Source organism: Antechinus flavipes, chromosome 2 (assembly GCF_016432865.1).
Source record: "Antechinus flavipes isolate AdamAnt ecotype Samford, QLD, Australia chromosome 2, AdamAnt_v2, whole genome shotgun sequence".
Classification (NCBI taxonomy): Eukaryota; Metazoa; Chordata; class Mammalia; order Dasyuromorphia; family Dasyuridae; genus Antechinus; species Antechinus flavipes.
Window position 1 is genome coordinate 61,704,141 of NC_067399.1, and position 288,358 is coordinate 61,992,498.

General features: G+C 37.2%; 4 protein-coding genes across 7 annotated transcripts; all 4 read right to left on the bottom strand.

Moving 5' to 3' along the window:
• Positions 1-43,210: 43,210 nt before the first annotated feature.
• CES4A (carboxylesterase 4A) lies at positions 43,211-86,610 on the bottom strand. The gene is made up of 14 exons (XM_051973540.1): positions 86,517-86,610; positions 66,505-66,700; positions 65,875-66,016; positions 64,485-64,618; positions 64,099-64,252; positions 63,212-63,316; positions 61,291-61,395; positions 59,529-59,567; positions 57,533-57,673; positions 53,049-53,201; positions 50,589-50,772; positions 47,984-48,115; positions 44,176-44,248; positions 43,211-44,090 (listed from the first exon to the last, which is right to left on the bottom strand). Exons 1-14 carry the CDS (start codon positions 86,608-86,610, stop codon positions 43,916-43,918), a joined length of 1,827 nt encoding a protein of 608 aa, XP_051829500.1. The 3' UTR covers positions 43,211-43,915.
• Positions 86,611-104,679: 18,069 nt separating this feature from the next.
• On the bottom strand, positions 104,680-173,413 carry LOC127547932 (carboxylesterase 3-like). Of its 4 annotated transcripts, none has more exons than XM_051975062.1 (15): positions 173,314-173,406; positions 159,112-159,270; positions 151,352-151,556; positions 150,540-150,678; positions 148,894-149,027; positions 148,075-148,228; positions 147,695-147,799; positions 144,037-144,138; positions 142,815-142,952; positions 137,619-137,702; positions 133,937-134,084; positions 122,725-122,874; positions 119,053-119,131; positions 114,052-114,250; positions 104,680-104,777 (listed from the first exon to the last, which is right to left on the bottom strand). In XM_051975062.1, exons 2-14 carry the CDS (start codon positions 159,182-159,184, stop codon positions 114,064-114,066), a joined length of 1,698 nt encoding a protein of 565 aa, XP_051831022.1. In that variant the 5' UTR covers positions 159,185-159,270; positions 173,314-173,406; the 3' UTR covers positions 104,680-104,777; positions 114,052-114,063. The 4 variants fall into 4 exon arrangements, with proteins under 4 accessions (XP_051831022.1, XP_051831021.1, XP_051831020.1 ...); XM_051975061.1 differs by lacking the exon at positions 104,680-104,777 and adding an exon at positions 107,733-107,959 and having other exon boundaries at positions 173,314-173,405; XM_051975060.1 differs by lacking the exon at positions 104,680-104,777 and having other exon boundaries at positions 110,342-114,250; positions 173,314-173,405.
• Positions 173,414-196,021: 22,608 nt separating this feature from the next.
• LOC127547933 (pyrethroid hydrolase Ces2e-like) lies at positions 196,022-224,793 on the bottom strand. Its single transcript, XM_051975064.1, has 13 exons — positions 224,604-224,793; positions 219,519-219,723; positions 218,117-218,255; positions 214,615-214,748; positions 211,223-211,376; positions 210,005-210,109; positions 209,085-209,183; positions 206,226-206,366; positions 202,399-202,473; positions 201,084-201,231; positions 199,446-199,568; positions 197,191-197,269; positions 196,022-196,316 (listed from the first exon to the last, which is right to left on the bottom strand). Exons 1-13 carry the CDS (start codon positions 224,671-224,673, stop codon positions 196,133-196,135), a joined length of 1,656 nt encoding a protein of 551 aa, XP_051831024.1. The 5' UTR covers positions 224,674-224,793; the 3' UTR covers positions 196,022-196,132.
• Positions 224,794-236,686: 11,893 nt separating this feature from the next.
• Positions 236,687-259,873, bottom strand: LOC127547934 (cocaine esterase-like). The gene is made up of 13 exons (XM_051975065.1): positions 259,562-259,873; positions 252,074-252,278; positions 247,968-248,106; positions 246,144-246,277; positions 245,730-245,883; positions 243,835-243,939; positions 242,843-242,941; positions 242,024-242,164; positions 240,103-240,177; positions 239,254-239,401; positions 238,498-238,620; positions 237,609-237,687; positions 236,687-236,969 (listed from the first exon to the last, which is right to left on the bottom strand). Exons 1-13 carry the CDS (start codon positions 259,629-259,631, stop codon positions 236,795-236,797), a joined length of 1,647 nt encoding a protein of 548 aa, XP_051831025.1. The 5' UTR covers positions 259,632-259,873; the 3' UTR covers positions 236,687-236,794.
• Between the last annotated feature and the right edge of the window lie 28,485 nt (positions 259,874-288,358).

Consider the following 288,358-nt stretch of genomic DNA (forward strand, 5'->3'; position numbering starts at 1 on the left):
TTTTCCTTGAAGACCCCAAGGCAGACATTAAGAGAACTGGGGTGGAGGGTGGGGAGGCAGAAGAATGAGAGAGGAAGTAGGAATTGGAGTAAGAAACTAAAGAGGAAGTGAGAATATGAGTGCAGTGGGGGAAAAGTGTATTTGGGGAAACAGAACCTGCGTTATGGGGAGGGAACATGGTCGTGGGAGAAGCAGCAAAAGGATGTGGGTGTCAAACGTGGAAGAAGTGGAGGAAGGAGATAGAGGCAAAACTACTGCCCAAGTAGTCTCTTCAAGATTCCTCACTTTTCCTTGCCACCTCATCCCCCAAGAGGACTTCAGAGCCTCTAAGTGCAACCAGAGATATTTCCTAAGTGTTTTTAGGGTCCTCAAAGGCATATATTTTTTTTAAACTAGGAAATTGGGGTTAAGTGATTTGCCCAAGCTCACCCAGTTGGTAAAATATACCTGTGGCTGGATTGGAACTCAGGTCCTCCTGACTCCAAGACTAGTGCTCCATCTACCTTATCATCTAGCTGCCCTAAGGCCAAGCTTCTTAAACTTTTTCTTCTCATGACGCTTTTTTACCTAAGAAATTTTTTATGAGACCCTGGGTATGTAGGTATATAAAGTACATGTACAAATCAAACATTTATTGACAATAAATCATAATTTTACAATCCCCACATTCAGTTACATGATCCTCTATGCAGTCACAACCCACAGTTTAAGAAGATTTGCTCTAAAGTTCTGTTTAAAAAGTGGGGGCTATGCAAAGGTCAATGTTAAAAAATTATCCACGCATAAGTTTTGAAAAGAAAAAGTTTTAAAGAGGGAAAAAAAAAGGCTCAGAGCATTTATATACCTTACTTCTACTGAACCCTCTAAATTTATAGGAAATATTTACTTGTAGAATCACAAACCTTTTAGTTGGAAGAAACCTTTAAGATTGTTATCTTCTCTACAGATGAGGAAATTAGGCCCAATAAGGGGAAGTGACTTTATTACTACAATAATAGTTGACATTTCTATAGTGCCTTAAAGTTTACAGAGTGCTTTACAAATATCTCATTTTATCTACACAACCATCCTGGGACATAGGTGCTATTCTATTTCAATTTTACAAAGAAGGAAATTGAGGAAGACAGAGGTTAAGTGCTTTGTCCAGCTGGCAAGTGTCAGAATTTTTAACTCAGGTCTTTGCTGTATCACCTAGCTGCCTCATTGAATAGGCAGTAAATTGACATGGAATTAGAATCCAGATCACAGACCTCTTTCTTTTCATGTGACATCCCCTACTATCTCTACCTTTATCCCAGTTTCTGATGAAGATGATCTATTTACCCATGCAAACTGCATCCCATACTCTTTCATCTTCTCCAGTACATTATCTTCCTATTTTGTGACTCCTTTCCTGCTGCCTACAGACATGCTCATTTTCTTAAAAAAACAAACAAAAACCACTTGATTCTACCTTCCCCCTTAGCTTCCCCCCTTTATCTCTCCTCTCATTCTCAGCTAAAGGCCTTGAAAAAAGATATCTATCACTGTCCTCACTTCCTTTTCTCTCTTTTCTAAATCCTTAGCAATGAGGAGTCAGTCATACACAGTTCACAATTGTGGGGAAAGTTAAATTGAGGTCTTTGTCTGTCTATCTGTCTGTCTGTCTGTCTCTCTCTCTCTCTCTCTCTCTCTTTCTCTCTCTTTTTCTCCAATTAAAGTGACGTGACTTACCGAGGGTCACATAACTAGTAAGTCTGAGGTTGAATTTGAACTCTGGTTCTCCTGACTCCAGGAATGATGTCTATCTCACCATCTAGCTATCCATGAGGATGTGCTTTCTTTATCACCATCTTCAAGAATGTGTTTATCAAAAAGCTGTTCCACCATGCTTGAATCAGGGAATCCCCATTTTTACCAAGGCTGGTAATTCTTGGGTGGATTTTTATCTATTCATTCAGGAAATGGATAAACTCACATGAACTCAAGGAAATCACATAAATGAGGGCAACTTTTGTCAGTTGCTAGCTTTGTGCAATTCCAATAATGACTGATTGATATGTTTTTCCAAGTGTAGTACATTTTCTATTGCAATCAGATCAGCAAAAGAGTTTGTGGAGGAGGTGTTGGCATCTAAAATGAGTTGAATTAAGGTAAGAATGAGATGAAAAAATATGTCATCAAGACAGATGGTTTGTGTTAAAGTTTGGAGATAGAGACAGACAATTTAGAGTTAGAGGGGAGAGAGAAGACAGGGAAGGAGAGAGAGACACAGAGACAGAGAGAGATGGAGAGGGAGACAAAGGAAAGTCATGTTTGGAGAATTAGTAGTTGCTCATTTTGGCTAGAAAGATATGTAGAAAATATAAAGGGGAGCAATGTGGAAGAAGGCTCATAGTAGGCTGGAACCCAGTTGTCAAGGACCATGAGGGCAAAGAAAAGCTAGAGACAGAAACGGAAGGAAGTAGGAAATACCTCTCTCTTCAAGGAGCACACAGACTCTAAAAGCAGATAGGACAGTTAGAAAAGTACTATGAAACCAGCCCAGTGCATGTTAAGTACTATAAAAGAGATAAATAAAATATTCTGAAATGTTCAGAGGAGTCTTTCCATATGGCCAATGGGGCAATCAATTCTTTAGGGAGGAGGTGTTTTCTACCTCTTCATTTTTTTTCAGCATATGATATTGGACCTCTCCTGTTGTAACACTACTAATAGCCCACATTTCCATAGTGCTTTCCAATTTACAAAATATCTTCTTAGAACAGCCATGTGAGGTTAGGTGGGCCCAGGGGAATCAATTCCTCCAAAGGCCTTTTTGTGCGTTAGCAGCTTGATATGTACCAGTGTTAAACAGAGTAATAAAAATTTTGTGAGGGGAATGAGACCTGGGAGAAAGGCTGAATAGGAAGACCAAGTGAAGAGAAAATGATCAAAAGGTAAAGAGTAAATCATCCTGCTTCTTGGCCATTTCCAGACCATGATTCCAGATTTGTCCATCTAAGCTCCAGCCTTCATTCCCGCCTTTTCTTCCTGAGAAACTTAGACTCTGATCCCTAGAATCCCTTGTGGAATTTTGCATTATTCTGTTTTGATTCAAGCCTTCACTTGATTTCCCAGCAGTTTCCATATCATACTATGGCTCCATAACACCATTTTGTGTTTTCTTCCCCCATTAGAATGTAAGCTCCTTGAGAACAAGGACTATATCCTGCTATTTTTTTCTTTATATCATCTGTGCTTAACAAAGGGCCTGGCACAAAGTAAGTATTTAATGAATGCTCTCCGGATCAGGTTTGCTGTGGATAAGAGTGCTGGGTCTGGAGTCAGGAAAATTCTTCTTCTTAAATTCAAATCTGACCTTAGACACTTACTAGCTAGGTGATCCTAGGCAGGTCACTTACCCCTATTTGTCTCAGTTTCCTCAATCTTAAGATAAACTAGAGAAAGAATGGCAAACCTCCAGTATCTTTGCCAAGAAAACCTCAAATGGAATCACAAAGAAGACTGAACAATAAATAGTAGTTAGAGAATTGTATTTGGAACTAGAAAGAGCTGGGTTCAAGTTCTGACTTTGGCACATATTAGCTATGTGAACCTGAGCAAATGATGTAATTCTTAATGTCCTAGGCATTAAGACTATAAATTGCAGAAAAGTGCTGACCTGCATTAGTAGAGGAAATTTCTTCAGTTAAGAATTCTTTCTATCAATAGTTCTCAAAGTATGATCCAGAGACGCAATGAAATCCCTGACGCTCTTTTGGAGGGTCAAAATTATTTTCATCATAAAGATGAGATATTTTATTTTTCTAATACAGAAAATACTGATAGATGTAACTCGCATAAACAAAATAAATGTAATAAAAAAATTAAATGTATAAAATGATCTTGAGAACAAAATCTTTGAGAACCTGTCCTTTATATGTGCAGAGGCAGAATGGGCTTTACAAAAACAAGTTACAGGCCAGATTTGACCCTTAGGCCTTGGTTGACCAACCTCTGTTCTATACTAATACATTCATAGATCCATCCAACAATCCACCAACAAGTGCCACATTGGATGCTTCCTACAGAGAGGAACACTGGCATTAGCCAACTATTTCATTGTACCTTCCTAGCTCTGGAAGATTGACATGAATAGAGCCACTGATAGGCTTACTGACCTGAAACAGTGTTGAGTCTTTAGGAAGAGGAGAAGGAAATTTATAACCTACCTGGAGCGAAGCCGTTTTCAGATGAACATAGAGCACAAAGTTTGGTACTCCCACCAGAGAGGGTGCTATCAGGCAACATCCGTTTGATTGGGCTGGACCAATTCTCCTTGATTTGTCTTTGGTTGATTTGGTGGCAGCATAAACTATATGATGGAGTTCTATCAGAAGTAAGAAGCCAAGAAATAGGGTTGCAAATCTCAGATTCTCAAATTTCATTTGCCATTTTATTGAGTAAGTGGCCCAAATTGGAACTGTGCAATGTCATACTGTAGAGCTAATGTCAGACACAAGAGAGCAGCTGGTGCTATCATGAAGTCACTCCATGATGATTTGGGTTATTTCATTCAAAGACAACTTTAGTATTGGTACAAAATAGATTCTGCCTGCCCAATATGAAGGCAGAGTTAAATAGGAAGTTTGAGTCCACAGTTGATACTTTCAAAAGAACAGACTATTAATGTATACTGCTAATCTGGGGAATATAAGATCCAACAAACCTTTGAAGCTTGTGTTATGTATAGCCTTCTTTATTATCTGGAAAGAGAGAGGAAGAATATATCTGATATCCTAGTGGTGACAGACCATTTTATTTAGTTTGTGCAGGTATAACAAACTACAAACTAACAACTCATTTATAGACACTAAGATATTTCTCTATATATGGTTTGTGTGCCAGAATTCACTATGACCAAGGTTGAGATTCTGAGATCAAGCTACTCAAGGAGGTGTTAGCTTTGGTAGGAATCCAGAATTATATCTCATTATTTTCAAGAAAACTTTTTTTTATAATTAAAGGATTTTTATTTTTTTGACAACATTTTATCTTTAATAAAATTTCTTAATTTTTAATTGGTATTCTACTGAAGAGCCTGGATTCCCTTAAAACTCAGTGAAGGACATACATATTATGTCATGAAAAACAGCACCGCCATATTTTATTCTCTTCTTATTGGTGTTTGGGTGAGAGGCAAATTTATTTGCTGACTTTTGCATTGGGGTCTTGAAAATTGTGGAACAGTATAGGAAATTTACAATCAGTGCAACTCTTGGTTAAGAGATCAGTTGAAAGAGACTTGCTGCTCAGCTATATCCTTAACTCAAAAAAGCTTGGAAAAGAATGAATAGGGACATGACTCTTGAGTTTGCTGGCAAGATCTTCAGCCAGGAGATAGAGTACTGATAAAAAAAATCTCAGCATCTGAGGAAAACAGAAGATAATAGAACAGTGGAAAGCTACCCCATACCAAGTAGCTGAAAGACTGGGCAGTCTGCCTGTATAAAAAAATAGCCCTGGAGAACAGCCAGGACCCTTCAAGGACAATATATCACAACCACCCGTTGTCCATAGGAGAGTTAGTCAGACTCCCTGGTGATCAGGAGGATAAGAATGATGGAGGATGGGCCAAGTGGACTCTTTGGAGCATCTTTCTACTGCTTGCAAGTGAATTCAGACTAGATGGTAGTTCCTATGGTGAAGATTCAGATTATAATTCAAATGAGCAAACCACATGTTGGTATCCTCATGGAACTCAGGTAAGTCAAGTGGAATGATTCTGGCCCAAGGGAATCTCTAGCCAAACAGCTGAGAGAAATGAATTCCAGAATTACGTATTTGATACTTCAGCTGTGGAGACCACAAGAGAATGGCAATCATCTGTAGAAGTTGTCTCTAGGATCTGGGGGCAATGATAGGCAGTTTTAGTTCAGTAAAAGAGTCAGAAGCCATATTCCAAGAGATTGAAAAGTGAGTTGGAGATAAAAAAAAACAGATGAAAGAGTGTAGTTAACTTTTTATAGAAGCTTCACTATGAAAGGAAGGAGATATAGGACTTTAGCTTAATGGGATGGCAGAGTCAAATAAAGTTGTTTCTTTATGTCAGGGAAGATCTAGGAATGTTTATAGGCGAAAGCATTTAAAAATTTCCCCCCCTCTCTGAAACAGCTGCTGCTGTTACTACTCCACCATTGTGGAATTAGAACTGGAGAGGGTGACTCAAGATACTGTGTCATTGGTTGGAAGCCAGATCTCCTTCAGTGCCAGAAGATGGAAGGAGTGAGCAAGGAAAAATTTTAAGATGAAAGCAAGTTTGTTAACTATGGAATAGATATTCCAGAGAGCATGGGGATATGGGGAGGGGTTTGGAGTACTATTGAAGGGAATGGGAGCAAAGGAGAAGGTCAGGGAATAAAGTTTATACAATAATATGTGGGGATTCAAAGTCATTGGAATGGTGAGAGCATGACAGGATGAACGTATGTTAGTCTGAGGAGTGAGTTCTGGGAGATTATCAATGGCTAGAGAGAGGAACATTGGAGGGAAGTGATTTGACTGGTTAGGGCTCTCCCTTGACATCCAATTTGGTAAGAGCTAAACCATTTGATCCTTCAGTCCTTCGGACAATGTGATCTATGTTTCATGTGGAGATTTCCCATCCTGTAAGTGAGCCCATTCTTTCCTCCTTGTTTTCCACGTCTTCCTGTGAGAATTGTAGTCAAGTCAACACTTCCATTTCCTCCCCAAAATGCATGTCTTTAATTGTCCTGTTGTTCCACTCCCCATCTCTGTGCTTTCCCAGGCTATAACTTCTTTCCTGGCCATCACACCACCATATTTATTGTCTCCAACATTAGAATGCAAGGTGATTGAGGACAGAGACTGTCTTGCTTTTCATATTTGTATTCTTACAGTTTAATATAGTGTTTAGTCCATAGCAAGCACTTAATAAATACTTTCTACCTATTCGATTGATATGCACTTTTCACACATTCATTCATTTTCATAGAAAAATATCGGAGAAGAGAGAGAAGGAATGGATGATGGAAGGATCAGGCTCTGATGGGAAACCACTCAAGTAAAAATGATGATCTTAGCCAAAAAGGTGCATCTCTTCCTTAGAGAATGGAATAAAGGAGGAGAAAAGTGAGAAAGGGGAAGAGTAATAAGGTTTAGAGTTGGGAGAAACCATAATAAACATGTAATCTAATCCTCATGTTTTATAGAAGATGATATGGGGACACAGGGAGTTAAAGGGACTTGTCCAAGATCCCACAGTCAGTGAATGCCAGGGGTGGGACCTCCTCCTCCAGTCCAGTGCTCTTTCTTCTATCCCCCACCACCTCTTATTCCCCTTTCACCCTCTGTTCTCATAAACAGGCTGACCAGTTCTGTTTGTTCAATCTGGCCTCTGTAACTGAGGGCTAGTGGTTCTGGCGGCCCTGATGTCTGGGGGCAGTGGAAGCCACAGGAGGAGAAGAGCTGGAGGGTGAGTCCCTGTTTCTTCCCTGGAGTTGTAAAGAAAGGGAGTCTTCATCATGGTGGCCTAGAGAAACCCACCTTCCTGCTCTGCCCACTGACCTGTCTGCTGAGGGAAGATGAGAAGCATTTTCTTCAAGATTCTCACGTAGGTGTGGTCACCACACCAGGGGCCTTCTCTTGCTAAATTTCTAAGTCAATATTTTCCCTTTGGTCACTGAGGAAATGTTGCAAATGTTGAAACAAAAATGAAAATTCATACCAGAAATAAGGCTCGTTTGGGAATGGTTAGAAACTGGTGCTCACCTAGCCCTGAATTTGCTGTCAGTTCCTGCCCTTGGTTTTATTTTTTAAAACTAAACCCTTGTCACAGCGGGTCTGCCCTGAGAAAGAGGCTCCTAAAACCTTTGTGTTGCAGGGAAATCTCAATCTGCAACCTTCCCTTCCCCCATCCCCAGCCAAAGGAAATAGAGTAACTTGTTTCTCTTAAAATACATTTCTTCAATGTTAGGATCAATAAGGCAGTTTACTTAAAAGGATCCAGATGATTTCATCCTTGTAATTACAAGTTTGACTTTTTCAAATTCAAAGAGGCTTCTTTGTCATGCTCTGAGATTGCACTTTGTCTAGTCTGAGCCAAAAGGGAAGGAGGAGACACCGTGGCTATGGTGGGGTGGATGGGGCTCTGGCCTGAGAGGCAGCAGACCTGGGTTCTAGTCCTGCTTAGCTACTTTTGTGCAGAGTGCAACCGAGCAAATCACTACTTAATCTCCATGGGGAAATCCCAGAATTTTCATGAGAACCAAAAGAGATAATAATTGTAAAGTGCTTAGCACAGTGCCCGGCACACAGTAGGTGCTCTATAAATACTAGCTATTATGTCATTATCAGTATCATCATTATTCCACTGGTCAGTGAGATAGCCTTTGTAAAATGCTTTGCAAACCTTAAAACCAAGCCCCAGATAAAGGTTGGCTCCATCCTCGGGATTCCCAGGAGCCATCACAGTCCTTATCCCAGGCTTCCCTTCTGCTCTGATGTTCAGTGCCAGTGAATTGTGTCATCCTTTCTCCCTGCTCCCCGCAGCATCAGCTGGTGCCCTTGTTGTGGTTTTTATTGATAAAATCGTGCCTGGAGGCAGGGAGGGAAGGGCCTGTCTGTGCCGGCCTTCCCCTAGTGTGGGAACTGATTCTTTTGAGAAGAAAAGTGTCCCAGGCCCTATCTGTGGCCTGCACACCCCAGGCTGCTGGGGACCAGAAGCGGACTTCCCTGGAACATTTCACCCGTTACTTCTGCTTAATCCTTCCACCATCCCTGGAGTCAGTACTCCTTCCAGCAGGCCTTGTTCTTTCTTCTTCTGAGCTACTCTGGCCTAGAGTCTGACTCTCTGTGACCCTGTGGACCACAGCAGCCAGCGCTGCCCGTGGGGTTTTCTTGGCAAAGATATTAGAGTGATTTGCCATTTCCTTCTCCAGTGATTAAGACAATCAGAGGTTAAGTGGCTTGCCTGCTCACGCAGCCATCCTGTGTTTGCAGTCATATTTGAATTCAGGTCTTCCTGACTCCAGTACTCCTAACCACTGAGCCACCTGGCTGCCTTTACTCTTGTCCACGTCCTCCCTTAAATCTTCCATAAGGGGTCTACACTATGTACTTCACACAGTGTCCAGAACACAGTAAGTGCTTAATAAGTGCTTGTTTCCATCATCCCTCCTTCTGTCCTCTCTGGATATTACTAATACCGGTGGGGCAGGTTATCTGTTAACCCTCTCTTACCATGGCTGCCCCTGCTTAAATATCAGTTAAAAAAATAATTGGAAGAATTATTAAGCTTTTAAGGAAATAGCTTTTGTTATTTCTTAATAAGTTATTTCTTCCTCTGTAAAACGAGACGGTTGGTCTGGGCTGGTGGCGCGGTATGTTAGAGAGTCCTGGAGTTGGAACTGGGCTTGGATTTGGATCCTGAAAGGTTGAGCCATCATTCCTGGTCTGATGTCCTCGCTTTCACAGCCACAGCGGTAAAAGACCGAGATCACAGCCATGTTGTATCATAGCTTCAAGCCATTAAACAAGAAGTTCAACACTGTCTCCACGAATGTGAGAAGGCTATGCAAAGCTTCTTAAACTGTGGGTCACAGAAGTGAATGTGGGGGCTGTAAATTGTGATTTATTATCAGTAAATGTTTGGTTTCTATACCTATTTTATATAACTATATGTACCCAGGATCATGTAAAAATTTTGGGGGCAAAAAAGGGATTATGAGTGGAAAAAGTTTAAGCAGATCTGTCTGCTAGGAAAGGTACTAGAAAAGGTCTTTCTGGAAGGAAACTGTCTTTGCCTCAGGAATTTTCCTCCTGGCAACTTTGACTCATTCCTAGTTTTACCTTCTGCAATCAGACAGCATTAAGTCTAATCCTTATAATTAAGATATTTCATGGAACTGAAATTTGCCTACAGAAGTTAGATCCACTAGCCATCAGCAGCTTTTATACCTGGTCTCTGATATAAAGACTAGAATCATAAAGATAATAGATCTGTAGAATTTCGGAGCTGGAAGGGAGCCTTGAACAAGGAACATGAAGACCAGGGATCTTTAGAACACAGAATGTCATTTCTAGTGTAATCTCTGTCCTAAAGCCTATTGGTTTGGGACTCTCTCCTCACTGGTGGAAATACACTAGAATCTTAGAACACTAGATTCCTTATATCAGAATCTTAGAACACTAGATTCCTTATACTAGAATCTTAGAACACTAAAGTTTTACAATAGAATCTTGGAATTTTAAAATTTTACGCTAGAATCTGAGAACACTACAATTATACAATGGAATTTTAGAACACAAGAATCTTAGAAATATAACGAGATCTTAGAACACAGACTATTAGAGTTCTAAGGACCTTAGGGAATTACCTAGTTTAATTTCCTCATTTTGCAGAGCATGTACCAGAAGTTGTTTCCCCAAAAGGTCAGAATCCTTTCCAGATCAAACAATTTAAAAATATTTAAGCAGAAAGTGTAAGAAGATTTAAAGACAGAGATATAAAGTGGTTTCACCACAACACCTCATTAGTCTGGGTCAGGTTCAGGTCAGGTCTAAGGTAATCCTAGATCATGTCTAGGTCAAGTCTAGATGAGGATGAGAGAAAGCTTTTTTTTTTTTTTTTTTTTTTTTAAATAGAGCAAGTCTGGGAACATGTTGCTTCTTGCCTGAAAACGCTGTTGTGCCAGATGAAGAGTTCTATCAATCTCTCTGCCTTTGTCTTTGAGGGAGAGGTAGGGCAGGTGAGATGGCCTTGGGCTGATAGCATTCCCTTCTTGTTTATCAAGCAATGAAAGGGTGTTGGGCCCAGAAAAGACAGAAAACTGATGGAAACACGAATCCCAGGCCTGGCTGGACCAAAGTCAGGCCTGGAGATCGTAATGAACACTTGGAAAGGAAATCAGAGGAAGAAATGGGGCTGGAATGTCACTAGCAGGGAGGGGAGAGAAAAACAGGTCAATGAAACTGAGTTTGGGTTGGGAACAGAAAGGAAATGAGAGGAAAGCGTTGAATTATTCATCCTCCCTTATCGATCCATTGATTTCTATGTGCAGGTCTTAGTATACTCCCCTTGTAATGCTGAAAGTGAAGAGGTCTAAATGTTTTTGAGGATTCAAGGAGACAGGAGTGAGTTGAGAGAGTGAGAGACAGAGACAGTGAGACAGAGAGACAGAAACAGAGACAGAAAGAGAGATAGTCAGAAAGTGAGAGACAGAGAGACAGAAAGTGAAAGACAGAGATAGAAACAGGGAGAGACAAAAAGAGAGACACACAGAGAGAGACAGAGACAGAGAGATAGAAAGAGAGAGAGAGACAGAGAGACAGAGACAGAGACAGAAAGAGAGAGACAGAGACAGAGAGAGGCAGTTTGGTTCCATGAAAAGACTTAAGAAAGCTGGACCTGGAAGCAGTTCCAGTTCTGATTCCAAATGAATGGCATGAGTTTGAATAAATACTGTGGACTCTCTGTGGTTCAGTCTTCTCCCCTGAAAAATGAAAGGATCTGGTCTTGATTTCCAATGGTAAATTCCCTGATTGGTTGCCAAGACCTCCTTTGTGTGGTCTTTCTTCCCTCTGCATGATGTCCTAAATACTTTAGTTATATAGCCAGTGCTTTCTCCCATTGCCTCCTTTCTCTATCAAATATATTCTTAGAAAGAGCTCTGCTTTCTCACTATTTTCTCTTCGAGGGTGTCCAGTTCATGGCACCTACTTTGGGACTTAGAAGCTCTCACAAAATCATTAGACCACCCAGTGATTGCTATTAGCAGAAGGCCTTTGTTATAGGATGGCATCGGGTCCAGTTTGAGATACTAGGGCCTGAGGTGTGGGAGAGGAGAGGCTAGAAAAGAGGGGTTCAGGGGAAAGGATGCCATTGGGTTTTGGGGGGTTTTGTGGTTTTGCGGGGTTTTTTGGCTAGGGGCAGAGTGGAGAAAGTTAAGGGAGAGGGGAAGAGGCTACCAGGTCTCAATTATTATTATCTTCAGGAAGAAGGGACAAAAAGATGGTTCCATCCTTGGGCTTGGTACATCTAAGTCATGCTGAGCTCTCCCTAAGCTCTGGGAAGAACAAGAGCAGGTTGTAAGCAGGGCAGTAGCTGTGACCCCCAAAATTCTGGATAATAGCTGATACCCCTAGATTCAGGCAGGGAAAGGGTACAACTCGTAAGTGTGGTGACTGTGAAATAGGTTCCTCAGGACCCTCGAGGAGGCCTAACAACAGGAAAGAGCCCCACCTTTATAGGAAAGGACAGGGCCCCACTTAGATATGTCTAATTGATTCTGGGGAATACCGTGACCTGCCAGGTCTCTGCTATACTATGAAACATGAAAGGTTCTAGACACGGAATATTCCAAATTAAGGAGGGTCCTTAGGCAGGAAATGATGGAGTCTAGAACAGAGGTAGCCTTTCTCAAAGGAGGGAGGCTCAGGAAACCAGACACTTTACCTGGGGAGCAGGTACAGGAGGACGCCTTTGGGTGGAGAAGGCTTCCTGGGTTGTTGAAATAACATCACACTGGCAGCTGCTTCCATTCCATTCCTGGGCAGAACATAGAATATTAGAGCTGAAGGCCACTGAGAACACAGAATGTTATACTGTAGGACATTGAGTGTTAGAACTGGAAGTGCCCCTTGAGCATAGAATGAATGATAGAACTAGAAGAGACTTTAAACAAAGCCAGTTAAAGGTAGAAAGGCTTTAGAAGATAGACTTTCAGAAATGGTAGGAACCTTTGCCATTTAATTCAAACCTTTTTTTTTTTTTTTCCAAGAGGGAGAAAATAAATCCTGGATTTGGAACAGTGACATGTTCCAGGTGTCACAGCTAGTTAGTCCTTGGGGTTGGGATTAGTAAAAAAAAAAAAGCCTGAAGGGAAATAGATAAATGAGGTACCTGGGAGAAACCTTTTTCCACCATCTTTGCAAATGATAGAGTGATTCATTACAAAAGTTTGGGGCCCCTGGCCTATGAAACAAATCCCTAACCCTAGCATTTAGATTTTACCCACCTTTCTTCCCCTCTTTCCTTTCAGATAGCAACTTCAACCAAACTGGATTAATCATCATTCCCTATCCTGTCTTTTCCTTCACTTCTATTTATTCAAATCCTGCTCCCTCACCCCATTCTTTAATGACCATCTCAGGTGCCACTTCTTCCTGAGATCTGCCCGGCCCCTGCCACCCCCACATGCCAGGCAGTCTTTCTTTCCTACATCTTGGTTCTTCTCCCTCCTAGAAGTTAATGCGTATCATAGTTACTTCTGTTCTTGTTTTACCCCTAATAGATTGTGGGTATCATGAAAGAGAAGATTCCTTTTATTAATCTTTATGCCCCCAGACCTGTCTTATTATGCCCTTGATATATGACGATTGCACTAAAATATGGTACCCAGACTTCAACCCAGTATGCCAGGAGTAGAATGGCCAGTGAACAGCCTTGTTTTCTGGCTCAGACATTATTCTCCATGGCAGCCGCCCCTGGCCTCGGGGGAGGGGGTCTGTAGCCTTGTCACTGATTCCCAGAGCTATTTAGACTCTCTGGCTCCTTCTGATTTATTTGCTGTAGAAAAGGTTGGGTTCCAATTGAGATCCGCAGATGGATGGCTCCTCAGAGGTAGGGTTGGGTAGGGTCAGGGGCTGTCTGATTGGGATTATATATGATAGCCATCCCACCAATGTAGTTTCCAAATAGCATCATTAATATATAGAATCATAGGAACGTTTGTTTGACCTTAGAACAGAGCGCATCAGAGCTGGAAAGTTTCTTAGTAAATATAGAATATTAGAACTGAAAGAGACTCACTTAGATCCCAATTCTATCCTTTTAAAAGTAAGGAAACATCCCCAAAGAAAGCAATGATTTTTCTAAAGTCATATAGTAAGTGGCTGAGCCAGGACCAAACCCTGGTTATCTTTCTATACTTAGACATTACATTTTATTTTAAGGTGATGAAGCCCTGTTGGAATGTTGTCTGACGTCACCCATTTTAACATTGTTCCTAAGTAATGAACGGCCACCTGTAACATCTTTTTGCCTAATGTGTTTCCTGGGAGGAGTTTGTCTGTGTGGTTAAAAATAAATGTACCATTAGAAATAAACACTCCACTCTATACCTTTTTAGTGTTTATTTATTTCATCCTTTTCTCAGGTTTTTTTTTTTTATGGGCATTATTGCATTTGAAGGTTACAATAATTCTGAGAGATGGTCAAGATAAAGAATTATTTTCCCAGTTTCCAGGTATGAAACACTAAGTCTCTTTCTCTGTTTAAAAAAAAAAAAAAAAAAAAAAGGAGAGCCTTAGACTTAGATGATCTCAAAGGTTCCTTGAAGCTGGGCTTCCTATAATCCTGTGACTCCATGATCCTCCCCTTCTGCTGCCACCAGCTTCTCTCTGCCAGGCAGCAGTGAGATGCTCAGGAGCTCCCCTCATTAGATGGAGCCATGAATCAGCCAGCGACTGGAGCTGTCAGCCTCCTGACCCACCCCAACCCATTCCCCCAGGAGGCATTCATCCCTTCCCCCCTCCAGGCTTTTTGATGAATTTTTCTGCCACATTTGCTAATTTCCTGAAACACTTTTCTTCTACCTCAGGGCTACTTGACTCTGCAGTGAATTGTAATGGCCTTCCTGCCTCACTCCATCCATTTCCACCCTTCCAGCCTCCTTGAAGGTGGTGATGTAACCTCAGATACAGACCTTGCCCAGGGTCCAGTTGATATGGCTTTGTCCCAGCCTCAGGGGTAAGGGCGGGATGTAAAAGGGCTATGTTATTGGATCCAGTGTTCAGGGACTGGTGTGTGTGTGTGTGTGTGTGTGTGTGTGTGTGTGTGTGTGTGTGTGTATGTGTGTGTGTGTGTGCTTCCCTGCTCCATCAGTATCCTGATGTTCTCATTTACAAATCAGGTTTCCCAGACTCCCCTTTTCTGGGCTGTAGGGGGCTGTTTGCCTTTGTATTTAACCCCTTCCTTTCCCACAGGATCTGGAAGATCGGCTGTCTTCTAAAATGTTTCTTTCCCTTCGTCCCCAAGTCTCTCACCATTCAGGGAGAGTGGTCTCTATTCCTTTGAGGAGTTTCTCTTATGGGAATACAGTTCCAGAGTTAACTACTTTTCCCTCTTCTAATTGTTCTAGAGTACTTTGTCTCTCTCCTTTGCCCACATGGGTTTCTATCTTGAATCACATTTTGCACATTTAGCATCAGAAGGTCGTCAGTTCTGATCTTCTCATTTTGTCGGGCCACGAGGTAGCAGGGGTCCTACAAGCAGTAACTCACAGCTGAGACAGGAGTTTTGGTCCTCCGAATTCAGTCTTCTTTCTACTACCTCAATTGTTGTTTGTCCTTTGTTTTTGAAGAGGGCCAGTGACATCACAGGGTGATGGTTCGCTCTTGACTTGCTCAAGAATTGACTTGAAGTGAGATGGAGTTCCACAGAGTCTTCAGCTTCACTCTTTCTTCCAATCATTGAAATTCAGTGTCAGGACAAAAGTCAAACTGTCCAGAGATGGCCTGGGATGTGGTGAATAACCTTGGTGTCTCGGATGTCCCATCAAGCTCTGAGCTCTCCACAGCACCTGGTTCAGCTGCCTCTATGGCTATTGGAACAAATTGTTCTTATCTCTCCATTCTGCCGGGGGAAGTCATCACGTGCTGGGAATAGACACCCCTGGAACTCATAGACAGGCTTGATGCCCCTTGGTTACCTCCCACCTGGTTCAGCTCATCTGCTGAGAGGTTTTAACGGATTGTGGTGGCTACTTGGAGCCACAGGTGAGAGCTGAATGGCAGGTAGATGCCAAAGGTGGATGAGCATCCCTGAGAAGGGCTTGGCAAGCCCCACACCAGAGGCGCTAGTCTCCCTTAAACACCCCATACATCTCATTATCCCATTTAAAGAAAAGGAAACTGAAGCCTAGAGAGATCATGATGTGACGAATCCCATATGTTGTGATGCTAAGACCTGGAATCTTTCCTCTACATCCCTGATTGTCTTATATTAATGGAGATGCAGAATCCAAGAAGATAGGAGCATGGAAAGAGTCTTTTTGGATGGGAGGGAGAAGAAGAGAGAAGTTCCTCTTACATGGAAGAAGGATCTTAAAATAGGAATTCTAGAGAAGGTCCATCTGAATGAAGCATCTTTGGGGCTTCCCACATTAGAGCAAGAAGGGATCTTATTTATTTATTTTAAAACTTTTATTTTCAAAATATAGGCATAGATAACTTTCAACATTTACACTTGCAAAACCTTATATTCCAATTTTTTTCTCCTTCCCTTTCCTACCACCTCTCCCAAATACAATATATGTTAAACACGTACAATTCTTCTGTACATGTTTCCACAATTATCATACTGCACAAGAAAAATCAGATCAAAAAGGGAAAAAATTGATAAGGAAAAAAAAGCAAGCAAACAACAGCAAAAAGGTGAAAACATTATTTTGTGTTACACATTCATTTCTCACAGTCCTCATAAGACCATTGAAACTAGCCTGAATCATCTCATTGTTAAAAAGAGTTACATCTTAAATTACCCTGGCATAGATTCTGTCAATACAAAGTTATTATTAAATAAAATAAAAAATTTAAAAAAATAAAAATAAAAATAAAAAATAAAAAGAGTTACATCCATCAGATTTGATCATCACATAATTTTGTTGCTGTGTATAATGTTCTCTTGGTTCTATTCATTTCACTCAGCATCAGTTCATGTAAATCTCTCCAGGCATCTCTGAAATCATCCTGCTGGTCATTTCTTACAGAACAATAATATTCCATAACGTTCATATGCCATCATTTATTCAGCCACTCCCCAACTGATGGACATCCACTCAGTTTCTAGATCTTTGTCACTAGAAAAAGGGCTGCTACAAACAATTTTGCATACATGGGTCCTTTCCCTTCTTTTATGATCTCTTTAGTTAGTATACAGACTCAGCAGAGACACTGTTGGATCAAAGAGTAAGCAGCCAGAAAGGATCTTGAAAGGCTTTCTCATCTTATTCTCATCATGGGGAAAGCGAATCTCAGAAGTAGAACGGGACTTGTTCAAAGTGACATAGCTAGCAAATAGCAAAGCTAAAAGTGGCCCTCCCGTCTCCTGACTTCCACTCTAGGCTAGTCTCCGATTTTTCTTCCTTTTAAATTATAAGTGACTTGAGGCCAGTGATTAGGTCAGTGACTAATATTCCATTTGTCATCTTTTTATCTTCAGGGCCTGGCACATCACTACATACTTAACAAATGTTGAATTAAATTGAATCGAATTGAATCTTAGTGTTGGAAAAATCTCAGAGAACAGCTAAACTAAGAAAGAGTGCTTAGATAGGATGATGAATTACAGAAGAATCAAGACCACACAGCATTTCAGGGATAATTTCCACTGTATTAGGAGAAATTTTATGGGGATGCATTTGTCATCCAAAACTGTAATTTGAAATTTGCCACTCAGGAAATTGCTGTGCAGATCGTAGAGGATTTTCCTCTACAATTCCTTTGTCACAATCATCTAGCATCTGTCTCCTTTCCCTCTGTATTCCTATATAAATCCTAGGACTTTAATGTTTGAAAAAATAACAAGAAGAAACAGTAGCAGCAGCAACTACAACAGCAGCAATAACACTCCATTATCTCTAATCTTGACAACATCTTTGGAGATGAGGTAACTGAGGCTAGGAGAAATCAAGTGACCTGCCCAGGCTATATGGTTAGAAAGTCTGAGACAAAATTAGAATTCAGATCTTTATTCCAGGGCTGATATCTGTCCACTGCACCACCTACTGGCCCCACCTAGGATATCATACTGCATTTCCTCAACCTGGTTTACTTTGTATATATTTTGGATGTATTTATCAGATGTTTCCCTAATAAAAATTAAGCTCTTTGTTCGTTTTCTCTCTCTCTCTCTCTCTCTCTCTCTCTCTCTCTCTCTCTCTCTCTCTCTCTCTCTCTCTCTCTCTCTCTTCTCTCTTTCTCTCTCTCTTTCTCTATTTTTCTTCCTTCCTTCCTTCCTTCTTTCTTTTCTTTTCTTTCTCTTTCTTTCTTTCTTTCTTTCTTTCTTTCTTTCTTTCTTTCTTTCTTTCTTTCTTTCTTTCTTTCTTTCTTTCTTTCTTTCTTTCTTTCTTTCTTCCTTCCTTCCTTCCTTCCTTCCTTCCTTCTTTCTTTCTCTCTACTTCTCTCTCTCTCTCTCTTTCCCTCCTTCCTTCCCTCCCTTTATTCTTCCCTCCCTCTCTCTCTTTCTTTCTCATCAGTGCTTTATGCTTAGTAGGTGCCTATTAAGTGTTTGTTGAATAATGAATATCTTCCTTAGTTCTTTTCCAATCAAATAGTGTCTGTTTTGACACTTAGGAAGATCAGCCTCTGTAGGTGTTTGTGGGGTCAGAGAATGTCAGAGCTGGCTGGCTATTTTAAAGGTCTGGTTTAACATCCTGGTTTGGCAGTTGAGAGCTGAGGTGGAGCAAGGAGGAAGTGACTTCAATTCCACAAACATTTATCATGTAGTTGTTGTGAAGAAAACACTGTGCTCTGATTGGAATATAAGTGAAACTGTTTTTGCTTTAAATTCACTTGCCTCCTCTGGGAGAGGAGTTGGAGTAAAGAATAGAACCAGCACTCAAAATAAGGACAGCATAATAAAACTGAGACACCTACCAATGGTGGGTATCAGAAAAGTCTCAGACACTTAAACTGGGATGAGCCTTGAAGGAAGACAAGGATCCAGAAAGGAGTTGGAATTCATGGCAGGAATGGGGGTGGGCTGCTGCTTATTTGTTCACAGAGGTGAGAAATGGAGAGTTAATTTCTGGGGGTATAGCTAAGTACTTTGGTTTGGTTGGAATGCAGAGTTCCTAAAGAGGTATATTATGAAATAAGACTGGAAAAGTAGATGGGACTCAGTGCAGGGTCTTAAAATTTGCATTATATCTTAGAAGGAGAGCTGCTAAAAATTTTTGAGCAGAGAACATCAAAAAACCCCTCAAACTTAAAAAAAAATATGATTTTAGTAGCTTTTTGCAAGATTAGTTAGAGAGGAGAGACTAGAAGCAAGAAAATTCTTAAAGAAAGTTATCACATAGAAATCAAGGGAGTATTCAGAAGAAGCACATCCAGGAGGAAGTTATTGGGGATTCAGGATTGATTAAAAATGAATTTGTTGTTTTGGAAGTCATCGGCATAGGAATGATATTTGAATACATGGCAGTAGATTAAAGGAAACAATGAAGAAAAGAGCCAAGAATACAGGAAGAATTTTAGGAGATATTCACACTAATGCATCATTGTTGCTCACTTATGTGATGCTCTTTGTGTCCCCACGTGGAGTGCTTTGTCGTTTCCTTCTCCAGCTCATTTTATAGATAAGGAAACTGCAAATAACTTACTCAGAGTCATACAGCTAATAAGTGTCTAAGGCCTGGGAAGCAAAAGGTGGACAATAATTCAGCAATAGAGTCTGAGAAGGAGCCATCAGAGAGATAAGAAGTGAACCAGGAGTGTGATATAAGTCAAAGGAAGAAAGGGTGATCAAGACGAGGAGGGTCTTTATTAGTATCAAACACCGAAGCGAGGTGCAGGAGGATGAGGATGGACAAAAGGTAAGAGATGGTTTGAAAGAGCAGTTTCAATGCCTTGGTGGGGTTGGAAGTCAAATGCAAGGGAGTAAGTACGGGTGGTGAGAAAGTAGAAGCTGGAAGTGTGAACATTGCCCAGAATTTAACTGTGAAAGTGAAGAGAGATGGAGAGCAATGGTTTCCTAATATGGCAAGATCAGGTCAGAGTGTTTTAAGGATGGGGGAGACCCGACTGTTTGTAGGAAGTCAAGAACAAGCCAGAAGATGAGACTGAAAATGAGAGAAAGTGAATGATCTATGGAGCAAACTTCTGGAAGATACATGCAGAGGGCTCAAGGTCCAGGAATAGGGGTAGACATTGGCAAGGAGAACCACTTCTTCCTCTGAGTTGTAAATAAAGGAGGAGAAGATGGGTGAATCTGCAAAGAGGGGTTTCAAAGTGTGGAGTAACTTCCATTCAGTTCAATAAATATTTATTTTTTCCTGGCTGTGAATCTTTTTCATAGATTTTTATTGATTTTTTTCCCTTTTTACATTACTTATATTTCCCTTCTTCTCCTTCCTTCTACCCCAAGAGAATCATGCCTTTAACAAAGACATATTTTGAGGGGAGGAAAAAAAAACTAGAAAGAAAAGAATTTTTTTAATTAACAAAAACCTGTCATGACACTGAAAAAAGTCTAATGTTAAATGTCTATGCAATGTTTCTAATCCAGGAACTCTGACTTCTAAAAAAGAATAGGGGAAGGTGTCTTTTCATATCTCTTATTTGAAATTGAATTTTTTCTGGGGGGAGGACATTGATGTTTTATAGGTTTTTGTTTGGGTTGGGGTTCTTTGCTTTATTTTGTTTTGGTTTTGCTCTTATAAATTATTGCTTTTGTGGATATTTGCATTTCTAGTCACTATCTTTCTTAGTGGTCAAATATAAAAATGAAGTCTTTGGATCAAAGTGCGATTTTTCTAGCTTTTATAGTATAATACCATTCTGTCTTTCAAAAGAGCCTGATCAATTCACAACTAAAGATGCTTTTTACATACAACGATTCCCAAGATTTTAAATCTTGAACCAAACTTTGGCACTCTCATCCTTTCTCCTTTCTAACCCATTTTCCTCTGGCTTCTTCTTGTGCTTTGCTTTCTTCATACTCAAATTCCCCTAACTGCCACAACTTGTTTGATCCAATAATCCTTGTGGTTTATCTTTAATTAAACCAGCTCTGAGATGCTTCTTTCTCCCCCATGAACTCCCAGCATCTTGAACCCACCTGGCACCAAGGCTCCGTCTTGTCTCTCCCACCTTCACCTTGATTTGTCTCAGGGTGTCCAGGCAAGCCTAGAGATCACCCTTTTTTATTCTTGGCTCAAAACTCCTTCCTGACTTAGGGACTGGGTGCCTAAGTCTGGGGCCTTCCTTGCTCCCAGACCTCTTTTTCCTGATCCTGCCTCTCTACCTTTTTCAGTTTTTCTCTCTCTCCATCTCTTTCTACTCAGTCTTCTCTCTCTTCTCTCTGTCTTTGTTCACTTTTCCCCAAGTGTTTCCCTTCCACCTATTTCAGAGAGCTTTTCCATCCTTTTCTTGTTGAAAAGAATAGATTGAAAAAACTAGTGGATTAAATAAGATAAATACAACATGTTCCAAAAGTCTTGGGGCAGTTTTAAGCTACTAAAGCTTACAGCACTTTATAAATTTTAAAATGCAATATAAATATCAATTATTATTATTAAAGTGGGAATTAAATTTTCTCCTTCCCCATGAACAGAGGAGTTACTGAGCAAAATAATAACACATTTATTTAATGCTTTAAGCTTTATAAATCTCTGGTCCAGTGACTACACTACGAGGCCAGATGCAAGTATTACTTTCCTTGAAACATGTTTATTTAAAGTGCCTGATTTTCAGTTAACTAGTCCTCTTCTCAACTGTATACCTCCAAGCTGATCTCTGCTGGGTGTTTCAGGCTCTTCACAATTTGGTGCTACCTCAATTGGAGAATGGCTGGGTAAATTGTGGTATATGAATGTTATGGAATATTATTGTTCTGTAAGAAATGACCAGCAGGATGAATACAGAGAGGACTGGCGAGACTTACATGAACTGATGCTAAATGAAATGAGCAGAACCAGGAGATCATTATACACTTCGACAACGATATTGTATGAGGACATATTTTGATGGAAGTGGATTTCTTTGACAAAGAGACCTAACTAAGTTTCAATTGATAAATGACGGACATAAGCAGCTACACCCAAAGAACGAACACTGGGAAACAAATGTGAACTATCTGCATTTTAGTTTTTCTTCCCGGGTTATTTATACCTTCTGAATCCAATTCTCCCTATGCAACAAGAGAACTGTTCGGTTCTGCAAACATATATTGTATCTAGGATATACTGCAACATATCCAACATATAAAGGACTGCTTGCCATCTAGGGGAGGGGGTGGAGGGAGGGAGGGGGAAAAAAAATCGGAAAAGAAACGAGTGCAAGGAATAATGTTGTCAGTATAAAGTAATCATTAAATAAAAAAATTAAAATTAAAAAAAATTAAAAAAAAAAAAAGAAAAAAAAATTAAAAAAAAAAAAAAACAATTTGGTGCTACCTTTCCTCACCCTATCTCATGTTACTTCCCTCCATATTAGAGAGACACTGAAGTTTTTTAATTTTTTCCTAGACAAAATATATTAACAAATATGTTGATAGATTTGTTAATATATTTTGTCCAGGGGAAAAATATATATCTATAAAAATATCTATAACTTTTAAAATATATAAACATATATATCTATACATAAAAGTCAGAAACGCTGGCTAAGTAGATAGAGAATGAAAGCCTTGTCTTCTAAGCTTAATTTTGATCTTGGCTCAAATATATTTGCATATTAAGTTCAAAAGGATCTTGGGAAAGTGAGGCAATTGCTTAGAAAAGTCTGTGATCCTGGCACAGATACAGGATTGAAAACAAAGGATTTAGTCTTAGCCTGTGAATATTCTTCTTGACTTTTGTTAACTGGGTGTGGTTGTTGTGATTTAAGAGATGTCGGTTTACCTTTGTCAGGAAGAGCTTCTGGCCCCTAAAACCCAGCAGACTGGAAGTAAGATGTCCTGCAATTAGCCCCGAAGAGAAGAAAGCCAGAGGGGAACATTTCCAAAGTAGACCATATGCCTAGAGGTTACCATGAGATAATCTGATACCAGCTGAGTAAAATCTAGCCCATAGTAATCTGCCCGTGAGATAGAGGTGAGGTCTGGTGAGAACAATAGATGACATAAATAAATGGTACTTCAGAATTGGAGCTGATATACCTATCTATAGGTATTCCACATGTGTTCCCCATATGTTTATCCCATATAAGTGCTCACCGTGGGTACCCACCCTCTCCATGAAAAGCCTGTGTATTTGTGGGAAAGTGTGCCTCAGGGAATGTTTCATTCTATTTCTCACTCTGCTTTCTCATTAACTGTGTTCTCTGGCGGAATAGAAGTCATAAGTAGGGACTCAGGAGGTATGGTTTTGAGTGGATTTAGATCCTGGTGCTTTCTAAAACTTACAGTGGTTATTCCAGGGGGTCCCACATAAGAGAGGTACTCCATTCCACTTTGACCTAAACTCTCTTTTCCTTCAGTTTTTGGTGTTTTTGTTATTTTCAGTACCTGGAAATGCCCCATTGTTCACTTCTTCATCTCTTGAATTCCTACTCATCCTTTAAACCCAACTCCAATATTACTTCCTCTGGAAAGTCTTCCTAGCTTTCTTTCTGGGGATCACTTTCATCCTGGGAGCTGCTCTTTGTTAGTACTTCTTTAATGGAATTATAAAATTTTATTTTATTTTTTGAAACAGTTCACCCCTTCTCAGTCAGTGTGGAAGTCCTTTCCCTGCTTCAAAGTGGAAAGGGCTTACCATTTTGGGGCCAGATAGTACAGAAACCAGACTGACTGAACCGACTGGAGCTCAGAACTCTAGAGCTCCAGTGATGTACTAGTTTTAGCCTCCACAGGGGATTCCAGCCATACAACACTTGAGTGGTATACATGCATAGCTCTCTAATTTATCATCTGCATAATTTATAGTACATATAATCTGGGTCCTTTCAACATGGGTGCCTGAAAGCTGCAACTAGGTTCAAGGTTTTATCTTCAAATCTATCTCATATGCTTTTACTGATGTATTCCTTTTACTGGGCAAAAATAGATTACATAGTGATTCAAAGCAAAAAAAAAAATTATATATATATTTAGTTAGAACAGAACAGCAAACTAAATAATAGTCAAAATTTCCCAGATACAGAAACCTACTGTCCCCAGACTCTTGCTGTGCTCCACAGTGCTGCTAATACTGAGCTGCCTTCTTGGGCGATGACCACATTTAATATGTTGAGAGCGGCAGGATGCTAATACAGCAAGGAAAACCGAGTAGGACCAGTCAGATAGGAGGAAAAATCCCAAAGAGGAATGACATTCCACCAGGGAGGAAAGCCACTAAATTATAGTTGCTAGGAGGATTTTTCCTACAGAAAATTTATTAGGTTTTTTTTTTGTGTGTGTGATCTAATTTATAGCTACAGGATTACTGTCTAACCATACCTCTGCTATCTTTATGAAGTTAATTTTTTTAACCTAGTTGTAAAACTTTACATTTAAAAGGACTGCATTTCATTTAATTAGTCTTAGCTTGATGCTCTAGACTCTGGATGGGCAATGTCTGTGGGCTGTATAAGGCCGGCAAAATCATTTGGTCTGGCTCAAATAAAGCAATCCCGGGCAATGATGAATGGAAAGCTAGTAGGTACAACAGTCCCTCACTGCTTGAGTTTTTAAGCAGACAATTTTTTATGGCCCAAGAATGACCTTATAAATATCCAAAAGTCCCTTGACAGAAAAAAGGTTGTCCAGTATGTCACTTGTTTCTCCCAGTTTTGGGTTATTTGAAAATTTAGTGATGGCATCTATCTTGTTATCTGAATTATTTGTTAGAAATTTAAGCAGTGCTCCATCGGGCCACTCTATTGATTCTTCTTTTCAAGTATTTTATACATTGTTATGTGGATGAAGGATTGGATTTATTTTGTTTCCACTCAAAGGGCAGATATTAGGAGCAAAAGGGTGGAAATTGTGGAAATCAAATTTAGTTTTAATAATAGGTTAAAGGTTAAGAAACGTGGTCTTACAATCTGAGGCTGGCTAGATATAGTGGGCTATACCATCTAGAGATGGCTCATTTTTAAGGTGGAAGTGCCAAAGCTAAATAGATTAATTGCCCAAGGGCATGGTCTTTAGTATTCTGGTTGGGAGAGTCTAAGTGGATGCAAGGTAAATGAATCAAGACTTTGGATAGGAGGTGGGAGCTAAGCTGTGCTTTGAAGGAACTTAGGGATTTTATGAGGTGGTGGAGGTAAGAAAGGGGTCTTGTTGTGGGACATAATCTGGCATTGAAGGTAGAAGCTGGAATACCCTGTGTGGTCAGTAGTTAGAGGGACAAAGTGATTGTCGAGCGCACTCATAGTGGGAGGCTGGCCAGTGAGAACCCCATCCCCAGTGCAATTTTAGATTTTCCCCTCCTGGGTGGAGCACTGCAGATGCTACTGGTCCTGCAGACAGCTGGTGATGAGGAAGTGGGAACAGTGGAAAGAGAGTTGTGCTTGCAACCCCCAGGACTGCCATCTGGGTGACCATGGATGTGTTCCTGAGCCTCTTCAACTTCAGCATCTATAACATGGGGGTAGAACCTATTTCACAGGTTGCTGTAAGTCTCTGATGAGAGAGTGTATGCAAAACTTGAAGCACTGTGCAGATGTCTGCTTTTACTGCTACTGCTGATGCTGCTGTCACTACACTACTACTAGCTAGTACTACTATTTTACTACTACTACTACTACTACTACCTACTACTCTTACTATTACTATTTTACTACTATTACTACTGTTACTACTAACTAGTATTACTACTACTACTATTACTACTACCTAGTACTACTACTATTTTACTACTACTACTGTTACTATTGTTACTACTACTTAGTACTACTACTGTTTTACTACTACACTACTACCTACTACTGTTACTACTATTACTATTTTACTACGACTATGACTACGACTACTACTACTATTACTACTACCTGGTACTACTATTACTGTTTTACTACTACTACTATTAGTACTATTACTACTACTGTTACTACTACCTAGTACTACAATTACTATTTTACTACTATTACTACTACTACTACTATTACTACTATCTAGTACTATTACTACTATTTTACTGCTACTCCTACTACTACTACTCTTTTATTACTACTACTATTACTGCTACTTTACTACTACTGTTACTACTACCTAGTACTACTATCACTACCACTACTACTACTACTGTTTTACTACTACTACCTACTATTTTACTACTACTGTTACTCCTATCTAGTACTACTACTACTACTACTACTACTACTACTACTGTTACTATTACCTAGTACTTCTACTACTATTATTCCTACTACTACTTCCACCACTACTACTATTGCTGCAGCTACTGCTGCTACTGCTACTTACCACCACTACTACAATGTGGGTCTAAAGTTTAGAAGAGTGATTTGGGATAGATATATAGACTCAGGAGCTATTTGAATAGATATGATAATAAGACCCATTGAAGCTGATAAATAACTGAGAAAGCATAGAGAGAAGAGTGCTCAGAACAGTCTTGGGAGATATCTACATTTAGTGTGTTGAGGGTAGTTTATTAACATAGCAAAGAAAACTAAGTAGGAATGATCACATTTAGAGGAAAACTCAGAGAAAAGAATGGCATGTCCATCAGAAGAGGAGAGAGTATCCAGGAGAAGAAGGTAGTTGACAGAGTGAAAAGTTCCCAAGAGGTCAAGTAGAATTCCTCTTTGAAAACTGCTGTTCCAGGGCATTTTATTTCTCATTAATAGAATTTTGGAGTTAAGAAGACTCTGAGACATCATTTAGTCTACTATAATTGACTAGGAATTGTTTTTATTATATCCCTAAAAAGTCACCATTCAATGTCTGATTGAAAACTTTTAGTGAGGAGGAAATCCTTCTTCCCAATGTAGCTCCTTCCATTTTGTGATAATTATCATTATCAGGAAGTTTTTCCTTTTATTGAGCTTAAATATGCCTTTCTCCCTCTTCTACCCAAAGGTCCTAGTTTAGCCTTCTATGGCTTAGGAAAATAGCTATTGCCGTTTTTTTTTTTCAGATTGAAAGCTGTTTTGATAATTGCCTTTACTTAAGTCTCTGATGATGAGCTGTCCAAAACTTTACTACAAGGGCTTGAGAAGAAAAAGAATCTGAAGTGAGAGAGAACCCACAAAATGAAAGGATGTGGGAAATTTCTAGTTGTCTCTATGATCTCAAGAAGTCTAATGTAATGAAAACGTCATTTGGATCAAACAAGAAACATAAAGCTTGGCTACCATTAATGTAATGAATGACAGAACAGTTATATTAAGGGGGATAATTAAAGCTCTGGCATCTCTGCAAAACTGGAAAGCTGAGGGGCCTGAAAAGACCCTTAATTATTGACTCAAATGTTTTACAGGGGCACATGAATTATTTCCAAGGTACTTTACCAGCTTTAATGCCTCTTTTTCTAACAGGAGGTGTTACCAAAAGATGAAAACACCAGTGGTCTCTACAAATATTGACCAATTACATATTTATTATGCACTTTATACCAAGAATTCACAGCTAATATCACTTAAAAAAAACCTTCCTACACCACAAGAAAACAACATGTTAAACAAAAATCATATGCCAAAAAGTCCAGGGCTATAAAGAGCAACTTATTATCAGTTTGGTAATGATTAAACAAGCTGTTCTAAGTTGCCATGATGTTTACATTGCCTCTGTCAATTATTTAAAAGCCTTTGATTAAGTTCCACACAAGTGGCTTATTCATGAACTGCAAATGTGTAAAATATACTGGATCAGTGAGAATGCTAGAGTTTTTGATGTCCATATGGAAAACTGTTCTTTAAATAAAACAGGCCACCAACAAGATAATGGCAAGAATAATTGATACAAAACATAGCATTTTCCAGGGAGGCACTTGGTGGTTCTGCATAACTTTAAATCCAATATTTTCTCTCCTAAAGAGAATTATGTATGTCTTTAAAATTAAAGAAGTTGAACCAAAACATCTTATTAACCACTTGATTTACACGGATGACATCAAGCCATATGTCTCAAGTCAAATCAAATTAACAAACATTTATGCGCCAGGAACTGTGCTAAGTGCAGGAGATTTAATACAAGTAAAAAAGGAAGAAAATCCTTGTTCTCTGGAGCCTCCTTCCCAATGAGAGTAAAACAAAATTTCTATGCCAAGACAAGATGACAAAGTCCAGCGATTGAAACATGGTTAATCTGGCTCTTTCACAAAATGGAGATTCCAAAGGAAGCTCATTAATGGGAGAAAGGGATTGTAAAGGAAGAGGAGGAAAGTCTCCAAAGCCTGGTGGCCAAGTTTGGTGAATAAAGCATGGCCCCATCAAAACATCAACAGCTTATCTTCATCTTTAGTGATATAAAATTATTCTTTGAACTCTATAAGTATAAGATTTTTAATGTGCACCAGGGAAAATGGACTTTGAAAACTTTGAATTGAAACCCAGAGGTTACAATGAACCTGTGAATGGTAATAGCATCGACAAATTATTTGGTCTCCTTTAAGCAATACAGATCCAGCCCAAAGGAGAAAGATTTGGGGAAATATATTAAGTAACTTATTGACATTATGAATTCCAAGCGGAAGAACTGAAACTAATTAGCACTTGTGCAATGCCAATATTAATGTGTATTTTTGGTAATATAAGACAGATCTGGAAAAAACCCCCACCATATAAGATTAACAAAACACTGGGCTCATGTCAGGCTAAAACAACTGTAGAAGTATGAATACTTTCTTTCCAAAAAAGAGAAAGAAGAGTGAGGCATTCTAAGAACATATGCTAAACAGGTCAGAATTCTACAGAACCACTGCAACCAGCAAATATCACTACCAAGCAATAATAAAGGCTGATATGATAACAGGTATATGACATTGGATTTGTTGAATGTAACTAAAAGTGATTTATCTTTGGATGGAGCCTATAAAATGGTTAAGATACAAGAATAGAATCAAAAAGCCCTCTATGGGTAATGTCTGCATGAGCTCATGTTGACAAAGAAACATTTAACAAATGACCAAATCATGTAGATTTATTTCTGGAAACAGAGGAATCATTGGTGGTTATTCAGGACCAAGCCATTATAACTTGAATTTACAGAAAAGTCATCTTAAAGGAGATTAGATTAGGTGATTAAAGAAGATCATGCAAAGAAATAGTAAAACCTTTGCAAAATTTAAATGTGGACTGCAAAAATTACCAAGGAGGAAGTGAACTTGTGTCCAGAACTGTTAGACTGTCCAGATTGATAAAGTTCCATACTATAAATATAGACCTTAAAATATCCTCAAGAATTCCATCAATAAACTACATTGCAATAGAATTATTATTGTGATAATAGAATATCAATGACAATAGATAATAAAAATATTATTGTGACAATATAATTATCATTGATTGTACTGTTGTCCCTAAATGTTGGGATGTAATGGTGATTCACAAAAAACTTAATATTTTAATATCTATTATTTATAATCTCCAAGTGGTATCAAACAAAAAAAAACTTTCAAAAATAAGGAGATCTGGCAGAAAAGATAAAAATCATGTGAAAGTGGGATAGGGTCCATATCATCTGCATCATCTACAAGTTACTAGAATTGTATCAAAAAATATTCATTGAACTGCAGCTGAATTTACCATGAGTTTAACCACTGATGAGTTTACCACCCTAATACTTTTATGCAACTACAAAAAGTAGCTATTTTATTATCAGATAGTATAATACTTTATAAAATACAAAGGAGTAATAATATAATTGCTTCTTACAGGACAATTTATATCTGAGCTCCACTGGACAAGATGATTAAAATGACTTTTGATAATGGTGAGATGATAATGATGATGATGATGTTATGGAGACTATGAAATGGGTGATAATCTAAGAATAGGGCTGAAGGGACCTTGATAGATCAGCATAAACTCAACTAACTGTACTGGGCCAAAGAAACAATGAACAAAATGAACGAATGACTAAAATATGTAAATAAGAATATATAAACATAGGGGCTTATAATAATGAAAGAGAATTAGATCATTATCATTACAGAAAAGTTCTTCTAAGGAGCTTGGACTTTTTCTTCCCTCCTTCACTCCTCCCTAACTTATTTCTTTTCCTCCCTTCTCTCTTTTCCTCTTCCCTTTCTCTATCTCTCTCTTCCTCCCTCCCTCTCACCCTTCTTTCCTCTCTCTCCTCCTTCCTTCCTTCCTTCCTTCCTTCCTTCCTTCCTTCCTTCCTTCCTTCCTTCCTTCCTTCCTCCTTCCTTCCTTCCTTCCTTCCTTCCTTCCTTCCTTCCTTCCTTCCTTCCTTCCTTCCTTCCTTCCTTCCTTCCTTTCTTCCTTCCTTCCTTTCTCCCTCCCTCCCTCCCTTCCTTCCTTTCTTCCTTCCTTCCTTTCTCCCTCCCTCCCTCCCTTCCTTCCTTTCTTCCCTTCCTTCTTTCCTTCCCTTCTTTCTCTTCCTTTCCTTCTTTCCTGATTGTTGTTATTTGTCCTTTGTTTTTAAAGAAGAGCAAAGACATCAATTTTATGGACACTATGGGTATTGCAGATTGCAGAAATTTAGCACCTACCAAATACCAAGGAGGACTTGCTCACATGGTCAGAAATATGCACTAACAACTCTCTGTCCTTCACAAAATATCAGTCAACAAATACTAATACTAACAAAAAAACTAACCTCAAAATATACTTGAGCAATGACCAAGTAAATTATACTGGTGTATTGGGAGTGTCATAATGGACAAGAAGTATTGATTATAATACCTAAACCTAACATTTAGTCATAAAATTTAAGAACACAACTTCAAGTAGATTTTACCATTCCAAATATTCATATCTTCCAAACTTTTGTGGAATGAGAAATTCTCATAGAAACTTTGTGGAAGATGTCAATATCAGGATAGAACAAGATTATACACACACATATATATATGTACATGTGTATATTAAGTAAGAAATAATAAGAGTTACTTTTTACATAACAATTTCTACCTGAATTCTGTTGAACAAGATGATAAAAATGAATTTTGATGATAATAATGATATTAAAGAGTCAGTGAAATGGATGATAATGAAACAGAGGGGATGACTGTAAATAGATATAAATATAGATTACATATATATATCAGTAATTGTCTTGGAAATGTTTTCAGTGAGGCAAAGGAGATAATTTTATATATACATAAATATATAAGATAAATGTATATATAATGTGTATTTTACACAGATGTTTTCAATGAGCCTAATAATAATAGTTGACATTTACTTAGCATTTTGACTTTTTATCCATTATTTTATTAACACAACAGTGGTCCTATAATTTTATGAGATGATTATTACTTTCTCACCAATGTAGGTTGCAACTTATATATTCCTTCCAATCTTGTGAAAGCCTTGCCCATATATTATTACAGGTCTTTTCCATATTTATGCTTTAGGGATGTCTTCCCATAAATCTTTCAGAGAGCTACCCAGTGCTCTAACAGGTTCATCTCCTTTTCCAGTCATCCAGTCTTAGATGATTTTCTTGGTGTAAACAAGATCATTTCATAGAATATCCTCAAAACTGAGCTTCCTGGTTGTGGATTTACTTGTAAAAGTCTGGCTGTTTGCTTCTGGACATATGGTCGACAACTTGGCTGCTCTCCTTTGGAATCCTCTGTCATGACCCTGAACAAGGTATCTTCCCTTCCCTCCATTTTCTATTTCTTTTTGTTATATTACAATCTCATTGAGGTTAGAAACTAGCTTTTTGTTGTTGTTTTTAAATTCCCCAGTACTTAGCACAACACAAGGCACATAGTAGATGTTTACTAAATGTTTATTGGCTGACTGGTGATTCATGATAGAACACAGCAAACGCTGAATGATCTCTCGATGATGGTGGAGAGATAGGATATCACATCACATAAAAGAAACAGCTTCTGGCTGGCTTTAAATCTCCCATGGGGCAAGTATGTATTCTGTTTATAAACTCCATGCAAGAGGAGGTAGGGATAAGAAGTTTTTTCATGGAACATGGAATTAATTAAATTTACGCTTCAGTTAGGGCTTCCTCTTCTGGATTTATAAAATATCTGGACACATCCAGACTTAGAGAAGCTTTGTAAATTGGAGGCATAGGGAGATCCTCAGTCCCATCAAGTTGGTATTCGAGGATAGCAAAAATCTAAATCTCTGAAAACTGAGTACTTTTGGAGAGAATGGCTATCAAGAAAAGAATTAGCTCTTCAAGACTGGTTGTTCTACCAGCCCTTGTCTGAGCAGAACAGAGCCAAGGTGAAATATAACATGTCTGGTTAGCAGCCCTGCAAATCATTTTATATTTTGATGAGATTTAAGTATCAGATTCCCAGGATATTTTTTTTAGCAGTAGTTATAAATTAAATGACTGAATATAGTTTTAAATCATTCTTTTAATATAAACTGAGTTTTTTGTTTAGCAATTGTTATATGTATAATAATAAGGTACATATCCCTTAAGTGATTTGTATCATACCATAAATATATTTCTATTCTTCCTTTTGTGAGGGAAATCCTGAAATTGAGTCTAAACCTGTGCTATAAGTAAATTTTCCCCCAGTTGAATGGGCAGCATATAAAATTAGTTCAGGTACTTCAGATGAACAATGAATTGGGCCCAGAGGGAGAACTTTCTGTATTCAATTTGCTTCCATTAATTCATTGACTTTCTTAAAATTTACCTTTGTGATTGATGTTGTACAATTGCTGTATTTTTATCCCCATTTTACAGATGAGAAAACTGAGACTCATGTAGCTAAATGTCAAAGCTTGAATTCAGAAACTCAGGTCTTTCCATTTCAAAATCAGTGTTTCTTCCTTTATGCCAAATGACCTTTAGTAAAAAACTCCCAAGGGTTAGGAGCCCTTGAAACCATTTGCCAATCTCTGAGCCCTTAAAAAATGGCTTTGGAGAATAATTTAGTTTTAGTCCTGTGAGGTAACAAACAGATACTCTCGTCTCCATTTTGCAAATGGGGGAACCTCAGAGGGTGACTGCTTACAGTTAGTGAGGGGTCAAATCCAAGTCTCCTGATAAGTAAGAGTTGGTACAATAGGAGAGGGGAAAGAACACTGAACTTGGAGGCAGATTTGTTTTGAAATTCAGAAACTTAGTCAGTGAGTCAATCAACTAATCAACAAGTATTAATCAAGCACCTCTTCACACATGCCGTGTTAGGCAACTGAATAAAGGCAACCACAATTTTAAGAGAGAAGTACAAAGAATAATAATGATAATTGCATTCATATAGCTCTATGGAGTTTACAGAGCATTTTACAAATCATCTCATTCGATTCTCATGACAATTCTAAGAGATCCAGGTGCTATTTTTGTCCTCTTTTTACAGATGAGGAAAATTAGGCTGAGAAATTAAGTGACTTGTGCACGGTCAGGTAGTGAGTGTCTTATGCCAGATTTGAGTTTAAGGCTTCCACTCTAGGTCTAGTACTCTATTTTGACACCTAAAGAATGAAACAGTCCTTACTCACAAGGGACTTAATTAGGGAAAAAACAAGAACATATAAAATAAATAAGCAAATAAATAAGTAAATACACACAACATAAATATAAAGTTAATAAATGCAAATATGCAAGGTAATTACAATTTTAGCAGGGATTTATTAAATGCTTATTGTAAGCATGCTAAGTAAGCACTGTGCTAAATATTGGAAATACAAAGTCCAAAACAATCCCTGTCTCAGAGAACTTACATTTCAGTGGAGTAGACAAGAGGTCCTGTGGTAGGTGGAGAACCGGGCCTGGGAGCAAGAAGATCTGAATTCTACCCCACATCTGATCCAGTCTATCCTAGTTGTGTGAACCTGGACAAGCCACTTAACCTCTATGTTCTCTAATATCAACTGTCAAAAAAGATTAATCTAATTTAGTAGCACCTGTTTCACCAGCATTGTTGTGAAAATCAAGTGAGATATTTGTAAAGTGCCTAGCCCATAGTAGGTGCTTAACAAATGCTTGTGTGTTTTTTAAAAAAAAATTGAAGATTTAATACACACACACACACACACACACACACACACACACACACAGGGGAAATGGAGAGTATTCTCAGAAGTACTAGCCACTGAGGGGACTGGGAAAGGCTTTCTGCTGAAGGTGGTATTTTGTGATGGTTAATTAATAATAACTGAGAAATCAGTCTGAGCAATATGATTTTTTTTAGCATGGCAGCCATAATATATGGGTCAGTGGGCTCCTCAGTCAGTCCAAAGACTCTGAATACGGAGCGAGACAATTTTTGGTGTATTAAAACAATCAAAGAAAACCAACTAATTATAAGAAAACAAACATCCAGGATACAAGCCAGAATACGAAATTAGATAATCTGATTTCTAATTGGAGAAAATATTGGGGGCTTTCCAGATTGGAAGAGGGAAAGAGTGAGTTTCAATGGATTTGGGAGGAGGGAGAGTAGGTTTGGGTGTCTTTCTATTCCCAGAATTGAGAGGTGCTGATTAATTGCGTTCACCTGTTTTTATGAAACATACATGGCTTAAGCTATGTGGTTTCCAAGAGACAGAATACATGTGGCAATATAAGATGGAGTCAGTGTTCATGAAAGAGAAACTGATTCCTTGTTTTGATTCCCATCACACCTACTCAGATTTGTAATTGACTTCTTCTCTCTTGGTCTCTGTCTTTCTCTCTTACTGTCTCTGTCTTTGTCTGTTTCTGTCTCTGTCTCTGTTTCTTTCTGTTTCTGTCTTGTCTTTGTCTCTGTCTCTGTCTCTGTCTTTCTATCTCTCATCTCTCTGTGACTCTGTCTCTGTCTCAGTATCTGTCTCTCTGTCCCTCTGTCTCTGCCTCTTTTGATTTCTGTCTGTCTTTGTCTCTGTCTCTGTCTGTCTCTCTGTGTCTCTTTCTCTGTCTGTCTCTCTGTGTGTGTGTGTGTGTGTGTGTGTGTCTGTCTGTCTGTCTCAAAAATTTGAACTGAATCTTGAAGGAAGCCAAGGAAACAGGCTGGATGTACAGAGGGATGATGTTCTAGGCATCAGACATAGCCAGTAGAGAAGTGAGGTGGAATGTCAGAGAATGCCAGACAGCTATTGGAGGTTGGATTTGAACTAAGGCCTTGGACTCTAAGCTAAGAGTTCTTTTCACCATATTAACTTGTTCTCAAGCAATTAAGTTAGAAGTTTGCTCACTTTCTCTCAAGTGAGTCCTGCTGCCCCCGGACCCTATATCAGCCTGACAACATCCCTTTTTCATTACACAGGTAGTCAATTAGAGGTAAGGGTCATGATGGAAGGAGCAAGGTGATGCTTTCCAGACATTAGGAGCTTTAGAGAGATAGTGAGTTTCTCTGTGTGAACAAGCAGAAGAGGGAATTTTCCAATTAGGAGTTCCTTTGCAACATTCCAGAATAGGGTGCTCCAAGAGCCTAGAAAGGCCACTTTTACCCCAATCTCCCTGTACTATAGGTCACTTTTCTGGATTCTCCTGGAGAAAATTGTCCTTAAAAAGTCTATTTATTTTGGACAAAAAGCAGAGGGATATAAGTGCCATCATACCATTAAATCTTACTATGAATTGAACTTTTAGAGTCCACTGGTTATGGTCTGTGATTCTATTTTTTAAAATAATTTTTTATTGATAGAACTCATGCCAGGGTAATTTTATACAACATTATCCCTTGCACTCACTTCTGTTACGACTTCTCCCCTCCCTCCCTCCACCCCCTCCCCCAGATGGCAAGCAGTCCTTTACATGTTGAATAGGTTACAGTATATCCTGGATACAATATATATTTGCAGAACCGAACAGTTCTCTTGTTGCACAGGGAGAATTGGATTCCGAAGGTATAAATAACCCAGGAAGAAAAACAAAAATGCAAGCAGTTTATATTCATCTCCCAGTGTTCTTTCTTTGGGTGTAGCTGCTTCTGCCCATCTTTTGGTCTGTGATTCTAGATCTAAGACTTCACATTTCCACCTATTAGCTTGGCAAGTTACTTTAAACCTCTGTTTTCACATCATAAACCTCTGTTTTCACATCATAAAATGGGACAGGGATGATGATAAATTAAATGATCTCTATTTTCTTCTTGTTTTGACATTCTGTAATCCTCTCCATTGACAGATGAGGAAACTAAGATCCTAAGGTAGGGGAAATTTACTTGACCAAAATCCACAGCCAGTTAAGGGCTGATTCTCTTAGCAGGTGGGTTTGCTGAGTTGCTGGCAAACTAGGACTAATCATTTAAAGTTGAATGAGAATAGTGACAGCATTCCCTGAGTGGCCATCTTCCATTAACCAAAGTCCGATCTAGGAACCTGTGGTCCAACAGCCATTGGCAAGGAGGCTAGCTCTGATGAATATCCACCTCTTGCTTTTTATTTTTATTTTTAAATTTTTTTTTTGCAAACTCCCTCTCCCTACTCTTCTCCCCAAGTGTCTCATTAAGAGCCTTGAGATTTATCAAATTGACGCAAGTGGAATGAGCAGCCCTTAGTAGCCCTGAGCAGCCAACAGTGTGGTTTGTTTCTCCTCCCTGGGTTACTAATGGAATGACAGCTCATATTCTACATTTGGTCTAATTGGACCTTCCCGGAGCCTCCTCTCCTCTCTCCCAGGCATGGATAATTACAGCAGCAGAGAGGGGAGGGCATGAGGCATTTTCCCCAGTGCCTGCCTCTGGGAATCAAAGCATTCTTTGATTTTGGAGGGCAGAGCTCAGCCCTGTTGGGCACAAATGGACAGGTGGGCATGAAGAGGTGATGGGCTTGGAGTTCTACAATTTGGATTAACTTTTCCACCCTGACTTTAACTCATTCTGTGCCCTTAGTGGGAGTAATCATCTCTTTGGATTCTTTATCTATAAAATGGGGACAATACCATTTGAATTATGGGCCTCTTAGGACCAATTAGGGTCAAGTGAGAGAATACGTGTAAAATTCTTTGAAATCTCCAAATAAATGCCAGCTGTTATTATTATTCCAGAAGGTATGTGTGCTTGGTGGTTTCCTAGCATAAAGAGGGTCGGCCTTTGAATCCACTCTGGCTTGAGATCCTAATTCCATCCCTTGCCAGCTGTATGATCTTGGACAAATCACTTTTCTGAGAGTTATTTTCCTTCTGTATTAAATTGGAAGGATAAATTTTGCACACTCCACCTTATGAGGCTGTGATGAGGGAGCAGAATAAGATGGAAAGAATCCTAGATACAGAAGAGAGAAAGGAAAAGGACATTTATTAAGCACCTACTATGTACCAGGCATTGTAGTCAGGACTTTAGAATATGATCTCATTTAATCCTCATAAAAACCTTGGGAGGTAGGTGCTATTATTATAATACCCATTTTACAATTGAAGAAACTGAGGCAGATAGGGCTTAAGTTATTTTCCCAGGGTCACTAGTTAGTAAGTATGTGAGACTGGATTTGAATTCAGATCTTCGTAACTCCACAGCTAGCACTTGCACTAAAACTATGGAGAAATGAGTTATTATTACAAGTTAGTTCAGGATTACAGCTGGGGCTGGGAATGAAGGGGAGAGGTATAGACTAGATGTGGGTCAGTGGATGTGTGCTTCTTTTGCTCAAAGGACTAGATTTATAGCAACCTAGAATATGAGAAATGGAAGAGACCTTGGAATATAGAATACTTATAACATAAACCTTAAGAATGTTGCTTGTTAGAAACAGAAAGGATCTCAAGACATGGAATGATAGGATATGGAATGTCAGAATTAGAAGCATAGAACATAGAATGTTAAGGAAGCTTAGAACACAGAATGTTAGAGTCAAGAAGCTTAGAACACAGAATATCAAAGAAGCCTAGAACACAGAATGTTAGAAAAAAGATGTGTAGAAAACAAAATGTTAGGATAAAGAAGCCTAGAAAACAGAATGTTAAGATAAAGAAGCTTAGAACACAGAATGTTAGAATAAATAAACTTAGAACACAGAATGTTAAAGAAGCTTAGAATACAGAATGTTAAAGAAGTCTAGATCACAGAATGATAAAGAAGCTTAGAACAAAGAATATTAGAATAAAGAAGTTTAGAAAACAGAATGTTAAGATAAAGAAGCTTAGAACACAGAATGTTAGAATAAATAAACTTAGAACACAATGTTAGAATAAAGAAACTTAGAACACAGAATGTTAGTCAAAAAGCTTAGAACACAGAATGTTAGAATAAAGAAACTTAGAACACAGCATATTAAAGAAGTCTAGAACATAGAATGTTAAAGAAACCTAGAGCACAGAATGTTAGAATAAAGAAGCTTAAAACACAGAATATTAGAATAAAGAAGCCTAGAAAACAGAATGTTAGGATAAAGAAGCTCAGAGCACAGAATGTTAGAATAAAGAAAAACAATTGAAGCTGGAAGGGCATCTCTCCTTTTTCTATCATTTTACGATGAGGAAACCGAGACCCAGAAAAAAGAATTGACTTAGATACTAAACTTTAGGAAAGACCTAGATGTATCTTGCCTTGTTCAGCAGAAAAATTGGACTGGAGTGTGAGATAATGAGAAGCATAAAGACCCCAGTGTGGGCCTCTGGAGGAGGCTGTCTGAAAAACAAGAGAGCAGAATGGCCAATGAGAGGATGAAAGGGAACAGGAAACATCACAGAAGCCCCAAAGTCAGCCAGGAGGTGCCTGAGAGGATTGGGTGGACCAGCTAATTAGCACTGACACCATCAACATGGAATTAATGAAGACTCAGATTGGAGAGGTCCTGAACCCATTCTTTAAGGCCTGTCTTGGGCGAGCAACGCCAGGAAGAATTTTTCCAACGGTGAGATAAAGCGCTCAGGGCTTCTCCTCTGAGGAGGAGGGGGTCAGACAAAGCTGTTACCCCCTACCCCCCCAGGTCACCAGCTTCTTAAGGAGCTACTGTCCTGGCCATGGAGGCAGGGCCCTGGGCCTGCCTACCTCAGGCAGGAGGGTGGGTGGGCCTGGAGCCCAATGGACTGAGCCATTTCAGGTAAATGGATTCCCCGAAGCCTTTCTGGGTTTCAGGAAAGACAACAACTAGAGTCCATTAAGCTTCTTACATCAGACCCCTGTTCTCTCTAAGGGCTGGCCCTGGGCGGGAGCTTCGGTAAAAAGCCGGCTTATTAGTATCCTAGGCTGGCCCTGTAGGGGATGAAAACCACATACCAGGAGAGAGTGAATGGTAGGATGTGGGGCAGGGCGTGAGGGAAACGGCTCGGGAGTGGGACTGCGCCAGGGAGATGGTGGGGCTTTGGTTTATCCAGGTTCCTTCCCAAAAGGAAATGCCTTTTGCTCAGGAAGCCGAGGGGATCCATGGCAGAGAGGTCCTAGGGAACAGCCCAGTCTCCGTTGGGGTGTGCGGGATCCAGGAATGTCTCATGGCTAAGGGGCTTCCCTAGAGACTTTAGAGATGTGAGCAGATCTCATTTGACAGACATGGAAACTGAGACTCAGAGATGAGGTTGACTTGGCCCATTCACCCTTTATGAGTGGTGGGCTAGCTTTACAAAGTGCTCTCCTTATAACAATCCCGGAGCTAGTTAGTGTAAATGTCACTTTCCCCATTTTACAGAGGAGAAAAACTAAGACTCTGAGTAGTTTCCAAGACAGGCCCACAAGTCATAGGAACATCACCGGGCAAGCCTGAGCTTCACATCTAGGTCTCCTGACTCAGGTTCCCTGCCTCTTGCTACGTCCCACTCTGTTTTAGGATCATGGTACCCTCATTGCCAAGCATCAGCTAGGTGCAGCCTGTGCCATAACTGTGCACGGAATTCTAGGCTGAGCAGGTTTCTTGCCAGGGTATGTGCCCACGACCCTTCAGCATCAGTCTGACATCAGCTGCTCAACTTCCTTCCACCGTTGCCCCATCTCCTAACTCATTTTTCTGGCTGTCCCCCATTTTGAAACTCTCTCCGCCTGCTGGTGTCTCCCCTTAGACAAGAAGTCTTTCCCAGTCTTAATCTTAGTGCCATCCCCTGTTAATTATCTCCAATTTTTCCTATATTGATACGCAGTTGTTTCCAGGTTGTTTCCCCCAGTAGACTACAAACTCCAAGCCAGTGGGACTTCTGTTTGTTTTAGTGCTTAGGACAGTGAATGGCACAAAAATAAGGCAGCTGGGTGGGGTGGTGGTTAAAGCACTTTATTCACCAGGTCTGGAGTCTAGCTTCAGACGTGGGTAAGTCACTTCACCCTGGCTGCCTCAGTTTCCTCATCTGTAAAATGAGCCGGAGAAGGACATGGCCTTCACTTCAGTACCTTTGGCGAGAAAACCCCAAGTGGGATCATGGGGAGTCAAACACTACTGAAGGCAGGACTTCATAAATGCTTACAGACTTGACTTCTCAAAGCTCCAATTGCTGATTGGCCACACTTTTAGGACAGTCATGCTCTGAAGCTGTAGAATTTAGAGCTAGATTTTACTGATCATAGGACCCTCCGTTTAGAACTGGGAGGCAGCATGTAGGTGACACAAGGCATGGAGCTCTGGACTGGGATCCACAACAGACCTAAATCCAAGTCCTGCCTCAGACACTTGCTAGGTAGGTGACCCTGGGCAAGCCACTGATTGCTGCTCAGTCTTAGTTTCCTGACAAGTAAAACAGGGAGACTAATAGCATCTCATAGCATTGTCTCAGGGATCAAATGAAATCATGTATATGTGTGTATATGGAGACATACATGTATACTTATATATGTGTATAAGTATTTTCTTTTTCTTTTTTTTTCCTGAGGCAATTGGGATATATGTATATATAATAATAGCATTGTCTCAAAGGATCAAAGGAAAGTATGTATATGTATATATATATATAATAGCTTTGTTTCAAAGATCAAGTGAAATTATATACATATAAGCGTACATGTCATAAATATACATATATGTATATATTAGCATTTGTTGACTATTCTTGTTGTTTGTCCTTCATTCTCCAGGAGGACCATGATGTCAGGGAGGTGATGCTAAGACATGCATGGATTTAAGCGAGAGAGGGTCACTAACAAAGTCAGGACCCTCACTTTCCCCTCCAGAGCATCTGAGTCCAGTGGTGAGATATAGACCAGGATGCCTGGAGATGGCTCTGGATGTAGTGAGAGAGAGACCTGGGCCTTTTGAAGCTAAGATCTTTAACAGGTCTCAGTTTGACTTAGGCAAGAAAATATGGAATGACAAAAGATATACATAATGCTTTTAAATGAATTCATATTTTATTAATCATAACATTACCTAAATACATTTGAATAATAGTAATACATATGTATCCATTAGAACTAGAGATAAAAACTATAGTGCTTGAAATGTGTCTTTTTGGACTCCTTATCATAACTCTTATATTACATTCTGTCCCCCTGCCCCAACTTTTGGTCTTCAGGAGTCTGAACCCCACTGGTTAGGAACGACTATTTAATGCACTCTAAACTTAGACTCTAAGAATCTTCCGATTTTAACTTTTGGTGATCTTTATAAATCATATTTTATAGTACTTTAGATTTATTATTATTAAAAAATAAGAGCTAACACATGGCAGTTTAAGGTTTGCAAAATACCTTAGATCTATTTTGATGCTTAATTCTCACAACCCTATTAGACATCAGAATAATTCTTCAACATAGGTAGTGCAAGTATGATAATCCCTATCATATATAAGAATACTGGGGGTCAGAGAAGTAAGACTTGCCAGAGTCACACAACCAGAAAATATCTGTGGCAGGACCAACAGAACTCTTATTTCTGCAATGTTTTCCATAATGTCTCCTCTCTGCAGTTCCAGGGTCCCTTCCAATTGGGTTTTGCTTCTAAGAATCCTGTAAAAGCAATTGCTATTGCAATCAAGCCAAACTGACCTTTTCCTTGTTCCTTACACAATAACCTACTATTCCCATCTCCATACCTTTGCCCACCAGCTGTCCCTGTGCTCCCCTCCACCTTATAATCTCTCTATTCCTTCAATACTTGGCTGAATCAGCCTTTCTTGATGCTCCCTTCCTTCCCCAGAGCTGCTAATAACCTCCCTCTTAAGTTTGACCATTTTCTATTTAATCTCTTTCTATTTATAGATTATGCACACACACACACACATAGTTGCATATATATATTCTATTTGTTGTGTTAGTATCCCAAACATATATTAAATATTCTGACACACACAGAAGATGCTTAATAAATGTATGTTGATTGGTTGATAGTAAAATATTGTAAAATGAATTTATATTGCTTGCTATAAAATAGATGCAAGGTGTCCCAAAAGTCTAAGCTAAAGCTGTACTTAGACTTTTGGGACATTGTGTGTGTGTGTGTGTGTGTGTGTGTGTGTGTGTGTGTGTGTGTGTATACACATTTCTGGATAGCTCTATTAACAAGTAGGGCCTTCTTATGATCTAAATTTTGTGCATTTTCTGCTCTTAACTTCCTGCCTTCCAGAAATCTCTATGTACAAGGTCCAAAGGAGGAAGGGGATCATTGACATTTGAGATGTTCAGAGAAGATTTCATAAAAGAGGTAGCATGAACTGAGGTTTGAAAAATGGGTAAGATTTGGAGAGACAGGAGATAGTGGAAAGGCCATTCTAGGAAAGAAATAATAGGCACAAATATGGTACATACAGAGTCAGAGAGGGACCCACTGGGTGTGAAAGGTTTGAAGAGCAATAAAGTTGGATTGTTGTTGTTTAGTCATTTTTCAGTCGTCTCCATTTTGAGTTTTCTTGGCAAAAGTGGTTTGTCATTTCCTTGTCTAGCTCACTTTACAGATGGGGAAACTGAGGCAAACAAAATTCAGTGATTTGCCTAGGATCACACAGCTAATAAGTGTCTGAGACTAGATTTGAACTCGGGTCTTGACTGGAGGCAGTGCTCTATCTAGTATGCCATCTAGTGTCTATAAGGGGTTGGTTAAATAGGGGACTAAAATCTCACCTCCTATAAGAAGCCTTTCTTAATTCTCTGCAGTGCTAGTAACTTCCCTGTGCAAATTATCTCCAATTTATCCTATATATAGGATTGTTTCCCCCAATTAGATTGTGAATTCTTTGAGAACAGTACTGTCTTTATACCCTCAGTTCTTAATTATGTTTTTGGCACATAGTAGGTGCTTAGTAAATGAATACCCCCAAATACTGCATTAAGTATTCAGATCTGACCTTTTAGACAAGAGAACTCTGGAATGTTTTTAGATAAAGAAAAAAAATATAAATTAATTTAAGGACCATCAGAGGGGGAAAGAACATGAGAGATCATGTTACATCTTACAAAGAAGAAAACTGAGACTCAGTAATATGAAGGGATTTGTTCAAGGTCCCTCAGCTAGTAAGTGTCTGAGAAGCTGAGATCGGAGTCTGGGTCTTTTGATTATAAATCTGAGTAGTCTTTGACTTATAGGTTAATAGCTCATTATAGATTTAGAGCTGGAGGAGACTTAAGAGGCCATGATTTTACAGAGAAGTAAACTGAGACTCAGAGATATTCAGTGAGCTGCCCATTACTTATTTATTTACTTACTTACAGGTAAGTAGTGGCAGAGAATCCAGATCTTTTTCCTTTAAATCCAATGTCCTTTCCCATGGATGATACTTTCCATTTCTGTATGTGGTTCTTTGGGGAGGGGGCTGGAGGAAGGGATGCTGTGATACCCTCTCTGTGGATCATGCTGGGGGGGTGGCGTGTGCCACACTAAGTCACAGAAGGTAGGTCTGGGGTTTCCTGGGCATTTCAGAATTTATGGAGGTATAGTTTGAGTGGTGGAGGAGGGAATAAGGTAGATAGATGTTGGCCTCCCAGATATAAGGCCCCAGGTCGCAATAAAGGGGGCAGAAAGCTAAGTCTATTGCAGGGGAGTTGCTGCTTCCAGGGGAATGGTGATGACAGCCAGCATTTGGGAACTACCCTCTGTCGGAGGGGACTGTAGAGATGAATTATCCCACTCCCTCATTTTGAGGAGGGAAAAACTCAGAAGTCCAGTGAAGACAGAAACCAGTGACCTTTAAGAACCTCAAGTTTTTAGTGCAGTTACCTCAGGGCCTCAATTTCCCCAAAAGTTTCTGTTGATAATTCATCTTTTCCCCAAAGTCTGCTCAGATTACCCTCATCCCCCAACCTTAGGGATTAGGATTTAAGGAGTTCCTTCATCTCTTCAGTTTTTTAAGCTTAAACTAGTACCAGTATCTCCACCAGATTCAAACCTCCCTTCCATGCTGAGGTTGCTTGTGGTGATGGTTTTGGATCCTATTCCAAAAAGCCACCTTTTTCTCCTTCAGTTTTATTCCCACACTCTGTTTTAAATCCAGCAGCAGGTACTTCTCTTCATTCTCATATCGTGGCCATTCCAACAGGCCATGGCTATTGGGGTCCCTGGAAGAGGAGAGAGTGCCATCAAACATTAGGGAAGGCCCTTTTCGCCAGCCCCTTACCCTCAATGGTCAGCTTGTGCACTCACCCTGTGCGGGCAAAATTGGCCCAGTATTTCATCATGTTTCTGCTGAGTCTTTTTTCTTCTTCTGTAGCAAACCCTGAGGAAAGAGAAATTGTTGAGGGCAATGGGGCTTTGGAGGAAGGAACATGTCCAGCCAGTGCTCTGAAGCAGATGATCTAGTCAGATTTACAGGGCAGGAACAGGGGCCCTGGGAAGTATAATTTGAAAGGTATCTGCTAAGACAGATACCTTGAAATCTTCTCCCTTGAAATCTGCCCACGCTCTCCTCCCTACCACAAGTATAAAATCATGCCTCTGGTTTAAAGCACTTGTCTTTAGAAAAGGTCCATATAAAAATGAAATTGTGTTACATGGGAGAGGAACTCCTTTAGAATCACAGAATTATAGACTCTTAGAATGGGAGGAAAGAGTTGGATCTAGATTTAGAATTGAAAGAGACTTAAGAGATCTCATTTTACAGATGGGGAAACTGAAGCATGGAGAGATGAAGGGTCTTGTCAGGGTCACACAGCTAGTATTTGAGGCAGGATTTGCATCTAGATCTTGTTGACTGCATGTTCTCTCTATCCACTGTATTATTTTGCTTCTACTACTATCCTACTAATGTCTGGAACATATGAATCTAGGATAGATGATTTTCTGGCCTCTTAAGTCCAGAGATGGGGAACTTACTATCTTTCAATAATGAGAGTTAGCATTTGAGGTTTGCAAAGTGTTTACAAATATCATCTTATCTAATCATCAACTGGGAAATGGCTGAATAAGTTATGGTATGTAAATGTTATGGAATATTATTGTTCTATAAGAAATAATCAGCAGGATGATTTCAGAGAGGCCTGGAGAGACTTACATGAACTGATGCTGAGTGAAGTGAATAGAACTAAGAGAACATTGAACACAGAAACAAGATTATGTGATGATCAACTGGGATGGACTTGGCCCTTTTCAACAATGAGGCGATTTAGACCAATTCCAATAGACTTGGAGTGATATGGAGAGTCATCTGCACTCAGTAAGAGTGTAATCACAATACAGTATTTTCACCGTTTTTGTTGTTGTTGCTTGCTTTTTTTTCTTTCTCATTTTTTCCCCTTTTGATCTGATTTTTCTTGTTCAGCATGATAAATGTGGAACTATGTATAGAAGAATTGCACATGTTTAAAGTATACTGGATTACTTGCTGTCTAGAAAAGGAGGGTGGGAGGAAGGGAGAGATAAAAATTTGGAATACAAAGTTTTGCAAGAATGAATGTTGAAAACTATCTTTACATGGATTTTGAAAATAAAAAGTTATTATTTTAAAAAACCAAACCACCCCAACAACCCAAAATGGTAGATTCTATTATTATGGTTTTATAAATTAAGAAACTGAAGCAGATAGCAGCTAAGTGCCTATTTTTTGTGCCATATTTGAATTCAGGTCTTCCTGATTCCAGGCCCAGCACTCTATCCACTACACCACCTAGCCACAAAAGACAGCCCATTTTATTTTTAGATAACTCTAATCGTTAGGTGCAGAAATCTGTATCCTTAGAGATTTTTGCCCCTTCTTCCTCTCAACAGAAGCAGATTCTTTGCCCATCTTCATATCATTAACCCATTCATATCATTGAAGAAATGACTGTGATCTTTCCTAAATTCTCTTCTCTCAAGAATAAGTTTCCTTAACTGATTCATGTACAGTACATTTTCTAGACCTTTCCTTAGGCAGAATTTTGCCATCCTTCCTTTCCCTGACCCCAACTGCTGAGATCAACTCCCATTTAGTATATATTTTAAAACATTTATCTTTGTTGTTGGGGTCCTTTTTCTATCTTTCTAACTTCTCTATATCTTTCTCATAAATATGTGAGCTCCTTGAGTTCAGGGACTATGTTTTTTGGCCTTTGCACTCTCATGCTTAGTTCAGTGCCTAGCATTTAATCAATGTTTATTGGCTGACTGGTTTTTGCCATCTTGATTGCCCTCCAGCTTGTCCATATCCATCCTAAAATATGACACTCAGTCCTGGTGATAAGGATCTGAGTATAGTGGTATAGTGGAATTGTCACTTCTCTTCCTCTGCTGCCTAAGATCACATTGATTTCACATTTCATTGACTCATTTTGTCATTTATTTTGTGAGGTTAAGTGACTTCCGAGGTCACACAGCTTGGATGCATCAAATATCTGAGTCTAAATTCGAACTCAGCTCCTTCTGATTCTAAAGCTACTGTTCTATCCACTCTGCCACCCAGTTGCTCCTCGCTGCCCCTAATTTTAGCATCTTCTGCTATTTCATCATGGAATAATTTAAACAGATCAACTCTCTTCTCTGGAGGGTTTGGGGGAGGAGACTTGGATATCTGACTTTGAGCCAGACTGGGCAAAAGATGCATCTGGGTCATAAGTGAGCCTGACTGAGCAGGCTAGGGGGTGGGGGTACCTTAAGTAACTGAGAATATAGTTATAGGATATTAGGTCTTCAGTGGGAGGGAGGGTGAGAGGATAAAAGAAAAACCTTTCCTAACTTAGGAAAAAAGCATTGGATTTATTGGGAAACTGGAATTTGAAAGTCAATCCTTTTACCTAGGATCTTGGGATTGAGAGTTAGAAGGATGATTTTAGAGATTATTTAGTCCACTTCATTTAACAGATTATGGAAGTTGAGTTGAGACCCAGAGTGGGGAAGGAAAACAGGTATGACAAAGCTGGTTTTCTCATGCCTGAATACTCTCCCTTCTCGTCTCTGCTTCCTGGATTCTCTTGCTTCCTTCACCTCTCCCCTCAGATTCCATCTTCTAGAGGAAGTAATTCCTGATCTCCCTTAATGTTAATGATTCCTTCTGAAATCACACCCAATTTAGTCTATATCTCTATCTTATTTGTTACATAGTAGTTGTCATATTGTTTTCTCCATTAGATTTTGAGTTGCAAGAGAGAGCAGACTATTTTTTGCTTTTCTTTGTACTTCAAGAATTTAGCACAAAGCCTAGCACACAGTAGACATTTAATATATATATTTATTGGTGGATTGATTATTTGGCTTCTCTCTCTGGACCTCAGCTATACTTTATCTGTGAAATGAAAGAGCTAGATTAATTTTTTTTTTTTTTTTTTTTTTTTGCTGAGGCAGTTGGGGCTAAATGACTTGTGTCCAGGGTCACACAGCTAGGAAGAGTTAAATATCTGAGACCAGACTTGAATTCAGGTCCTCCTGACTTCAGGGCTGGTGCTGTATACACTGCCCCATCTAGCTGCCCCAGATTAAACAATTTCTAAGGCCCCTCCAAGAACAGTGTTTTAAGATTTTCTCTAGCTAACATTTTAACATCTAAAGTCCCTCTCTGCTCTGATGTTCCATACTTTTTGGTCCCTTCAGGGCTAATATTCTGTGATTCAGCATTTCTGCTTTTTGATGGGGAGTAGTCAGGAAAGCAAATTGTACCATGTGTCTCCTTCCTTCCTTAGGATCAGCTGGTAGGGCTACTGTCTTTTTTCATCTTGGCTACTGCTCTTAGCTATTCTCCAGTTGATGAGTCTGTAGGGATTCTTTTGAGAACAGTAGCTCTAGATTCATTGTATTCTCTCTTGGGGGCTTCATTTAATTATGGATATCTTTGCTGACTTAGGCCTTCACTGATTCAGAGTCAGGGTATAGAAAGTATACCCCAGAAAGCAAGATGAAAGTGAGCTCCCAGGTCCTAGGCAGGAAGTATCCAATTTTACACTTATTACTAGGATATCTACTACTTGAAGAAGCTCCTATTCCTTCCAGCCAAATGGCCAAAGAGTCTTATTATTGAAGGCACTGGGCAGAAAGGATATCTTACCGTTGTGGAGTGGAGCCCCAAGAATGAAACCAATCTCATCACCATGGTCAGCTACATCAGTTCGGGCTTTGATAATGAACCTAGCTTTTACATGATGCGTGAACTCATAAAAGTAGACAGGAAGGCCAGCATCTGCCGAGATAAAGACCAAGTCAAAATCTCTTATATCTTGTGACATTTTTAAAGTTTGCAGTATGTTTTCCCACAACAATGAGTTCTTCCAGTGATTTAGATTCAAAATCTCAATCATCCTCAAGTCTCATTCACCTTCACTAACCCCATCCAATCAGTGTCAAGTGTTGTTATTATATCTGCATCTTATCTTTCCTCCCTTTTCTCTCCTATAGCCACCAGCCTACTGCAGGATCTCATTCCCATCCTCTCCAATGAAGCTAAATTCATATTCCTAAGGCCCAGCTCTGACCATGTCATTCTGCTCAGAAAACAAAACAGGCTACCTAGTACTTTTAAGATAGATTTCCTGTGGGTCATTATTTGGGCCCCTGATTGATTCAGAGTGAGTATAAATAGTAATTGTTTCTGTTTTGGCTAGAAACCCTAAGTCTTTTCCCTCCCAGATTTTTTTTTTTTGGAATTAGATAAAAGAGACCATTCTTTGCTTTAGTTCTTCTCTAGCCTGAATCACAATTGTTGAGACTTAGTTTAAAAAGGCCAAGGTCTCCCACTATATCCAGAGCCCTCTCCAGTCATTCTGATCTATATCTGGCGACTGGACCCAGAGGGCTCTAGAAGGAAAAGTGAGTTGATAATTTTGCCCAGCCTTCCCTACTTAAATCAAATTTGCTTGCAAGTCATGGCATCATCTTCCTAATGTCATGGTCCTCTTCAAGAACAATAATCTGCCTGGTATTGAAGTTCCTTATGATCTGGCTCAAATCTGTTTATCAGTTGGGTTCACATCACTTCTCCTAGTCAATGTTATGTCGAACCTGGCCCAACTTATCGTTCCCTGTGCATAATCCTTTGTATAAGCCAGCAATATGCTCTCTTCTTACCTCTGCCTCTTAGAAAAAAAATAATAATAGGCAATTTTTATATAGTACTTACTATGCACCAGGCACTATGCTAAGTGCTTTAAATTTATTATTTCACTGATCCTTCAAGGTTATGTGTTATTATTTCCCCCAATTTACAGATGAAGAAATTGAGGTATACAGGCTAAATGACTTGCCCAAGATTACACAGCTAGTAAGAATCTAAGGCTGGATTTGAATATAAGTTGTCCTGACTTCAGGCCCTAACCACTGAACCACTTGGCTGCCCTCAGAGTCCTTGTTCCTTTAAAGTTTAACAACCTTCTGCAAAAGGCCTTTCCTGAGCACCCCAGATGTTCATGCTCTTGCTGCCCATAAATTAGTTTGTATATATTTTGAAGGCAGGAAGGTGCCACAGTACACTAAGTGACTTGTCTGAAGTCAGGAAGTTCAAATTCAGCCTCAGATACTTACTAGCTGTGTGACTCTTGGGCAAGACACTTCACCCTGTTGGTTTCAGTTTCCTCATCTGTGAAATGAACTGGAGAAGGCAGTGGCAAATCGCTCTAGTATCTTTTCCAAGAAAAATCCAAATGGAGTAACAAAGAGTTAAACACGACTAAAAAAATGACTGAACAGCAACAACAACAAAAAGTAATTGACTTACTTGTGTCTGTATTATTCTCCTGGCAGAAAGTAAGCTTCTTAATGACAGATACTATTTGTTTTTGTCTTTTAACATCTAGAATTCCTTGCCCATTGTAGATGTTTAATAAATGCATATTGCATGAAGGAAGGAATATAAGTGGTACAAATATTATTATTCCTGTTTTAGAAGAAAATACTTAAATTCATCAAAATTGAGATGAAGCTGCTTGGTTTGCTAGGGTATTAAGTAAATGTTAGGATTAGGTTCTGATCCATTCTCTTCTGACTCCAAATCTAACATTCTTCCTACTGTACTATGATGTCTCTGAGGATAGGGACCAGTGGCATGGACAGCTACCCCATTTTAAGTTCCATAGTCATAATAAAGCTGAATAAGACCCAAAACACAGTTTCAGAACATGGAAAACACACTGTTAGAATTGGAAGAGATCTTTGATCATAGGATATTCTAGTTGGAAAGGGTTTTGGAATTAAGTTAGAATACAGATTGTTAGAGCTAGAAGGAAGCCTAGAATGGTCCCTAGAATATTAGAAGGCAAAATGTTAGAATTGGTAGGAACCTAAGCATAGAATGCTAGATCTGGAAAGAATCTTCAAATTAGTAGGTAGAATCTTGGGAGATACCTGAGAACGGACTATCAGAACATAGATTATAAAATGAAAAAGGGATAGGACATAGAATATTAGAGTAAGAGATGACCCTATAGAGAATTTCCTTGTAATGAAGACTTTGCCTTTTGCAGGGGTAATCTGGATATTGTCTCCCTTGCTCCCTTCTGAGAACAGGACTCTATCTCTCTATCTATGTTCCCTACTTCCAACTCCCCAACCCTTGACCAGAACCAAGCATTGGGTACTGTATTTAGTAACAGTATCTGGTGACTGAAATGACCCAGAGTGGGTCTCACTTGGATGGTCATTGCTTTGGGGATGGGACTCACCTCTGTGATGACGTGCCATCTGAATAGATGCTACCAAAAAAGTTCCATCCCCAGCCAACTCCAGGAAATTGTTTCGGATCTCAACTAACTGCTTAAGTTTTCCTCCTTGGAAGTTAAAGTCTCCTATGTACTCTTTCACCACCAGAGGAATTTGGTCTTTGGTGATGTTCTGGAAGAACAAAAGAAGGGGAGGAGATTAAGACAGCTTAAAACTAACTCCTTCTGGCCTCTATTCTACCCCTCCTGTGAGCCATGTTTTAGACCATTCCTTGTCAGAGTAATCTAATTTCTGCATAGATGATTATATCAGTCCCTTCTTCAGACATCATCACTGGCTCCCAACTGCCAATTGAATAAAGTTCATACCTTTTCCCCTCTTAATAGTATTTTGTTTTCCAATTACATGTAAAGATAGTCTTCAACATTCATTTTTGTAAGACTTTGAGTTCCATTTTTTTTTCTCCCTCTCACCCTTACCTCCGCCCTCCCCAAGACAGCAAGCAATCTGATACGGCTTATACATCTACAATCATTTTTAACATTTTTCCATAGTAGTCATGCTGTGAAAGAAGATCAGAACAAAAGGGAAAAACCATGAGAAAGAAAAAAAAAAACAAAAATGGTAAAAACAGTATGCTTCAATCTGATCTTTCTCTGGATGCAGATGGCATTTTCCATCCCAAGTCTATTGGAATTGTCTTGTCTTGGATCTTGTATTGCCCAGAAGAGCTAAGTCACAGTTGATCACCACATAATCTTGTTATTACTGTGTACAATGTTCTCCTGGTTCTTCTCACTTCACTCAGCATCAGTTAGTTCATCTAAGTCCTTCCAGGCTTTTCTGAAATCAGCATACTCATCATTTCTTACAGAAAGTTCAAATTTCTTACCTGACATTCAAGATCCTCCACAATGTGACAATCTCCCCCCTTTCCAGTATGATCTTTGTATTATTCCTCTTTTATACCATTCCTTCATTGGTGTAATTGAGCTGGATTAAATTTGTTCTCCTTAATATGCCCTGAATATTCCCACTGCCATGCTTTAAACATGATATTGCTTATATCTGGAATGCCTTCTTTTCCCACTTTTTACCCACAAAATTCTTGGCTGACTTTTAAAGCCAAACTAAAGGGCCACTTCTTCCAAGAAGATTTTCTCAGTCTTTCTGGTTGATAATGACATTCTCTTCACCATACTGCCAATCTCTTTAATAATACATTCATTATATATTACTGCCTATTGTTATCTGTTTCACGACAGATAAAAGACCTAGAGAAAGGCTCTAGTACATTGGCTAAATTTTCCATAAGGGATTTATTGAAGCCATGGATAGGGATCATACAGTATGAGTAAACAGAAAGGATCCAAGATTTGTCCTGGAGGAGGGACTAATCACATCAATGAAATCATGGTTCTTACAAACACTGAAATCTGCAACTAACTATCTGTTGGTACAGAATTTTGCAAGGCAGGGATTATTTTATCTAAATTTGTTATCTCTAGCACTCAGTACAGGACTCTGTACAGAACAGAACGCAAGTAAACTGTCCTAGTATCACAGATTTAAAGCTAAAAGTAACTGGTTTAAAAGATCATCCAGTTCAATCCCCTCATTTGACAGATTCGGGATCCTAGAGGCTTATGATCAAGGTCACACAGATAGATAGAAGAGCTAAGGTCCAAACCAAGACCCTTTTGACTTCAAACCCTAGGATTTTTCCACTAGCTAGGTCCTAATTGTTGCAAATAAGAAATCCCCTACAATGGTCAGTTTTCTATTGGGCTGTGAGCAATGACCATATTTTATATAATTATAACTTTGAAAGTGTGAATACATATAACCACTTCACAAACTAACATCTAGCTGTTTACCATGCAGCATCTTCCATGATTATTGAGTTTAGGTGCTTTAAAGGGAACAAACATTAATTAAGCAGTGCTAGGCACTGTGCTGAACTGCTTTACAAATATTTCCTCCTTCAAGAGGAAAAAGGCTGTCCCATTAGGTTGGTGCTGAAATCATCTTTACTCTCTTCCTCCCACACTTCCTTATGTGAATGATTGCCTAAATTCGAACCCTTCTTATTTGAAGCAATACCCAGTTAAAGTCTGGCCTTGACACAGCCTAGAGTTGGTTGGAAATCCTTGAAGAAGGCTCCTAGTTTTTAGTGTTAGAAGGGATCTCAGGAAACCATCCAGTTCAACTTCTGCAATTTATAGTATGAGTTCTAGAGGGGGGCAATGGTGTGTCCAGAGTCCCTCAGTCCTCTGCCCCAGGGAGCCTTTCATTCTACCTTTACCTTTTAATTTAGCCTCTGCCAAGGGAGGCTCCATTAAACAGAAGTCCTCCAGATTCAGCTATGCAAAGTTCTAGAAAGAAAGTAATTTGATTTAAGTTTGCAGATGACCTTCAGTTTATGAGGTTGTAGAAACTTATCTCATGGAATGCTCCCTCACCGGGAGAAGTGATCCCTGGACACCCTTCTCTGCCCTTGTTTTGTCTCTCTGTCCCCGGAGATGGCTTCTTACCAGGAGCACGGAGAAGTTCCATAGCAGTTCAACGACTTTGGTTCTAGTTATTATGTGAGGCTGGATCGGAACATGCATGATCTGATGATGAAATGAAATGTCTAAGGTGACCATGGACACGGTGCAAGTACATATGCATGCAAAAGAGGGTGAAATCATATAAAAAGATTTAGGAGGGAGCCTGCTTTTTTGGGGAGGTGTTGGAAGACCCTATTGGACTCTACTTTTCTGGTTTTAGAATAAAACTGGAAGGTTTTTATTGTGACAGGACAAGATCATATAGTCTCAAGCCCTCACTTTATAGAAATGAAAAAGAGGCCCAAGGGACAATGATTTATCTGAGTTCACATAAGTAGCAAGTAACACAGTTAATGTCCACTCCACTCCCAATACACATATATAGACATATGCCTTGCCCTACAAAGCAGATGGGCTCTGGTAAATGGTTAACAACTAGCTCTACAAAAAAAAAAAAAAAAAAAAGCAATAAGATATGCTTTTAATTTTAACTTGCATTATTAATATTTTCTTTATCACTTTCATAAGTCTAGATAATCACAAAACAATAAATCAAGCCCTAATTTGGAGCATTTGCCAATTGCAGAGGTATAAGTGCTCACACTGGGGATTCCAAAGACAAAGGCCAAGTGCATCTGTTGTCTTGTGAAAGCTAACACTTCAACACTTTTCCCCACTTACAACTCTAGGAGGAAAGTAGGGCAAGCTATATTACTCCCATTTTACAGATGATTTGTCCATGGTCACATGTGACAGGCAGGATTCAAACCCAAGACTCTCTCTACTCTGATATACCTTTACTTTCTGGTAACAGCCTTATGGCAATTTTGGAGAAGCAATGAAGAATCAACATGAGGGAAATGGGCTTGGTTCTCTTTCCTGGAGACATCCATGAGATGGGCAGAGAGAAGGGAGTTCCCTGGAAACCCATGTGATTTAAAAGTGCCTCTCCTCAATGCTTATTAGTGCCTGGAATACTTCCCACAAAAGACAAAACCTTATATTTCTCATTCTTCCCTCTGTCCAACTAGGATATCATATCCTTACCCACAGATGCTCTTAAAAACATTTTTTCCCTTTGCTTTTGCACCTCTGAACCCTCCCAGTATGTCTTGGGATTTACTGGCTCGATTTCTTTGTTTAAGGACATACCTTAAACCAAAACCAATCTGATTCTCACTGGCCACCAATAGGTCTTATTTGGATTGAATGTAAATAGCAGTAATTTCTGCTTTGGCCAAAAACCCTGAGGGTCTTCCCCTTGCAGCTCCATCCATCCATCTATCCATCTATCTATCTCCATTCATTTATCTATTTTTTTTGGGGGGGGGCTAGATGAAAGAGGAGATTCTTTGCCTCAATTGCTACCTAGTCTTAGACCTGTTGAAGATCTTAGCTTAAAGAGGCCAGGGTCTCTCATTTCATCCAGGGCCATCTCCAGTCATTCTGATCTGTATCTCGCCACTTGTCCCAGATGATTCGGAAGGGGAAAGGGAGGCAGGTGGCCTTGCAGAGCCCTCCCAAACTAAAATCCAATTCACTTGCATGTCATGGCACCAGCTCCCCGATGTCTGGATCCTCTTTGAGAATGAAGGACAAACAATACAATGAGGGAGAACTTTAGGAACAGAGTTCCCCTTAAAAGGGAGAACACACATTCAATCAACCTAACATCTTAATGGTGGGGAGTGGGAAGAATGCTAGGTTAGGGTCCAAGATTTGGCTCTTTTAATTATTTGTTGTGTGACCATGGCTAAATCACTCCACTTCTCTAGTTTCTGGTTTTCTCATTTGAAAAATGGAAATAATAATAATGGATTATAGTAATCCTGTTGCATAGACCCAAAAAAAGAATGGAAAGTGTTTGGCAAACTCTACTGTGTTATGGAAGAGGAAGCTAGCATTCCTCTAGTTCTCTAGTTCTGAGAAAGGGAGCAGAGAAGGACCTTTCATTCTAGAGGGAAACAGGACCTTAAAGGGGGAGGGTGCAGAAAGGGGGTATTAGGGCTTTGTGATTGGCCAGCAGCTGACCAGGCTGGATAGCTCTAACACTAAGGCAAACTCCAGCCACTCTCTTTCCCCTCAGGATCTCCTAGTCCAGATCAGAGAATGTGAGGATATCAGAGAAGCAAAGGACCTTAGATTACAGAATGTCAGAAGGCAAGGGAGCTTAGAACACAGCATGTCAGAGACACAGGCGACCAGAGAATACAGAATGTCAGCAGGCAAGGGAGCTGAAACACAGAATGTCAGCAAGCAAGGGAGCTAGAACACAGAATGTAGGAGAGGAAAGAGACCCGAGAACACAGAAAGTCAGCAGGCAAGGGAGCTAGAACACAGAATGTCAGCAGGCAAGGAAGCTAGAACACAGAATGTAGGAGAGGAAAGAGACCCGAGATCTCAATGTCAGCAGGCAAGGGAGCTAGAACACAGAATGTCAGCAGGCAAGGGAGCTAGAACACAGAATGTAGGAGAGGAAAGAGACCTGAGAACACTGAATGTCAGCAGGCAAGGGAGCTGAAACATAGAATGTAGAAGAGGAAAGAGACCCGAGAACACAGAAAGTCAGCAGGCCAGGGAGCTAGAACACAGAATGTCAGCAAGCAAGGGAGCTAGAACACAGAATGTAGGAGAGGAAAGAGACCTGAGAACACAGAAAGTCAGCAGGCAAGGGAGCTGAACACAGAATGTAGGAGAGGAAGAGACCCGAGAACACAGAAAGTCAGCAGGCCAGGGAGCTAGAACACAGAATGTCAGCAAGCAAGGGAGCTAGAACACAGAATGTAGGAGAGGAAAAAGACCCGAGAACACAGAATGTCAGCAGGCAAGGGAGCTAGAACACAGAATGTAGGAGAGGAAAGAGACCTGAGACCTCAATGTCAGCAGGCAAGGGAGCTAGAACACAGAATGTTAGCAGGCAAGGGAGCTGAAACACAGAATGTAGAAGAGGAAAGAGACCCGAGAACACAGAAAGTCAGCAGGCTAGGGAGCTAGAACACAGAAAGTCAGCAGGCAAGGGAGCTAGAACACAGAATGTCAGCAGGCAAGGAAGCTAGAACACAGAATGTAGGAGAGGAAAGAGACCCGAGATCTCAATGTCAGCAGGCAAGGGAGCTAGAACACAGAATGTCAGCAGGCAAGGGAGCTAGAACACAGAATGTAGAAGAGGAAAGAGACCCGAGAACACAGAAAGTCAGCAGGCAAGGGAGCTAGAACACAGAAAGTCAGCAGGCAAGGGAGCTAGAACACAGAATGTCAGCAAGCAAGGGAGCTAGAACACAGAATGTAGGAGAGAAAGAGACCCGAGAACACAGAAAGTCAGCAGGCAAGGGAGCTAGAACACAGAAAGTCAGCAGGCAAGGGAGCTAGAACACAGAATGTCAGCAGGCAAGGAAGCTAGAACACAGAATGTAGGAGAGGAAAGAGACCTGAGAACACAGAATGTCAGCAGGCAAGGGAGCTAGAACACAGAATGTAGGAGAGGAAAGAGACCCGAGATCTCAATGTCAGCAGGCAAGGGAGCTAGAACACAGAATGTCAGCAGGCAAGGGAGCTAGAACACAGAATGTAGGAGAGGAAAGAGACCCGAGAACACAGAATGTCAGCAGGCAAGGGAGCTAGAACACAGAATGTCAGCAGGCAAGGAAGCTGAAACACAGAATGTAGGAGAGGAAAGAGACCTGAGAACACAATGTCAGCAGACAAGGGAACTAGAACACAGAATGTCAGAAACACAGGGGATCTCAGATCACAGAGGAGAGAGAAGCAAAGGAACCTAAAAGACAAGTCAGAGCTAGAAGAGACTTTAGCGTATGGGACAGCTAGGAGGGGCCTTAGGTCCAGACTAATCCTATCAGTTGGCACATGGGGGAACTGAGGCTCAGAGATAAGAAGTAGCTCCCCCTCAGCCACACAGTAAGGAGGAAATTAGAGACTCGAACTCAGATCTCGTATGATCCACTTTGCTTTCCAATGGACCCTGGTGCCTTCAGCAGTTCAGTACTGGTTGGCTTTTGAGGCTGGAGGGGAAATCTTTATCTCTATCTTCTTAATACCCCCATTTTCTCCCCCTCCCCCCTCCCCCGTTTAGATATCGTGGGGAGTCAGAGCTAGCTCCATGGGGAGGCTCTGAGTTTCCCTTCCTCCTTCTCTCCCTCCCCTTTTCTCTCCCCTCCCCTTCTTTCCCTTTCCCACTTACATATCATGAGGAGTCAAACCTAGACTCCGTGCGGGAGGCTGAGGAGCCTTCGAGTTTCCCTCCCTCCTCCTTTCCCCTCTCCCCTTCCTCCTCCCCCTCCCCCTCCCCCCCTTCCATGTCACGAGGAGTCAGTGCGAGGCTCCGCGGGGAAGGCTGGGGAGCCCCCGAGTTCCCCTCCCCCTCCCGAGTCTCTTACGTAAGGGAGCAGCCAGTTGAATTCTATGTTGTTCACACCCAGGAGGTAGGGGACCTTCCGGAAGTTCCCCTGAGCCAGAAGCGCTTCGGGGCTGTCGGGGAAAACGACGCCGTCTACCACAGCGGGTACAAACCAGAGGGTCTAGGAGACAACTCAAGTTTCAAGTTTAGTCCTGAGCAATGGCGGAAGCCAAGTGCTGCCTCAGTTTCCCCCAATCCTCCAGCCTACCCCCAGCTTAGCGGTCTGCAGCCCACTGGCGCCCTCTGGTGGGCAGAGGCTGCTTCTGCATGTGGGGAGTGAAAGAGCCTCCCGCAATTTCCCCTCTGCCCCCACATCTCCTCTACCCTCCCGCCTGAAACGGCCAGCGTTAGAGCTGGCGGGCGCTCGGCTGGTCCGCCCTCCTCTCGTTATACAGAGAAAGCGATCCAAACCCCGAGAGGGCACGTGACCTGCCCAAAGTAACAAGGGGTTTCGGGGGGCAGGAGCGGGCTGCCAGGAGGTGGGGGAGGGTCCTTGCAGCACGTGCGGGGTTCGCGCCAAGCAGCCACCGGAAGCAGTATCTGACTGAGGCTGGAATGGTGGGATGACAAAAGTGTCGGCGCCTGATGATCCAGGGATTGGGAGGGCAGGACTGAATGGGCAGAGAGAGGGGGGCGGTGCCCTCTAAGCGGCCCTTTTTACCTTGTGCCTCTAAGGCAAGACTACTTAGACCCGCTTCTGAAGCGTCAAGGGGGGCAGCTGTCCAGTGCTCCACCGGGAGCACCTTGATCCCTCCTCCCAGGTAAGGGACCGTTCTGCAAGGGAAGCTTCTGGGTGACCTGGGAGTCTGGGACAAGCCCGTCAGCTTCCGTCACATGGACACAGAAGCAGTGGCCAGAGTGGCTTGGTCAGTGACGCCGGAAGCCACCCATTTCGTGTGTCTGGCCACCGAGGCATCCAGTCAGTCAGAACAATTTTCATCCCAGCTTCTCAGGGATGCGGGGCGGGAAACAGGCTTCCTGCAAGCTTTTACATACTCTCTGGGACTGAGACCGGGAGGGGAATGTGTGTACGTGCTTCAAGAGTCAGCCCGCTGTGGATCAGTCTGTCTTTGCTACATACACATGCATGCAAAGTATAGTACATAGAAAACTGTACACACGTACATATATGTGGATATACAGAAAGATAAACAGGCACTTGTGTATCTATATACAACTACACAATAGTTGTACACATATGTATCTCCATGTATGTACAGGTGCACACACTTATACATATAAATATATACTTGTGCATGTATGCATTGATATAAGGGTTGCCAATGGGTAGAGCATTAGACCTGGAGTTCAAATCTGGACTCAGACACTAGTTATGTGACTCTGGGCATGATACTTTACCCTGTGTGCCTCAGTTTCCTCATCTGTAAAATGAGCTAGAGAAGGAAATGGCAAACCACTCCAGTATCTTTGCCCAGAAATTTCCAGATGGGGTCACGAAGAGCTGGACTCCATTGAAAATGACTGAACAACAAAATACACAGATATGTATATAATCAAATATATACACACGTGTGTATGTGTATTATCTATCTATTTAGACATATAAACATACGCTAGTTAAGACAGTGGCTTTTTAATGGTAAAACCTTCCTGAACCACTCCAAGCATCCGCACTGATCTCCTTCCTGCAGGTCTACCCAGGAATCTCTGCAAAGGGGTAATTTTTGCACCTGGTCTCTGCCTCCACTGAACCAGATAAAGACCACTTGGGCAAACCCAGGGGTCACCTTCAGGGAGGGGTCCTCAAACTATGGCCCGCAGACCAGATGCGTCAGCTGAGGACGTTTACCCCCTCACCCAGGGCTATGAAGTTTCTTTATTTAAAGGACCACAATACAAAGTTTTTGTTTTTACTATAGTCCGGCCCTCCAACAGTCTGAGGGACAGTGAACTGGCCCCCTATTTAACAAGTTTGAGGACCCCTGCTTAAGGTTTGGAAATCACAGCCAACCTACCTCCTGAGGGTTATCGGTGAAGTTCAGTCTGAAGAAGTTCTGTGGGCAAAGAGAAGAAAAGGTTGAGGTGCGTTATAAACAGGTTTGGGGACTAGATTGAGACGAGGAAGCAGGGTGGTTGATTTACCCTATATTGGAGATCTAAGGGAGGAGGGCGGGTCCTGCCTATGCACAGCCCAGCCTAGTTAAAAGGAGGGAGGGAACATGGGAAAAGAGGGGGATAACTTCCTTCCTCATCTCTAACCTTCATTTTATACTTTGGGACACAGGTTTGGGTTTGGTTCATTCACTCTGGATGAATTATGAGTAGTGGGAGAAGGGTGGCTTGTGGGGATTGAGGATGGTTAGTTTCTGAGCAATGAGAGCGAGGGAGGAGAGAGAGAAGACAGACAGACAGAGAGACAGAAAAAGAGAAAGGGAGGAAGAGACAGAGACAGAGAAATGACACAAACTCATAAACTAAGGGGCAGAGAGATAGAGACATGTATAGACATAGAGATGAATGGATACAAAAAGGAAAAAGGGTTGTTAAGAAGAGGTAGACAAAGATTGAGGGACAGACTCAGAAAAAAGACAGAAATCTTAAATTTTAACCCTTAGATTCTAGGGAAATCAACAAAATTTAAAAGGAGGCAGAAAGAAGAGTAAAGGAAAAGAAGGAAGGAGTCAGAGAAACTGAGGTCCTAGACACAAATTGAAAAATTAATGCAGAAAAATTCTGAGGCTTCTTCCATATTGGACACCATGTTGAAGTTCCTCAGCCAAGGTTGGGGCCAGGATAAAGTCAGAGTCAGACAGGGAGCCCTCTTTGACATTAGGGATCAGAGTCATCCCCAGAAACTATTGATATTTCCTTCCTGGGGAGGAAATGAGTCCCTGAGAGGGAGACTCTGTGGGGAGGGAGCAGGAGACAGGGAGCACGTATTCCCAATTCAGGAACCCTGCCAAGGGCAGGGGCAATGTTGTCTTTGCCATTGTGGTCAGGGGATTTTGAGCAGAAAAAGGACTTTAAAGATCATCTAGTCCATTTTATCAGTAATGATACTAAGAGGGTCAGGGATGGAAAAAGAATTCCATAGACTACAAAGCAAACATATGGGCAGAATTGTAACCCAAACTAGGGTCTTTCAGCTATATATTTAATAGGCAGGGCTACCTCTGGAAGCAGCATGGGACGCTTTGGGAGAGAGGGATGATGCTGTTCCTCTCCACAACAAGGGGATCTGACCTCCAGGATGCCAGGGGGTCTGCAGGAAGGCACAGCTCCCAGAAGCACAAACTGATTCTGAGCTGACACAGAATCATGGAAGAGGGCTTTGGAATAGAGTTCAGAAGACCTGGTCAGATCCTGACTGTGTTTGGTGCTTGGGTCACCTGAACCAAGTCATTTAGCGTCTGGCCCTCAGGATCCTGATCTGTAATTTGAGGGGTTTGAAGCAAGTGATCTCTAATAACCCTTCAATTGAGAGCAGGAACTATCTCTTTGGCCTTCCAGGGTATAGTGCCCAGCACTATATATAAACGTTGTAATAAATAAATGCTCTAATTCTATGATCTTAGAAAGTTTTTGTGGGAAAAAAGTAGGAAAATGATGTCTCTGGAAACCATGGATCTCATGGTGTTGTCAGGAAACTCAGTTGGCAAATCTGGTGGGAAGGGCCAGGCTAAAGTCAAACTTTTGTGAATCTCATGACCAGGGCTGGGACATCAGCCCTAGCTTAACTAGAACGATTGTTTTCCTCTCCTTTCTGGATCAACTTACCATTTCGTTAGACACCTTCTGGATCTCCGCCTCAGTCTTGGATCTGAGACACTGCACCAGGACTTGGGTACTGTTAGTTTCACATTGGGCCACTTTAGCAATTCTCTGTAGGTAGAGGGAGCAAGAAGTCAGCAACATATATCCCTTTGATTTCAACCATCTCCTCCTAGATCCCTCTGGCTCTATTAGTCCCTCTCGGCCAATTTCTTGGGCTAGGAACTCAGTTTCTGTGGCCTCAGAAGGCCCCCGGGGACTTCTTGGAGAAGTATCCCTGAATCTATGGCACAGTCTCATTCTCTTCATCCCCATCTATATCCCAGTTCTTTGGGATGGGCAGCCCCAAATCTGTCTGGTGTCAGGGTTGAGACTCAGAATCCTTGCAACATCCACTCCCTATTCTGTAATGGGAGCCAAGGTTTTGCTCTTTAATGAAAGGAAGTATGGTTTAATGGGAAAAATACTATGCAGTCAGAAGACCTGGATTAGCATCTTGGCCTAGATATGGCTAGATTGCTTTTGGGTAGGGATCATCTCTTATGTAAACTTTGTACCTCCCCAACTCCTGACCACATGGCTAAATATTTGCTGTTTTTGTATAACAAATTAGTCACTAAACTTCAATCTGTTTCTTTCTCTGTAAAGTAGGAATAGGAATACTAATAATACCTGGCTCACCAGATTGTAATGAGTTCAACATTTAAAATGTGAACTATTCATATTACTAATGAAGACATCTAAGTGGAAATGTCTCTGGCAGCCCAAAGTAAGTCTGGGTTTGGCTGTTTAGGGAGCTCTTGGAAGCTAATCATCAGCGGATCGGGAGGAGCTCCCAATCCATTAGATTGTTGGGATTCAGACCAGTCTAGGGGGCAGAAAAATGTTCTAGGAGCATCTATTCAATATGTCGAAAATAAAACTAATCATCTTCCTTATTTAAACTAGTCACTCCCTATTCCTCTACTGGTGTGAATTCCCTCACCTCCCTGATGACACCATCATTCTCCTAATTATACAGATTCCAAACTTCCTTGACTCAGTTAAAATCCCATCCCATCCCATTACCTGTATGTACCAATTCCTCCATGGAGCCTTCCCTGAGTTTGCTATTGAAAAAATATTTTCTTTTCCCTCATCTTTTCCTAGGGTACTTTGCCTGGATCTCACTTTGCGCCTATCACTATTTATTTGTGTTCCTATTGTATTTCTATGATATTTTAATCAGGCTTTTTGGGAGTAGTTATTGTCAAACCCCTGGTTATTCCATTAAGGATGGGGCCAATTTAGAAGGGTGTTCAAATTTGGAAGACAACCAACAGCATTGTTCAGGGCTATTCTTCCTTCCTCCAAGTGTGATCTTCTTCATCCTTAATGATGTTGTTTTTATTCTAGGGTGGATTTTCTCCTATCCCAAATATCAGTTAGTCCTTTAGCAATGTAGAAAATATGTCTTAGGGTGAATTTCCTTCTTTTTTCACACCTATCTTGTGACCATATCATGGCAAGTTAAATTCCACCTCCTCTTTCTTTCATCCAACTTGGTCCCAGATAAAAAAAATCCTAGTTATACCAATGAACATAGTTGGTACACAAAACATATTTGTCACACAATTTTTGGACATGATTAATATGAAAATGTGTTTTGCTTGACTATGCATGTTTACTACAAGGGTCTTTTTTTTTTTGCATGGTGGATGGGAAGAAGAAAAATTAAATGCTTGATAATTGAAAAAAAAAGTAAAAATGTTTGTTGAGTTGAATTGAGTATATCTTGTCAGAGAGATCCACATTCTCTACCCAATTCTTCTTATATTCTGAGAGATCCATAAGTGTCGCCAAGTCTGTCTGTTGGGTCTAACAATGGTAGCCTTCTTAGGGGAAGGGATACTCTTTCTTAGTCATCCTGGGGACTGAGGGTACCCACCTTGGCAATCTTCAGTGGGTCATAAGAAATGAAGAACTTTAGGAGAGCTGTTCCACTCTGAGAGATGGCCCGATGGAAGAGGCCCTTAGATAAGGGAGACAGAATCTGCAGAAATCAAGTAGGAGAAGGCAACAGATGAAGAGCAGAGGGTAGTGGTGGAATGCTATTTTTATAAGGTTGATGAATTTAGAATCATTGTATTTTGGTTCTTTTCTGTCACTTGTGATCTCTGCTATCAACTTCTCTGGACTGTCTTTTATAAAATTAGGGAGTTGAACCAAACATCTTATGTAAGAACTGGGACATTGGAGCATGATATAAGTGTGATTTCAGAAGGTTGAGGTCTGCTGTTTCTCTGAAACACTGGTATGGAGCTATGGCAGTATGCAAGAGTGTTCCTGTGAAGATAGTCATGACAGTACACTCTGTGGACAAGCTTATTTCTCTGTGTTGTTCTCTAGCTTGGCTGAAGAACTTCACAACTTAAAAAGGATTAAAATAGTGCAGATATATCTTTGCATTTTGCTAAAGGCTTAATACTTTGTTGTCTCTCTTACCTTACCCTTATCTTCTATAATTTCATCAACCGCACAAGGAGGAAGTCACTTGATCAGGGCATCTAGGATGTACTGACAACTTGCCTCTGTTATAGACCATAAATTTGCTTTTGAAGGAATGACAAAATTCTAGTTCAACTATCTCATTTTATAGGTTCAGGAAAATGAGAAATCTCACAGAGAATAGTCATTAGAGACAACATTTAAAGTGGATCCTTTAACTCTTGAACTGGTGAATTTTCCACTAATTCACTCTGAGCCCAGCTGCTTGAAGTAACGAATCACTCCCTTATCCACCTTTTGTGGCCTACTTCCCATTATTCCACTTACCAGCCCTGAAATACATATGGCTCCCGAAGACTGGCCAAACAGGGTCACTGAGCTGGGGTCCCCGCCAAAACCAGCAATGTTCTCTTGCACCCAACGCAAAGCTGCTATCTGGTCCAGCAGTGCCCAGTTCCCTCGGGCATGGGCATCTCCAGTGCTGAAAGTCAAAAATCCGCTCAGAGACTGGAGACCAGCTTCTGCCTCCAGAATAACTTTACCACTGCCTTCCAGCTCTGTGGGATCCCATGGCACCACCCCTATTTGATCCCATCCCCACTTGAGTATGTACCACATGGTCCCATCCTCAGTCCCAGGCTTCCCATCTCTGTTGGACCTGCCCCGACCCATCTGTTTCCTAGCCCCCTCTCAGGATTCCTCCCAACTCTTACCTGAGGAAGCCCAGGATGCCAAGTCGATTCTGAATGGAAACCACCACCACATCCTCATAGGCAGATAGCACAGAGCCATCATACGTAGAGGCTGCTCCTATCACGAAGGCACCACCAGGAAACCAGACCATCACCTACAGAGAACCAAGCAGGCAGTTGCCCTGATCTATAGAGCTGTTCTTCCACACTGACCATCTGGACTGGATCATGTGATCTTTCTGGCCCATCCCTAGGCCAAAATGTTTTTTTATTTTTATTTTTTAAATTTAATTTTTTATTTTTATTTTTAAAAGTGTCTAGCTTTCTTTTGAGTCTTGTTTTCCCCTATTTGATTGAAATTTCCTTGAGATAAAAGACTCTTCTTATTTATATTTCCAGCATTTAGAACAATTCCTAGACACAGTAGGCACTTAACAAATATTTGTTGAATTGAACTAAATTTTAAGCTGTGAAAAGAGTATTGGTCCAAAAGTCAAGTGATAGGGGTTGTCAACTAACTATGCCAATTTAATTCAAAATCATCTATCAAATGTCTACCATGTGCAAAGTATTGCTAGGTATTGGGAATGCATAGACAAAAATAGAAAATAGATTGTCCTCATGGAACTTATATTCTTGCTTATATTCTTTATGAGCACTTGTCCATTTCCTTCTCAAATTACATTCTCATCTTCGTGATGAATATAGAAAAGTATAGCACAGTGATTGACACACAGTGAGGGCTTAAATACTTTGAACATAACCTCATTGAATAGCGATTGTTTCATTCTTTGTACTTGTATCCACAGCACCTGGTACAGTATTTGACACATAATCATCACTTTGTCATCATCATCATTATCATTGTAGCTATCATTTATATAATTCTTCAAGGTTTGAAAAATACAAATTATTATGTCAATTAATCCTCACAACAACCCAGGGTTATTGTGCTATTATTATTCCTATTTTACAGATAAGAAAATTGAGGCAGATAAGAGGTTAAGTGATTTTCCCAGGGTTACATAGCTAAACTGTTTCCGAGGGAAGATTTGAACTGAATTCAAGTCCAAAGGAGAAGTCCACTATCCACTGTATTTTTCCCATGTGCAATCAAGAGCCATCAGGCTACAGACATTGTCCATCTGTCCTGGCTACATATACAAAGTTACCAGCATTTTGTAATTTGCCCAATAGGCATTGTCATCCACTTGATTCTTCTTCTGTGGATTGCTAATCAAACTCCTTTGAATATATATAGAACTCATTTAGGAGGTTTTACAGTGTGCCAAGGCTTGATGCAAACAGAAAAATGCCATCTACAGACATCAAGCTACTGGTTACCTGGAAGAAGATGCTTGAACTGAGAGAGCTGAGGAAGACTGGGAAGGGATGAAGAAGAGTGACTCACCGGTAGTCTGCTCTTCTTCTGGGCATGGGCTGGTGTATATATGTTCAGATACAGGCAATCCTCCTGGAATTTTAGCCAGGTTTGGTATTTTTGGGTTGTAAAGTATAGGTGTGCAATTTGGCCCCAGTACTGTTGGATGCACCTGAATGATAGAAAGGGAACTTAAATATTTGGTAGGTGTCCATACAGTGCCATGAAAAGCAAAAATTACTACCCACCCCCATTCTCTTCAAATTTGACCTATTCTCAAGGCTCCATTTGCTAAATCAAGCCATCCTAACCTCAATTTGCCCAGGTGTCTACTATGGTCAATGCTCAGAAATTTGTGCTTTCCTGGGAGACCCTTTCTGATCACCCCAGCATTTCTTGGTCCAGCACAGAGCCAATCCAGAAACAGGCTAGATAATTCAATAACTAGCTGATTTGGGGTGGAAAGGCAGGTGCTTTCAGAAAGGTTGATGCTCACTGGGATAGGTCACTAGGTCTCCTCCCTTGCCAAACTTCCCTAATCAGTCTGATCCCCAAAGATTAGCAACAACTCTGCCTGAGGGCGGGGAATAGGGCCAAGTGACCGCTCCTAGTTTCTTATCATTCCTCAACACCCCAAAAAGCTAAAGGTGAGAATCTCACGCAGGAGGGTAGGTGACTGCATTTCTTAGATTATTCCAAGGCTCAGGAGGCTCTGGAGGAGCAAATCTCAGCTTGCCCACAGGAGGCTTGGCGAAAGGGACCCCCAGGTAAACGTTGACAGTTTTTCCTCCCACACGGGTCTGCTTTCCAAGGAGTACGCCGTACTTTGTTACTGCCACAGGTCGGCCTGAGGAACCTGGGGAGGCAAGGAGAGGAGTTTAAAGGGGGAGGTAGGACATTATGGCAAATTGATCGTTGCCCTTGGAGGTGGGAAACCTGGCTTCAGATTCTGCCTCAGGCAACCACAAGCTATTGAATCATGGACAAGTTTTTCTTTCGGAGCTTTGGTTTCCCCAGCTATAAAATGGGAACAAAAACGCAACCTCATAGATAGTATTATTCCAAAGACACTTTAGAAAGCTCAAAGTGCTTTGAATTGAATTTTATTTATTGAATATTTGAATTGAAATTATTATTACCCTTATGATTTTAGGCAAGACATTTGTCCTCATTCTTTGTACTTCAATTATTTCCTATACAAGATAAAATGAGGACTTGTATTAGATAATCTCTAGAGTTATTTTTTAGGGAAACTGGGTGCTCCAGAGCCTATCTCTGAAATTTTCCACCAAGGGGATCATGGACAAATCTTTTGACCTCACTAACCCTCAGTTTCCTCCTCCATAAAATAGGAATGACAACACATGTTATATCTCTCACAGGGCTCTCACAGGCTCAAATACAGACCAGTTTCCAGACCTTTTAATGGTCTTTACATTTGTCAGTGTCAATGACAATGATGGTGATACCCATTCTGTACCTTATACAAATCTCTCCTCTGCGTCCCAGAGTCTTTGCTCTTCTCTCAGATCTATCCTTTTAACAAGTGACTCATATCTCCTTCTTTCTCCCTTTTGGATCAGAATTTGCCTGTGCTTGACTGGGCAACAGGAAGTTGGTTAAATAAGCTAAGCCCTGGGGTCAGGGGTTGTGGAGTCTAATGAGTTATTTCCCCATTTGTAACAACGATAGATATTTTTGGAAGGATCATAGTGTATGGGGCAATGTCCTGGACACATTTTGCAGATGAGGAAACTGAGATCCAGAGAAGCTACATGACAACTTCCCTGACATTATTTAGGAAGTAATAAACATCCGCACTCCTCCCACTGTATACTATGCAAGTCCCTTCTAGCTCACATTCCTACAAGTTCACTTAGTTAGTAGCTTAAAAATAACTTACATATATGTGGGTGTTGTAAAGCCTGTCAAGTCCTTTGCATTATCTTTCTATAACAACCCTCTGGAGTAAATAAGAACACAGGCATTCTTATTCCTGTTTTCCAAGGGAAACATGATCAGAGAGGAAAAACAAGTAGCAAGATCCATCACTCCCCCAGACTTCTCTACAATACCATTACCCCACCCAGTGGCTGGGACAATGGCATCAGAGTGTTCCATCTAAGCCATCGGCCGCCCACTGTCTTCTAATGGCTTCCAAACTCTCACCACCTGTTACTCTCCCTCTCTTAGAGTCACTTCATCACTGGCTACCTAAGAGTTAATGGCACTCAACCCCCCTCCCCATCTTATTTAGCCTTCCACTTCCCATGACTCTTCTCAGCTCTGTCTAACCCTTCTACTGGATCCTCTGGAATTCCTTTTCTAAAAGAAAATATCTGCTTCCTCTGCTCCTTCCAACGTGTTTGCATTCATAGCTATCTGGCTTATACATCCTCTGTAGCACTGGTGATCCCCCCTTTCATAGTGCCCCTCTCCTCTGTCCCTTTCTACTGGCCGTGGAGGGGAAATCAGAATACTCCTTGCTTTCTACTGCAACTTCCAAACTCTTCTGTTTGTGGAGAAACCTCTCCTCCTCCAAGCCCTGTGAGTGAATTGCTGCTACCTTCTGCCTCAATCCTACTCACGTGCTGCTAATGGAGTGGGAGGAAGTCATACAACTGAGCTCACTGGGCACTCTGCAAATTCTGACTCCAACTGAGCCCTTTCTACAGCAAAGCAACACTTTCATTGTTCCACAGCTGATTCCCTATCGCACTTCCCACAGAAGTGGTTTCAAACTTCAAGCCTCTCATACCTCTTCCTCCTTCCACCTTCTCTACTGAGGACTTTGCCTCTTTCTTTACAGAAAAATGAAGGCCATTCCTTGTGACTCCTGCTTCTCTTTCATCGTCTCAAACTCTCTGACATAATCTTTTATTCTCTCTATTCCTCCAGTGTTTGACAAAGAGCTGAGTCTTCTCCAGGGATGTGTTGGTAAATGTTTAACAACTAATTCTAAGGAGGAAAATGTACTCGCAATACACTTTTTAAATTTCAAACACTTTCTTAACATTTATCTATCTCTTTCTTGAGTCAAAACCCAATCAACAAAACAATAAATCAAGCCCTGATTGTTAGCATTTGCCAATTTCTGAGTTATGAAGTGCTCACACTGAACATTTAACTACTGGCTCTCACATACTTTCTCCCTTCTTCTTGCAAAATCCATATCTTCTATGTGTGACCTTGATGTCATCCCTTTCCATCTTTTCTGACAGATTGTCCCCTCAATCATCCTCTCCAGCTTCAGTCTCTCTTTAATGGTCTTACTGTTCTTAAACATATTCATCTCTCCCATCTTTAAAAAGCTGTCACTGAGTCTGGCCATCTCCTCCATTCCTTTTTTCTCTTCTATTTCCCAGCCAAAGTCCTGGCTGTCTAATTTGTTACCTCCACTCCCTTTCTTTTTACCAACTCCTTAACCCTTGATGAGGCTTCCCTTCTTCATTCAATTGAAACAGTTCTCTTAAAAGTTTTCAGTAATCTCAGCTGCCAAATTTTATGTACTTTGTTGTTTCCATTCTCATCCTCCTTAATCTCTCTGCTTCATCTGACCCTGTTGAATATCTCTCTTCTTCTGTATGTTTTCTCTTTTCTGTGTTTTTATGAAACTACCCACTGACCAAGTGCTAGAACACCAAACAAGAAGACATGAGTTCAAACCTGGCCTCTGATGCTTACTAGATATGTGACTCTGTGCAAGGCACTCTCTCAATCTCATTTTTCTCAACTGTAAAATGGAAATAATAGTTACCTTTGCTTCCCAAGGCTGATGTGATGATAAAAATTAAGCAGTATTTGTAAAGTACTGAGTAAACCTTAAAGCCTTGTTATTATATTACTGTCTCAGTTCTTTTATCACTTGTCTGACTGTTCTTGACATGTCCTCCATACCGTATCTCAAGGTTCTAGCCTAGGCCCTCTAGACTTTTTTCTCCAATGGAATCAAACTCAAGTAGAAACTGGTCCTTGAGGCAGGTCATTAACTTAGAAAACCACAGGTGAATATTATCTATGTTGCAATATATTTTGCTTTAGGTTGTTAAACACTTCCCAAATTACTTTTGAATCTCATTTAACACTCTAGAGTTTTGCTGGCCACACACCCAGGGGGCTGAGAATCTAACAATTCTGTCTTGTATACTCTGTCTCAGTGATCTCATCCACTCCTATGGGTATAATTATAATCTCTGAGCAGATGACTCACAGATCTATATACCCCATCCCCAGTCTCTCCCCGAGCTTCAGTCCTGAATCATCAACAGTATGTTATTCATTTCTAATTAAATGTTCTGGAGACACGCAACATGTCCAAAACAGAGCCCATTATCCTCTGTCCATCCCCAACCCCATGCAATACTCCTCTACCTAACTCCTTAATTTTCTATCCTGGGTTCTCAGGCTCATAGCTGATTAAATATCCTAGATATTTAATCAGTTATGAAATCTTGCCATTTCTAATACTCCATTTAGCACAAGGGACTCCTTCATTACTCACACAGGTGCTGTCTTAGTTGTCATGGTGGTTGGTTTTCTGAATTTCTCTTGGGATTCATTTTCACCTGATTTCACATGGTGGCGGGAACCCCATCCCCATAAAGAAGAGGAAAGTTCTGAACTTAAATGTGGAAAAATGAGTTGCTCTACTACTTACTTAGCTACATGATTTTACATAGGCCATTATCTCCCTCTGTTCTTTAGTTTATCTTTAAAATGAAAGAGTTAATTAAAGTGATTCCAAACTCTAAAGTCTTATGATCCAATGATATGTGTTCAAATCCTGGCTCTCTATTGAGTATATAAGCTTGGGTAAGTAATTCTACCTCCCAGTCTCAGTTTTCATTTGTAATATTGCAATAATTATGCTAATATTACCACCTCATAGGATTGTCATAAGGAAAGTTATTTAGAAATCTTAAAGGGAGGACCTTACACACAGAAGAACTTTTAGGAAGCAGAGAGACCAGGCCAAACTCCAGGGATGGGTAGGGGAGCCAAGACAAGCTGTGCTTGTATATTTAAACTCCGCTTCTAGTTTTTCAAAGTTCTGTGTTTTCTAGCAGTGTCAAGTGTCAAAGTTGGGTGGAAACAGAAACCACTAACCTGTACGTAAGGATCTTTTGAGCTGCATGTTGATTTAGCTATAAAAATACAGTGTTATCTGTATTTTATTATATTCTAATTTCTCTTGTTAAATATTTTCCAATTATATTTTAATCTGGTTTGGCCTGCCCTTGGGAGTGTTCTGGGCCTCATGAGACCCATGGGCTATATCTTTAACACCTCTATTCCGTAATCTATGACTCGTATTTTTTAGATTTCGTTCTATTTTCTTAGTTTTGTCCTCTCCTCTATCTGACAAAGACAGGTATGGAAGAATCTTACCCAAAGCTGGGAAGCAGACGGCCAGGCTTATCCACACCAACAACGACATTCTCCTAGTGATTGAAACAGGATCTAAGTAAGCGTCTCCAGTTGATATTGGTAGAACACCAGCCAAGGGGAATGGTAGAATCTGTTTAGGAAAACTCTGTCTGGGAAGCTGATTTATCTGCCTTCTATTATTGTGAGAGCTGGGAAGATCTGAGTAAACTGAAAAACTCCACCCACAAGAATCTGAGTCTCCTCCTCCTATGGTGATAGAAGATGTCAACATATATTGTGATAACCATAAAGCTTTGAAAAGAGGCCACAAATGAAGCTAAAAAATTCTTTTATCGTAACTGAGAAAAACCAGCTTAATGGAGCATTTATTTATCTTTGCCCTGGAAGTCTTCTCTCCTTAATCCATTCCCCACAAATTCCAATAATAACAGTTGGGATAATATGGGGATTTAAGGTCTACAAAGTGATTTTACATACATTATCTCATTTGATCCTCACCGAAATTCCATGAAACAATTACCAAGGGCATCATTCTAACCACTTTACAGAAGAGGAAATTGAGATGCAGACAGTTGGAGTAATTTATCCATCCTCACCGCTATCAGAGGGGGAATTAGAACCCAGATTTTCATGTTTTCTCCTTTCACCATATTGCCTTCAATCAGATTCTTAAGACTGGATGGGACCTTGCAAGGCCATCTAGGCTAGAGAGGAATCTCTCTTGCTTTTATTTAAAAATTTTAAAAGAAGGAAAACTGCAAGATCTCTTCTAGGTTCTCAGTAAATCTCTTAGTAAATCCTTCCTTAGAATTAACCTGTTTTTCATGTTTTGATTTAAATCCATTTTTCTTTTGTCTTCAATAATAAAAGCTCATGTTTATAAAATTTATATGTCTGTCTATCTATCAGTCTGTCTGTCAGTCTGTCTATCTATCTAACTTGTGTTATTTAATCCTCACAATAACTCTATCAGGTAATAATAATGATAGCTTGAATTTAAATGATGTTTTAAAATTTTCAAAAAGCTTTACAAATATTATCTCATTTTATTCTTATGACCCTGAGAAACAGGTATTATTATGATGCCCATTTTACAGATAAGGAAATTGAGACCAGGGAAGATTAAGTGACTTGTCAAGTAGTTGTCACAGCTACGTATTCAAAGTAGGATTTGAATTCAGTTCTTTTTAGCTTCAGATTGATTTGCTTCAAGATTGATGCTATTATCATTTCCATGTCAGATGAAGAAACAAATTTAGAGAGATTAAAGGGTTCTCAAACTTTTTACATAGGGGGCCAGTTCACTGTCCCTCAGACTGTTGGACGGCCGGACTATAGTAAAAACAAAAACTTTGTTTTGTGGGCCTTTAAATAAAGAAACTTCATAGCCCTGGGTGAGGGGGATAAACGTCCTCAGTTGCTGCATCTGGCCCGCGGCTGTAGTTTGAGGACACCTGGATTTATTTGTCAAGGATTGCGAAACTAGTATGTGAGGCAGGATCTGAATCCTAGTCTAATTAATTCCAAGTCCAATACTCCATTTCAGCAGTCAACCTGCATATATTAAGTTCTTGCTATATGCTTTGTTCTGTCATACAGTCTCAGCAGAAATGGAAAACATGTAACTGTCATCTTTTACCTTTGTTGTTTTATTTCTCAATAGCATTTTATTTTTCCAATTATATGTAAAGATAATTTTCAACCTTCTTTTTTATTTTTTTTTCATTTTTAATTAAAGCCTTTTATTTTCAAAGTATATACATGGATAATTTTCAACATTCACCCTTGCAAAATCTTGTGTTCCAAATTTTTTCCCTCCCTTCCTCCTATCCTCTTCCCAGATGGCAAGTAATCCAATATATGTTAAACATCAATGTTCATTTTTGTAAGAGTTTTGAGTTTCAAATTTTCCCCCTCCCTCTTTTCCCCAAGAGAGCAACAAATAGATTATACATGTACAATCATTTTAAACATATTTCCATATTAGTCATATTGTGAAAGAAAGATCAGAAACAAAAGGGAAAAACCACGCCTTTTCTACTTTTGTGATAACCCTTGCTGGAAAGGAACATGAGCTCAGACTTCTCCTCTCCAATATAAGCAATCCTGAGTGTAGATTAGCCTAGAGCTATCTATCATGTGTTTCCAGCCATGTCATGTCACCCCCACTCTGGGGGCTCGGCACTAACTTCCTATGATAACAAAGGCATCAGAGTCTTGAGATTTAAGTAGATATGGAAGCTGAGCCCTAGAGAGCCCGAATAATTAGCATCTTCCAAGTGGTGAGGAACAGTGCCATGTTTAGGACCTAAGTCTTCTCATACCCAATTATTGGCTCTCGTGGGAAATGGGTCTAAGATTTCATTGATAGAAGCAATACCCTCACTAATGCAGATCAGAGAGCCAGAGATTTAAAACTGGGAGGAAACTTAGACATCTTCAGGTCTAATCTTTTCAGTTTATAGAGGAGGAAACTGAAGAATGGGGAGGTTAAGGGTCTTGCTTAGAGTTGCATAGCTTACAAGCTATACAAGTATACATCTGAATCTCAATATATACTCAGGTTTTCCAGGTCCGAAGTGTAGTCCTCCACCTATCAGGCATCTCCACACCTGCTCTGCAATTTACAATCTTAGAAGGTTGTCTGAGGTGATGAGAAGTTACTTGACCTGCCTAGGGTCCCTTAACCGACATGTGTCAAAGGCAGAATTTGAACTCAGGTCTTTTAAAAATTTATCCATTCATTACCTTTTTCTTTTTGTTATTGCATGGTACAATAGGAAGAGCAGTACATTTGCTTTTGGTTTGGGGAAGGAAAAAAAGATGAGGTCTATTTTTACTCTCTTTGCTTTTGGTGAGATGTACTTCCGGGTCTTTCAGACAGGTGAGTGTGAAAAGCCTCATTATCAGGGGCAGCATTAGTCAATATTAAAAGAACTAGGAATCTTCTAAAGGTACGCCTTCTAATCAACCAGAAATTGGGAAGACCTGAGCTCAAATTTAGCTTCAGTCACTTATTAGTTATGGGATTCTGGTAAGTCACTTAACTTCATTATTTCCGAAACAAAACTCACTACAAAAACAAACAGATTAATGAAGGAGGCACTGGGTCCAGGGAAAAAAAAGAATAGGTTTTTGCAGGGTTAGGGCTGAGGCTAGAGAAGGGCTTGGAGGAGGCTTCCCTATTAAGGGTCTGGTTATAGCAGAGAGCTAGACAAGGTGGAATTACATACATTGTAGTACATACATTGTAGGGGAGGTTGAGACTGATGGGTCACTGGGATGCAGTAGGGCTCAAGCTGAACAAATGGGATCTATATTTGGGAGTATCACCTTAGGCTGGTTGCCAGGTATGGAAAATAGAGCAGGGAAAACTGAGCAGCTTTGAAGTCAAGCTCACAAATGGCTCCTAATTCTCTAACTCTGAATCCCTATCTGTCTTTGTCTCTATCTCCCTTTATCTCTCTGTTTCTGTCTATCTTGTCTGTCTCTCTGACTCTGTCTCCTCCTCTGTCTCTGGCTATTTCCTTGATTCTGTCTTTGTCTCTGTTTCTGTCTTTCTCTGTGCTTTCTATGTATCTCCTCTCTGTTTCTGTGTCTATCTCAGTCTCTCTCTCTCTCTCTCTCTCTCTTTCTCTCTCTTTCTCTCTCTCTCTCTCTCTCTCTCTCTCTCTCTCTCTCTCTCTCTCTCTCTCTCTCTCTCCTTTCTCTCTCTTCCTTTCTATGTCTATTTGTCTGTCTGTCTTTCTTGACTCTTTCTCTGTCTTACTGTCTTCTTTTCTCTCTGATTCCCTCCCTTTCTGTTTCTTTCTCTCTAATATCCTCCCTTTTCTTTCCTTTCTTCTCCTCTTTCCTTCTCTTTTCCTCCCTTCTCCTCTCCTTTTCTGTTTCTCTCTCCCTCTTCCCCCTTCTCCATCTCTCTCTTCTCTTCTCTCTTCCTTTTTCCCTCCTCTCTCTGTCTCTCCTCTCTCTATGTATCTCTTTCTTCTCTTCTCTTTGTCTCTTTCTTTCTCTGATTTCCTCCTTCCCTCTCCTCTCTTCTTTTCCTCTTTCTCCTCTTCTTTGATTCCTTCTCCTCTCTTCTTACTCTCCCTTTCTCCCTTCTTTCCTCTCTCCACCTCTTTCTTCTCTTTCTGTCACTTCTTTCCCCTTCTCTCTTTCTTTCTCTCTCCACCTCCATATATATGTATATTTATGCATGCATATGTGTATGTATAATTATAGTTAGGAAACTTGGATTTGAGTTCCATTTCATCTCTGTGACTTAACCTTTCCAAATCTCAGGTTCCTCATCTGTAAAATGAAGGGTTTGTACTATATATCTAAAGTCCCTAAAAACCCTAAATCCCAGGAGTCCCTCTGTGACAGAAAGAGAAGAGAAAGATGGAGAGAGGAAAGAAGGGCATATATACTAACTATAGATAGGAAACTTGGATTTGAGTCCATTTCCCAGGAGTCTTTCATTTAAAAAAGAATGTGACTTTCTTTCACTTGAGTCCTCCTCAGAAGCCCCATCGTGGTTACAGAGATGATAATGGGTTTTTGAAAATGATATCCGTGGATCATGAGTTTTGGGAGATCTTGCCCAGCTACAGAGGCATGGAATATGGGTAATAACTGACCATATGTGTGTTGGGAGATACATATCGTCTAATTTGAGACCACAGAAATTCTGGCAGACTATCTACTAAGGTGGAGATGAGATGTGGTATTAAGTATTATTTTTTTAATTTTGTTAATAATTAAGTATTAAGAATACCCCCACCAACAAAGTATGGTGTAATAAGATTCTTGGGCTTGGGTTTGATTCTTAGCTTTTAAAGTTAGGTAGTCCCTAGTTCTAGTCTTTGTTCTGCTCATAATTAACTGTATGGCTATGGGCAAGTCATTTTTACTCAGTTCTTTCCTCTGTCAAACGAGAGGGGTGGGAACCAGAGGCTTCCAGCTCTAAGATTCTGCAATTTTGTATTTTTGAAGAAAACATCCCATAATCTTAAGTTCACCCCCAAAACTTGACATTCAAGGCCCTCCAAAACCTGGCCAAACCCTATTTCTTTACCTCAGTTTTAGATATTGACCAAGACTAACTCTCTGACCTACTTCGTTGTTTTTTTATTTATCCCCATCCTATCATGCTATGCTGGAGAAAACATCTCCCACAGGTTTAAATCTACAGTCTAGAAGCTTCCTTCTCATCTATTCAAATTAGCTAACCTGCGCACACAGTTGGAACTCAATAACCAGATACTGAATGCACGAATGAGTTATTTCCAAACCTGATTGGGAAACTAGAAGTTCTGAGCTCCTGATTCCCATCTCACCACATGGCCCAGTTCCAAAATTCTAGAGAGAGGTAGAGGAAGAATTTGTTTGGTGACTGATTTCTTGGCTATAATATTCGGGGATGTTGTTATTTAAATTTTCTTGACACCCACAATTCTAGTCATAGACTGTGGCTTCAGACACTCAGTGGTTGTGTGATCCTGGGCAAATCACCTAACTCTGTCTCATTTCCTTATCTGTAAAATGAGCTGGAGAAGGAAATGGCAAACCACTTCAGTATCTTTGACAAGAAAACTCCAAATGGGGTCACAAAGAGTGGAAAATGACTGAACTGAAACCAATCAAGTGGAGAAAGTCTGGCTTATCAAGGAATCTCTTCATAAAAGACCCCTTACTTTTTTTGTTGGCAAAGCAAATGACTCCTTCCCTTTAGGGGCTGCTTAGTCATTCCTTCTGTTCAGTTAGGCTAAGGGGGGCTGCCAGCACATGCAAGCGCCATGAATTTGAATCTGGCTTCTCTCCAATATCTTTGTCGTTCTCCATGAGATCCTGACGTGTATCTGAATGCCCAGAAACATGAATAACTGCTCTTTTTAGCTGAAGTCAAGTTGACACAAGTAAATGACCTCTGCCATTGAATTAGGTGTTTCGTTCAAATGGAGATTCTGTGAAAATATATGCTTTAGAATGCCTAAAAGGGTTTGATAAATGGGACACAAAACACCTGTGTCTTCTCTGCCGTATCTTTAGGTGTCCCAGTCATCAAATTACCTTTGGCTGTCCCTATGCTGATGCCCAGGATCCTTCCTTCCTTCCCTTTTCCCCGATTCCCTGAAAAACCCTAAAGTGGGAATCAGGAAGTGAAGTTCTCTTGGATTTGTGCCAGCATATATAAACATTTAGAAAATATTTGTTGACTAACTAATGAGGCTTCCAGAATCCTTCAATATGTTCCACAACTACTAGGAAACAGAGAACAGAATCTCAGAACCCAAAAGGTACTCAAAGGCCACCTAACTTGATGGAAAAGAAAATGGGCATCCCCTTGACAATATCCCTCACAAATACTCATGAAGGCTTAGGTTGATGATGGTAGCAATAGGGAGATAGCTTCATCTGCCAACAAGTTTGATTGTAAGGAAGCTTTTTCCTAATATTTACTGTCTCTTTTACTCAGTGCTCCCTAGCTCTGTTCTAAGAGGCCCAGAAGTACGAATCTAAACCTTCTTCTATGTCACAAACTTTCAAATGCAGGAAGACAGGTGTTGTGTTTGCCCCCAATTGTTCCCTCAAATCTTCACATCTCCAGGTGAAATCTCTTTGAGGTCTTCCTTTGATCTTTATAATAGGGTTTTCCTTTATCATCCTATTTGGTCTCCTAGGTCTTCTCTCCAGCTTAGCAATATCCTTCCTAAAACAGGGAGCTAAGAACAGAGCACAATTTTCTAGGCCTGGTCTTACACGGGCAAAATACAGTAAAATGGTCACGTTCCTCATTCTAGACACTACTTGTCAGTGATTAGGACTGGGGATAGGGGAAAGTTGATGGAAGGAGGGCCTTGCTATCTTTATTGATTTTCCAGGATGGACAAGGCCTCAATTCATGACATAGTTCAAAGAGCAGTGCATTTTCAAATAGAAAACCTTGTCTATTAATTCTGTTAAATCAAATAAATAACTTCCATCTTAATGGGCCATAATTTTCTTAATCTGTAAAATGGGAATAACCAATACCTGTTTTGGATTATTGTGAGGATAAAACAAGAAAGTAGATGTAAAAATGCTTTTGTAATTGAAATGTTAGATTAGAGAATCCTGGATTTGGAATAAAAAATTCCAGGTTAAAATCCTGATATTTATTATTTGTGTGACATTAGGCAAATAACTTTTTCTATGTAGACTTCAGTTTCCTATGTGTAAAATGAGGATAAATCTATTTACTTCCTCCTCCACTACATTATATTTTTATTCATGCTAATATGCTGTTTTTCCTGATAAAGTGACAGCTTCTGGAGATCAAAGATCCATCCTTCCTTCCTTCTTCCTTCCTTCTTCCTTCCTTCCTTCCTTCCTTCCTTCCTTCCTTCCTTCCTTCCTTCCTTCCTTCCTTCCTTCCTTCCTTCCTTCCTTCCTTCCTTCCTTTTTTCCTTTCTTTTCCTTATATATCCAGTACCTAGCATAATTCTAGGCATATAGTAGGTGCTTGATAAACAAATAAAAAAAATACAATTAAAAATTTAAAATGAAAATTTTAAAATCTAGATAAACTTTCTCCATAATATTCTCCTTATTTACTATTTAGTTATACTTTCAGAAAAGAAATGAAGATAGCTTAGTTAATCTAAAACCTGTTCTATTCTTTTTTTAAATTACTTTTCTAATTAAGGCTTTTTATTTTCAAAACATGTATAGTAATTTTCAACATTCACCCTTGTAAAATCTTGTGTTCCAAAGTTTTTCCCCTTCCTTCCCCCCACCCCAGATGGCAAGTAATCCAATATATGTTAAACACGTGCAATTCTTCTATACATATTTCCACAATTATACATATTTCCACAATTACCATGCTGCACAAGAAAGATCAGATCAAAAATGAAAAAAAAAATGAGAAAGAAAACAAAATGCAAGTAAACAACAACAAAAAGAGTAAAAATACTATATTGTGGTCCACACTCAGTTCCCATAGTCCTCTTTTTGGGTACAGATGGCTCTCTTTATCACAAGACCATTGAAACTGGCCTGAACCATCTCATTGTTGAAGAGAGCCATGTCCATCAGAATTGATCATTGTATAATCTTGTTGCTGTGTACAATGATCTCTTAGTTCTACTCACTTCACTTAGTATCAGTTTATGTAAATCTCTCCAGGCCTTTCTGAAATCACCCTGCTGATTGTTTCTTATAGAACAATCATGTCCCATAACATTCACATACCATAACTTATTCATCCTTTCTCTAACGGATGGGCATTCACTCAGTTTCAAGTTTCTTGCCATTACAAAGAGAGCTGCTACAAACATTTTTGCACGTGTGGGTCCCTTTCCTTCCTTTATGATCTCTTTGGGTATATGACCCAGTAGAGACACTAATGAACCTGTCTATTCTTGATTAAGTCACACTGACTCTTTATAATAATTGCTTTTCTTTCTACATACTTGTCAATCATCTCTTTAATAATCAGTTCATAAGTTTTCCCAGAAATCAAAATTAATGTCATTGGTACCTGTTTTGATATTCTAAGCCACAAACTACCGGGAATGTAGGATAGTGGTTATAAGTTAGTGCTTTATTTTATGTCTTTGTCAATGTGCACTTGTGAATCTTTTATGTTTTTAACATTTCTTTTGTGCAAAGGAAATAAATAAGTCAATACCTAACTAGCATAGTTCATTGAGTATTTTCTAATCTCCTTTTGGTGAGATCCCAGATATAAGCCAACTCTAAATTTTAAATGATTTTTCCTTGAAACCCTAGGGTAGAATATAAAGAACTAGTGAGTATAGACTAAGCCAATGTAATAAAAATGACAACACTCCCTAAACTAATTATTTTATTTAGCACTATACCAATGAAAATGCCAAAAGATTATTTTATAGAGCTATAAAAATTAATAACAAAATTTATCTGCAGGAAGAAAAGGTCAAAAATATAGTTTTAATTTTCTTTAAAAAATTTATTTAGTATTTACTTGTTCCCAGTTATATGTAAAAAGAATTTTTAACATTTGTTTTTAAAACTTTGAGTTCCAAATTCTCTTTCCCTTCCACCCTCTCATTGGCAAGCAAGTCAATATACATTATACATGTGTAATCTTGCAAAATATATTTCCATATTAGTCATGTTGTGAAAGAAAACAGAAAAAACATCTCAAGAAAAATAAAGTTAAAAAAGTATGCTTCAATCTGAATTCAGACACCATCACTTCTTTACCTGGGAATGGATAATATTTTTCATGATAAAGGGAGCTTAGCAGTACCAGGTCTCAAATCACATTACACAATACTAATCATCAAAATAATTTGGGACTGAATAGAAAAGAGATATTGATCAGTGAACAGATTAAGTACATGATACAGAAGCAAAGGAATACAGTAGTCTAATGCTTCATAAACCCAAAGGAAGTAGTGATTGATGCAAGAACTCAATATTTAACAAAAACTGATGGGAAAACTGAAAAGTATTCCAGCAGAAACTAGATGTAGAACAACATCTCATACCACCACATAGCAGGATAAACTTGAAATGAGTGTGAGATTTAGATATAGTGGTTAATTATCATAAATAATTTAGAACATCCAGGAAGAAATTACCTATTAGATCTCTACAGATAAAGGAAGAGTTTATGGCCAAACTAGAGATAGAGATTACAGGAGATAAAAATGGATATTTTTGGTTACAAAAAATTAAAAAAATGTTTGCACAAATTAGACCAATATAGCTAAAATTAGAAGAAACACAGGAAAGTTTGCAACAAGTTTTTTTTTTTTTGGTTTGTTTTTGTTTTTTGACAAAATCTCATTTCTAAGTTATATAGGGAACTTATTCAAACATATAGGAATAAGAATAATTTCCAACTGGTAAATGATCAAAGGATATGATCAGGTAGTTTCAGAGGAAGCTATCAATAGCCATAAGAAAAATGCTCTAAATCATTAATAATTAGAGAAATATAAAATAAAACAACTCAGGAGAAACCTAATCTTCCCTACCATCAGATTGGCAAAGTTGATAAAAAAGGAGAAATGACAAATAATGGAAAAGTTGTGAGAAAATAGGTTCATGGAGCTGTGAACTGGTTCAGCTATTTTGTAAAGAAATTTGGGAAGAAGCTATGAATTTGTATATATTTGTTGACTCAGTGTTATTGCTTACCAGGTCATTATCCAAAGGGATCAAAGAAAGAGGATATGTACAGGATATGTACAAAAATATTTACATTAGCTCTTTTTTATGGTGGCAAAAATTTGGAAATTGAGGAGGTGCCCATCATTTGGGGAGTGATTGAATAAATTATGATATATAAAGATGAAGGAATACTATTGTGCTATAAAAAAGCCTTAAAAGAGTTGTATGAATTGATGCAGAGTGAAATGAGAGAATCGGGAGGACAATTTATACCATATCAGCAATATTGTAAAGACAAACATCTCTGAGAGACTTAGAACTGAGATCAACATAATGACCAGCCTCAATTCCAGAAGATGATGAAACATGCTACCCACTTAGGCGATGGACTCAGAGTACAAATGAGACATATGTGCAGATAGACAGACATATATAAATAGGTAGACTGATTGACAAGACTAGTACAGGCTTGACTAAGCATATTTATAACATGGGTTTTATTTTTCTTGCTTTCTCAATGGGAGGAAGATAGGAAGAAAATATTTCAGAACTTAAAATAAATTTGAATTTTAAAAAGAGATCCAATGAATGTGAAGAAAAGTCTGACTTCTTTCTTTACAAGCTAGGTTCCCACAGGACTGAAATTAGTCCACATATATTGGTCCAGAGTTATAAGTTCATTTAAAGGGAAACAGTGAGAGTCCAGTTGCTCTGGGCCCAGCAGCATAATCTGTCTTATTACAGATAGGTTGAACGACTAGATCTCTATGTATGAAGTTATTTTGAAGATCAAAGAGATAATCTATAATAAAGCATTTTGCAAATACCAGGCCTGGAGTCAGGCTGACTCATCTTCCTGAGTTCAAATCTGGCTTCAGATACTTACTTCCTAGGTGTGTGACTCTTCAAAGTCATTTAACCCTACTTGTCTCAGTTTTCTCATCTGTAAAATGAGCTGTAAAAGAAAATGGCAAATTACTCCAAAATTTTACTTAGAAAGTCTCAAATGGGGTTATAGAGTCAGATATGACTGAATAAGAACAGTTATATTTATCTTGGTAAAGTCACTTCATCTCTTTCAGCTCAGTTTTTTAATGGGCAAAACGTGTTGAACTTGATGAACTGATGATCTCCAAAGAGATCTAAAATCTCTGCCTTGTCTTTTTCTGAGGATTATTGTGAGGGTCAAAAATCCAGAAAATACTTTATACTTTATACCAAACACTATGGAATTGTGAGGGATTATAGCTAGCATTTAAAAAATACAAGGTTTGTAAAGCAATATATATATATATATACATATATAAAATACAAATGAATAATATATAAAAACACACAGTCTACACAACAACCTTGTAAGGGAGGTTCTAATATCATTCCCATTTCACAGATGAGGAAACTAAGGCTGAGAGAGGTTAATTGATTTGTCTGGGTTTACATAGGATTCATACTCACAAATCTCTGATTCTAAGTTGTACTCTATTTTACTATACAACATACTTGGGAATAAATGGGCTTTAGTTATTATTTATACCTCTGTAGGTATTGTTACTGCCCTTTAAAGCTGCTGGCCTGAAGTATTCCTGAGGAAATAGTTTTTTTTTGGTTTGCACAAACTAAACCAAGGCAGCTAAAATTATAAGAATTGTTAGGGTTCACTATTAATACAAGAGATATAACCCTATACTTTATTTCCTCCATTTTTACTTTATAGTGGTCAAATCCTTGGGAAATAAGATGGGAAACTATGTTAGTATAGTAACATGAAATGATCCCACTATTCTTTCTTCTTCTCTACTTCTCCATTCAGTAAAGTAATTTAGAATTCCCCACTAACATCACTAATCTATGCACGTTCTTTGACTCATTGATACCACTGTAATCACAGACCCTAAAGAAGTTAAAGTCAGAGGGAAAGGGCATATATGCAGAAAAGATATTTATAACAGGTCTTTTATATGTGTGTGGTGGCAAAGAACTAGAAACTAAGGAGATGCCCATTAAATGGGGAATAGCTTAGCAAATTATAGTATATGAATGTTTGTTGTTGAGTTGTATCTGACTCTTTGTTTTCTTGGCAAAGATAAATGGAGTGGTTTGCCATTTCCTTCTCCAGTGAATTAAGAAAAATAAAGATTAAGTGCCAGGGTCACAAAATTAGTGAATATCTGAGGCTAAATTTGCATTCAGATCTTCCTAATTCCAAACCTAGCACTCTATCTCTGAGCCAGCCACAAAACTACCTCTGTATATGAGTGTAATGGAGTATTATTGCTCCAGATGAGATTATGAAAGGAATGGATTTGGAGAAAGCTAGGTAGACTTATATGAACTGATACAGAATGAAGTAAGAAGAACCAAAACAATATATACAAGGACTATAATAATATTAAGGAAAACAATGTTGAAAGAACTCTGATCAATGTACATGATCAACGTGCTCTGATGACTAAAGAAGACTGATCATAAGTCAACCATCCCCACTTTCGTCAGAGAAGTGACACATTGGAGGTGCAGAATGAAACATAATATTTATAGCTATGGTTGCATGGATTTATTTTCCTTAATCATTCAATATTGTATTTTCAAGTTTGAAGATTCTCTCTTCTACTTCCTAGTCCTCTTTCCATTGACAAATAAAGAAAAATAAAATATGTTACAGATATGTACTGTATTTATTTGTTAAAAGGGAAGGTTTTTATTTGGGGATGGGGTAGTATTGTAAAAGAGATATATGAGAGTGAAGGAAAAAAAGGAGCATCGATGAAATGTTTAAAAATACAAAGAGATGAACTAAAAAGTTGAGGAGGGGACAAAGAATAGCAGGATAGTGTTGGTATTATTTGTTAAATTTAATATATACTTTAAAACAAAGCTTCTTAGACTATGGGTCATGACCACATATAGAATCACATAACTGAATATGGAGAGTCATGAAAAATTTGGCAGCAATAAAAAGTATCAAATATTCTATTAAGATTTAATTCTTTTTCTGGGAGGTGGGATAAGGTAATTGGGGTTAAGTGACTTGCCCAGGGTTATAAGCTAGGAGTTAAATGTCTGAGGTCATATTTGAATTCAGGTCCTCTTGACTTCAGGGTTAGTGTTCTATCCACTGCACCATCTAGCTGTCCCCAAGATTTAATTCTTTATATAAAAATAAACAAGTGCATCTATCTCACTTAGTATATAAATTTGCTTTTGTCTTTAACAAATGGTAAAATCACATGTATGCTAAAGAATTGTTTTAAAATAACTTTCTTGATGATTTATTATCAGAAAATGTTTGATTTGTATACCTATTTTATATAATTACATACCTGGGGGTCACAGAATTTTTGGGGGCAAAAAGGGGTCTTAAAAACAAGTGGCATATAAAAGAGATTTGCATTCCATGGACAAATGTCTTGAATTTGTTCTGGTACTACTCCACTGCTTAATCCTCAGAATCCTTCTCTTCAAGAAGCAGCATAAGGGTAGCTTCTTACAAAAAGGTTTCCCTGATTCTCCCACCTCCTCATATTTTTCTTTTCTAGTTATCTTTTATTTCTTTCTTATTTGGTATATACAGTACTTGGCACACAGTAAGTACTTAATAAATGTTTTTCATTCATTCATGTTAACTTCTCTATGTATAGGCCATTTCCCACAAAGAAAGTCTTTTGCTTTTTTCATATGCCCAGTGTTTAGGATTTTTCTTGTTGCTAATCACTTTTTCAGTCATGTCCAGATCTTTGCAACCCTAATTGGGAATTTTCTTGGGAAGGGTACTGGAGTGGTTTCCCATTTCTTTCTCAGCTCATTTTACAGATGAGGAAACTGAGGCAAACAGTGAGAAGTGATTTACTCAGGATCACACAGCTACTAAGTATCTGAGACCGTATTTGAATTCAGGTCTTCCTGACTCCAGGCTTAGCATGCTATCTACTGTATGTACCACCTGCCTGCTCTAGTATTTAGCATAGTGTCTGGCAAATAATAGACATTTAATCAATACTTGTTGATAATTCTACAAACTCCTTGAGAGTCTGGATTGCTTCACCCTGTATCTCCCATGCCTTATACTGGTTTTTCGTGACCCTCCACTCCCTCACCCCCATCTCTGATCAGAACATGCCAGACTTTGTCCATGGGGTTTTCTTGGCAAAGATATTGGGGGTGATTTATCATTTTCTTCTTGAGTGGATCATCTTTTGTCAGAACTCCATAGGATGACCTGGCTGTCTTGGGTAACCCTGCATTGCATAGTCGATAATTTCACTAAGCTACACTATCCCTCAGTCACGATAAGGCAGTGATCTGAGAGGGGGGCAGGGAGGGCTTAATAAATGTTTGTTGATTGATTGACTGACTGAATGCCTTAGGGGTGGTTCCAATTCTGTCCAGGTGCAGCAGGTGTGAATCTATGGGGAAATGCTTAGAACTGGGTAAGAGGTAATGATTATGTAGACTGAAGTTGGGTTGGTGGCCAGCTTGCAGACTGAGAAGGGACATTGAGAATGTTATTAAGCATGACTGCAGCCAGCTCACTTCTAGGGGGAAAAATAGCAATTATACTTCAAGGAATCTGAACACTATTATATGCAAACTGAACGGTTTGTATTAGATGGTCTATAGGACCTCTTCTGGCTCTGCCAGTCTAAGATTTTATACCTCACTTATCCTCTCTGTGGATCAGTTTCCTCTTATGTAAAACAGAGAATATAATCTGTTCTATTGCCTCATAATGTGGTTGTGAAGAAAGTGATTTGTAAATCTTAAGGGGTGATAGAAATGCAAACCATTGTTAGTAAGTGACATATATAGGGATCTATATACCATTAAGTACCACTATTTTGCAAAGGAATATAGAGCACAAATACAACACTTGCACCACAGAACCTATTGTCCCTACTCAGATGATCCGTAAACTGCAGAGTTTAAACTTTGGGGTGGCAACCAATTTCCCTTTAAAGTATACTCAATTCACAAGGCTTAAAACATTAACAGCTTTATTTGTAAGCAAACAGAAATAATCAAGACTCTTAGTTGATCCCATAAAAATAATAATAGTCTTAGTGAGTGTCTGTCCTTACTTAGACATCTGTTGAGTCTTGATCATTTACATTTTTCTGGGTAAGGTTACAGTTAAGTGTGTTAAAGGTTTGATTGCTCACATGGGTTCTCCTTTTCATGGTTCATCTGTGTTGCTTGTTTCTTGAAGCTATCACTTTCAACTGCTGAGAGCAGCTTGCCGTTGCTGCCCTCCATACTCTCCTTCCTGAAGCTCTCCTAAGTTACCAGTCTAACCTTGAGGAACCACTGCTATGTCATCAAAGGAGTTGGATGTACTCCCTTTCTTGAACCTAGGTATCAATCAGGCTTGAACTAGACTCAAACCTGGGTAAACTTGCTTCTAATTAGAGGGTTAGGCTCCCTTTTCTCACACTTATAGGCTCATTAGGTCCTCCACCCTGCTGTCTTTGGGATGATTTACTTAGAACTTAGTTTATAGTTTACAAGTTTAGGGGTTCTTCAAAAAACCTAGATGATATAGTGGATAACGCACTGGGCCTGGAGTCAGGAAGACCCGAGTTCAAATGTGGTCTCAGATATTTATTAGCTGTGTGAGTCACTTAAACCTTTTTGCCTCAGTTTCTTCATCTGTGAACAAAGACTTGGAGATGACGGAGAAGTGACTAAACAACAATAATAAGAAGAAATAAAAGATATTCAATTCAAAATATGAATCCTGTGTAAGACTGGAAATTTATTCCTAAATCCAAAAGAAATGTTAAAGATAAATGATAGCCCAGATTAACAGAACGATTTAAAGATAGGATTTAGTAATTTAACTACTGTTATAATCTTCTGGGAGTTGATCCCCAGAGTTAATCAGAATATAAAACAGTTTGTGGGATTCTTGATAACATATTTTATATTCAATTCAGCTTTGCATCTACAACCTCAATCTAAACCTCCTAAGAATGTCAGGCTTAGCTGCTCTGATAGTTAATTGCTCTTGCATTTGCTGTAATCAAACCTTTGTCACAAACAACAATTCCCTTTGCTGTCACAACCAACCACTCTTCCTATTAGACCTAGGACCTTAATATATGTCAGACTTATGAAGTTGCCTCCAAGCTTGGACCCATTCACCTTTATAATTATATTCAATCATTGGCTCAGGAAAATACAAAGTATAAAAGGCAGCAGAGCCTCAGGTGCAAGCTCATCCAACTGAGGCCATGCTTGAACATGGGAGACAGGGAAGGGTTGGAGGAATGAGTACTATCTATCTCTTGATCAGAGTCTAAAAACATGGTATACTACTTGCTACCCAGAAAGGTCATAGCCAAAGGAATTAAGCACTCTCCTCCTTCACTCCTCTCTTCCTTTGTCTCTCTCTCTTTTTGTCTCTGTCTATCTTTGTCTCTGTTTCTATCTCTTTCTTTCTCTCTCCCCCTTCCTCCACTTGGTAACAGACCCAGCAGCTTTCTTTTCTGCCACTGTCACAGAATGTGGAGGCCAGAGAGAGAACCAAAGGAAGATCCCAGGTTTGTCATGTCATATATACTAACAACCAGTTTGACATTTTGATAATTCTTGCAGTGCTGGGCCACCACATGATGCAAATGGAGAATTTGTCATTCCTAAAGGGCCCATACCCTGAGTCACCATGTCCTTGCCTGAAATTCCTAGAAGTATCTCAGAGCTATCTGGGTACATTCTCTGTGGAATGGGTCCCTAAATGCCAAGTCAGCCTCTTTGACATCACTTGGCTTTTACAATTCTGCCATTCCCTCCAGCATCCAGCAGATGGAACATGTTTTCCAAGGGGAGCAGAATCAGAATCATAAAATCTCATTCAGAAAGAAATTCAGTCCAACCTAGTCCATTTAGTCCTATACTTACATGAATAGAAATCTCTTATACAATAAAATTGGAAAAGTTCAGCCTTCTTTTAGAGATTTCATTTTTTTAAATAAAATTTTATTTTTTATATGGTTTTACATTACCTACATTGTTCACCATATTCCTCTTACTACCCAAACATAGAAAGTCACATATAATTAGGAATAAATAAAAAAAGACAAAATAAAAACGTTCATCAAAACTAACATATTGAGGGGCAGCTAGGTGGCACAGTGGATAGAGCACCAGCTCTGAAGTCAGGAGAACCTAAATTCTAATCTGGTCTCAGACACTTTAACACGGCTTAGCTGTGTGACCTTGGCCAAGTCACTTAACCCCAATTGCCTTAGCAAAACAATAACAACAACAAAACAAAAAAAAACTATCATATCGAAAAAGCCTGAAGTTCTATACTGTATTCTGCACCCTTGATTCCCTAACTCTGTGAAGAAAGGGGAGATGTCTTCTCATAGCTCATTTTGGTTATTATAATTTTGTAGCATCTAGTTTTGTTTATTTTGTTTATTATGGCTTCTGTATATATTATTTTCCTTGATCATTAATTGATTTTGATCCAGTGCTCTTTTATCATTTTTGTTGTAGGATGAAAAGATCTAGAATATTCTGTTTCCAATAGTTCCATCATCTTGGGGAGATGCCATTTCTCTAAATTAATGGTTCTCAAAGTGTGGTCCAAAGAACACTGGGAGACTGAAACTCTTTACAAATTCAAAACTAACTTTTCTTTATAATATGGCAAATAAGTATAAATATAGCCCACATAAACAAAAACTCTTTGAACAGATTGATCCGCAATAATTTTTAATAATATAAAGATACTGAGAACAAAAGTTTAATAACCGCTGCTCTAAATAGCCAGAATCTTCCTCCTTCCACTTGAGAAAATTTTGTTGATGTTTTTCCTCTTTTAAAAAAATGCTAGTTATTTTCCAGTATGTATCCTTCCCTGGAACAAAGAAAAACAGTTAAGCAAATTTGACCAAGAAAATGAGCACATCTGACAGAAAGCACATGCAACATTCTGCACCTGCAGTCCTACATTTCTCTATCAAAAGGAAAGATATATATTTCATCATTTGTTTACTGGCCTAAAGACTGGTCATGGTAATCTGATTGTCTTTGAGTATTGTTTCCATTTCCATTATGATAAGTCATTGTGCATATTATTCTTCTGGTTCTAATTTCTTCACTCTATATTACTTTATGCAAATGATACCATATTTCACTGAGTTCCTCATATTCATCTTTTCCTGCAATGTAATTTTCTTTTACTGCATTCATAGATTTCAATTATTTTTCTATTCTATTCCATTTCTATTTATTTGGCCATTTCCCAGTGATAGATGCTTACTTTGTTTCCAGCTTTATAGGACTACAAAAAGTACTATGATTATTTTTAGAATATGTAGGAATTTAATGCTGTTATTGATATTCTTAATGTACAGATCCCATAGTGGAATCTCTGGGTCAAAGGTATAAACAATTCATTTTCCACGCATAATCATAAATTATTTTTCGGAATGATAGAATCAGTCCATGACTCCACCAATAGTGTATTTGTCTGCTCACAGTCCTTCCAAAACCAATTTCCATGTTTTGTCATCTGTGTCTTTCCAACTTCTCCACATTAGTCACCATGCTATCCAGTCCGGAATCATATCCTAAAAGATTTAACTCCTTCATGGTTTGAATTCTTGACCTTCCCTCCCTTCTGTCCTTCCCCACATTGACGTTCTTATTTGTGGTTGCCTCAGTCATCACTACAACTAGGTCCAGATTTTGGCCATGTTTCACTTTGCTTCCTGGACTTCACACTTAAACTTCCATGTTTCTATATGTGTTATCTTCCCCTATTAGATATTAAGCTCCTTGAGGGCATATACTCTTTCCCTTTTGCATTTGTTTCTTCAGTTCTAGGTATAGTGTTTGACACATATTAAGTGCTTAATAAATGCTTTTTCATTCATTCGTTATCAATTTAATGAGTGTGAAGTGAAATCTCAGTCGTTTTAGTGTGCATTTCTCTTATTGGTTATTTTAAACATACTTTTATATCGTTGTTGATAGTTTGCATTCCTTCTTTTATAAACTTTCTCTCCTTTGACTATCTGTCATAATCCTGGAGGAGTCAACTTTTGCCTAGTTTGGGGAGTGAGTGCTTTCCCCCAGTATCTTTGCTTTGTGGCCCCTGAATCCCACTCAGTGATGTACTTGGGTATCTCCGGCTAAGCTATATTACTTTGCTTCAAATGAAGCAAAAAATGGGATCATGGGGCTAAAGGGGACCTTGGAGATTAGAAGAGACCATGCAGTAGATAGAATGCTGGACCTAGAGACAGGAAGACTGGTCTCAGACACTTACTAACTGTGTGATCCTTGGCAGCTCATTTAAGTTATTTGTCTCAGTTTCCTCACCTGTAAATATATAGTTAATTTTATTTTTAAATTTAAATTAAATTAAAATTGTTATTGTAATTATACAATAATAAGTTATTATTAATTTAATATTAAAAGATAATAATAACACCTACCTCCCAGAGTTGTGGGGATGTGAAGCCGGAACACAGTGCCTGGTGCATAGTAGGTGGCTTGTTGTCATTTTTGCCATTGTTGTTGTTGCAGTCATTTTCAGTCATGTCTGACTCTTCCTGACCCCATTTGGGGTTTTCTTGGTAAAGACACTGGAGCGGTTTTTCATTTCTTTCTCCAGATAGTAAGTACTTATAAGTGCTTATTTCCTTCTTCACTAGTCCAAACTTCTCTTTTGATAAATGAAGAAACTGAGGCTCATAGAAATTCAGCGAGTTACACAGGGTCACATAGCTAGTCAGTAACAGAGGTGGAATTTAAACCCAGGTATTTTGACAACAAATCAGTACATTTTCTACTGGGATTCTGCCATTGGCACAGATTGGTTCTTTTCAAAAACCTTCTGAGTATTAGCAACAGATCCCAGAACCATATACTAAACTAATATAATATATAATGGCTAGCATAATTATATAGATATAGCTATATATTAAAAGTAGGCTATGTTCATATATTAACTATCTAAAAATATAAATAGGAATTATGATATATATCCATATATCAAAAAGTAGAATCCCACTGAGCAAATGAAAGGCATGTTTCTCTCCTCTTCCTCTGTTATTTAAGACTGAGCAAAGTCCATCCCCCAAAACCATTGGTTGCTTTTCAGACAGTTAAGCTTCTTGAACGTGTGGCATGGCTTACTGATCTAATTTAATTCACATTAGTCTTCTTATTCAAAGTCTGATAATTCAAATATATTTGGATTCCCTCTCTCTCCCTCCCTCTGATTTTCTTCTATACCACAGCTATAGGTAAGTCATTCAGATTTCACTATAACTCTTTTGACAAGTAATTTTTCAGGTGATTCTCAAGATCCATTTCAGAATCATTTTTTAAAAAACAGAAATGTTTTGTTAATGTCCTTTGCTTTATTTGATAGTCATTTCAAATCCTAATCCCTTCACTTTGAATCCTCTTTTATGAAAAAAATAATTAAGTAAAAAATCTGATAAAAAGACTGCTAGTATACTGCCTCTCCCACTTTTTTTTGCCCTGAGAGGGGGAGGGAAGTAGGATTGATTCTTTTTTCTCTAACATATTCCTCGATTTTTCTTTTTTTTAAGTAAATTTTTATTGATATTTCTTTTTTTATATCATCACAATATCTCATTTATCTCTCCCCTTCTCCTTCCCTGAGAACCAATAATTATGACAGTATTTTTTTTCAGAAAGGAAAAAAAAAGTTAACACAAGTCAAAACATTGAAAAAGTTTGAAGACATTTACAAAGTATATCACTTATCTATCACTCACTCTAAGAAAAGATAGGTTGGGGGTATTTCCTCATATCCCTTCATTTGAGTTCTATTTGATCTTTATAATTTTGTTACACTCACTTTTTATTGTTGTTGTTGTGTGGCTTTTTCATTTACATTGTTGTGATTATTGTATATATATATATTTTTTTACTTCAGTTTGCATCAGTTCATAGAGATCTTTCCATGCTTCTCTGCATTCATCATATACATCATTTCTTACAATACAATAATATTTAATTATATTCTTGTGCCACAATTGGTTTAGCCATTCCTCAACTGAAGAGGAAACTTGTTTCCAAATCTTAGCTATTACAAAAAGTGCTGCTGTAAATATTTTAGAGTGCTTGGGGACTTTTCTGTAGCTTTCTTGGGGTATAAACCCAGTAATGGAATCCCTCATCTAAAAAGAATGGACATTTAGCCTCTTTATTTGCATAACTCCAAAATGCTTTCCAAATGACTATAATATTTTACAGCTGTGCCAACAATGTATTATTATGCCTATCTTTCAACAGTCCTTCCAACATTAACTATTACCATTTTGGGATCATTTTTGGCAATTTGCAAGGTGTGAGGTAAAACCTCAGGGTTGTTTTGATTTGTATTTCTCTTATTAGAGATTTGAAGCATTTTTCATGTGGTTATGAATGTCTTGCTCTTATTTTTGGGAATTTTTGGTTCATTATTCCTTGACTATTCAATGTCTTATAATTCAATTTCTTTTCATTATCATTCCACTTACATTGTTATAGTCATTGAGTATTTTTCTAGATTTTGCTCATATCATCAGTTCAAATAGATCTTGTCATGTTTCTCTGCTCATTAAGAAAGAGTTATTTTCAGAAAGTTAAAAAAAAGTTGGGAATCATTGAGGTAAATTACATACATCACTGTTTGGCCATACATATTTTCTCTTTCCATTCTTCAGACTTTGGACAGTCATCAAATTTCAATTTTTCTTGTTCCAAAGATGATTCAATGCTTTAAAAATTTTTTTCTTAGTGACCACTGGCCTCTATTTTCTTTCAAGTTTATACAAAAGAGGTATGAATTGTCAATATATCAAAATAATGAGGTCCAGCTAGCTGCCTATGAAGTTCTGCTAATATTTTCAAATGCTTGAATCAACATTGATACTCCAGAGATAGTTTCTGTTCTGTACACACAAAATCCTTGGTAACTATTTTACTGACTCCTATGACTTCTGAAGGGAACAATTACTTTTTTAATTAAAAGCTTTTTATTTTCAAAATATATGCATGGATAATTTTCAACACTCACCCTTTCAAAACTTTTGTGTTCCAAAGCTTTTTCCCTTCCTTTCCCTCACACCCTCCCCTAGAAGTAACTAATACAATATATGTTAACCATATTCAGTTCTTCTATAATATTTCCACAAATATCATGTTGCACAAGGAAAATCAGATCAAAAAGGAAAAAAATGAGAAAGAAAACAAAATGCAAGCAAACAACAACAAAACGAGTGAAAATATTATGTTGTGATCCACACTCAGCTCCCATGAGCCTCTCTTTGGGTGTATGGCTCTCTTAATCACAAGACCATTGAAACTGGTCTGAATCATCTTATTGTTGAAGAGAGCCATGTCCATCAAAATTGATCATCATATAACCTTGCTGTTGCCATGTATAATGATCTCTTGGTTCTGCTCATTTCACTTAGCATCAATTCATATAAGTCTCTCCAGACTTTTCTGAAATCATCCTGCTCATCATTTCTTATAGAACAATAAATTCAATAACCATTTATTAAGAGCCTAATATGTGCAGATACTGTGTTAAGCACTGGGAATATGCCTCATATTTATCAGATTGACTTGACAAAAAAGAGAAATAAATGCTGGAAGAACTGTGGGAAAAGAGGCACATTAATACTTCGTTGGTGGAGCTATGAACTTGTCTAGTCATTCTGTAAAACAAAGCCATTAAACTATATATACCCATTGACTCTGTGATAGTGCTATTAGGTTTATACCTGCAAAGAAATAAAAGAACAAGGAAAAGGACCAGCATGGACAAAAATATTTTTAGCAGCTCTTTTTTGTAGCAGCAAAAAAATTGGAACTTGAGGGGTGACCATCAGTTGGGGAATGACTAAACAAGTTATAATATATTAAGATGATAGAATAGTTTTGTGCTATAAGAAAGCACATTATAGCACAAAAGAAATAAGGAAGGGGAGAATTTCAGAAAAAAAAATCTGGGAAGACCGAATTGATATATGTAAGACTAATGTATACAGTAATAGCAATATTGCAAAAACAAATAATTTTGAGACTCAAGAATTCAGATCAACACAAGGACCAACTGCAATTGAAAAGGACTCAAGATGAAACATGCTTCCCACCTCTGCACAGAGATATAATGGAAGAATATTTTCTTCTTTCCTCTCTCTCTCCCTTTTTTCCTTCCTTCCTTCCTTCCTTCCTTCCTTCCTTCCTTCCTTCCTTCCTTCCTTCCTTCCTTCCTTCCTTCCTTCCTTCCTTCCTTCCTTCCTTCCTTCCTTCTTTCCTTCCTTCTTTCTTTCCTCTCTTTTTTGACATAATTAATATGTGAATTTGCTTTGCTTGACTATATGTATTTGTATTGAATTTTGTTTTTTATTGTCTTCTCAATGAGTAGAGCAGAAGGATGTGAATGGGGAAAGAGGTCAGAACTTAAAATAAAATTGAATTAAAAAACACAAAGAAAGGTAAAAGATGGATCCTTTTCTTGAGTTCACAGTTCAATAGGGAAGATGACATGAAAACAACTATATACAAATGGGCCATTTACATGATGAATTGAAAATAATCAACAAAGGGAAGACATTAGAATTAGAATTGAGGGATTGGGGAAGGGCTTCCTTTAATAGGCAAGATTTTAGCTGGTGTTTGAAGAAAGCCAGAAAGCAGTGACCAGAATATGTGCCAGCTAACAAAGCTGACTCTCAGCTTTCTGAAGGATATAGTTTAAAGAGAAAATGGGTCCATGTAGGAACATTGCCTCTTACATTTGTACAGTTGTATCCTTGGAATAGATTATAAGTGTTTATCACTTAATAAACATTTCACAAGTTTGTAAAAATAAACTTCTGTGTGAGTTCTACAGAGAGAAGGAAATAGTCACAAGCAAGGGTGGTAAAATCAAGGAAGACTTCTTGAAGGAGGTGGCATGAGTTAAGAGAGATAAAAATCCAACAGTTGAAGAAAGGGAAGGGGGACATTTCAAACATTAGGAACAGCATGTGAAAAAATGGGAGGTACAAAGGGGTACAGAGCAATCTAGTTTATCTGAAGCATAGGGTTTGCATAGGAGAGTTAATATAACATTATATCATCTATAGAAAACCTATATAATCTATGAGATAAGGCTAGAGAAATAAGTGGGAGGCTCTTAAATACAAAGGATTTAATGAGGATTTTAGAGCGGAGGAGTTCAAGCATCAGTCTGGCTTGATATCAAGGATTCAAGACTAAGGAAATGGAGGAGGACTATTGTGATAGTCTAGGCAACTGGTTGTGAAGGAATGTATTATGATTATTTGAATGTGGAGGAGAAAAGGAGAGTGTGTTTACAAGAAATGTTGATGTAGAATCAACAGGATTTTATACAGCCAACTTTTTCATGAAATTTAACATGAAATGAAGGAGAAAGATGGGATGGTTGATTGATGGGCTAGAAACAGAGATATGTTGGTAAATGTTTAACAACCAGCTTTCCAAAATGCATGGCTTTTAAGTTTAATCTGCATTAGCATTTTCTCCATCCCATTCTTAAAACTAGACAACCAACAAAACAAGAAATTAAGCCCTGATTTGTAATGTTTACTGATTTCCAAGGTGTAAATGCTTACACTGGAAATTTAACCATTGGCTTTTGGGAGCTGGTTCTAACAAACCCCTCAGTTAAAGAATCATAGGAAAGCTTTATAGGATCGACAATACCTAAGTATGTTTGTAGATAGATGACTGGAAAGAGTTAGTCAAAAGGAAATGAATAAAGATACATATCCTGACCATCATACCAGTAAGACTTGGACTGCCTGCCTTGGGAGGTGGCCTATATTGCTAAAACCCTAGGAGTTATTTCTTTCCCTTCTTAAGAAGATAAAAAATATTATCATGGGGCTGGGATTGGAAGATGAAGTTTTCCATTACAGTGGCAATTTGAAAAAAAATCCCAACCCAAAACCGTTAGGAGGAATGGTGGCAGAAATAGCAAGCCACATATGGGCTACATTTTCCAGGAGACTAACTCTAAGCCCTGTGGAGGTTGGAATCTTTCTCCTTCCTTGCTGTATTGTTAAGAGAATCCAGCGGGGAGTTATTGAATTATGACTATTCAATAGAAACCAATGGAAGAAATGGTGGATTTATTGCACTCTATTTTTCTTTTGTTTTTAATGGCTGCATTCAATGGATGACTTATTTCTCTGTTCTAAATTTTGTTGTTGTTCAGTCCTTCTTTGTGACCCCATTTTGGGGTTTTCTTGGCAGAGACACTGGAGCAGTTTGCCATTTCTTTCTCCAGCTCATTTTACAGATGAGGAAACTGAGGGAAGTAGGTCCACACAGCTAGGAGGTATCTAAAGTCAGATCTGAACTCATGAAGATGAGTCTTGGTACTCTATTCACTGTGCCACGTAGGTGCCCTGTTTTATATTTATTTATTTTTGGCTATATATATATATATTTAAATGATTTGCTAGATAAAGCTAAGATAATTTTAATTTCATTCTTACTTGCTATTTTTCCCCATAGAATATAACGAGGAGGAAGAGAAGTATAGAAACCTATGAATAACTGATTAAATCAAATTAATCTACAGAAAAACCACCTTCTGAGCAAGGTCAAAATTAATTTCATTATGATACTGATATCATTTGCATATTAAATACTCCCCCTTTTCCCATCTACTTGTCTATATAAGGCCAGATTTTCTTGACCTACTTTACTAAAGCCACTAAGGCAACCAACAGTGTCTTAGAGTATTTTTTGAATATTATTTCTAATATGTATTTTTTAAGTTATCTAGTGAAGTCCATATAAAACTCTGAGCACCTGCACCCCAATTCTTACTTTCACACATGGGTCTGCTCTCTGAACAAGGTTAGTTACATCTTTCCCTTGGAGTTCTGATAGTACCCTTCAAGGGATGGAAATGTCTTTTTCTAATTTGGTGGTCTTGAGCCCTTGTTCCAGTGTGTTTTCCCCAATATCAGTCACTAGTAATTAGCATCCCAGTTTTATTTAATCAATCAATGGACATCAATTCACTTTTATAAGGGATATTGATAGCAAAGTTACAGTAAGTAAGAAGAGAAATTATAAAGTACTTTTCCCCAAGATCTTGAAGTACCCTACTTCTGATAACATCACAGTCCTTGGGAAGAGTGAGCTCAAACTGAAAACAATTTCTCTATACCATTTGAACTAATTCTCCTCTGAATTTGGCATTGCTGATAGATGAATGGCTGGAGTTCCCTTTTGACTGATCGCAATTGATGCTGGCTTAACAATTCACTCAATACTTTAAACTTTGCTCTTTGGCTTTCTGAAAATCCTAGCATACATTCCATCTCCTGGATTTCAAGTGTCTCGGTATCCTGACCTTTAAAGCAAGCAAGGAAATAGCCACTTCTAATATTCCTTCATCTAAAAAGCAGAACAGAAGGAGCACAACAGACAAAAACAACATTGAGGTCATATGTGAATGGGAACCACAAATTATAAACTTGGGTGAAGAAATAAAGGACTGAAGTTTCTCTCCCTACTCAAAGGTTTACAGCATTCCTTGACTCCATGCTCAAATAAAGATGGGCAAGGGACAGCTGGGTGGTGCAGTGGATAGAGAACCAGCCCTGAAGTCAGGAGGACCTGAGTTCAAATCTAGCCTCAGACACTTAAGACTTCCTAGCTGTCTGACCCTGGGCAAGTCACTTAACCCCAACTGCCTCAGCAATATATATTTGGCCAATTAGTTAGTCCTTTTTGAATGCTTCCTATTACTATCTTGGCAGACCATCAACAATCCATATCTTCACCTTGTGGTTAGCAAACTAGAAGTAGTTACTGAGAGTCTGTGCATGCTCCAAATCAGAGACCAGGTCCCTTTCAATGCAGAAGAGGCTGGAGAGCCTGCTTGGCTTGGCAGGAAGCAAGGTTGGTGAACAAATTTGGAGTCTGGAGTTCCCATTGCCCTAGTTTGGCAGAGGAAGGAGACCACATGGACCTGGGGACCTTTGCGAGAAGCTCTCAAAGAGGGAGGGGTCCTCACATACCCCAAGACCCTTCAGGGAGGGAATCTCTGCAAGGTCAAAATTATTTTCATTATAATACTTAGTTATTATTTCCTAATAAATTCTCCTTTTCCCATCTACATATCTATCTGAGTCTAGATTTTCTTCACATACTTCAATAAAGCAACAGATTGCAACAGATTGAAGCAGAAGCAGATAGAAAACTCCAGTTGGCTTCTATTAATGTAAACATTTAAAGAGATTTACAAAAACATATAAAACAAAGCTACTTCTTTTATTATTGTTTAGTCACGTCCAACTCTTCATTATCCCATTTGGGATTTTCGTGTCAAAGACACTGGAGTGGTTTATTATGATTCCTTGTCCAGCTCATTTTACAGATGAGGAAAATGAGGCAAACAGAGTAAGGTGACTTGCCCAGAATGACACAGTCTGAGGTCAGATTTGAACTCAAGTCTTCTTGACTCCATGCCCAGAGATGTACTCATTCTGCCAATATATTTTACAACATATTGTGTGATTGTGCATTATGCAATATTATTTAATTTGAAATAACTAAATTAAATTGAAACACTTAAATATAATTTGAAATATATTATCAACATACAAATAACACAAAATATATTAATGTGTTATATGATAAACAATAATATCAATATTATTTTGATGTATTAATAAATATAATTTTTAACATATTCATTTAAATGTAAAATAAATAAAATTAAAATTAAAATTAAAAAAATTAAAAATTGAAATAGAGCAAAATCTCTGGATGAATTTTTAATTTTTAGACTAGGGCAATAATATTTAGAAGGGCAAAGAATTCTGAGACCAAAAAATTTGAGAATACTACCTTAGACTAAAACTCTTCTAAACTAATTGCATTATTTCCAAATAGACAAGTCACTTTTCATCTTGGGCAATTGAGTTTTTCTCTACCTCCTCTGAGGGAATGGGATTTGAAACCTTAAAAGAGGTTTCAAATCCCAGTGAATGAAGATAGGGAAAAGCAATTGTGCCCACTTTGCTTGAAGGAAGCAGGATGAGAGATGCTCCTCATTCAAACTGCCCTCCTCATTGACATGTGCTGGGAGCTAGGCTAGGAAGCTATGGGACCAAGGGGATAGGTAGTGGAAATTTCTCATTTTCTATGACAATAGGCAAAGGGGAGAGAATGGATGGTGATAGTGAAAAGATTTGCGGAATGGAGGAAGAGCTTAAGAAACTTCACATCAGAAAGTTCCTCTCTTCTCTATGGAGTAAGAGGCTGGATTATTTGCTTTACGTATGGGGTTTGGAGTGGGTTGGGAAAATTTGGAGAGAAAAGGTTTGGATCAGATAAAAGGTGAATGAAATTGGGAATTAATAGAATAGGAGAATTGTCAAGAGCCCAGATGAGATTATATACCATAAATGTATATTTATTTGAACTTGGATAAATTACTTAACTTCTCAGTTATTGATTATTGTAACAATCCTGTGAATAAGGTTGGATAGAAATTATTATCCTCATTTTACAAATGAGGAAACTGAGGCATGAATCAGCAAAGTGACATACCCATGATTACAGTCTCTTTGAATTCAAATCTAATGTTCCTTGATTGTTCTATTTTGTGTATGTGAGTCCTCAATTCCATCCATTCCTACTAAGGATGGGCAAAAGGGTGCTGAGGAAAAAAAATGCAAAATGAAAGACTATCCTTGATTTCGAGGAGCCTATATTCTCCTGGGAATTTTCTTCCTGGAAAGACTAAGAGAATGGTGAGGGATATCTCAAAGATCTATTGTGTGATGCTATCCTGGGGGAGAAAAAGGAAATGTTATTGTTGGTGGTGATGGTGATGGTGATGATTCTAGCATATATATATATACACACACATATATATCCTTCATATATATGTATATATATATATATATATATATATATATATATATATATATGTATGTATGTGTGTGTATGTGTGTGTATATGTATATGTTATTTCTTTTACCCTCAATGAAATTCCACTGGCCAGGGATATCCTGTCTGCAAATGTCACCTCTCTCATTCCAAACTCATTTTCCCATTATTTCTCAAGTATAGTTGCTTGATTTGCAAAATTCCACTGCCCTCTAGTGGACAAATAAGATCTTGATCACAGGATTGGCCAATGAATTTTATCTGGATGTTGGTTCCTGTTATGTAGTCCGAGGGGGTATTACAATATACACTAAAAAAAAATTATTATCATTTTAGTTCCAACAAATTACGCAGTGTGAAGACGTCGTGTCTGTGGTTTTTCTGTAAATGATATTTCGTTTGTGCCCATGAAAAAGTCCTTTTTTTTTTTTTTTCCTTGTGGGCTTACTTTTGGTCTGTGCTGAGATGTTACTCTCTAAGTTTCTGTGAGTTATTTACTCTCAGATTTTGTGACAGGTCAGATTTGCTTTTACTGATCACACACAAATCTACTTCAATGTTTCATTGAACCAATAGAAGCTTTTAGGCTGTTCTGTGTTTTCTCATTTAACAAACACTAATAATTCAATCTCTAGGTCAAGGATGATTTGAGGAAATTTTTGTTAATAAAGGGGACGCTTGGAAAGATTATGAATCCTTGATCTAGGAGCAGAGGCTGAAAGAGAACTTGTCTCTAGTTCAATCTGTTCATATTACAGAGGAGAAAACTGAGGAAACAGTTTCTGCCAGAAATAGGAAATGGTTTACCCAAGAGCACACAAGTTCCCAGTATCAGGGATGGGACTAGAACTCGAATCTTCTGACTCTAACGATCAGGTTCTTTCTACAACTTTGCACCAATTCCCTTATGGAGAAGCCATATTATAGGTGTGAAAAAAACACATCTTCAGACGTAGCTAGGTGACACTGTGGCTATGATGGTGCTCCTGGAGGAAAGAAGATGGCACCTACATCTAGCCTCAAACACTTATTAGCTGTGTGATCCTGGGCAGATTATTTAGCCTCTAACTGCCTCAGTTGCTTAACTTTGAGATGGGAGTAATAGCAGTACCTACACAGGATTGTTGACTATTAAATGAGATAATATCCGTGAACTGCTTAGCACAGTGGCTTGTACACAATAGATGCTATACAAGTGCTTATTTCTTTCCCATCTCTGTTAGGGAAATGAAGCAGTGAACCTAATGAAGAATATAGTGCTGCTTGCATTGGAGTTAGGGGATTTAGTTTCCATTTCTGGTACTACTTCTGAATTTGATGCACTGTATGACCTTGGATTAGTCATTTCCTCCCTAAGAGCCTTATGTTTTTTCTCTGAAAAATGAGAAGAGCAGGACTAAATGATTTCAAAAGCTTTCTCCAGCTCTAAGTCCCATTAATGGGACCTAGACCATTTTGGTCCCATTGACCAAATGGGACCTTTTGAATAGGTATATATAGGAAATTTTTACTTTCTCAATCTTCTGGAAGCACTAACCCAAAGTAACATGTACACTATGGCAAGGGGTCAGGAAGCTAATGCAAGAAGATCAGGTACAGACTTTGGGCCATCACTTGGGGATGACTAATTGGAGGGAGATAAACTGAGAAATCACAATAATTGTTGTTGTGGAGGGCAAAGGTTGATTAACTGCAACTTGGCTTTCTTGCTTTGTAGCCATGTTCGATTCTTCTTGATCTCATTTGGGGTTTTCTTGGCAAAGATATTGGTGTGGTTTGCCATTTCCTTTTTTTTTTTTTTCAGATGAGAACATTGACGCAAACACAGTAAAGTGACTTCAGACTTGGTGCTCAGTCCACTGCATCACTTAGCTGCCCCTACATTTATTAAGCACCTACTAGTTGCCAGGTACCATCCTATATGGCGGGGATACAAAGAAAGCAAAAAAGTCCCTGCCTCCAGGAAGCTTATGGACTAATTTAGATGACAATAAGCAAACAAATATGTATAAAAATCTGTAAGCAGGATAAATGAGAGATCATCAACAGAAGAAGACTGTAGAATTAAGAGAGATTGTGAAAAACTTCCTGTAGAAGGTACAATTGTAGCTGGTACTTGAAGGAAGCCGGAAGAGAGAGATGAAGAGGAGAACATTCTGGGAAGGGGGTTAGCAACAGTTTCTTCCATCTCTGCATCTGTAACATGAAGCGGAGAGATGCATTCTAAGGTCTTTCCCAGATCGAGATTCTAAGGTTCCATATCATAATATGGGAATCTGAGCATCTGGTACGCTACCTGCAACTTGTATGTGTCTGTTTATTTGCTTGTTTCTCTTAGAATGTAAGCTTCCTGAGAGAAGAAACTGGTTTTTTGTTTGTTTTTTGGCATCCTCAGGACTTAGCACCATGCCTAGCTCACAGTAGTCACTTAATATCTTGCAGATTGATTGATGCTTCTCCATGGGTGCAACTTTCCACACACTAATAAGGGTCAAAGTGTGAATGTTTACTGATAGAGTCATAAGATCATAGAATTAAGGGAGGGACTTGAGACACCATCGAAGCTAAACATAGAAAGGGGCAGAGTCAGAATTTGAACTCAGGTCCTAACTCCAAGTTCTGTGCTCTTTCTACTGTCCCCCACATGAGCCCACAGAAACTGTTGTTACCATGCTTAGCATGACTCGATTTTAATGGGATTGGCAAGGGGAAGTAGGAGCTTTTCCTCTTTTTTTTCATTGGGATAGAGACAGACAAACAAACAGACAGACATACACACAGAGACAGAGAAACAGAGAGAGGCAAAGAGATAGGGGCAAAGAGAAACAGAGAGACTGTGAGAGAAATAGGGAGAGGGTGATTACCAAACTTACCTTCTCTGCCCTGCCCCTCTTCCCAACCTCCCCACCCCCAACCCAAGTTCACTTTTGCAGGCGACATGACTAATGAAAGAATTGCTCCTTTGCTTCTAGTCCAAACTGCTGGTTTGGACTAAATTGGTGGCTTCTCAGCCGCAGCTCTTTGCTGCTGTGGCTACCAGTAGACTCTGCTATGGACTCATTTCTGGAACTCTCATGGTTCTTCTGACATTTAGAAGCCTGAAAGATCGCAGCTTAGTCTGTTCTATCACTGATACTCAGTAATCTAAGATCAGAAAAGAATAAATGCACCAGATAAAGAAATAAGAGTATCATTCATTCATGAATGCCTATATGATGGCCTGGATGAGAAGATAAAAACAACTACTGTTACTATCACATCTCTGTCTCTCTGTCTCTCTGTTTCTCTGTTTCTGTCTCTGTCTCTCTCTCTGTCTCTGTTTCTATCTCTCCCTCTCTGTCCCTGTCTCTGTTTCTCTGTCTCTGTCTCTGTCTCTCTCTCTGTCCCTGTCCTCTGTCTCTGTCTCTGTCTGTCCCTGTCTCTGTCTCTTTATCTCTGTCTCTCTGTCCCTGTCCCTGTCTCTTTCTCTCTTTATCTCTCTGTCTCTGTCTCTGTCTCTCACACATCTGTAGGAATGCATGATTCCTTACTTAAAAGCTCCTAGGGAAGAGAAAGGGAAAGATTTCATTTTTGTGTATGCACTATCATTTCCACTTCAGTAGCTAACTTAAAAGCTTTTCATTCCTCAAATTAAAACAATAACACTTCACACCTCTCAGAAAAATGATAAATGTTGGGGAGGATGTGAGAAAATTGGGATTTTCATTGTTATTGGAGTTGTGAGCTCTTCCAACCATTCTGGAGAACAGTTTGGTACTATGCCCAAAGAGCAATGAAATTGTGCATACACTTAGCTATAACTACCACTACTAGGTTTGTATCTCAAAAAGATCATTAAAAAAGGGGAAAGGACCTATATGTGCCAAAATATTTATAGCAACCCTTTTTGTGGTAGCAAAATATTGGAAATCGAGTTTTTGGTTTGGTGCATGTAAAAGTTCTTTTTATACCATATCATAGTATATTAAGTTTATAATAGTATTATGTCTAAAAAATTGCCTATACTTAATTAAAAATACCTTATTGCTAAAAAATGCTGGTTATCATCTGAGCCTTTAGTGAATTGTAATCTTTTTGCTGGTAGCTGGTAGATCTAGCTACATCAGAAGATGTGGTTTTTTTTCACACCTATAATATGGCTTCTCCACAAGGGAATTGATGCAAAGTTGTAGAAAAAACCTGATAGTTAGAGTCAGAAGATTCGAGTTCTAGTCCCATCCCTGATACTGGGAACTTGTGTGCTCTTGGATAAACCATTTCCTATTTCTGGTAGAAACTGTTTCCTCAGTTTCCCCCTTCTTGGTGGCTGCTGATTGTGCAGGGTGGTGGTGGTTGCTGAAGGTTGGAGTGACTCTGGCAATTTCTTAAAATAAGACAACAATAAAGAATAGCACATCAGTGGATTCTTCCTTTCATTTGAACACTTAGAGACCATTGTAGAGTTATTAGTTGGTCTATTTTCAACATTGTTGTGTCTTAGAAAAAAGGGAGACCTAAGGTGAGAGAGAGAAAAGGGGATGGCTGGTCAGTGGAATCCATTAAGTTTGTGGTTTTTGTGTGTGGAATCCATTAATTATGGATTATCATAATTTTTTTTGCCATCTTATATAGGTACAATTAATGGTGCCTCAAAGCAATTGCAATAGTAACTTCAAAGATCACTTATCACAGATCATATACACATATACATATATATATATAGATGTAATAATAATAATAATAATATATATGTAGCAAACCTTTTTGTGGTAGCAAAATATTGCAAATCGAGTTTTTGGTTTTTTAGTGTATGTAAAAGTTATATTTACACTTTTAACAGTTTATTAAATATACAATAGCATTATGTCTAAAAAATATCTTATTGCTAAAAAATACTAGTTATCATCTGAGCCTTTAGTGAATTATATATATATATATAGATATAATAATATACAATATAATGATAAAGAAAAAATTGGAATGTTGAGAGAATTACTAAATGTAACAGAGACATCATAGGAGCATATGCTATTAGAAAAATGGTGCAGATGGACTTGCTTGATGAGGCAGGGTTACCCCAAATCTTCAAATTGTTAAGAAATGCAACATCTGCAAAGTGTAATAGAGTGCAATAAAATGAGGTATTCCTGTATGTCCAAGTCATATACAGGATAACCTGGAGGAATAGAAAAAAGGGATTGGCAAGTATTAAAGGGATTCAAGAAAAGCTTCTTATAGAAGGTATGACTTTCAAATAGATCCTCAAGGAAGTCTAGAAACAGAAACAAGGAGGGAGAGAATTCCAGAGATGGAGGACAGTTGGTACACATGCCTAGAGTTGAGAGAAGCACTACTTTGTCCACAGTTCAGCAAGGAATCCAATTATAACTGAATGTTCTAATTAATCTCCTTGCCTTGAAGCATAAAAATAATTTTTAACACGTTAGCTTGGATTATGTACTTTTGGAGAGTTCTAGGGCAGGATATGGGTAGTAGAGATAGAATTAGTCTACAATGAACATCACAAATTCAATTCTCAATTTTGAGGACATGCTAAAATATTTAGAGAACAGTTAGCTATAATTTTAACACCCATAACATTTTGATGCTGTCAACAGAATATGTAGGAGAAGTAAAAAAGGACATTTTTTATAAAGGGTTATATTTGAACCTGCAGTCACTCTCAATGCACTCAACTTTATAAACGCAAGCTTATAAATAATGAAAAAGGCAAAATACGAGAGGGATCAGCTGGCTGAATCTTCCCCATTCTTCCCCCTCCCTCTTTCTGTGACATGTGAGCTCTTTCTGCTAGCAGAGAGCCATGTAACCTTCAAGTTCCTTTACATAGTAAAGTTCCTGGGATCATATCCAAATCAATGGATGCTGAGGGAAGAGACCCAAGAGATGGAAGGGGTGAAGGTTGGAGACAAAATAATGACTTCTATAATCTAATATTTCATTTCATCCCCTAGTTCATGGCTCAGAATATCATAGAATTAAAATAATTTTTGTGAGTTGAAAACCAAAAATATAATCATTCTCCTCCACCAGCTGAGAATGTTTCCCTAGGCACATAGTTAGCAAGTAATGGTAACAGTCTCAGTGCACCATCTGGTGGCTATATCATGGATTGCACCATGTTCATCTAGACCCCTTTTCTTTATTTTTTTAAAAATTTATTTTAAACACATATTGTTTTATGAATCATGTTGGGAGAGAAAAATCAGAGCAAAAGGGGAAAATGATGGGAGAGATTAAAAAAATAGAAAAGAAGTGAACATAGCATGTGTTGATTTGCATTCAGTTTGCTTAGATTTTTTTCTGGATGCAAATAGTATTTTCTGTCCAAAGTCTATTGGGATTATCTTGGATTACTGAACCACTGAGAAGAACCAAGTCTTTCATAGTTGATCATCACACATTCCTGTTATTGTGGGATCCTCTTTCGCTGGATTTTTACCTGTGACAATACGCACCAGTCCAGATAGTAGCCCAGGTGTTTATGACTGGTATTGAATTGATTATGGTTTGCTGATTATGGAGGAGTCATTGAGCTAAGCACTTAGGATGTAAACATAAATTAACCATAATGCTTGTCCTTAAAAAGCCTACATTCTATTCTGTGCACTCTAACATAGGGTAACAGTCAGTACTTTTTTCCACTTCAGAAATTCAAGGTTTTAAAGTTCCTTCATTCTGTAACATTTGATGATTTCATGATTTCATTTGACCTAAAGTGCTGATCTTTTAGAAAGAGGTTGAGACTGAGGCTGGGATAGGGCCAAAGTACATGAGAATGTTAGAAACTGGGGAGGCTATCTAGGGATAGCTTCAGCTAGAGTCTACATATAAAATGAAAAATGAAATGTGTGTTCCCCAAATATCTCATTATAATCATCATCAATCAAAAAGCATGTTTTAAGAGCCTAAGTAGATATAATATTTAATTGAGAGTTCCACATTTTAATTAGCTATTTGTAATTCTTGCACTATTAGAAATTTAATGTCTGAGTTTAACAGAGATAACTGGAAATTTAGTGGTAGAATTTTTCAAAATCATATTTAACTTTTTTCCCAATTGCATGTAAAGACAATTTTTAACATTTTGAGTTCCAAATTTTCTCCCGTGCTTCCTCAGCTCCTACCTCTCTAAGCAATTTGATATGGATATGTATGTTCATTTATGTAAAACATAAAATATGATATTGTGAAATAAGAAATGAAACAAACTGTCCCAAAATAAAGAAAATCGAAATACTCTGTTTGAATATGAATGTTTTGACTCCAGTAGTCCTTTCTCTGGATGTGGATAACATTTTCCATGAGTCTTTTGAAATTGTCTTGAATCATTGAATAGTGCTAGAATTGTGATGGAACAGCAAATAAATCTTAACTATTTAAACAAATGGGGCAAGTCAGGAATTTTGAAATGGAAACAGTGCCTTCAAATATTAGAGACATTCTAGTATAGTAAAGAAAAAAAGTTTTATTTGGATTTGGAGTCAAACAAACTGGGTTACTTTAGCCAAATTTCTTTCTGTGCTTCAGTTTCTTCATCAGCAAAATGAGGGGATAGACTTGTTGTGTAAATGGAAATCCTCTATACAATGGTATGAGTCTACTAGTTATCCAGTCTTTGCTTGAAGATCTCCAGGTAGGGGCCAACTACTACCCAGAAGTAGCCCGTTCTCCTCTTGAATAAATAACTTTAATTAGGAAATTTTTCTTTACACAAAACCTAAATTCTCTTTTTTGCCAAGTTGGCCTATTATTTCTAGTTCTTTACTCAGGAGCTAGAAATCATATTCCTCTTCCCATGACAGCTTTTCAATAAAGCAATAATTATCAATGATACATATCATTCCCCACAAGAAGTAGAGTTCACACTCCATCCCTGCTGCTTCTTGCCTATATGAGCTTAAGACAATAGAACACTCATCCCTTCTGGACCCCAACTTTCCTATTTATAAAATGAAGGTGTTGGTCTAGATGACTTCAGATGTCCCTTTTATCTCTAGATTTATATTCCATAACTTTTTTTGAAAAAATGTTTTATTTCTTCAATTACATCTAAAAATAATTTTCAAACATTCTTTAAAAAAGTTTTGAGTCCCAAATTCTACCCTTTTCTTCTTTTTTATCCCATCCAAAGGACAGTAAGAAATCTGATATAGGCTATAAATATGCAATCATGTTATATATATATATATATTTCCATATTAGTCAGTTGTGGAAGAAAATGCAAACAAAAAAAAAGGAAAGAAAATGAAAAATAGTACACTTTGGCCCGTATTTGGATGTCGTCGATTCTCTTTGGAGGTAGATTACAGTTTTCATTATGACTTCTTTGGGATTGTTTTGGATTGTTGTATTGCTGAGAATAGTTAAGTCAATCATAAATGATCATTGCATAGTGTTTCTCTTACTAAGTATAATATTCTCCTGATTCTGCTTACTTCACTCAGAATCAGTTCATCTAAGTCTTTTTAGGTATTTTTAAAATCATCTTGCTCATTATTTCCTATAGCCCAATAATATTCCATTACAATCATATACCACAGTTTGTTCAACTATTCCCCAATTGATGAACATCTTTTCACTTTTACAATTCTTATCCACCACAAAAAAGATATATATAATAAATAGATCATTCCCCCTTTTTATTGACCTCTTTGGGGTACAGACCTACTAGTATTATTGCTAAATCAAAAAGTGTGAAGTTTTATAGAGCTTTGGGCATAATTTTAAATTGCTCTCCAGAATAGTTGGAACAGTTCACACAATGTCCAGTTTTCCTACATCCCTTCCAACATTTATTATTTTCCTTTTCTGTCATATTAGCCAATCTTTCATGTGTGAGATAGTACCACAGAGTTGTTTTAATTTACATTTCTCTAGTCAATAGTGGTTTAGAGCATTTTTTCATGTGAGTATAGGTAGCTTTGATTTCTTTGTTTGGAAACTGCATGTTCATATCCTTTGACTATTTGTCAATGGGGTAATGAATTCTATTCTTATAAATGTGATTAATATTTTTCTGTATATATGAGAAATGAGGCCATTATCAGAGATATTTTTAAATTTCCTCCTCAGTTTTTTGCTTTCCTTCTAACTTTGGTTGCCTTGGCTTTGTTTGTGTGAAAATTTTTAAATTTAATATAAACAAAATTATCCATTTTCCATTTTCCAATATTCTTTATTTACTATTTTGTCCTAAATTCTTTTGTTCTCCAGAGATCTGATTATTCATTCACAGGTAAATTTATTCCATGCTATCTTAATTTGTTTATGGTATCATCCTTTATGTCTAAATCATGTGTCCATTTTTGACTTGGAAGGTGTGAGATGTTGATCAATACCTAGATAGGCCATCCTGTTAGCATTTCTAGTACAATATTGAATAATAATGCCAATAATGGACATTCTTGCTGGCTTATTCTCATTACAATTAATACTTGCTAATGGTTTTAAATATGTACTACTAATTAATTTAAGGAGTTTTCCATTTATTTGTATGCTATCTAATGTTTTTAATAGGAATGGATATTGTATTTTGCCAAAAGCTTTTCTTCATATATTGAGATAATCATATAATTTCTAATGGTTTTATTATTGATATGGTCAATTATGTTGATAGTTTTCTAATATTGAACCAATCCTGAATTCCTGGTGTAAAATCCTACTTGGTCATAGTATATGATCCTTGTAATATATTGAATAATTTCCTTATTGGTATTTTATTTAGAAGTTTTGTACCAATTTTCATTAGAGGAATTTATGTAAAGTTTTTTCCTGCCTATATTTTAGCTCTTCTTGGTTTACATATCAACAGCATATTTGTGTCATAAAAGGAATTTGGTAGGATTTTTCCAGTTAGTTTATAGATTGGAATTATTTGTTCTTTAAATGTTTGATTGAATTCACCTATGAATCGATCTGGCTTTGCGGTTTTTTCTTAGGAAGTTCATTGATGCCTTGTTCAATTTTTTTTCTAAGATATGGTTATTTAAGTATTCCATTTTCTCTTTGTTAATCTGGCTATATATATATATATGCACACACACACACATATATATCTACTTCATTTAGACTCTCAGATTTATTACATATAATTGGGAAAACTGTTTACTAATAATTATTTAAATTATTTCTTCATTGATGGTGGATTCGCGCCTTTCATTTTGGGGTAATTTTTTTTCTTTCCTTTTTAAAAAATCGAATTGATAACAGCTTATTTATTTTATTGGTTTCTTCCCCTCTTTAAAATCAGCATCTAGTTTTGTTTATTAATTCAATGGGTTTCTTTTGATTGAATTCATCCTCCTTTGATTTTTAGGATTTTCAATTTGGCACTTAATTGAGGATTTTAAATTTGTTCTTTTTCTGTTTTTTTTGTTATTATTGTTGTTGCCGGCCTAATTCATTTGTTGGGAGCTGCATTCTCTAAGCTGACTGGCAAAGCCACAGCACTGAGATCAAATGTGCACAGCACTCATGCAGGAAGAACATTTCCTTTTATGATTCTTATTAGTGGACTACTATTTCCTATATTATTTATAATTGGCTTGATTATAGCACTAAACATTATCTTTAAAAATCTGGTGACAAGAGGAATTTGAGCAAATTAACTAGAAATGATTTTACATGCACATTCTGTCCTAATAAAACTAATCTCTCACTGAGACAAATGATAAAGGAGAGAACACCATGAAAAGCATTATCACTATGGGAGAGAATCCAAAGGTTTAGGAAACAATGATGTTTACCAACTTAGACTCAGAAAAGATCAGTGTGTTTAGGAATCAATAGATGGTTAAAGTATAATTGGAATTTCCCTGAATGTCTATGTACACGGTTCCAAGTTAGGGAAATAGAGGGATCAAACAATCCATAGGATTGACAAAGAAGACATAAGTAAACTAACAAGTCACTGACATTTTACCTTGTATAAAATTTACCTTTCATTATTAGTTTCGTGTAATGTAATCAATAATTAACACTTAACCATAAAAACTTACTCGAATACTAAATGTCAAATATAATAACATATAAAGATCAATAAGTCAGACACATATCTGAAAACTATGTTGACCTAAAGAAATGTATATGTAATCAGGAAAATTGAGTGATCATGATATAGTAAAAAAAATAAAGCCTGAAGGAGCCTGAGAGAAGTAGGAGCATCACTTCCTCAGTTCCTCATTCAAGCTACCCCACGAACCCTGTCTTCCTTTGATGCTGACCCATTCTTTCTGCTCAGCTCTTTTGGATCCCCTGCAGAGGCTGGACCCCTGCATTCACTGATCTGCTCTTTCTCCATTTTATTGATATAAACATTTAAAGATATAAAGTTTCCCTTAAATACTGCTTTGATTGCATCCCATAAATTTTGGTATGTTGTCTCATTGTTGTGATTCTCTTTGATAAAACTGTTTGTTGTATCTATGAATTTTTCTTTGAATCACTTGATCTCTAAAATTAGATTGTTTAGTTTTCAATTAATTTTTAATTTTTCTACTGCCTTTTATAGAATGTAATTTTTATGACTTTGTAACCTGACAGGGAAAGATTTAATGTTTCTTCTTTTCAGCATTTGGTTGTGAGATTTTTATGTCCTAACACATGGCCAATTTTTTTTTGTAGGTGCCATGTAATGCTAAAAAAAAGGTAAATTCCTTTCTATTCCCATTCAATTTTCTCCAGAATTCTATCATATCTAGCTTTTCTAAAACTCTCTTCACCTTTTCTTTTATTATTTGGTTATATTATTATAATTCTGAGAGAGAAGAGTTGAAGTCTTCCACTAGCATAGTTTTATAATCTATTTACTCCTGTAATTCATTTAACTTCTTTAAAAATTTGGATACTATGTCATTTGCTGCTTATATGTTTAGTATTAATATTACTTCATTCTGTGGTACCCTTTAGTAAGATATAATTTCCTTCCTTATCTCTTTGAATTAGATATCTTTTTGCTTTGCTAAGCCGAGATCATAATTGCTGTTTTTTTTTTTACTTCAGTTGAAGCATAATATATTTTAATCAGATTTTTACCTGTATCTGTGTACATCTCTCTGCTTCAAATGTAATTCTTAAAAACAACATAACGTAGGATTCTGATTATTAATCCACTCTGCTATCCACTTATATTTTATGAGTTTATCCCATTCACATTTACTGTGATTACTGATGGTGTATTGCCCTCCATTTTATTTTTTCCCTAATTATCTTTTTCTCTCTCTTTACCAGGTCTTGACTCATCAATGTTTTGCTTGTGAACATTGTCTCCTCCAATCTGCCCTCCCTTCTATCAATTGCCCTCCCTTCTCTTATCATCCTTCCTTCTTACTTTCCTATACAGTAAGATAGATTTCCATACCCAATTAAATGTGTGTGTGTGTGTGTGTGTGTATGTGTATGTATTATTCTCTCTTTGAGTCAATTCCAATGAAAGCAAAGTTCAAGCTATTCCCTGCCCCATCTTTCTCTTCATTATAATATATCTTTCACACCTTTTCATGTAAGATAATTTACCCCATTTTGCCTCCCCCTTCTGTCTTCTCCCAGTGCAATTCTCTTTCTCCTCATTTAATTTTGGACTGTTTTGTAAATATCATTCCATCAAAATAGTTATACCATACCATCTGTCTATGTATACTCTTTCTAATGCTCTAAAAATGATAAAATTATTAACAGTTATAAGTATCATTTTCCTCTATAGGAATGCAAACAGTTAAATCTTATTGAATCCCTTAAGTTTTCTCTTTTCTATTTACTTTTTTATTCTTTTGAGTCTTGCATTTGAAAATAAAAATTTCTGTTCAGCTCTGGCCTTTCATCAGGAGTGTTTCAAAGTCCTCTATTTCATCAAATATCCAACCTTTTCCCTCAAGGATTATGCTCAGTTTTACAGGGTAGGTGATTCTTAGTTGTAATCCTAGCTCTTGGCCTTCTAGAATATCACGTTCTGATCTTTAATGTAGAAGCTATTAAATCCTGTGTAATCCTGATTGTAACTCTATGATATTTTTTCCATAACTCTTTTTTTTGTGAGATAAACAGGGTTAAATGATTTTCTTAAGTTCACACAGCTAGTGTCAAGTGCAGACACTTAAATTTGAATTCAGGTCCTCTTGACTACAGGATTAGGGCTCTATCCATTAGTGCCACCTATCTGTCTCATTTTCCCATAACTCTTAATGTCCTTTCCAACTCTAAATCTACAATTCCTTACAACCCTAAATCCAGGCCTTTTAATTTACAAGAATTTTAAAAATTAATTTTAAAATTTGATCCCTCTTCCATAAGCACAATTTAAAAACTGAAGCAACTCCCAAAATATCTAACTCATGATTTAATCTAATGACTTGGGTTAGAGTTCTGGTGCCACTGTGAGATGTTTGGCAAATCACTTCAACTGCTTCAGGACCTTCATTTGTAAAAAAGAAATAATGGTGTCTATACTATATAGCTCCTAGGATTGTTGTGCTATTAAATAAATAATGTCAGTAAAGTATTTTGTATATATAAACATTCAACAGACAATTATTAAGTTTGATTTTGTGCAATGGTCTATGATCAGGCTGTTAAAAAGACAAATAAAACATGTCTCTTCCTTCAAGTGCTTAAAATAGAGTAGTCAAATATTTATTAACATCATCACTATTGTTATTGTTATTTTAGTTATTTTGATTGTTTGGTTTGTGATTGTAAATATACACAAAAAATTTACTAAGATCTTAAAACTATCTTTTAAAATGTTTTTGGTCTTGTGTTGTTAGTTACCTATTAGTGAAATCACAATTCAGTATGTCCCTTCTTTCCTTCATGATATAGCTTAACTTTTTCACCAGCGATTTTTTCCCAAAACTTCACTTTGTCCTCTTTGAGTTTTCTTCCCACCTTTGGAGTCAAGCTGAGCTCTAGGTATGACTCTGATTGGTCATAGAGAGGCCAGGTCGGCAGCCCTTCCCCATTGGGATCCCTGGAAATTAGGAGAAAAGGAGTGAGTGGACTGGAGAATGGAGGAGAATGTACCATTTCCTTCCCAATCTGCCACAGACACAATTTAAGTTTGCTGATGGTTCATTCTCTAGTGTGTTCCAATTTCAACTAATTGCCTTGCCCCACCAAGAATGACTTTTCCTTAAGTGTATTCTAGGGACTGGATTGAAAAGATTACCATTCATATACCTCTTTCTACTTCTCCTTTATATGCTGTCCTGCCAAATTAGAATGTAAATTTCTGGAGAGTAGGAAAATTCTTTTTTTCTTGTTTTTCTTGTTTTTTTCTTGTGCTTAATATGGTTCCTAGAATATAGGAAGTATTGAATAAATATTTAATCTAACCTAATCTAGGATCTTTGTAAAATAATGATGCCTCATATTATTTGGAAATGAATGTGTGATAAAGTATATATGATGACATGTATTGTATTCTAATTCTATCATGTGAGATAACTTGATTCTTTGGAGTCTACCAATTGCATTTTCTTTTTGAGCATAATGTGTTAGGATAATATTACAGAGATGCATGATAACGCAATTATCTCTCTGGAGAAATGGGTTGAACCATCGTAATGTGGAGGATTCAGGTTGGAGTTTTGGTAATATGATGGTAACCTACTTCTGAAAGCTCCAATTTGGGATGACAGTGGAAGAATCCAGTACTAATACAAATGCTTGATGGGAAGAATATATATATATATTCATATGCTCCTATTTATGTAATCTTGGAAAGGTCTTTTGTCTCTCTAAGCCAGAGTTTCCTCATTTATAAAAAAAGAAGGTGGTTGAACAATATCTCCTCTAATGATAGCAGAAGTTCTTAATCCGAGGTCTGTGAACTTGGCCTTGGTTTTATATTACAATAATCATATTTTCTTATTTTTGTTAATAACAATAATGATATTTAACATTTCTATAGTGTCTATTAGACACTATAGTATATAATATATACTTATATAGCACTGGTAATGTATAGTTAGTTATATAGCACTGTGCTAAGTTCTTCACAAATATCATCTCCTTTAATCCTTACAACAATTCTGGTAGATAGGTGCTAGCATTATCCCCATTTTACAGTTGAGAAAACTGAGGCAAACAGAGTTTAAATAACTTGCTCAGTCTGACAGCTAGCAAGCTTCTGAGGCCAGATATGGACTCAAGTCTTTCTAATTTTAGCTTCAGCTCTATCCACTGAGTCACTTGGCTTTCTAATATAATTGGTTTCCTTTTAAATCCAATGTATTTTATTTTATGCATTTAAGAATAGAATTTAAGTAAGGGCCACAGACGTAACCAGGCTGGCTAACAAAATGGATCCCACACAAGAAAGTAAGAACCCTTGTTTACTGGGCCATCAGGAAGCATCACTGGGAATGATATTGGTTGACGTGGCTGTTGAGAGATTGGCTGGGGAGCAGGAATTGAGGGACCGTGCAGAGAGAGCCAGTGGCTGTGGGCAGAGTGGTTCTGGTATGTGTTAGGAAGAGATCCCAGCATGGAATGGTTTTAATGGTTATATGTAGGACAGTGAGACAGTGTGTGAAGCTTGGAGTCCTCATGAGAATTGGAATCTGAGGTAAGGAAGCAGAGATTCAGGGATAGACGGGTCTGTGACCTGGTTGCTAGTCCTTCCTCCATAGCAGTGAACTTCTGTAAGATCTGAATCATGGACTTGTGAGCTCAGTGTATTTTTTATTATAGGGAATTTTTTTTTGGAGGGGAAATAGGAGGGAGTTGTATGGGAACAGGGTTATCTGAAGCAAAGGAAATCCTTGAAGAACCATACTTAAGTCTGTCTTTTAGGAACTGCTCAGAGAATTATAGAATTTCAGAATTGAAAGGACCTCAGCAGCCCTAAAATATACTTGAAAAAAGTACTATAATATACTTGACCAGTAATCCTTCAGTCACTGCTTTATTTCCCCTATAGGGAAACATTGCTATTTACTAAAACATTCCATTTATAAAAGCCTTTATATATACACAAGTATATATATTTATACACAAAAAATATATAAATGTGTACTATATAAATATAAACATACTTCATAATATATATCTATATAAAATAAATATATATTTACTTATTTATAAAAACATTTATAAAACATTTTGGAGACAGCGCATGCCTCAGTGGATAGAGTGCTAGGCCCGGAGTCAGGAAGACCAGAGTTCAAATTCAACTTCAGACTCTTCCTAGCTACATGACCCAGGACAAGGAAGTTAACCTTGGATTGCCTGACCAAAATAGATCCACTGAAGAAAGAAATGGTAAACCATTCCAGTAACTTGGCCACAAAAATCCCAAATGATCACAAAGAGTTGGATATGACTAAAATAACTGAACAACAACCCAAAATAAAATACTTTAAAATTTACTTAGTAATTTACATGTGTCGTCTCATTTGATCCTTGCAATAATATTGTGAGGTAGGTGTTATTATTATCATCTCCTTTTTTTTTTTTAACAGATGAGGAAACTGAGGTTGATAAAGGTTACCTATCTGATACTATTATCTTTATTAGTGCTATTTTGTATCTTGATTATTCTTGGTTCATGATGTTCACATGATAGCTTTTTTGGGGGGTGGGTGGGTACAGAGCAAACATTTAATTCATAGTGTCTTGGATCTATCTGTATTCACCTGGCTCTCTGTAGCAAAAAATGCTGCTTCTCTTTCTGTGAAAGGAATCGTATAAACTGTACACATGGAATAAAAAAATGAAAAATGAAAAAACCCAAAAAAATTGTGTCCCCCCTCAAAGCTATTAAATAATCGAGGGAGGATTTGAACATACATCTTTCTGACTCCAAATGCAGCACTTTATCTACCTTACCATGTAGCTTCTTCTATATAGGAAATTCTAATTGTTAGGAAGTCTGTACAATGTTCATTTTGTGATTATCTATAAAGTTGATTGGGAATTGGGAGAGACAACAAGCATTTATTAAGTGCCTACTAAGTTCAAGGCACTGTCCTAAATGCTTTACATATATCTCATTTCATTCTCACAATGACCCTGGAAGGTAATTACTCTTATTTTCCTTCTTTTACAGTTGAAGAAACTGAGACAGACAGTGGTTAAATGATTTGCCCAGAGTCACATAGCTAATAATTATCTGAGGTTATATTTAAATTCAGGTCTTATTGACTCCAAATCTAGCACTCTATTGACTAAGTCACCTAGCTGTCTTTATATCCCTTCCTGTTTTGAAAGTCCAATAATGACTAGATGTTACCTAAAGTTAGATAATTAATAATTGGGACAATAAGATATCCAATGCTGTCAATAACCATGATGTAGGTACCAGTCTCTCTCTTCCTCTGAAGATGCTTGTAGCAATTCTATCAGAAGGGAACTAGGGATAGTTCTTGGGCTGATTTTTCTACATTTGCCTTAGTACTTTGGAGGCCATTGTTATCAGAAGGAAGAACAACAGAGCCGGAGTGGGAATCTTTTTGTAGCAAAGTAGTGTAGTTCTGGAGTGTCTGGTTACCCATATAAATTTCCTTGTGCTGTATATGGATTCCCTTGTGCTATATGTGTCCCTGGGGAAAAACCTCATACTTTTTACAAGATGGTAGTTTAGTCCTAAAAGCTTCCAGAAGTCTTAAGGAACAGCATATATCAAAGGGTAAGGTAGTAAAGCAAGAGACAACCTCGTGAATATGATCTGAATCCTTCTTGTTCTCTAAGGTATACTTGTAGGTTGTAAGACCTTGGGGTTAGAGACCATAGGATTCTGCTATGTGAGTGTACTAAAGAAACATGGTTATAAAGAGAAAAAAACCAGGAGTCAAGAGAGCCCTTTTTAGGAGTTTGGCAGCAAAGGTTAAGATTTCAATTTCAACAGCTGAGTTTGAAAGCTCATAATCTAATAGATATTAGAAATGGAGTCCTCTTTTCCACTATCTGGAACAAAAGATCAACTCCGAGGCAATGGTGACATAGCACCTATACTTTTAAGGAGGGACAAGGGGATGTGAGTCTCAGAGATGATGATTATGTCCTATTTTGTGGCCCCAAAACCAAGGACCCAAATATCGTAAGTATAAGGATAAGATTCTATAGACCTCGGCCCTTGGTTTCCCTCCATGTCCATGGGGTAATCCTGGGAACAAATATAGCTTAAAGAACACCATCCTGGGGGGATTCTGGCCAAATCTACCAAGGACATGTTATCTATATACTAGAACTAGTCACTCTAGGAGTAAAGCTTCACTCTTGATAGTCTCTGGCAGAACTGGCCCCCCCTTCTGGATTTTCTCAAGAAAGTGAAGTCAGTATTGTTGGCATTTAGCCACTTTTGTTCCCTGGACTATTTAAGTCATGATAGATCAATACCTAAATTGGAATCTCACCCATGGAGTGGACGATCTGCCTGGGACCCTCTTGGTTGGGACTTGTACAGCTGTGTTCCCTAGACAGAGGTCTGCAAAATTGGTGCTTCCCCGAATCGGTGATGTATTCTTTCTTCTCTCCTGCTCTACTCTATATATCTCTTTGTATTGTACTAGTTATATTACTCATAGGATGCATTAAGTGCCTTTGTTGTAAGAGCTGCATTGTCAATTCTTGTTTTCCTTTTTTATAATTTATTATTATTATATACATTATTATTAAACATTTTTATTACAACCTGGTGTCTTAGGTCTTGTTGTGGGAGCGAGCAGTTCTGTAGAAGCAAATCACAAATCTTAACCTAATGCCTTCTTAGAGCCCATTCTGGAATCAAAAACTTCCTCTGTGTATAGTGATTGCCACCATTTTACTTACCCTGTCCGAATGAAATTGGCCCAGTACCTCATCATTGTTCTGCTTAGCTGTTTCTCTTCTTCAGTGGAGTCTGGAAAAGCTGGAAACAATCATTCCTCCTGTAGTCAAACTTAATTGCCATCATGAAGAGTTTGATGCAACAAAAAACTATCAGTTTCACATTCAGGTCACTCTGCACATCTCAGAAATGCCTGAGCCTGATCCAAAGATTTGTGGTTCATTGTAATCAGTGTACTTAAGGGGAGATTCCCAATAATTTTTCCACAAATACTCTGATACCTTTTTTATGTAGGTCAGGAAATAGTTTTAGCATCATGAAGTTGTCTAATAATATAGACAGCTGCCCTGCAAGTTTCTGACTACTCATGTATACTAGTGTCAAAATCAGGCAGTGATCCTGTATTTGATATTTGATTTTATTTTGTGATTTTTTTCTATAATCCCACATAACAAACTTTAATTTCTTTTCTATCTCTATGTGAAGAAGCTCAAGTATTTCTTTATATCTCAAGAGTCAGATGCCAAAAGTCTAGTTTCCCTGGACTTTGATCACTTTTAATTACGGTTTAATTAAACATTGAACTAAAGTTTAAAAGTACATCTATCTCATAAAATTTCATGGAATTCCATGAAGTTCCAGTTCCTTTAGTTTCTGAGAAACTCTGTGGTATTTATATTATCCTTGAGAAACAAATTAGATGACCTTGTCCCACATTAGTCCTATCTTGCCAATTAAAGATGGTCTTGTTCCATTCCTAGACATTCATGGGTCTGCTGCTCTCAATCTACCTCCACTGGCCTAGGGATGCTGCTTAGTCCTATAAATTCACAAAGCATTCCCTAGAGACCGAGAAGGATAGCCTTGATCCCACGGGCATGTGTATGCTTCCTCTCCTTAATGTAAGCAGTTGGGATCCCTCATCTCCATGATGCTGCCACTATTATAACCAATGTACTATTTTTTGTTCTGTGCTTATGAAAAGGAGTTGTGCCTCCAATTCTCTGTCTCTGTCTAATTGAGGCAATCATCAGACCTGCTTTATTGGTTGGTTGTGCTCCTGCTAATGTACCATTACTTTGTGTAAAAATGTGCCTCTATTTACCTTTTTTGTTAAATTTAGCTCATGATAGTAGCTCAGCATTGGCTATTTTTAGAATGATAAGTCAATTCTCTTATTGGCCATTGAGCAACAAGAGCCAATGACTTAGTGGACTTTTTAAAGAGTACTGATTTTTCCCCTGTTTCTCTTCCTTTTATCTACCAGATATGCCATGTAACGTTAGGACTTTTCATGAGGGTGACTCTTCTACACATTGGAAGCACTGTCCTTGTTCCCACATGGCTGTTAGAAACGAGCTGTTCTAGGTGATTTTGAACTTGAACCTTTGGATGCCTCTTCTTTCTGCGTTTTTTTTTTTTTTTTGTCTGATGGCAGGTAACCAAGCAGTGATCCTGAGATGAACATTTCCAGAGTGGGATGCCACCTTGTGAGAATGAGAGATTTGGGGATAACTAAATCCTCAGATGGCAGAGGAGATGTTCACTACATTTCCTGAAGAAGTTGTTCATCAAAGAAGATAACTACTGATAAGAGGAATAACCCCAAGGTCTAGACTGGCATATGAGATGGTATGAACTAGAAAAGGGTTGTTTAGACAGGGCAGAGATGAGGTGATGTATAGTAATTCTATTCAGTATTCTTATCAATTCCATTATGCCTTGATGTTTTAAATACAAACCTCTCAGCAGAATATAAGAATAATTATACCATTGTAACCAGTTTTTTTAAGTCTTTCTGTTAATGTATATTTGTGATAGCCCTCTCTAGTAAGCTTTTCTTTTATATGTAGATCATGTATGAGGCAGATGTTTGTTTGGAGTCCTACTCTGCTTTTTGGGGATATCCTAGATATAAGCCTAGTTTTAACTAAGAAATTCTCCTTAGGGAGCACCAGAATGAGTCAGAATGTGAGAAAAAGAAATTTTCTTTTAGATGGTCAAGATTCCCCTATAACTAAATCCAATCACCTTGAGCCTAGGAACACTTTACTATTATAAGATTTAAGTATAAGACCTTTTAGACTAATTGAAGATACATCATTTCTAAACCTCTTCAACTTACAAGGTGACCTCCAAACATGGAATTTCTATCTCAGAACAGGCAAAGATCAAATAAAGAAACACAACAGAGGTCCAGGTTCAAGCTTGACTAGTTGAGTCCCATTTTTTATGGGTATATGGGAGAAATTGCCAAGATGTAAGAGGAGAGAAGGACTGCTTCTTCTCTACCCCTCAGAGGAAGTCTCAGTGTTACATGATGCTATTTAAGGAGTCAAAAGAAGAGAAAATAAGGTACATTCAGTCCTTTTTAAAAGAACCAGCTATTGAAACTTAGCATAAGTGTCAAGGGAAGTAACTCCAAGAAATTTCTGCATTAAAGGGTCCTCACCATTCTTTCCAACAATAACTCTCTTGACATCGTGATTCCTCTTCCTACAAAGTGTCAATAACCTACCCTATCTCTAGATCTCTTTCTTTCCTCACCATTCATATTTGAAATCTTCCTTGCTGGAAATTTCTAGCTGTCTACGTGCATATAGGCAATAGAACTAATCAGGAGACCTCAATTTCCCCTTTAAAATACCTGGATTTCTTCTACATTTCTGACTGACCCTTTTATATTTTACTAAGCAGGAGTACATGTGCTGGATGGGGAAGGAGCAATGGGAGCCAGATCTGGAAGGCAATCTTCAAATAATGACTTTTTCCTTTTCTCCCCTTGTAGATTCCTCAAAATAATCTTATTCAAGGTTTGGGCTTTTTCCTTGATACCCTATCCCACTCTGGACATGAGTTCCCTTTACGGAACCTATGATCCTGATATATCCTGTACTCTTCCTTCCCCAAACCCATTCTTGATCCCCTGCGAGCTTTTCTTTGTGTTTTATTTATTTTTTTAAAATCTGGGTCTTCCACTCTTGTTCAGATTAGCAGTACAATGGCCATTCATGGGCCCAATCCCAATACTGATCTATATGGGAATTTTGATCTACTTTTTAAAATCCTGGGTTTGCTTGCCCTATTATAGGCAGCCTGGTGCCTGCATAGGAGAGTTCAACATATTGGTGCTGGATTTAATATGGACACACAATTGCCTTAACCCAATGTAGTTCAGAACTCCCAATCCAGACAATCCTTCAACCTCAACCTTCCTGGAAGCAGGGATTAGAGGCATGTCCCACTATACCTGACAACTGCTTTTTAGTATTATTGCTTTTCTGTGGAGATCTCTAAGTCCCCAAGAGCAGCTGTAAGAAAGTGGGACTCCAATATCTTTGGGATGTTTTGGCTGATTATAGAATGGATTTCACAATAATTGAAGTCCTCTTCCACTTCTTTCTCCTGGTTATCCATTTGCTATTCTATTTGCTAATTTTAAAAATCTAATATTTAGTTATCAGTTCACTCTGCCCTGAGATTGTGCATTCTCCAATATTTACACACACACACACACACACACACACACACACTTGTATGTGTCTCTGTGTGTACATATCTTCCCCACTAAGGAAGGATACTAAGTTTCTTAAAGACAAAAACTGTATCTTTGTATTTCTTGCAATTGTAGACAGTAAATATTCAGTAAAGATTTATAGATATATTTTACTTACCCAACATGGAGCGCTCATCTGCCATGAAAGGGCCTCCAAAAACGAATGTGAGCTCAGCGGAATGGTCAGCTTTTACATAAGCAGGTTTGATCTTATCGAAAGTACTTGGCCGATGCTGGAATTCATATAAATAGACTGGAGCTCCAGAATCTGATGGAACAGAGCCCAGAAGAAGCCTGGAGTTAGGAATTTGAGAAATCTCACTGGGCAGAAGAAGCCCATTTTACTTCAATTTTTTTTGTTGTTGTTGTCGATGTTCATTGCAAAGGAGACCAATGACATCAGAAAGATAATGTCTTGAATTGCACCGGAATTGGATTTAAGTGAAGCAGAGCTGCACAAAATCATCAGCCTTATGCTTTCCTCCAGTCACCGAAGTCTAGTGGCAAGACAACAGTCAGAATGATTGCTATGATTCAGAACGCAGTGGACAATCTGGGCATAATCAATCCCTGGCCAAGCTGTAGGCACTCTACATGTAGAGCCTACTTCTGCAGTCTCATAGCCACTGGAACAAATCGTTCTTATTCTCCCATTCTGCTGGGAGAAATCATCACATGCTTGCAATAGACATCTCCCTAATTCACCAATGGCTTTGAAACCCAATGATTACCCTCAACCCACTTTAGCCTGTCTATCTGGATGATTTTCCCGGTGTGGTAGATAGATAGAGTGTTTTGGACAGGAAGTCAGCCAAGATGATGATTGAATTATAAGACATTTGATTGATAAAGCCTTTCTTTAAATAGTACTATTGATTTATTTTTATTTTTTACTGTTCTCAGACCTAGATTTTTCAAAGCTCACAAAATTGTAACCTAGTCCATCTCTGACATTCATTCAAATATAAACAAATGGAAACCAAAAAAAAAAAAAAAAGGCACCATGCATTCATGTGCATGCTATAGCTTCTTGGAGAGTTGAGTGTTAGGTGGATACCAAAGGTGAATGAATAGCCCTGGAAAATCAGCAAACCTTGACACTAGATGTGCTAGTTCCCCCTGAAAACCCAGTGTTGTCAAAATGTGACAAAACTACCTTTGAAGATATTTAATGAAAAACCCATCTTCCATAGGAAGCCAGTGCCAGCTATTCCTGACATTTACCTTGAAGAGAAATTCTCATTCTCCCAGAAGGAAGAAAAGGAGTATTTATTAAGCATCTACCGTTTGCTAATGAACTTCTCATTTGGTCCTTGCAACAACCCTGGAAAATAGGTGTTATAATTATTCCCATTTTTCAGTTGAGGAAACTGAGGCAGGAAGAGGTTAAGTGACCCACTTAGGGTCAAACAGCTAGGCCAGATTTGAGTTTAGGCCTCCCTTCCCCCCCGCCCCAGAATTCTATTCATTGTACCACCTAGATACCCCTAAGAATTTGTTATCACTATAACATATAATAATTAATTAATGATAAATATAATAATACTACTTCAATGATCCATGATTTCCTTGATTTAGGTTTTGCACTTATGACTTAGTAAACTCAAATCCTGGTTGTCAACTTTCAGTTGACAAGTGACTTTGCACATAGCCCTGGTCCCTGAACAAGTCACTCGATCCCTGGGCCAGTACTAGAAGCCTTCCTACTATGGAAACCTTCCTGTGTATGGTCTACACTGCTACAGGGCCGGGTCTCATTGACATCCAAATAAAGCATCCAAAGGAGGTTTTAGGGAAACACTATGATAATTACAATTTTTAAAAATAGTACACATAGTTCTATAGTGACTTAGAGTTTACAAAGTGCTCTCCTCCTATGAATATTGTGAAGTAGGGAAAGCAAATATCATCTTCATCATTTTACAGATAAGGAAATTGAGGCTAAGAAAAATAAAGTGGTTCTTCCAGAATCACATGATCATTAAATGGTAGAATTAGAATTTGATAAGGTCTCCTGACTCCAAGAGCCAGGGATGGATTTCTCTTCCTCTCTCTGTGTCTGTTTGTCTGTCTCTCCCCTTTGTATTTCTCCCCAACTCTCTTTCTCCCTCCTTCCCTCCCTCCTTCTCTTTACCTTTACTCTCTCCCTTCATCTCCCTGTCTCCTTCCCTCCCTCCCTCCCTCTCTTACTTCTTTCCTTCCTTTCTTTCTTCCTTCCTTCCTTCCTGCGTTCCTTTATTCTTTCCTCTGTCTTCTCCCTTTCCCTCTCTCCTGTCCTCTCTTTCCCCCCCTCTATTTTTCTCCCCCTTCTCCCTTCATCTCTCCTTCCCTTTCCCACTTCACTCCCTCCCAATCTTTCTTCCTGCCTTTTAGAGGTCACAGTCCAATTTTTTTACAGATAAGAAAATCACAGCCTACAGAGTTTAAGCAATTTTTCCAAGGTCACACAGACAGCAAATGGCAGAAATAGGTTTTGAACCAAACTCCTCTACCTTGAAATCTGTCCATGCTATTATAGAGGTGGGGACAGATATATAATGAATGAAAATAATCCCTTCAAATGGAGTAGGGATTCTGAAGGAGGAGGCAGCAAAAATATAGGTAAATAGAATAAAAATTAATAAATACAAAGGCATTAACTATAAAGTGCCTTGAAGAGACAGTCACTAGCAGTAGGGAAGATTTCCTAAAGAAGGTGGAATTTTATTTGTGTCCTGAAGGAAGAGAAACATTCTGTGAGATGGAGGTGCAAGGATAGAGGAGAGTGAATCAATGCAAAGGGCCAAAGGTGGGAAATGACATGTCATGTGTGAGGGATAGAAATAAACAGAAATAGGAATAAAGAAAGCAGTTTAAGTGGCACACAGAGTTGTCTCCAATGAGGAAGGAGAGATACATTGCAGTTGTGAAGAGCTTTCACAATTAACAGAGAGATTTATATTTGATCATTTTGGCAAGGGTGTGGAGAATGCAATGAAGAAGCTTGGCACAGCAAGAAAAATTAGGAGGCTATTGCAATAATCCAGATGATAATGATGGGGTGCAGTTTCTAGGAGTGTAAAAATCCTGAGGCCCCCTGACCTTAGGAGTGCTATTGTTCTTTTTTTTTTTTTATGTTGTTTTCTTCATTAGAATGTAAACTTTTAAAAATTATAGCTTTTTATTTACAAAACATATGCATGGGTAATTTTTTCAACAATGACCCTTGCAAAATCTTGTGTTCTAAAATTTCCCCTCCTTCCCCCCACTCCCTCCCCTAGATGGCAGGTAGTCCAATACATGTTAAATATGTTAAAATATATGTTAAATTACACACACACACACACACATTTATACAGTTATGTTGCTGCACAAGAAAAATTGGATCTAGAAAGAAAAAAAAAACCTGAGAAGGGGAAAAAATGCAAGCAAACAATAACAGAAAGAGTGAAAATGCTATGTTGTGGTCTACCTTCAATTCCCATAGTCCTCTCTCTGGGTGGAGATAACTCTCTTCATTAATGAACAATTGGAACTGATTTTTTTTATAGCTTTTAATTTATAAGATATATGCATGGGTAATTTTTCAGCATTGACAGTTGCAAAACCCTTTGTTCCAACTTTTCCCCTCCTTCTCCTCATCCCCTCCCCCAGATGGCAGGTTGACCAATACATGTTAAATATGTTAAAGTATAAGTTAAGTACGATATATATATACATGTCCATACAGCTATTTTGCTGTACAAAAATAATCGAACTTTGAAATAGTGTATAATTAGCCTGTGAAGGAAATCAAAAATGTAGGCGGACAAAAATAGAGGGGATCGGGAATTCTATGTAGTGGTTCATAGTCATCTCCCAGAGTTCTTTCGCTGGGTGTAGCTGGTTCAATTCATGACTACTCTATTGGAACTGATTTGGTTCATCTCATTGTTGAAGAGGGCCATGTCCGTCAGAATTGATTATCGTATAGTCTTCTTGTTGCCATGTATAATGATCAGGAGATCATTTGAGGTTCTGCTCATTTCCCTTAGCATCAATTCATGTAAGTCTCTCCAGCCCTCTGTGAAATCATTCTGTTGGTCATTTCTTACAGAACAATAATATTCCCTAACATTCATATACCACAATTTATTAGCCATTCTCTGATGGGCATCCATTCAGTTTCCAGTTTCCAGCCACTACAACAAGTGCTGCCACAAACATTTTTGCATATGTGGGTCCCTTTCCCTTCTTTAAGATCTTTTTTGGGAATATAGGTCAATGAACAGTTTGATAACTTTTTGAGCATAGTTTCAAATTGCTCTCCAGAATGGTTGTATTCATTCACAATTCTGCCAACAATGTATCAGTGTCGCAGTTTTCCCACATCCCCTCCAACATTTGTCATTATCTTTTCCTGTCATCTTAGCCAATCTGAGAGGTGTGTAGTAGTATCTCAGAGTTGTCTTAATTTGCATTTCTCTGATCAATAGTGATTTGGAGCACCTTTTCATATGACTAGAAATAGTTTCAATTTCTTCATTTGAAAATTGTCTGTTCATATCCTTTGACCATTTATCAATTTGAGGATGGATTGATTTCTTATAAATTTGAGCCAGTTCTCTATATATTTTGGAAATGAGGCCTTTATCAGAATCTTTAAATGTAAAAATGTTTTCCCAATTTATTGTTTCTCTTCTAATCTTGTTTGCATTAGTTTTGTTTGTACAAAAGCTTTTTAACTTAATATAATCAAAATTATCTATTCTATCTTATGTTCTTCTAATTTATTTATAATCTCATTCTTTATGTCTAGATCATGAACTCATTTTGACTTTATCTTGGTATACTAGGTTAAGTGTGGTTCAATGCCTAGTTTCTGCCAGACTAGTTTCCAGTTTTCCCAGCAGTTATTGTCAAATAGTAAATTATTATCGCAAAAGCTGAGGTCTTTGGGTTTGTCAAATGCTAGATTGCTATAATTATTGACTATTTTGTCCTGTGAACCTAACCTATTTCACTGATCAGCTAGTCTTTTTTTAGCCAGTACCATATGGTTTTGATGACCACTGATTTACAATATAGTTTGAGATCTGATACAGCTAAGCCACCTTCATTTGATTTTTTAAATTAGTTCCCTTGAAATTCTTGACCTTTTGTTCTTCCAGGTAAAATTTTCTCGGTCAGTAAAATAGTTTCTTGGGAGTTTAATTGGTATAGCATTAAATAAATAGATTAATTTAGATAGTATTGTTATCTTTATTATATTCACTCGACCTTTCCAAGAGTACTTGATATTTTTCCAATTGTTTAGATCTGACTTTATTTGTGTGGGAAGTGTTTTGTAGTTTTGCTCATATATTTCCTGACTTTCCCATGGCAAATAGATTCCCAAAATATTTTATACTATTGACAGTTATTTTAAATAGAATTTCTCTTTGTATTCTTGTTGTTGGATTTTGTTAGTCATGTATGAAATGCTGATGGTCTATGTGGATTTATTTTGTATCCTGCAAATTTGCTAAAGTTGTGGATTATTTCTAATAGCTTTTTATTTGATTCTCTGGGGTTTTCTAAGAATATCATCATATCATCTTTAAAGCATGATAATTTGGTTTCCTCATTACCTATTCTAATTCCTTTAATCTCTTTTTAACTCTTATTGCCAAAGGTAGTATTTTTAATACAATATTGAAGAGTAATGGTGATAGTGGGCAACCTTGTTTCACCCCTGATCTTATTGGGAATGGTTCCAGTTTATCCCCAAGTCATATGATGCTTACTGATGGTTTTAAATAGATCCTACTGACTGTTTTAAAGAAAAGTTCATTTATTCCTATATTCTCTAATTTTTTTAAAAATAGGAATGGGTGTTGGATTTTATCAAGTGCTTTATCTGCATCTATTGAGATAATCATATGGTTTTTGTTAATTTGGTTATTGATATAGTCAATTATGCTATTAGTTTTCCTAATATTGAATCAGCCTTGCATTCCTGGTACAAATCCTACTTGGTCATGGTGTATTATCTGGGGGATGATTTTCTGTAATCTCTTTGCTAATATTTTATTTAAGATTTTTGCATCAATATTCATTAGAGGCATTGGCCTATAATTTTTCTTTCTCTATTTTCTTCCTACCTGGTTTAGGCATCAGTACCATGTCTGTATCATAAAAAGAACTTGGTAGCAATCCTTCATTCCCTATTTTTTTCAAATAGTTTATATAGTATTGGAGTTAATTGTTCTTTAAGTGTTTGGTAGAATTCACATGTAAATCTATCTGGTCCTGAGGATTTTTTCTTAGGGAACTGATGAATAGATTGCTCTATTTCTTTTTCTAAAATGGGACTATTTAAGCAATTTACTTCCTCCTCTGTTAATCTGGGAAACCTCTATTTTGTTGGTATTCCTCCATTTCACTTGGGTTATCAAATTTATTGGCATATAGTTGGGCAAAATAACTCCTAATTATTGCTTTAATTTCCTCTTCATTGGTGGAAAGTTTACATTTTTAATTTTTGAGACTATTAAGATTTTCTTCTTTCCTTTTTTCTAATCAAATCAGCTAAAGTTTATCTATTTTGTTTTTTTCATAAAACCAATTCTTTGTTTTATTTATTAATTCAATAGTTTTTTTTACTTTTAATTTTATTAATCTTTCCTTTTATTTTTAGAATTTCAAATTTGATATTTGATTGGGGGTTTTTAATTTGCTCTTTTTCTAGCTTTTTTAGTTGCAAGCCCAATTCACTGTTCTTCTCTTTCTGTATTTTATGCAAGTAAGCATCTAGAGATATAAAATTTTCCCTTGTTACTGCTTTGGCGGCATCTCACAAATTTTGGTATGTTGTCTCATTATTGTCATTCTCTTGGATGAAATTATTTATTGTGTTTATGATTTGCTGTTTCACCCATTCATTCTTTAGGATGAGATTATTTAGTTTCCCATTACTATTTTATTATTACTGGTCTATTTTCCCCTGACTTTTTATTGAATGTAATTTTTATTGCATTGTGATCTAAAAAAAAACATGCATTTAGTATTTCTGCCTTTCTGCAATTGATTTTGAGGTCTTTATGTCCTAATATATGGTCAATTTTTGTATAGGTTCCATGAACTGCAGAGAAGAAAGTTTATTCCTTTCTGTCTCCAAGGATCTATTATACCTAACTTTTCTAGTATTCTATTTATCTCTTTAACTTCTTTCTTGTTTATTTTGTGGTTTGATTTATCTAGCTCTGAGAGAGCAACATTGAGATCTCCCATTATAATAATTTTGCTGTCTATTCTTGTAGCTCTCAATTTCTCCTTTAGGAACTTCCATTCTATACTACTTGGTGCATATATATCTAGTATTGATATTGCTTTATTATTTATGGTTCCCTTTAGCAAGATAGTTTCCTTCCTTATCTCTTTTAATTAGATCAATTTTTGCTTTTGCTTGATCTGAGATCAAGGTAGGATGGCTACCACTGCTTTTTTTTACTTCACCTGAAGCATAATAGATTCTGCTCCAGCCTTTTACCTTTACTCTGTATGTATCACTCTGCTTTAAATGTGTTTCTTGTAAACAACATATTATAGGATTCTGACTTTTAATCCAGTCTGCTATCTTCCACTTTATGGGAGAGTTCACCCCATTCACATTTATAGTTAAAACTACTAATTCTATATTTCCTGCCATTTTATTATCCCCAATTTATACTTTTCTCTTTCCTTTTTCCCTTTCTCTCCTTCCCAGTATTTAACTTATGAGTATCACTTGCCTCAAGCAGCCCTCCCCCTTTATAATCTCTCCTCCTTTAAAGTCTCTCCCTCTTTTATCTTTCCCCTACTATTTCTGTTTTTCCTTTAATTTAGCCTACCCCTTTGCTTTTTATCCTCCCACTTTTCAATAAAGTGAGAGAAGATTCTCTGTAACCCAAATATGTCTAATATTTTCTTTCAGCCAAATCTGATGAGAGTAAGAATCACACAATATTCACTCCTCTCCCTTCTTTCCCTCAAATATAATAGGTTTCTTTTGCATCTTCATGAGATGTAATTTCCCTTATTTTACTTCCACTTTTCCCTTTTTTTGGTACCATTCCCTTTCCACCTCTAATTCCTTTTTTTATATTATATATTATAAATTATAATTTATATTATGTTATAATATATAATAATATAAAAGTATATATAATACATATTATATATAAATATAATATTTATATTGATATAAACCAAATTATACATGCACTCTCTATGTATACCCATAACAGAAAAACAGTTTTCAAGAGTTCTTTTTACCTTTTTATGCTTCTCTTGAGCCCTATATTTGGAGGTCAATTTTTTTGTTTAGCTCTGGTCTTTTCATCAGGAATAAATGGAATTCACCTGTTTCATTAAATGCCCATCTTCTTCCCTGGAAGAAAATTCTCAGTTTAGTGCAGTAATTTATTCTTGACTGCATTCCAAGTTCTTTTGCCTTTTGGAATATCAGATTCCAGGTCCTTCAATCCTTTAAGATCCTGGATAATCCTTATTGTGGCTCTTCAGTATTTGAATTGGTTTTTTCTATTTGCTTGCAATATTTTTCTTTGGTGTGATAATTCTGGAATTTAGCCACAATATTACTTGGAGTTTTAATTTTGGAGTCTCAGGAGGTATTTGGTGAATTCTTTCAATAGCTATTTTATCTTTTGATTCTATGACATCAGGACAGTTCTCTTTGATAATTTCCAGAAAAATAGTATCTAGGCTCTTTTTTTCATCATAGTTTTTAGGGAGTCCAATAATCCTTAGATTGTCTCTCCTAGATCTATTTTCCAGGTCAGTTGTTTTCCCAACTAGGTATTTTACATTTTTTTCTATTTTTTCATTTTTTTGTTTTGCTTGATTGATTCTTGATTTCTCATTGAGTCATTTATTTCCATTTGTCCAGTTCTGATTTTTAGTGAATTATTTTCTTCATTTACTTTTTTTTAAAACTTCTTTTTGTATTTGTCCAACTAAGTTTTTAAATGAGTTGTTTTGTTCTATGGAATTTTTTTCCATTTCCGAAATTCTGTTTTTTAAGGAGTTATTTTCTTTTTCCATTTCACAAATTCTGTTTTTCTGGGAGTTGTTTACCTTTTCCATTTCACAAATTCTGTTTTTCAGGGAGTTGTTTTCTTTTTTCATTTTGTCAAATCTATCTTTTAATGAGTTATGTATCTTTTCCAAACCATCTTACAAAGTTTTCCTTTCCTTCCCCATTTTTCTTCTAGCTCTCTTTTGAGATCCTTTTTAGTTTCTCTAGGAGAGCCTTGTGTGATGGGGACTAGATTATATCACTTTTTGGAGCTTCTTCTGGAGATGATCTACTTTTAGTTTCCTCAGGGTTTTGAAATCTATTCTTGTCTTTCACCATAAAAACTATCTATGGTTAGAGTTCTCTTTGCTTTTTTGCTCATTTTTTGAAAAAAGCTGGGATCTGCTTTTAGGGCAAGGAAGGCTTTCCAAGTTTTGTCTACAAGTGGCTGTGAAGTGGCCACAGCTGGAATCGTGCTGACTTACTCCTTGAGCTGGGTGGGTGTGGCCAGGTTCTGGGAGACTCCAGCACTTTAGGGTTCACTATTTACCTTTTGTGTTTGTGTTGGATGTTTTATAACTTCTTTGCTGTTCTACTGGTTTGCAACCAGGTTATAGATTCTTCCCTGTGGATTGTCTGATATGTGGAGTCTGCATCGTCTTGCGGAAACTGCACCCTACCCTGGGTCTGCACAGTGCATGCTGGAGTCCCGAGCTGTTAGGGGCCGAATTGGGGCACAAACGGCAAAAGCAGGTCTCCTTCCTCCACAATCTAAGCCCGCCCACCTCGGACTCAGCTTCGGGCGTCCCCGGATCCCTTAAAAGGGAAATGACTAGACAGGGAGCCGGATTTTTACTGCAACTATTTATTGAAGCAAATGGAGGGGAAAAGAAAAGTCTGTTCCATCTGCAAGTCCGTGCTTCTTCCTTTTTATCTCTCAAGGCTTATCTTCGATGACTCCTCCTAGATCCTCCCCGAAGGTGGAGCTATGGTCCTCCTGTGCCCTCCCACCGCCCTTGGCTTAGCCATGTAAGCCTTCACCAACGTGGCAATTCCAAGTAGGTGGGGTCAGACATGGAACCGCTCACTTCCCGTTCAGGAGGTCTATTCTGGAGTCCCTCACACTGAGCTTAGTCACCTTCCTCTGTGCCTGACTGAAACAGACCTTTTCTGATGATTTTTGAAATTATCTTCTGCTAGTAATTTGCTGCACTCCCAATATTTGTGGATTCTGCTGGTTCAGAGCTAATTCAGAAGCTGAATTTGCTAATTACTTGAAGATGTAGGAGAAGATCAGAAAGCAGCATCTGCCATTTTGGCCCTGCCCTCCACTTTTGTTCTAATAATCTGTCTGTCAATGATCTTCCAGTCTCCTGGTCTTAGGAATACTGTAGTATAGTCCTACAAACATTGTTAGATAATGTCAAACTGTCAGATAAACAATCTGTTGGTCAGCAATAACAAAGTTCCTGAGACAATAGTGAATAGACCATCTCTCTCATCTAATTGTAAGCCATAAATTAGCAGATAAATTACCTGAAACTCCTGGTTCCGCTAATTTTTCCCCATAAATTTATCTTCTTGCTTCTGATTTTTTTGCCAAATTGGAACTTGGCCTGCTTTAATTGGCATTACAATTATAATAAATTTTGCCTCGATATTTGGAAATGGGTTAAAACCTGCAGATTCTTTTGAGGCAACCTCGTGACACCGATCTGCAAGCCCCACCTTTTGTGGTCTCTTTTGACCTTCAACATTAGGAGTTTAGATTAAGGTGATATCTGTGCGAGTAGAAGTTTTGGGTGACAGAGAGGTTATAAAGGCAGAAATAGCAATATTTAGCAACTAATTATATACCTGGGGTGAGGGAGAAAGAAGTCAAGGATGATCTTAAGATTTCAATTTAAGGAGATTGGAATAGTGGTAGTGTCTTTTTTTTTTTTTTTTTTTTGGCTGAGGCAATTGGGGTCAAGTGATTCCTTAGGGTCACACAGCTAGGAAGTGTTAAGTGTCTGAGATCACATTTGAACTCAGGTCCTTTTGACTTCAGGCCTGGTGTTTTATTCACTGTACTAACTTGCTGCCTCTGGTGATGTCTTTGATAGAAATAAAATCAAGCATTTCTTAGATAATCAGACCTTCTTGTTCTTGTTCCATGATTCCAAGGAAGTCATTGTCCTTCTTGGCCTTTAGTTTAGAAGAAAAACTCCTGTCAGCCTGATCTGATGGTTTTGAATCTAGGGTTCTTGGAGTCTCTCTGGGGCATTTTGGAGCCATAAGCCTTAAGCAAGATGAATTCAGTTGAATAACTCACCTCTGTGATTATTTGATACCTTCAGAACTTGAAGCAATATAATTACATCTCCAAACATATCCATAACTGCATCCTGAATGGCTAGTGGGTCTGTGTGGTTACCAATGTACTCATCTATAATTAAATGGATCAATTCAGGGGGGGTGTCCTGGAATAAACAGAGAAGAAAACTTAATAAATTCCATAAGAATCAATGGCAGAGCCAGAATCTTGTCTTTTAGCCTAAGCTTGAAGCAATGGCAAGATCTCAGGGCTTGGAATCAGAAGAGACTGTCTGGCTGTTCAAGGCAGCTATGGGGCTCAGTGGACCATGTTGGACTTGGCATCAATGATTTTGAGGAATTAAAATCCAGCTGCAGACACTTACTAGTTGTATGGCCCTATTCACTACTCAGCTGCTAATACCCACAGCCCCAAGGTGGCCTTTGGCTTGGGATAGTGAAACTCTCACTGCTCAGCATCTAGCCCCAGGACAGTCATCCCACACAGTGGGGTTTCTTTGCAGGGCATTTTCCCAGTTCGGCTCTGCAGGCCTGAGTTATTGCTGGTTAGGGAACTCTTTCCCAGAGCACTCCAGTACCTCGCTGCTTTTTGTAGCCAGCTGGCAGGACAGCTACCTGTCCATACACCTATCACTGCTCTGCAGAGGAAGCTGGTAACCTCCTGGCCCTGAAGGCAGACCCTACAGGCTTTAACAAAATGAGTAAAAAAATGAAAAAGGAGGATTGATGGTTTCTATACAGAAAGAGAGCAGCTTTTCAACCCTGAAGAGACTAATAGCAGACAGTCTCCAGACAATTGTTGGTCCCCAATACAAAAGGCTCTCCTAGAACAGACTATTAAAAACCTTAAAAGAGAACTAGAAGAAAAATGGAGAAAGGAAAGAGAAGCTATGCAAGAGAGCAACAACTTCCTGAAATGTGAACTGGAAGAGGTTAAAAACTCTCAAGAAGTGCAGGGAAACAGAATTTGTGAATTGGAAAAAGAAAATAACTCACTAAAAAAAAAATTAGTGAAATGGAAAAAAATTCCTTGAAACATCAAGAATCAGTCAAGCAAAACCAAAAAAAAAATGAAAGATTGGAAAAATGTCAAATAGTTGTATGGCCCTGAGCAAGATACTTAATTTCTGCCTCCCTCAGTTTCCTCATCTATAAAATGGGAATAATATGCCTTCTTGTGTTGTATACAATGAAATAAAAATTATATACCCATTTTGAAATCTTAAAGCACTATATAAATGTTAGGTGGCATAATGGATAGAATGCTGGGCCTGGAATCAGGATCTAACCTCAGATATTTAATAGCTGGGTGATCCTGTGCAAATCAATTTACCCAATTTGCCTCAGCTTCCTCATCTGTAAAATGAGCTGGAGAAGGAAATGGCAAGCCACTTCAGTATCTTTGCCAAGAAAACCCAAATTGGATCATGAAGAATTGGACATGAATGAAATGAATGAATAGCAATTATTAGTATGTTTGGATTGTAGCACTTGATGTAGTAGGAAGAACGGTAGTCATGGAGTCAGCATTTAGTTCAGATTCTGGGCAGATACTTTGCCTCTCTAAACCTCAGTTTTATTATGGGATCTTCACTGGGCATTGGGTTTATTAGTTCTCAAAGAAGGGAGGTGATTTCTTAAGGTTTAATCTGTCACTATTATTTATGTCCTAATGTTTACTTTGAGCTAATTACTCTTTTGTCAGGAAGGAAGCCCAGCTGGCTATTTATCAGGTATAACCAAGTTCCTGACCATCCTTTTTGTATAGAGTAACTGTAAGAATGGAACTCTTTATCCACTTCCATAGAAGTCTTAAACTTCTGGACACCTTTGAACAACCTTTGAGATACTGATTAGCATATTTTTAGACAGATCTGGGACTTATTCTGCCAGGTGCATTTCATCTGGCTCCTCCTTAATCCCTCTCTCTGAGCTATCAAATTTTCCCCTGGTATTTCCCCATCTCCCCTGAGAAATCCCCAATATTGTATTTCCCCTATCAAAGTTCTGCTTATGATGAAGACCTTCGCTAAGTTTTTCAGGATTAAATCTGCTATGAGGTTCTCTCTCTCCCCCTCTCCCTCTCAGGGGTTTCCCTTTAATGGAGATTTTCTCCTTACTATATTAACTCAGGTTAGTCTGCTAAACTCCTGTACGGATCTGACCTACCAGTCATAACTACCATACTAACACCACATGGCATATTCTTTCTTGTAGAGGGCTGAAACTCTTGAGTCGTTGCATTGAGGTTGGTTCAAGCACTTAGGGCTAATAACTGATTGGACAATACTCTATGCGCATATGCTTGGAAAATGGTCCTTCCCACTATCCTGTGCTGGCTCAATGATTGGTGTATACAGAGGATTATAGGAGGACTAGGGGGTGGAGTAAGACGAGCCAGAGTCACTCTTTGTGGTGGACGAAGAAGAAGGCGGTTGGGGAAATTCTACTTCCATCCTGTTCACTTCTACCTCGAATGACCAAGAATAAAGACGAAGGACTTTTGCTTATCCTGACTCCGGCTAATTCTGAGGTATCTGGGGGCTAGCATGGTCGTCACACCTTCCAAAGCCTTTTCTTTGGTAATTCTATTGCTCACCAACTCCTGGTGCTTATTTTACCTCTTTATTTTGCTGTAATTTCTTCTCCTAAATAAACCTAATTTTTTTTTTTTGCCTAAGAGAATGGCCATTGTGAATTTTCATTTGCTTATTTTGAACTAGGAATTGCTACCCTGATCTCATCACAATGGAATGCTCAGGCATATTCCTTTAATGGATTTTTCCAATTCCTTTCCTTGATAATGATCACCCTGTTGCTCTCCCAAATCTGTAAGATCTCCCAAATCCCAAAATCATATTTGCCATTTTTAGTACCTATTTTACCTGTAACTTTTCTCCTAAAATAAACCTATCTTATGGCAAAGAGAATGGCCATTGTGAATTTGTCACATGTTTATTTTGAATAAGGAATTGCTACCCTGACTTTTTCACTAAGGTTTCTTCCAGTTCTTGTATTTTGTTTAGTTTTGCTTTTGACCTGTTATTTCATTGGTGTGGGAAATGTAGTAGGGAAATTCCCTCTCCTGATGCAAATTAGTAACTTCTGTGATTTATAGTTTGAGACAGTTGTCTGGAGGCCTTGAGAAGCTACATGACGTATGTAGGGTCAGTTTGTATAAGAGACAGAACTGGCATCCAGCCTGCTCTCATTCTAATGTTCTACATTGCCTCCAATATTATCTGTTTAAACATTCTAATGTTCTAAAATGTTTTCCAATTCTGATATTCTGTGTTCTAAAACCCTGGTCTAGCTCTGACACCCTTTGTTACGATATTCTAATACTTTAAGATTTCTTTTCACTCTGATATTATGTATGCTAAGGTTTCTCACTCTAGTAATGATTCAGGACTTTTTGTTTATTATCCCATTTTACAGATGACAAAATGTTTGAATAAAGTCTTCTGGATCTCACCCAGAAAGTGGACTGAGAACACTGATCACCTATCTGCCAAAGTTATTTCTTTACCCAGTGATCTTCTGGTCTTCTGGATGCTTCTATTTCTGGGTCTTATTGTGATACCCAGTGGGAGTAAATAAAGCAAAAAAGATGGGGAAGAGAACCAGAGAAGGAATCAAGCTGAGGAAGCAGAAGAAAAAAGCCAGATTGTTTTTCTCACCAGAAAAGTATTGGCCATTCTCTTCAAAAAGGTGAATGCTGATTCTTTTTTCATTCCATCTTTCAGGTTTAGGATCATCCATGCCTGGCAGGAGAAAATAAATCCCTGATCAAAAGATTATAGTTTCTCATTCCTCTAAGAATTCCCAATCAATAGAAAAACATAGAAATCCTGGAATGAAATAATAAAGAGTGAAATGAGCAGGACCAAGAAAATACTGTATACAGTAACAGTAATATAATTTTAAGAATAACTTTGAACAACTATGTCATTTTAAGTATTGCAAATACTGAAATATACTACAAAAAATCTGTGAAGGAAGATAGAAAGAATGAATAAATAGAAGTATGTAGACTATGTTTTTATACACATATATGTATATTTATATATATACACATATGTGTATCTTTATGTAGGGAGGGAGGAGGAGAAGAGAAAGAAAGAGAGGGAGAAAGAGAGAGAGAGAGAGTAAAAGAGTGAGAGAGAGAAGGGAAGAAAAGAAGAAGGGAGGGAGGGAAGAGGGAGATTTTTATTTAATGGTAACCTTTTCTAGGGTGGAGTGAGGAGGGAGGGAGGAAAAAAGTGCACAACAGAGAAAAATGAAAACGAGAAGAAAGTACAGAAAAACAAGATAGATTTTAAAACAAAATGGAGTATTTATTACATAGTTTTTCAAAAATAGTAAATTGTGAAATAAAATTTCATAGTTTTATATTGAATCTTCTTTTTATCTTGTACTATATACATTGAAATGTTCTTCTCCCCCCTCCCCCTTTTCCCTTTTTGTATTTAAGTTCAAAATAAATGGAAAAAAATAAATGGGAAAAAAAATCGTCTAAGGGAAACAATGCCTTAAGATTGAGCAGCTAAGACCCACACCTGCCACCTATCTCCAAAGGCACATCCAGCATCCTCAATGTATTGATTCAACTTCCTCACCCCTGGATAACCAGCTGAGATAACCAGCAATTACTTTCCTGATATTGCTTACCAAAGGATTGAGGAAGAACAACCTAAAATATTCCCTTTTTTGAACTCCTTGATTTTAGACTTAAAAGGGGACATAGAAGACATTTAAACTAACAGTTCTCAATCTGTAGGTCACTAAATCCCTAAAACAGTATTATGGAAAGTTTTATGCATACAGGGACAGCTAGGTGGTGCAATGGATAGAGAGTTTGTTGGTCCTAGAGTCAGGAGGACCTGAGTTCTAATACAATCTCAGACATTTGACAGGTATTAGCTGTGTGGTCCTGGACAAATCATTTAACCCCAATTGTCTCACAAAACAACCAACCAAATACTAATATTTTCTCTCAAAGGTCCAAATCAGCATTACCCACAATGGCATTAATGACTCAGCATAATAATTAAATATTTTTGTACTCAATCTCCTCATTTGTAAAATGAGAATTGGAGTAGACAAATCCAGAGGTATAATTCAAGAAAACTGTACCTTGCACAGCCTGAAAAATTGTCCTTGTACAATATAAGTACAGCTTTCTCAAATAAGAATAATTGTAATAATGACATTTGATATCTCTATAAGTGCTTGTTATGTGTAAGGCACTGCTAAAAGCTTTACAATTGCTGTTTCATTTGATCCTGTACAATTGCTGATTCATTTGATCAAATTGATTTCATTGATCCTGCTATATTTGGATGTGATGATGATTTTAAAACAAAAAATCTCAATGAATTATTTGAAAGTTCAAAGAATAGCATGCAGAATAGTTATTTGATGTCATGTGTTTTATTAATTAATGTATACTATTTGGAAATTGTTATGATGCCAAGAGGGTCCCTCATATTCCCCAGAATTAAGGAATGAATGATTCCTTTTATTTGAGGGGAAAATAAAGACTGGGGGTGAAGAAAGGATTGTTTTCCCTAAGGTTACACAATCTATAAGAAGCAGAGGAGAATTCAAATTCAGTTATTGTTTCCATGTTCCTTTGATTTTTTTTTTTACTGACACCTGGAGGGATGGAACATCTCTTTTTCTGATTTTAGAAAATTGCCCTTGTTTCCTTTCCTTCTCTCAACTTGGAAAATCCCTAATGTTTTCCTTCCTTCAATTAGAAAACAGGTCACCAAACTGGTTTTATTTGATTAATTATTTTTATGTGTTAAAAAAAAAAAAAAAAAAAAAAAAAAAAAAAAGCTCTGTCTCCCCTTGTATTCAAGGGTCCAGTACCAAAGTAAGGAGATCTGGTCCAAATATGTTATGTGATTGGCAAACATTGCTCAATAAATCAGTATACTTTGAATCTTAAAGCCATTTCCTTAGTCATTTCATTTTCCACCCACTACAGAATCCGAGATAAGAGTTTACAAATTCATGGTTTCTTGCTATTTGTTTTTGTGACCTTGTTTCTTAATTCTATTACATAAATCTTGAGTCTTCCCAAAGGCATTCTTAGTCACCTCACCCTTTCTCATCATTATGACTATCTATTCTACTATCTACAAGAAGGTCTGGATCCAGGTGATGGTGAGGATAGACTAGTATTCTCTCCTTACAGATCCCTCTTTGGTTTAAATCATTTTCCCATTCCTTAATTAAATTATACTCATTTTAAAGTTTCTCTCTGATTTAGACAAGCTCTTTTCTTTTCATGGTCAAGAAGGATTTAAGTTCTAGGTAAATTTAAATTGTAAAGTGCAGACTCATCTTTTTTCTTCATTTTGATATTAATTTCTAGCTAACTGCCTTCATTCTGCTAAAACAATATTTAATATTGATATTTAGGGAGCAAATTATCTAAGGGCTATTTAAATCCAAATCTTTTACAGAATTACCTTAAAACATCAGCATTTGTTAAGAAGTATCTTAACATCAGATAGGAAAAAGTGTCTTATCAGATAGGACAAAGAGAAGGGGATAAGTTCCTGGAATCAACTAAAATCCCAGGAGTTCTCTCCTGTAATTTTAAAATAATTAATTTTCAAATTACTTAATTTCCAAACTTTCAAAAATCTACTAAGATATTTTTAGCAGTTCTGCAAACTAGGAAAAAGTTTTCCTTTCTTTGATTATCTGGCTTTACTTTTGTAATCCCAACATGACCACAGTTGAAATGACTGAGAAAAGGTATCTTGTAGGGTTTTTTTGCCTTTCTTTTTAACATAATCTGCCACCAAGAGTCTTAAGCAGGAGTTAGTCCTGCTTACTGAGACAGAGTTTAGCATCTGGGAGAATTGTTTCAAGTGAGATTGTACTGTGAGAAAAAAAATTTACAGCAAATTTCTTTGATAAATTCCTTGCCTATCAAATGCATGGAGAACGGAGTCAAGTTTATAAAAACAAACTTATTCTTCAATTTAGAAATGATCAAAGGATATGATCAGACAATTTTCAGGTGTAAAAATCAAAACTATACATAACGATCACTATTAAATCCCAATTGATTAGAGCGATAAAAATTAAGACCACTCTGAGAACCACTTCACATTTATCAGATTGGTTCATATGATAGAACAGGAAAATTATTATGTCAGAGGGGATGTGGAAAAATTGAGATGCTAATGTACTATTGGTGAAGTTGTGAACTGATTCAACCATTCTGGAGAGCATTTTGGAGCTATGTCCAAAGAGCCATAAGACTGCATACTCTTTTACCCAGCAATTGTTCTATTAGGTCTATATCCCAAGAGATGTTTTTAAAAAGGAAAATTATCTTTATTTATAAAATAATTTATGTCAGTTCTTTTTGTGGTATCAAAGAATTGGAAATTGAGGGGATGCCCATCAGTTGGGAAATGGCTAAACAAATTGTGCTATGTGATTATGAAGGAATATTATTGGTTATAAGAAATGAGGAGCAGGATGGCTTCAGAAAATCCTAGAAAGACTTACATGAACTAATGCAACATGAAGTGATTCCAACTAGGAAAACACTACATGGTAGCAATAATATCATATAATGATCAACAATGAATGCCTTACCTATTTGATCAGTATAAAAATCTAAGACAATTTTGAAGGACCTGATGTAAATTGTGTCCCCTTTAACCTTTGAGGGTGCCCTGAAACTGTGTCCCCTTTAATCTGTGGCGGAAGGGTGATTCGGGGTTTCTAGCTCTCCCTGAGAAAAGCACACCTTTCCCAGACAACACCCTTTCCAGGTTAACTGGTCTCACTCAATTGAAGATCTTGGCCAGGGGCATAATCACCACCCTCTATTGAATTGGAGATTAGTCCCTTGAACTGCTCCCAGCTTATGGGCCTGGGAAAACCCCACAAGAGCCTCAGAAGGCTAAATAAAAGGCAACTCTGAACCCCAAATCTTCACAGAAGTCCTAACAGGATCTTGCCCATTGCTGAAGATATTTTCTTCCCAGTGTAACCCCCCTTTGCTGTCTTCCTAACAAGATCATGCCCACTGAGAAGGCTGTCTTCCTAGCAAGCTATCTTCTCAGTGTAAATTCCATTCTTTGTCACAGGAAAATTGTTCATTATTGGGGCAGCTAGGTGGTGCAGTGGATAGAGCACCAACCCTGATGTCAGGAGGACCTGAGTTCAAATTTGACATCAGACACTTAACATTTCCTGGCTATGTGACCCTGGGCAAGTCACCTAACTCCAATTGCCTTAAAAAAAAAAAAAAGAATTGTTCATTATCTAAAACCTAGGCAAATATGCTGCTGTGAAATTGGCATACAACACTGATGAACTTATCTAGGCAACCAGATTTTGACATAATTTCCCATAAGCCCTCACAATTTACGGAATCAAAGACTTTGATCAGATTGAGGAATATTGTGTATAGCCCTCTATTGTGTTCCTGGCATTTCTCCCAGAGTTGATGAGCAGCAAATACCATATCAAATGTTCCTCAGTCCTTTCTGAAGCCACTTTGGCTGTTAGGTATTTGATTATCTTCCAGATGAAGAATCAGTCTATTAATTAGGATTCTGGCAAGAACCTTGCGAGTAATGACTAAGAGAAAGACCCTTTTGTGATTGTCACAGGATAATCTATTTCTTTTACCTTTATAGAGATTGATAGAGTAGTGTCTTTGAATTCCTGGAGAATAACCTCCTCTTCCCATATAACCCAGAAATTTTCACTATTAAAGTGGATGCCAATATGCATTGGTAGAGAAGGTGTCCCTCTCTGCGGGACTGCTACCAATGAAATCATGGTCCAGTCTCCCTCCCCACTCCCCTGCCAAGGCATTGAAATGATCTTACCGAAGGTATCATATACCCAAACTCATGATTGTTGACTCCAAGCAAATAGGGAATTCTTGGAAATTTTTTCTCTAAGAGGAGCTCTTCTGGGAACTTTGGTAAGAAAACACCATCCACAGTGGCTTGGATTAAAGGTAGCTACAAGAGAAGAAGATACTTTTTCGTTGAGTTATTCTTTCATTTTGGATTTATCTACATAAGATCAGGAATCGGGAAATTAGGGTTTTCATCTTACATTTATCTTTAACTTGCTGTCAGACCTTAGAAAAGTAATTTCCCTTCTTTTGGACACAATTTCCTCATTTATAAAATGGGATTGGGTTTGACTAGGTCCCTTCTGGCCCTGATTTTTCATATTCAAAAGCCTCTATTAGCTTTATCATTCTGTGATCTGTGTCCAAACATTCTGTTCAAAGTCTCTGACAAATTTCATGTTTTTGTTTCTAAGATGCTTTTCATCTTTGCATTCTATGATCTGTGTCTTAAAGTTTCTTCCTTTTCTGGGATTTTCTTTGATGGCTGATCTCAGCATATTTCTTTCTGGTATATACTTTTGGTTCTTCTTTCTCAAAGAGCTAAAGGAAGCTATTTGGAGAAGGACCTACCATTGTTCAAGGATCTGGTTTCTGATCCTTTGACAGATAAAGGACCATGTTCACTAAGGAAGGTTCCCCAGCTTGCTCCAGTCTTTTCACATTCCTATGACTCCTCCAGGAAAATAATTCTACCTTCCTTATCTCTGTTTCTCATATTTACTCTCCTTCTTCAAGACCAAAATGTTAGAAGGCAAAGTTGTAGTCAACACAGTATCTATGCCAGACTTAGCCTCTGATTTAGGAATTCATCATTAAATATTGGAGAAGAGCATGAGTATTTAGTTGGGTTGGTACTCTGAACCCATGTCCTTGTTTGGCCATGAGCCAGGGCAGATAGCTCAAACTTAGAGAGCTGGATTTTGAACTCCAATGAACACCTTCCCATCTGGCAATCAATTCATTTCCGAGTCATCTTTTATGCTTAGTCTGGAACACCATGATCTCTGTGGACCAAAGTTCTGGATGGAATAGAGGAAAAAATCTCTCCTTGATTTTTAGAGACAATGGAAAAGAAGGGAGGGATCTAGATCTTTTGCCAGGAGAATAGGCATCTTTAAATTCAACCTAGTACAGTCCATCAGTTATACCAGAAACACCAGAAATATTCCCAGAAGAAGCAAACTCACAATTGATAATTTCCTGTTGAATATCATGTTTTCTTTAGTCTGTAAGCACTGGAACAAAGTAGCTGAGTCGGAACCTTCACAGCCAAAGAGGCGGGCAATCTCCTGGTTGTTTCAAAGGAACAGAAATTTATAGGCATCAAAAGAAGGGACTGAGGAGATTTCTGTTTCCTAGTTAAAAGATTTAGGAGACTGGGCAAGTTCTCCAACCCCATCTGCTCTGCCCCCTACCTCAAAGTCTAGATCAAATTTTCTCCAGGTCATTTGCCATTAGTTCAAACTTTCTAAAGATTATCATGAAATTAAACAAGTTTTTGAAAATTCAGGGCCTAATTTTCTAAGGCATATTAGCCATTGGGAAAAATTTGCTGAGGATTAAAAAATCATTCATTTAGGTCAAGAGAGATCCTTAAAGATCTTCTAGCCTAATCCTTCCCTTTCATTTATTTATTTGATTTTTTTTTTTCAGTTAACAATAATGTACTTCCTTTAGGAATAAAAGAAATAGGAAATCCATTTTCCTTCCTCGATTTGGGGGGGGGAAGCCCAACCCCCAACCCTTGCAACAAAGATTCATAGTTAAGCAAAATAAATTCTGGCATTGGCCATCTCTCTCTCTCTCTCTCTCTGTATATATATACATACATATATATATATATATATATATATATATATATATATATATATATATATTACTCTGTACTTTGGCTCTATCACTTCTCTATCAAGGGCATTGCCAGTCATCTTGACTTTTGTCTTGTCATCAAATGTCTATGACTTTGGAGACAGAGTAAAGCTGATGACTTTACACAGCTCTGATTCACTTAAATCCAACTAATTCACAAGTTAAGACATCACTAGCATGTTACTGATCCTCTCTGAGAATGAAGGATCAAATACAACAACGAAGAGGTATACCTTTTGTCCTTTTTAAGGATGAAGAAATGGGACCTTAGAGAGATTTCACAATTTCCACAAAGTGATTTACAGAGGATGCCCATTTGGGTCTTGTAATGGGAAATCCAGCATCTTTTCCATATCCCCATGGGCCTCAGGAAACACTTCACTGATTTCTCCAACAACAATCAATGATTAGCCCAGCTTAAGAGTAGACATGATTGTAGATCTTGTACCATTATAGGATGTGGGAGGCCAACCTGACCTGGCCTAAAGTTGTCTGCCTTGGCCTGAGCTAAAACCACATCGACACACTCTACCTTTACTTAAAGCTAGAGCCTCAGAGAAGAATCTAGGCCCTGGAGAGAGCCATCCTCTTCCAGAGAGACTGATTGTGGATCAGAGCATAGTATTTTCATCTTGTTGTTGTTATTGTTTGCTTGTTTTTTTTTTTCTTTCTCATGTTTTTTCCCTTTTGATCTGATTTTTCTTGTGCAGCATGATGGGACTTTGGGAATGGGAATATGTTTAGAACATTTGCCCATATTTAATCTGTATCAAATTGGTTGCTGTCTTGGGGAGAGAGGATGGAAGAGAAAAATTTGGAATACAAAAATGAATGTTGAAAACTATCTTTGCATGTATTTGGAAAAATAAAATATTATTAAAAATAAAAAAATAGAAGGATCTAGGTCCTAATCAAAGATAGAAACATAGCCTGAAACAGAAACAGCAGGTTCTTGACCAAGCAGGAGCTCAGAAAGGCATGTTCCCTGTGCAAAGCATCTTTTAAGTACAACTCAATCCTTGTGATTTTGGGATAATAACAATAATAGCAACTAACTACATTGTGATTTAAGGTTTACAGAACTTTACCTATGTTATCTCATTTTATCCTCACAATCACCTTGTGAGATAGAGACTATTATTATTCAATTTTAGATAGAGACCATTTTATAGATGAGAAAGCTGGAGACTAAAAGAAGTTGTATGGCTTGCCCAGGGCAAGACAACTACTAAGTGTATGAGGCTAGATTTGAACTCAGGCTTTTCTGACTCCAAGTTTAATATACTATATTTATACTATACTATACTATAATACTATATATAATATACTATCTATTTTGTTACTTTATATCATTTTATAAATACTCTTTGACTCTTTCAATATGGACTCAATATTGACTCAATATAAAGACGTCTGCTGAAGTTAGGCTACAGAATTGATGTCATCTGTGAGGTCAGTCATAGTTTTAAGGATCTGCCCTGCCCCCCCAACACAGTCATGTGGCCGCTTATTTCCCCCTCTCCTCACTCCCCAGTGTTTGGAGAGAGAACGTGCCACAGATGCTCATGTTGAGTTGAACCCATATTGATGCTATGTTCTTTCTAGGTAGTGTGATGGATAAAGAATGGAACCTGGGGACAGCTAGATGACACAGTGGATAGAGCACCAGCCCTGAAGTCAGGAAGACCTGAATTCAAATATAGCCTCAGACACTTAACTCTTCCTATCTGTGTGATCCTGGGCAAGTCACTTAACCCCAATTACCTCAGGAAAATCAAACAAACAAAAAAAGAATGGAGCCTGGGATCAGGAAAATCTGAATTCAAATCCAGTTATAGACACTCTTTAGCTGTGTGATTATGGATAAGTTACAATCTATGTTTGTCTTGGTTTCCTCATCTGTAAAATAGGGACTGTAACAATACCAGGGAGGATACAAGGACCAAATGGGATAATATTTGTAAAATGTCTGGCACAAAGTAAGCTTTTTCTATACTTTTTCCCTTTTAATTTCTTTGTACAGCCAAGCAGGGGGGAACTCTGCTCAACTTATATTTTCTCCATCTTATGACTTTCAAACTCTTCCCCTTTCTACTCATCTTTAATTGTGCCAACTCTGTGATGCTGAACTCTGAAATCTCCATCATTGATTATAAACTGTTGTTTATCTTGCCTGCCTAAACAGCGAGGTAGTGCAGTGGTTGGAGTGCTGGATCTGGAGACAGGAAGAGCTGAATTCAAATCCAGCCTCAGAGATTTACTAGTTGTAAGACCCTGGGAAAGTCACTTCACCCTATTTGCCTCAGTTTCCCCATTTGTAAAATGATCTGGAGAAAGAAATAGCAAAGCACTCTTGTATCTTTGCTAAGAAAACCCCTAGTGAAATGAGCAGAACTAGGAGATCATTATACACTTCAACAACGATATTGTATGAGGACATATTTTGATGGAAGTGGATTTCTTTGACAAAGAGAACTGAGTTTCAATTGATAAATGACGGACAGAAGCAGCTACACGCAAAGAAAGAACACTGGGAAACGAATGTGAACTATCTGCATTTTTGTTTTTCTTCCCGGATTATTTATACCTTCTGAATCCAATTCTCCCTGTGCAACAAGAGAACTGTTCGGTTCTGCAAACATATATTGTATCTAGGATATACTGCAACATATCCAACATATATAGGACTGCTTGCCATCTGGGGGGGGGGGGGTGGAGGGAGGGAGGGGAAAAATCGGAACAGAAATGAGTGCAAGGATAATGTTGTAAAAAAAAAATTACCCTGGCATGGATTCTGTCAATATAAAGTAATTATTAAATAAAAATTTAAAAAAAAGAAAGAAAACCCCTAAAAGAGGAATCTCTCAAACCTGGTATTGGATCTAACCTTTGAGATCTAACCTAAGGAGACCTCTTTAAAATGGATTTGAATCTCTTAGACAATAGTCATTGAAGAATAAGAAGCCAAGTACTTACATGAAAAGTGGACTGAGGGTGGTCTGTGATGATACCTGACGTGGTGAGAACCCCACTCTGTGTGATGGCTTTATGGAATAGGCCTTTGGTCATAGGAGACAGCACCTACAAGAAATGAGAAAGAGAAAATCCAAGAGACAGATACTCCACAGGAAGAATTCTAGTTTAAGAGAATCCACATTCAAGGGAATATTGGAAATCAGGCTGGTCACCTGAATTAGAATTAAATAATATTAGATCTATAGCCCAGCTTCCTCAATCTATAGTCAATTAATGGTGAAGTCATGATTTGATCTCAGTTTTTCTGCTTTCTGATCCAATGCTCTTCCTACTATACCATGCTTTATTTGTCTCAATGGGGAAATCATCTGCAAACTCACAAGTGCAGAGACAGACATTCCTCCTGCAGATTGTCCAGAGATGGTCACACAGTTGGGGTCTCCTCCAAAGTGAGCAATGTTGCTCTGGACCCATTGTAAAGCAGCCACCAGATCCAAGAATCCCCAGTTACCAGGTGCAATCTTATCTCCAGTGCTGAAAGCCAAAGGGAGAGCAGGGAGAATGAGATCAGCTTCTGCCTGCTAGGAAGACTTATATTCATTAAGGTTTTAGATGAAAACATCAGGCATGCATGTCAAATTGCAAATGTCAGGTCTCTTAAAAGCATACCTAACACATTGGGAGATCAAATCTGGCTCTAAACAGATGTAGGAAAGCTAGAATGGTGGTCTGGATATGTGATAACATTGAATAGAGATAAATATAAAATTCTGTACTTGGATTTAAAAAACCAGTTTGTGTAGGTACAGGACTGAGGAGATAGAGTGGTAGATTTTAATTCAACATGAGAAAGAATTTACTAATACTTAGAAAATTTGCTAATGTTCTGATGATTTTTGGGGGAGGTAGCTCACTCTACATCTCCCAGGATATACTGGATAACCATTGCCAGGGATGTTGTTGAAAGGATTTTTTGTCAAGATAGGAGCTGGATTAAATGAAGTACTCAGATATTGTGTTTCTGCCAGAGTGCCAAATGGGTCTTCCTAGGGTTCATAGAATTATTGAATGTTAACACCACTAAAGACTTTAGAAACCATTTAGTCCAAACTCCTCCATTTTACATATGAAGACATTGAGGCCCAGATTGGGGAATGGCCTTGCCCAAGATCACAAAACTACTTTAGTTACATTCTCACCTCAAAAATCCCTGGAATCCCAGTCTGTATTGAACTGTTACCACCACAATCTCTTCATAGGCTGATAAAGGTGACCCATCATATGAGGAAGCTGTTCCAATTACAAATGCTCCCCCATGGAACCAAACCATCACCTAAAAGAAACACTGATGGTAGCAACATCTTGGAAACAATCTCTGGAAAATCTATAGTAACTCTAAGGAAGATTCCTTCTTATTGACTGGGCTGAGAGATCCCTAAAACAAGTATTCCCATCCCTGGTCAACTTCCCCTTGATTAGCATGGTAGGTCTCTAAGGAAGGGCAAAACCCAGGCATCTGTCGTCATGATTCCCAAAATCACTGTAGGGAGAAATGAGAAAGAACTTTTTCTAGGGTTCAGGTTCTCCAAATGAGGAAATGATCCAGCATGGGAAAAACTTTCCTTAGGAAACTTGAAATCCAAAGAAGAATCTTGTTTTGGGGAAATCCTTGACTTCAGTGCTAGAAATTCTAGCTCTCTCTCTAGCAACTCTGAAGACAAGGATAGAGTATTAATTTTAGTCTGTCAGTCAATAAGTATTCTTACTAAGTGTTAGGCATTGTGCTAAGCACTAGGAGTACAAAGAAAGACAAATACATGGTCTTTACTCTCAAGAAACTTACATTCTAATAGGGGAGACAACATGCAAAAAAATTAATTACACATAGAAAATATATCAAGCATAAAATATAGGTAACTTGAGAAAGAAATTTGTATGTTTGGGGGTGGGAAAGAAGAGCTTGAAAAGACCTTTTGCAGAAAATGAGATTTGAGCTGAGTCTTATAGACATCAGGGAAGACAGAAGACTGAGACTGGGGAAGGGCATGGTCAGCATGAGGGATAGCCTGTGAAAAGGTATGCAGTTGAGAGACAATGTACTGTATTGGAGAAAAAGGAAATGGGAAAAAGGCCAGTATCTCTTGATTGTAGACTCTGTGGAAGAGATTAGTGTGTGTAAGAATGCTGGAGAATAACCAGACAAACAGAGGATTTTATATTTGATCCTGGAGGTAATAGGGAGTCACTGGAGTTTACTAAGTAGGAGAGGTCTCCATCAGATTTGTGCTTTTGGTGGATGGGTTGGAGTGAGGAGAATCTTGAGACTGAGAGAAGGGAAGGTGACTGTGAATAGTCCGAGAATAAGGAGATGAGGGGCTGTCACTACCAAGATGGTAATAGTATCAGAGGAGGAGGTGGAGCAGGATGGTGTAAGAAAGATGTTACAAAGTTAGAATTGACAACAGATTACAAATGGGGAGGTGAGTACAAGTAAGGAGTCAAGGAGGACATCAAAGTTAGCATGACATGGGAGGATGATGATATCCTTGACCTAGGGAAATTAGGAAGGGGTTGGGAGGAGGGAAACAAGCATTTATTAAGCACCAACTATTTGCTTGGCACTATGGTAAGTGTTGTACAGATATCATCTCATTTGATCCTCACAACAATTCTGTGAGCAGATGCTATAATTATCCTCATTTTACAGATAAGGAAAGTAAGGTAAACAGAAGTTAAGTGACCTATCACATATGAGGCTGGATTTGAACTGAGATCTTCTGAATTCCAGACCCAGTGCTCTATCTCTTCAGTCCAGAGGTTTCAAAATAAAAGCAGCATTACTTACAGGTAACTTAGCCTTCTTGTGTCTGGAGGCCGGGGTGTAGATGTTAAGATAGAGACAGTCTTCAGATATTGGGAAGAGTTGCTGCTTCCCATCTAAAGTGTTTTTCATAAGGTCTGTCCTTTCTAACTCCTGCAAACACCTTCATGAGGAAAAGGAAAATCAGGCAGGAATAGATTTTATAGAGATTGTTTGAAACAAGTAGGAATCACCTACTGGGAATAAGAGGTCTTGAAAAAGACACTTCAGAAAATCTTATTGGATTGAGAGCTGGAAGTGACCTTAAAAGATATTTGTCCAATTCCCTTTCTTTAAAAAAGAGGAAATGAGCATGGGACATTAAGTTATCTGCCAAAGATCACGTTAGTAGTCACTAGTATTGGGATTGCCACAGAACTCTGCTCCTTTGTGGGACCCATTGCTATTGACTTCATTTTATTTCTTTCCCATACCTGCTTCTTGCCTGGTTCTTACATCACTTAAGAAAGTTAGCTCCTGTTAAATGTCCACTGAGTGACCACTATTCATATAATATTTTATGGCGTACAGAGCCCTTATAAAATCATCTGAGAGAAGCAATAAAATTCTCACTAGCACAACCCAGAATTGGAGCCTCCCCCAACACCAGAAGGATCTCATTAAGCATTATTACAAAAGCTATTGACAACTTCTTTATGCTTCTGGGGCCCGGCTTCAAGCACCTCCCGTATAGAAAGGAGGCTTGTGGTCTTCTCTGAGCTATTGAACACCCAACTGTTGCCTCAGCCCTCCCCACAATTATGCCGTCCTGCCTTCTTTATTGTGTTTATTCTCACATTGGAGGGAATGTAGTGGCATCTCTTACGCCCTCCCAAGGCTCAGCAGGCTGTGGCGGAGAGAATCTCCCAGCTCCCAGGGGGGGCTTGGCAAATGGGATTCCCAGGAAAACATCCACACGATGCTCAGTTCCTTTGACAGTGACCTGTTTCCCCCGGACTCGACCAAACTGAGTCATTACTTCAGGCCCAGCAGCCTCTTGTCCTATAGAACAAAAAGGTTCTTTCAGAAATTCAATTTCCATAAAAACTAGGAAGTGGTTCTTTCCACCGTGTGTTTTTTTTCCTTTCAGAATTCCCCTCCCCACATAGATAGTACTTTTTTCCTATTAACATCCTTATTTTTAAATTTTATTTTTAATTTATGGAATGTACAAGCATTTCAACAATAGTACAATAAAAAAGATGATTGCACATGAAACTGTAGAGCTACTATGCACAATTCACTATTCCTTTCAAATATGCAACAAAATTATTATAATATTATAATACATATTATTATCATAATATATTTTTTCTTTCCTCCCCTTCTTGTTCCCATCCTAGAAATGACTACCATTAGATACAAATAAGTGTGTGTATGTGTGAGTGTGTGTGTGTATATATATATATATAAATGTATGTATGTATATATGTGTAAAATTGTTCTACACATACTTCTACTTATCAGTTCTTTCTCTGTATACTATTGGTGTCTTTCTTCATTTGATTTTTATAGTTAATTTGGGTATTTATAATAATCAAATAATCACATTTGCTCAGTCATCCTTAAACAATGTTGCTATTACTGTTTTCTCTTACAATTTTCTCTTGGTTTGTACATTATTTTGTACATTTTGTACAAGTCTTTCCACGTTTTTCTAAAATCAGAACTCATCATTTCTAATAATACAATGGTATTCAATCTCAATCATATACTGCAACTTATTCTTCCATTTCCCAAATGATGGGAATCCCTACAATTTCAAGATTTTTGCCAACACAAAGACAACTGCTATAAATATTTTTTTCCTTTTTACCTAATCATCTTTGGAAATAGACCAAGTAGTGATATTGCTGAGTCAAAGGGTATAGGTAGGTTAAAAATTCTTTGGGCATAATTCCAGATTGCTCTTTAAAATGGTTGGATCAGTTCACAGCTCCATCAATAATGAATTAATGTTTCAGTTTTTATATTCCCTTCCAACATTCATTACTTTCTCCTTTTATCATTCTAGTCACTCTTATGGGTGCAAAATGATAGCTCAAACCTGTTATTATTTCTCTAATCAATAATGATTTTGAGCATTTTTAGTTTTGATTTCTTCATTGGAAAAATTGCCTGCTCATATCCTCTGACCATTTATCAGTTGGGGAATGATTTGTATTCTTCTTCCTTTTTTTTTTTTTTTTTTTTTTTTTGGTAAAGCAATTGGAGTTAAGTGACTTGCACAGGATCACATCATATTCATATAGATTTGACAAAGTTCTTTACATATTTTAGAGATGAGACTTTTATGTGATAAACTCTAAAAATGTTCTCTCCTGATTTTCTGCTTTCCTTCTGATTTTGGCTACATTTGTTTTGTTTATACAAATCCTTTAAAATTCAATGTAGTTGAAATTATCCATATCATATGTTACTTTCTATCTATTGTTTATTTATATATTATTCACCTGTCCATACACCTGATAAGTAAAATGTTCCATATTCTTCTAATTTTTGTTGTAAAATCTCTCTTTATATCTAGGTCATGTATCCATTTTTACTTTATCTTGTAAATGGTGTAAGATATTGTTCTATGCCCAGTTTCTGCCATACTACTTTCCAATTTTTCCAAAAATTTTTACCAGATGATGAATTCTTATCCCAAAATCTTAAGTCTTTACATTTACCAAATACAAGATTATTATGCTCATATGCTGCTGTAAATTGCATGTCTACTCCATTCCAGTGATCTACCTTTCTATTTCTTAGTCAGTACCAAATAGTTTTGATAATTATTGTTTTATAATATAGTTTAAGATCTGGTACTGCTAAACCTCATTAAAATTTTTTTTTCATTATTTGGTATTCTTGACTTTTTTCCCAAATGAATTTTGTTAATTTTTTTCCTAACTCAGTTTTTAAAAATTTAATATATTAATTAGTTTGGGTTAAATTGTCATTTTTATTACTAGTCCTGCCTACCCATGGACAATTAACAATTCTCCAATTATTTAAATCTGCTTTTATTTGATAAAAAGGTTTTTTAAAAAATAATTTTGTTTATGTAGTTCTGGGTTTGTTTTGAAAGTTGTGCTCCTAAGTATTTTATACTTTTTAGAGTTATTTTAATTGGTGAATTTTTTTTATTATTATCTCTTAGAGTTTTGTATGTGACATATAGGAATATTGATGATTTATGTGGATTTGTTTTATATGTTGTTACTTTGCTAAAAACTAATGATTGTTTTAACTATTTTTTTAGTTGAGTCTTTGGGATTTTCCAAGTATATCATCTGCACAAAGAGATAGTTATATTGTCATTCCCTATTCTGAATAGGGAATTTTCCTTCTTTTTCTTCTCTTATTGCTATTGCTAGGATTCCCAATACAATATTAAGTAATTTTGTTGACAGTGGTCAACCTTGTTTCACATCTGATCTTACTGGGGAGGTTTCTAGTTTATTCCCATTACAAATAATGCTTGATGATGGCTGTAGATAAATAGTTTCATTTTTAAAAATCAATTTAAGGAAAAATGTATTTATACCAACATTTTCAAGATTTTTAAAATAAAAATAAGTATTGGACTTTATCAGAAGCTTTCTTTTTCTGCATTCAGTGATATAATCATAGTTTTTTTTTTTTAAAAAAACTTTTAATATTGATATAATCAACTATGTTAATAGTTTTTCTTATCCCTTCATTCCTTGTATAAAAAACCACTTGATCAGAATGTGCAGGATTTTTATAATATAGTGTTGTAATCTTCCAGCTAGTATTTTATTTAGGCTTTTTATATCCATATTCATTAATAAAATTAATGAAAAATTTATTTTTCTGTTTTTATTCTTCCTAGTTTAGTTATCAGTATCATATTTGTTTTATAGAAGGAATTTGTAGGATTCCTTCTTTACCTATTACTCCAAATAATTTATTTAATATTAGAATTAATGGATCTTTAAATGTTTGATAGAATTACCTTGTAAATATAGCTGGTCCTTGTGCTTTTCTCTTAGGAAGCTCATTTATACTCTGTTCAATTTTTTTTTTCTAAAACTGATATGTTTAATTATTCTATTTCTCTTCTAATTCAAGCAATTTATATATTTTTTAAAATATTCTTCCATTTCACTTAAATTTTTAAATTTACAGGCATATGATTGAGCAAAATAACCCCTTATAGTTGTTTTCATTTCATCTTTACTAGTGGTGCTTTCACTTTTTTTATTTTTGATACTACTGATTTGATTTTCTTTTCTCTTTTTAAAAAGTAAATTAACCAATTATTTATCTATTTTTAAAAATAAAACCAACTTCTAGGGCTTTAAAATTAATCCAAAGCCTTTTTTACTCTCAATAATATTAATCTCACCTTTAATTTTTAGGATTTCAAATTTAATATTTACCTCAGGTTTTAAAATTTGCCCTTTCTAATATCAAATTCATTAGTCTGTTCTTTCTCTACTATATTAATATAAGAATTTAGAAATATAAAATTTTCTGTAATCATTGCTTAAATGTATCCACAGATTTTGATATGTTGTCCCATTATTGTCATTCTCTTTAATGAAATTATTATTTTTATGATTTATTCTTTAACTTACCAGTTCATTTTTTATCTGTCATTTTTTATTTTTTTATTGAAGCTTTTTATTTTCAAAACATATATAAAGATAATTTTTCAACATTGAGCCTTGCAAAACCTTGTGTTCTAATTTTCTCCCTCTTCTCCCACTTCCTCCCCTAGATAGCAAGTAATCCAATGTATGTTAAATGTGGTTTAAGAAAAATGTAAATCCAATATGGGCATATATATTTATACCATTATCTTGCTGCACAAGAAAAATCAGATCAAAAAGGAAAAAAAATTAGAGAGAAAATAAATTCAAACAAATAACAAAAGATGTGAAAATGTTATGTTGTGATCCACACTCAGCTCCCACAGTCCTCTCTTTGGGTGTAGATGGATCTCATCATCACAAGATCACTGGACCTGGCCTGAATCATCTCATTGTTGAGAAGAGCCATGTCCTTCAGAATCGATCATTTTATAATCTTGCTGTTGCAATGTACAATGATCTCCTGGTTCTCATTTCACTTGACATCAGTGTAAGTCCTTCCAGGCCTCTCTGAAATCATCCTGCTGATTGTTTCTTATAGAACAATAATATTCCATAACATTCATATACTATCACTTATTCAGCAATTCTCCAACTGATGGGCATCCACTCACTTTCCAGTTTCTTGCCACTACAAAAAGGGTTGCCACAAATATTTTTGCAGATATGGGTCCCTTTCCCTCCTTTAAGATTTCTTTGGGATATAAGTCCAGTAGAAACACTGCTGGATCAAAGGGTATGCACAATTTGATGACCCTTTAAGCATAGTTCCAAATTGCTCTCTAGAATGGTTAGATCAGTTCATAATTCCACCACAATGTATTAGTGTCCCAGTTTTCCCATATCTCCTCCAACATTTGACATTATCTTTTCGTCATCTTAGCCAATCTGAGAGATGTGTAGTGGTACCTTAGAGTTATCTTACTTTGCATTTCTCTGATCAATAGTGATTTAGAACACCTTTTCATATGACTAGAAATGATTTCAATTTCTTCATCTGAAAACTGTCTGTTCACATACTTCGACCATTTATCAATTGGAGAATGGCTTGAATTCTTATAAATTTGAATCAATTATCTATGTGTTTTAGAAATGAGGCCTTTATCAGAATATAAAAATGTTTTCCCAATTTATTGCTTCCCTTCTAATCTTGTCTGCATTAGTTTTGTTTGTACAAAAACTTTTTAACTTCATATAATCAAAATTATGTATTTTGTGTTCAATAATGAGCTTTTTTTGGTCACAAATTCCTTCGCCACAGATCTGAGAGGTAAACTATCCTATGTTCTTCTAATTTGCTTATAATATCACTCTTTATGTCTAAATCATGAACCCATTTTGACCTTATCTTGGTATATCATGTTAGGTGTGGCTCAATTTTATTCATTCTTTAAGATTAGGTTGTTTAATCTCCAAATAGTTTTTAATCTATTTCCTTTGTCCCTTGTTAAATACAATTCCCATTGCATTGTGATTTGAAAAAGATCCTTTTAATTTTTCTGCTTTTAAAAGAGTTTTATGCACTAATATATGGTCAGTCTTTGTAAAAGTACCATGAATTGCTAAGAAAAAAATTGTATTCTTTTCTGTTTCTATTCAGATCTCTCCAGATACTATATCTAATTTATCTAAAATTCTGTTCACTTCCTTAACTTCTTTCTTTCTTTTTAAAGTTAGATTTATCTAGTTCTGAAAAGGGAAGATTAAAATTCCCTAATATTATAATACTACTTACTATCTCCATTTGTAATTCATTTAACTTTTCTTTAAAAAATTTAAATGCTAGTATTTGGTGCATATAAGTTTAGTTTCCTCATTTATCTCTCTTAATTAAATCGATTTTAGCTGTAACTTTGTCCGATATCATAATTGCCACCCCTGCCTCTTTTGTATTAACTGAAACTATAGACATTGTAAAATATACTTTTATTAACTTTTAGGACATAGCCTGCTTCAGATCCAAAGATGGGAAAGGGTTGAAAATAGATTTGGATTCAGAAAATTCTTTAATTAATAATCCAGATCATTGCTATGTTTAAGACAGGGTCTGTTGATTTTTCATTTTAGAGCATCTCAGTAGAGCTCTTATGTCTGGTAATGAATTGCCTGATGAGGAGGGCATTGCAGACCAAGAAAGAGGTTATGGACTCTATACATGAGAAAATCCTCTTACCCTTTTCCTTTTCTGGTTTTCTAGGTCTGAAAATCATTTCCCTCATATAATCTCAACCAGTGGGAAATAGCCAGTTGATGAATGGGAATTTCCTCATGCTTGATGAAGTATTTTCTGGCAGATTTCCAAGTACATTCATATTGCCTGTGAAGCCTATGACCCCCTTCTCCCTTTCTCATTAAAAGAGTTAACAATTGGGTGTGAGGAAATTCCTAAACCTTCCATATTATGTGTGAATGTAACTGTAGGCAATGCTTTCTTAGCACAATAACTGCTTTAATATAAGGAAGCATATTAATTTTTTTTTTTTGTCTGAGGCAATTGGGGTTAAGTGACTTGCCCAGGGTCATATACCTAGATAATATCAAGTGTCTGAGGGCAGATTTGAACTCAGGTCCTCCTGACTCCAGGGTGGGCATTCTTATCGACTGCACCATCTAGCTGCCCCAGAAGCATGTTAGTTTCATAGTCCTTCAGTGGTTATACCTTCTAGTCATAAATTTATAAAGTAAGCTTAGATGGCCCCAAAACACCATCTGATCTCACACTTTATGTACTTTAGGTAAAGCCCAACCCCTCTCTTTCCACATAGCCATACCTTAACAAAATTTTTATAGAAAACCATGGTTTTGTTCACTATTTAGCCAGTCTCAATCAGAGAAGATCAGTCAGCTTGGTGACTAAGGATGACTTGCTAGCAAGATAAGAAAGCTTACCTGCTTGCCCAAGGCTCTCCAATAGCCTTAATGGCATAATCATTTACCCCTGTAAGCATAGATGGCTGTGTTAGTCTTGCCCAACACCATTCCTGACCCTAGGCATTTACACTTGTATTTACAATGAATATCATGTATTGTGCATTGCTCCTGATTCAAACTGAGTTATTCATGGCCAGCACTTCATATCAAGTTTTGACATGCAATTCTCTTGACCTCAGCTTGATGGAGATTTTTAGCAGGGAGGACAGTATAGCTTGGGATTGCATCCCTTAGTCAACTTTATTGGGAATATCCTTAACTAACCCTACTCCTCCACTATAGAATCATAAACTTGTAGGCTCAGAAATTTAAAATGAAACAGGACTTTAGATATGGAATATTAAAGCTGCACAAACCCTTTAAATATAGAATATATGAGTTGGAAGAGAACTTGGAACAAAGAAAATTGGAACTGGAAGAGCATTTAGAATGCTGGAGGTTGAAGACTTTTAAAGCTAGTGGAGGTCTCAGAGCCTAGAATGTCAGAATTGAAAGGGCCCTTAGAATATAAATTGCCAGAACTAGAAAGATATTTAGAATGTCAGAGATACAAAAGACCTTAGACTTTGAAGCTAATGGAAACTTAGGACAATGGAGTGTTAAAGCTAGAAAGGCTCTTAGAAGTTATAAAAATTAGAAAGTTAGAGAAAGAAGTAATCTTAGATTATAGACTATATATAGACTATAGATTCAACCCTATATGGGTTGAAAAATACCTTGAGTTTACCTAGCTTTGGTCACCCCTTAGAGTTTATCACCAGTTCTTCCCTTCCATGACCATTCTCCCCACTCTTCCTCACTTATTCCCAAAGCTAACTCTCTGTCATCAAAATCTTAAAGCTATGGGGAACTGCTACCTCTGATGAAAAGCCTAGGGATTTTCATTCTGAGTTTTCTGTCTTCTATCGAATCTGTTCTACCTACCGGTCCCCTTCTGGTTTCCTTCCTTGACACCAGAGGGAGAACTCACTGGGGACAGATTTCAGCTTAACTTTCCCAGGATAGAGATTGAAGAGACTCACCCTCAGCTGGGAGAATCAGGAGCCAGATAATGCAGGTCAAAAACCAAAGCAGAGACTTCTGTCCTCCTGGCATGCTTTTCTCTGGATCTTGTTGTTGTTGAAATGTTGTAGGTGCATAAGAATAAATCCCAGAATTTCAGACTTGTAAAAATATTGTGTCTATTAAGAGAGAAGAACATTAGGATTTGTAAACTTTTAGACATACTTTAAATATTCCTGTGTTCAATTTTGCTATGACTTTCCAAAAACCACAAATCTGCCAGAGAAATTTTTTGTTTTTCATGGTGCTAAGTCACTGGAATTGATAGAAACAATACTTATGTACTTAGTACTTATTAGAGTTCACAGCTTTAAGAAAACATATATAAGGAGGCGCTCCCACAAGCCCACAGAAGCCCACAAACCCACTCTCTTGGAGGCAGAGTCAGATTCATTCCAGCTTCCACCTGTGTGCCAGCTGGAGACTTTGGATTCAGAGGGAGCTAGAGGCGGAAGCTAGAAGAGACAAAGGACTAGCAGCAAACGCTCTCGGAACCAAGGAGAGAGATAGGCCTCTAAGAAAGCTAATTGGTCATTTTGAAGGAGACAATAAAGGATTTGGACCTTTAACTCTTGGCTGCATTTGAGGTGATTACTACACTGAACTGAAACTAAAGCTGCTCCCAGAAGCCCTCTGAGAAACCTGCTCCCAGAGAACATTATATTTTAGAGAAGAACACTACACATGCCCATTGGATTGGTAAAGTTGACCAAAAAAAAAAGACATATAGTGGAAGGGCTGGGGGGGGGGGGAAGGAGAACAGGTGCATTGTTGTACTATTGGTGGAGCAGTGAATAGATCCAATCATTCTGAAGAGCAATTTGGAACTCTGCTCTAATTAAATTGCATATCTTTTGATCCAACAATACTGTTACTAGGTCTGTATCCCAGAGATCATAACAAAGGAAAAAGAACCTCCAAGCATAAAAATATTTATAGCAACTCTTTGATGGCCAAGAATTGAAAACTGAAAGTTAATCTATGAATTGGAGAATGGCTGAACAAATTATGGTTATATAAATGTGAGAGAATACTATTGTATTATAAAAAATGATGAGTAGAATGGCTTCTAAAAAACCTGTAAAACTTATCTAAACTAATGCAAAAACTGAAGTGAGCAGAATCAAGAGAGCAATTTATAAAAATAACTACATTATCATAAAACAAACAACTTTGAAAGACTTAAGAACTTTGATCATAGTGACCAATCACAATTCCAGAGGACTCATGATAAAACATGAAACATCATCCTCTAGCTGGGAAATGATGGACCCAGTGCAGATTGAAGGATACTTTTTTGTTTTGTTTTATTTTGTTTTCATGGCATGGCTGATTCAGGAATTTATTTTTCTGAGATACACACACACACACACACACACACACACACACACACACACTATAATATCTGGCTGATTTAGTCATTTGTAATGGGATTTGTTTTCTTTGCAAATCACTGGAGGAGAAAAGGTGGGAGAGAGAATTTCAAAAATGAAAAAAAAATAAAGTTGAATTAAAAAATAGAAGACAGGTCAAATTCCACCCTCTGTTGAAGGATTTTCCCAGTCCACACCACTCCTTTCCCCTTTTCTTCCTTCTGAAATCACTTCCAATTTGTCTTGTTTGTATTTTATATGTACATAATTATTTGCCTGCCCTTCCCCCCTCATCCTTAGAACATGAACTTCTTGAGGTCAGAAATGGTGTTTGTCTTTCTTTGCATCCCCAGTGCTTGGCACAATGTTTCCAACATACAAAGTGTCTAATTAAAAGTCCCAGGTTCTGTTTGAGTCTGTTTTTAGAAACAGTTACAAAACATATAAAGAATAAATGGGTCTTTCAAATATTCTCCTGAATGGTATTCTTGAACACCAAGTCAGGATGGCAGTTTTTTACTTTGAAAATTTCATGAAACATGAAAAAACAAACAAATCCTCGCATTCTTTTTCTACTTCCACCTTAGCCCACTTAGACAGCACTTACAGTCATACTCTGTAAAATGATAGACCAAATTCTTTGAACGAATGCAATTAAATCCAAAATTCCTATTATTGCAGAATAAAAAGATCAGCAAAAAGAAGTCAAAAACTTTAAGAGAAAATTTTCCATCAGAGAATACAAAGAGAAGAGAGTAGATGCATTCAGTAGTTTGAGTCTTCAAGCTTGTCTCTTTGTACATCATTGCATTTTATATTCTCTTGTCCTAAAGCCTCCACTCAGTTAGTATTGCTAATCTCCTTTCCCTGGGGTACTTCCTCATTAGTACCTGAAAGCTTGAAAGAGAGGTGACATTTGGATAACCTTCAAAAAGATGATATACTCACAAGTAATTGAATTAAAATATTTACTTGATTTTTCCCCAGTTATATTTTAAACATTTTTTTATATGTATCAGCCTGTATATGTATATGTATCACCTTGGTGATTTTCTTAAGTTAAGAAAATACTTGTAAGAGAAAGAGATAATAAGCTAATTTGTGAATTATGATTGTATTTATGATGTAATTTAGGAGAGCAATTTCTAGTTCCAAATGATTTTTCAGGGTAGAAATTAATGTGTTTGGGTTTTAGCACCAAATAATAAGATTGATATGGGCATCAAATTGTTGAGATCTGGTCATGTGAAGAATTCACAATGGCCATTCTTTTTGGCAAAAGATAGATTTATTTAGAAAACGAGGTTACAGACAAAATGAAGAGATACAATAGACACCACATATGGTAAATATGAAATAGAGTTGGGAGATAACAATTAACAGTGGAAAAAACCAGTTCCCTAGTGAAACTCACAACTAACTGGAGAAAAGGAACATCCTGTGAGGTTGGAGTATGCTCTTAATTGGCAGACTAAATTCATAGAAGAGTTTAGCACCCTAAAAGAGTTAGTTAGCTATAAGAAGGAGAAAGACACCATGAAGCATAGTGGGGGAATGAGAGGAAAGACGCCATATGGCATTAAGGAAGAGTGAAGGGAAAGACAACCTGAGGCAGTTGTTTTGGTGGGTTTAATTCAAGGAGAATTGAACAAAGACGCTATGAGCCACGGATATATTTAGAGTGGAAATTTAACCTCAAAGGTTTGATATAACTTGGATTTCTGATTGAACATATCTAGGTGGGGCTACCCACAACCTCCATAAAAGGTGGGACTATAACATTAAATTGATCTCCCTCAGTTTCTTTCCCTATTGGGCTCAGGCAGTAATTGTATCACTACCTCAGGCCCTCTCAGTCAACCCCACCTAATAGCCCATCATTTATACATTTCAAATTATACATTTGCCAAAGATTATATGCTACTTGCTCAGAAGTGTTTCCAATTTTTTTTTAATGGTCAGTTCAACAGATTGAAGTGCGCTCTCTCTCTCTCTCTCTTTTTCTTGAGTTTTTTTTTTTTTTTTTGATAGGAGATTGTTTTCTTTCACAACATGACTTTTATGGAAATATTTTGCACAGCTTCACATGTGGTTTCTTAATGGGGGCTGGAGTGGGCAGAAGGGGAAGAATCTGGAACTCAAAAATTTTAAAAACAAATGTTAAAAAATGTTTTAAATATAACTGGGGGAAAATATCAAGTAAATATTTTTAAATTAAAAATGGTCAATTCAACATATAACAAAGTTGTTATACGTAAATATGTGATAAAAAAAGAAATGTAATAAAACAGTTATAAATTTTATAAATTTTTTATCTGAGGAATGCTAGCCTTTCATTTGTTGAAGACCATAAAAGACTTTTTATGATTCTAACAATCTGTTAGGTAAAGAGTATAAAAAGGAGGTTAATTAAACTGCTTACTTTTTTCAGTTCCAAAAAACAACTATCATGCAGAATACACACCCTAAGCCTTGTTCTATGTGAGAGAGGCTTCTAACATTTGTTTTCCAAGAACTGCTATCAGTTTGACATTAGGTGACCATGACTTTTCTTATCAAATCTTAGTGTCAACTGAATTTTACCGTTTCTTTTTAGTGAAAAACCCTTTCTTATTTATTTATGAAGTTCTTCTTGATGCCTCTTAATTCTAGTGCCTTTTCTGTGCTAATTTCCTACAATATATCTTGTATATAGCTTGTTTGTTTTTGTATTGTTTCCTCCATTAGACTGTGAGGTCCTTGAGAATAGGAACATTTTTTGGACAGGCTTAGTTTGTATCCCTAGAACTTAGTACAGTGCCTCAAACATAGCATGTTCTTAATAACCATTTATTGATTAAATGATAGATTACTTATCAGTCAAACCACAGATTGAAGAACAAAGTATCAGAACATAGAATATAAGAATTGCAAAGGATTATAGAATAGAATATTAAACAAGAATATTAGAATTGAAAGAGTCCTTAGAACAGAAGAACATTCTAATAAATAGAATGTTAGAGATGGAAGGTACCTTAGAGATCAGCAGGGTCACTCTTTCATTTTATGAATAGGGAAAGAGAGGTTTGCATAAAGAATTCGCTTTCCCAGAGTCATACAGCAAGTAAGTGAAAGAGACAAGTCTCTTGGTCTCAAATTCAGCCTCCTCACTATATCAGGTAGTAACTCTATTTTTTGTAAAGTTGCCTCTGATGAGATTAATTCTGGGTACAAAGCTACACTGATCCCACTGGACCTATCAGAATATTGATGGGAACAGGACCAGGGAAAGGACCAGAGAATTGTTTCATCAGGGTCTTACCAGATAAGGTCCCCAGGGTTAGACATCTTTTATTTCTTTGTCCAAAGCATTCAACACCTCCATTTTCTATTCTATCCATTCCACTATTGAGTCTTACTCTGAACTCTGATTATAAACTGTTCTTTTAGATAATCAGAGATCACATTTCTGTAGTGTTCTGTTTTTCAAAGTACTTTCCTCATAGAAGCCCTGGGAGGTAGGATTCACAGAATCACAGATTTAGAACTGGAAAGAACCACATCTAGTTCTATTCTTTCATTTCACAGAGGAGAAAATTGAAACTGAGAGAAGAAACAAGTTACATCACCTAGGTGATCAGAATTTGAACTCCAAATGCTTTTTTCACTCACCATATTGCCCTGTCCATTTTACATATGTAGAAACTGAGAATTTTCCAAATGGAATTATCTTCCTATGGTTGTACGGTGAATTAAAGACTTTCTTAGAAAAATGATCATATATGGCTCTTTTCAACAGCAAGGTGATTCAGGCCAGTTCCAATGGTCTTGTGATAGAGAGCCATCTGCATATAGAAGACTGGGAATTGAGTATGAATCACAACATATTACTTGCTTGCATTTTGCTTTCTTTCTCATTTTTTCCTTTTTAATCTGATTTTTCTTCTGCAGCATGATAATTTTGGAAATATGTATAGAAGAATTGCACATGTTTAACATATATTTGACTAATTGCCATCTGGGGAGGGAGTTGGGGAAGGGAGGGTAAAATTGGAACATAAGATTTTGCAAGGGTAAATGTTGAAAATTATACATATGTTTTGAAAATAAAAAAAAAACTTAAAAATCACCAAGAATGTTGACCTCAGAAAGAGGAAGCCAGGTTACTGATTACTCACAGCTTAGAAGTCTTGCCCTTAAGTACCAGGGAAGTGACTGGGTGTTCTCTAAGTTTAGAAATTTATGTAGGCTGGCAGCTTCTGGCTTACATTGCTCCATGATGGGCATGTTACACATAGAGGACAAAAAGGCCCTGAGTGACCTTTTGAAGTGGCATTTCAACTTGACTGCCTTTCGTCTAAAAAACAGATCTTTTTTTATTTTTACATCACTTATGTTTCCCCATATCACTTTTATGGTTAACCTGCCTTAGGATTGCAAGCTTAGGTCTTGTTTTTTCTTTTTCTTTCTTTCTTTCTTTTTTTTTTATTAAAGCTTTTTATTTACAGTACATATGCATAGGTAATTTTTCCAACATTGACTCTTGCAAAACTTTTTGCTCCAAATTTTCCCCGCCTTTCCCCCAACCTTGTTTTTTTCTAAGAGATGTGTCTATAGTTCTCAGCCTTGCTTTATAACAGACACCAGGAGGTTTAGGAAGAAAGGTCACACCACACACCTGGCATCCAAGTATATTTGGATTAGTCCCTTGCCATCTATTGAAATAACAACAGAAGAAATTTGACAACTGCAGAATCATAGAGTCAAGTGGGACTTCAGAAATCTGTTGATGCAGTCTATACCTGGGGAAGAATCTTTGCTATAAAATCCCAGAGAAGTGATTATTTAATTTCTACTGAAACAATGTCAGAGCCAGGGGACTTACTACCTCCAAAAATAAGTACTCAAATATTACAGGGCAATGAGAATTATTAAGTTCATGACTGACCTCGAACTGGAGGGGAACTCAGAGGTCATTTAGTCTAACTACCTCCTCATTTTAAAGATGAGGAAATCCAATCTCAGAAAGTTACGTGATTTACCCAAGTCTATACAGGTAGTAAGCTTGAGAAGTGGGATTTGAACCCAAGACTTCTGACTCCCAAACCAGTGAGTACTCTTTCCACACCACTATTCTGGTTTCCAAAATCTTTCTTATAATGAACCGATAGTTATTTTTCTCTTAATTTCTACCGATTGGTTGTTGTTCTGCCTTCTAAGACAAGCAGAGCAAGATATTTGGATTATACTATTCCACATGACAGCCCTTCAAATACTTGAAAACTGGCATCAAGATTTTCCCTAAATTTTCTTATGTCCAGACTAAATATCCCTAATTCTTTTGGCTAATTCTAAGTCTATTTAGAGTCAGCTAGGTAGTACTAAATAGGTGGATAGAATGCTATATCGGGAATAAAGAAAATGTGAGTTCAAATATGACTTCAGATACTAACTAGTTATGTCATCCTGGGCATCCTTCATCTCTGTCTCAGTTTCCTCCTCTGTACAATGTGGGTAATAATAGCACAGAAATCTCTAAGGGTTGTTGTGAGGATCAACTGAGATAATATTTATAAAGTGCTTAGCATAGTGCCTGGGTTAATAGATGAATGTTCCTTTCTTTTCTTTTGGCTAGTTTTGAATATTCTCCCTGTTTCAATCTTCTAAAGATAAGGAACTGGTTTTGTATAATTATGAGAATCCAATACTCTTTGTATAATATGGTCCCCGGATCTATACATAGTAAGAGTATAGTTGGAGTCTGCTGCAGGCAGAGGACAGTGAAAAACCAGTTGTGTTTGGAACAAAATATCTCTATTGACAAAATCTCAAATCACATTAACATTTTCGGCCACCAGGCTTAACTAATCATCCCTAAGGAGACTATAGTGACCAAGATAATGGTCTTTTCATAGGACTTGTCTCAGTCATAGCTGCTCCAAATAGAAGCAAAATATTTTGGTTTTCCCTCTCTCTTACTTTTTTCCTCTTGGGGAAAAGTGATTAAATTAAATAAAAACCACATATGCCAAGATAGATAAAGATTATTTTTGGCTTCTAAGAAACCAAATCCTCCCAAACCTAGTGCTGGGATTGAAGTCAAGGGATCTAAGTTTGAATTCTAGCTTTGTAACCCTTACTATCTGTGTAATATTGGGCACACATCCCTTTCCCTTCTCTGGGATGCCAGAGGACCCAGATCATGGTATCTTCATGTTGTTCCTCTTAAGTATAGAATATCTATTATGTGTCTTGCTCTACTAGGTTGGATTTGCTTTTCTTTGTCCTTCAACTCAATGCTGCAGCTAAACTCTCTGAACCTGCTTGATTCTGGATGTGATCATTCTTAATGCTGTTTTATTTCTGTTGCCTTTAAGACAAGGGGTATAGGAAAAAAAATCAGCTGCTACCTCCTTCTCCCAACAGGATTTCAGGAGAGATGCAAGAGAAACAGCAAAGAGATTTGCCCTCTCAAGATCTGGCCTCCTATAGTTTATCTGGCTCTTTAGAAGTGCTATTTTCAAAGGCCAAATGGGGTGTGGCTGATCCTTCAGTCAGGCAACAAATAATAAACCTATATAATTCCATCAGTTTTGATTGAAGACTTATAAACACAAATTATTTATTTGACAAAGAATACTCTATTTGACAAGTACTACTTAAAAAGTTGAAAGAAGCCTGACAGAATTTAGCTTTAGATAGACATTTTATATCATATTCTATAATAAATTCAAACTGGATATATAAACTAAAAATAAGGATCATACTACAAGACATTAGAAGAGCAATAGGTAATATACCTTTAACAACTAGGGATGGAGGCAAATTATAAAGCAAAAAAGAAACGATTAAAAGATAAAATAGATAAATTCAATTGCATGAACTTGAAAAGATTTTGCATGAACAAAATTAAAGCTATGTGGATAGGCATTGTCAACTATATGCAAAATATCTTTAATACGAAGTTAATGTCCAAGGTATATAGATATATATGTATATACCTAGATACACAAATACATATTATATATAATATATATGTGTATAGAACATATTCATGTGTATGTAAACAAAAGCCATTCCCCAATAGATAAGTGGTCAAAGTATATGAATAAACAATCCCACCTACTCAATTGCAAATTCTTAACATGAAATAATTCTCCAAATCACCAATAAGAAAAGAAATGAATTCTGAAGTTTACCTTATACTCAGAAAACTGGCAAATGTACCAATTCATAGCAACACTAACAAGGTATTAATGTGCCCATTAATGTTCCCATTATGGGAATAGTTAATGTGGGACAAGCTGTAGAAAAATGGTCACATTAATACCTTGTTAGTGTAGCTATGAATTGATACATTGCATTCTGTAAGGCTCTTTGGAATTTTGCAAATAAAGAATTAAAATGTCCATCTCCTTTGACTACAAGATTTCAGAACTAAGCATATACTTAAGAAGTCAGTGCTAAAAAGAAAAGCCGTATATACATCAAAAAATTCACAGCAGCATTATAGAGCATGCACAGTATGACCTGTCTGTTGAAAACTTATGTGAAAACTTTGTGAACCTGCTTCCTGTAAGATATAATCATGGGGCCCTTTCTCGCTCTACTTTTAAACATACATAAACATCCTCTTAACTTTCCTATTGGTGAAATAGGTGTGACAATGTAAAGACTTTTAATTGACTGATGAGTTAGAACTTATGTACACACAAAAGGCTTGAATAGATGAACTCTCTCATTCCTCATTGATGTGATGCAAAAATGACTAAAAGTCATTGGAGATACCCTCATGTATTAGTGAATGCATAATGTCTTTATTTCTTTTTTTTCCATTTGATTATATTTTCTTAATTGAATGAGTATCAGAGATGGACAAGGTTATAATTTTGTGAACTTGAAATAGCCAGGTCTGAGAACAGTAAAAATAAAAATAAAAATAAATCAACAGTACTATTTCCAGAAAGTCTCTATCAATCAAATGTCATATTAACTCAATCACCATCTTGACTGATTTCCTGTCCAAAAGACTCCTACCTGGTTTATAATGTCTGGGTTAGCTCTCTGGAGGGCCTCAGGATCAGTCAAAGTCCTTGGTCTTTAGGAGGAGAAGTGAAGGAGGCAGGCAAGCTGCCACTTGACTTGCTAAAGATGAATCCTGGACTTTGGAATATGGATCCTGAAGTCTTCCCTCCTCAGCGTGCTGTGGCAGAGAGACTCTGACCTTCCCCCTCAGCCCTCCAATCCTTGCCTCTAATTACCTCACCAGACCACATTCAGCAGGTGTCAATCATATCACCATTTCATCTAAGTATATGCTTATAGAACCATTATCACACATTGAGTAGGTAATTAGTCTTAAGTGCTCTGCTGTCTTAGATTCAAATACACCTTTTCAGAGTTCCAGTCCTCTACACTGGCTTTTACTCTTTTCTTCTTTCTTCTTTCCTCCCTTCCTCTCTCCCTTCCATTCTTCCTTCCTTCTTCTCCTTCCCTCCCTCCCTCCCTCCTTCCCTCTCTCTTTTCCTTCCTTCTTCCCTCTCCCTTCCTTCCTTCCTTCCTTCCTCCCTCTTCCTCCCTCTCCCTTCCTCCTTCTCTTCCTCCCTCCCTCTCTTTCTTTCTTTCCCTTTCCCTCCCTCTCTCCTTCCCTTCTGGTAGCACTGGTGTTGGCCAGGAACTATTGATATGTCAACTGTCCCATTTGCTTCCATACTCACTATATCCTCTGTCTAAACTCATACAGAATATTTGAGCTTACTTTCATTCCTACACTCATCTAGCTTTTCATAAGACTTACCCTTCAAGATAAGGAGACAGTAATATTGACTCTATGACATAATTCCTTTTAGTCAATGGATAAAAGCAAACTAAGATTTCTTTCCAATCTAACATGCTTCTTCTCAGCTTTCCTAAGTCTTTTAGTAGATGGAGTTGTTATATCTTGAATATCAGATCTTTATTAAAAAGTTTTCTGCAAAAATTTTTTTCCTACTTATTTGCCTCTCTCTAATTATATTGATTTTGTTTATGCAGAAATGTTCAATTTCACATAACAAAAATTATCCCTAATCTCTAACTTTTGTTTAGTCAAGAGTTCTTCATATATACAAAATTATGAAAGGCATATCATTTCTTCTTCCTCTTTACAGCCCTTTATATAGTAATGCTTTATGTAATTCAAGAATCATGGATCCATTTGGTTCTTATTTTGGATTATAGTGTGAGATATTGCTCTAAATCTAATAATTAAAAGATTTTTTTTTCTATTTTTCTTTACTAGCTAATTTTTTTTTTGTAGCTAGTTTTATTAGCAAGTTTCTGTAGAATAATGAGTCTTCAGTAGTTGAAGTCCTTGAATTTACTGAACATTATGCTCATATGTTCATTTCCTTTTGGATCTTGTGTACCTAATTTGTCCCACCAATCAATTTTCCTTTTTTTAACCATTGCCAAAAAGATTTGTTAATTACTGCTTCATAGAGAGCAATGTTGTCTGAGATTTGGTACTACAGGGCTCCTTTCCTTCTCACTTTTTGTAAGTATTCCCTTGAGATTTTTGACCTTATGTTAATATTGCTACAGGTTTTAAATATTATCAAGAGCTTCCCTTATAAAATCTCTTGGAATTATTAAGTGTTATATTAATGTTCAAGGCAGCTAGATGATTCAATTCTAGAGCCTGGAATCAGGAGATTTGATTTTGCACTTGACCTCAGATAATTACTAGATGTGTGACCCTGGTTATGTCACTTAAACTCAGTTTGCCTCAGTTTCCTCATCTACAAAATAAACTGGCAAAGGAAATGGAAAATCACTCCAGTATCTTTGCCAAGAAAATCCCAAAATATTCAGATGTGACTGAAACAATTCAATGAGAGCAATACCATATGCATGTGAGTTAATATAGGAGGTACCTGTAAGTATTCTATAACTTAACATATACCAGTTAGCCCTATATCTCAAGCCTTAAGGACAGATTGGATTAAATTACCTTACTCTAATGGTTAGTTTTCATTAAACCAGAAAATGTAATTAGCCAGAGAGGTTAACCCCAAAAAACAAATTTCTGGGGATGGTGGGAGAAGGGAAATAAGTTAAAGAAGAACATTTCTTCCAGTTTCTTTAGCATGACCAGCATGGTGAAAATAAGAGAGTGCTAGATTTAGACTTGGGAAGGGATGGGGATTCAGTTCTTTTAGTTATTGCCTGTATGATCATGAGCAATCCCTGAACTCTTCTGGCTTTTATTTTTCTCATCTGAAAAAATGATCAAGTTGGGCTTATCCTATAGATACATTAAGCTTTAAATTTTCCACTTGAAAGAGCCCGATATGTGAGTTTACAGCCATGTGATAGAGTGGAAAAAGGCTCTCCAGTTCTTTAGTGACTTAACACCAAATCATTAAGGGCATTAGAGAAATTTGTACTTTTACTTTCATTTTGAGATTAAAGTTATTTAGACTCAGGGTCTTGCTTAGCTATTAATTAAGGTCCTCCACCTTTTCCTCATTGCTTGAGGTCATGAGGACAGGTTCGGACAAAGAAAGGCACAGGCTTATGTTGTATAAACTCAGGGAACAGCATAGTGGCATCACGAGGAAATCTACAGGGGTCTCAGTCCCAAAATCTTATCCAGTTGAGATCATTATAGCATTGTGCCCTTATGCAGATAGTGATATTTCATGTGACAGCTACTGAAGGACAATTAGAATGGGGAAGAAGCTGGGAACCAGTTGGTGCAAGTATCCTTTGATTAAACTAGAATCTTTCGGGGCAAAGGGGAGGAATATTTGATTAGGGAACCTATGTCCAATTGGTGCAAGTGTCCTTTGATTAAACTAGGATCTTTGGGGCAAAGGGGAGGAATATTTGATTAGGGAACCTGTGACCAATTGATTTTCTTCCAGCCAAGTCAATAAAATTATAGTCAGTTAGTCAACAAGCATTTATAGTGTTTACAAAGAAAAGCAAAAAATACTCCCTGCCCTCAAGGAGTTCACAGTCAATGGTAGGCAACAAGTAAACAGAGCTATCTACAAGTATAAAGAAGAACTAGATTTGAACCTGGCCATGTACATTTAGCAGCTCTAAGATCGCTGGCAAATCCCTTAACCCCCATGAACCTCTTTTTCCTCTTTTGTAAGATGGGTATAATAACAATACTTACCTCACAGAAATAATGTTTGTAAAGTCTGGCTTTACCAGCCTTCAAAGAGCTGGATTAACTGTGAGCTACTTTTATTTCTATTGGTTCTCTCTCATGTCGTTGAAAGTCAAAGTAGCCTTTGAGTCAATTATATGTGTCAGGAAGTAGAGATGGCCAGAGGGCTGCCTTCATGTGGAAAAAGAAGGAGCATGTACAGAAACCAGGCAATTTCTGGGGTCAGAGCAATTGCCTGGATTGATGACAATAGGAAATAGTAGTAAAAGTAGAGAGTTAATGAGATCAGAGAAAGTATCCTAAGTGAACAGGGAAGGGAGATCAGTGAGAATCATCAATGATGGTTCTCATATGCCAAAGTAAAGAGGTAAAACTGACTCTCGGGTAGTGGCTGTAGAGGAAGAGTAAATGACCACAAGATCCAGTCTAGCTGGCTTTTAACTTTGAAACATTGATCAGGACTAAGGAAAAGAGAAATTATTTCATTTTCATCCTGACCATAAAGACCCTGACAAAATCATGAGAATGGGGAACTCAAATATGGCCTCACCTTTATTTGCACCTTTCAAACATATCCATTCTATAAAATTGTGTCTGAATTTTCTGTATTAGTCTCCTATAAACCTAATAAATTGTCAATTGCTTGAAGGCATCACTATTGAGGTATATAGCTGACTGACCTCTGAGGTTTCAGACCCAATAAAAGATTCTGTCATTCTGCCAATAAAGCATCCCCTTCCATGCTCATATTACAATTATAGATCTTATTTCATCAAATTTCAGGGATGTCTTTGAGATTAAATTTGGCCTCTAGTTTACCCTCTTTGCAACTTAACAGCCTCTGGACCTGGAGTCAGGATGACTCACTTTCTGAGCTCAAATCTGGCCTTCCACACTCACTAACTTTGTGAGCCTGGGCAAATCTTAAACCTATTTGCCTCAATTTCCCCATTCATAAAATGAGCTGGAGAAGGAAAAGGCCAATAACATCAGTATCTTTATGAAAAAAGACCCAAATGCAGTCATTCAAATATGACTGAAAATGACTCAATAACAAACAAATAGCAATGCATCAAAAAAAAACCTATAAAAACAATAATTATGTTAAAGAAAATTATGATAATAAAACAATATGTCAAAATTTATTGGATGCAGGAAAACAGGCCTCACCTGAATTATATACCTTCAAATATACATGAACATATAGAAAAAAAGAGAATTCATAAATTGGATATTTTTAAAATATTAGAAAGTCAACATATAAATAAACCTAAGATAAATTCAGAAGATTAGATAATAAAAATAGAGGAAAATAGATAAAATAGAAATCAAAAAACCCATAGAAATTTTAATCATAACCAAAAGTTGGTTCTTTGAACAAACAAAATTAACATACTTTTAGCTAATCTGATTAAAAAGAAGGCTAAAAATCAAATCAACACAATAACACACACTTTTTCTTTCCTGTTGTGTCCAGAGAGCAAAGATTCTGTTCAATTATTGCATAGGAGCCATGGACTGAATCAGAAGGAGGGAATAAATTTGATGCTTTCCTCTCTATTCCCTTTTAGCCAGGGTATGGCTGGGGGTGTCTTGTCTCATTCTATTTTGTTTAATGCTAAATTTTGGGTGCTCAAGGTGATTCCTACCTTTTCTTGGATTTGGAGCCACAAGGACATTGAAGAGAAGATTCCAAGCAGGATATTGCTTCCAGTCTGGTATGAAAATCCTGAAAAGCTAGAAGTCTGGGTATCAAGTCCAAGGGCGGGGTTTTGGACTTGGAACTGAGGCTGAATTCATAGAAGTGGGTTCTGAGTCATTTTATTTGTCTGTTAATTCATAACTTGTCTTATACTGTACAAGTCAGTTCCAATGGTGAAATTTTGCAAACTTCACTTGTAATTTTTCATGCATTCTGTGTTACTGATTTCTGATTATGTACTGATAAAACTTTTCATGCAAGAAATTTGGCAGTACCAGATGACTGCTGATTAATAGAAATGTTCATTTTGTTTTTTGGCATTCAAACTAATCACAAACAATCACTAACAGTGGATAAGCTTTATCCTGGTCAGCGGTGTGCAGGTAAATGTTTAACGACTGGCTTTCCCCCAAAAAAGTATCCATGATTTTCTTTTACATCTAATCAGCATCATTAATTTTTGTTCTATCACTTTCTTAAGTCTAATCAATTAACAAAATAATAAATCAAACTCTGACTTGAGGTGATTTTTGAGGTATAAATTCTTACACTAAAAAATTAACTCTCAGGAACAGGTTTGAACTGATTGCAGAATGTTCATATGCTGGGTTCTCTTCTTTGTCTGGTATCCTTCCATGAGACTAATGAGACTTCCATCTTTATGAAAATTACTCATTTATCTAAATATCCAGCCCTTGTCCCCCTCCCAACCTGAGGACCTGCATTACCACCTTCTACTTGGCCATAGTGAACAATAAGGCCCAGTCTAGCTGGCTTTTGACTTTGGAACATTGATCAGGACCAGGGAAAGGAGAGGTTATTTCATGGGATGGAGTACCCTGAGCATAAAGACCTTGACAAAATCATGAGAATGGGGAACTCAAATATGGCCTCACCTTTATTTGCACCTCTCAAACATACCCATTCTATAAAACAGAATTTTAGCATAGGGCTGATGTGTAACGTCCCAGGTTCCCCCTATCTCTGGGAGATCAAAAAAAAACCTGGACTTGAAGAAGCATTTCATACAAGGTAGGGCCTCATCAAATCTGAGGAGTCATAATGGATTTTCCACAAAGACAATTTGCATTAATGGTCTCCAAGTCAAGTCTATCAGAATGAGACAAAACTAGTTATTGGGTTAGCTATATATTATCTGATTGAGGATCATTTGGGGCAGTTCTTACCCTGAGATTTATGAACTTAAGAAAATATATATTTTGATAACTGCTTTTTTACTTTGTAATCTTCCATATTTTATTTTTGCTTTTAGCAACATGATTCTAAGAGATCTATAGCCTTCCCCAGACAACCAGAGGGTTTCACTACACCAAAAAAAAAAAAAAAAAAAAAAAAAAAAAGGTTAAAAGCCTCCTTTCTTGACCATTTCTTTGAGTGCTTGAATAAGCAGGTTCAATGACAAGAGGAGGGAGTTTGTATAATGTCATCTCATATCTTCTTCCTCTGCAATTTACTAAGATTAATATTTGTAGCTAATTTTGAGTCAACATTTCTTACTAATAAAATGCAGAGTGATATAGGGGTCCCTATAGGCCTCCAAGGGTGGTTTTCATATCTCTCCAAACTAACCCCAGTCCTTTGCTTGGACTTTGCTTGAAAAGAAATGTATTGGGTTTATTACCTTTATAGCAAGTCCAGAGCAACACTTTATCAACTAGTTTTAGGCTGAGAAAGTCAGGGCTTTAGGGGATTTCCCTTTATGAATACTCAGAGGTGTCTGGACTTACCTGGAACAGAGTTCATTGGAAGTATAGGAAGAAAAAACATGTTTTGGGATAGATAACTGGTTGAAGGTTGAAGGTTGAAAAAAAATTCAATAATGGTAGAAGTAAAAGCATTGCCTCACAGTAGTGAAGAAGGTGCAGTAGAGATTTGCTCAAATAAATTTGTCCATTTAGCATTATTGTATGAATTTTCCCAGCTCTGTTTTTTTTTTTTTTAATTTTAATAGCTTTTTATTTACAAGTTATATGCCTGGGTAATTTTACAGCATTGACAATGGCCAAACCTTTTGTTCCAATTTTTCCCCTCCTTCCCCCAACCCCCTCCCCTAGATGGCAGGATGACCAATACATGTTAAATATATTAGAGTATAAATTAGACCATACTTTGACATTTCAGTTACACCTTAACTAGCGATAACAAGATAGCTATCATAACAGGATTATGAATAACAGTAACTATTAATAACAAGATATTTGTCAAAACAGAGTTGTAAATAGCATAGTTGTACTGCCTTGTTCCTGTCACATGCATTCTCCATCAAAATTATCCTAAATTCATCTCAAGTATGTCTTTCATTCATTGTTGAGGGAGGTGGTGAGCCAATGCTTTGAATTGTTCATCCTTATTATGCCCAAAAAGTTATCAAACTGTGCATACCCTTTGATCCAGCTACTTCTGGGCTTATACCCCAAAGAGATACTAAAGAAGGGAAAGGGACCTGTATGTGTCAGCCCTGTTTGTAGTGGCCAGAAACTGGAAAATGAATGGATGCTCATCAATTGGAGAATGGATGAATTGTGGTATATGAATGTTATGGAATATTATTGTTCTGTAAGGAATGACCAGCAGGATGAACACAGAGAGGCTTGGAGAGACTTACATGAACTGATGCTAAGTGAAATGAGCAGAATCAGGAGATCATTATATATTTCAACAATGATATTGTATGAGGATGTATTCTGATGGAAGTGGATTTCTTGACAAAGAGACCTAACTCCTTTTCAATTGATCAAGGATGGACAGAAGCAGCTACACCCAAAGAAAGAACATTGGGAAATGAATGTAAACTGTTTGCATTTTTGTTTTTCTTCCCAGGTTATTTATACCTTCTGAATCCGATTCTCCCTGTGCAACAAGAGAACTGTTCGGTTCTGCACACATATATTGTATCTAGGATATACTGTGACATATTTAACATGTATAGGATTCCTTGCCATCTGGGAGAAGGGAGCGGAGGGAGGGAGGGGAAAAGTCAGAACAGAAGTGAATGCAAGGGATAATGTTGTAAAAAATTACCCAGGCATGGGTTCTGTCAATAAAAAGTTATAATTTTAAAAAATTTAATTTAATTTAAAAATTATTTATTTTAATTTGTTCTTTAAGAGCTTCTGATACATTTTTTGACAAATTGATTTGTGAATTGGACAGTCTGAATGCATTCTGTTAGAGCTGTAGATGAAATGGCAAGTAAAGTAATGATGGCTTTAGCTGCTGGAACTTCAGCAATGAGTAATCTAATAAATGTCCTTTTCTTACTTCTGTTTTCTAATTTTCTTTTGATGTTATCTCAAGTCTGTTCACCTGTTGATCTGTACCAATTGTGATTAATTTTAGTAGGCACCATCACATAGGATGGGTGTTCAATAATAAGAACAACAGATAGTAAATTAGAAGTAAGACATTGGGATAAAACACAATTGTAATGTTTTACAATCTATACACTTGGTGTATTCATGATTTGGATTCTAGTGACATTTCTTACAACAGTATCTGTAGTCAGAAATATTCGTGGATATTTTTTACAAGCCTGTCCAGTGTATTTCTGAGGGGCCTGTAACATTGTGGAATCCCATATCTGAGATGTGAAAATTTGTACCATCCTAAATCGCAAATACATTGTTACAAGGGACCTATCCAGACACAGGATAACTTGGATAATTCACCAACAATTTCCCAAACCAATGGGGCCCAAAGTTCTCTGGGGACAGGGTTAATGATTATATCTTCTAAAATTATTCCCTCCTGAGAATGGGCATAGAGCTGAGTCACCTGCAGGGTCCCATTCTTTTATGGAGGGAAAGCTGGAACTGAATGAAGTATACAATGGTTGATTCAACTCCTTGAAGCTGGTCAATGCAGCTGTAACTGAATAAAAAACAAATCGAATAAATAGAGGTTAGGATATTCTGAGATAAAAAGACAAGCCCACAAGACTTGCTATAAGATGTAGAGAGACTAATATAGATTGGCCAGTAACTTTTCATATAAAGAAATATATTTGTTTCACAGGACACATGGTACATTTGCGTATTAAAGATGTTTCAGTTTTAGTTTCAATAAACAATAAAATAACAGGTCTTACAGTCAACCATGTTAATTGTTCTTCATTATTTTTGAAACTTTTAAGGACCTTATTTCATACAGACATAAACACATAGCAACAGATGACTAGGTCAAATATTCATTCACCAAATTATTTAGGATATAATGACTATTTTCTGATTGAAAACAATAAGATATTATATAATTGAATTTTGTTCATAGATTCTATTGACCATTTGCTCTGATTATAGAAATTTGCTATAGGAGAAAAATATAGGGGTGTGATTACAATACCATCAAAACTGGCTTTTCAGGCCTCAGCCTGGGAACATACACATGACAGGATAAAGTATCCTTTGCTCAGTTTGATATCCAATTATAATAGTTCTGCCTTATAGCCAGACTCAGGAATACTCAGGTGGGTTCTTATTCAAAGAGAAAAAAGGAGGGAACTAAGTCAGACGGGTTCCACCTTGAGCAGAGCTCAAGGTTGTACTCCTAATTCTTGTCCAGATACAGACCTCAACCTGTAACAGTTCAGGATCACATTTCTCTGAGTAGTTTATGCTATTTCTCTCAAATAGTGGATTACTGATTTAATGATTAGGCCATAAAATTCAAAATTCAAAACAGTCCCAAGAGATTTTATCTCTAATAGGAAATTATACTAATCACAGCTTAGGGTTAGATAAATTATTTTTTAAGAGTTTACCAGGACTTAAATATATAGGAGATGTTGTTTAACTTGCTTTAAGTAGAGGGCCAGAATTCTGGAGAAGTATACTTGAAACAAGGATCCTTATAACAAGGTGTTAAAGATGATGGTTCTTTAGTATATATATACTTAGTACTTAGCATGGTGAAATAATAGTTCTCTAATTCACACATATTCAGTATACTGTCATGATGTAATTGTAATAGGGTATTTAAGGGCTGAGAGGACTGGAAATGAGACACTCCATCTTTGACCATCCTCCTAGTGGCTCTTCTGCCTCCTGAACTAAGATCAAGACTGGGCCAGACTGTGATAGAACAGACTGTGAAGGAGAAAATAAAGACTTTAGACTCTATTTCTGTCGATTCTTGTGGTGCCTATCCTGCTGAGACCAAGGCTCATCTGGAAGATGTCCAGAAAGCTAGCCTAGAAACAACAGTTTTATATGTTTAAACTGATCCTGGTGCAAAGGATTAATCATTAAACAAACTTTTAGATTCTTAGTAAACATATTTTATATGTTTAAACTTGTGAGGGATGTAGAAGACTCTTACCCAAAATGACTACTCAGAGATCACTCAGTAGAAGGCAGAAAAGTTGTTTATTGAAAACCTCCTGATGATGAGCCGTCCCATCACTAGATAAGAAAGAGAAAGCTCGGGGTAGGAGAGCTAAAGAAGTAGTAAAGATACATAGCTTTTATACAAGAAATTACACCACAAGTAAGAGAACATTGAGAAGGGGAGGGTGTGTGGGTCAGAAACCATTAATAAAAAAAAAACTGGATAGATCTCTAGAAGCAAAGCAAAGTTTATTATACGTTCTCATGAGAATCGAGAATCGGGTGTCCCATCCATCAAGCGGACAATCCAAGGGAGGAAGCACTGTAGGGGGCAGGGTCAACGCTTTTAATCTCTAATGCAAATTCCCCCTCCCACCATTGACCCTTATCCTTATTGGCTGAGGATCTTACATTCTAAACGAGGGAACTACCCAAGAAATTGAATTTGACCAATAAGTACATAGTTGCCCATATTTGGCTGAAATAGGGAGGATAACAAGAAGGGGGGTTAAGTATGCCCTTAGGGGTATAACTGGGAGTAGACTTTATTGTCCTTAAGAAGATAGCAGAGAGGAGACTTTAAGTATGCCCTTAGGAGAATAGAAGGGAGGGTACACTTTAAGTATGCCCTTGACTTAATGCTTAAAGTCCTTCACGCCTACTTAAACTTTGAAACAGATGAAGCCTTACTCGATTTTCACAACTGTTTTGAAAGATCTCACCTTATCTCATTCAAGGGGGAGGCATTTAATTGGTTGTTGCTATTTGGGGAGATTGGAATGGAAGGTTTCTGTTTCCCTGAAATCTCCTGATTTTTAGGAAACAGAAAATCAGGCCTTCAGGTTTAATCAAGCAGATAGTGGTCCAGCTAGTAGACTAAATATCAATAAATGTCAAATACTGATAAATGTCATCAGCTCAGGTTAAGTAAATATGTTTCTAACTGGCCAAGGCTCAGGTAAATATAAACCTGCACATATTATACAGGTCATAAGGAAAATACAGAAATAATGAAACTAAAATACAGAAAAAGAATTTCTATATTCCTGTAAGTTCTTCATCTTATCTCTATTCCATACAAACTGATCATTGTGCAAAGGATTAATCATTAAACAAACTTATAGATTCTTAGTAAACGCATTTTATATGTTTAAACTGTTCATTGTGCAAAGGATTAATCATTAAACAAACTTATAGATTCTTAGTAAACACAAAAACAGGCTCATTTCTCAGGACTGATGATGACCTTGCTTACCCTGATGGTTTTAAGAAAACTGGCAAGCTTACAAATTAAGGGGAGTTGACAGAGACCCCAAGGAAGGGACTGAGATTATTGTTGATCACTCCAATGATTCTTAGTGTTTTTATGGGCAGTGCCATTTGATATCTCCCCCCACTCTGTGAAGAGGGAGAAAGGTACTGTATACTTTCACTTGTAGAACAATTGATAAGGCTTTCACCTCTTCCTTCTTGTTCTACACAGAGTAATGATCAGTTGTAGATTTAACATGATGACAATACCTTCAAATAACTTAGTTAACAATTTTAGATTTTTCCTAAGTAATAGCCAAATAGTCTTAGCTGTAAATTCCTCTTAATTTTCTAGGGACGGTAAAAATATCTAATTCCTTAAATTACATTTACAAAATATTATAAAACAGGATTAGTAAGGCTAAATAAACTTTCCACTTTCTTTTAGTTGTTAAATTTATTCTGTATCCAAGCTATTAAGCTGGGAAGTTCTTGGGGCAGATTTCCATTCCCTTAAATAATTTTCCTTTTGTTTTAGGGAAAAAACAAGACAATTTTTAAAAAATAAAATTGAGATAGAACAGATTTTAAAATTGACTTAACTTTAGTTCATGAGATTTCCTAAATTCCAATTAAATGTTCCAGACAAACTGAATTGCCATTTGGATATTTTCCAATTCACACAAATAATTTCTCTTTTGTGAGCCAGGAAAGGGTTAAGATATCAATTTTTTTTGTGTGTGAAACTGGGCCCTGAGAAGTCTGACTCTAGATAACTCAAAAGCAGGTTGTTTGTTGCCAGAGGTTTTTTTTTTTTCAAGTAGCAGTGAACAGCTTTTCTGTTTTCCTGAAGTTCCCAAAGTCTTAAATTTTCTGTAAACACAGTGCAAATAGATTACAATTTACATAATCCTTTCAGTGGCTTTGATTAGAATTCCTTTACAACTGTTTTTACTATTATATCTCAACAAATTTACTGAATTATGTATATTTTCTTTCTCTCCCTCTCATACCTTCATTCAAGTATCCCTTTTGCAGTCAGGGAAGGAGGGAAGGGTGAAGAAAGAGAAAGAGATTCTCTTTCCCCTATGCACTATCCTTCTAGTCCTGGTGAGACCTTACTTTAATTGAATTTACACACACACACACACACACACACACACACACACACACACACACAATATTTCAACAATGGCATTGAAATAGCCCAGGCAATAAAATTCAAGACAGCCGCAATGAGTACAATTTAGAATTTATTTGGTACCGAGGTCGGGAAGGAGTTCTGATCAAATTCCTGATCGAATTCCGTGCCTCACAGAACTAAAGACAGCCTTATAAGCATTTCTGTTCGGCTTGTTACATTTTAATCTGTGATTCGCATTTTACAACAGGAAGATGGGGTTTTTACAGGATAAAAAGGAGAATCGCACCTGGGCAGATGTTTTAACATATCGGGTTTTGGCTACCACCCTCCTGGAACAGATACCCTTAAGAGCATTGTTGAGCCGGCCGTTTGAAGTGCAAAAGAAATCCCCCAATCTAGCTGAGCAAACTTTCTTCTGCTAGCCCGAGGCCCTTGAAGTACGGGGGAGGGGGGGGGAAAGGAGGGCCATTTGTCCATTTCAGCATTGCATGTTGATCTCATCTAAAAACCCATATAAAGTTATCAACTATGAAGCAATCGTATCCAGTAAAGCAGTTAATATTCATATAACATTTGTTTTATTCTAAACATTTTTGTAGTCATGTGATTTTCACAACAATTATTATTAGTTCTCTTTAGAAATCAGAAAACTGGACAGAGGTAAAATAATTTGCCTTAAATTACATAGCTAATACATTTTTGTAAACTGAAATAGATAATGATGGGCTTACAAAAAGCAGAGGCTGAGTGACTTTTTCACCTCACACTGAGTACCGCCAGGGGCACCCAAATTCTTCCCAGGCAGTTGCTGGACAGGACCTGTTGAAGTAATTGGTGTCAGGTTCCTCCTTTGATAATAGTTTCAGATGCCAAGGATCAGGGAATGCTCACCATGGGGCCTGACCTCCACTCTATCCCTATTCTCCCAAGGGGGTTTAAGGAGGTGTTTGGGCAAGGTTGTGTGAAGTCCTCTTGGCTGTTGCTGCTTTACCCATTTCTATAGTTGCTGATGAATTGTAGGAAAACAAATTCTGCTTCACTTCACCTCACCTCACAGATGAGACAGGTTAGGAAACAGAGGGATTAGGGCTTTATTGATCTTGTTAGCAATCCTTACACCTGATATGTCCTCAGGACTTTGGGGAGTGGAGCATACTGAGTGATCAGAGTTGTGTCTTGAGTATGACTCTTCAGCCTCCATGCCTTTGAACTGTCTGTGTTCCATGCCTTGAAATGCTCTCTCTTCTTACCTCTTCCTCTTAGTTTCCCTGGCTTCCCTCAGGACTCAACTCAAATCCCACCTTTCCTGCCTCCTTTCCCAACCAACCACTAATACCTTCTCCTTTCAGATTGCCTTCTATCTACTCTGTACATTATTTTGAACATAATTAGTTATTCTGTGTTTGTCTCCCTGTTAGAATGTGAACTCCAGGAGGGGCTAGGACTATTTCTGCTTCTCTTTGTTTAAATGGTACAGTCTGTGAAATTTTAGCAAAAGTTCAAAATACATTGAGGTTAAAAGGCAGATGAAGAAAGGTAAGGAGGAAAATCTAATGGAAAATATTTATTTTCCTAGAAGGAATGGAAAGCAAATACTTTAATTGCATATGAAGAGGTAAAACCTTTAGGACTCGGAATACATCTAATCTTTGTCCTTAGCCACTCATCTACATAACATACCCAAAGGATTTTGGGAGGTGAAAATGGCTAATCATCCTCAAATTGCCCTGCCCTAATTTAAGGAATTTCATGACACTTCAATTAAAAAGAGTAGAGTACCCTCCAGCCTAGTCATTGGTTGAAGATGGAGAAAGACTACAGTTGCCTATCAAAAAGTGAGCCCAGAAGAACAACAGATTGATGCAAGTAAAAGAGACCCTGAGAAGAGCATAGTGATTGAGCAGTCTGCCTAGCTCAGCCCAGGAGCAAGAGAGACTGGTTAAAGCTTGCAGAATTGAAATGCCAGTCTAGAGGAAAAAAAGGCTTCTGGGAAGAAGAAGTCAATAGCCAGTCCTACTGCACAATGAAGCTTCAAACAGTAAAGTTTATGAATATCCTCTGGAGGAGAGACATCAAGTTCCAGTGATATACAAATTGTGAAGTGTTTGGGCTGTATGTGTACCTTATATAAATGCCTCACTACCATTTTATTTTAAGCTTTTACTCTTCCCCTTTGCTGGAATTCTATTTGTGTTTGTGGGAAAATATGTCCCTGATATTGGGAAAATGCTTTGTAAATACTATCCTTGCTATGTCTATTAAGAAAATTGCTTTGCTAATGAGCTAATTCGATTGATTAAGTAGAAGTATGTTGGTAGGGGTTCTTGAATTTGTGTTTAGGATAGTCACACATAGGATTATCCCTAAAGTAGTGGGGGGGGGGGGGGTTGGCAACGCAGCCCCAGTCTCAAAATGACTACTGAGAGATTTCTCAACTTGAAGATCAGAAGTTTTATTAGAATCTCGTGAGAATCTTGTGAGAAGCCGTGGGTCCATTCCCTGAGAGTTCAAGGAAAGAAGGCTGATTTTACAGAGGTTAATCGGCAGTTTAAATAATCAAGGAAAAAAAAAATTATAAAAACTATTCACCCACTTATCTCCTGTTCATATTCTAAAATCATTGACAAACTTTATTTCTTTATTTGTCTTTGGAATACAGATGGGCTTTTGTGGCATTAGGGTCTTGGTTAAGCAATAAATGTTTCAGAAGGGGTGTGTTCTGTTAATAATCAATTTCTAAGGAGATTTATTTAGAGGTAAGTAATCAATTAAATCAGAGGGGTTAAAGATTTCTAAAATAACTAAGGAGCCATGGTTTACCTCAGGCTTTTCCCAATCAACAAATAGAGCCAGTTTGGAAGCTTCTAGAATATCTCCAGGCCATTAAAGAGTCAGGTTCTTCTCTAAGCAGTTGAGTAAAGGTCCAGTGGATTATCTCCTAATATTTTCTGCTGGAAGAGCAAGTTTCTCTTCTTCCTAGAGCCTAAAGATTAAACAGATCTTTGGTGCTGAGTCTTGACTTACCTGAAGTTATTATTCTGAGAAGTCCTCAGTTTCTCATTTTACTCAGTAATAACAGCCAGATCTCTGGGGACCTAACCTGCTAGTGGCAATATGAGTTTATGAAGTAAGTTTTGAGAGGGCAATTTTTTCTAATTTTTCTAATTTTATATTCCCAGTGCTTAGTGAAGAACCTGGCACATAGTATTTAATAAATGTTTGTTGACTGAATGACTAGTGTGTCAATATTCCAGTTTATTTAGCTTTAAGGAATCATAACTCAAGTGTGCACTTTCTTAGTATTATTTGATTTTTTATGAAAAGTCTTGACCTAAAATTCCATTTTGGCTTCTTTGAGCTATTTCCCAATCTTTGGAGCCAAGTTCAACTTCTAGAAATGGCAGCAGAAACAATGATTACTAGGTTGGGGGAGGAGAGGGGAAGAAAGAGTGAACTCTTTCTTCTTCTGCTTCTGCTACAGAATGAAGTAGGTAAGACTTGAGGTTGAGAAGACTGAGTTGATGTTTTTGGTTTTACCACTAACATACTCATAAATTATCTTTTTCTCTTCTTGGCTTGAACCTACTCATTTGTCAAATAAGGGGATTAAATTTGTTTTGTTTTTTTTTATTATTTTATTTTAATAGCCTTTTATTAACAGGTTATATGTATGGGTAACTTCACAGCATTGACAATTGCCAAACCTCTTGTTCCAATTTTTCCCCTCCTTCCCCCCACCTCCTCCCCCAGATGACTGGATGACCAGTAGATGTTAAATATATTAAAATATAAATTAGATACACAATAAGTATACATGATCAAACCGTTATTTTGCTGTACAAAAAGAATTGGACTCTAAAATATTGTACAATTAGCCTGTGAAGGAAATCCAAAACGCAGGCAGGCAAAAATAGAGGGATTGGGAATTCAATGTAATGGTTCTTAGACATCTCCCAGAGTTCTTTCGCTGGGTGTAGCTGGTTCAGATCATTATTGCTCCATTGGAACTGATTTGGTTCATCTCATTGCTGAAGATAGCCAGGTCCATCAGAATTGGTCATCATACAGTATTGTTGTTGAAGTATATAATGATCTCCTGGTTCTGCTCGTTTCACTCAGCATCAGTTCATGTAAGTCTCTCCAGGCCTTTCTGAAATCATCCTATTGGTCATTTCTTACCGAACAATAATATTCCATAACATTCATATATCACAATTTATTCAGCCATTCGCCAATTGATGGGCATCCACTCAGTTTCCAGTTTCTAGCCACTACAAAAAGGGCTGTCACAAACATTTTTGCACATACAGGTCCCTTTCCCTTCTTTAAGATCTCTTTGGGATATAAGCCCAGTAGTAGCACTGCTGGATCAAAGGGTATGCACAGTTTGATAACTTTTTGAGCATACTTCCAAATCACTCTCCAGAATGGTTGGATGTATTCACAATTCCACCAACAACATATTAATGTCCCTGTTTTCCCACATCCCCTCCAACATTAGGGGATTAAATTTGAAGGTTCTTTTTAATTAACCATTATGTCTTCTAAAGCTCCTTTTAGTTTTCATAGTTTGTATGCTTTAACTTTCTATTTTCTGAACCTCCTTTCAACCTCAATGTTTTGTTATAATATATCAACAAGCATTTACTAAATGCCTATTGTGTTTTTGGCATCATGTTAGACAAGATTATTCAAATATAATGAATGAAACATCCAAAACAATTCCAGTAAACTTTGGATAGAAAATGCCATCTGCCTCCAGAAAAAGAACTATGGAGATTGAATGTAAAACAATACATGCTATGTTCACTTCTTTTTTTTGTTTTGTTTTGTTTTGTTTTTTTCTCTCCCATGTTTTTTCCCTTTTGTGCTGATTTTTCTCTTCCAACATGATTCATAAAGCAATGTGTATTTTTTTAAATCAAATTTTCCTTATTTACAATGGCCTTGCTTTCACCCCTAATTTGTGGTTTTCTCAAAGAAGTTATTATAATCTTGGTAAAATTATTATTGAATAAACTTTGTGATGATGAAAAAAAGAATGAAATAGTTCAAAGTTTCAAAGAGCTTATATTCTCATGGGGAAGATAAATATATATAGAATAAACGCAAATTAATACAAAGTAGCTAAACACAAGATAGTTTGGGAAAGAGGGCAATTAGGGGAACAGGAGAAGCTTCGTGCAGAAGATGATGTTTGAGGTTCAGTTTGAAGGAATACAGGGGTCCTATGAGATAGAGGTGAGAAGATAGTATATTTTAGGTATGAAGAATACAAATGGAGATTGAAGGTAAATAGGCTTTTATAAAGGACAGAGAGTAGGCCAATTTGTCTGGACCACAGTGGAGTTGGGGTGAGGATCATTGAGGCTGGATGGATAGGTTGGAGCAAGATTACAAAGGGTAAAACGAGTTTATATTTGATCCTTCAGGAAAAAGAACGTCAGAGGAATTGATTGAGTAGGGACCCCAAATGGGGTCAGGAAGTGTTGGATCAGTTCAAAACATTAACAATGCAGTTTTCCCACATCCCCTCCAATATTTATCATTATCTCTTCCTTTCGTCTTATCCAATCTGATATGTATAAGGTGATACCTCAGAATATTTTAATTTTCATTTCTCTAATCAATAGTGATTTAGAGTATTTTTTCACATAACTATACATAGCTTTAATTTCTTCATCTGAAAATTGTCTGTTCATATTCTTTGACCATTTATCAATTGGGGAATGAATTATATTCTTATAAATTTGACTCACTTCTCTATATATTTTAGAAATTTATACAAAATCTTTTTAATTTAATCAAAATTATCAATTCTGTATTTCATAATGTTCTTTAGTTCTTCTTTGGTCATAAATTCTTCCCTTCTCCAAAGATCTTATAGTAAACTATTCCTTGCTCTCCTAATTTGTTTATAATATCAACCTTTATGTCTAAATCATGAACTCATTCTAATCTTATTTTGATATAGGGTGTGAAATTTTGGTTTATACCTAGTTTCTGCTACACTATTTTTCTGTTTTCCCAGAAATTTTTGTCAAATAGTGAGTTCTTGTCCCAGAAACTAAAGTCTTTGGGCTGGTCAAACAGTAGATTACTATAATCATTGACTTTTGTGTCTTATATACTTAGCCTATTCTACTGATACATTACTGTATTTTTTAGACATTACCAAATGGTTTGATGATTGCTATTTTATAATATAGTTTTAAATTTGGTATGGCTAGGCCTCCTTCCTTTGCATTTTTCCCATTAATTTCCTTGAAATTCTTGACCTTATGTTCTTCCAGATGAATTTTATTGTTATTTTTCTAGCTCTATTAAATAATTTTTTGAAGTTAGTATAACATTGAATAAGTAGATTAATTTCTGTAGAGTTTTCTGCATCTATTAAGACAGTCATATGATTTCTGTTAGTTTTGGAATTGATGTGTCCAATTATGCTAATAATTTTCTTGATATGGAACCAACCCTGCATTCTTGGTAAAAATCCCATTTGTTCATATCTTGGTATTAAATTGATATAATCTCTGCTAATCTTTTGAGCTGTGTCTTGAAGAAAACCTGGGAAGCCAGGAGGGTTAAACTATACTAATCTCTCCAAGACTTTTTCTCCCATTCCATAGAAACTTCTTTACCAAAAAAACTTATTCCACCCCATGGACTATTCACATTGGAAGTACCTTCCAATCCTGTAGCCTCCACTTATGATTGGCTGATTTCTCTCAGAATCTCCAATTTAAGAAGGAAGTTCAGGCCAAAGATGTCTTCATTTGGTTCTAGTCAGCACTGCTGATTTCTCCATAGCGTTTTCTCTACCATACTCCAGGACTGGGTTTCTTCCCTGCCCCTTCTTCCTCCTCCCTGTTTGTTTTGTTCTGTTTGTCTTTCACCATTAGAATGGAACTTCTTTGAGCATGAGAACTGTTTTTTTCTATTTTTTTTCCTTTTTCTATTAGTATTTACAATATTTAGCACAGACTCTGACACATAGGAAGCCTTAATAAATGTTTGTTGACTGAACTGTAGTTGACAAATTGATCTATGAAAAATGGTTTCCCTTTCTTTCCCTACAGACTTCTGAATTTCATTGTTTCTTGGCTCCATATTACTATCCATTGGAACTAAAAGGACAGGGTATGGGAAGGAATCCAAACATTAATCAGGAAAGATAATAATAGCAATAAGAGTGCTTACATTCTGTTTGGCAATTTAGGCACCAACTTTGCTATCAGTGCTTCCATAGTACTGAGGCAAGTACACTTCATGTTACAGCCAAATTCCTTTAAAAATAGTCTACGGGGGGCAGCTAGGTGGTACGGATAGAGTACCAGCCCTGAAGTCAGGAGGACCTGAGTTCAAATCTGGCCTCAGACACTTAACACTTCCTAGCTGTGTGACCCTGGGCAAGTCACTTAACCCCAATTGCCTTAGGAGTAAAAATAAAAATAGTCTACAGGGTTTCTGATTGAGATGGCAATATGAAAAAAATCTAGCTTTCTTGCATACATTCCACACCGGATCTGACAATGATCAAGATTTATTATTTTTTTTATTAAAGCTTTTTATTCACAAAGCATATGCATGGGTAATTTTTCCAATATTGACTCCTGCATAACCCACTGCTGCAAATTTTCCTTTTCTTCCCCTATGCTCTCTCCCACCAGGCAGGCAGTCATGCCAAATATGCTGAAATACATAGCAGATCCAATATGTGTTTACATATTCACACAGCCATCCAGTTGCACAAGAAAAATCAGATCAAGAAAGAAGAAAAAGAAAAACCGAGAAAAAAAGAAACAAAATGCAAGCAAATAATAACAGAGAGAGTGAGAATGCTATGTTGTACTCCACCCTCTGTTCCCATGGTTCTCTCTCTGGGTGTAGATGGCTGTCTTCATCACTGAACAAGTGAAACTGGTCTGAATCATCTCAATGTTGAAGAGAGCCATGTCCGTCAGAATTGATTATCATATAGTCTTGTTGTTGCTGTGCATAATGATCTTCTGGTTCTGCTATTTCACTTAGCATCAGTTCATGTAGGTCTCTCCAAGCCTCTCTGAAATCATCCTGTTGGTCGTTTCTAATAAAACAATAGTATTCCATAGCATTCATATACCGTAATTTATTCAGCCATTCTCTAATTGATGGGCATCCACTCAGTTTCCAGTTTCTTACACTACAAAAAGGGCTGCCACAAACATTTTCGCACATGTGGGTCCTTTTCTCTCCTTTAAGATCTCTTTGGGATATAATCCCAGTAGAAATACTGCTGAGTTAAAGGGTGTGCACAGTTTGATAACTTTTTGGGCATAATTCCAGATTGTTCTCCAGAATGGTTGGATCCATTCACAGTTTCACCAAGAATGTATAAATGTTCCAGTTTTCCCACATCTCCTCTAACATTCATCATTATCTTTTCCTATCATCTTAGCCAATCTGACAGGTGTGTAATGATATCTCAGAGTTGTCTTGATTTGCATTTCACTGATTGTTAGTGATTTGGAGCACCTTTTCATGTGACTACAAATAGCTTCAATTTCTTCATCTGAAAATTGTCTGTTCCTATCCTTTGACCATTTATCTATCAATTGGAGAATGGCTTGAACTATTATAAATTTGAGTAAATTCTCCATATATTTTATAAATGAGACCTTTATCAGATCCTTTGGATGTAAAAATGTTTTCGCAGTTTATTGCTTCCCTTCCAATCTTGTCTGCATTAGTTTTGTTTGTACAAAAATTTTTTTAACTTAATATAATCAAAATTATCTATTTTATGATCAATAATGATCTCTAGTTCTTCTTTGGCCACAAATTCCTTCCTTGTCCACAAATCTGAGAGGTAAACTATCCTATGTTCTTCTAATTTGTTTATAGTATCATTCTTTATATCTAGATCATGAACCCATTTCAAACTTATCTTGCTATATGCCTACTTTCTGCCATATTAGTTTCCAATTTTTCCAGCAGTTTTTGTCAAATAATGAATTCTTATCCCAAAAGGAGGGCTTTTTGGTTTGTCAAATATTAGATTGTTATAATGATTGGCTATTTTGTTCTACGAGCCTAACCTATTCCACTGATCAACCAGTCTATTTCTTAGTCAGTACCAAATGGTTTTGATGACTGCTAGTTTATAATATAGTTTTAGATCTGGTATAGCTAGGGCACCTTCATTTGATTTTCTCTTCATTATTTCCTTTGAAATTCTTGACCTTTTATTCTTCCAGTTGAATTTTGTTGTTATTTTTTCTAGTTCAGTAAAATAGTTTCTTGGAAGTTTGATTGGTATAGCACTAAATAAATAGATTAGTTTAGGGAGTATTGTCATCTTTATTATATTTGCTTGACTTATTCCAAGAGCACTTGATATTTTTCCAATTGCTGAGATCTGACTTTATTTGTATGGAAAAGTGTTTTGTAGTTTTGCTTATATAGTTCCTGACTTTCCCTTTGCAGATAAATTCCCAAATATTTTATATTATCAACATTTATTTTAAATGGAATTTCTCTTTGTACCTCTTACTGTTGGATTTTGTTAGTGATATATAAGAATACTGATGATTTATGTGGATTTATTTTGTATCTTGCAACTTTGTTAAAATTGTGGATTATTTCTAATAGTTTTTTAGTTGATTCTCTGGAGTTCTCTAAGTATACCATCATATCATCTGCAAAGAGTGATAATTTGGTTTCTTTATTACCTACTCTAATTCCTTTAATCTTCTTTTCTTCTCTTATTGCTAAAGCTAGCATTTCTAATACAATATTGAATAGCAATGATGATAATGGGCAACCTTGTTTCACCCCTGATCTTATTGGTAATGGCTCTAGTTTATCCCCATTACATACTATGCTTGCTGATGGTTTTAAATAGATGCTACTGACTATTTTAAGGAAAAGTCCATTTATTCCTATACTCTCTAGTGTTTTTAATAAGAATGAGTATTGGATTTTATCAAATGCTTTTTCTGCATCTATTGAAATAATCATATGGTTTTTGTTAATTTGGTTATTAATATTGTCAATTATATTAATAGTTTTCCTAATATTGAACAAGCCCTGCATTCCTGATATGAATCCTATTTGGTCATGGTATCTTATCCAGGAGATGATTATCTGTAATCTCTTTGCTAATATTTTATTTAAGATTTTTGCATCAATATTCATTAGGGAGATTGGTCTATAATTTTCTTTCTCTGTTTTCATCCTATCTGATTTAGGTCTCAGTATCAAATTTGTATCATAAAAGGAGTTTGGTAGGAGTCCTTCATTTCCTATTTTTTCAAATAATTTATATAGTATTGGAGTTAATTGTTCTTTAAATGTTTGGTAGAATTCACATGTAAATCCATCTGGTCCTGGGGATTTTTTCTTAGGGAACTGATTAATAGCTTGTTCTATTCCTTTTTCTAAAATGGGACTATTTAAGTAATTTATTTCCTCTTCTGTTAATCTGGGCAATCTATATTTTTGTAGATATTCCTCCATTTCACTTAGGTCATCAAATTTATTGGCATAAAGTTGGGCAAAGTAACTTCTGATAATTGCTCTAGTTTCCTCTTCATTGGTAGATACTTCTCCCTTTTCATTTTTGAGTCTAACAATTTGATTTTCCTCTTTCCTTTTTCTTAACAAATTAACTAAAGGTTTATCTATTTTATTGGTTTTTTCATAAAACCAACTCTTAGTTTTATTTATTAATTCAATAGTTTTTTTAGTTTCAATTTTATTGATCTCTTCTTTTATTTTTAGAATTTCAGGTTTGGTATTTGGGGATTTTAAATTTGTTCTTTTTCTAGCTTTTTTTAATTGCAAGCCCAATTTATTGATCTTCTTCTCTATTTTATACAAGTAAGCCTCTAGAGATAAAATTTCCCCTTATTACCGCTTTGGATAATGATCAAGATATTCTGAGAGAAATGAGATTCTTTCATAGTCCCATGCCATATACAAAGTCAGGCAGAAGCCTCTGATCTATCAGGGGATTTTAGTCTCCAATGGCTAGAATTGCCAGAATCTTTCCCAGAGACTGTGGGTAACTGTTTCTATTGAATGTTTTCTATTGAATGCCCTTAGATTTACCTACCATAATACTATCCAACTGCCTAAGATAGACTTAGAAAAGGAAAGCATTGGAAAAGAAATGGCTTTTCTATTCCCCAGCTTCCTTGTTTGTAAAATGATGAAGTTAGAACCAATGATTTCCAAGGTCCCCCTTTTGAGATTTCCTTGCCATTATTAGAAAATGGTACGGAGGGATTTTCTTCCCCCTGGAATTGGCTACCAATTGGAGGATCAGTGATGGTAATTATAATTTAACCCCAAATGTATCAGTAGGTTATATATAAAAGTCAAAGCATTTAAATCTGAAAAAGAACACAAGAAAGATCAGTAATTTTCTTGGTCCACACCATCACCCTTGAATCTCAGTAACTTCTCTTTCCCTTTGAGAAACATTAGGACAGGTGGTATTGGTAAGAACTGTAGATTTGGAGTCCAATATTGTTTTGTGCAATTCTTTGTGATCTCATCTGGAGTTTTCTTGTAAAGATACTGGAGTGGTTTGCCATTTCCTGACTTGCCCATGGTCACAAAGCTAGTAAAGGACTGAGGTTGGATTTAAACTGAGGTTTCCTGACTCCAGGCCCGGCTCTATTCACTGTGCCATGTAGCTACCCTAATAAAATGGAGTCCAATGACATTTTTCCCCCTTGGAGTATTATGCTTAATTTCATCAAGCAGGTGATTTTTGGTTATAGTCCTAGTTCCTTTGCTTTTAAAAATATTACGATTCATTACTTCTAATCCTATAATGTTGCAAGTGCTAAATTGTGTGTAATCCTGGTTGAGGCTTCTTGATATTTGAATTGCCAGTTGCAGAATTTTTTTCCCCTTGACTTAATAGTTCTATAATTTGGCTATAATATTCCTTGGAGGTTTTATTTAAAGATCTCTTTCCTGAAGTAATCAGTGGATTATTTCAATGGCTTTTTTACCCACTGGTTTCATGATATCAGGGCAGTTTTCCTTGATAATTTCTTCAAAAGTTCTTTTGGGGTCCTCCTTTGGCCATAATTTTCAGATAGTACAATGATTCTGCCATTGTACCTCCTAAATCTATTTTCTAGGTCAGCTGTTTTTGCCAGTGAAGTATTTTATATTTTCTTTTATTCTTTCATTCTTTTGAATTTATTTGATTCTTAATATATCATAAAGTTTTTAGCTTCTACGTGCTCAATTCTAACTTTTAAGGAGTTGTTTTAAGTTTTTGTACTTCCTTTTCCATTTGATCAATTGTGCTTTTTAGAGAGTTGTTTTCTTTAGTGAATCTCTGTATCTCCTTTTCCATTTGGCCAATTATATTTTTAAGCAGTTGTTTTCTTTTTCCAAGTTGTTGACTTAAAAAAAAATAATTCTTTTGCATCATTCTCATTTCTTTCTCTAATTTTTTCTGTCTTCTATGATTTTTAAGCTCCTTTTTGGGCTCTTCCATGAGTTCTTTCTGGGTTTGAGACTACTTCCCATTTTTCTTTGGGGTTTTACTAATAGGTGTTTTGACATTATTGTTCTCTTCTGAGTTTGTGTCTTGGTCTTTCCTGTCACTATAATAATAATTTTCTTTGGTTAGATTCTTTTTGTTGTTGTTGTTCTTTCTTTCTTTTGGCCTTTTTTCATTCTTCAAAATTTGAGGTGGGTTCCCAGATGGAAGGGGCATTGTCTTATGTCAATGGCTACAGGCCACTAATGTTGCCTTGAAACTGATAGGGGCCCTCATCTGGAATGGGGGTAGCTGATGCTGCTGGAGGCCATAGGGGTCTGGCAGCTCACTTGGTGCTGAGCTGGGGCCATAGTGGTAGTCTTTGCTGTGTGCTGGGAATGATGAGGTGTTTCTGTTTGCAGACTACACTGAAGCACCTGGAAGTCTGATTTCTGGAGGCTACCTGTCTGCCTAGAGTTCCACTGAGGTGCTGGAGGCTGCTTGTTTGCTTAGGCACCTGTAGGGAGCATCTACCTGTTTATCTGGGGCTGTGTTGAAGCACATGGAGGTCTGGTTTTTGGAGGATGCCTGTTTGCCTAATTATGCTGAGGTATGTAACAGGGGTGAGAGTATTTTGGTTGGTAATTGCCTGTTCTGCTACAATGGGGCTCAGGATCTCCTACTGGTTTGCTGAGTTGGGGATTGGGGTTGGCTTGCTGGGATGTTTCTTGTTTTGGACTGAACTCCCCTTTTACCCAAGGAAGACAAATGTTGCTGATCTTCCAAATATCTTGGGCTAGAAGATTGTTTCTCCTCATCTTTTTGCTAGTTATGCTAGTTAAATCCCAAGATTTGTTTATGGTTGCTGTTTTGTGATTGTTTAGAAGTGAATATGGAAAAGTTACAATAATTTCCTGCTGACTCTACCATCTTGACTCCCAGAAGTGAAAATAGACTTTTAGGCAAATATACATTTGGCATTCAAATGATATGGCCAGCTAGTTATACAACTAGGACTCTAGGCATGCCATTTAATCTATCTATCTAAATTTCTACTATCTTTGCATTCCATATCATATTGTCTCAACCCTATATCAACTTGGCTCATTCTTTTAATCAGAAGTTTCTTAGTGACAAAATGATTTTAACAGCTCAATATTTAATTTTTCTTAACGAAGAATGTTTTACTACCATATATATCTGTATTCTAGAGGGATATTCTAGAGCCAATTTGCATCAGGACTGGTTGTTAAATTTTTAGCATGAGCATTTATACCTCAGAATTGGCATCCACTACAAATTAGGGTTTTGTACTATTCTTTTGTTGATTTCTAGATTTAAGAAAGTGATGAAGAATATGTGAATAACCCACTTAAAAGTGGTTTTCTTGGAGAGCTGATTGTTAAACAATGACTAGCACATTTCTGCTTTATCCTGTTAATAAAATGTGTTTTTATTATAAAATAGCATATTAGCATAAATATTTTATTAGACAGAACAAAGCAAGTATTTCCTTTGATTTTGCTATTTTTTTTTCTGTATAGAAGAAACCCTGTAGAAGAACCACATTGAGTATGGACTCAGTTATACGAATTCTCTCTGTGCTGTTGTTTCTCTGCAAGTAAAGAATCACTTGACTTTTCACTCTTTCTATAGTTATTTGCTTGTATTTTGTTTTCTTTCTCATATTTTCCCTTTTTGATCTGATTTTTCTTGTGCAGCATGATAATTGTAGAAATATGTATAGAAGAATTGCACACATTTAATATATATTGGATTACTTTCCATCTAGGGAAGGGGGTGGGGGAAAGGGAGAAATTTGGAACAGAAGATGTTGCAAGAGTCAATGTTTTGAAAATAAAAATCTTTGATAAAAATGCTTAAAAAATGTTGTCTGGAACATGCTTACTAATTGATAAAACAGGACAGAAACATCTGATATTTTCATCAGAACCTGACAACAGGTCAGTGTACCAAGAAAAGGCTTAGATTTGGAGTGAGAAGACATGGCTATTTTGTGTCTGCATCCCATTGAATAAGTCCTTTTCCTTTTCTGGGCCGGGATGTGCTTTCCTGTTTAATGATTTCTAATATCCCTTCCATCTCTAAGTCAATCATTTGATTAATCAAAAAGCATTAATTCTTTATCTGCCAAACCTCCTAGAGATACAATGACAAAAAATGAAATCATCTCCACTATTATTTCTGTGAAATGAACTAGGGATTTTTTCCTCTAGAGATATTATGGACTGGTTGGATTCCCTCTATTCCCAGCAGTGGAAGGTACCTTTTAAAGGAGATGGTATTTGTAAAAGTATTTTCTTAGCACAGTACCTGGCACATAGCAAACACTATACACATGCTTTTTCCCCTTCTGAATATTATTTAAATTCTTCTCCAATAGCAGTAATGAGTAAGAGTCAAACTATTTTATTCAAAACTATTTTATTCAAAATTTTAGTTGAAACTGAGGAACTACTTAAAAGAAATGATTGATTTATTAATCTGCAACATTTACAAAGATGGTTATTTTTAAAGATCACAACTCCACCCGAGCTTTCTCGAACTGCATTTCCTTCAGCTTCTGAGGCACAGTCTTAGTCCAGAACTCCAGTTTATCTGCCTTCAGGCTCTTTCCCACAGACAGCTGCAAATTCAGCTGCAGATACTCTTCCTTCTGGTCATAGACTGGCCAGTGCAAAAGGTCTGCACCATTTGGATCCCTAGAGGGAAAAAAAACAAGTATTTAGAAATGAAAAGTTCCACCATTCTGGCAAATGTAGCAAGCCACCATGAGCTCAGCCTGAGAGTCAAGGACAGGGCCCTCTGCTAGGGGTCAGCTAACAATAGCAACACCTATAGAGAAACTTGTCCATTCATTCTTAAACAGTTTGGGGTTCATATTTCATGTTGCATCTTTCTAATGCATGTGAAGTAGAAGGCTCAAAGTAAAAGGATTCATATCAGGAATAAGTTGACAAAGCAGAATTTCAACTCATATTATTGGATTCCCTTTCACTGGGGCAGCTAGATAGCACAGTGGAGAGAACCAAGACTGGAATTAGGAAGACCTAGTTCAAATCCAGCTGATCCTAAATTGTAATCCTGGGTAAGTCACATCACCTTGCTTGCCTTAGTTTCCCCATGTGTCAAATGAGCTTGAGAAGGAAATGGCAAGCCACTCCAGGGTCTCTGCCAAGAAAACTGCTGATGGGATCATAAAGATTTGGACCCAGCAGTATAAATTCCAAATCCACAACTCTTGCCACTACCACTTGACTTAATGTTTCCCAAGGGGGAAGAGGAGCCATTGAGATTCAAGAATGATGGTGTGGGCTGAGAAAGTTGCTGATCTTTCTTGTATTCCTTTTAAGATGCCCTTGTGCAGTCTGCCAGAGCAGCGTCTCTGCCCACTCCAGCCAAAAACTTGAGGAAAGTGGTATACTTGTTCAATAGACCTTGCCTTTATGTTAATTTAACTTTTTTTTCTTAACAAATTTCAATCAGGGAACTTCTATGTGAGTAAGAAAATTTATGCCACTAGAAACAAACACTACCCCACAGGAAAATCTGGAAACCAAGGGGCTGCTTCCTCACCCATGATAGGCAAAATTTGCCCAGTAGCTCATTATCTTGTGGCTCAGGAGTTTTTCGTCTTCTGTTGCCTCACCTAGAACTAGAAACAGAAAAAAGAAACATCTTGAATAAAGTCCAAATGCAGGTATAAAGGTGTTCTCTCCTCCCTAGACCTAGCCATTTATTCTTTAAGTTCCCCAGTCACTTCTGCTTTTGTCACTGAACTTCTCTTCCTCCACTGGTTTCCTTTATTACACTCCCTTCCTGGAATATCTGCCAGGATTTCTGCTAGCCCATTCTATCTAACTCCCAATCTGAGTCTCTCTCCAATAAACAAAATGGTACAGCTGGACTAGAAGTCAGAAAGATGTATTTTCTACTCCTTTAGACACTAACTAGATGAGTGATCCTAGGCAAATCATTTTGGTTTTTTGTTTGAAAAATGGGAATAATTAAGGTACCTGTGTCCCAGATGGTTGGGAAGGTTAAAAATAAGAGAAGAGAGATAATCTACAGAGTTCTTAGAAAAAGTTGTAAAAGTGTTACATACATGCTATCTTTGTAATACTATATTCATATTATTGTATACTTATAATAATATATAATCTTATGATAAACTATTATATATCAATTTTATATTAGAATTATTTAATTGCATATTTCTTATATGTAATTATAATGGCATTATTATTATTATAAATAGTCGTTATAATTATTAATATTATTACTAACTACAACAATATAGTACAAGGTCCAGTGGCTATAAAGTCTTTGCAGGTGGCCCAGACAACACCTGCCATTCAAGAACCCTGCATGGGGTAGTGCAGACAGGCTCAGCCTAAGCAGCTGGGTCATTAGGTAATGAATTCACTGGCCCTGGCACGTCATGAAACAGATAAATATAAAAACTAGCCTTTCAGTTCTGGCAAGATAGAATCAGGGAGGTTAAAAATAGGGGCAGAAGACTTCTGCAACCACTATTTGGGGACAACCTAACAACATTAATTCTCCAAATTGCTAAATGAAACTTTTGTCTGGTGATCAACAAATGGATGTTCTAGTGGAGAAATTGAACTAAAAACAATGGAAGGAAAAAAAAAAGGAAGGAAGGGAGAAAGGATGTAATCATGTAAATTGAATTGAACTGAATAGCTGATTCAGTTCTCATTGAATTCATCTGAAGAAGCAGATTGAATTAGGGGACTTCCAAGTCTGATATCTTAATATCCAATCATACAGTCAATAACTCAAATGTTGGAATACAAATATTGAGAATAAAAAATAAAAACCAAAATTCTTCTTGGGGAACCGGGCCCACATTCAGTGTTTCCTAAGGGAAACTGGTAGGACCGAAAGAGCTCTGGATTTGGGGGAAGACCTCCTAACTCTATAATGTACAATTCCTCTCTCTGAGCTTCAGTTTATCCTTCTGTAGCACAGACATAATAACAATCCCTTCCTTTGCCACACCCCGACCCTTACACAGTGTTTGGGAATATTGAATTCTCTATCTTTTGATGTTGAAGACAACCTTGACAACAGGAAGGTGACACTCTGACATGCAAGTAAGTTGGATTTCAGTGAGAGAGGGTTGTGCAAGGTCACCTGCCTTACTTTCACCTCTAAAGCCATCTGGGTCCAGTGGCCAGATATAGATCAGGACAATGGGAGATGGCCCTCAGTGGGAGACCCTGGCCTTTTGAAGCTAAGATCTTTAACATGTCTGAGTTTGACTGAAGCAACATCCATTCAGTGATTAAGGCTAGATGAAAAAGATATGGGGTAAAGCCTTTTTTTACCCAGTCAAAAAAAAAAAAAAAAAAAGGAATCAATCTGAGAGGGAAAGACCCTCAACAGCAGTTAGGGGATTGAGTGCTGAGTGTAGAGCCAGGAAAACATGAGTCCACATCCTGACTCAGATCCTTAACTAGCTCAGTGATTCAGGCTGTGAAGCCTTTCTCAGCTTCACTTTTTCATCTGTAAAATGGGTATAGCAACAGCATCTACTTCATAGGACTCTTGTGTCATATGAAAGTGGCAAATACGAAGCTCTTTGAAATCCTCCAAGGAGTATATAAATGCTGTCTATTTTCACATTAAATGAGATAATGTATGGGAAGGTGCTTTGTAGAAAGTAAGCCATTAGCATTCATTTTGATGTCAGAGAGAGTAAAGTTGATGATGAGATGGAATGACCCAGCCTCAGGGATTCTTCTCCTACTCTCCCCCCAACCCCAAGCCACAACTTCCAGTTCCATCCAGTCTTCACTGCTTACAAGGAGCTCCAAAGACAAACTGCAGCTCATCACCATGGTCTGCTTTCACATAATCCGGCCTGACATCCTTAAATATGCTTGATCGGTGCTGAAATTCATAGAAGTAGACCGGAGAGCTGGGACCTAGACAAGCATGAAAAATGCCCACAGTTACTGACACATTGAACACAGAGCCTGCTCTATATGCCTGTAGACTCCTAGTCTGATCCCTCTTTGGAGAGGAGGGCAGTGGCAGCTGGCCACGAACAGACCAGGTTCTAAAGGGCAGCCCCTTCACAGATACTATCCAAGAGTGATGCTGTGAGGAAGGACAAGTGCCGGGGTCTGAAGGAGCAGGACCTGGGTTGGAATTCTGGCCCTGCTGCTGACCCACTTAGGGGACTCTAGGGGAAATTCTTTCACTTCTCTAAAGCTGATTTTTCGCCTGTAAGGTGCAGACAATAATCTCTGACCTGGGGAAGCAAATAAGCATCTATTGTTCAGTTGTTTTTCAATTTTATCTGACTCTTTGGGACCTCCTTTGGGGTTTTCTTGGCAAAGATACTGAGGTGATTTGCCATTTCCTTCTCCAGGTCATTTTACTGATGAGGAAACTGAGGCAAACAGGTTTAAATGCTCAGGGTCAGATAACTAGTAAGTGTCTGAGGTCAGATTTGAATTCATGAAGATGAATCTCCCTGATTCCGAGCCAGGCATCCTATGCACTATGGCGGCCCCTAGTGGTCCTGTGAATACACATTTATATTGCCACTACTTTGTGCCAGACACTAAGTGTTTTACAAATATCTCCCTGGAGCCTCACAACAACCCTGTGGCAGAGGTACTATTATTATTACCATTTTATAGTTGAGGAAACTGAGGCAATAAGAGGTTAAAAACTTGCTTGGAGTCCCACAGCTAGAAGGTATTTGAGTCTGAATTTGATCCCATGCTCTCTCCACCAGAATGAGGTTATTGTGAGGATCCAAGGGAATAATGGGTGTAAAGTGTTTTGTAACAATAAAATAGTCTAGAAGCACCAGGTGTTATGGGAGATAGAGTGCCTGTCCTGGAGTCAGGAGGACCAGAATTCAAACTGGACCTCTATTCTTAACTACCCATGTGAGACTGAGCAAGTCACTTAACCTAGATTGCCTCCTCCCAAAAAAGCACAAAAAAATCCTCAATAAAACACTTTAGTTGAGGTTCTGGATTTTATTTTTATTCAAGCACTTTGGTACCGGGATTTCAATGTCATTACTTTTTTATCCTATATATTTTATTTTGGATATTTAAAATATTATTTTGGAAAAAAGTCTACAATTTTCATTAGATTGCCAAAGGGGTCTATAACACATACCCACAAAAACTTTAAAAAATCTGCTTGTAAAAATGTGGATTATCATTATTATTTATTATACTTATAATCATTATTATTTGTTCTTGTTGCTGTAGAGAATGGTTACTGAGTTCACTTCAACTGGGGTTCGGAGGGAAGGAGTAGAAAGATGAATTCATATAGGTGGGTCTGGAGACTAGGAGAGCAAAGCCCAGAAGCAGGAGCCTCCTTCTGCATGAGTATATGGGTGACATACACATACTGCCCCAGAGAAGAGACATCCTTATGTTGGTTATGAAAAGGGTAAATGCCATACTCACCATGTTGATACTTGGCAACTTTGAGGGCAGGGATGACAAAAGTCAAATCTCCCAACATTTCCTGAAATTGAGCTCGATGTTCTCCAGGGTCCTCAGTATTTCTTATATACTCTTCAATCATCAGATGCCCAAGCTCAGGAGGAATACCCTGTAGGAAACATAGGAGGAGACAGAGCAACAGAAAAATGAATTTACTGGGCAGTGGATTGTTTGTGGTGGTTGTTGGTTGATTGTAAAAATTAAGGAAGTTTCTGAGTGGTGCAGTGGATAAAACATTGGCCCTAGAGTCAGAAGGACTTGAATTCAAATCTGACCTCTGACATGTATTAGCTGTGTGACTCTGGGCAAGTCACTTAACTTTACCTCAGTTTCCGTATCTATAAAATGAGCTGGAAGAATAAATGGTAAACTACTCCAGTATCTTTGCCAGAAAAACTTTCAAAAGGAATCACGACGAGTCAGACATGATTCATCAGTAAACAACAATAAGGAAATGCACACAAGTTTGCATGCTCTTTATAGGTCCTGGGTCTCATTGATCCCTTTACCATCTCCCCACCAGGAACTGCTCTTTCTGGGTTAAATTCCTCAAGAAGATACTGGATAACTACTTGCTGGGAATGGCATAGGAAGTATGTGGGACTCAAGAAAGGGGAAAACTAGATGGGATCTCCAAGTTCCTTTCCATCTCTGTGACTATGAAAGAAGAAAGTCAAAAGGTGGAAGGATCTTCATTGGCTCTATTCTAGTCTATTTCAACAGCCTCTTGATGAGTCCTTGTATCTTGGATCTAACCCATTTCAATCTATCCTCCACTTCTCTCCCCAAATGATATTCCAAACAAGATCTGACCTTTTTATCCTATCCTAACTAAGTAAATTCTAGTGGGTACCCATTACATCTAGGATTAAATATAAACTCTTTTGTTTGGTACTTAGAACTTTTTAACAACATGGCCAATCCAAGACTGCCCCCAGATTTATTATACATTATTACCCTCCTCATACTCTATGGTCCAATTATATCAACTTTCTTGTTCTTCACACTTTACACTCCACTGGCAAGAGTCAGTTCAAAATAGTACCTTCTAGAGAACATCTTTCTTGGGTCCTCTCTCCTCCAGCTGCTAGTACCTTACCTCTCCCCCAAGATTTTCTTTGTGTATGTTTTCTGCTTATCCCTTGATATGCTGGTTCTCTCTCTCATAGAATTCCTCTCTTGTAGTTCCTTGAGGGTAGGGACTGTTTGACTTTGTCCCTACACTTAGCTTATTAAAAAAAACAAACAAAAAAAACTTGTTTAACTGTTGTCTTACCCACAATGGACTTTGCAATGACGATAGGATACTTTCTTTATCTATATTTTCCTTAAATCCAGGTACGTTCATTCCCTGTGTAGAGAAAAATGATGCATTGTGAATGGTTTTTAGAACTTTACAAAATTTATGCATTATTTTAAACAAATCTAACCCAAGGAAGTTATTTTACCATTTAGGGAGGAATAATACCACGAATTTGTGTAGTAGTTACTGACAATGCCCAATATACCCTGAAAAATTCTCAAAATATTTTGCAAAATGGCCAGCAAAATGATGGTAATTCCCAGTATTACTGGGTTACATACTGAGTATGTAACAAACAGTAGTCATGATTTTCTCATAATGACCAGTCAGTGACTGATATTTACTATAATTCATTATGCTAAAAATGACGCAAGTAGAATTTAATTTTTCTGACTAATGTAAATAAACTGATTACATGCATATGCTTTAGGAAGCAGTTGACAAATGGTTATTAATGTCATATTTTTAATTCATATAGACAAACTGATCTTTATGTATCCTGAATTGAAGTCCACAGGAAAGAGAACATTAGAAGGCCCAGATTCTAGTCCCAGTTATGTGACTTGAATTAAATTATTTCCTTTCTGCAAGCTTGATTCTTGATTTTACAAAACAGGGATAAACATCTTAGTGGTCCCTATCTCACAGCAGGTGTTGGGAAAGCAGATTTTTTTTTTTTTTGGTAAACTATAAAGTAGTACGTTAATGTCAGTTAGCATTATTCACTGTTTATTTAAAATAAAGAGATTTGGGGCAGGGAATGAGATAACACAGTGGTTAGTTAGAGCCTTGGAGCCCAAGAGGTCCTAGCTGTATGACCTTGGGCACATCACTTAACTTTGCCTCCAAAAATTAAAAAAATAAAAATAAAAAGAATTATAGAGGATATTTTAATCAAAGGGGAGCCAGATCTGGTTTGGGTTTCTCTTCCTATACTTCTGAATAGATTTGTAAGTGAAATGAGTCATTTATAAAGAAAATAACAAAAAGTTGAATCACTTCTGATTCTTCCAGAGAAGCCTATTCAGGGTAATTTTTTCTGATTCTAGAAAAGGCAAATTTACAGATACATAAAGACAGCAGGGTCAGACAATGTAATGAATAATGGAGTCAGGATCTAAAACATAACTTGATAGACTAGATAGATATTGAACCACAACCACTTGAATCAAATTTAATGAGGGCAAAGTCTTTTAAAATTGACTTTACAATTTAAAGATAAGGGAGGCTTGGTTATATGGTAATTCATTTGAAAAAATTCTATAGGGGAAGAACCAAGATGGCAGAGATAGACAGGTCTTTATCTGAGCTCTTCCTGGCTTCTCTCAGATCAACACCAGATCAAGCCTCTGAATGGATTTGGGTATGACAGAAACCACAAATATTTGGAATGTAGCAAGTTTCCAATAGAAGATATTTTGGAAGAACTTAGAAAAGATCTGTCTCAATTGACAGGGGAGTGGATGGAAGAGTGCAGGGAGATGTAGGGCAGAGAGGCTACCCCACACTGGAAGAATCTAGTGGGGGACTCATAGCCAAAATGAAGCAGCATTTGCTACTCTGTCCTGGTTCAGAAGCAAATGGATCAGCAGACTAGCTGTGAGACCTCCAATGCAACTACAGAAGACAAATGGTGAACCTCTGAACTCCAGCATAACAAGCAAGATTTGACTGTGCTCACCTAACCCAAAAAGGAAGCTTGCAGCACTGGCCCCAGGGCAGCATGAAGCTACAATTACCTGTAGCAGAAGCTTGGGACAACCTCCCCTTTGCCCTAAGAGCAGACCTCAACTCTTTAAAAATGAGCAAACAAGAACTCTGAGCATAGATAGCTTTTATGGAGACAAGAAGAATAGATCTCAAACTCTGAGGACACTAAAGGCAAAACATCTCCAGATGAAGCCTCAAAGGATGATATAAGTTCATCTCCATCTCACAAGACTCTCTTGGAAGAATTCAAAAAGGATCTTAAAAGCAAGTTAGAAGTAAAATGAAAAAGGAAATGATAGCTCTGGAAAAGGAAACACAGAAATTTTCTGAAGAAAATCACTCCTTAAAGAATAGTTTAGGTGAAATGGAGAAAGAAAACATCTTGAAAAACAAAATTTGTGAAATGGGAAAAAAAATCCAATGAGCAAAACAACTCATTTAAAAGTTCAATTGGCCAAATGTAAAAGGAGATAACAAAGCTAATTGAAGAAAATAATTCACTAAAAATTAGAATTGAACAAATTGAAGTGAATGACTTGATGAGACATCAAGAATCAGTCAAACAAAGCCAAAAAATGAAAAAAAATAGAAGAAATGTTAAATAGCTCATCAGAAAAACAACTGATCTGGAAAACAGATCTAGGAAAGACAATCTAAGAATTATTGGACACCTAAAAGCCACTATGAAGAAAAGAGCCTAGACAACATCTTTCAAAAACATCATCAAAGAAAATTGTCCTGCTACCCTAGGGTACCAATGGGTAAAATAGTCATTGAAAGAAAAAATTCTAAGGATTTTATTGAATCACAAATCCATAAGGGGTCAGTAAGGTAATATGTCAACCTAAAAGCAATGTGATGTGAGCTGAGTTAAGAAATACCCCTTGATACCCTGAAGAGATTACATTTATCCATTCCACAATGTGATTTTCTTCATTGCAATTTCAATATATTGAAGATAGGTGTAAGAAATTAAATGGGAATTTGGGGAGAGTTTTATAGAAGCTGCAAATAACAGGTGAAGGCCATCAGGTGATACAGAAAAAGTTTAGAACTTCAGAAATATATAAAATGTGTGTATAGCATAGCATATAACACATTTTATCTTTTAATAACACAATAATCCAGTCTTCTTATCTGGTATGAAGGAGGGGAGGCAAAATTTTACATGGATTTTTCCAAATTTCAAGGTGCTACATACATTCCTAGGCTCTGTGATGTGGAAGAATGAACTGTATATCTAGACTTTTTTGTTTAATTCTAGGGAGCACATTTTAGGCAAAAGTAAAGAAGCTGAAGAAGGGGCTCATGTTCTTGCTATACAGGGATGAGTTGAACTTGTTTAGCTGATCAAAGAAAAAACATAGGGCAGGGGAAGACATGATAGCTGGCAGATGGCATGTGGAAGAGACATTTCGTTTGTGTTGTTTTCCCTAAAAGGAGAACTGGGAACACCAGGTAAAAATTTAAAAAGAAGTAAATTACCAATATTGTGCAGATGATCAACTCTGGTAGGTTTTGCTTTTCTCAGCAATACAATGATCAAAGATAATTCTAAAAGACTCATGGTAGAAAATGTAGTCCAGCTCCAGACAAAGAGCCATAGAATCTTAATGCAGATCAAAGCTTAGAGTTTTCACTTTTTTGCTGTTTTTTTCACAACAGTAATACGACATATATAAATATGTTAAATATGATTGCATATGTATAACATTATCAGATTGATTGCCATCTTGCAGAGGGGCAAGAGGAACGAAAGAGAGAAAATGAAAATGAAAATCTTATAAAATTAAATGTCAAAAACTAATAGATTTTAAAAAAGTAATAAAAAGAAATAAATTTCAAATTGATATAAAGGTAGTCTATGAACAATTGGAGCTGTACAAAAGTGGAATGTGCTGCCTTAAGAGGTAGGAGGTTCTCCCCCCTTGGAGCACACTCAAGCAAAGGCTGGATATCCATTCTGGATATCCATTTGTCCAGCTCTGGATTAGACTCCATGGCTACCAAGGTCCTGTCCAACTCTAACTGTGATTCTTTAGAGAAATTAGAAAGAAGCTGGCACAGAATTGGAAATCCTAGAATCTTACAGCAGGAATGACCCAGCCATATTCATGGTTGTTGATGCCAATGATGGAGGGGACCTGGTGGAACTTTCCTGCAGCCAGCAACTCTTCAGGATGTTGGGGGAAGAATTGTCCATCAACTACACCAGGGATTATCTTGAAATGCTGAAGAAAGAAGCAGAAAAAATAAAAATAAAAGACAAGTCTATCTAATATTTCTTCCCTGTGTCACTTTGTCATCATTTTCATTGTTATTCTCCTATTTCAGACATTTTTATCACTTATTTAGACTCTTTTTTGGAATTAGTCTGAGTTAGAGACTGCGACGGTGCCACATGTACTATACTTCACCACTTATGGATTCCCAGATTTCCACTGAATGTCAGCCACACTTCCCTATCTTTCTGCTTTGGCTCACTTCACTCCACCTGACTAAAATGACCTTTTCTACCTTGCGATGTATTGAAATCCTTCTCTTCCTTCAGGAAGCAATTTAACTGCCACATCTTTCAGAAATCCTTCTCTGACATAGCAGCTGAGAGGACTTTTTTCTCCCTCAGATCTCCCATAGAATGAACTTGTGACTCCCTGTGTATATGCCCTGCTATTTTCACATATTTTCACCCACTTCCTTTTCTCAACTTTATGTCCCCTCCATAGCCAGACACAGAAGCTACTCCAGAAATTCTTGTGGAAGAACCAACAGGACAGCACTTGCCTCAAATTCTTTAGATCTGGATACTGGTCCTGACTTAACCGCTAATAGACTTTATAACCTTAAGCAAAAACCTCAGACAATCTGAGAAAAGGCACAGAGGTAAGAGAGTATAAGGAACATTTTAAAGACCGAAGACAGATAAGTTTGGTTGGAGCATAGAATACATTTAGGGAATATGAAAGTCATTGAGGCACCAAAGTGTTCTTGGTGGAATTCTAGACTTCGATTTGATTGAAAGTCAGGAATCCTTTCTTCTCTCATCTTCTTGGCATCTGCTGTGACCAAAATTAAACTAGACCTCAAAGCAAAGAATATTTATAATATTGCATATTTGGACTGGGAAATATGTTAGAAGATCATCTAGTTCAATCCCTTCATTTTCCAGATGAGAAAACTGTAATCAGATCAGGTTGAAAAACATATTAATTTTCAGAATGAAGGAAGGAGAGTCAGGAAGGAAGGAAAGAATAATTGAGTAATTAGATGAAGAGGCTGCTAGATGGTATCATAATGGATAGAGTACCAGGCCTAGAGTAAGGAAGACTGATCTTCTTAAATTCAAATCTGGATTCAGACACTTACTAGCTGTGTGACCCTGGGCAAGTTACTTAATTCATTGGGCCTCAGTTTCCTCATTTACAAAATGAGCTGGAAAAAGAAATGAAAAACCCCAGTATCTCTGCCAAGAAAACCCCACATAGGATCATGAATAATTATACATGACTAAAAAAGTGACTGAACAATTACATCTGGTTTTACACCTTAATCTGACTCTAACACTTACTATTAAATGACAAAAGGAAAAGAATTCCAATTCTTTGAGCAAGCAATGTATTGTAGTGAATAAAGATCTTGATCATAAAGACTTGGGGTCAGGTATCAGTATTGAAAGTTGCAAGCTGTGTGACATTTAGCACATTTGAGCCTCTGGGACTCAGTTTCCTCCCTATAAAATATACATCCACATATCAATCAACAAACTGTCCTGGGCTCTGGAAATATAAATATAAAAGCAAATAGATCCTTTAGTTACTTCCATTCAATGGTTTTAATTCCCAAGTTTGTAATTTGGGAATTATATCATACTTGACCTATCAATGGCAAATGGTTATTACAAAATTATTGACATGAGATAATATACCTAAAACATATTTTTATATTTTTAATGTAAGGAATATTTAGTTGTGAGCTATCAATCTCTAGGGATAGAGGGCATGTTGTCACAACTGTGATTCTTTCTTCCAAAAATACACAGAGTATTAGATCTCAAAGGTGACAAAAAACAGAATATTGGAGCTAGAAGGGCTTACCACCACCACCGTCATCTTTATCATAGCTAACATTTATTTAGCACTTCTATGTGACAGGCACTGTGCTAATTAATACTTTGCAATTATTATCTCAGTTGATCCTCGCAACAACATGAAAAGTAGGTGTTATTATTACCCCAATTTTGCAGATAACAAAACTGAGCAAACAAATGAAGTGACAGCTAGCATCTGAGGCTAGATTTTAACTTAGGCCATTTTTTTCCCAGCACTCTAACCATTGTACTACCTAACTAGTCTTCATATTTTAATTTATAGAATTTTTGAGCAAAGAATGTTATAATTGGGGAAAAAACTTGTAAAGTATAATATCAGCAGTGGAAGGAAACTTGGAATAAATAATGTTAGAACCCTGAATGTTAGAATCAAATTAGAATGAACTTTTCCAGTTCTAAAACTATGATTCTATAAACAGAGAATATCTGAATGAAAAAATTAGAATCTTAGAACCTGAAATGTTTAAAATGCAGACAGTTAAAAGGATTCTTAGGACATAATAAGTCAAAGTGGAAGGGATGGAACTTTAGAACACACTCAAAAAGTTTAGAACAGAAAATGTAGGAAGTAGAAGAGATCATAGAAAACATAATATCAGGGGTAGAAGGGACCTCCAAACACAGAATATTGGAGGTGGAAATATCCTTGAAGATCATCTAGTAAATACTCTCATGTTAATAGGGGAAAACTGAGATTAAAAGACATTACCAAGATCTTCACCTCAATCCCCACCAATGGAAGATAGGAAGAAAAGGCATTAGGGTTGGGTGTCCAGATTTGCCCTTAGCAGTTTTGGCAGCTTTTGTTGGTACTGGACCCCATGCTTCTCAGATTACATACCTTGCCAATGGCCAGAATCTCCCCTTCAGATTTTCTCCTAAGGCACTGAACCATGGAAGCAGAACTGTACCTCTCACAAGCAGACAGATTGGCAATGACCTGCAAACAGGCGCCCACAAAGAATTAAAATTCTCATAGAAGACTCTCTGGCCAGTATCACAGTAGAGAAATCCTATCATACTTATCTATAGCCTGGCATAGGATCATTTCGATAGGTGATGATACATAATAGTGAAAAGGAGACCAACCTGGAATCTGTCTCTCATGATTAGGGTTCATGCCAGCCATTGGAGATGGAGATGGGCAGGGGCAGGTTATGAAGACATAGTCCCTTTTCCCAAAGAATTTAACCATTTATTTAGGGAGAACAAAGGAGACACAAGGGAATCTGGTACATTGAAAGAGTCCTGACATTGGCTCAGAGATCTCACTTCTGGTCTCAGTTTAGTCACTAGCTCATGTGTGGTCTTGAACAAGTCACAGAATGACAGAACTCACAGATGACTTCATCTAATCTGTACTTGAGCATGCTTGAAGAACTTTTCCTGCTATTCAGAGGGGTGTCAGAATATAGAATTTGGAGTTAGAAGGAATATTAGAGTCTAAATCTAACCCATTTTTACAAAAGAAACTGAGGCTTCAAGAAGGAAAAATGACTTTCCTAAAATCACAGGCATAGTAAGAAACAGAGCCAGAAACTCAATCCTCCCTCTGTGTGCCTCAGTTTTCTCTTCTGCAAAATGAGGTAGTTGGATAATTTCTGTGGTAACCTTTAGTCTGGACATTCAATAGCATTTCAGCGTACTTTCTTATAGCTCAGGAGAGCCCAAAAGTTGATGGGACAAGACTATGGGTTGGGAGCTCAACAAACTTAAGGAATGATAAAAGGGATCTCAAAGACTAAAAGATAAGGAACTTACATTTGCAACCATTTCTGAGCTGGAAGAAATCAAGCCATGGAGGATGGCCACACCACTCTGCATGATTGCCCTGTGGAACAACCCTTTGGACATGGGAGACAGAACCTGGAGGAGCAAAACACAGTAGAGGGGAAGAGGAAGCAGTTATAGGAGGCACAGACACTCCTGAATTAACAGAGACAGAAGACACTGTGAGACTGAAAGCCAGGACTGTTACTTACCCTGCTATTCCCCTAAACTAACAATCCAAGGCACTTACAAACAGAGACCTCTCTATGGGACTTTGGTCTTTGCGTCTTTTACCACACTCAGGTCTATAACATAGACAAAAAGGAAAGCTAAAGAGCCATGCTCATGGCCCAGGTGACTTTCTGGATGGTTTAGTAACAAGGTATGGCCAATGCTCTATAATCCAACAGAGCTATTCCTATGCCCTGCCTCTTTATTAGGTCACATTGTTTATTATTGTTTGTTTATTAATTATGAGAAAGTTCAAGGTTGTTGTTAGGATCAAATGACTCCAAATCTAACGGCTTTTCTCCCCATGATATCATGGGAATTTTTCACTTTCCCATCAACTATTCTTTTTTAGCATTTTTCCATTGAAGTCTTCCTCCTATGCTTTATCACAGCCTGGAGGATATGTAAATAGTGCACAAACTTCTGAGGAAGGAAGGTTACCAAGACAAAAGCTCTTTGTCTCTAAAGCCCCTGACATATTATATGTCTGTCCTATACGGGTCAACCCTGCTAAGTTCTCATTGGCAAAAGATGGGAAAAAGCAGATCTGTAGCCACAGGTAATCATAAAGACCACTTGGGAAGGTACAGAGAGGTTCTGAACTATATTGGGAAGAGATGCACCTCAGGGGCAAAATTGTGATTCCATTGGGCTTTGAATAATTTGATCATTACCTTGTACATTTATTTTGCTCTTACTCAAAGTTGGTAGTAAGCTTTTAGAAAGATCTAACTCATCTTCTCTTTCCAATAAAAACATCTTGGATAATCTATTGGGATTAGGGCAGGGGAATGTAGTGGGATCTCCAAATGAAAGGCAAAGAAAGGTACCAGCCTTAGAGAAATAAATCCTCAGCCTCAGTGGTCCTGAGTGGGGGAAGAGAATAGAAGAAGAAGAAAAACTTAGATCTGTGAGACTAGATCTTGGGTTTGATTACAAGAGGCTCTTTCAGGATGGGGTCATTTCTTTACCACCTACATGTGAAGAAACGCTAGTTCCTCCAGCAGACTCGCCAAAAATGGTCACACGATTAGGATCTCCTCCAAAGTGAGCAATATTCTTCTGGACCCACTTCAGGGCAGCTACCTGATCCAGGTAGCCCCAGTTGCCAGGTGCATACTCATCCCCAGTGCTGAAATCCAGATAATAGACAAAAGTTTGAGAATTCTGAAGAAGAGCACCAGGTTCATGGGATTATGAGATTAAAAGACCATCTCATCCAGATCTGTTCCACCTCCACCCCAGTTGCCTTGCCACCACTCTCTCTTTCTCTTCCTTTATTTTTAAAAGCTCTCCTTCTGTTTTGTCTTCCCCAATTATAGTGACAAGTTAAATCGAGAAACATTTACCGAGTACTTACTATGTGCCAGGCACTATTCCAAACCCTGGGTAACAAAAAAAGATAAGCATAGTCCTTGCCCTCACAAGTTTACAGTTTAATGGAGGAGACAGTATGGAAACAGTCATTGCCAAATAAGAGCTATACTGATAGACTGGGAATGATCCTATAGGAAAGACGTTTGCATTAAAGAAGACAAGGAGAGGCTTTTTTCCTTAAAGGAATTTGAGACAGTTCTAATCCCACTTTCTTTACAGATCTTCCCTTTTCCCATACCCCACTGTTAGGACCTTTCTAGATTAAAAACCCCAGTTTGAGAATTTATGGAAAATAGATATTGGGGAAGCAAGCATCAGCATGAGCTTTTTTACCATGTGGTGCACACTCAAAGTAAGATCTGAGTAGGTCAGTCTTGTAAGTTTGACAATCAGCACCAGATGTGAGAGAGGTCATTCTTAATCAGACTGAGATGTGGTGGGGAACTTCCCCAGGACCACTTATTGATCAATAAGTGATGCCAAATATGTATTGTATCTAGGATATACTGCAACATATTTAACATATATAGGACTGCTTGCCATCTTGGGGGGGAGGGTGGAGGGAGGGAGGGGAAAAAACAAACATAAGCGAGTACAAGGGATAATGTTGTAAAAAATTACCCTGGCATGGATTCTGTCAATACAAAGTTATTATTAAATAAAATAAAATTTGAATTAAAAAAAAGTGATGCCAGACTTAGACACAACCAAGCAGTGAGCTGGGAGTCCATTCAGGAGCTGAGGTTATTCACAGGATCCGAATTTAAGTTAGGGGAGGGTGAAAGTATTGGCTGTCTGTTATTGTTTAAAGGTTTTATGAGGGACCACTTAGCCTATGACTTCGGATTGGAGATCTCTCATTTTTAACAACATGACACAATTTATTTCAAAAATCATAACAGTTGCATCTTCCCTCTGAGATTACATTATATGTATTTTGTATCTAGATGGCTATTTATTTGTTATCTTCCATTAGAATTGAATTTTCTGAGGGTAGAAATTGATTTTCTTTTCTATCCCAAGCACTTACCACAGTTGTTGGCATATAATAAATGCTTGAAAAGTGCTTATACAAATGCTTGTTGAGGACAGAGGAGAGACATAGACATGTTTATAAGTTGGGGGGAAGCAGACAGAAGAAGGGGAGAGGGAGATGGGGGGAAGGAGAGAGGAAGGGATGGAGGAAAAGGGAGAGAGAGAGAGAAAATCGTGAAAGTGAGAATAGTAGGAAAAGCAAACTTCTGAAGAAAACTGAATGGACTGGAATTGTGTGTGTGTGTGTGTGTGTGTGTGTGTGTGTGTGTAGAAAGCTTAGCCTTAGCAAAGAAAAAGTTCTCCTCTTTATGTAAGCTGGAAGTAAAGGAGGAGATAGTAATAAAAGCTATCTGACCAATGGGAGATAAGGAAGAGGGGATATGAAAGAGCTCAGTGAATAACTTTATCCCCCTCCCCCAGCAAAATATAAAGTGAGGTTCTGAGTTGAGATGTTGAGGAGAGGAGGACCATGAAAAACTTACGGAAGATGCAAAGATTTAGAAAGACTCCCCTGGTGAATGAGGTTGTGAATTGATTATGAAGGTGCAAAAAGATTGCCTTGTTTTAGTGAGGACCCAGTAAATATGTAACATTAATCTGTGTGGATCCAGGCAACATAATTACATGATTTTTTTTTCTAGCTTTTTTCAGCAGTATAAGGAAGAGCAAAAGTGGAAGTAATCCATGGCTGACGTTTGGCAAGGAAAGATTTATAATAGGATAAGAGGTCATTATAGAGATGAAGTATTTCAGTAGGGGATTAAAATGGAGAAAAAAAGAAATTATAACTGGGCAGGGGTGATGGCCTGGTAAAGAATGGAGGGTGAGGGGATTGAATATCAAAGTGAGAATGAAGAATAATGTTAAGAGTTACAAGGCAGAAAATCTAGTGGAATGATAAAAGATTTTAACTGGATAGAGGAATTTCAGAGTTATTGAACATAGAAATGGAACACTCATGATTTATGGTAAAAATCAAGGGTGTTACCATCTCTGTATATAGCTGAGGTAGGGTGGAGGAGTATATTATGAGAAATAGATACATTGAAGAACTAGAAAGTTAGAAAGCTTAAGGGAATATCAATATGAATATTGAAGATCATCTCTATGAAAGTGGGCATTGGGAAAGAGAGAAAAACTGTTTAAAAAGGCACTAAACTTATTAAGAAAATAAGAAGGATATTCCGGAGCAGGAACTTTTTTCTTAAACTTTTTTTCACTCATGTCTCCTTTTTGCACAATAAATTTTTATGAACATGAGTGTACAGGTATATAAAATGGCTATACAAATCAAATAAATCATAATTTCACAACTCCCACATTCAGTTATGAGACCCCATATGGGCTTATGAACCACAATTTAAGAGTTTGAGTTAGAGAATGGCAAATAACAGCTAATAGAACCCTGATTGGATAATACATATGTGTTGAATGAACATCAAAGGAGAAGTTACTGAGTGATGATGGTAGAGAGAGAATCTGAAAGTGGTAGTGGGAAACAAGGAGTATTTTGGCATCCCTGTGTTGGAAGTATAAATGAAAATGCAAATAGTACTGGAAATAATCACTAAGAAAGCTGTGACATCAGAAAAAAGAGTCAGATTTTAGTGAACCCAAGTACATAGAAGGGGTAAAAAGGGAAAGAGGAAAACAAGTTTGTTATTTATGGAGCAGACACTCTAGAGAGCACAATGAAAAAAATAAGCAGCTTTAGAATAAGACATTACAGAAAAGTGGTGCTTGAAAAGTTAATGTAATCATGAGCTTCATTACTATACAATGCAGCAAGCTGGGGTTAACACAGTAGGCCATCTTGTTTTCTTGTTCTGAATTCCCAGAACTTAGTACAGTGCCTGGTGTTTAATAAATGCATCTGCTGTCTGTCTGTTAGTTTATCTAGCTATCATCTAAAAGCTCATCAAGGCTTGTACTTATATTTTACTGGTATCATATCTTACCTGAAGAATCCAAGGATGTTCAGTCTATACTGAATGGTGACCACTATTACATTCTGGGAAGCAGACAATATTGAACCATCATACATGGAAGCAGAGCCAAAAACGAGACCACCACCATGGATCCACACCATCACCTGCAGGAATCAGATATAGTTTTTCTTACATGGACAAGCCTATATATAGTTAACCTCCCTTGCTCAACAGGAAAATACTGTATCTTGTTATCTTGTGACCCCCAAGAAAGTAGCTCTAAATGTGAGTGAATTCACTCATAAGGCATGGTATATCTAGAATCAACAGACTATGCATCAGAGCTACTCTCAGATAAAAGTCCACTTGGCTTTATTCAAAAGCAATTGAAATCCTCCTTGGAATCTTCCTGACAGACCCAGTTCTCTGAGGTTCTCCTGCTGCCAAACACACACACACACACACACACACACACACACACACACGGCAAAACACCTTCTTCTAAAGAATCCTTCTTTCCCCCTGAAACAGGAAAAGGAGACATAACTTCTTTCTAAAGGACACAAATCCACCAGACAATAGAGAATAAGCTATGGGCAATAAGCTTTTCATGTCACATCATCTTCTCTGTAGCCCAGAGAACTTTTTTATGTAACTGTAAAACTGCTCTCCTAAAGCCAAGATATGCTGTTTGAATAGATTACCAGAAATAGATTGTTTTTTCTTTTATTGGTTTTTTCTTTAAGCTTGTTTTTAATTTATGTAATAAAAACATTTCCATAGCACAATATGATTTAAAAAAAGATTACTGCACATGAAACTGAAAATCTATGTATAACTTGCTATTCCTTTAAAATATATAACAAAATTATCGAAGTAAATTTCTTTCTTTTCTCTTTTTTTTTGTTCTTATAAGTTACTTTATAGGGAGAAGTTTCAATTTCCCTTCTCCTTCCAATAAGCTTGTGTTTAATCCCTACGTTGTGGAGGTGTGGTCACAAGGAGAGATGTCATTTCAATTTTATTTCACTGACACCAGAGATCATACTCCATTTTCACTATGGAAAATCACAGTAATTTTCAATCAATGTTAAGCTGTGCTGAGGGAACATTAGGAAACCAGAACCACTAAGAGGCCCAGAAAAATTTAGTGACTTGCAGAAATTCAAACACCTAAAAAATGGTAGAGCTGGGCTTTGATCTCAGGAATTCTTATTCTAAACCTTATGTTCTTTTCACTATTCTACCCAGTCTGTTTGCTATTGCATCCATCTCTCCTCCCACTCTCCATATAAAACAGCTCTAAGATTCTAAGTTGCAAAAGATTGTACCCGTTTTCATCAATAGAGGAAGCTTCCACCAGTAAAGCTGTCTGCAACAATGAAATGATTGGAATGGACAGGACGAGAAGTGTTTTAAATGTCATACTTTATCAATGCTTTGTTGTTCCTTAGTAGTAATAACCTTCAGCAGAAATTGGTATTGATGATATGTGAGAAATTGAGGGTTGAGAGATCCCCTAATAGCAATGGGATCCCCTTGGCCTGTAGCAGGCTTTGTGATTTGAAACCCCAATGAATACAGGTGAGAGGTTTGTGGCAAAAAATGGATTTATTTATGCTAAGAAAACAGCTTTCTTAAAGGGCAAACTCCTCTTAGGAATTAGCAAAGGTGGATTGAAAGGCCTTCAGGTTTTATCAGGTTTTCCCTAGCCCCCCAGTCTGGCAGAAGTTGCAGGGACTAATCTCTAACTCAATAGATTATGTCCTTGGCCAAGATCTTAGATTGAATGAGATTACTTATTTTGGAGTTTCCCCTAGGTGGGTGGAGCCCCTCCCAGAGGCCAGGAGGGTTTGAGACCCAAGACCACCTTTCCCCTCAAAGGGGACACAGTTTACATCAAGGCCTTTCCAACTCTTCCCCCCAAAATATCTCAGTTTATCTCAGTATTATTCCAGATCATAGAATGAACTCCCTGAAGTTTTTCAAACATTTTCAGTTATGACCAAGTCTCTATCATCCCATTTAGGGTTTTCTTGGCAAAGATCCTGGAGTGGTTTGTCACTTCTTTCTCCAGTTCATTTTACAGATGAGAAAACTAAAGTAACTAGGATTAAGGGACCTGCCTAGGATCATGCAACTACAAAGTATCTGAGGCCAGATTGGAACTGAGGAAAATTACTCTTCCTGACTCCAAAACTAGTACTCTATTAACTGTGTCACCTACACAACTTGAAACTATACACAGGTACATTTTAGTGAGAGAAATAGTTTATTTGGACCTTCTACTCTATTCCAATTAGTATTAATCAATTTGATAGAATTATATCAAAGTTCTGTATGCAAGGCCCTAAATCAGTGAGCTGCAGATTATAAATTCCCTTGCTTAACTATAAGTTAGCTAAAAGCCTTCCATCCTTGTTTTGCCTTGTGATGGTGACCAAGCCCAGCATGGCAGAGATTGTGATTACACAGGAAATCCACCCAAATATTTTTGTACCTCTGAACCAATCACTGGACTAATCACTTGTTCAATAAGAGCAGATGGCCATCTTATGACCACTTAGGTCACTAACTGTGACCTTCTGCTGTGACCTGTTTCCTTCTGCTCAAATTAAGAAGACTGTCCATCTTATGTGGAGATACTCCTTGCTTCATCCAACTTGTGACCCTGCTGACATATTGCTTATTTTAGCTTATACATCACATGCCAATCAAAAGAATGATTCTCTATTTGGTAAAATTGGTCTGCAATGACTGACATCTCCTCCTATAAAAATAAGGCCCAGAAGAAGGTGGCATCTTAGATCATGAGGAAGATCTGAAGTTTACTTCATTAGAGGGAACCATGGACCCTTTAATAAAGTGTCATTGGCTCAGACCTTTCCCTCAGTCTCTCTTATTGTAGGTGGGATAATTTTAATCCCTACATCAGTCTCATCAGAACTCATATAACAATATGAGTTGTTGCCCAAGAGAATAATGGATTACTTTGGAAGTAGTGAACTCCCTGACCCAGAGGACTTCAGGAAAGGCTAGATGTTTAGAGAAGATGTTTAGAGAAGATGACTGCTCCCGTGCTGGTGGGATAAAGCAACCCCTAAAATCCCATCCACTACTAATGCCCTAATTCTCTCTTTTAAAAAAATAATTTTTTATAAAGCCTTTTATTTTCAAAACATATGCATGGCTAATTTGACAACATTGACCCTTGCATAACCTTGTGTTTCAGATTTTCTCCTCCTTTCCCTCACCCTCTCCCCTAGATGGCAAGCAACCCAATATATGTTAAACATGTTAAAATATATGTTAAATCCAATATGTATAAACATATTTATACAATTCTCTTGCTGCACAAAAAAAATCAAATCAAAAAAAGAAAGTAAATTAGTAAGAAAACAAAATGCCAACGAACAACAAAAAGAGTGAGAATGTTATATTGTGATCCACATTCAGTTCCTACACTCCTATAAGGTACATGCAATGCCCTAATTCTTATCCAATGTCATGGAAATGATAGAGATTTGCTTACTGGCAATTTGTTCCCCTCCTCTGCATGGTCAGGAACATAGATATTGAGGTACAAACAGTCTTCAGAATTGGCAGTAGTAGGGATGTTTATTTTCGCAATTTTGGAAACTTTTTCTAGGATAGTGACATCCTGCAAACATCTGAAAACACAAGAGATGACCAATCTGAATAGAATCACAAGGGGATAATGATTATAACTTGTATTTGTCAATACAGTGCTTTGAGGTTTGCAAAGCACTTTATAAACCTGATTTCATTTGGCCTCACAATAACCTTGAGAGGTAGGTGCTATTATTATCCCTAATTTACAGATGAGGAAACTGAGACAGACAGAGGTGCAGTGATTTGCAAGCATTTCACAACTTCTTATACAATCACTTTTCTTGTTCGTTGTTTATTGAAATAGTTGGGTTTGTTGGTGATTGTTAAGTTTGAAACAAAGTACTTTTCAAATTTAAAGAGCAAATGAATGTGGAATCCAAATAGATACTACCAACAGGCAAATAGATGAACAAATCAGTGTGTCATACAGCATGATTGTATAAATGTGAAGAATTTGGAAAAACTGGTGCAGATCACTGAAAGTAGAACTAGACCAAAATGGACAATGACTAAAGAATTTTTAGAGCAAAACTGTTGACTGCTGTTTGTATTAGTTGGACTTTCTCTCTTACAGAAGAATATTATGTTGAGGGGTAGGACATAGGCTGGGATATAAAATGGAGGATAATCGTGATCTCCAATACAAAAGGCATCAAAGTGTTTAAAAACAAAAAGTAGGATTCAGATTCAAATCCTTTAAAATCTCCTCCTGCTTTCTGAACCTATCACTCTGTGAGTTCTGGCTTTTTTACTTACTAGCTTTGGGATCTTGAGTGAGCCACTTAATAGCTGTGGTTGTTCTGTTGTATCTAATTCGTCATGACTCTGCATGGAATTTTCTTAATGGAGATATTGGAATAATTTGCTGTTTCCTTCTCCAGTTCAATTTTATAGATGAAGAAACTGAGGCAACTAAAGTTAAGTGACATTTCCAGTGTTACACAGCTAGTAAATGTCTGAGGCCAGATTTGAATTCAGGTCTTTCTGTCTCTAGACCCATTATTCTATCTACCAAGCCTCCAGGCTGTTTCTTATATTTGTTAGCATTTCTTTTTTTTTTATCTGTAACACTATGTGTATTTACTACATATGTATTTTTCTGAAATCTGTTACTATCTAAAGTCCAAATAAATATGATCTATTATCATGGCCTCACAGCCTAGGAGGAGATATTAAACATATCTTCAACAAATATTTATCAAATGTCTACTCTGGGCAAGCACACAGAGACAAAAAGCTGGATAAGATATGATGGTATACTGTGATCATCTGGAAAGAGAAGGATAAAGGGAGGTGCTTACATAGGTGGATGAGAAGTTGCATCTCTCACATTGCTCCAAGAATCTGGTGGTTGTGGAGGAGAAAACCTCAGGGCCCCCACAGGGGGTTTGGCAAAAGGGATTCCTAGGAAAATATTGACATCTTTGTCAATCCCTTTGATACTGATTTTACTTCCTTGGATCTGTCCAGATTCAGTTGTCCTGATGAGGTCATCAGCATTATACCCTGTGAATAAAGGGACAGAGGATTAAAGTGATGTTCAAATGTCCCATTCCCCCACCTCCAGCATTTTTAATTAGATGGAATGAAAGCCTTCTGTCATGATTCTTTTTATCTCCCTTAAAATTCTCCAGCAATGGGGAACTCACTAGAGAGAAGAACCATTTCCATTTTTAAATTGCTCTGGCAGTAACTTTGGAGCTGTCCAGCTTTGGGAATGCTGATTCTCAAGATCAAAGCAACTGCTGCCCAACAAGCCCAATTTAGGAAAACACAGAACAAACAAATTAGTGCCATATAGTTTATTAATATTAACCAATTGAAAAAAAAAACTTAATGAGTACCTATTATGGTTAATGCCCTCCTCTCTGAATTGAGGATAAAATGCACAAATGTACATTCTCTAGAGAATAATAATCTGTGCACCAATAACTAGGAATATAAGGGAGAGATATAAAGGAGAGGTCCTGGCAAAGAGCTATGAAAAGATAAGAGGAGGGTCAAGAAAAGTTCTGCAACAAGCTGGGTCTTTAATAAAGGGTCTTAAAGAAAACTAGCTGGGGGAAGTGCTTTCTGGGCATGGGAAAGAGAGAAGACAAAGAAAGGAGACAGGATAGGGCAGAACAAGAAAGGCAGGTGGAATGTAGCTACATTGGACTATATTGGACTACATTAACTATATTGATATGTATCAGGAAATGTAGTATTCTCTTCTTTTCTAAAATGTAATGGTTCTCTGGGAGCAGATTTCTTGGAGGGCTTCTGGAGGCAGCTTTCATTTCAGTTGAGTGTAATAGTCACCTCAAATGCAGCCAGCTATTAAAATTTCAAATCCTTTATTGCCTCCTTCACAATAGCCTGATTAATTTTCTTAGAGGCCTATCTCCCTGCTTAGTTCTTAGAGCTTTTGCAACTTATCCTTTGCCTCTGCCAGCTTCAGACTCCAGCTCTGAATCTCCAGTTCTCAATCTCCCAACTGAATTCTGGCTCTGTCATTATTCTCTTCAACAGACTCCTCCACTCACTCCTCATTGAGGCTCCAAGAGCTTCTTTATATATGATCTCTTAAAGATGTGAACCCAAAGGTTGACTCCTCCTCCAAGAGAGTGGGATTGTGGGTTCCTGACTTGTGAATCTTGAACTTGTGAACTCTAATGTGTGAGCTAATGTGTGAACTCTCAAAGGTGTCAACATAAGCATTGTTTCTATCAATTCCAGGGAGTTTGAAATTATTTCAAGTTCTGGCCCATAATATCTCCTGCTTTCTTTTGATTTAGAACATAAGGTGGTCATGACCTCCCTGACTTGTCAAGGAGGTGAGAACCCCAAAAAAGGTGGTTACACCTTCCCTGACTGCTCAAAAAAGAAGTGAAAACACCATGAAAAGGAGGTGGTCACACTCTCCCTGACTTCTTAGGAAGGGAGATGAAAACACCAAAGGAAATGGGAAATCAAATCAGATTAGCGGGTTTCTGAAGGGGCTCACTTGAAACAGGTATACATAACTCCATCAATGTGGGAGGTATTACACATAATTACATAAATTACATAACCACATAGCAATATAACACAGGCTAGTAGTGATGTAACAAATAACATGAATCATCATGAGAATTTATACATGTCCATAAGTCCTAGAAATAGTCCAAAAAGAATCCATTGTCCATTAGTTCATGTGCCAGGAATCCAATAATTCCTGCAAGCTTTGAAGTACTACAATAGTCTCATCAAAATTTTTCATCTCAAGGAATCCAATGATTTCTGCTGGTTTTCAAGTCCTTAAAACAGCCTCATTTTGTGTTGAGACTCCAATGATTCCTAAAGATTTTAAAGTTCTTTTAATAGTCTCATTGTCGGTTATGCTCTTTCAGTGTTTCTTAAGTCTTCTCCTTTGTTTTGAGGTTTTTCTCTTTTTCTGTCTCTCTCCAGGTGCTCATTGCCACCCATCTGTTTCCTTCTCCATCTGTTTCCTTCTCTGTCTGTAAAAATACAAGCAAATCCTTTCTCCCAAGCAGTTAACCTATCTAATTCCTTTCTATTTACCACTTTGGGGATTTATCCTCATCATCTGGCCATTATGTTGAAGCTGTTTGCACTGGACACTGCCCTGTTGGGTTAAAAAACCTGTATTCTCCCCAATTGTAATCTCTTTCTGCCATGTGATTACTTTTAGGCTGATTGATCACATCAGAGCCCTGACCTTCTAAAGACTCTCTGGGTGTAACCTCAGCTGCCATCATGTTCCATTTGTCTTTTGTATGATAACTTGGGGCTGGGCTCTGCCTCTCATTTCTCTGGGTCAATCTACATTCGGAGGCCCACTGGAAGCCTCAGTTGCATTTTGGACATGGGGTTTGGGGTATTCTCTCACCCTGTCTTCTCACTCTGTCTCTGTACCTACACTGAGCTCTCAGATGTCCAACATTTCCACACTGAAAACATTGATGAATTTCTCTAGAAATCCCTTGCCAAGAGAGACCCTGTCTTCCCATGTTCATCATAGTCTGGGTATAATAAGCACTTGTGCCCACTGTGGCACAGTGTCTTATGATCTCCTCTAAAGGATCATCTTTGTCTAGTCCCCATATAATTATTTTGCAAACCTCATTGGCAGTTTCCTTAGCTAGATGTCTGGTCATTATTTCTGTAGCTGCATTTTCTCCAATGGTTCTTGTTACAGCTGTTTGCAAATGTCCCACAAAATCCGCAAAGGGTTCATTGGGACCTTGTTCTATTTTTGTTCATCTTTCTGTCTAGAGAGGAAACCCCAAGCTTTTATTGTAGCCTTAGAAATTTGCTCATACCCTGTTATGGGATAATCAATTTGTTCTGAATTCTCTCCATACTGACTTTCACTGGCTAGTTGGTTAAAAGCTATTTGTACATTAACTCCCGTTTGCCTATTGCATCTGGCTTGACTCCTATATAGTTCATGATACTCTGAAAGCCACAACAAGTTTTGTCCAGGTTCTAAACATATCTTAGCTATGGATTTCCAATCACTCAGGGTTAAGATTTCATAAGACAAACTATCTAGTAACATCTTAACATAAGATGATGTAGCCCCATAAAGTGTGCAACCCTTTTTCAAAATGGGAAATCAAATCAGATTAGTGGGTTTCTGAAGGGGTTCACTTGAAACAGGTATACATAAATCCATCAATATGGGAGGTATTACACATGATTACATAAATTACATAAGCACATAGCAATATAACACAGGCTAGAAGTGATATAACAAATAACATGAATCAACATGAAGAATTTATACATATCCATAAGTCCTAGAAATAGTCCAAAATAAATCTATTGTCCATTTATTCATGTGCCAGGAATCCAATAATTCCTGCAAGCTTTCTGTCAATTCCAGTGAATTAACACCTTGTTTCAAATTCTGGCCCATAACAAGGAAGATTCATTTCTCTGAACTCAAATCCAGATGTAGATTGGCTATATGAATCTGGGCAAGTCACTTATTCCTATTGGCTTGTTTCCTTATCTATAAAATGAGCTGAAGAAGGAAATGACAAACCAACACTAGTATCTTTGCCAGAAAACCCCAAGTGGGGTTACAGAGAATTGAATATGACTGAACAAATATAAATAGAATAATAAGTGATAAGACTGGGATGCAGAGTACTGGATTGGGACTTGGAAAATAGGGGTTCAAATCACAGCTCTTCCATTTACTGCCTAAGTGAACTGATAATTCCTTTCTCTTCCCTAAACCTATTTCCCACCTTTGATTAAATGGGAAAGGGGCTTTGAATTCAGTGGTTCTTAAGATTTTCCCCAGTTTTCTGTCCTAAGAATCCAAGAGCTATAGACTGCACACTCTGCCTGACTCAAGAGTACAAGGATCAGGAATGCCTCTGAAAGATTAGCACTTCTGAGACCAAAATCCAATGGGAATGACTTTCACTTACATTAAATGTTGGTTTAAGCTCCTCTTCTACCATAATAATGGTTTGGGAGCATGAAAACAAAGAAATAACTTAAACACTCAAGCTTCTGGGATAAGAACTATTTGATAAAAGCTGATGGGAAAACTGGAAAATAGTATGGCAGAAACTAGGCATAGACCACCATCTCACACTGTCTACCTGGTAAGGTCAAAATAGATACATGAACTAGACATAAAAAGTGATACTACAAGCAAATTAGGAGAGCAAGGAATAATTTTCCTGTCAGATATATGGAGAAAAGAAGACTTGATGACCAAAGGAAAACTAGAGAGCATTATGAAACACAAAATGGATAATTTTAATTGCATAAAATTAAAAAAATGCACAAAAAAACCAATGCAATCAAGAAGGAAAATAGAAAGCTAGTGTTTCTATAATAGAGAACTTAATCAAATTTATCAAGAATACAATGAAAAAGTTTTAAGGAATATAATAGATGTTGAAATTATCTTACATTTAATTGGAAAAAAATATTATTTAAAGAAAAAAAGGAAAAAAGAAAGGAAAAGAAAAGAAAGGAAAGGAGAAAGAAAAAAGAAAGAAAAGAAAGGAGGGGAAAGGAAAGGAAAGGAAAGAAGTAAGCTGTGCTATGTGTTCTTACACAGATGCCAAGGTACTATTTTCGTGCTGTAAAACGATCCTCTCTTCAATCCTCACCCTTATCTAACCTACTTGAAAATGATTCAGCTTTCCTTATCCCCCTCTCCCACCAGCTACTGACAGATATAATATACATGTAGGAGACATCAATTTCTCAAGAGCAAACCTACTTCAGCCCCCTGAAAGAAAATTAACAATAATCCTTTACCCCTATCCATGCATAAGCCCCATAACTCCAATGGGATAATCAAAGACTCCTTCCATTTCCTTGCCAGAAATCATCCCCTACTCTCCCAGGGTCAGGCTGGCTGAGCTGCTCACCTGAGGCTTGAATCAGGAGGCCCAGGACCCCCAAAGTCAAGACTTTGGGCAACACAGAAGTCGTCCACATCTTTTCCTCTGTTCAGTCCGGTTATGTCTAATCAGATTCCAAGCCTAGGCTTTAAAACAAAAAGAACTGGATCAAAGGTCACTCCAGGAGAACTGGAGCTAAGGGCTGCTAAATGAACTTCATGATCAGAACTTGTCTTAGGGTGATTTGAAAAAAAAAAAAATTTAAGATTGAATCCCTAAACGTTAAAGCAGGTCAGAAAATCTTTCTCTCCAGCAAAGATATGCTGATAAGTGTTACATAACAAGCTTTCTGGAAAACATAACAAACAAACAAACAAATGTATCCATAATACTGTCCTAAATTTAATCTGTGTTAGAAACATTTTTTACAACACTTTCTTAACTGTACATAGTCAACAAAACAAAACCTCAAACCTTCAACTGCAGCATTTTCTAATTTTGAAAGGGTTCAGAAGAATCGGTTTGAGCTATTGCAACCATTTCAACTGACATGCCAAGGGTCAAAACTGTGATTTCATAATCTAATCACCTTCCTTCTCAGTTTCTGGGGACTTCTATAACCTTTCCCCCCTTGAAATTTTTCATTGTTTTTTTCAATCATATTGGACTCCTTATGATCCTATTTGGGATTTTCTAGGAAAAGATACTGGAGTGGTTTGCCATTTCCTTCTCCAACTCTTTTTACAGATAAGGAAACTGAGGCAAGCAGGTTAAGTGACTAACCTGGGCAGATTTGAACTCAAAAAGCTGAATCTTCTTGACTTTAGACCTGGCCCCCTATCTTCTGTGTTTCCTAGCTGTCCCCTTGAACCTCTAAGAGTCTTTTATTCTTGCATTCACAGAAGCCTGAATTCCCTCAAAATAGCCTGTCTCCCCAATACTGTATGGAATATTCTAAGCACCTTACTCCATATCATGCCTCTGCTGAATTAAGAAGACTATTATTATTATTATTTTAAAAACTGTGATGGGGTTAGCCCTTTAAGATTTGCAAAGCACTTTGCATACATATCTAATTAGATTTGCACAACAATCCTGGAAGGTAGAACTATTATTTTCCCCATTTTATAGTTAGGAAAACTGAGGCAGGCATTGCTTCAATGATTTGCTCAAGGTCACACAGTTAGTTAAATATCTGAGGCAGAATTGGAATGCAGCTCCTCTTGTCTTAAATTGTAATGCTTTAACCGTTACCTCCTCGCTCCCCCTTCCAGGAAGTCCCTTTGTCATCAGCACAGAGCAGCCTTTTCTTTAAAGTTCACCCTCTCTAGAGAAATCTCCCCCCCAGATGCCAGTGGTGATTATCTACTCTATGAACTGGCCCCTACATTTCTCTTCTTCCTTTTTCAAGCAGATCGATACCTGACTCACAGATTTCCTCTCTATCCCAAACCTTGCCCTCATACTAGAAGGCTTTTACATTCATGTCGCTGTTTCTACAAAAATTCAAGCCTCATAACTGACCAGACTTTACATTTATTACAATCTTTGCCTTCACTTTACCTCTGCCACACTCTGCCCATTATTGCAGCTAGATTGCACAGTAGAAAGAACACTAGGCCAGGAGTCAAGGAGAGTTTAAACATAGCCTCAGATAGCTGCAAACTGGGTGAGTCACTTAACCTCTGTCCACCTCAGTTTTCCTCATTTGTAAAATGAGAATACTATTAGTGTCTATTGATATTCTCTCCAAATGTTTCAGAGATGGATTGAAAGCAATCAAAGAAATTCTCATGTAGCCACAAATTTTTATTAACATCAAAGAAAAGTGGGCTAGATTCAGAGGAGAAAATGCAACTGAGATTTGTTTAAAAAGCTGAGGGGTGGAAGAGCTTTTAAAGGGGATTTTTGGAGGACAGCCAAGATGACTGACAGATAATCTGGAGAGTGAATGAGGATGTGAGTCCTTGTCTGCATTCAGGAGAGAGGAGAGAGATGAAGAGGGAAAGGGAGAGAAGGAGAGGGAGAGATGTCTAAACTAATATAGTTCCTTCATGTCCTTCAACACAACTCTGTAATTCAAAATGACTTCAGGTAATATTTGTAGGAATCTTGAACTATGAAAAGATCATAATATGGGGTTTTGGAGCTGAACCCCAAAATATTGGGGTTCTGCACTGGTGTCATGCTATGTCTCAAAAGAATTTGTAGGCTTAGAACATTTCAAATTCAAGAGACAAAGATTTTTATTATCATTTCATTGATTGGTGGGATAAGTTCCAAAAAAAATTTTTTTAAAGTTAGCAAGGTAGTGGGGAACAAATTAAGAAATAAAAGTTTTTTTGAAGGCTGTTTAGGTTGTTTTAGGATACTAATTGCTCTGGCTTATACTCACTCAGTTTTAAAGAAAGCTTTTAATTTGTTCATTTTATGGATGTTAATGGCTCAGTTCCAAGGTGTTTATTGATATGTTAATTTTATGGCTCAGATATTGGCCTTCCAAAGCCAGAATCTTGGGCCTTAGAAGAATTAATTTCTTTTTGAATTCAGCAATCTGGTCATAAAATTATAACCTAAAAATAACATAAAGGTAAGATACAGTATTCCCAAAGCCAGACATTTTGGAGTAAAAAAAAGTATGTATTTAAGACGATTTAAATGTTCAAGGCAATTTAGAGTATTCCTGAGATTACAGTCACATCAATAAAATATAAAAAAGTAGTTTAAAGGTTATTCTAAAGCAATACACAGTACCTACTCAGTTTCTTGGCTGACTTCTCTCTTGGAATAAACAAAGGAACTTCCTCCTTTTGGCTCAACATCCTAATCTTTTTTCAATGGAGAAGCATGAATCCTAGACCCAATCACTCCATGGGATAGACAAAAAGAACAAAAAAGATATTGCTCCATCTAATAATAAAATAACAATAAATAAATGATAATGTAAATATTGATAAAAATAATAACAATTATGTACCTCCTTAAGGTTTACAAAGCATTTTCAAGATGTTCTCTTATTTGACCCTTACAACAATCCTGGGAGTTAAGTGCTAGTGTGATCCCTGTGTGACAGATGAGAAAATTGGGCACCAAGAAATTAAGTGAATTGTCATGGCTCACACAGCTAGTAAATGTTTGAGGCAAGATTTGAACACACATCTGAATTTAAAGGCAAGATATAGATCAGCATGGCTGGGGAAGGCCCTAAATGCAGTGGGAGATATTGGCCCTAAAGTCTTTCCCAGGTCTCAATTTGACTGAGATAATACCCAAGCATTGATTAAAGCTGGGTAAGACATGAAGAAGGGAATGGCTTCTTTTACCTAGTCAAAAAAAAAAAAAAGAAGAAGAAGAAGAAAAAGCAATCTGGAAGAACAAAATTGTTGGAGATTTTTGGTCAAAACAGAAAAAATTGCTATTTACATTCACTGTGAGCCAATCAGGCAAACAATGACTAAGCAGGGCTTGGCCTAGAACTTAATATTGGTGGGTCAATGAGCAGAAATCTGAGGTTTTAGCTAAGGATATGTGGACAAAGGGAAGGGAAGGAAAAGAAGAAAGAAAAGAAAAGATAAGAAAGAGCTGTGTTGTACAGTTGACAAGTTTCAATTGGATCCCCAGTGAGGCAACTCAATTCACAGAGGTTGTTGTTTGTCCTTCATTCTCCTAGAGGACCACGACATCAATGAGGGGCAAGTGAATTGGACTTAAGTGAGAGACGGTTGTGCAAGGTCACTGACCTCACTTTCTCTTCTAGAGTCATCTGGGTTCAGTGGCAAAATATAGGTCAGGATGACAGATATTTCCTCATTAGTTAATAAATTAAAACATTTCTCTTAAGTAGATTATGCTTTGAGGTAGTTTTAGAAATGTTAGCAATAGCAATAACATAAGAGGAAGAAAGAAGTGGGCCAAGAAGAAAGACAATTATTCCTATTAAATTTAAACATTGTAGTTTATTTAGAAAATCCAAGGAAATCAGAAAAGAAACTAGTTAAGATAAATAATAACTGCAAAAATGTTGCAGGCTACAAAATTAACTCACAAAAATAAATAGCATTTTTATTTAACATAGCAAAATCCCCAAACCAATAATAAAAAGATCCATTCAAAATAACTGAAAAAATACAAGAAATTTGAGAGGCAAGAAGCAATATTAAAAAGGGAAATTCCATTCCCAATTACCACAAAACACTTCAAATGCCTGGAGATCAATCTTTCAAAGCACACAACATACTTATATAAATTCAATTACAAAGTACTCCTTGAAGAAATAAAGAGCAACCTAAATAGCTGAAAGAATATTCAGCGCTCATGACTAGGCTGTGTCAATATGATAAAAATGACAATGCTATCAAAATTAATTTATCCTTTTAATGCTATACCAATCAAATTATCAAAGGGATACTTTACAAACTTTGACAAAATAATAATAAGGTCCATTTGGAAAAACAAAAGCTATAGAATATTAAGGGAAATATTGAAAAGAAGTAGAACAAAGAGAGAATAGCACTACGAGATATCAGACCAAATTATAAAGCAGCATCCAGCAAAAACATTTGTTATTAACCAGTTAAAAATATGGAGATACAAAAAGTTATCAAATTGTGCATACCCTTTGATCCAGCTGTGTTACTACTGGGCTTAAATCCCAAAAAGATTTTAAAGAAGGGAAAGGGTACTGTATGTGCAAGAATGTTTGTGGTAGCCCTCTTTGTAGTGGCCAGAAACTGGAAACTGAGTACATGCCTATCAATTGGAGAATGGCTGAATAAATTGTGGTATATGAATAATATGGAATATTATTGTTCGGGAAGAAATGACCAACAGGATGAGTTCAGAAAGGCCTGGAGAGACTTACACGAACTGATGCTGAGTGAAACAAGCAGGACCAGGAGATCATTATATACTTCAACAACAATACTATATGATGATCAATTCTGATGGACCTGGCCATCTTCAGCAATGAGATGAACCAAATCAGTTCCAATGGAGCAGTAATGAACTGAACCAGCCACACCCAGGGAAAGAACTCTGGGAGATGACCAAGAACCATTACATTGAATACCCAATCCCTATATTTTTGCCTGCTTGCATTTTGGATTTCCTTCACAGGCTAATTGTACAATATTTCCGAGTCCAATTCTTTTTTGTACAGCAAAACAATGGTTTGGACATGTCTACTTCTTTTGTATTTAATTTATACTACAATATAGTTAACATGTATTGGTCATCCTGCCATCTAGGGGAGGAGTTGGGGGGAAGAAGGGGAAAAATTGGAACGAAAGGTGTGGCAATTGTCAGTGCTGTAAAATGATCCGTGTATATAACTTGTAAATGAAAAGCTATTAAAATTTTTAAAAAAGAAAAAATATGGAGATAAATTGATGGAACAGATCAGACAAGGGTTATTCAGAAACAATACAACTCAATAATCAAATGTTGATAAAGTAGAAAATAGTAGTTGCAGATGGAAAAAATTCCCTAATTGAGTTAGGTAGATGGTATAGTAGATAGAGTACTAGCCCTGGAGTCAGGAGGATCTGAATTCAAATGTGACCTCTGACACTTAACACTTACTACCTATATGACCCTGGGTAAATCACTTAACTCCAATTGCCTCTCAAAAAGAAAAGAAAAGAAAAGAAAAATATCCTAATTGATAAATTCTACTTGGAAAACTGGAAAGCAGTCTGACAGAAATTCGATTTAGTCCAATATCATTTTATATGATATTTCATAATAAATTCAAAGTGGATGAGTGCTTTGAATATTGCAAATCATGCCAAAAAATTAGGAGAGTAGGTTATGGCTATGAGTAAGGGATGAATTAGTTACAAAAGATAAAATGGATCATTTTAGTTACATAAATTGAAAAGATTCTATGTGAATAAAATAACTGTATAGTAAAAAAAAGATTTTCAAATAGCTACATTAATGGAAATGAATACATGGAGAAAAAAAACAAACCAACCCCTAACTGTCTCTCACTGACTGCATTTTAAGAGGTTAAACTATTGTGGGTCATTGGATGGGGAGGATCTCAATGCTCTCTCTCACCTCTTCTATCCTTTTGTCTATTCTTTCCAGTTCTAGGAGAATGATGGAAGACAAGTATGATCTTATCAGCTTTGAAAAGTCTCAAGAGTCAAACATCAGAAGTCCTGGATCTGGAGTCCACAGCAGCAGATTCGTAAGGGGATATGAAGAGTAAACTGTTTGATTCAGCCCAGCAGTGTCCGGCAGCAAAGGAGCAAGGATCAGCAGTTCTGCTGAATTTAGAAGTGAACTTAGTAGCAGGAACATTGTAGCAATTACTTTAAACTCAAGCCTGTTCTCATGGACCAAGATGGTAGAGAGGAGAATCCCACTGGCATGTTTATATTTCTCTTTTTGCTATGTCTTCTCAGAAAATATTACTTTGTAAAAAGATGATTGATATGAATTGGTTAAAATAATCCTGGGGAGATAAAATAATCGTAGGAGTATCAATAATAAGATATTTACTCTGTAATTGGGTCAAATGACATGGGAGAGAACACTGCAGAACAAGAACTAGACTCAGTAACTTTAGGAGAATCACCCACAATCCCTTGTGAATAATGTTAGAGCTTAAACGTGATACCTGGTTGAAACTCAATGGAAAACCTATTTGTCAATATGAATTTGAATAAGGACCCAGCCAACCTGTGTGTTATGTTACATAAATGAAAGAATGCTTCAAATCATTAATAATAAGAAAATGCAAACCCAGAACACTGACAAAGATGACAAAGCATGAGAATAGTCAACGTTGAAGTAGTTGTATTAAGACAGAGACATTAATGCATTGTTGTTGGAGCTGTGAATTGGGCCAACAATTCTGGGAAATGGTTTGTAATTAATAGTAATGTTAGCTAACAATAGCTAGCGTTTGTTTAACGATATAAGGTTTACGAAGTGCTTTACAGATATCATCTGATTTGATAATTTGACAAGAACCCTGGGAGATAGGTGCTATGATTATCCCCATTTTACAAATGAGGAAACGAGGCAAAGAGAAGTTAAGTGACTTGCCCAGGATCACAGAGCTAATAAGTGTCTGAGACTGGATTTGAATTCAGTACTTCCTGACTCCAGGTCCAATATTCTATCCATTGCAATACCTAGCTACTTAATTATGTAAAGAAAGTGAATTAAATGTCCACACTTTTTGAACCAAAAGTCAAAACTATACTAGGAGGCAAGGAGCCAGTAAGTACTTCTAGGACTGTGGTTGGATTGTGGAATGATTAGAAACCTGTCTGAACTGTTTGTCAATAGTTAGACTGACTGAGGGTGGGTGAAGAGAAAAAGAACAGAACAATATTATAAGGAGATCGTCTGTTCAATATGAGATATTTAATAAATAATGATTTATACAATACTTTAAGGATTACAAGGTACTTTACAAATATTACCTCATTTGGCCCTCACAAATTTGCTGGAATTAGGTAATATTATTAATCCCATTTTACAGATTAGGAAGTTGGGGCAAATAGAGGTTACATGATTTTTTTCCCCAGGATTACACAACTATTAGCTGAGGACCAGATACGAGTTCAGGTCTTCCTGAGTCCAAGCCCAGCACTTTCTGCACTGCTCCACCTGCTCTGTTTTAATGAACACTTGGGAGAAAGTGGAGAAAGGACACTCCTGGTTCTCATTGTCTGCAGCAGCATGGACAGCTGAAGCCGATTCTGCCAGATTCCTGAAACACCTCCACTGTTCCAGCCTAGCTGCTGCCAGAATTCTCCTTATATGGCACTGTACCTCCTCCCCCACCTCCGCACCCAGAAGTTTTGGGCAGGTGTTTGTCCAAGTTGGGAGGGTTGTCCCCATCTCACCTTTCTTAGCAGAGACTTTACCCTTTTTTTTTTTTTTTTTTTTGAAGTACAGTTAAGAATCTAACTCGTACCTGGAACAGATCTTGCTGCCTCTACTTGTTGATGCTCTGTCTCCCTGCCTCTCTTTCTCTGTCTTTCTGTTTCTCTTTGTCATTATCTCTGTCTGTCTCTGTCTCTCTCTTTCTCTCTCTCTCTCTCTCTCTCTCTCTCTCTCTCTCAGTGTGTGTGTGTATCTCTCTGAATATATTTTGCATTTACTTTCATATGTACTGAGTGCTCCCAATCTCTTTAAGCAGAGCCTTTCATTCTTTTCCTTCCTTCTTTCCTCCCTTCCTTCTCTCTCTCTCTTCTTGTTTCTCTCTTTTTATTCCTTTCTCTTCTCTTTTGTTCTTTTTTCTTGCCTATCTTTTTTCCTTCTCTTCTTGTTTTCTCTTTCTTTTTCCTTCTTCTCTTCCCCTCCCTTCCTTTCCTCCTTCTTTCCTCTTTTCCTCTCTCCCTTTTCTCTTCTTCTGCCCTTCCTTCTGAAAAAAAATTGGTTAAAACCATCCAGCTGCGGGTACTTGAGAACCCTCTCTAATAGTACGTGTTATAGTGAGCTCTGCTGGTATTGTACTTATTCTTTTCATAAATTTCTACCACTATATCTTATAATAGTAATGGATATCGTTGCTAAGTCTTTAATGTTATTGGATAGGCCTTTAACAGTTCTCCATTCCATTGAGTACTTACTGTCTTTGATTTTAGATAGATACTATTTAATATATTAAGAAAAAGCCCCATTATTGATTTATTGAGTTATTTAAATCTTATTGACTTATTTAAACCAATAAATCAATTTAAAACCACTCATAAATAGGTATTATAGTTTGTAGAAGAGATTTTAAATATCTATTAATATAAATTATGAATTTTATTTTTTTATCTTTAAATAATGTATTATGTTTATGATTTACCTTCTATTAGCCAACCCCACATTCCTAATATCGATCCAACCTGATCACATATTTTAATATGATGTTTTACATTTTTTAACTAAATTTTTATTTAATATTTTTGCATTGATACTCACTAAATATTGGTCTATTTAGGTTTCCTTCTCTGCTTTTTCTGTCTCTGATTCAGCTACCCAGTTTATATTTGTCACAATGATTGAATTTTGTGGAGTTCTTTTTTTTCTTCTTTTTGAAAATGTTTTATATAATATTGGAATTAATCATCCCTTAAATAGTCAATAAAATTCACTAGTAAACTTAGCTGGTCTTGACTTTCCCTTTGGAATTTATGGCTCATTGTTTTCTCTTTCTGAAATAAAGTTATTTTAATTTTCTGTTCTGTTAATCTGGATAATTTATATTTTTACAAGTATTCATCAATTTCATCTATATTATTAATATTGTTATTATATTTATACTTTAACATATTTAACATGTATTGGTCAACCTGCCATGAGGGGGAGGGGATGGGGAAAGACAGGAAAAATTGGAACAAAAGGTTTGGCAATTTTCAATGCTGTAAAATTACCCATGCATATAACTTGTAAATAAAAAGCTATAATAATAATAATAATAATATTGTTATTATATAACTGGGATGAATAGTTCCTAGTCATTTATTTTACTTCAACTTCATTTCTTGTGAATTGTACTTTTTTGTTTTTGATACTGGCATTTTGGGTTTTCTCTTTGTTTTTAATAGCAGTTGAGCTGCTATATTATCAGTGCTGTTTTTTTTTTTTAAACAACACCTAGTTTTATTTACAATTCAATGTTTTTTTTTAAATAGGTTCATTTCATCTGATTTGATATTTAGTTGGAGGCTTTTGATTTGAAGCTTTTCTTGGTTTTGTTTTTACATAATATCCAATTCATTGCTCCAGTCTTTCTTTTGCCAATGAAAGTGTTTAAAGATATAATTTTTCTCCTAAGAACTGTTTTTTCTACATCTCAAAAATTTTGATATGCCGTCTCTTCATTATCAGTTTTCAATTGTTTTAACCAATTTTTAATTAAGTGATCTATTATGCCTATGATTTCTTTGGTTAACCAATTCTTTTGAGTTAAATTATTGTCTCTAATTGATATTCTTCTTTTAAAAGGCTCTTTATTGTGTATGTTTTATTGTGTTATAGTCAGGATAGGGTAGATTTAATATTACTATTTTGCTACATTTGTTTGTGAGGGTTTTCCCCTAATACATGCTCAATTTTTGTAAAAGTGTCATGTACATATAATCAATATGTAGAATTTTTTCTATTCCAATTTAGTAATTATCAGAGATTTATCATATCTAACTTAAAAATTCTATTCAAGACTTTAATTTATTTATTGTTCATCTTTTTATTAGATTTATCTAAATTCAAAAGGGTGTGTGTTGAGCTTCCCAACTATTATGGCTTCATTATTTCTCTCCTATAATTTAACATTTCCTTTAAATATTTAAACAATTTAATATTTCCTTTAAATAAGTCTTTCATAAACTGCAGTAGTTTTTACCTCCATGATCAAATATGAAACCATCTGTTTGGGTTTTTAAATCCTTCATAACTTGGTCTCTTACTTCCTTTCTAGTCTTCTTATAACTTACTTCTCTCCATGTAATCCAGTGACATTGGCCTTCTTCTCCGTCTTGGATACAACACTCCATTTCTTGCCTCTGGGCATTTTCTCTGGCTGTCCCCCATACCTGGGATTGTCTCTCTCCTCATCTCTGTTTCCTGATTTTTTTGAGATCTAATCTAAAATCCCACCAATCCCTTTTAATCCTAGTATTTTCCTCTGAGGTTATCTCTCAATTTATCCTGAATTTATCATGTGTATGGATAGTTGCTTGCAAGTGGTTTCCTCTATTAGAATGTGAGTTCCTTGAGAGCAGAATCCATCTTTTACCTTTCTTTGTACCTCCCAGCACCAAGCATAGTGCCAAATATACAAAAAAAAAGTACCAAATAAATACTTGTTGGCTCATCCAAGTCCTCCTGCTGCAAGTGTCACCCATCTTGTTGGAAGTGTTCCTTGCTCTCTCTCAGAGAGCTCAGGAGGGGAAGACTCTGCCCTTCTACTTGCCATTCTTTGGTCTTGAAATATGACCAGCCAGTTTTCTCTTCCCAATGTGCAATTCCTTGACAAGAGCTGCTTATTCTATATACAAACAGCTGCCATCCACTAAGACTCATTGTACTCTATGTGATATTCATCTATTTCCTTTAAAATAATGACATCTGCCTCACCTGTACCACAGAGCGATTTTGAAAACTATTGATTATTTAAGCTGGAAAGAAACTGAGAGATAATCTAATGATTCACCCCATTCCCTTTACCAAAAATGAATCAATAGATCTAAAAATACAAACATTCTGCTCAAAGTTACACAAGTAACAGATGTCTAGATTTACCCAGAGCCTTAGTGCTTACAAGACACTTGATTACCTGGGAAATAGATTACAATATTATACCCATTTTGTAGAGAAAGTGACCAAGGCTAAGAAAGCTTAAGTGGCTTTTCAGGGATCAGTCACATAATGAATAACAGTCTAGTGGAATTTGAATTCAGGTTCTCCTGATTCAAAATCCATTGATTTATTGATATCACTCAGCTGCTTCATAATTAGAAGGAACACTGGAACTCAAATGCTGGACTTTGGACTCCAGGCTTCATATACTTTCTACACTAAAGTACTGCCTTTTCACCAAAAATGCCATCTTTAAAGTGATTGTGAAACTATAAAGCAGGGCAGAGATGCTGCTATTGACACCACTCCCTAGCAGCAGCAAAGTATTCTCAAAAGAATGTTGTTTTTGAAATCAGAAAACCTGGCTTCTAGGTCTGCAGCTGCAACTTGCTATCTCTGTGGCCTTGGACAAGCCATCTCTTCTCTCTGAACCTTACTTTTCTTGTTTTGTCAAATGGTGATTATGCCCTTTTTGGCATAATTCTGGGGATAAAGGATTCTTTTCTATGGGAAAGATGGACGGAATGGCCTTAGCATAGACAGTAGAGCTGGAATTTTAAGAGATCTATCTTGTCTAACCCCTTTATTCAACAAATGAGGAAACTGAAGCTCAGAGTAAAAGTGAGGACACAGCTTTTAAGTACCAAAGGTAGGATTTAAACTCATAATTTCCTGATTGCAAGCTCAACATCTAATCCACTAAAACAGGCTACCTCCCTTCTATATAATATCATGAAATCCCATCTTAATGTCAGTTTAATTCTTCTCTAATAGTAATAATGATTGAGAGTCAAATATCTGATCCAAAGTATAATATATTTATTAGATATTGAGGAATTATTTAAAGAAAATGATTGAAAATTATTAGACAAGGAACAGTAGCAAAAATAGTTTAGGCTTAGGACTCATGACTGCTGGTCATCTGGGTTTGCTGCTTCCTTCTGAGGCAAGTTCTTCACCCAGAACTCCATCTTCTCTGCCTTCAGGCCCCGTCCCACAGACAGCTGGAGACCCAGCTGCAGGTACTCTTCACTCTGGTTATAGCTTGGCCAGTACAGTAGATCTGCACCATTTGGGTCCCTACAGACAAAAAAAAACAAAACACATAGGTTTAGGAAGAAAAGATGTCACTGAATTAACATCTACTCGACTAAATAACTCCTGAACTGTTTCCTGAATAGGTCCTGAATTCTGAGAAGTTGTAGGGAGAGGAGGAGGGCAGGGAAGGTAGCAACTATGGAGATCAGACCTGTTCACCTCCCCTAATGCAGGTTGGCTTAATCTCATGTGGACCTTTGAAGAGAACCATCTAAAGGAGAAAGTATAGAGAGATGACATTCAAATGGGAAGTTAAGAAAAGCAGAGCTAGGATTTGAATTCTGATGAGCCTCAGCCAAAGTCAATAATGTCCTTGCCCCTTCCAGAATACATCCTGCTGCTTCTCAGGAAGAAGAAAGGTCCCAAGGTCTCAGGGGTGATAGTGTGGGATAGTCAGGGCACCTCTCATCCTTGTGTTCCTTCCAAGGTGAACATGTGTGATCCCTGGGCCATGAACTTGAGGAAAGGGCTGTGTTTGTTCAGCAGGCCTTACTCAACTGGTGATAGATCATTTTGTTTTCTCTCAACCAACCTCTATGAATTATGGAATTTCTTTCCCCTATGGAACAAGAAATTAAGAGATCCCTTGCAGGGAGCCTTGTCAGGGGGTAGGATCCTCACCCATTTCGGGCAAAGTTTGCCCAGTAGGTCATTATTTTCTCACTAAGTACTTTTTCCTCTTCTGTGGCTCCACCTAAAACTAATAACAGAAAGGAAACAGCTTTATTAAGGTCAACATGAAATATAAGAGTTTCCCCCACTCCAAAATTCTCTTTCCCTTTTCTCTTTCCAAAATAATCCCATTCAGGCCCCCAAGGTCATTTTCCTAAAGTGCAGTTTTCAACATGTTGCATTGATATTAAGAAAACTCCCAGGATTTCTGTTGACCTATGCAATCTGTGCCTAACTCTGCCTGACTCCAAAGCCAAGACTCAAATTCTTGTTCACATTTAGACTTTAGGCCATCTGTCTTCTCAAAGGCCAGCTGGCTTCTTGGTCAGTGCTTCATAGAACATTAGACTTGGGGTACAGCCCAAGTGGGATAAAATCCCAGCACTACCATTTACTAAGAAAGCCCAGATAAGTCATTGAATGTGTGTTTGCCCAAGTTTCCTGGAGTATGAAATGGGAATAATAATAGTATCTACATCACAGATTGTTGTGAAGATCACATAAGATAAAATGTATAAAGTCAGTGCTATAAAAATATCCACTGTTAACATTACTATTGTTAACTTGTGTATTTGGAAATCATTTCTCCTCCTCCAGGTCTTCTCCTTCCTTCTAAAATGGGACTGATCATTTTACATCCATATACTACCCTCACAGAGCTGTTATGAGGATTAAATGAGCTGATATATGGAAAGGTGAGAAATTGGAATTCATTTAGATGTCAGAGAGAGTAGAGCAGGTGACAGGGTTTATAATCCAAAGCCCCAGGGTTTCTGTCCCTTTTCAAATCTCCCCTACCTCCCCACCCACCCACCCAATCACAGTCTCCATTGCTTACGAGGAGCTCCAAAGACAAAACGCAGCTCATCGCCATGGTCCGCTTTCACATAATCTGGCTTGATACCTTTAAATATGCTAGGTCGATGCTGAAATTCATAAAAGTAGACTGGAGAGGTGGGACCTAGGCAAGCATGAGAAATGCCCACAGTTACTGAGATATTGAACAGGATCCGGTGTCATGGATTCCCTCTTTTGAAATGGAGGGCAATGGTTGCTGATCATTAACAGGCAAGTTCCTAAAGGGCAGCCCCTAAACAAGTACTGTCAAAGAGTGATGCTGTGAGGAAGGACAGGTGCTGGGGTCTGGAGTAAAAGGACTTGGGCTGGAATCCTGGCTTTGCTGCTGATCTACTATGGAACCTTAGGGGAGATCTTTTTAATTCTCTTAGGCTGATTTTTCACCTATAAAGTAAAGAGAATAATCCCTCAGCTCTTTATCCTCATGGGACTGATGTGAGGATACAGAAGGAAAAGGCATATGAAGGGCTTGTAACCATAAAATACCATAGAAATGTGGGTAATGACTCTTGCTATTTTTGTTGGCAATACCTAGTAAGCACAACCTTCATGGAAATGGTACAAATAGGGAGGATAAGAGTAGAAAGGTGATTGAGGGGGTTCAATCAGTCTTAAGGCTACCATGCTAAAACCAAGGGCAGAAAACCTCTGTGAATGCACAGGTGAGATATACGTCACTCAGCAGAGATGAGACCTTATGCCACTGTTCTGATAAAGGCTCAAAGTCAATACTCACTCTGTTGATATTTGGCCACTTTGAGGGCAGGAATAACAAAGACTAATTCTGCCATCATCTCCTGGAATTGAGCTCGAAGTTCTTTAGGATCCTCAGTATTTCCTAAATATTTGTCCATCATTATGTTTACAATCTCAGGAGGGATACCCTATATGAGATGCAGCAAAAGAAATATTAACAGAGAAAAGATTTTAGCTGGGTTGAATTGTTTGGGAATTTTATGTTGGTTAATTAAGAAATGAGACTACAGAGTCCATAAAATGAAGGGGAGAAATTGAACAGGAAGGAAGGAAAGGAGTGGAAAGGAGAAGAAATGGAGGGAGGGTAAGAGTAAGAAGCCTTCCAGTAAATTGGGCAAAGTCTCTGTGGAATCCTGAGTCCCATCACATCCTTGTGCTGCTTCCCCAGAGTTTAGTCTTTTGGGATTCAATTTTGCAAGAAGATATTAGATAACTTGTTGGGGATGGGGGGAAGATATTTGGGGCTCACAGAAGAAAGACCAGGTTGAGTGATACAGAGGATCGAGCACTGCGCCTAGAATCAGGAAGAACTTAGTTTTAGTCCAGCTTTAGACTCTTATTAGATGTGTGACTCTGAGCAGATCACTTAATCTCATTTTCTTCATTTGTAAACTGAGGGTCATAGTAGCCCCTACCTCACAGGATTGCTGTAAAAGTCAAGTTAAATAATTTGTAAGTTCCTTTGCAAACTTTAAAGTATTACAAATACATGGTAACTTTTATAATTATTGTTATAGATGGCCTCTAAGTGTTCCTTCCAACTCTGTGGCCATGAGTCTAGGACTATGAAGGAAGAAAAAGAAAGTCAATTTTTCCTTATTAATCTTACCATGAGTGGGTTCAACAATATTTCTTGGATGCTTTCTCTGCTCATTTCTTCTTTGAACTTAGAGATACCTATGCTCTGCATTGAGAGAAAAAGTGCATCATAAGTAGACTTGGAGAACATTACATATTTTAAAACTAATTTAACCCAAGGAAGTCATTTCTTTCTTTAAGCAAACTCCATCCCTATAGGTTTGTTTAATTACTCCCAAATAATGCCCAGCACACATAATACTGGACCTGTATTTAGCTCAATATTTAGTGCACATTGCCTGGCACATACCGGACAATACTTGGGACACAGCAAGCAAACCTTAGGACACATTTCATAATAACCAATATATACTCAATAATGCTAAATACTCACAGTGCTCTATTACACTAAAAATGAAACACATAGAAGCCTTTCCATCTGACCCATAGAAATATTTCAATTTTAATCATGTGGACTAAGACACAGCAACGAATGTATAATTATTTCAATGGCATATCTAATATCCCTGTAGACCCAATGTGAACTGGTATTAACTGTGTCTTTAAGATAAAGAAACTAATAAAGAATATATATACATGTGTGTATGAATGTATGAATATATGTATGTATTTTTACCAAAGACAACCAGAACTGCCTTGGGCCTCTCTGAGAAAATGAGTAGGTAAAACAGTCATGCAATTTTTTGAGAAAATAGACTTTGAAGTCACCTCTGACTCTTCAATGGAAAACTGGGAAAGCACGAATTTGCTAAAAGCATAGATGAGAGGAACATATAATTTGCAAATGATACCAAAGCCAAGAGGGATATGGCTGATACAATCAAGTTATCAAAGAATCTTAACAGCTCAGAGCAGAGAATCAAATATAAGAAGAAATGTAAATTTCATGTGAACAAATGCAAAATCATACATTTGGGTTCAGGAAAAATTGATTTCACAAGTACAAAATGAGGACAGTATGGTTAGACAATATCTTATTTTAAAAGATCTGAGGATTTTAGTGGACCACAAGTTTATAATGAGTCCATAATGCAACATGGCCTGGAAAAATGCAATGTAAATTTAAATTGCATTAAAAAAGTCAGAATCTCCAGTAGTAAGATGATCATTCTTTTGTGCCATATACTGATCATACTACACCCAGAGGACTGTGTTCAGTTCTGGAGCACTATATCTTAGGAAGAAAACAGACAATTTGGAGATTATTTGGGGAGAGTAGTTAAGATGATAAAGGGCTCCAATTCATGCATATGGGGATTTATTAAAGGGAATAAGACTATTTAACCTAGGAAAGAAAATTGAATAGGATATGGAAGGATAAACAGAGAAAGATATGGTAACTGCCTAAGTATTTTCTGGGCTGTCATGTGGAAGAGAAAATTTGAAAGAAAAAATAAACAATTTTTTCAGTGTGGCCAGAGGGCAGAATAAGGAATAATAATGAATAGAAGTTAAAATAGGCTTAATATAATGATACCTACTCAAACAGAGCTGTTTCAAAGTGAAATGGGAAGCTTTAAAAGATACCAGTCCCCTCTCTCAGGAAGGTTTTTTTTTTTGCGGGGGGGTGAGAGGTAATTGGAGTTAAGTGACTTGCTCAGGGTCATGTAACTAGTAAGCATTAAGTGTCTAAGGGCAGATTTGAATTCAGGTCCTCCTGACTTCAGGGCTAGGACTCTATCCATTGTGCCATCTAGCTACCCCTCAAGGTTTTCAAATAAATGCTAGATACCCACTTGTGAGAGATGCTGTAGAAATTCATCCCTAGGTTAATCTCCATAGTAACCCAAGGTGCCATCCAACTCCTAAATTCTGTGATTCTTTAGAGATCAAAATTACCAAGATCCCTAAACATTTTGTACACCTACTCCTGTTATGTCATTCCACTCATGCAGGAGAATTGGTGGTAGAAAAAAAATCAAGGATCTTACAACAGGAATGATCCAACCATATTCATCATTGTTGACACCGATGATAGAGGGGACATGGTGAAACTTTCCAGAAGCCAAAAGATCTTCAGGATGTTTGAGGAAGAACTTCCCATCAACCACTCCAGGGATTATCTTGAAAAGCTAAAGATAAAAAGCACAGAAGAAAAGGCTAGTCTTCCTCTACAATGTTTATCCCACACAAGCTTTATGCAGTTCATTACTTCTTTATCACCATTCTGCCCTATTACAATAGTTTCTAAACTAATCTCTCTGCCTCCAATCTTTTCTCAACCCCATATAATCTGTCTTCCACTTGAGTATATTTATTTCTGAAACCAAGTTTGGTCATGGTACTCTCACAACTCTAACCATAGAACCATAAACTTACAGAATAAAAAAGATTAAAAGAAGGTTATTAGAACAGATGTTAGAATAGGAAAGAATCTTAGAAGAAAAAATTGTAGAATATGGAATTTTAGAACTGGGACATAGATCATAGAGTGCTGGAAAGGGGACTAAGAACACTAAATATTTAAAGCATAGGATCCTGGGATTGGAAAGGACCACTAGAAAATAAAATGTTAAAGATGGAAGAGATCTTAGACCTAGAAGGACCTTTAGAGACCATTGTCTAAGTTTCCCATTTTACATAGGAAGAAACTGAGACCTGGAGAATTAGTGACATTCTCAAGATCCTTGTCCCATTGCTTATCAAAATAAGGAATTGAACAAGTGTTAGGAATGAATGTCCAGCTCCTGCTCTAGGCGGAGCTGGCAACTCTTAATGATTCTTTAATCCTTCCATTTCATCTTACTTACCTTGCTAATGGTCAGGATCTCTCTTTTTGTTTTATTTCTTAAGCACTCAACTATGGCAGCCGAACTATAATCCTCACAAGCAGACATGTTGGCAATGTGCTGCAAAGAGAAAACCAGAAAGAATTAGTATTCTTATAACTGAATATTTTATCTACTCAAAAGTAGAAGAATCTCAACCAATTCAGTAGAAAAACTACCAAAAAAACCAACAAAGAATGGATGGGTGATGATACAGTCATAGCAAAATGGAGACCAAATGGGGATCTGTCTAAATACTTAAAGGGATGAGTCCACTAATTACAAGCTTCCTGTGTACAGGGCTCAGTGCCAGGCAGTTTGGATGGGAATGGGCAGGGACATGTTACAAAGACACAGTCCCTGCCTCCAAAGAGTTTAACCATTTATTCAGGGTGAAAATACATTGCTTATAAAGGAGATACAAGGGAGTCTGGTATGTTGAAAGAACCCTAATATCGCCTCAGAGACCTCAGTTCTGGTCCTAGCTCAGTCATCAACTCATTATGTATCCTTGGACAAGTGGCAGGTGGAAGGGACCTCACAGATGATTTCATCTAACTTGCATGTGGGTGCTCTTAAGGAACTCTTCTTACTTCTGTACTGGGATTATTAGAACATAGAATTTGGAACTAGAAAGACTTTAAAAACCACTTAATCTAACCCATTTTTACAGAAGAAGAAACTGAGGCTCCAAGAATGGAAATTAAGTTTCTTAAAATTACAAGCATAGTTGGAAGAAGAGCAAGGAATTGAATCCTCCTTCTCTGTGTCTCAGTTTCTTCCTCTGTAAAAGAGGGTGATTGGACTAAATTATCTCTATGTTAACTTTCAGCTTAAACATTCAATGGTCCCAATGAACCCTTTTCTAGCACAGGAGAGCCCAAAAGTCAGTGGGACTGGGCCATGGGGTTGGGAGGTCAATAAACTTAAGAAAGGATAAGAGGGCTTATAAAGATCAAAAACAAGGAACTTACTCTTATAATGGATTCTGAGTTGGAAGAAATAAAGCCTGGGAGGATGGCCACACCGCTCTGCATGATTGCCCTGTGGAACAACCCTTTGGACATGGGAGACAGAACCTGGGGGAGCAAAGCACAGCAGAGTGGAGGAGCAAGCAGTTGTAGGAGGTCCAGACACTCCTGACTTAGCAGAGACAGAGGAGACTGAGTCTGTTAGCTAGGACTGTTATTTACCCTGCCCCACCCCCAAGCTAACCATCTAGGACAGTTGCCAACAGCAGGCTCTCTGTGGGACCCTGGCCTTTGGGTCGTTTGGCCCAGCCAGGCCTAAATACTAATTTAACATAAAGGCAGCCTAGTTAGGGTTGGATGCTGTCCAGGTCTCTCTGTGATTGAAGTCCAAGGTATGATGAAATGCCTGTGCTTGTTCACTGCATCTCCACATCCCTGTACTTGGCCCTAACGACTTCCCTGAGCTTTTGTGATTATAAAATGAGACAACAGGTGTAAAATGCTTTGTAAACCCTAGCCTGCTATATCAGAATCATAGATTTACAACTAAGTTCATACTTCTCCTTTTACACATTAGAGAATTTTTAAAAAATCTAGTAAAGTACTGACTATATTTCAAGCATTGAGCTTAGCATTGGAGGTAGAGAAACAAAATCAAGACACCTGCCTTTGAGGATTTTACAGTCTAGTAAAAAAAAAAAAAACCCAAGGTTAGGGAAGGGAAGGGATTTGTTCAAGATCACAGAGCTAGTAAGTGGCAGGACCAGGATTTGAACCCAGGTCCTCTCCAATCCTCTATCCTGCTACCTCCTGTGAGCTATTATTATCCTTATCATAGTTATCCCTTCATTGATGTCTTTACCAGATGTCACATCATAGCCTGGTACCTGTGTCAGGACAGCATACATAGATTATGTCAAACTGTCAAATGCACTGCTGGAGGATGACAACCTGAGTGTGCCAGAACCAGATTAAAATATAATCGGGAGGAACAGAATGGAGGTGCAATGGGTAGAGCACTGGACCTGGAGAAAGGAGGATCTGAGTTCAAATTCGATCTGAGACATATTACCTGTGGGCTAATGCACTTAGTACACTAAGTATGTAAGTCACTTAACCCTAATTGCCTCCCCCCCAAAAAATATAATTAGGAAATATTTTACAAAATAAAAATATAATTAAACAGAGAGAACATTGCAATTAAAAACTATCAATATGGAGGCCACAAGGATCATTACGTAAGGATTAGAGACACCTCTCCCCTCCAATCTCAATTTGAGTTTGACACATGCATATTGGATAGAATGTTGGATTGGGAGTGAGAAGAACCTTGAGATTGAATTTTGCTCCTGACACTTGCTAGCTGAGAGACTCTGAAAAAGCCCAATAATCTTAGCCTTAGTGCTTTTATTCATAAAATGATATATTATGCTGTTATGAAGGTGAAATGAAATCTTGTATGTGAAGGACTTTGCAGACCTTCAGGTGCTATCTACACAAATACTATTTATCATTGTTAAGTCAGTGTCATTAACAATCTGGAAAAGCTTTGATTATAGGCTTCCTAATGAATCTTAAGTCTATGATCTAAACTTAGCCTGGCTAAGTTGGGTGCAGAGTGATGATTTTTTTCAGCTATGACAAAGCTTGGATTAGAGCTAGTAGAAAGGTATTCTTAATAGCAAAACTAGGAATCCCTGATGCATCAGTTCATGGTTATTATTATCATTATGACTCATTCCTTTTCTTTTACCTTTTCTCCTTTGTTGTCAGTAAATTAAAAAAAACCCACATTCTTGGATGAAATATGTGTAAAAAGTGTTTGGGACCACCCTGAGGACAAAATAATTAGTCTAAATAAGAAGGCTCTTTTCAGATTGAGGTCATTTATCACCTACATGTGAGGAAACACTCATTCCCCCAGCAGACTCGCCAAAGATGGTCACACAGTCAGGATCTCCTCCAAAATGGGCAATGTTCTCCTGGACCCACCTCAGGGCAGCCACCTGGTCCAGGTAACCCCAGTTGCCAGTTGCATGCTCATCCCCAGTGCTGAAAGATATTTTAGACAAGGATTGAGAATTCTGAAGAAGAGCATCTAGTTCATTCACTTTGTAAATGAGGAATCTGAGGCTCATAGAGTGACTTGATAGATGTCACATACATCATAAGCAACATAGTCATATTTTGAACTCAGATTCTCTACTTCTCTATTATGGTAAGCTTAGCTTGTTGGTATGGCAAAAGATGACATGAACATTAGGACCTCATCGAGACAAATGACTTAGATTTCACTTGGGGGCAAATCTCACCTGAGGAACCCAAGGATACCCAGCCTGTACTGGATAGTGACCACTATCACGTTCTGGAAGGCCGACAATATCGAACCATCATACATAGAAGCAGAGCCAAAAAGGAGACCACCACCATGGATCCACACCATCACCTGCAGGAAAAAGACAAGATTTTATTTATAGGAATAAATCCCACTAAGCATGGCTCTGTAGCTTCCTTGTTCAATAGGAAAACAATGTATCCTGTTCCCTTGAATCCTATAGTAAAGTAGCACTAAATGTGAGTAAATTTATTTCTTATCAAGTTACTATATATCAAAAGTAGAAATGATATGCATCAGATCTACTCTCACAAAAAGAGCCTATTTGGCCAGACTTAGAGGCAGTTCAGGGTTCCCTTGGAATCTTCCTGGTACAATAAGCTCCCTGAAGTTCTCCTGTTGCCAAAGATACATAGCAAAATGTGATCTTTTAAAGGATCCTTGTTCCTTTGGGAACAGGCAAAAGGAGCCCGATCCCCTGCATAGATTCTAAAAGACACAGAAACAGTAAGACAATAGAGAATGCATTATAAATAGTAAGTGACTATTTTGCTATATACAACATTAACTGTTCTCAAAGCCAAGCTAAGGAATCAGACCAGATCACTAACATAGATCATGCCTTTTGCTGATTCTCATAGACTATCCACTTTACTAGAAAAAGAAGAATCAACTGATGAAAACCTATTTCATGAGCCAAGACTGCTTACTCTGTTCTGCATATTTGCTGGCCCCTTTTAAAATCGGTCCTTGCATATGGAATATCATTTTGTCTAGACCAGATCACTAGCACAGGCTATGTCTTTTGCTGATTCTCATAGGCTACTCACTTTACTAGAAGAAAAAGGATCAATGGATGAAATCTCATTTCATTAACCAAGACTATGCTTGCTCTGTTCAGCATATGTGCCAGCCCTTTTTACCATCTATCCTTGCATATGGAATATCATTTTCTCCAAGAACATATGGTAATGTTATCTTGTCAAAGACCTAGGATGGATTTGGAATTGGGAAGAACTAGATTCATGTCCTGTCTGTGACATATATGTGATAGCAACTGACACATTAGGCTGAGACAGCTTCTTCACATGGATACCAAGGATCCTGCTTCTGAAAGAATTATGATGCTTTTTAACAGTGTCCTGGAAAGATCATGGAGCATGGGGAGATAATCTCTATCTTGTTCCAGCTGGCTAACTTTGTGGTTAGCACCCTAACCGCTCCAGATGGGGAAACCATGGAAGCAGAGGCAGTCTACAAGTGCACTAATGCCCATCACATTCCAGCTCTGATACCATATATAAATTATTTAGCATCTCAGTACATTAGGAAATCTCTGACTCCAAGTTACAGAAGAGATACTTATTTTCATCAGTAGAAGTTTCCCCTTAGTGAAACTCCCTACGGCAGTGAAATGACAGGTCTAGAGAGGATCAAGAAAATTTTTAAAGGCTATACCTTAGCAATTCTTTGTGTTAGGAATAATACCCTTTTGGGGAAAAATGGATCCCATTCCAGATCACAAAACTAGTTTCCTGAAGTTGTAAAGAGGCAGATTTCAGCCTCATAGAAGCAAACATTTGGTAACTTTGTGAGTTGTTGCTCAAAAGAAGAATAGATTTCCTTAAAAAGCAGTGAGCTCCTTGACCCAGAGAACTTCAGAGAAGGCTAGATGACTTCTTAGAGAGATTTTGAAGTTGGCTATTCCCATGCTGCTGGGATAAATCCCTAAAGTCTCACCCAGTTCTAATGCCTTAGGGTTCTCATCCCATGCTGTGGAAGTTACAGAGATCCCACTTACTGGTAATTTGGCCCCTTCTTTTGCATGATCAGGTACATAGATATTGAGGTACAAACAGTCTTCAGAAGTAGCAGTAATAGGGAAGTCTACTTTCAGGAACATCATCAGTTTTTCTAGAACAACGATATCCTGCAAACACCTGGGGGAAAAAAAGGGGAAAGAATGAATCTGAAGTGAATCACAGAAGGAATCCTGTTCATTTGAGGGTATAACGATGTCAGGTTTCAAATGGACTCCAGCTCCATTTCTACTCTTGTCCCATCATCCACTCTTACTTTGGGCCAGTTAATTAATATTAATGACAACATTAATAACAGAAATAGTAATGATGATTTCCAAGCTATATGGAACAAAACATTTCCAAAATAAAGCAAGTTAATGGAGAACAAAATCATATTGAAACAATAAAATGGTGGGTGCACCATCCCTGTTGTCCTGCATATTACTGGAATCATACCAAGGATAGTTTCAGTGTTAGTTTGATGCTGAAGCCTACAGAAGAGGTCATATCTTAATCATTGTATTCAACTCTAAAAAGTTATTTTATTCATCTGTGCAAGAGAATATAAAATATTAAATGTAAAAAATAATATTTTGGATAACAATTTTTTCCCTATTTCTATCTGAGCTCCATAGAAAAAATCTAGAAGCTTTGATACAGTGGCTAAGAGTCCAGCTCCTAGACTAGAAAGATCTGAGTTTAATTCAGTTTTAGGCACTAAGTAGCTGTGTGACCCTGGGTATGTCATTTACCCTATCTCAACCTCAATCTTTTCATCTGAAAAATAAAGATAAAAATTACAACTATGTTATAGGATTTTGTGAAGATCAAATGAGATAATTAGAGAGAATATGTTTCCATAACTTCCAAAGCACTGTATTGATGCTAGCCATTATTATCTATTATTGTTAAAGAGAAAAAGAATGATGAATAATGTGACTAAACTTTGTTCTGAATAAGCTCTTATGATAATTTGCTAAATGTTCTCTTTCAAGGCAGCTGGTTAGCACAATGAACAGAGCCCCGATCCTGGAATTAGGAAAGTAGAATCAGTCCTTATAGTTCCCAGGTAGGATTCTTTCTGTCACCCTTTCTGGTCCCTCTTGTTATTCTGTTTCTATTCTCTTATTGTAGTGATTCACAAATGTTTTGTTGTCAGGACTCCTTTATACTATTAAAAATTATTGAAGCTTTTCTCCCAAAAGTATTTCTTTATAAGGGTTATAGCTATTGATATTTACTATATTATAAATAAAAATATCTTAATATTATTATTAAAATATTTTTGTGTTTGTGGACCATGTAAAAGGGTGTCAGACCATACTCTGAGAACTGCTAGAACCTATTGTTAAGTTAAAGGTGCAGAATAAGGTTCAGCATATGTGTTTGCCACCCATTGTGATGTACAAAGAAAGCAACCCTTTCTTCCTCCTAAAATAGTTCTCTGGGACAAAGCAGAAGTAAGTAACTAAGCAGCTCAGTGAATAGACAATTGAATTTGGAGTCAGTAATACTGAATTCAAACCCAGTCTCAGACACTTACTACCTATGTAAACCTGGGCAAGTTATTTAACCTCTATCTGTCTCAGTTTCCTTATAGGAATGTTTATATTGGAAATGGAAATAATTACACCTACCTTCCAAGGTCTGAGGGAGGATCAACTGAAATATTATTTATAAAGCCCTCTGAAAACTTTAAAGCATTATACAATGCTAATTGTTGTTATTAGTAAAGGTCAGAATATAGTGGTACCTCAATTCTCATCATTAATTGGTTCCAGAAGGCACAATGGATGGTGAAGGCCATCAGTAATAATAAACTTTTCCTATAGGGGGTACATCTCCAGTCTGCAGCCTAACCATCTCTCCCCACCCAATTCCTCAAAGGGGCAAGTGGAGTTTCCAGCTGTAAAGAAACAAGACAGTCCAGCCTAGCCGGGCTCCCTACTTGATCCAACTTATTTTCTGGAGGAACTGTTATCTTTATACTCGCTCTCTCTCTCACACACACACACACATACACACACACACACACAATCATTTAAGATTTCTTGTGGGGAGGAAAGGGCACAAAATGGACATGGAGGCAGAAGCTATGGACCCATACTCTCTGCCACCCAAGGTTCTGGCCTCTACCCAGGACACAGGGCTGCCAGGAATCCTGGTTCCTCCACTGCCCATCTCCACCTGCACCTCCACCATGACTGCTGCTGCCACTTCTATCTGGGTTCATGGCACTGATGCTCATGCCACTCTTGATACTGCACCTGCTCCTGCCTCTTTTCCTTCTGCTGATCATGCCAGCTGCTTAATGCCCCTTCCAGTACTATTCTTTTGAGAGCCGAGAGACTATATTGCTGCCATATTATCATGCAGGTGTTGCCCTTCAACCTGCCTACCAATTTACACAACTTCAGCATCATGGGCTTCAAACTGACACTCCTATAAACTATAGCCTTCATTAGGAAATAGCTGTCCATGACCAAGGGCAATAGTACTGGGAGTAGGGACTGGGCAATACTCCTGGCTGGCCTTACATCCCTTACTGCTCCAACAATATGGCAGCCAAGTGGACGAGTACACAGCAAACACGAAGAGCTGAAGATTTTTTTTTTCTCTTCAAAATGTTTCAAATACAGAATTCAACAAGTTTTAAGGCAGACAAGTACCAAGGTATCACTGTACCTGGTTTTGATCCTTGGCTCTACCACTTAATATCCTGAAATCTCAGGATATTCACCTGACCTCAATGGGACTCAGTTTGCCTCTGAAGGAGTTAAGCTAAATGATCTCTAAACTTCCTGCCAGATCACGCTATTACAGTAGAAGTTTATGAGAATTGTTAGTACAAACAATTATATGAGGACAGGACATTAAAGTGAAAATTCCAAATGAATTAATGTGTGGAAGGCATTTTGAAAATCTTGAAGCACTATAGAAATGTTAGGAGTTGTGTTTTTATTTTTGTTTTTGTTTTTGTTTTTAATACAATAGACATAATAGAAGCTTTGGTTTAAGCCAACGTTGAATAAGTTACTCATCTCTCTTGGCCTTAGTTTCCTCACCTATTAAAAAATAGTCTGGCATTCAGGATGTGTTAAAATTTAAAAGGCATTAAAATTTTTGGGATACTCCACAGAAACTAAACCGATGCCCATCAATCCTTGAGTTGCCAGGCTAATTGTGTTATATAAATGGAATAGAATATTATTGCACTCTAAGAAATGATGAGAATTTCTCAGATAGTTACCAGCTATGTGACTGGGAAAGTCACTTAAGTGCAATTGCCTCCAAAAAAATTTAAAATAATAATAATGATAAAAAGAAATGATGAGAGACAATTTCAGAGAATATTGGGTAGTATGAGCAGATGCAGGGGGAAAATGATCAGAAGAAGAAAATAATATGTACAATAATGATGCAAACCTAAGCACCCAGAGAGGTAGCTGAACTCAGATTCAATATTGTAAATAATACTAGTTCCAAAGAACAGATGATGAAACCTACCTCCCTTCAGTAGAGGGTGGGATTAGGAGTGCAGAATGTTGTATATGGGCATTGTAGTCCATTGAATGGCCTTTTTTTCAAAGAAAGTTTCCATGGTAAGTCCAAGGAGGGAAGGGTGTATATTAAGAACTGGGTCATATTTAAAAAACAAAACAAAGCAAAGCAAAAAATCAAGGAGTTCTTAAATTTAAAAAACAAACAAACAAACAAGAAGATTGAGTTAGTTGGTCTCTATGACCTCTTCTTACTCTTATAATTTATGAGTCAATAAATCTGGGATCTGAAATTTTACTAGCTTTGTTTCTTCAGATGAAACTTTTAATCTTTCAAGGCTTTAATTTTCCTATCTATGGTAATATGTGTACTAAGTGCCTTACCATGCTATTCTGAAGCTTTAAAATCCTTTATAAGTGTAGACAAAGTAAGAAAATTTTCAAGGCTACATAGCCCTAGCCTGGGACATTTATTCATTTAAGAAACTAGTTAACAAATATCTACAGAGAACTATGTTTTAGGCACTAGGAGAGATATAGATTAGTTAAAACATGGTGGTGCCTTATGCCCATCTGGTAACAGAAAGACTGAGGAAGTTACTTACGTGGGTGGGTAAATACTTGCATCTCTTACATCATTCCATGGTTCTGGTGGTTGTGGAGGAGAAAACCTCAGGGACCCCGTAGGGGGTCTGGCAAAGGGAATTCCCAGGAAAACATTGACCCCTTTGTCAAGTGTCTTGATGTTGATGTGAGTCCCACGTATCTCTCCATATTCTGTGGTCCTGATGGGGTCATCAGCCGTGTCCCCTGTGGGTAAAGGTGAAGAAAATCCGCAGGGATAGACAGAGGGTCAGGAATGAAAAAACACTGGAAATGTCCCATTCCACTATCTATTCCACTCCACCACCTTTTCCTTAAATGGGAATGCAGGCCTCTTATTCTGCCATGATTACTTTCATCTCAGAGGTAAGATGAAGAAATTAATACAGGCTAAGTCTTATAAACACTCCCCTTTCACAAGTAACCTATAGAAATGAATAATAACAGTAGTGAACAAATCAACATCTTTGAAAGACTTAATTGATCAATACCATGGCCAGCCATGATTCTAGATGACTGATGATGAAGAATATTACTTAATCCCTGACAAAAAGGTAATGACCCAGGGTATATGTAGAAGGAGCTATGTCTTTGGATATTGCCAAATTAGGAATTGGTTCTGATTGATAGGGTATATTTATTATGAGAGCTTTTTTTTTTGTTGTTATTTTGTTATTGCTGTAGTGGGAAAGAAGGGAAGGAAAGGAGAAAAAAATCTATTTCTATTCATTGAAAAAAATGAAATTAAAAATCTCCAAAAGTGATCTGTAGAGTTAAAAGTCCTGGGGCAGCTAGATGGCACATTGGCCCTTAAATCAGGAGAAGCTGAGTTTAAATTCAGTCTAAGACACTTAACACTTACTAATTGTGTGGGACTAGGAAAATCACTTAACTTCAATTTTCTCTGAAAAAAAACCCCTAAAAACAAAAAATATCCTGACCACTTTCCCTCATCCAGAGTTATTCACTTTATAATCTGAACCCTTACAAAAGCTTTGAAGGGGAAAGACCTTAGATCTCTCTCTTCCAATCCATACCTGAGTAGGAATCCCCTCTACAATGTCCTTGGAATGTGGGAAGTGATGACCACAGATCCAGAGATAAGGAACTCACTCCAGAGAAGGGTGATTGCATTTTTAGACAGTTCTGGTACTGCCCTAGGAACTGTCCAGCTTTAGAATCTTGAGTACTAGTCAAGCTACTACTCCCCAGAAATTCCACCCCCAATTTAGCTTAAGAAGACAGAGGTGTTGAGTCAGTATCCCAAAGAGATCATAAAAAAGGAAAAAGGACCCATATGTGCAAAAATGTTTGTGGCAGCCCTTTTTGTAGTGGCAAGGAACTGGAAACTGAATGGTTGCCCTTCAGTTGGAGAATGGCTGAATGAGTTATGATATATGAATGCTATGCAATATTATTGTCATATAAGAAATGATCAGCAGGATCATTTCAGAAAGGCATGGAAAAACTTACAAGAACTGATGTTAAGTAAAGTGAGTAAAACCAAGAGAATACTATACATAGCAATAAAAAGACTATATGATGATCAATTCTGATGGACATGGTTCTTTTCAACAATGAGGTGATTTAGGCCAGTTCCAATGGTCTTGTGACAGACAGAGCCGTTTACACCCAGAGAGAGGACTGTGGGAACCGAATGTGGATCACAACATAGTATTTTCACTTTTTTTGTTTATTTGCATTTTATTTTCTTTCTCATTTTTTCCCTTTTTGATCTGATTTTTTGTGCAACATGATAATTGTGGAAATATATTTAGAAGAATTTCACATGTTTAACATAATCCATTATATGTTGGATTACTTGCTATCTAGGGGAGGGCATGGAGGGAAGGGAGGCATTAAAAATTAAAACACAAAGTTTTACAAGGTTTAATGTTGAAAACTATGCATATGTTTTGAAAATAAAAAGTTTAAAAAAAGAAGGCGAGGTGTACCATATCATTATAAAATGGTAATTACTGAAACAATTTCACATTGGCTAAGAAATAAAGTGGTAAATCAGTAGAATAGATTAGGTACAAATTATATTATAGTGAAAGAAATAGTAATTTAGTATAATGACAACCACAAAGATCCAAGTTTTTGGAACAAAAACTCATTGTTTGACAAAAACTGCTGGAAAAACTGGAAAAGAATATAGCAGAAACGAAGTCTGGACCAATATCTCACACTGTACACCAAGGTTAAAAAGAGTACATGATTTAAGCAAATTAAGAGAATATAGAATAGTTTATCTGTTAATTTTATGGATAAGAGAAGAATTTAGGACCAAAGAAGAGATTATAAAATATAAAATAAATAATTTAGATTACATAAAATCAAAAAATGTTTGCACAAATAAAACCATTGCAACAAAAATTATAAGGAAAGCAGAAAACTGAAGAGAAAATTGGGGAGAAAATTTTGCAACAAGCTTCTTTAATAAAGGCCTCATTTCTCAGATATAAAGAGAATTAAGTTAAATTTATAAAAAATACAAGTCACTACTCTATTGATAAAGAGTCAAAGGCTATGAATAAGCAGTTTTCAGATGAAGAAATCAAAACTATCTGTAATCATATGAAAAAATGCTCTAAATCACTTTTGATGTTGTTTGTTCTTTGTTCTCAAAGAGGACCATGACATCAGTATTGATAAGAGAAATACAAATTAAAACAATCCTGGAGCACAAAGCAGGATGATTTCTGAAAAACCTGGAAATATTTCCATGAACTGATGCATACTGAAGTGAATAGAACCAAGAAAACATTGTACATAGTAATAGCTATATTGTACAATGTGAATGATTTAGCTATTTTCAGCAATATACTGATACAAGACAATCCAAAAGGACTAATAATGAAGTATACTATCTGCCTCTAGAAAAAGAATTAATATTGATTGAATGAATATTGAAAAATTTTATTTTTCATTTTCTCTAATTTTTTCCTTTATTTGACTTTTTTATACAAAATGACTAATATGGAAATGTTTTAAATAATTACATATATATGTGTATATGTGTATATGTGTGTGTATATATATATATATATATGTATATATATATATGTATATATATATATATATATATATATTCTAAATGATCCCTCTCAGGTTGAGGAGAGGCGAGGGAAGGAAGAAAGGATAGAATTTGGAACTCAAAATTTTAAATAAAAATGTCTTAAAAATTGAAAATAAATAAAAAGAAAGAAAGCACAGAGCTAAAGTCATTGCCAGAGCCCAGCAAAATTATTCCATTGGAGAAATATCTATTTAGCAGATGCTTAAGGCAAGGCCTTCAGCTCTGAGCTGGGAACAAAAAAGGGAAAAAATAATACAGGCTTCAATTTGGAAATTTGCATTATGAGTGGAAGATGTATGTTCTCACCTTCCTCTCTCTTCCCCCTTATAGTCCACCCCCTCAAAAAAATCTAACTGAGAATACAAGGGAGAATCAAAATAATTGGAGAGAAAACATCTAGGAAAAGTAATAGAAAAATTTGATAAGGCTCTATTGTTTGATAGTTGGGGAGCTAATTATGAGTACAGAATTTAGGATTTACTATCAGACATAGTTGATGTATTAATTATCTTGACTAAACTGATTTTTCTTTTTTTAAAAAAATATTTTGTTAGAAGGAATGGATTTAAAAAGAGGAGAAATATATTTATGGATGAAGATTATATAAAAACAAAATGTATCAAAATAAAGTTTTGGGGAAAAATCTGAAGATGACTAGGAAAACTTCTGAAGGAAACAGCACTTAAACTGGATATTTAAACAAGAGAATCAAACAGAATTGTCCTCCAAATAAGGGATAGTCTACCTCTTAGATCTGTGGAGAAGGAAGGAATTTATGGTCAAAGAAGAAATAGAGAACATTATGAAACGCAAAATGAATAATCTTGATTATATTCAATTAAAAAGATTTTGTACAAGCAAAACCAATGCAGCAAAGAGAAAGCAAAAAATTGTGGGGGAAAATTTTTATATCCAGTGTTTCTAATAAATGCCTCATTTATAAAATATATTATTGACTCAAATTTATAAGAATAAAATCCATTCCCCAATTGATGAATGATCAAAGGATATGAATAGACAATTTTCAGATGAAAAAATTAAAGCCATTTCTAGTCCTGTGAAAAAATGCTCTAGATCACTATTGATTAGAAAAATATAAATTAAGAAAACTTTGAGATACCACTTCATAACTCTTAGATTGGCTAAGATCACAGGAAAAGATAATGATAAATGTTGAAGGGCATATGGGAAAACTGGGATACTAATACATTTTTGGTGGAATTGTGGAGAATAATTTGGAACTATACCCAAAAGGCTATAAAACTGTGCATGGCCTTTGATCCAGCAATGTCTCTTCTGGATCTATTTCCCAAAGAGATGATTAAAAAAGAAAAAGGATTCACATCCAAAACAGCCCTTTTTGTAGTGGCAAAGAACTGGAAACTGAAGGGGGGAATGGTTGAATAACTTATAGTTTATGAATGTAATGGAATATTATTGTTCTATAAAAAATGATAAGTAGGGTGATTTCAGAAAGGCCTGGAGAGACTTGTATGGAGAAAATTGCATGAAAGGAAGCAATACAACCAAGAGAACATTGTACACAGCAATTACATGATGATCAACTGTGATAGACTTGGCTCTTTTTAACAATGAGGTGATTCAGGCCAATTCCAATGATCCTGTGATGGAGAGAGACATCTGCATACAGAGAGAAGACTATTGGGAATAAAAGGGGATCACAACATAGTATTTTCACCTTTTTCATTGTTGTTTGTTTGATTTTTTTTCTTTCTCATTTTTTTTTCTTTTGCTCTGATTTTTCTTGTGCAACATGATGAATGTGGAAATATGCCAGAAGAATTGCACATGTTTAACCTATCTTGGATTGCTTGCTGTCTAAGAGGGGGGGAGGGAGGAAGAAAAATTTAGAACATGAGGCCAAGAAAATAGTAAGGAGGAAGATTGAAAATGGTTCTGTGGGGGCTGGAGTATATAAAAGGTTTGAGTAGGAGCCATGGTTGGATAGGCAAAGGACTGATTCAGGAAAGGGAGGATAAGGGTTTGAATCTTAGCCCTCCCACAGAACACCTACAGGAATTTTTGCAAATCATTTCCTCACCTTGGGCCTAGTTCCCTCTTCTCAAAAATGAAGTGACTGACCTCAATGACCCTTAAGGTCTCTTAAAGTCCTAAATCTTTTGATCCAGAAGCAGTTTGCTGCCCTATGTTCCATGGTCCATAGTCACACTCTCTCTCTGACCCAGGAACCAAAGGGTCCTTAACCTTTCTCTGTATTATGGAGTTCTGTGACTGAAGCCTGGGGATCTTTTCTCAGAATCATATTTTCAAATGCACAAGCTTGCCAAGGAAAACATTGTAATGTAGTTGTTATTAAAATATATTTTAAAATACAAGTTGGTAGGCCCAGATTGAGGAGCTAGGAAAAAGAATTGATGATATAGATCTATAAGGGCTTACAGCTCTGCCTGGCACCTTGAAAAACTTATCAATCATCTCTACTAAGATTATTTTAAAAATAAAAAGTACACAGGTGTACTGAAACATAGGTCATTCGTGAACTTTTGAGTTTTCTCCTCTATGAGAACAGATTTTTTGAGGTTGAAAATAAAAAATCAAGTCATCAAGACACTGTGCAGAGTTCTGACTTGGAATTAGGAAGATCTAAGGTCATTTTTCTACTTACTCATTATGTGACCTTGATCAAGTCACTTACTTTCCTTGAACCTCAGTTTACTGATCTGTAAAATGGGAGGGTTAGACTGAGGGTCTTTCAAGCTCTAAATCCATAATCCTATGATCTATATTTCCTCACACATGGGTATCATTTCTGTGGTTTCCAAAAATTCCTCACTTTAAAAATTACTTTTATTTTGTCATACCATCTCTGCTATCATTGTTTATAACCCTTCCTTTTTTCAATTATTGTCTTTGAAAGGCTGTCTATAGACTAAATATCTTCTTTTTATGACTCTTTTCTAAACCTGTAATCTGGCACTCATCTTTCAGCTGAAACTGCCCTCTCCAAATTTACCAAGGACCTCTTAAGGACCAAAGGGAATGATCTCTTTTCATTCTCTTTACCCTCTCAGCATCTGACCCAGCTAACCAACTGTCCTTTCTGGATTTTTATTAATCACTCTTTATTGAGTTTCCTCCTATCTGATTCTCCTGCCTCCTTCATCCATTCATTATACATGTCATAGCAATTCAGCTCTGTCCTGGATTCAGTTCTCTCTCACTTATTGATCTTCTCAGTTTCAATGGGTTCAAATATCAACTCTAGGCTATTGTCTATCAGTTCTATATGCCCAGCCACAATTTCTGTCCTGAACTTCATTCTTATAACACAAACTACCTATGAGACATTTTGAAGTAGTTGTCCTGAAGTAATATTAAACCAAACATATTCAAAGCAAAGTTCATTATTTCTCTATCCAAACTCACTCATCTTCCAAACTTTCTTATTACTGTGGAGGACATCACAAGTTAACAAGTTTTTAAAAGTCCTCAATTCCTCACTTCAACTCATTCCACAAATCCACTCAGTTGACATTGTCATTTCTACCTCTCCAACATCCCCTTTTCTTCCCTCACACAGCTATCAGCCAGCTTCAGACTCTTGGTGTCTCTTAGCTGGACTTTAGCAATAGTCCCATATTCTTTTGTACACCAATACACCCTCCACACAATTACCAAAGTGATATTTCCATATCCATATTACACTGATCAGACTACCTACACACACTTGGTAACCTTCGGTGGTTCATATTACCTCTCTGGAGGGTCATATGGAATATATTTAAATAACTATATTCAAAGCTTTTCAAAACCTGGTCTTTTCCTTCTTTCTGTTGTCCTCACACATTCTCTCCTTCACATGCACAGTTGTCTAGCCATATTGGCGAGTTTGCTACACAGCCCACAATGATACTGTGTCACCCTTCTCATCTCTCAAAATCCCTGGCTGCCTTGAAGACTTCATTCACAAAATACATTCTATATCAAGCCATCCTTGATCTGCCCAGTCACCAGTCCCTCTCTACCCAAACTACCCTATATTCTTTTTTTGCATATTTGGCATATTCTTACACATGTCCATTCCATTAACCCGTTAAGGGCAGGACTTTTTTGCCTTTGACTCTGTATCCCCCAGTTCCTAGCACAATGCTTGGTACTTAAATTATTGTTCGGATTAGATGGTTGTTCTCCAGAGCTAATCCCACTGATGGAAGGATTTTGTGTGTAACGTATAGAAGACATAAAATCCTTAATAGCAAACCCAGATCTTTCCCAGGAAAACAAAATTAACTATAACCTCTCACCTCCAGACTTTGCAACCAGTCAGTCTGGGCAACAAAAGAAAAAATAACAACTAACTTTATACTCTCCCACCTTCCCCCAGAAACCATTCCCCACTCTGGGGCAGTCAAGCAGAGATGCTCACCTTGGGCTGGAATTAGAAGGCCCAGGATCCCCCAAGTCAAGAGTATGGGCAGCAGGAAAGTCTTCCACATCTTTCTCTCTGCACAGCCTTTTGGTTATGCCTGATCAATTCCCAGGCCTGGGCTTTAATCTGAAATCAGCTGGTCAAAGGGCAACTAGAAGCTAAGGGCTTTGGAATTGATTTCCTTGTTAACAATTGCTCTCATGCTGCTTAAAAAGAGAATTTAAATTACAACCCTAAAAAAGCAGATGGGAAAATTCACCCACCCAGCAGAGATAAGCTAATAATGCTTAACAAATGGCTTTTTAAAGAACTCTCTGTTCCTGACCATCTTCTTAAAACTGCAAGCTGCTCATCTCATGCCTAGCTCCTCACTGGACATGTTGTACCAGGAAGATAATAGTAATAACAGTAGCATTTATGTACTAGCAAAGCATAGACATCATCTAATTAGCTCACAACAACCTTGTAAGGTAGGGGCTGTTACTATCCCCACTTTGCAGATAAGGAACTTAATGCTGAATTATCTCCACTTTATAGATGAGTAACTTAATGCTGAGGAATTTAAGTGACTTTTCCAAGATCCCACAGATAGTAAGTTAAGGCAGATTTAGAATTCGGGTCTTCCTGATTCCATGTCCAATACTATCCATACTCCTCATGAGCACTTCCCCTGTTCTCAGCAATCTTTAATTCATTAAAGTTCCCTCTTTCCAGAGATTCACCCAGATCCTAGTGGTTACTATCTACAAGTCTCCAGATCTTTCTAATTTCTCTAGGAGGTGCAATACCTGGCTCATTGTCTCCCTCTCCTTCCCAATTCTTGCCCTTATATTGGTGAAATTCAACACATATTAAAAAGAAAATCTTTAATTGTTCATTAGAAATAATGCAGACATTTTTCAAATTTTCATTATTCATAATAATGAAATCCAATCCAATCCAATAAAATTGGATGGGAGTGGTTTAAACATGTTTTATATGAATCCAACACTATTCCCTTTCCCCCACAAATCCAATAACTTATGAACATTTTGTTTTTCCTTTTCCATACTGTCCTATTAAAAAATACAGACTTGGTTTCAGTGTAGACATTAATGCACAGCAGCTCTTCCTCCATTCTAAGAGATACGAATAATAAAGAATTCAGCATTAACAAGGTACTAGTTTAGAATCATGTATATTAGGGCCTCAAATAAAGAAAGGCAGGGGGAAAGGAAGGAAGGAAGAAAGAAAGAAAAGAAGGAAAGGAAAAAGGAAGAAAAGAAGGAAGGAAGAAAGAAAGGAAGGAAGGAAGGAAGGAAAGAAGGAAGAAAGGGAGGGAGGGAGGAAGAAGTTGATAATGGGTTAAAGAAGACCAAAAACAATTCATATATCTGCCTTCAGTGCTACTACTGAAGGAATTCTCTAAAATGTAGATTTTGCAGTGAAATTATTTTCTACTCCCTGTCAGCCATTTTCTCCAGAGTTTGATCTAAGAAAGACAAAACAGTTAAGTTGTATTTGTGGTTTTATTTTTCTTAAGTAAGTAGACATGTATACATGGGAGTCTAGTTAGACTGAGCTCAACATGGGCCTAGGGAGCAAGGATTATAAAGAAAAAAAATCTCAGTGGTTGGGTGTGATCACTTACTTTATCAGGTCCTCTCTAGATCAGGTGATATTTTGGAACTGAACAATTGATGAGAGACAGTCTAAGTGGAAGTTCTGGGTTAAGTATACCGATACTATAAGGAACTTCTGATGCTTGAATACTGCAAGAAACTTCTGAGATGCCCAGCAAGGAATGCTCAGTTTTCTCTGATTCTCAGGTCAGTTCTACCTCTTCTGAACATTAAGGGAGCTTGAGCAAATCAAGGTGATTAGTAAAATCATTAATCATCATATTTCCATATCCCCAAATCCCAAGGATGACACTTCTCTTTATTTGAGAACTGACATATTTTTGTCATGATCTTCTGTGAAAACATCATCTATTTCATTGATTTTTTAATAAATTTACATGCTTATCATCTTCCATGTTGTTCATTATTTTCCCAATCTTTCCAAGGACTAAAGGGCCTCCTTAAGCATTTGAGCTTTAGCATTTTCTTTTGAAAATCTTGGCCATGAATGTCTAGATTCTTCTTTCTGTAAAAAAGATAAATAAGATAAATCTTCCTTTTATAATTGAAGTCTTTTGGATCAAAATACTGAAAAGATCAATTTCATTGACAGGTTTAAAAAACTGCTTTCCTCAAGACAAGTAGAGTAGATTTTTAAAGATTTGCATTAATATCTTTTTCAGTATTATATCTGTGATCAACATAAAGTTCATCAGAGACAGGCTCTTCAATTACATCACTTTGCAGAAATGGCATGTATTGTGAATGGGGGAATGGAGGTGAAGTGGGTTAATAAGTGGGTTAATTAATAAAGGACATTAATATCCTTTAATAGAAGGATAGACCTTCTCTAGCTGCCATGAAATTCAGGCTTTTGGTCTATGTTGACCAGGCCTCTTCTTTCTTGCTCCTTGGTTGGCAATAGGGAATTGGGTCTGGGTCCACACTACCAATGTTCTTATTGATGTTCACTCAATCATTCAATAAATAAATATTTATTAAGATCCAGTTATTTATCAGGTGCCATGCTAAGCACTGAGGATATGAAAAAGGCAAAAGAAAATTGCTGTTCTCAGAAACCCCATAATCTAATAGAAGAGACAACATGCAAACAATTATATACATACAAGCTAAACATAAGTCAGATTGAAAAAAATGAGCAGAGGAAAGATTCTAGAGTTAAGGGGGATTGACAAAAGATTTCTACTGAAGGTGGGGTTTTTAGTTTGGATATGAAAGAAGCTAGGGAAGCCAGGAGGTCAATATGAGAGGAAGAGCATTCCAGGCATAGAGGCAACTAGCACCTAGGCCACCAAATTTATCAAACTCTTCAATTTTCATGATGTTCCTCTTCCATCTACTTTAGCCACACAGAGAAATGACTTCAATACCATGTATGTTCAGCCTCTATGGCTCAGAACTGCATCATTTCTCTTTCAAAAAATAACCTTTGAAAAGCCTTTGGTGATGAATGGCTGGTAAAGCTTTCATCCTCCTTTCCTCTTCCCCCAGCTTCCCAGAACCCAAGCTGACCCCATGAAACTTGGCAGAACCTTGGATTCTCTTTCTTCTCTAGCCTTTCTACCAATACCACTGCAACACAACTTTCAATCCTAGATCATTTGTCTAAAATTGTCCTAATTGATAGAAAGGATGATAAACCAATGGTGTAGCATTCATAAGAGATACAGAGCTCTAGGCAGTTCTGTGGAATCAGGAAGACCTAAATGAATGCAACTCTTGCCCCAGACACCCATTAGTTGTGCAATCCTGGGCAAGTCACTTAATATGACCCATATCAGTAACAAAAACAACAATAATCCACGTAATTATCTCAATATCTGCAGAAAAAAAAAAAAACTTTTGGCAAAATACATTTATTCCACGTAAAAATTATGAGAAAGTATAAGAATTAGTAGAGCTTTCCTTAATATGATAAATAATATCTATCTAAAACCATCAGTAAACATTGTCTGTAATGAGGAAGAACTAGAAGCTTTTACAATAAGATCAAGGGTGAAATAAGGATGCCTATTGTTACCACTATCATTCAACATTCTACTGGAAATGTTACTTTTAGCAATGAGATAAGAAATACAAATTAGCAGAAATAGAATAGGCAATGAAGAAACAAAACTATCACTTGTTTCAGAAGATATAATGGTATACTTTAAAGAGTCCTAAAAAAGCAACTAAAAAACTAATTGAAAGAATTAACTTTAGCAAAGTTACATGGATATAAAATAAGCTCATGTAAATCATCAGCATTTCCTATGTGACCAACAAAGTCCAGCAGGAAAAAATAGAAAGAGAAATTGTATTTAAAATAACTGCAGATAATATTAAATACTTGAGAGTCTACCTGCAAAGACAAGCCTAGGAACATAATTGTTGGGAACACAATTACAACAGTTTTCAGACAAAGACAGACTTAAGCAATTGGAGAAATATTAACTGTTCATAAGTAGATGGAGTCAATAAAATAGAAATGACAATTCTACCTAAATTAATTTACTTATTTCCAACCAAACTATCAAAAATATTGTATAGAGCTAGAAAAGTAATTTTATATATATAGAAAAAATGATAAAATTCGTCTGAAAAAACAATATGTCAAAAAATTTCAAGGGAATTAATGAAAAAAAATATGAAGGAAAGTAGCCAAGCAGTATTACATTCCAAACTGTATTACAAAGCAGTAATCATGAAAATAATATAATACTGGCTAAGAAATGGAATGATGGGTCAGTGGAGTAAGTTGTGTACACAATACACAGTAGTAAAATAACCATATTAATCTAGTGTTTGATAAACTCAAGATCCAAGATTTTGGGACAAGTACTCACTATCTGACAAAAATTTCTAGGAAAACTGAAAAATAGTATGGCAGAAACTAGGCATAGACCATCATTCACACCATATTTAGTCTAGGTGAAAATGAGTGAATGATCTTGAAATAAAAAGTGATTTCATAAGCAAATTAGGGGAGAATGGAATTGTGCCTGTCAGATTTATGAGTAAAGGAAGAATTTGTGACAGAACAAGGGATAAAAAGAATCACAGGAAGTAAGATAGATAATTCTGGTTCCATTAAAGTTTTTGCACCAACAAAACCAATTCATCCAATATTGTAAGGAAAGAAGAAAATAGGGGGAAAATTATTGCAAGTTTCTCTGATAAGGTCGTATCTCTCTACTATATTGAGAACTGAGTCAAATTTATAATAATACAACTCATTCCCCAATTGATAAATGGTCAAAGGATATGAAGAGGCAGTTTTCAGACAAAGAAATCAAAGCTATCTCTAGTCATGTGAAAAAATGCTCTAAATAATTATTGATTGTACATGTACATGTAATGTACATTAAAACAATTCTGAGCTATTACCTCATGGCTATCAGATTAGCTAATATGAAAGAAGAAGAAAGTGACAAATGTTGGAGGGGATGTGGAAAAACTGGGACACTAATGCACTATTGCTGGAGTTGTGAACTGATCCAACTACCTTAGAGAACAATTTGGAACTATACCCAAAGGGCTATAAAACTTTGCCTGTCCAATAATACTATTGCTAAGTCTATATCCCACAGAGATTAAAAAAAAGCAGGACTTTTATGAATAAAAATAATTTCTAGCAACACTTTTTGTGATGGCAAAGAATTAGAAACTGAGGAGACATCTATCATTTGGGGAATGGCCGATCAAATTGTGGTATATGATTATGATAGAATAGTAATATGATATTGAGCAGAATGGATTCAGAAATTCCTAGGAAGACATATATAAATTTATATATATGAACATATATAAGTATATAAATTTACCTCCCTCTCTGCTTTGCCCCAATCTCTCTCTGCAAGTAAGCATGTATATATTTACATATATACATGCATACACATACATACATAGATATCTATAAACACATATGTGCAAATATTCAATCATATATATCTATGTAAGGTTACTAGCTTGTTTGTCATGTTTACTTGTAGGGGCAAAGCAGAGAGGGAGGTAAGGGGAAAAAAAGAATAAAGTAATAAGTGCACAGCAAAAAACAAAAGGAAACATAAAAGTAAGCAAAGAAAAGATGAACATCTCCAGACACAATGTGTAATATTCATTATGTAGGTTTTCTTGAAATGGAAATTTATTATCTCATATTTTTAATTCTCTCATGTTCTGTTGTATATGTGGCAATGTCCTTATTTTTTAAATTTGTTTTTGTTTTTCTATTTTGTATTTAAGTTTTAAAGAAAAATTTAAAAAATAATAATAAAAATAAATTTAAAAGAAAATCAAATAGATTTGGAAAAAAATCTGACCTGTTTTTGTTGTCTACTCATTTCAGTCAAGTCAACTCTTTATGATCCCATTTGTATTACCTAATAATTACTTTTTGACTGGATTAGAAACCAGATAATTTTTCATTGGGTGAAATCAGTATCTCTCTTTTGATTGAACTATGTAGAAGAGTTCATTCCATTTTTGTATTTTCTGGCATATTCCAATCTGTATGATTTCTCTGATTTCTGTTCACTTTCTGTTTGGATAAATATGGTGACTCATGACTTATTATTTGTGATGATATTGCTGGGGAACTTTTGTAGGTCAAGTCTACAGGTGTAAGCTCAGACTACTCTTCCCCAAGTAAAAAAAAAAAAATAATGGCCATGAAATTAGGCTGAATCTAAAAAAAAAAAAAAAGTTATGTTCCTAGAACAACATTTAGCAGCACAGATAAAATTCTGATCTCGTAGCCTTCTCAGTTAGAGAACTAAGTGGCCAGCCAGCAGTGCCTTCCTTTGCAGGCAAAAACTTGAGCAATAGAAAAGATCCCAGAGATATGTATCAGTTGCCTCTAGTGAGATACAGTTGGACCACATAAGAACAATTTAAACTCAGTGGAGACCAGCAACAGCACAAACAAATCTAAAACAATTACTCCTTTAGAATTGCACCCTGGGGTTTTGCAGCCACTCATTACTGATAGTCTGCCTGCTTAAGATTGTTCAAGCTGAAAGCTATTTAAACATTGCCAGTAAGAAAATAATTCACTTCCCTTGAGACAAAATATTAATGCTTCAAAACCACAATTAAAGTTGATTTCCAAAGCTTTTCTTTTAAAGCTTTCTGAAATAAGCTACAAGAGATTATTATCTTATTTTAGCCGACAGGTTCCCACATATAAGGTGTGAATAGTTAATATACTTTATGTATATCTAAGTGAAGAGCCACGATACTGGGGTCACCAGTGAGTAAGGACCTCTAGAGATCTGTGTTTGGTCCTGTGCTGTTTAACATATTTTGGTGACTTAGGAAAAAAAATAAAGTAATATATTCATCAAATCTGCAGACAATACAAGCTGGGAAGGGTGGCTAACATTGAGGATAATGATTCAGAATTAAAGAAAATTTCAAAAGATTAAAGTAAATGGCTGAATCTAATTAGATGAAATTCAATAGGGATAAAGCTAAGATATAAGACTTAAGTATGAAAAAATCAACTTTATTCAAGTATAAGATAGGGAAATATAAAATGGTTAGGAAGATCTTGGAAAGATCTGGGGGATTATAGTGGAAAGCTCTTAGCAGATTGCAACCTTAATATTACAATCAAGTAGATGACCGTGGCTAAGCACCAGGCCTGGAATCAGAAAAATCTGAGTTTTTAAAATCCCACTTCAGATACTTACAAGCTGTGACTATGGGCAAGTCACTTAAACCTGTTTGCTTCAGTTTGTTCATCTGAAAAATAAACTGGAAAAAGAAATGGCAAACCACTATCTTTGCCAAGAAAATCTTACATGGGGTCACAAAGAGCTGGACATCTTGAACAACAACAAAAACCCTAATAATGAATCATGTGATTCAACAGTTATTCTGTAAACAGTCTCTGAACTAGTTTTGGAGTGACAGAACCAACGAATATTGGGAGTGTAACATATTACCAGCAGAAGATAATTTCAAAGATCTACAGAAAAGGTCTGTTTCAATTGGGCACAGAGCAAGCACAGATGAGGAGTGAGGGCAGTGTGGACTCCATGCGGGAGAAACTACTGGGAGGAATCTACAGCAGTGATTTCTACACTATCCTGGTTGCAAGCTACTATATCAGTAGACTAGTTATAAGAAATCCATCAAAGACAAATAGTGAACCCCCAAATGCCACAATTTCATGGGATCTAGACATACCCACACAGCACCAGAAGTCAGTCAGCACTGACCCAGCATAGCTACTGCTGGTTGTAGAGAAAGCTTGGACAATCTTCTCCTTACCCTAAAAGTAGGCCTTAACTTAAAAAAAAAAAAAAGCAAAAAAGCAAAAAGAACTCTGACCATTTACGGTGGCAGAGAAGAACAGATTTCAAACATTGAGATCACTAAAAGCAGATCATTTCCAGATAAAACCCCAAAGAACAATATAAATTGGTCCCCATTTCACAAAGCTCTCTTGAAAGAAATTAAAAAGGATTTTAAAAGAGAGCTAGAAAAAAAATGAGGAAAGGAAATAAGAACCCGGCAAAGTGGTTTAGAAAAGGAAAAAAAAGCCTTACAAAATAGATTTAGTAAAATGGAAAAAGCATATAACTTCTTACAAAATAGATATGACAGAATGGAAAAAGAAAACAACTCTAAAAACAGAATTTGTGAAATGGAAAAAAATTCATAGAGCAAAACAACTTATTTAAAAATTCAATTGGCCAAATAAAAAAAAAGATAGCTGAAGAAAAGAATTCACTATCAGAACTTAACAAATGCAAATGAATGAATCAATGATACATCAAGAATCAATCAAGCAAAACCAAAAATGAAAAAATAAAAGATGTAAAATACCTACTTGAAAAAATAGATCTAGGAGAGACAAACTAAGGATTATGGGACTTCCTGAAAACCATGATGAAAAAAAAAGAATCTAGGCATCATCTTTCAGGAAATCATCAAAGACAAATCCCCTGAAAGAAAAAATTCAAATACCGAGGAATCACAATAAGAATTAAGGAGGACCTAGCAACTTCCACCTTAAAGGATTGAAGGCCCTGTAATCTGATATTCCAAAAGGCAAAGAAACTTGGAACACAGCCAAGAATAAACTACCCAGCTAAACTATCATTTTCTTTCAGGCAAGAAGATGGACAGTCAATGATCCTAGTGAATTTCATTTATTTCTGATGAAAAGACCAGAGCTGAACAAAAAATTTGACCTCGAAATATAGAACTCAAGAGAAGCATAAAAAGGTTTAAAAAAAAGAACTCTTGAGAACTATATCTCTGTTATGGGTATACATAGAGAGCATAGGTGTAATTTTATTTTATTGTTATGATATAAAAAAGAAACTAGAGGTAAAAAGAGGATTGTAGTGGGAAAAGGGGAAAATGGAGGCAAAATGAGGGAAATCATATCTCATGGAGAGGCAAACAGGACCTATCATAATTAAGGAGAAAAGGAAGAGGGATGAACATTTTGTGAATCTTACTCTCATTAGATTTGTCTCAGAGAGAGAATATCAGAGATATTTGGTTTTACAGAGAAACTTGTCTCACTTTAAAAGGAAATGGGAGGGGAAAGGGTGTAGTATTCTTCTTTTCTCAAATATACTTGTTCTCTGGGAGCAGGTTTCTCAGGGAGTTTCTAGAGGCAGCCTTACTTTCAGTTCCAAGTAAATCTCCCCAAATGCAGGCAGCTGTTAGAAGTTCAGTCCTTTATTGTCTCCTTCAAAATAGCCTGGTTAGCTTTTTTAGAGGCCTCTCTGCTTGGTTCCAAGAGCTCTAGCAGTTTGTCCTTTGCCTCTGCCTGCTTCAGCCTCCAGCTCTCTCTGAATCTTGGTTCTTCTTGACTAAATCCTGCTTTCTCAATCTCACCAACCGACTCCTCGCTGAGGCTTTTCCTTTTATATGTTCTTTTAAAGGTATAAACTCAAAGGTTGACTCCTCCTCCGAGAGTGGGACTGTGGGAGGTATAACTTGTGAATCTCCTGGACTTGTGAACTCTAATGTGTGAGCTAATGTGTGAACTCTCAAAGGTGTAAACTTAAATACATAAGCATTGTTTCTATCAATTCCAGTAAGTTAACACTTTGTAAGGATTGTAACAAAAGGGGAAAGGAAAGGAGCAGGCTAATAGAAGGGAAAACAGAAGTAGTTAGGGAAAAGTATAAGAAAAGGAAAGAAGCTATAAAGGGAAAGGGCTGCTTGAGGCAAGTGGTGGCCAGAAACAAATATCTGGAGAGGGGAGAAAGGGGAAAGGAAAGAGAAAAGCATAATTTGTGGTAAATAAGATGGGTGGAAATACAGAATTAGTCATTTTAACTGTGAACGTGAATGGGATGAACTCTTCCATAAAATGGAAGTGGATAGCAGATTGGATTAAAAGCCAGAATCCTACAATATGTTGTTTACAAGAAACACATTTTAAACAGAATGATACAGAGTAAAGGTAAAAGGCTGAAGCAGAATCTATTATGCTTCAGGTGAAGTAAAATAAAAAGCAGGGGTAGAGATCCTAATCTCAGATGAAGCAAAAGCAAAAAATAGATGTAATTAAAAGAGATAAGAATATCTTGCTAAAGGGTACCATAGATAATGAAGTAATATCAATACTAAATATATGCGCCAAATGGTATAGCATCTAAATTCCAAAAGGAGAAATTAAGAGAACTGCAAAAAGAAATAGATAGCAAAACTATAATAGTGGCAGGGATCTCAACCTTGTTCTCTTAGAAATCAAACCACAAAATAAATAAGAAAGAAGTTAAGGAGGTAACTAGAATATTAGAAAAGTTAGATATGATAGATCTTTGGAGAATGGAGACACTTTTTTTTTGGCAGTTCATGGAATCTATATAAAACCTATATAAAACTTGACCATATCTTAGGTCATAAAGAGTTCAAAAATCAAAGACAGAAAGGCAGAAATAGTAAATAAAATATTAGCAAAGAGATTACAGAAAGTCATTTTTTTTCATGTCATAATGTGAAAAAAAAATTACCTTCAATAAAAGACCAGGGGAAAATAGACCCAAAATTAATTGGAAATTAAATAATCTAATCCTAAAGAGTGAATGGGCAAAACAGCAAATCATAGACACAATCAATAATTTCATCCAAGATAATGACAACAATGAGACAACATACCAAAATTTGTGAGATGCAGCCAGAGTGGTTGGCTCAAAGAGGAAATAATTGACATATTTATTTTACAGAGATTCTTCTTACACTTCATTAAAAAGTGGGAGAGGAAAAGGGAAAAGGAAAAAGAGTAATAAGGGAAGGGTACAAGAAAGGGGAAGGGATTCTAAGGGAGGAGGGACGGATACTGAAGAGAGAGAGAGCTGCGTAACACAAGTGGGACCAATAAGTTTAATACTAGGGAAGAAGGGAAGGAGGGCAAGAAAAAGAAAAGTATAATTTGGGGATATTAGGATGGCAGGAAATACAGAATTAGTAATTTTAACCGTAAATGTGAATGGGATGAACTCTCCCATAAAGAGGAGACAGATAGCAGACTGGATCAAAAGTCAGAACCTTACAATATGTTGTTTAGAGGAAATACATTTAAAACAGGGAGATACATACAGAGTAAAGGTAAAAGGCTGGAGCAGAATCTATTATGCTTCAGATGAAGTCAAAAAAGCAGGGGTAGCCATCCTTATCTCAGATCAAGCAAAAGCAAAAATTGATCTAATTAAAAGAGATAAAGAAGGAAACTATATCTTGCTAAAGGGTACTATAGACAATGAAGACAATATCAGTATTAAACATATATGCACCAAGTGATATAGCATCTAACTTCCTAAAGGAGAAGTTAAGAGAGTTGCTAGAAGAAATAGACAGCAAAACTATAATAGTGGGAGATCTCAATCTTGCACTCTCAGATTTAGGTAAATCAAATCACAAAACAAATAAGAAAGAAATTAAAGAGGTAAATAGAATATTAGAAAAATTAGGTATGATAGGTCTCTGGAGAAAACTGAATGGTGACAGAAAGGAGTATACTTTCTTCTCAGCATTTCATGGAACCTACACAAAAATTGACCATATATTAGGACATAAAGACCTCAAAATTAAATGCAGGAAGGCAGAAATAGTAAATGTTTCCTTTCAAATCACAATGCAATAAAATCTACATTCAACAAAAAGTTAGGTGTAAATAGACCAAAAACTAATTGGAAACTAAATAATCTCATCTTAAAGAATGATTGGGTGAAACAGCAAATTATAGACACAATTAATAATTTCACTCAAGATAATGACAATGGTGAGAAATCATACCAAAATTTATGGGATGCAGCCAAAGTGGTAATAAGGGGAAATTTTATATCCTTAGAGGCTTACTTGAATAAAATAGAGAAAGAGAAGATCAATGAATTGGGCCTGCAACTTAAAAAGTTAGAAAAAGACCAAATTAAAACCCCCCAATCAATTACTAAACTTGAAATTCTAAAATTAAAAGGAGAAATTAATAATATAGAAAGTAAAAAACTATTGAACTAATAAATAAAACTAAGAGTTGGTTTTATGAAAAAACCAATAAAATTGATAAATCTTTGGTAAATCTGATTAGAAAAAGGAAAGAGGGAAATCAAATTAGTAGTCAAACTTAAAAATGAAAAGGGAGAACTTTCCACCAATGAAGAGGAAATTAAAGAAATAATAAAGGGTTATTTTGTCCAACTTTATGCCAATAAATTTGATAACCTAAGTGAAATGGATGACTACCTCTAAAAATATAGGCTTCCCAGATTATCAGAGGAGGAAATAAATTGCTTAAATAATCCCATTTCAGAAAAAGAAATAGAAGAAGCTATTAATCAACTCCCTAAAAAAAAATCCCCAGGACCAGATGGATTTACATGTGAATTCTACCAAACATTCAAAGAACAATTAGCGCCAATGCTATATAAACTATTTGAAAAAATAGGGAATGAAGGAATCCTACCAAATTCCTTTTATGACACAGACATGGTACTGATACCTAAACCAGGTAGGTTGAAAACAGAGAAAGAAAATTATAGACCAATCTCCCTAATGAATATTGATGCTAAAATCTTAAATAAGATATTAGCAAAAAGACTCCAGAAAATCATCCCCAGGATAATACACCACGATCAAGTAGGATTTATACCAGGAATGCAGGGCTGGTTCAATATTAGGAAAACTATCAGTATAATTGGCCATATTAATAATCAAATTAATAAAAACCATATGATCATCTCAATAGATGCAGAAAAAGCATTTGATAAAATCTAACATCCATTCCTATTAAAAACTCTTGAGAGTATAGGAATAAATGGACTTTTCCTTAAACTAATCAGGAACATCTATTTAAAACCAGTAGTAAGCGTCATATGTAACGGGGACAGACTGCAACCATTCCCAATAAGATCAGGAGTGAAACAAGGTTGCCCACTATCACCATTACTATTTAATATTGTATTAGAAATGCTAGCTTTGGCAATAAGAGTTGAGAAAGAGATTAAAGGAATAAGAATAGGCAATGAGGAAACCAAATTATCACTCTTTGCTGATGATATGATGGTATACTTAGAGAACCCCAGAGACTCTACAAAAAAGTTATTAGAAACAATCCACACCTTTAGCAAAGTTGCAGGATACAAAATAAAGCCACATAAATCATCAGCATTCTTATACATCACTAACAAAACCCAACAGTTAGACTTACAAAGAGAAATTCCATTTAAAGTAACTACTGATTGCATAAAATATTTAGGAATCTATCTGCCAAGGGAAAATCAGAAACTTTATGAGCAAAACTACAAAACACTTTCCACACAAATTAAGTCTGATCTAACCAACTGGAAAAATATTAAATGCTCTTGGATTGGGCAAGCAAATTATTTATTTAGTGTTATACCAATCAGACTCCCAAAAAACTATTTTGATGACCTAGAAAAAATAACAACAAAGTTCATATGGAAAAACAAAAGGTCAAGAATTTCAAGGGAATTAATGAAAAAAAAAATCAAATGAAGGTGGCCTAGGTGTACCAGATCTAAAATTATATTATAAAGCAGCAGTTACTAAAACCATCTGGTATTGGCTCTGAAATAGACTAGTTGATCAATGGAATAGGTTAGGTTCAAAGGACAAAACAGCCAATAACTTTAATAATCTAGTGTTTGACAAACCCAAAGATCCCAGTTTTTGGGATAAGAATGCAGTATTTGACAAAAAATGCTGGGAAAATTGGAAATTAGTATGGCAGAAACTAGGCATTGACCCACACTTAACACCGTACACCAAGATAAGGTCAAAATGGGTTCATGTAAAGAATGAGATTATAAATAAATTGGAAGAGCATAGCATAGTTTACCTCTCAGACCTGTGGAAGAGGGAGGAATTTATGACCAAAGAAGAACTAGAAATCACTATTGACCACAAAATAGAAAAATGTTGATTATATCAAATTGAAAAGTTTTTATCCAAACAAAACTAATGCAGACAAGATTAGAAGGGAAACAATAAACTGGGAAAACATTTTTACAATCAAAGGTTCTGATAAAGGCCTCATTTCCAAAATATATAGAGAACTGACTCTAATTTATAAGAAATCAAGCCATTCTCCAATTGATAAATGGTCAAAGGATATGAACAGACAATTCTCAGACAAAGAAATTAAACTATTTATAGCCATATGAAAATATGCTCCAGATCATTATTAATCAGAGAAATGCAAATTAAGACAACTCTGAGATACCACTACACACCTGTCAGATTAGCTAGAATGACAGGGAAAGACAATGCAGAATGTTGGAGGAGATGTGGGAAAACAGGGACACTGATACATTGTTGGTGGAATTGTGAACACATCCAGCCATTCTGGAGAGCAATTTGGAACTATGCTCAAAAAGTTATCAAACTGTGCATACCCTTTGATCCAGCAGTGTTTCTACTGGGCTTATACCCCAAAGAGATACTAAAGAAGGGAAAGGGACCTGTAAGTGCCAAAATGTTTGTGGTAGCCCTGTTTGTAGTGGCTAGAAGCTGGAAAATGAATGGATGCCCATCAATTGGAGAATGGTTGAGTAAATTGTGGTATATGAATGTTATGGAATATTATTGTTCTGTAAGAAATGACCAGCAGGATGAATACAGAGAGGACTGGCGAGACTTACATGAACTGATGCTGAGTGAAATGAGCAGAACCAGGAGATCATTATATACCTCAACAACAATACTGTTTGAGGATATATTCTGATGGAAGTGGATTTCTTCGATAAAGAGAGCTAATTAAGTTTGAATTGATCAAGGATGAACAGAAGCAGCTACACTCAAAGAAAGAACAAGTGGGAAATGAATATAAACTGCTTGCATTTCTGTTTTTCTTCTCGGGTTATTTATACCTTCTGAATCCAATTCTCCCTGTTCAACAAGAGAACTGTTCGGTTCTACATACGTATATTGTATCTAGGTTATACTGTAACCTATTTAACGTGTAAAGGACTGCTTGCCATCTGGGGGAGGGGGTAGAGGGATGGAGGGGAAAAATCAGAACAGAAGTGAGTATAAGGGATAATGCTGTTTAAAATTACCCTGGCATGGGTTCTGTCAATAAAAAGTTTTTAAAAATAAATAAATAAATTATTTTCATTTATTTATTTATTTATTTTAAAAAACTTTTTATTAAATTTTTATTTTATTAAATAAAATAAAGAGATGCAGCCAGAGTGGTAATAAGGGGAAATTTTATATCTCTAGATGGCTTAATTGCATAACACAGAGAAAGAGAAGATCAATTAATTGGGCTTGCAACTAAAAAAAAGCTAGAAAAAAAATTAAAACCCCCCAATTAAATATCCAACTTTAAATTCTAAAAACAAAAGACAAGATTAACAAAATTGAAAGTAAAAAAAAACTATTGGATTAATACATAAATCTAAGAGTTAGTTTCATGAAAAAAATAGCAAAATAGATAGTTAATTTGATTAGAAAAAGGAAAGCGGAAAATCAAATAGTTAATCTCAAAAATGAAAAGGGAGAACTTTCCATCAATAAAGAGGAAATTAGAGCAATAATTAGAAGTTATTTTGCACAACTTTATGTTAATAAATTTGATAACCTACATGAAATGGAGGAAGACCTATAAAAATATAGATTGCCCAAATTAACAAAAGATGAAATAAATTACTTAAATAGGCCCATTTTAGAAAAAGAAATAGAACATAGAATCTACATAGAATCAACTCCCTAAGAAAAATCCTCAGGACCAGATGGATTTACATGTGAATTCTACCAAACATTTAAAGAACAATTAACTCCAAAACTATACAAAGTATTTGAAAAAATAGGGAAAGAAGGAGTCCTACCAACTTCCTTTTATGACACAGATATGGTACTGATAACTAAACCAGGTAGAATGAAATCAGAGAATGAAAATTATAGACCAATTTCCCTAATGAATATTGATGCAAAATCTTAAATAAAATATTAGCAAAGAGATTACAGAAAGTTATTGCCAGGATAATATACCATGACCAAGTAGGATTTATACCAGGAATGCAGGGCTGATTTAATATTAGAAAAACTATTTGCATGATCAACTATATCAATAGCCAAACAGACAAAAACCATATGATTATCTCTATACAGGAAAAACATTTGATAAAATTCAATACCCATTCCTATTAAAAACACTAGTGAATATAGGAATAAATGGACTTTTCCTTAAAATGATCATTAGCATCTATTTACAACCATCAGCAACCATCATATGTAATTGGAACAAATTAGAACCGTTCCCAAAAAGATCAGGGATGAAATAAGGTTGCCCAGTATCACCATTAGTAGTGGAGTGATATATAAAAATGGGGAATAAAAGGTACTTAAATAGCAGGTACTTTAATAGTAGAGATTACTATTAGTAATTAGTATTACTAATAAATATTAGTACTAAATAGCAGGGACCAAAAAGGATAAATTTGTGAAGAGATTTAAATATTAAACAGAGGGATTTATATTTAGCCCTGGATGCAATCCAATGATCCTCCAATAGATTTCCCCCATCAGTGAAAGAAAGTCCCCTTTCTATCACTTATTTTTAATCTTACCCTCTCACTCATTTCCAATTGTCTAATTCTTCCATCCTCTCTAATTATTATCCTCTATCCCTTCTCCTCTTTGGAGATAAACTCCCCTAAGTGCCTCTGATTTTACTCTTCTCTCTCTTCTTAAACCTTAAGCCTTGAAATCTGGCTTTCAACCTCAGCATTCCAACTAATTGCTCTCTCCAAAGTTATCAATGATCTCTTAGCTGCCAAATCTTTTGTCTTTTCTCATTCTTTTCAATGTCTCTGTACACTGTTGATAAGCCTCTCCTTCTTGATATTCTTTTCTATCTAAGTTTTCAGACAGTACTATCTCCTGTTTTTCTCCTCTTTATCTGACCACTCCTTAGTCTCCTTTTCTGGATCCACATTCAGAGGATACTCTAAATATAGGTGTCCCTCATGGTTCTGTCCTGGGTCCTCTTCTCTTTTCCCTCTACATTATTCACTTGGTGATCGCTGAAGCTTCAATGGATTTAATGGCTATCTCTATTTATGCTGAAGATTCTCAGATCTCTGTATCCTGCTCCAACCTTTCTGCTGATCTCCAAAGTCATGTCTCCAACTATTGTCCAGTAAATATCTTAAGCCAAACTTAACCAAAAGAGAACCTATTGTATTTCCCTCAACTTTTCCCCACTCCTACCATATCTATTACTATAGAGGGTAAACTATCTTCCCAGTACCTCAGGCTCACAACCCAGGAGTCATCCTTGACTCCTACCTCATATCTCCCTATCCAAATTGTTGTCAAGATTTGTAGATGTCAGATCTGCACTACTTCTATTACATGTCCCTCTTCTCCTTTCTGACACTTCTACCACTCCAGTACAGGCCCTCACACCTTACCTCATACCTAGATTATTATAGTAGCTTCTAGTGGATTTTCCTCCCTCAGTTCTCCCCCTATTCCAATCCCTCCTTTATTCAGCCACCTAAATGATTTCCCTAAAGTGCAGGGCTCCCCTTCTCGATAAACTCCAATAAGGCTCTAATACCTCCAGAACAAAATAAGAAATGTTCTGATTGGTATTCAAAGTCCTTTATGAGTAGTCCTGTTCTATCTTTCCAGTCTACTTATACTTTATTCCCTGATCCATATTCTTCAGCCCAGTGATACTCTAGCTGTTTCATGAATAAGTAACTTTATCTCTTGGCTCTGAGCATTTTCTCTGGCTATTCCCCATGTCTAGAATGCTTTCTCTATCATCTCTGCCTTCTATCTTCCCTGATTTCTTTTAAATTACAACTAAAATCCGTATTTTACTAGAAGTCTTTCCCAAACCCTCTAAATTCTAGTGCCTTCTCTCTATTTCCTATATCGCTTGTATTTAATTTGTTTTGTGTATATTTGCAAATTTTCTTCCTCATTAGATTGCAAGCTCTTTGAGGACAAGGACTATTTTTTCCTTTTCTTTGTATATATATGTTTGAATATTATGTTTTTCATTAAATTGTAAGCTCTTTGAGGGCAGGAACTGTCTGTCTTTTGCTTTATTTGCATCTCCAGTGTTTACCACAGTGCTTGGTATATGGTAAATACTTGATGAATCAATTGATTGATTGATGAAATAAGGATTCACTGAAGTGCACTGAGTAGGGAAGTGATATAAGCAGAATTTTGCTTTAAAAATTTTTTTTTAAAAATCACTTTGACAGATAAGTGAAGGATAAAATAGAGTGGGGAAATCCTTGAAACAGGAAAACCAATTAGAAAGTTATTCAAGTAATATAGGCAAGAGAGATGATGAGGGCCTGAACTAGGGATATGTTTGTTATGAGTGAAGAGATATTGTTAAAGGAGAAATGATAAAATCTGGCCACAGACTGGAGTGAGAGGAAGAAGTTCAAGATGATACTGAGGTTGTGAGCTTAACAACTAAAAAGATGGTTGAGCCCCTGACACCATTGTGGAAGTAAAGAAATAGGGAAGTCTGTGGATAGAAACATTATAGTTGTGTTTTGGACATATTGAGTTTGAGATACATATGAGACACACTGATAAAGATGTGAAAGAAGCAATAGAAGGTGTGGCACTGAACTCAGAATAGAGATTAGGAGAGATAATCTGGGAATCATCTTTATAGAGATGATTATTTAACCAGTGTGATAGTATACAGGGCAGCATGAAGAGGACCCAAGATAGAGCCTTCGAAGATAAGATAACCTCAATCAGTGTATGCCATAGAAATGAAAAATCAGCAAAGAAGCCTGAGGTTAATAAGACAAATAGGAAGACAAAGAGATAGCAGTGTAAATAAGCAATCTATAAATTAGTATTTTTAGAAAAACAAGTTCTATTTTTGGCTTCATTGACAGACATGGTTTCCTATAGGGATAAAGAGAAGATGGTGCTCCACAGTATACTGTTGTCAGATCTTGCCTGGAAGACTGTTTTTGGATCTGAGCACTACAGTGTAAGGACACTAGAGTGTCCAGAGGAGGGCAGTAACAATGATAAAAGACTCAGCCATAATAGGATTGACTGAAGAAATGGGGGAAGTTTAGCCTGCAGAAAATTCAAGGGGAACATTCATAATTTTCTTCCAGTATTTGCAGAACTTTCATGTGACAGAAGGACAGGTTTCTTCTGTTTAGCTCTAAAGAAAAGAAAGTAGAAATCATGCCAAGAAATTTCAAACAAGACAAATTTAGACTTAAGGTAGGAAACCAAGGTAGGACCACCCAAAAGTTAATGAGACTGCCTGGAGAAGTGGTCATTCTTTGTCCTTAGAGAGCTTCATGACCACTTATCCAGTATGTTGTAATAGGGCTTCTTTTCATGAGTGAATTGAACTAAGTGACCATGGATGTCCCTTCAAATTGTCTGATTCCATTTATTTTCTTGATTCTTCTTCAACATATGAATATCTTTCTCTGATAGAATTAAAGTGAGCAGCTTTATTGGGTAAGCAAAAAGGATATTCTTTTACAGGCTTTCAATAGTTAAGCCATATAGACTTGGTCAGTTTTAGGGAAGTGCAAGTTCAAGATAGCTTTTGAGGAGGAGATTTATGAAGGAAGAAAAAGGAACTTCTGTTCTCTCATGATCCTCATCAACCATTGATTCTAGTAATGAAATAAGACACTTCAGCCAGAAGTCTGTAAGTTCTCCAGATTTAATTGGGAAATGTTCAATTCATGGCACAATTTAAAAGAGAGACAGACAGAGACAGACACACAGAAAGTGAGAGACAGAGAAAGAAACAGAAAGACAGAGATAGAGACAAGAGAGACACACTACTTGAAGAAAACAGTTTCAATCAATGGGACCCTTGGCAGTTGAAAAAAGAGGAAGTAAATATTTACCCTGTGCTAGGCTGCTGGACTAAATACTTTACAAATGTAATTTCATTTAATCCTCACAAAAGATGCTATTAGCTCTATTAACAGTTGAGAAAACTAAGGCACATAGAACTTAAACTTCTTACCCAGGATCACACAGCTCTTTCCAGATGTAGATTCAAGTCTCCCTGAGTCCAGTTGGAGAATTCTATCCTCTGGACCACTTAGCTATTTATGGAGAAAAGACTTTGAGACCTTAGCAGAGCAACCTAGCAGAGGACTTCATGATAAAAGGACTTCCAACACTACAGGACCAGGAATAAAGTCACTTTTGGCACATATGCATTATCCTACACATTCCTGCCATTATGCTCACTCTTCCTATCAGTGCTATGTCTGTGTCAAGGTGTGCCTTTGTTTACAGAAAGAATGTGTAGCTACTGTCTTTCCAGTGTCATCTTACTATGCCTTTACTAAAATGTAATAGTGAATACCAATTGTTAATAGAAAGCACATGGGTATAGGCTTCCAAGTTACACTATTAGGAGTGGGGACCCAAAAGATTAATCCCCGGATCCTACAGTCACATTCTTTGGCAACCCAATTGACAAGTAAGAGTTTAAAATGGGAAGTCATCCAGAAGGGAGCTGTTGAAGGATTGGGTATGTGTTCCAGGATCCTCTTGATAGAATTCAGATTCAAAGGCAGAACAAGATGGTATGAAGTAAAGGCAGGAATGAGACCAGATCAAGGGACACACTGAGGAGAAAGTATGGACAGGTGCGTGTTTCAGCAAAGAAGTTCATTTATTGAAATGAGGGCAAGGATTTTTATATCTTTAAATGCAGCCATAACAAGCAACTTTCTCATGAGAACTTTTCCCTGGCAGTTTCCTAGGTTTCTTATTATCAAAAAGATAATTCGGGTCTCAAGAGACAGAGTAGAGGAGCAGCAAGCCAACATTCCTGAGTTTACACTGCCCTCAGCTTCAGAACAAGCAACAGGGAACACCTGGGCTGAACTGACACCTATGACTCCTCAGAGCTTGCCCTCAACACAGGGACTCCCTAAGCTCTCCCCTAAACTGTCCCAAATCCCTTTAAATAATGATGCAAACAAATTTTACAGCATCACTATACACAAAAAGGCAGAGTGGAACATTTTCCAGCTGAAGACAACTTAGATAAGCAGGACCATAATGGGAGTCAATTGTATGCTCTCAGCTTATGCCATGCCAGCATAACCCTATCCCTGACCCCAACTTACATCTTGGCCCCAGACTTAGGCTAGCCTCAGACCCAGCCCTAACCAGGATCCAGTCTCTAGCATGGATGTCCTGCGGAACAGCAAAGCAATAACGTGGCTGGGGCCTCTGAATCAGAACAGTACTCAGCACAGTGTCTTGTCTTCTCAGCCCAGACATATCAAAACCAACTTGGAAGATCGCAGGAAAGAATTGTCAGTATGGTGATATAAGCTTGGGAAACTAGAAAACCAGGAGGATGAATGGGCATTTGTGGCAGTAGAAGCTTCTGGAAGCCTCAGTTCACAGGAGGTTCACTTCACTAGGACTGAGCAAGGATTCTGTTGCTTTAGTACATTAGAACCTAAAATCACTGTGGAATATGGACACTCCTCATAGTTCCAGGGCAGAAATGAGTGACTGTGGTCAGGTCCCTAGAAAGATCTCTGAAAACAGCTTGGGGCAGTGTACTGTCCATACTGTAAACAGAACCATACTTTAACAAAGATTTAAAAGCCAAGTAATAAGCCAAGAAAATGAGCAGACAAAAGAAAAAGATTCTGACTATAGAAAGTTACCATGGTGACAAGAAAGATCAAAACACACACTCAGAAGAAGATATCAAAGTCAAAGCTCCTATATCCAAAGCCTCCAAGAAAAATAAAAATTGGTCTAGGCCATGGAAGAGTTTTAAAGGGATTTTAAAACTCAAGTGAGAGAAATAGAGGAAAAAATGGGAAGAGAATTGAGAGTGGTGCAAAAGGAAATACAAAAAGCTAACAAGGAAAAGAATGCCTTAAAAATTGGTCAGATGGGAAAGGAGGTACAAAAGCTCACTGAGGAAAATAATTTTTTGAAAATTAGTGTTGAGTCAATGAAAACTAATGAATTGGTGAGAAATCAAGAAACAATAAAGTAAATCCAAAAGAATATAAAAGAATATAAAATATCTCACTAAAAAAAAAAAAAAACAACTGACTTAGACATAGATCCAGGAGAAATAATTTTAAAATCATTGGTCTACCTGTAAAAAATAGATTTAAAAAAAGCCTAGAAATCCACTTTCAAGAAATTATCATGCAAAACTGTCCTGATATTCTAGAACCAGAGGGTAAAATAGAAACTTAAAGAATCTACTCAGCCCTTTTTATAGTGGCAAGAAACTGAAAACTGAGTGGATGCCCATCAGTTGGAGAATGGTTGAATAAGTTATGTATATGAATGTTATAGAATATTATTGTTCAAGAAAAAATGATCAGCAGGATGATTTTAGAGAGGCCTGGGGAGATTTGCATGAACTAATGCCAAATGAAATGAGCAGAACCAGGAGAACACAGCAACAATAAGATTATATAATGATGATGATCAATTCTGATGGATGTGGCTCTTTCCAACAATGATATGATTCAGGTCAGTTCCAATAATCTTGTGATGAAGAGAGCCACCTACACCCAGAGAGAGGACTGTGGGAACTGAATGTGGACCTTTTAATCTGATTTTTCTTGTTAAGCAAGATAACTGTATAAATATGTATACATATATTGGATTTAACATATATTTAACATATTTTACATGTATTGGATTACCTGCCATTTAGGGAAGAGGATGGGGGGAAGAGGTAAAAATTTGGAACACAAGATTTTATAAGGGTCACTGTTGAAGAATTACTCATGCGTATGTTTTCTAAATAAAAAGCTTTAATTTTTAAAAAAGGGAAAAAAAGAATCTACTGATCACTTCTCAAAAGAGATCCCAAAATCAAAACTCTCAAGAAACTTATAGCCAAATTCTGGAACTCCCAGGTCAAAGACAGAATACTATAAGTATCCAGAAAGAAATAATTGAAGTATAGTGGAACCATAGTGAGGATAACATAAGGTTTAGCAGCTTTTACACTAAAGGATCAGAGGACTTGGAATATATTCCAAAGAACAATGGAACAAGGATTACAACCAAGAATCATCTACCCAGCAAAACTGAGTATAATCCATCAAAGGGAAAAAATTGGTTATTCAATGAAATGGAGGACTTTCAAGCATTCATGATGAAAAAGACCAGAATTGAATAGAAATTTGACTTTCAAATAGAGGACTCAAGAGAATTAGAAGGAGATGATCAGAAAAGGACTATCAAAAGAGACTTAAAAAGATTTATGTATTTATATTCCTGCATGGAATGATATTTGTAATTCATTAAAACTTTTTCATCATGGCATTAGGAGGCAGAAGGAATATATACATACATATATATATGCACACACATATGCACAGAGGATACAAGTGTGAGAATATGAAGGGGCAATATCTTTAAAAAAAAAAGAGGTGAGAGAAATTACTGGGAGAAGAGAAAAGTGAAAATTGGAATGGTATGATTATCTGCCATAAAAAAGGCAAGAAAAAGCTTTTATAGTGGAAGGGAAAAAAGGAAGTAGAGGGATGTGAGTCAATATGGGTATAGAAATCTATCTTACCCTGCAGGACAGTAGGAGAGATAGGAGGGAGCATATTGAGTGAGGAAACGGTCAGTAATAAAACACTTCTGAAGAGTCAAAGTGAAAGGAGAGAGAAAATTGAAGAAAGGGGGGGAAACACAGTTAGAAATTGTAATTGGAAAAAATTTGAAGCAAATTTCTCTGATGAAGTCCTCATTTCTCAAATGAATAAGTAACTGAATCAAATTTATTTTTAAAAAGCCATTCCCAAATTAATAAATGATCAAAAGATATGAACTATGCCCAAAGGGCTATAAAATCATGTATATCTGACTCAACAATACTACTACTAGGCATGAATCCCAAAACACTTTAAAAAAAAAAAGGAAAAGGAGTTATATGGACAAAAATATTTGTAGCAGCTTTCTTCTCAGGGAATTGAAAGAATGCCTATGAGTTGGGGAATGGCTGGATAGATAGTAGTATGTAATTATGGGATGTAGTATGGGATTCTATGGGATATGATGAGCAGTATACTCTTAGAAATCTGAAAAGTCCTCCATGAATTCAACCTAAGTGAAATGTACTGTGTACAAAGTAATAGCAATATTGTGGGATGATCGGCTATGAATAATTTTGCTATTCTCAGCAAAATAATGATCCACTACTATTCTGAAAGACTTATGATGAAAAATTCTATCCATATCCAGAAAAAGAACTGATTGTCTTTAACTATAGAATAAAATATATTTTTTAGCTTTATTTTTTTATAGTTTTTGGGGTTTGGGATTTATGTTTTTCTCTCATAATATGACTTTTAGGACTGCTTGTCATCTGGGGGAGGGGATGGAGGGAGGGAAGGGAAAAATCGGAACAGAAGTGAGTGCAAGGAATAATGTTGTAAAAAATTACCCTGGCATGGGTTCTATCAATAAAAAGTTATTTAAAAAAATAATAATAATATGACTTTTACAAAAATTTTTGGCATACCTTGACTTATATCTTCTTAATGGGGGCTGGGGATGGGAAAGAAGGGGAATGGGAATCAAGAACTCAATGTTTTTTGGGGGAAATGAAAATATTAGAAAGAGACAAAAAAGAGAAACTCAAAAAGAAAAAGAAACAAACAAAGAAAAAGAAGGAAGGAAGGAAGGTGAGAGAAAAAAGGAAAGAAACTAAATGAAGGAAGGAAGAATGGAAGGAAAGGAGGGCAGGAAGAAGAAAGGGAGGGAAGGAAGGAAAAAAGGGGAAGAAAGCAAGAATTGAGACTCAGACTTTCTCCAACTCAAGCAAAGGCATTTATTTGGGGTAATCTGCCCCATAGGCTCTTCTCCTTAAGGAAAGCAACAGTCCAGCTAGGATGGAAAGTGGGTCCTTTATAGAGTATGAAGGCTTATGACTGGCTGGTACAAAGGCTGGAAGCTACAAGAAAAGAAAGTAATGAAAGAGAACACCATGTTTGTTATTGCCCAGAATGCACTTGGATTGCCCACCAAAGAGGGAGGGGGCTCCATAATGCAAATCAAATATGAATATACTCTGATGTTAATAGAGTAGGGAAGAATAAGTATTGTGCTCATGCCAAATAGGGAAAGCTTCTTTGTGGTTTCCAGCTAGGGACTGAAATGTGATTGGTTAATTTAGAAGTCTTGTATAAATAGCCTTGGAGACTGCTGAGGACTTGTATTGTCATCAGAGCTACTTGTATATTGGGAAGGAGGGAAGACAAGATAAAGAATAAATAGGAAAAATACAAAGTAATTAGTGAGGTAGGGATTTAGTAGTTGGAGTGTTGGAGAAGGGATTAGACCAGGAAAGGTGAGGGTTTCTGCTAAACTCGGGTGATATGAGATTGCTTTCCAGGTGTCAAGATACTGGGAGACACTCTGTTTCCCAGAGCTATGGCTCAAACAAGCAGGTTGTCCCCTGAGCTTGGCACAACAATTCTTAGATCTTTGGATAATCTCATCCTCTAGATGACCACAGCAAAATCCTAAAATTGTTTCCCACCAGCCTCAGGAAGTCTCTAAACTTAAACAACCATGAAGTCCTTCTATGACTCAAATTTGCCACATTGGTACTGTTATTCCTTATTATCAGGGCTCCAGCCCACAGTAAAGCCATAGGTGTAAGTATTGAGATCTCCCCACACTGCTCCCGGGTCCCTCTAGTAGGGATGGGGCTCCAGTATATGTGTTCTTGCTTGCAAGCTATGTTCCTTACTTTGAAATTAATTAATTACACTTCTCTTTGTGTCCTGATTCCTTTATTCAGCCTGTTCTGTTCTGCTCTGACCACCAGCAAGTGAAAGGCCGGTTCCAGTTTAGTTGACACAGGCATGGAGGATGCAAAGGGAGGGGGAAGGTCCTTACCTGTGGAACAGAGAAATCTAGTTTGTCTGAATGGAAGAGCACAAAATAGCAGATAACATAAAATAAGGCTCCAAAGATAAGTGGGTACAAGATGTGAAGGATTTTAAAAAACTAAACAGAGGAGTCAGGCTCATGGATCAAATGAACAAATATATGCAAAGTGTTTTGAAAACCTTTAGAGTTACTGTACAACTGTGAGCTGGAATGCCATGCTCAGATAAGAAGCAGAGATCATCTTGGATAGAACACAGTGTTCACGAAAGCGAGACCAGAACATGAAGGAAGTCTGGAAGGCAGACTGCTGCACTATTATGAAGGAAATAATCTTGGTAACTGAATGGAAAGTGAATTGGCGACTGGAGACAATGAGGGCCCAGATGAGAGATGACAGGGGACAAGCAATGAATGGTGTGGGCAGAGATGCTGTGAGGGTGAATTCACATGATCCAAGTCACTGAGAAAGCAAGCTACTAAATTTCACAGATTTTCCATATAAATCACCAAGTCACATTTCCTTATTCTGTATCTGTACTATTAATTTTAACAGTTTTCAAAAATGTGTCTTAATTGGATGCTTTACCTTAAACAACAGAACCAAACATATGTTTGGAACTATGGTCTCTTAGGAGGGACGGAACCAAGCATTTATTAACCACCTATTATGTACCAGGCCCTGGGCTAAGCACTTTATAAATATCTCATTGGATCCTCACAACAATCCTGGGGTTGCTGTCCAGTCATTTTTGTGTCCTATCTGACTCTTTGGGATGTCATTTGAGATTTTCTTGGCAAAGATATAGAAGTAATAAGTCATGTCCTTTTCTAGCTCATTTCCAGAGGAGGAAACTAAGGCAAACAGGGTGAAGTGAATTGTCCAGGATCATACAGCTAGTTAGTGTCTGACTGAGGCCAGATTTGAACTGAGAAACATGAGTCTTCCTGACACCAGGTTCAGGCACTATCCACTATAGCATCACCTAGTGGTCCTAGAAGGAAGGTGCTTTTATTATCTCCACTTTGCTCTTGAAGAAACTGAGGTAGACGCACCCCTAGTAAGTGACTGAAACTGGATTTTGGTTCAGGTTCCCCTAACTTCAGCCCAAGACTCTACTCTCTGAACCACTTCAATGCTGTATCTAATAGCACATTACTTACTGTTTCCCCACTAGGTATTTTCTTCATATGCAGGTATAGTTGTGCACAGCTACATGTCATTGTGAATTCTAATCTCAAGTTTTCTGCGCACAATATCATGTTTTCTGAATATTCCTGGGAGTTCTTTGGTTATGGGCCAGAATTCTGTACTTGAAACTAAGATTCTTACAAGGTGATAACAGTGGAATTGATAATACAATGGTTATCTAGTTTAGCATGGTGATTAATAGTTCTCTAGTTTAGTACATGTACTTAGTACTTAATATAGTTCTATAAGATTGACACCTGTTCTACAAGATTCACATCTATGATAATGTAATTATAATAGAACACATAATCTGGGACAAACTCAGCCAGACAGATTCATTCCATCTCACATACTCTGGTGACAGGTCTGTCCTCCTTCATTTCTCCACTGAGACCAAGGCCCGTTTGAGGCAGAGACAGACTCAGAAGGGCTCAGAGACAGACTCAGAGAGGACAGAGGACTGCAGGCTGGAGCGCAAGCTCTCGGAATGAGACAGACTTCAAAACAGAGACAGTCTTGGTGGTCCTCCTGCCTCCCCTACAGAAACCAAGATACATTCCGGAGGACCTCAAGAAAGCTGGCCAAAGCCCCAGGCAAGGAAACTAGATTGTGAAGGAAATAATAAAGAATTTGGACTTAACACCTGGCTATTCTCCTGGTGATACTTTTGCTGAAAGGAAGGCTGCTCCAAAGACCTTCAGAAAATCAACCAGAATATTACACTCTCTCTTCCAGATTTGCAAGATATCATATTTAATTCTTTATTCTCTATCCCCCTTTCGTATACAATCAGCTTAATGAAATGAATAGTGAGTTGGTCTGGGAATGAGAGGCTCTGAGCAGAAGTCCTCCGCAGCTTCCTGCCTGGACTCCTTGTTCTCAGCTCTAATAAAAGAAAGGTCTTAGAGTCTTCAATCTCTCATCATTCTTCCAGCTCTGACTTTTTTTTTTTATCTCTTCAGCATTTAGCCTGTGCCTGGCTATAGCAGGCATTTAATAAATGTTTATTGAATTGAATTGTCTGGGATTCTTATCTCTCATAGCTTTTTCCCCTTGGATGGAGCTGTAGCTTCTAAGATAGAATTTTTCTTTTGGAAACTAGGATAATTCTTTCCCTCACTATAGAGATTCAGAATATAGGTAATATCTAAATAACTTTGGAAAAAATTTCACAAAATTTATACTACATGTTTAACAGGGCTGACAAAATGTTAAAACACAGATCATATAATTTTTACAAATTGCCCAATATATGGTTTAGAAATCTATATGTTACCTTAAATATATGTCATCTAATTATGAGATACAAACGTAATCTCTTTACCAGAGAACTTTGTTTTAATACCCAATTTTTTACTTCAAATCAAATGCAGATTTAAATTTTTAGTAATGATACTTCAATATCAATGTGCATATATTCACAAATGCATCAATTGAAAGTAATTCTAATAATATACAATTTAAATTTAAACACATAAATTTAGATTACTGTTTTAGAAAAAAACCTCTTCCCCCTTAAAAATTTCACCATCCTAGATTCCCAAAATCTTTACAATAGTTCCTATCTCCCAGGCAAAATTTGTACTTTTCTATAAACCCATGTGAATTACTCAAATA

Coding starts and splice junctions, on each gene's coding strand:
- LOC127547934 (XM_051975065.1), bottom strand. CDS start 259,631: ATGTGGAAGACTTTCCTGCTGCCCATACTCTTGACTTGGGGGATCCTG. Junction 252,279..259,561: donor CCTTCTAATTCCAGCCCAAG/GTGAGCATCTCT, acceptor CTTTACCCACAG/GGGACACGGCTGATGACCCC. Junction 236,970..237,608: donor GCAAACTTTGCCCGAAATGG/GTGAGGATCCTA, acceptor TTTTGTCTGTAG/GGACCCAAATGGTGCAGATC.
- LOC127547933 (XM_051975064.1), bottom strand. CDS start 224,673: ATGTGGACGACTTCTGTGTTGCCCAAAGTCTTGACTTTGGGGGTCCTG. Junction 211,377..214,614: donor AACATCCTTGGATTCTTCAG/GTAAGATATGAT, acceptor TCTGGATTTCAG/CACTGGGGATGAGTATGCAC. Junction 196,317..197,190: donor GCAAATTTTGCCTATCATGG/GTGAGGAAGCAG, acceptor TTTTCCCTCTAG/GGATCCAAATGGTGCAGACC.
- CES4A (XM_051973540.1), bottom strand. CDS start 86,610: ATGGAGGGCAGCAACGGCAAGCTGCTCTCAGCAGTTGAAAGTGATAGC. Junction 64,253..64,484: donor GGCATCCTGGGCTTCCTCAG/GTAAGAGTTGGG, acceptor TTTGACTTTCAG/CACTGGAGATGCCCATGCCC. Junction 50,773..53,048: donor TCCAGGGATCACTTCTCCCG/GTGAGGGAGCAT, acceptor TCTCCTCCCCTT/CTTTTGTTCTTCCAGAACAT.
- LOC127547932 (XM_051975062.1), bottom strand. CDS start 159,184: ATGCCAGGAGGACAGAAGTCTCTGCTTTGGTTTTTGACCTGCATTATC. Junction 150,679..151,351: donor GCCACTACATTCCCTCCAAT/GTGAGAATAAAC, acceptor TTCCTCATGAAG/GTGTTTGCAGGAGTTAGAAA. Junction 148,229..148,893: donor GGATTCCAGGGATTTTTGAG/GTGAGAATGTAA, acceptor TTTGGCTTTCAG/CACTGGAGATAAGATTGCAC.